The 261,372-nt window shown below is 39.5% G+C and overlaps 4 protein-coding genes and 1 pseudogene across 14 annotated transcripts; 3 read left to right on the top strand and 2 right to left on the bottom strand.

The window, feature by feature from the left end:
• The first annotated feature begins 51,139 nt into the window (after window positions 1-51,139).
• Window positions 51,140-213,383, top strand: BRAF (B-Raf proto-oncogene, serine/threonine kinase). 10 transcript variants are annotated; one of them, XR_011256770.1, is made up of 21 exons: window positions 51,140-51,750; window positions 116,802-116,903; window positions 127,672-127,935; window positions 141,058-141,161; window positions 142,016-142,118; window positions 149,157-149,305; window positions 150,130-150,249; window positions 152,823-152,982; window positions 159,310-159,346; window positions 163,035-163,171; window positions 164,036-164,153; window positions 166,935-167,019; window positions 168,044-168,220; window positions 185,804-185,850; window positions 186,650-186,768; window positions 190,662-190,793; window positions 192,656-192,736; window positions 199,826-199,960; window positions 200,942-201,203; window positions 203,505-203,658; window positions 209,385-210,720. XR_011256770.1 is itself a non-coding variant. In XM_069588570.1 (20 exons), exons 3-20 carry the CDS (start codon window positions 127,745-127,747, stop codon window positions 209,405-209,407), a joined length of 2,049 nt encoding a protein of 682 aa, XP_069444671.1. In that variant the 5' UTR covers window positions 51,620-51,750; window positions 116,802-116,903; window positions 127,672-127,744; the 3' UTR covers window positions 209,408-212,456. The 10 variants fall into 10 exon arrangements, 5 of the variants coding, with proteins under 5 accessions (XP_069444668.1, XP_069444670.1, XP_069444669.1 ...); XR_011256767.1 differs by lacking the exon at window positions 192,656-192,736 and having other exon boundaries at window positions 209,385-213,383; XR_011256769.1 differs by lacking the exon at window positions 200,942-201,203 and having other exon boundaries at window positions 209,385-210,449.
• LOC138439931 (5S ribosomal RNA) lies at window positions 148,738-148,856 on the top strand (annotated as a pseudogene).
• Window positions 213,384-221,246: 7,863 nt separating the features above from the next.
• NDUFB2 (NADH:ubiquinone oxidoreductase subunit B2) lies at window positions 221,247-228,585 on the bottom strand. The gene is made up of 3 exons (XM_069588575.1): window positions 228,054-228,585; window positions 224,779-224,923; window positions 221,247-223,523 (listed from the first exon to the last, which is right to left on the bottom strand). Exons 1-3 carry the CDS (start codon window positions 228,158-228,160, stop codon window positions 223,449-223,451), a joined length of 327 nt encoding a protein of 108 aa, XP_069444676.1. The 5' UTR covers window positions 228,161-228,585; the 3' UTR covers window positions 221,247-223,448.
• A 4,094-nt stretch (window positions 228,586-232,679) lies between these two features.
• Window positions 232,680-247,903, bottom strand: ADCK2 (aarF domain containing kinase 2). Of its 2 annotated transcripts, XM_069588574.1 has the most exons (9): window positions 247,771-247,888; window positions 246,293-247,562; window positions 244,467-244,613; window positions 242,183-242,311; window positions 241,133-241,228; window positions 240,737-240,988; window positions 239,119-239,247; window positions 238,278-238,331; window positions 232,680-233,099 (listed from the first exon to the last, which is right to left on the bottom strand). In XM_069588574.1, exons 2-9 carry the CDS (start codon window positions 247,223-247,225, stop codon window positions 232,959-232,961), a joined length of 1,881 nt encoding a protein of 626 aa, XP_069444675.1. In that variant the 5' UTR covers window positions 247,226-247,562; window positions 247,771-247,888; the 3' UTR covers window positions 232,680-232,958. The 2 variants fall into 2 exon arrangements, with proteins under 2 accessions (XP_069444675.1, XP_069444674.1); XM_069588573.1 differs by having other exon boundaries at window positions 246,293-247,903.
• LOC138439826 (S-antigen protein-like) lies at window positions 247,308-248,849 on the top strand. Its single transcript, XM_069588899.1, has 3 exons — window positions 247,308-247,335; window positions 247,377-248,119; window positions 248,493-248,849. The coding sequence occupies exons 1-2, from the start codon at window positions 247,308-247,310 to the stop codon at window positions 248,051-248,053; spliced, it is 705 nt and encodes a 234-aa protein (XP_069445000.1). The 3' UTR covers window positions 248,054-248,119; window positions 248,493-248,849.
• The last annotated feature ends 12,523 nt before the right edge of the window (window positions 248,850-261,372 follow it).

The following is a 261,372-nucleotide window of genomic DNA, read 5'->3' as shown; positions in this document are numbered from 1 at the left end:
TGCCCAAGGGCCCCTGAAAATGCAGAACTAGATCCCAGGTTACGGAAGGACTCTTGGCAAATGTCCTCAAACAGGGCACAAATGTCAATTTGTGTAATCTGTGGTCACTTTATAAGGCTGGGTTTACCAAGCCAGTGCTTTACAAACCAAGCAGTTCCTCTTAGTCACTGTGTTTACAGTTCAGGTAAGTTAAAAGATAAATTCTCCTTAGTAGATGCTAGATGACCCACTGAGGTTTTGTCCAAGTAGAAATAATCATGAAGACTTACATTATAATTTCAACTAAAAATTGAATGTATTAGCAGAATTGACAACCAGTACAAATATTTAAATAATCCACAATGATGAAATAAAAATAAGTAGATTTAAAGTATAAATAAAACATATGAAACTACAAATATCTGCCCTTCTTACACTGAATTTTAAATGGTATGAATGCTTCATCTAATTCTGATTCTCCTTATTTCATTTCAAAAGAGGAACCATTACCTCTCACTTCGGCTCCACATCTCCATGTAGCTCACCTGTGCCCTGACACTCAACTTTTACATTTCTCTACTGTTTCTGTTTATTATGGGGTAACACTGAGAGACTCCCAGTTAGTTTTGCCCCAGTTCTCTAACTCTTCTATTTCTCTGTCTTTTGAAAATGAGGAACTGTGTGGTCTGCAACCCATAGCTATCTGTCAATCTTAGGAAAAGGTCTTAAGTCATCATTCCTTGAATCCATGGCTACTACAAATTTATTGTAGAAACTTAGAAATTCTAAGAAAAGAATGGAAGACATGAAGAGGCCTCAAAATCAGCATGAAAATCCATCTCTCCAGACTCTCTAACCATCCCCTCGCAGTCACCTCCACACTTCACGATCAGCAGCTCATTGACAGTCACAGGTGTTTCTTTCAAATACTCATCAAAGTTTGCAGTCCAACTTGTTCCTAACAGAGACCAGCTTTGCCTTCTTAATGAATCATTATTTTGCTTTCTTTGAACTGATGGGTATATCTCAGATTTTGGGAGTATGTGCTTTGCATTTAAAATAGCTTATGGATATACAATGAAAGAAAAGAGAAGGAAAACTTTAATAATCTCCAGACTGGAGATAACTTTCTAAGTTTAAAAAATAAAAGAAAATAAGAGATTAAAATTTGAGCTGTATCGAATATTTAAACTATTATACATCAAAAAGATATAGAAGCAATACAAGTAATCACTTGAGAGAAATATTTACTAAAACAAATATTATGGCCCAAGAATTAAATGAGCTCATACAAATGAGTTCAAAAAAACCTCTCTAAATTCTCAATAGACAATGGACAAACAATATGAATAGACAACGCACATGCAATTGGATGATAGACATTTGGTAAAATGATTAACTTCACTAAAATCAAATAACCAAGAAGTAAAACTATAAATACATGATAGTTTGCCCACCTACAAGCTGAGCAAAGATGTGTTATAATGTGACTGTCTCGACTGATGAAAGTGTGGTGAAATGGGTCCTTTTGTATATTGCTGGTGGCAGGAATAAAAATTAACACAACTTTTTAGGACAGCAATTTCACAACGTGTTTAAAGAGGCTTTAAAATGTTCTACACTCTGACCTTGAAATTCCATTCTTAGTAACCTATGCTAAAGCAGTTACCCAAAATATGTACAAATATTTTGACATCAAGATGAAGGATGTAAAACTTTATATTCAGGTGAAAAACTGACATTGACTTAATTAACATCTAATGATAGAAGTCTGTTTAGGCAAATTTATAAATAAAACACTAGGTAGCCACTTGAAATCATAGTTGTAAACAATTTTTTAAATAAGAAAAATGTCTCTTATAATGTGTTAAAAGCAGAACATAAATATTTTTTATGCATGAGTAAAGAGAGTAAAGGAGTATTTCTAAAGGTTGATGGTTGTAACTAGGAGATGGGATCTCAGTTAATTATATTGCTTTTTAATATTTTTATGCATTTTACAAATTTTCTGCATTCAATATGTATTTCTTTTCTAATTAGAAAAAAAGATATAAAAGAAAGAGAAAAGCCAAAGAACAAAAGAATTAACAAAATGACTGTGATTTCTCCACCCTCCCTCAACAACAAAAAAGTTTTCAGAAGACCCTGCAAGCCCACCCTCCAAGTAGTCCTGGCCTGCTGTTTACAAAGAGGAGTTGGTATATTGCAACGTTATGTGGTAAATTGAGAAATACCCTAGTTCCTGCCACATGACTTTATAGGGTGCTGAGTTCTCTGCAATAACACGTATAATAATCTTTTTAGCAATCCCTGCAATTAGGGGGTTGCCAAACTGGAATTGTTACTTTGAGACAGGTAAACACACATAGCCACACACACACAATACCAGACTCAGAACCAACTTACCCCCTTGAAGAAAAACAGTGTAATCAGCTCTCCTTTTGGATGGAAAGATAGTCTATCAAATCTAAATATAAACAGATTTTGGTTTGTTTGTTTTTGTTTCAAAAACATACAGATTATTAGCTTCCACCACATATTGGTCAGAAGTCAGGTAGATGATACCGTGTCTTAGTGGTATCATAGTGTTCTCTGGACCTTAGGACAACAAGCTAAACTGGTGACTAGTAGGAAGCAGAGATCCACTGAGCTTTGGAGTTGAATAAGCAATGAAGGAGGTTCTCAAGCTGCACCGTGAGAACCAATTTTCTCAAGCAGAACTTAATTACAACTGCACAATTATCAAAACATTTATGGAGAAGGCTAACCTTACACCCACTGCTGAGTTTCTGTTAAGCTGATTTCCTTTAGCTGAAATATTCCCATGGAATGTGTGTGTTTGTGTGTGTATTCGAGAGAGAGAGAAACAGAGGGGGAGATAACAGAGAGATGAGCAGGCAATTACTACTGTTTCTGCTCAGTATCAACACTGCTTTGTCTCTTCCTCATAAGGCTAAATATTTCTCCCTTGACAAGAATCCGAGTTGGAGGATACCTTAGCAAGCACCTTGTACTGGTCCAGCTATTGTTTTAAACACAAGAAAACAACTTTTCCAAGGTTATACAGCTAATCAGTGGTCCTGGTTTTAGTGAAACCTGGTTCTCTGAGCCTGATTCCATTGTTACTGTTTCACTGCCTGAGCAGTTTGGTATCCTCGGTTGCTTTTCTCATAGGAAAAACTAACATGAATTTCAGATTTTGTCTTTGAATGGAAAGAAAATAAAAGATTAAGACAATCAATCAAATAATTCCATAGCAGGGAAATAATTGCCATTTGTGATATGAAGGAGTGTCACTGCCCTGGCACTACAATTTGGAGTGACTCGGTGATGCCCCCCCACACCACGGACTGCTGGCCATACAAATGAGGAGATTACACCCATACAGGGACAGGAAAGAAAAGGTACCCTGGCCAGGTAGCCAGGCATCAAGGACCAACAGGTGATTTGAGGGAGAAGGATGGGGGTGGATGCAAGGCAAAGAGCAGGCAGATGGAAAAAGAGTCTGTTTCAGCTCCATGCATTGTTTGGAAATAGGGTCGTGGGTCTTCAGAGGAACTCACGAGTGGGCCTCTCATCACAGCCACACGCAAACACACACACACTCACATACTTCTTAGACTCTGCCTTAGGGCAGTCCTGATATACAGACACACTTTTTGTACTCTCTTTTTAAAACAATTTATTTATTTTTAAAATTATTTATTTGGCCGTGCCAGCTCACAGTTGCAGCACACAAGATTTTTTATCTTTATTGCACCATGCAGGATCTTTAGCTGAGGTACGTGGGATCTAGTTCCCTGGCCAGGGATTGAACCACAGGCCCCCTGCATTGGGAGAGGAGAGTCCTAGCCACTGGATCACCAGGGAAGTCCAGGTCCCCTTTCCTTCTGAACCTGCAATTTCTCCTCCTTTACTGCTCTGATGTGGCTTTTACCTGTCCTTAAACAGTTCAGAGGCTTCCCCTATGGCTCAGTGGTAAAGAATCCACCTACAAAGCAGGAGATGCAGGTTCAATCCCTGGGCCAGGAAGGTCCCCTGGAGGAGGTCATGGCAACCCACTTCAGTATTATTACCAGGAAAATCCATGGACAAAGAGCCGGATGGGCTACAGTCCATGGGATGGCAAAGAGTCGGACACCACTGAAGTGACTGAGCACGTGTGCACACACACACACACACACACAGTTCAAGCAACCCTGCCTTCTCTGAGTCACTCCCCCTTTCCTCCCACTCTCACCCAAATGGTGTTACACACCCTTCCTCTGTGTTCCCACACAACTCAGACAGAGTGCTCTACCAAAGTGATTTTCACACCACATGGCAATTGTCAGTCTCCGCTAAGGGGACCATCAGCTACTCAAGGACAGGGACCCCATCTTTCCCCTTTATATCCCAGTGCCCAATACTAGAAGGAAATGGCAACCCACTCAGTATTCTTACCTGGCTTGGTGGACAACAGTCCATGGGGTCACAAAGAGTTGCACATGGCTGAGCAACTCACACTTTTCACTGTCACCGAACACTAGGGGCTTTCCAGGTGGGGCTAGTGGAAAAGAACCCGCCTGCCAATGCAGGGGATATAAGAGACACATGTTTGATCCCTGGATTGGTAAGATCCCCTGGAGAAGGGCATGACAATCCACTCCAGTATTCTTGCCTGCAAGGACAGAGGAGCCTGGCAAGCTATAGTCCATGGGGTCACAAAGAGTCAGACGTGACTGAAGCAACTTAGCATGCATGCACGCACACACCGAACAATAGGCCTGTCACAGGTTAATGAGTAAATAAATCCATTCATCAAGAAGACGATGACAGAGCACGTATTTTGTGCTAGCACTGGGCAAGCTCCTGAAGACACAGCAGTGGGTGAGATGTACACATCCCTGCCTTCGTAACACTCCCAAAAGTGTCTCTAAAGAAATGATATTTAACATGATGGATGAATGTCAGATCAGCCTGACATAAATAATTTTCTATCCTGCAGTATTGTCCTATTTCAGTTTAAAATAGACTCAAGGAGAAATATTTATTAGGATTAAGGGATAAGCTGAATTTTCTAGAGTAAACAGCCTCTTGATGAAAGTGAAAGAGGAGAGTGAAAAGGTTGGCTTAAAGGTCAACATTCAGAAAACCAAGATCATGGCATCTGGTCCCATCACTTCACGGGAAATAGACGGGGAAACACTGGAAACAGTGTCAGACTTTATTTTGGGGGGCTCCAAAATCACTGCAGGTGGTGACTGCAGCCATGAAATTAAAAGATGCTTACTCCTTGGAAGAAAATTTATGACCAACCTAGATAGCATATTCAAAAGCAGAGACATTACTTTGCCAACAAAGGTCCGTCTAGTCAAGGCTATGGTTTTTCCTGTGGTCATGTATGGTTGTGAGAGTTGGACTGTGAAGAAAGCTGAACGCCGAAGAATTGATGCTTTTGAACTGTGGTGTTGGAGAAGACTCTTGAGAGTCCTTGGACTGCAAGGAGATCCAACCAGTCCATTCTGAAGGAGATCAGGCCTGGGATTTCTTTGGAAGGAATGATGCTAAAGCTGAAGCTCCAGTACTTTGGCCACCTCATGCGAAGAGTTGACTCATTGGAAAAGACTCTGATGCTGGGAGGGATTGGGGGCAGGAGGAGAAGGGGACGACCCAGGATGAGATGGCTGGACAGCATCACAGACTCAATGGACGTGAGTCTGAGTGAACTCCGGGAGTTGGTGACGGACAGGGAGACCTGATGTGCTGCGATTCATGGGGTCGCAAAGAGTCGGACACGACTAAGCGACTGAACTGAACTGAACTGAACAGAGAGACAGCACAGACAAACTGGCCTGAGGCTGGTTACCAGTAACCCCTAAATCTAAAAAGATAGACATTATATTCCTATACTAGAATAAAGACAGTCATGGCCAAAACTTACTTAACTGAATTCTGCTAATTTTGAATCTATGAATTACTCAGAAATTGGCTGACCTACACTTTGACACTGCGCACAGAGAATCAGACTTCCGGAGGAAACTAATAATAACAACCTCTCTATACCTCTTCAAAGTTTCTATCTTTCATACATAACATATGGTCTCATAATGAGATTATAGCTACTTCCACCTTTCGGATCTTTACCTGTGAGTCTTAGCCACTCTCAGTAGGATGCAGTAAAGAATATGAAGTTTGAGGAATCACTGTTCTATCTGAAATGAGTACTTTGGCCACGATTCAGGTAAGAACACTACAGGTGATGTTTCAGGCACTGACTCCATCATCACACACAAGGAATTCTCAAGTACCAATCTGAAAGGTTATGTTTTTATTAAAATGTAGACTTCTGCCTTTAAGAACAGAGCTTAGAGCTGAGGAATATTATTATTATTATTATTATTTTGTGGCCACGTCACATGGCATGTCGGACCTTAGTTCCCAGACCAGGAATCAAACCCTCACTGCTGCAGTACAAGCAGAGTCTTAACCACTGGACCACCAGGGAATCCCACAGAGCTGAGGAATCTTAACTCATCACTTCTTTTCTCTCACCATGTCCAGATCTTGAGGAGAAATACCTCTTCAATATAAGAGCAGCAGCATGTTAAAATGGACTTTTCAGCTGAGTCACCAAGGCTGTAGCTATTTGATAGCAAAGGAATTTTCTTTTAAAAAAAAAAAAAAACTTATTTGACTGTGCTCTGTCTTACTGGTGGCATACAGGATCAAGTTCCCTGGCCAGGGATGGAATCCAGACCCCCAGAATTGGGAGCACGGAGTCTTGGCCACTGGACCACCAGAGAAGTCCCAAAGGAATTTTCAAGACAGACTCTACCTTCTCGGCCTTTCCAGCAGACAGCTAGAACTTCAGCAGCATGGCTCTTAGAAACCCTTTACCCTTGATCAATCACCTCACATGGTTATTATCATTTTCTTGCCCTTTTTTTTTTTTTTTTTTGGTGAGAACACTTAAGATTTCCCCTCTTAGCCAGGATGTGGAAGCAACCTAAATGCCCATCACCAGATGAATGGATAAAGATGCAGAACATGTATACAATGGTATATTCAGTTCAGTTCAGGTCAGTCGCTCAGTCATTTCCAACTCTTTGTGACCCCATGAATCGCAGCACTCCAGGCCTCCCTGTCCATCACCAACTCCCGGAGTTCACCCAAACTCACGTCCATCGAGTCAGTGATGCTTTCTCATCCTCTGTCGTCCCCTTCTCCTCCTGCCCTCAATCCCTCCCAGCATCAAGGTCTTCTCAAATGAGTCAACTCTTCGCATCAGATGGCCAAAGTACTACAGTTTCAGCCTCCGCATCAGTCCTTCCAATGGACCCTCAGGACTGGTCTCCTTTAGGATGGACTGGTTGGATCTCCTTGCAGTCCAAGGGACTCTCAAGAGTCTTCTTCAACACCACAGTTCAAAACATCAGTTCTTTGGCGCTCAGCTTTCTTCACAGTCCAGCTCTCACATTCATACATGACTACTGGAAAAACCATAGCCTTGACTAGACAGACCTTTGCTGGCAAAGTAATATCTCTGCTTTTTAATATGCTGTCTAGGTTGGTCATAACTTTCCTTCCAAGGAGTAAGCATCTTTTAATTTCATGACTACAATCACCATCTGCAGTGATTTTGGAGCCCCCAAAAATAAAGTCTGACACTGTTTCCACTGCTTCCCCATCTATTTCCCATGAGGTGATGGGACCAGATGCCATGATCTTCGTTTTCTGAATGTTGAGCTTTAAGCCAACTTTTTCACTCTCCTCTTTCACTTTCATCAAGAGGCTTTTTAGTTCCTCTTCACTTTCTGCCATAAGGGTGGTGTCATCTGCATATCTGAGGTTATTGAAAAGGAACAACAATGGGTCATTTGTAGAGATGTGAATGGACCTAGAGTCTGTCATATAGAGAGAAGTAAATCAGAAAGAGAAAAACAAATATCATGTATTAATGCACATATGCGGAATCTCCTATGCTTTTGTGTATACAGTTCCCTCTGGCTAAGGCATTCTTTTCCTGCAGCGTCATGTGACCCATCTCTCTGATTTCTGCCCTACTGAGCTCTGCTGTCACCTTCCTAAGCTCCCCAGGTGGGAAGGCTGCTCTGCTCCTGGGCTCCATTGCTGGAACACAGCCTGAAGATAGCTCTACCAGAAGGTTTACTGAACAGCCAGCCATCGGCTGTTTGCCTCTGTCTTTCCCAAAGATGTAAAATTATATTGGAAGTTTTCAACAACATTCACTGAATTTACGGATGGTGGAATGAGGCTACTAGAGTATTTCCCCAAGATTATGGATCGAGGAACCATGACCTTTGACCTCAAACCCTAAGTTCTTTCACCATATCATGCTGGAGGTTTCTCTGTTTATCCTCAATTCAAGCATCTGTGTGATTTTGTTTTGAAGCTGGTATGCAACTTCATGTGACCAATACCTTGAATAAGCACATCTTCAGGGAATGTAATCAGAGAGCACATCTTTATTTTTGCCTCCCACTGTTCCTCTCCTCCAGCTCAGATCATCTGAGATGGAAAGCTTTCTTCACTTCATGCTTCACCCCTCCCCTCCCTCTTGCTAAATAATCCAGATTTCTGGGTTCTCTTAGGCTGAAGGGGTGGAAAAGAAAGAAAAACAGAGCTGGCAAACAGGGTTGGAAGGAAGGTGCTTCCTTCAGGTGCTAAATTTAAAAGGCATCAGTAATCAAGATAAATCATGCAAAGTTTTCTTAAGAAATCAAACGCAAAAAGTCCAGGATGAATAACACGCCAAAAATGTAAATAAAGACGGACTGTCGAGTTTTGTTTGTCTTATGATCTTGAGTTATTGTGCAATGGGAACAGTGTTTCAAATCATCAGACTGTAGTTCAAGGGCCACCGGGTCATTCTGTCCCCCGATGAGTATGTTTGTGAGGGTTTACGATGGAGAGAGAACAGACTGGGCAACCCAGGACTTCATGTGCCATCCTGTTTTTAAATTGTGAAATCTTTATTAACATTTCCACTTGGTTCAACATATGGATGAGCATTTGATAGGTCTACATAGGGGTGCAGATTGGCACAGCACTGGAGGCAAGTTCTTCTCTGCCTGGTATACTCGGAAGGTGACTTTACAGCACTGGGCCTGGCAGATGTCTCTAGCTGACATTTTTCTCTCACGGGACTCTTCCTGGGTTCCTTGGAGGCAGCCCCTGGGAACTCTGGGCTGCATTTCCTGTGGTGTGAGACCAGTGTCTTCTGCAGGTTGGCCAGCGTTCTCTCTGGTTTTTCAGAGGTCTGCTCCGTGGAGACTCTTGTCTTCTGCAGTCCCTCCTTCCTTCGTGTGGTCCTTGGAGGCTGGGGCCAGTATGGCTCCCAGGTGGCTCAGTGGTAAGAAATCTGCCTGCGATGCAGGAGATGTGGGTTCGATTCCTGGGTCAGGAAGATCCCCTGGAGAAGGAAACAGCAACCCACTCCAGTACTCTTGCCTGGGAAGTCCCACAGATAGAGAAGCCCAGCGGGTTACCATCCATGCGGTTGCAAAGAGTCGGACCACAACCAAGTGACTAAACAACAACAACCGGTGTGGGTCCAACTGTGCTGTCTACTGAGAGGCCACAGTGGGTGTTCAGAATACTCAAGCATCCTCTGCTCTGAGACTCTGGGAGCAGGTTCTGGGGGCAGGACCACCCCGAGCAGCCACTCTCCTATACTCTCACTATCCTTCTTTGCATCTGGATCTGAAGTTAGCCCTTCTCTAGCTTGGGGCTTTTCCAGGTAGGAGTCAGGCACCAGTTCGCTGGGTGTCTTCTTTCCTTATCTGATATAAAGGGAGAATTACCCACTACTCCCCTGAGGGGGTGGGAGAGAGAATCACAGAACAATTTTCCACAAGTCAACGTTGCTACGAATTCTTCTCCTTTTTCTACAATTTGCTTCTTTTATTAATATATGTTAATTAGCTTGACTGTGGCAATTATTTCATAATATATACATACAGCAAAGCAGCAAGCTGTACACCTTAAATACACACAATTCTTATTTGTCAGTTATTCCTCAGTAAAGATGTGGGTGGGGGAATATGAAGGGAGAGCTATAGTAACATCACTGGTTTTCTGTACACATTTGTGAGAATTCTAGTTAAATCTCACACACAGAAGGTGCCATAGAAGGCTAATTATCCTCCTCATTACTTCTATCCTGTTGTTACTATGTATCTGCTGGCCAAGACTCAGGCTAAGGATATTGGTGCTGGTTACACTCCATACTCTAGGATGTGCCTTTCACATGCTGTAGGTTTTGTGAACGGCAGCGCCTGGAATTGGTCTTGCCAAGATTTTATTTCAAGGATAAAGTCTTAAAGGCTTCCTGTGTATTTAAGAACATGGTAAAATATACAGGCTTACATCCCTTAGGAGTAAAATCTTATTGTCCTCTTGGATCTTTGCTCTTTACAGCAAAAAATTCATAAAATCTAAGCAGTGGGCCTCAGGATCCTCCAGGTCCAAGCTGCCTCTGGCATGGAGGTGGAAGGTGATGAAAAGACAGGTAATACCAACAAGTGAGAAACACTAATTAACAGGAAGCCTTTGGCTCAGACTTTCTCCCGTGAACGTTGCTTATGCTATGCAGACAGAACCTGTCCATCCTGACCACGGTCTATGTGATTTATACAGGGCCTGTAAAGCAGGCTGCCACAGCATGTGAGTGCAGCCTGTTGGAGTGGCAGCCAACACAGAGGGCAGAGGGTCTGGAATGTTTGGCATTCTTTCTTCATCTGATCTCTTACCCACCAAATGCAGTCATCCAGAAATAAAAGACAGGGCCCAAGAGAAAACAATTTCTGGACCAGAATTGTGGAACCTCGCCTTAGATGAAAACAATTCAGATTCTTTCCCACTGAGCCACCAGGGATGTCCCCAAAATGACTCTATTAGGCTGCTAATGGGGCTACTTTGGAAGGTGATGAAAATTTTCTAAAATTAGATATTGTGGTCATCTTGCTCTGAGTATACTAAAAATCACTGAATTGTACATTTAAATAGGTGAATTCTATGGAATGTAGATTACATCTCAGTAAAGCTGTTGTTCCATTTTTTTCAAAAGTGCTCAGTTGCTCAGTCGTGTCCAACTCTTTGTGACCCCATGGACTGTAGCCCACGAGGCTCCTCTGCCCATGGAATTTTCCAGGCAAGAATACTGGAGTGGGTTGTCATTTCCTGCTCCAGGGGATCTTCCCAGTCCAGTGATCAAACTCACATCTGTTTAGCAGGCAGGTTCTTAACCACTGTGCCACCTGGGAAGTTCTGTTTTCAAAAGTACTTGCATACAAGTTGTTGCTGCTGTTGCTGCTGTTAAGTCGCTTCAGTCGTGTCCGACTCTGTGCGACCCCATAAACGTCAGCCCACCAGGCTGCCCCATCCCTGGGATTCTCCGGGCAAGAACACCGGAGTGGGTTGCCATTTCCTTCTCCACTTGCATACAAAAGAAAACAAACCTTTACCGGTGTAGTAAGATTATGAATTTTCATCCACCAATCTGCCTTTAAAAAAAAAAGTGGTTTTTTTGGACCTCAGATCTAAAGGGATGAGTAGGATGTGTAAAGATTCTGGGGCAATGTTAACAGAAACAACATGTAAATCAAAAGAAGCGAGTCACTTCTTTTCTCCAGGTTTCCTATCTACTTGTAGGTAGATAGGAAAGGAAAGATAGATAGGAAACAAAGCTTACAAAGGAGATGTGTAGTTTCCAAAGTCCCAGGGCCAGCATCACAGGGCAGAGAAGAATGGATTTGGAGCTAAAAGACAATAACTTAAAAATCAGTACAAAGGCCCTTCAGCAAAAGAAAGAGGAACCTTAGGGAAAATCATAGAATCAATAACAGAAAACCCCAAATTGATTTTTAAAAAACTGATTTTTTAAAAAGTTGGTAAGTTTAATTAGTTTAGTCACTCAGTTGTGTCCGACTCTTTGCGACCCCATGAACCACAGCATGCCAGGCCTCCCTGTCCATCACCAACTCCTAGAGTTTACCCAAACTCATGTCCATTGAGTCGGTGGTGCCATCCAACCATCTCATCCTCTCTCCATCCCCTTCTCCTCCCACCCTCAATCTTTCCCAACATCAGAGTCTTTTCAAATGGGTCAGCTCTTCGCATCAGGTGGGCAAAGTATTAGAGTTTCAGCTTCAACATCAGTCCTTCTAATGAACACTCAGGACTGATTTCCTTTAGGATGGACTGGTTGGATCTCCTTGTAGTCCAAGGGACTCTCAGGAGTCTTCTCCAACACCACAGTTCAAAAGCATCAATTCTTTGGCGCTCAGCTTTCTTTATAGTCCAACTCTCACATCCATACATGACCACTGGAAAAACCACAGCTTTGACTAGACGGACCTTTGTTGGAAAAGTAGTATCTCTGCTTTTGAATATGCTGTCTAGGTTTGTCATAGCTTTTCTTCCAAGGAGAAAGCGTCTTTTAATTTCATGGCTGCAGTCACCATCTGCAGTGATTTTGGAGCCCCCAAATATAAAATGTCACTATTTCCCCATCTATTTGCCATGAAGTGATAGGACTGGATGCCATGATCTTAGTTTTCTGAATGTTGAGCTTTAAGCTAACTTTTTCACTCTCCTCTTTCACTTTCATCAAGAGGCTCTTTACTTCTTCTTTGCTTTCTGCCATAAGGGTGGTGTCACCTGCATATCTGAGGTTATTCAATAGAATAAAATAGATAAGCCAGAAATAAATCCTGGCATATGTGTTCAAATGATTTTTGACAAGGATACCAAGACCATTCAATGGGGGAGGGACAGTCTTTTCAACAGTGGTATAGGGAAGACTTGGAGAAGGCAATGGCACCCCACTCCAGTACTCTTGCCTGGGAAATCCCATGGACCGAGGAGCCTCGTAGGCTACAGTCCATGGGGTTGCTAAGAGTCGGACACGACTGAGTGACTTCACTTTCACTTTTCACTTTTGTGCATTGGAGAAGGAAATAGCAACCCACTTCAGTGTTCTTGCCTGGAGAATCCCAGGGACGGGGGAGCCTAGTGGGCTGCCATCTATGGGGTTGCACAGAGTTGGACACGACTGACGTGACGCAGCAGCAGCAGCAGCATAGGGAAGACTGGATAGCCACATGTAGAACAGTGGAGTTGGACCCTCACCTTACACTGTATATAAGAATTTACTTAGGGGAATTCCCTGGCAGTCCCGTGGTTAGGTCTCCATGCTTCCACTGCAGGGGGCATGGGTTGATCCATGGTTGGGGAACTAAGATCCCATGTGTCCCATGGTGTAGCCAAATAAATTTTTTTTAGATTAACTCAGAATGGATTAAAGAACTAAACATGAAAGTAAAAACCATAAAACTTTTAGAAGAAATGCGTCTTGATATTTAATTTGACAATGATTTCTTGGAATGACACAGGCACAGACAATTAAAGTGGAAAACGGATCAACTGGACTACATCAAGATTTACAATTTCTGTGAATCAGAGGACACAAGCAGGACTTCCTTGGTGGTTCAGTGGGTAAGAATCCACCTGCCTACACAGGGGACACGGGTTTCATCCCTGATCCAGGAAGATTCCACTTGCCACAGAGCAGCTAAGCCCATGAGCTGCAGCTACTGAAGCCTGCATACCTAGAGCCTGTGCTCTGCCAACAAGAGGAGCCACCACAACGAGAGGCCTGTGTACTGCAACTAGAGAGCAGTCCCCACTCTCCACAGCTAGAGAAAGCCCAAGCGCAACAAAGACCCAGTGCATCCAAAAATAAAAATTAGTTAATTAAAAAAACTTGAAAAACAGGGTAAAAAGTCAACCCATTGAATGGGAGAAAATACTTACAAACCATATATCTGATAAGTAGTAAATATTCAGAATATATAAAGAACTCGTACAATTCAACAATAACAAAAATCCCCAAGTAACATAATAAAAAGACAGGCAAAGGATTTAAATAGATATTTCTAAACAAAAAAAAAAGTTATGCAAATACCAACAAGCACAGGAAAAAATGCTCAGCATCACTAGGCATTGAATGGAATGTGTGCTCAGTCGCGTCTGCCTCCTTGCAACCCCATGGGCTGTGGCCTGCCAGGGTCCTCTGCCCGTGGAATTTTCCAGGCATGAATACTGGAGTGGCGTACCATTTCCTCCTCCAGGAGATTTCCCTGACCTAGGGATCAAACTCGTGTCTTTTGGGTCTCCTGCATTGGCAGGTGGATTCTTTACTACTGGTGCCACCTGGGAAGTCCCAAATAAAAATAAATCCTCAAAAATAAATAAATAACCACATGATCCAGCAATTCCACTTCAGGATATATACCCCAAAGAATTGAAAGCACAGTCTTAAAGAGACACTGTACATCCAAGTTCAAAGCAGCACTATTCACAATATCTGAAAGGTAGAAGCAACCCAAATGTCCACTTACCACTGATGGATGAATGGATAAACAAAACGTAGCATATATATACACAGGTGGAATTTTATTAGGTCTTTTGTTGAATTTGCTATAATATTGCTTCCATTTTATGTTTTGATTGTTTTGGCCGCTAGGCATGTGGGGTCTTAGCTCCTCGACCAAAGGTTGAAGCTGCACCACCTGCATGGGAAGCCAAAGCCTTAACCAATGGACTGCCAGGAAAAATCCCCAAAGAGAATATTATTCAGCCTTAAAAACGAAGGACCGGGACTTCTCTGGTGGTCCAGCGGTTAAGACTCTGTGCTTCTACTGCAGGGGCACAGGTTTAATCCCTAGATCCACATGCCGTAGCTCGGTAAAAAGAAAAAGGACCTCTTGTCATATGCTACAACATAGATGAACTGTGAGGACACTATGCTAAGTGAAATAAACCAGTCACCAAAGGACAAATACTGTATTATTCCACTTATGTGAAACCCTAAAGTAGTCAAATTCATAGAGATAGAAAGCAGAATGGTGGTTGCCAGGGGCTGGGGGTGGGGAAGTTAGCATGTAATGGGTCTAGAGTTGAAATAGGGACAGATGAAAAAGTTCTGGTGATGGCTGCACAGCTATGTGAACTTACTTAATGTCACTGAACTGTACACTGAGAAATACTCAAGATGGTAAATTTGATGCATAGTTGATTACAGCTTGTAATAAATGAATGAATGAATGGTAGAAAGTATTTGTAATCCTTAAAATCAACAAAGAACTAACATCCCAATTATACAACGGGCCACTAAAAATTAATAAGGTGGTGATAACCCAATAGAAGGACTAGGCAAAATGTATAAATAGCACTTCACAGAAGAGGAAAACACTGACAGACTTCTCTGCTTACCCAACAGCCATTCACCGCTTCTTCCTTATTAACAGAAGCCAGATTTTGTTCCAGGTGGCAATGTTTCCAGCTAAAAATATTCACATTCTAGAATTTTCTTGCATTAGCTGTATCAATAATGAAAAACTTCTCCAGAAATCCTCAGCACTTTCCTTTTTGTTTCCATGGTCAGGAAATATAGGCCATACAATACAGTCCTCACCATGGAAACAAAAAGGAAAGTGCTGAGGATTTCTGGAGAAGTTTTTCATTATTGATACAGCTAATGCCTTTTCTTCCTTCTTCTTGCACAAATGTGTGTTCAAAGCATGGAGATGCAGCAGCTTTATTGCACATAACAGGCAACCAGCAAAAGAACACAGGCCAAAACACTGAAAGTGTGGAAAGATATTAATACAATAAGCCTGGACTCAGAGACTTCCTTGTACCAGACCTAGACTACCTACCTATCCCCCGATTTTTTGTGGTGTGAGACAAATACTCCTCCATCTAGTTATAGCCCCATGGAAGTTTTTGGTTTCTTGGAAGTGAACGTATTCCTGACCGATTTTGACTTTTTTTTTTAAGATATGAGAAACCACAAGAATAAGAAAACAATATTGTGGAATTGGTCAGAGAATACCAAGAATCAATCATTTCAGGCGGAGAAGGTGGTGAAATTTGATATGAAATATCTGGGCAGAATATCATCTATCATATCTTGTCATATAATGTGCAGTCTATAAAGAGCCATGGGAAAGAAACAGCAAAGTAGAGGCGATGAGGGAGTTTTATGAACAGGAGTTGCTTTTTATGTGAAGTGGTCAGAAAGAAAACCGAGATAATGTGAAAAGTAGGCAGGGACCTGAGGGAAGTGAGAGAAGGAGAGAGCCGTGAGGCTACCTGGATGACACTGTCCAGGCAGTGGGTGTAGGAGGAGCTTCCTTGGAATGTTTATGGAAGAACAGGAGTCCAAAAAAAAAAAAAGGAGGATAGTAAAAACTGATGTAGAGGGGAGAGTGGTGGGGTGGGGGAGGAGAGTGAGAGCATGGGAGGCCTTTGGGCCACTGTAAGGACTCTGATGGTGGCAGGAAGCCAAATTGTTAGGGAACCACTGATCAAACTGCCCACCCTGGGCAGGCACCACAGTGACCATCTGCCTGAGTTATCTTACGACTGAAGGTCCTGATAAGGAACACAGAGCTGAGAAGCTACCACCAGCCTAAAAGAATTCCAGAAAGGCCAAAAGGAGCCGCCACATGTCCTACCCAGAATCCTCCTCACTGGAATCCATTTAGGCTGAGCAATGCCTACATCACTAGGAAGGACCCTGAGCCAGAATGATTGGCCAGAGGCAACCCGAGACTAAAGCCTGAGACTGTGGGCCTCTTGGCCCAGCAGTCCTTCTAGGTTCCCTTACCCTCCTGCTCTCCACCTGGGTACCTCTTCCCAATAAAATCTCTTGCTTTGTCAGCATGTGTGTCTCCGGGGACAACTCATTTCCAAGTGTTAGACAGGAGCCCATTCTCAGGCCCTGGAAGGGGTCTGCTTTCCTGCAACAAAATATCTTGCCACTTCCAGCAAACAGTCTCCAAAAAGGAGCAAACTGAGACTCATATCAGCCAGATGCAAACAGAGAGGGAAGGGAATGTGGAAAACCTCAGGGCTAAGAGGGGCTCTGTCTGCAGAAGCCAGCCGTCTTGGAGTTGGGATCCTTGTGAAACTGAAAAAGTCAACTCCTTCAATACCTCACCCTGAGGTCCAAGCTAGCCAGGCTGCGAAGCAACAGGCCAGCAGCGCAGAAGACTGGAAGCCCAGAACTTTAACCAGTACCTTCACTGTTAAGAATTCTTTGCTTGACAAAGAAGGAATGTCAGTGGAAGAAGAAGGGATTAAGGGTGTGTCCTCCTGCCTTTGCTTTAAAAGTGCTGTGAGGCTGTTGTTATTGTTCAGTGGATAAATCGTGTTCAATTCTTTGTGACACCATGAACTACAGCATGCCAGGCTACCCTGGTCCTTCACTATCTCCCAGAATTTGCTCAGCTTCATGTCCACTGAATAGGTGATGCTGTCTAGCCATTTCATCCTCTGCTGCCCCCTTCACCTTTTACCTTTAATCTCTGCCAGCACCAGCGGCTGGGGCCATTACTTTCTGGGAGTGGAGGACTGGCAGAGTATTAAGGCTGGTCTAAGAGCCCCAAATTCTCAAACTCAAAGACTATCTATTAAGAGAAAAAAATCTTGACTGTGGTTACATGCACATAGAATTAATTAGAAATAGATACTCCAAAAACCTACTAGGTTTAAGAGAACTGTGCAGATTAAAAAACAAACAAAAATAAGACAAACAGAATGTAGTAACAGCCTGTGGCTACTGAATTTAAGCAATCTCTGGGACCCCAATCAGAGCTAGGAGGAAGAGAAGGGCACTATCTCCAGAGATGGAGGGAGACGCAGGTTTACCCCAGGGAAAAGATTAGGGGCTGCCAGACTGGCTGGCTTATCAAGGAACTTATTTCTCTATCAGGGCTGGGAGTCCTCACTGTTCCTGTCTAGTAGGATTCAGTAATTGTCCAGCAGGATTTGATAATTTCTAAAGGTTGGTAACTGCTATAATTTCCCATTTCCCCCTTTCTCTGAGTGGGAGTTTTATTGCCGTTATCCTGGTCTTCTCACCACTGTATATCAGGTATCCTGGACACTAGCAACTTGTCATTAATGTTGCATAAGTCTTGGCTCCCTGTCCACTGATGCTGAATAAAAATATAGAGACAGAGACTGGAGGAAACAGAAAAGAGTAGTTTTAGTCTTTGCCAGGCCAAGAGGAAATGCAGTAGGCTAGCTCCTCAACGACTGTGCCCTCCTCTCTCTCAGGAACAGGGAGAGGTTTTATATCCTCATGAAGGTCATGCTTTTTCTTTTGCAAAGTTTGCTGGCATCAGGCAACTTAGCATCGGGTCTGGTGTCCCTGAAGTTATCACCCATGTCCTCTTTGAAATGAAGAATGCTACAAGAGAGTGTAGGGGTAGAAGAATGCCAGGTGCAAAATACGATTTATATGAAGTCAGAGAGTAATTAGCTTTGCTTAGCTTTGTGAAGGACAAGTCTAGATATTAGTGTTTACAAAAATTGCTTAACTCTTTCAAGCCTGTTTATGCTGTTTCCCACAGGTAGACGACTGCTATGGAAAAAGGTGACCCTAGATGACACCTGTTTTTCCACTTTGTCCTACTTTGCTCTCCATTCAACTAGATGTGGTTTGTGCCCCTCCATAGTTAAGGTAAGAAGGAGGAGGGGAAAATTGGTAAAAGACAAGAGAGATCTTATCTAGTACTGTAACTAGCATATTAATGTATGACAATCTAGTTCACATTCAGTTCAGTTCAGTTCAGTTCAGTCGCTCAGTCGTGTCCGACTCTTTGCGACCCCATGAATCACAGCCAGGCCTCCCTGTCCATCACCAACTCCCGGAGTTCACTCAGATTCACGTCCATCCAGTCCGTGATGCCATCCAGCCATCTCATCCTCTGTCGTCCCCTTCTCCTCCTGCCCCCAATCCCTCCCAGCATCAGAGTCTTTTCCAATGAATTAACTCTTCGCATGAGGTGGCCAAAGTATTGGAGTTTCAGCTTTAGCATCATTCCTTCTAAAGAACACCCAGGGCTGATCTCCTTCAGAATGGACTGGTTTGATCTCCTTGCAGTCCAAGGGACTCTTGAGTCTTCTCCAACACACAGTTCAAAAGCATCAATTCTTCGGCGCTCAGCCTTCTTCACAGTCCAACTCTCACATCCATACATGACTACTGGAAAAACCATAGCCTTGACTAGATGGACCTTAGTTGGCAAAGTAATGTCTCTGCTTTTGAATATGCTATCTAGGTTGGTCATAACTTTTCTTCCAAGGAATATGCGTCTTTTAATTTCATGGTACCAACTTAATTTCAATTGTATGCAAAAAACTTTCCTCCTATAAGCTCCATTCCCTTCCTGCTCCTTTGTGCTATTACTGTCACACAATACACACTGTATGTGTATCAACACAGATCTATAATTTTTTAATGTATCAGTCTTTGAAGTCAAGAAAAATAAAGAATTACAAACAAAAAATACAGTCATATTGCTTTTAATATTTACCTTTGCAATTACCTTTACAAGTATGCTTTATTTCATGAGAATTCCAGTTACTATCCAGTATTTTTCTTAAAAAATATTTATTTCATTTGACTGTGCCAGGTCTTACTTAGTTTGGCATGAAGGATCTTCAGTCACAGCATGTGGGATCTAGCTTCCTGACCAGGGATCCAACTCAGGCCTCTTGCATTGGGAACATGGAGTCTTGGCGACTAGACCACCAGGGAAGTCCCTATAGTATCTTTTTATTTCAGCCTGAAGGATTCCCTTTAGTGTTTCTTATAGGGCAGGTCTGCTAGCAATACATTCTTTCTATTTTTTGCTTATCTAAGAAAGCCATATTTCTCCTTTATCTTTGAAAGATAGTTTGGTGGTGGTGTTTGTTCGGATATAGAATTCTTAATTGACAGTATTTTCTTTCAGCATTTTGAGTATGTGACCCCAGTGCCTTCTGGCCTCCATAGCTTCTGTAAGAAATCAAATGATAATCTTATTGAAGATCCCTTGTAATGTGATGGGTCACTTAACTCTTGTTGCTTTCAAGGATCTCTTTGTCTAACTTTCGATAGTTTGATTATGATGTGCTGAGCTCTGACTGTCTCCTTGTTTATTCTAGTTGGAGTTTGCAGAATTTGACATGTATAGTAATGTCTGACATTAAATTTGGGAAGTTTGGGGCTTTTTTTTTTTCAAATCCTCTTTTCACCCTTTGTCTGACTTTTCTTCTGGGGCTACCATAAGGCATATGTTGGTACACTTAATGATGGGCTATAATCTCTAGGGCTCTCTTTTTTTGTTTGTTTGTTTGTTTTTTCTTTCTTTTTGTTCTTCACGTTGGGTAATTTCAATTTAACTAACTTTAAAGTTCACTGATTCTTTCTTCTGTATGTTCAAATCTTTTGTTGAGCTCTTCAAGCTAAATTTTCATTTTCAGTTACTTTTCATCTCCAGAATTGCCACTTATACATTATTGTTACGATAGCTTATTTAAGTATCCAGAACTTATTCATCTTATAACTAAAAGTTTGTACTTTTTGATCATTCTCTCCCCCTTTCCAACCTATTCTTCCATGGCTAGATAAGTCTGTGTTCTAAAGAATTTGTTTAACCAGAAGTCACAAAAATATTTTACTATCTTTTCTTTTAGATGCTTTATAGTTTAAGCTTTTATGTTTAGGTTTATGATAAATTCAGAATTAATTTTTAGATTGTCAAAGATGGCAGAGGAGTAGGTGGACGTGGAGTACATCTCTCTCCCTGGATACATCAGGACTACACCTTCAGACACAGAAGTGGATGCAGAACACCAGCTAAGAGTGGACAGGAATACCTGACCAGAGGAAAGGAATATACAGAACCACGCAAAACTCGAGATCAAGCCCTGAGCCTTCACAGTTGGAGTTCTGACTCCAAGACCCCAGACCACCAGAGAACTAACCCTGCTGCTGCTGCTGCTGTGTCGCTTCAGTTGTGTTCGACTCTGTGCGACCCCATAGATGGCAGCCCACCAGGCTCCCCCATCCCTGGGATTCTCCAGGCAAGAACACTGGAGTGGGTTGCTATTTCCTTCTCCAATGCATGAAAGTGAAAAGTGAAAGTGAAGTCACTCAGTCGTGTTCGACTCTTACTGACCTCATGGACTGCAGCCCACCAGGCTCCTCCATCCATGGGATTTTCCAGGCAAGAGTACTGGAGTGGAGTGCCATTGCCTTCTCCGAACTACCCTAGGGAGTATCAAATAATGAGAACTCACACAAAGGAAACCACTTGAATACAAGACCCAGCATCACCCAACCACCAGTAGCACCCTGTGCAAGACGCCTCATCTAAACAAACAAAACAAAAATACAAACCCAATCCATCAGCAGACAGGACTACCACCTCACTCAGCCTTGCCTATCAGAGGAAAAACAAATAAAAACTCAGCACAAATCTTACCCATATGAAGCTTATACAAACCACTGAACCAACCTTAAGAGGGCAAAAACCAAGAGGAAGAAAGAATTCAACCTTGAAGCCTGGGAAAAGGAGACCTCAAACACAGTAAGTTAAAAAAAAAAAGAAAAGGCAAAGAAATACTACACAAATGAAGGAATAAACTAGAAACACAGAAGTCCAAATAAATGAAGAGGAAATTGGCAAACCTGAAAAAGAATTCAGAATAATAATAGTAAAGATGATTTAAAAAAACCCTTGAAAACAAAATGGAGAAAATGCAAGAATCAATTTACAAAGACCTAGAAGAATTAAAGAATAAACCTACAGAGACAAGCAACACAAGTACTGAAATTAAAAATACTCTAGAAGGATTCAATAACAGAATATCTGAAGCACAAGAACGAATCAGTGAGCTGGAAGATAACATGGTGGAAATAACTTCTGAAGAGCAGAATAAAGTAAAAAGAATGAAAAGAACTGAGGATAGTCTCAGAGACCTCTGGGACAATATCAAATGCACCAACATTCTAATTATAGGGGTCCCAGAAGAAGAAGAGAAAAAGAAAGAGTATGAGAAAATTTTTGAAGAGATTATAGTTGAAAATTTCCCCAGAATTATAATTTTTATATATGATGTGAGATAGTTAAGGACTTTCTATGCATTCATGCATTGGAGAAGGAAATGGCAACCCACTCCAGTGTTCTTGCCCTGGAGAGTCCCAGGGACGGAGGAGCCTGGTGGGCTGCCGTCTATGGGGTTGCACAGAGTTGGACATGACTGAAGCGACTTAGCAGTAGCAGTAGGTCCCCAGGTGAGCCACAACTTCTGGCTCACTTGGCTACAGTTCAAGGGCTCCCATGATCTCCTCCCTACCTGTTTAGTGTATAATAAGGGATAACATAAAGGACACAGATGAACATCCAGATGAAGAGATACACAGGGCAAAGGTTTGCGAGGGTCCTGTGGAACCACGATCTGTCACCTTCCCAGTATATGGATACGTTCACCTATGTGGAAGCTTTACAAACCCCACACTACTAGGGTTTTAATGGAGGCTTCATCACGTAGACATGATCAGTTACTAATTCCATTTTCAGCACCTCTCTCCTCTCCTTGAGAATGAGGGAGTAGGGCTGAAAATTCTACACTTTATCCAAGGCTTGGTCTTTCTGGTGACCAGCTCTGACTCAGGAATCAGCCAGCAGTCCATCCAGAATTGCCTCATTAAAACAAAAAACACTCCTATCGCCCAGGAAATTCTAAGGAATTCAGAAACCCTATGTCAAAAACTAGGGTCAAATATTAGAACAAAAGATGCTCCCAGTGCTCTTAGCATTTGGAAATTACAAAAGTTTCAGAATCTCCGTGCCAGGAACTTGGGTCAGAGATGAAATGTAAAAACAGAAGGTTCTCCCAGCATCCTTATTAATAAGGAATTCAGGACCTCTGTGTTAGGAACCAAGGATAGATACCAATATATGTATTTGTCATTATTTCACACTATGAATATGGCTAATTCATCATTTATTTAGATTTTCTTTAATTATTCTCAACAATGTTTAATAATTTTAGTGTAGTTACACATCTTTTGTTAAATTTATTTCTAAGCATTTTAGCTTTATATAATTATTATAAATGGAGTTTTTATATTATTTCATTTTCCAATTTTTACTATGATTTATATACAACTGATTTTTTATAACCTTGCATCCTGAAAGTGAAAGTTGCTTGGCTGAGTCCGACTCTTTGCAAACCCATGGACTATTCAGGCCAGAATACTGGAGTGGGTAGCCTTTTCCTTCTCGAGGGGATCTTCCCAACCCAGGGATAGAACCCATCTCCTGGGACCTTGTTAAATTCACATATTAGTTGTGGTGGTTGCTTTGTGGAATCCATAGGATTTTCCTCACATTTTAAATCATATTATCTGCAAACAGAGACTCAGACCCAACACTTCCGGTTCAGTTCAGTTCAGTCGCTCAGCCGTGTCCGACTCTTTGCGACCTCATGGACTGCAGCACTCCAGACCTCCCTGTCCATCACCAGCTCCCAGAGTTGGGAGACAGTGATGACATTCAACCATCTCATCCTCTGTAGTCCCCTTCTCCTCCCGCCTTCAATGTTTCCCAGCATCAAGGTCTTTTCAAATGAGTCAGTTCTTCGTATCAGGTGGCCAAAGTATTGGAGTTTCAGTTTCAGCATCAGTCCTTCCAATGAATATTCAGGACTGATATCCTTTAGGATGGACTGGTTGGATTTCCTTGCTGTTCAAGGGACTTTTAAGAGTCTTCTCCAACACCGCAGTTCAAAAGCATTAATTCTTTGGCGCTCAGCTCCTTGTAGTCCAACTCTCACATCCTTACATGACTACTGGAAAAAACCATAGCCTCAACACTTTATATCCCATCAATAAAGAAATCTTTCTAAATTTGTATCTCTAGTATGACCTCTTCCCTGACTTGCATGCATACTAATTTTTAACATTTTCCCTAGGCATTTTTTATTCCGCAAGTTTTTAAGTAAAATTTACATAATATAACATTCACCATTTTAAAGTGTACAAGTGGCTTTTTTAAAGCATATCCATGAATTTATGCAATCATCACCATTGTCTAACTCCAGAACATTTTTTTCACCTCCAAAATATACCCTGTGCCCATTAGTAGTCACTCCTCTTTCTTCCTCCCCTCAACCACTGGCAAACCATTAATTTGTCTCTACATATTTGCCTATTCTGGACATCTTCTATAAATGGAATCATACAATGTGCAACCGCTCCTGTCTGACTTCTCTCATTTAGAATAATGTTTTCTTGGTTCATCCGTGTTGAAGCATGTGTCAGTACTTCATTCCTTTAAATGTCTGAATAATACTCTATTGTAAGAGTATATAACATTTTGTTCATCCATTCATCAATTTACAAACATTTGGATTGCTTTTTGGCTACTATAAATAATACTGCCATGGGCATCCACTTACAAGTTTTCATGTGAACATATGGTTTCAATTATCTTGGGTATAAACCTAAAAGTGGAATTGCTAGGTCACGCTTCCCTGGTGGTTCAGAGGGTAAAGCATCTGCCTGCAATTCAGGAGACCTGGGTTCAATTCCTGGGTTGAGAATATCTCCTGGAGAAGGAAATGGCAACCCACTCCAGTACTCTTGCCTGAAAAAATCCCATGGACAGAGAAGCCTGGTAAGCTACAGTCCGTGGGATTGCAAAGAGTAGGATACGACTGAGCGACTTCACTTTCTTTCACTTTCATGGTAACCTTATCAGAAAATTTATAGATTTGCTATTTGACTTAGAACAAAGGTATTACCAAACTCAACCTACTTATCTGCTGATAAGGATTTTAATTTAAAAAGATCCTAACAAAATAAGAAAAACCAAACACTACTTCCCACAATACTCTAAGACAAGACATCTTGATAACTGAAAACATTTTCTTTCTCAGTATAAATCTGACTGCACTTTTTCCTCAAGGTAAAGAGTATTCTTGCTTTCCCCAGTGACTCAGTGGTAAAGAATCCACCTGCAATGCAGAAGACACAGAAGACTCAGATTCAATCCCTGGGTTGGGAAGATCCCTGGAAGAGGAAATGGCAGCCCACTCCAGTATGCCTGCTGGGAAAATTCCATAGACGGAGGAGCCTGGTGGGCTACAGTCCATGGGGTCACAAAGAGTTGGACACGACTGACCACAAGCACAAAGAGTACTCTTAGCAAGGAATTAGATAAAAGGTTGGAATTAGATAAAAACCTGTAAAGGTTATATAGAGAAATAAATTACTGAGTACAGCAACAGTGAACACATAAGTGAACATACTGATTTGTTAAAACTGTGAACATTTACTTTAAAAGTTTTACTCTGGGTTCATAAATGACAATGAAGATAATTATACTAAACTCATATGTATTTCTCATGTTTTTTTTCCATTAGTTTTTATATGCTATATAATTGCTTATTTTGCAAATTGATTTCTTATTTTACTTTTTTATTTTTGACCACACTGTGCAGCATGCAGGATCTCAGTTCCCAGACCAGGAATCAAACCCATGCCCCCTGCAATGGAAGCACCGAGTCTTAGCCACTGGACCACCAGGGAATTCCCTTTGTGGCTTTAAAAAAAAAAAGCTTCTTTGAGATTTCTTCTAGGGAAAAACACTGTCCCTCTTCATCATCAAAGACAACTGGGAGATGTATGATGCTTTATGACTTCAATTATTCTCTTGTAATAATATAAAACATATCTTTAATAAGTGAAAATATTAATAAACCTTTATGAGTCTAATTAGGGACAAATCCCAGGGACGGGGGAGCCTGGTGGGCTGCCGTCTATAGGGCCGCACAGAGTCGGACATGACTGAAGCGACTTAGCAGCAGCAGAGGGAATGAAAATATACACGATTAGGAATGAGATAGGAGATACACCAGAGATGGAGTGATTAAAAGAATTCTAAGAGAATACCACATACACCTCTATGTCAATACATTTGAAAGCTGGAGATAGATGATTTCCTATACAAACAAAACCTATCCAAGAAAGATGGCAAATGTGAATAGAAGAATTACTATAGATGGCATTGAAAGTGTTAAATTCACCCACTGTAAACTGCGCCAGAACCAAATAGGTTCCTAGCGGATTTTTATTTATTCTTTAAAGAACATAATATTTAGTATGATTTAAACTATTCTTGCAGAAAAGGCAATGGCAACCTACTCCAGTACTCTTGCCTGGAAAATCCCATGGACGGAGGAGCATGGTAGGCTGCAGTCCATGGGGTTGCAAAGAGTCGGACATGACTGAACAACTTCACTTTCACTTTTCACTTTCATGCATTGGAGAAGGAAATGGCAACCCACTCCAGTGTTCTTGCCTGGAGAATCCCAGGGACGGGGGAGCCTGGTGGGCTGCCGTTTATGGGGTCGCACAGAGTCGGACACGACTGAAGTGACGCAGCAGCAGCAGCAGCAAACAATTCTTGGCTATTAATGAAAAGATAGAAAGACTAGTAGTTCATTTTATAAAGTTAGCAAATTTTAAATATAAACTTGATGAAGAAAATGCAAAAAAAACAGGAAAAATGTAGACCAGTCTCATTCATGAGTATAGACACATATTTCCAAGTTTATAAGTATGGATGCATGGTTCCAAACAATTTACATTTAATCCAGTATTGTAATCAAATGTTTTTGAGGTGGGTAATAATAAGAATTCTATCAATATAATCCATTTTGTCAACAAATTTTAAAGAGAAAAGCTATATAATCATGTTCAGTTCAGTTCAGTCGCTCAGTCGTGTTTGACTCTGCGACCCCATGAATCTCAGCACGCCACGCCTCCCTGTCCATCATCAACTCCGGGAGTTTACTTGGACTCATGTCCATCAAGTCAGTGATGCCATCCAGCCATCTCATCCTCTGTCGTCCCCTTCTCCTCCTGCCCCCAATCCCTCCCAGCATGAGTCTTTTCCAATGAGTCAACTCTTCGCATGAGGTGGCCAAAGTACTGGAGTTTCAGCTTTAGCATCATTCCTTCCAAAGAAATCCCAGGGCTGATCTCCTTCAGAATGGATTTGTTGGATAGGTGCTAAAAAGATTTTTTATAAATTCAGCAGCAATTCCTAATAAAAATTCTACCAAAGCCCAACAGAAAATAGCCTAAATAGCAAAATACCAAAACTATTTCATTAAAATCAGTAAGTAGTCAGGATGCTATATCAGTATTATTAAACACTGTCTTGAACAATCCAGTACATTCAATGAGACAGGAAAAATGGTACAAATATTATGAGAAAAGGAGATAAAACTCAAGAGGAACAGATTAAAGAAACACTGCAAGAATTAATAACAGAATTGAAGACAAGAACGAATGTACAGGAATTACTGATTTTTCTCTACTCACTTTAATAAACATGTAGAAAAGGAAATGAGATTAAAAATGCTACTCACAATAGAAAAAAACCATATATATTACTTAGAGATAAATTTGACAAGAAAAGCACAGCAAATAGAGATAATAATAACATCTTATTTCAGAACATGAAGCAAGTGCTGAACAAAAGGAAAAGCATTCATGTTCTTAGATGAGGACATTAACACTAGAAAGTCAATTTTCTCAAAACAATATATAAATTTAATAAAATTTCAATTAATACTCTAGGGTATAGATGCAGGTTGGAATTAGATAAAATACCTGTGAAGTTTATACACTAAAATAAATGATTGTATGTAGCAAAATAAACAACAAAGGAGGACTTAGCAGATATTAGAACACACTGAAAACTCACCGTTATCAAATCATTACAGAGCTCTAAACTAGACAAATATATCAATGTAAGGGAATAAGAATTCAGAAAGATTTCAGCATACAAGTGAAAAGTAATATGGGATAAAGGTGGGTGGAATCACTTTGGGAAAGAAGAATTATATAATACATGGTGCTAGCTATTGAGCCATATATTAAAAATATACAGATAGATAAAATCTTTAAAATATTAATCAAACAAAATCTTTGAGGAAATAAAATCTAGGAAAATATATATTTAATCAACAGGTAGATGGCATTGGAAGGCCAGAAGGTACAAAAGAAAAAGATACATATGAATCTAAAAAAATTTAAACTTTGGTATGAATAAATAGGGAAGAGATATCATAATTTAAGAGACAACAGATTCAGAAAAAATATTTATGTAACAGAAAAGGATATTCAACAACTATGAGAAATAATGAACTCTTACAAACTAAGGCACAGAGAATAAGAAACTAGTAGAAAAGTAGGCAAAAGACATGAACAGATAATTCACAGAAGAAAAAAAGTTAACAACTGATAAACACATAAAAATACTATGATCAGGGAAATATAAACTATGAGATATCACTTTAAATCTATGTCAAAAAAATTTTAAAGTGATAATGGCCAGCACTAGCAAGAATGTGGGGAGGGGATCCTCATGTATTGTTAGTGGAAACAGGAAGTATTAGAGACTTTTTGTAAACTAATCGACAGTTATCTATTCAAATAGCAACCCATTCCAGCATTCTTGCCTGGAGAATCCTATGGACGGAGGAGCCTCATAGACTACAGTCCAGAGGGTCACAAAGAGTCAGATATGACTGAAGAGCCTGAGCACAAACCTTTTTCAAACGTCATACCTGCTTTTTATTTTGGCCTCACGGCACAACCTGTGGGGATCTCAGTTCCCCAACCAGGGATTGAACCCAGGCCATGGCTATTGACTTTGAGGGATTATCAGATATTTTTGGTAATATTAAGAAAAGTAAGATGTCTAGTGTGGTCACCTTGTCACCAAGTGACCAACAGTTCTCCTCAACAAATGGTGTAATCAAGGACTCAGCATTGGTCTCTCTGGCTAGCAGGTTGGCCCCAGTAGCTACAGCCACCTGGGCAAGTAGGAGGCCAGTAATGTCAATTGTTTCCCAGTAATACACCAGGAAATGTTTCTCAAACATAAATGTTGGGTCCATGAGTAACCTCAGTCTCTGCTCCCACAGCCAATTTGCTCACGTGCCTATTGTGCCAGTACTGGGACGTCTTATGACATAGGCTAGCTGACATCAACTGGCCTAACCATTTTATCTCTTTGGTTGTTTAATGCCTTATCCCTGTGTGGATGCTCTCTGGTAGATGTTAACACTTGATATGAAGATGTGCTCACTGGTGTCAACTCTCATAGGTCTACTCACAAGGCCTTTCTCTAGATCTCCTTGTACAGATCGGTCAGTCTCTTCTTTCTAGGATCCTGATCATTGACTACGGCTGAAGGATCTGCATACACTCTCCTCTTGGCCCACTTCTCCTCCTACAAAGTGCATGACCAGTGGCACCATTCATAACTCTGCCTATTGGGAAGATCTTCCCTGCCTACTACTGTTCAAGATCACCCCTAAAAGCGGATATAATGCTGCCATAACCATATTCAGTTTTCACCCATATACCAGAGACATCACTTTGCCGACAAAGGTCTGTATAGTCAAAGCTATGGTTTTTCCAGTAGTCATGTAAGGACATGAGAGTTGGACCATAAAGAAGGCTGAGCACTAAAGAATTGATGCTTTCAAGCTGTAGTTCTGGAGAAGACTCCTGAGTGTCCCTTGGACAACAAGGAGATCAAACCAATCAATCCTAAAGGAAATCAACCCTGAATATTTGTTGGAAAGACTGATGCTGAAGCTGAAGCTCCTATACTTCGGCTACCTGATGCACAGAGCTGACTCACTGGAAAAGACCCTGATGCTGGAAAGGATTCAGGGCACAAGGAGAAGGAGGCGACAGAAGATAAGATGGTTAGATGGCATCACCAACTCAATGGACACGACTTTGAGCAAACTCCAGGAGACAGTAAAGGACAGGGAAGCCTGGTGTGCTACAGTCCATGAGGTGGCAAAGAGTCAGACACGACTTAGCAACTGAAGAACTAACAACAACCTACACCTCTGTGAACCTCCTCCTTTAGCTGGTTTTATAGGACCTCCTCTGAAAAGACAGACGTATGAGTGAGGAAGAGGGTGCACAGGGGTCTAGGTTCCCTTTCTGCCCTCTGGTCTTCCTTGATGTTACTCATTTGATGAATGGCTGCAGGGCCATCTGACATAACTGGGCAGGTCTGACAAAATCCCTCATGAGCATTTCTGGACCCATGGATCCTTAGTTCCTCACAGTCTAATAGTCTGTCTCTATGAGGGCCCAGTAATACACCAGGAAATGTTTCTCAAAGGTGTGTAATTCTTTTCTTTAGATGGCATATCCTCACTCCAGAAGGTCAGCACAGTGTGACTCTCCCAGCGGAGCTTGCTCCATATTGAACTCTGTACTGAACAGATTTATCTTTTTAACAAATTCACCTCAAAACTCTGGTATAAGTGAGAGCTGTAGAAACGGAGAAAAACTTAAATAATTTAAGTAAGTGATGATATACTATTATGAGAATCGCTCTATTCAACACTGGTTCACAGTCCTTGATCCACCTACAAGTCACTCCAACCCCTCCTGTAAATGGGCTGCTGGAAGGCCTGTCTCATCATTCCTCCACATACGCTTGAATCTGGAACACTGCTGAGACTCTCGCTGGATCTCTGCTCTACGTGAGAGAACATAACAATACCTGGCAGGAGTGTACAAAACTAAGCAATCCAAATTCCCAGATGTCATCAGAATAAATGAATAAAATGAGGATATATTAACTCAAAATTCAAAATCACAATGACTTGGGTTCCTACCCGGTGTTTGATAGTTTGAACCTCAGCAGCCCATTTAAGGCAGCCTGTAATTATTTCTGGGAACCTGCGAAAGTGATGTTCCCAGGATCAGACAGCCACATAGCCCAATTCCACGGGGTACAACTGACACTGTGTCCTGGGTGAACGTCACTCCCCGGAGAACAGCTGGGATTCACAGTAAGTAAAATGAGAATGGTGTCCTTGCAATGGCGCAGCACTGACCCTGCGCCTTTAAGGTGTTCACAGACCAATTCCCATTAAGGATCTACTATGTTCTTCCTCCTCTGCTTCAGGTGCCCCAGCCACTGTAGCCCTTGACATTGTCTAAAGGAGAACCACTGATACTAATGTTGAGGATGCCCATGGCAGCTCCCCATTACTCACGCCAAGGATGCAGTCTCTTAATAGTCCTAGCTCCACTGTTTGCCCATTTCAGCTCAGGCTTGGGTTTTGTGCAGATATTCAGAGAAAGGCCTACTCCCTACAGTCATGGCACTTTGCTTCTCAGGCACTTAAGCCCAGACCTCACAGTCTTTCACCAAAGTGACCAATCAGCTTCCTGTCTCCATTCATTCTTCATCTCCTGCAAACAACTCTCAACATCATCCCCTACCAAGAGTCTGCTTTAGCTATGAAAATAAGCAACTGGTTTTGGGTAACCTGCCTCAATGCATAATACAAACATCTCCATATGCCTTCTCCAACCTCCATCCAAAAGGACAAAGAAGCATATATCTAAATCAGAACACCTAGTATTTGTGGTTATTCAGTGGTTGTTGTTGTTGTTCAGTTGCTAAGTTGTGTCTGATCCTATGTGGACTACAGCATACCAGGCTCCTCTGTCCTCCACTATTCAATGGTGTTTGTATGTATATATTTTGAGGAAAAAAAAGAGTGGGTACTTGCTTTATATCTAGACCCATTCAAGAAATGAAACTGCGTAACTTTAAAAAATTTTTAATTTACTGAGCATATTTAACATTTCCAAACTATCTTCTTATGATTTATTTTCTCATAGGCAATAATTAAATAAACCACATCCAAAGATGTGTAATTAACTGCATGTGGAAAACCTGACAAATGAAATAAGTCTTCAGGGACAGAGAAAGGAAAACTGGTTTGATACCTTCCATAACTTCAAGTTTCCAACATGCTGCAAGGTCAAATTACAAGGACAAGTGTCTTGAGGAAAGCTATGATGGCCTTGAAGAAATAGTTCCTATTCCATATTATCAAGAAACCTGTAATATTACTTATTGTTTACAAACACCAGAATGTCAATTCAACACAGAAGGAATAAACAGATACCTTCAGACTTGGTAAAAACAAGCTAGTTAAGAAGACAGATGACCCTCACCTTGGATACTGCAGTAATTAGCCATGTCAATATCTTTAGAAAGAGGCTTTAATATTTCTTCAGTGTGTTAATTCTGCCTTTAACTTGTTCATTTTTAGCTTGAGACCTCTCTTAGCATCCTTCCATATCAGGTGAGGAGTTTCAAACTTGATCTATATGTTAAAAAACTTCTAAAGGGCAGGAGGGCTGAGAGGAGCTACTCCACGTTCAAGGTCAGGAGGGGTGGGTGTGAGGAGATACCCCTTATCCAAGGTAAGGAGCAGTGGCTGTGCTTTGCTGGAGCAGCCGTGAAGAGAGACCCCACATCCAAGGTAAGAGAAACCCAAGTAAGACGGTAGGTGTTGCGAGAGGGCATCAGAGGGCAGACACACAAACCATAATCACAGAAAACTAGTCAATCTAATCACACAGACCACAGCCTTGTCTAACTCAGTGAAACTAAGCCATGCCGTGTGGGGCCACCCAAGACAGGCGGGTCATGGTGGAGGGGTCTGACAGAATGTGGTCCACTGGAGAAGGGAATGGCAAACAACTTAGGTATTCTTGCCTTGAGAACCCCATGAACAGTATGAAAAGGCAAAATGATAGGATACTGAAAGAGGAACTCCCCACGTCGGTAGGTGCCCAACACACTACTGGAGATCAGTGGAGAAATAACTTCAGAAAGAATGAAGGGATGGAGCCAAAGCAAAAACAATACCCAGTTGTGGATGTGACTGCTGATAGAAGCAAGGTCTGATGCTGTAAAGAGCAATATTGCATAGGAACCTGGAATGTTAGGTCCATGAATCAAGGCAATTTGGAAGTAGTCAAACAAGAGATGGCAAAAGTGAACGTTGACATTCTAGGAATCAGCGAACTAAAATGGACTGGAATGGGTGAGTTTAACTCAGATGACCATTATATCTACTACTGCGGGCAAGAATCCCTTAGAAGAAATGGAATAGCCATCATGGTAAACAAGAGTCCGAAATGCAGTCCTTGGAAGCAATCTCAAAAATGACAGAATGATCTCTGTTCATTTCCAAGGCAAACCATTCAATATCACAGTAATCAAAGTCTATGCCCAACCAGTAACGCTGAAGAAGCTGAAGTTGAATGGTTCTATCAAGACCTACAAGACCTTTTAGAACTAACACCCAAAAAAGATGTCCTTTTCATTATAGGGGACTGGAATGCAAAAGTAGGAGGTCAAGAAACACCTGGGGTAAAAGGCAAATTTGGCCTTGAAATACAAAATGAAGCAGGGCAAAGGATAATAGAGTTTTGCCAAGAGAATGCACTGGTCGTAGCAAACACCCTCTTCCAACAACACAAGAGAAGACTTTACTCATGGACATCACCAGATGGTCAAGACCGAAATTGGACTGATTATATTCTTTGCAGCCAAAGATGGAGAAGCTCTATACAGTTAGCAAAAATGAGACCGGGAGCTGACTGTGGCTCAGATCACAAACTCTTTATTGCCAAATTCAGACTTAAATTGAAGAAAGTAGGGAAAACCACTTGACCATTCAGGTATGACCTAAATCAAATTTGTTATGATTATATAGTGGAAGCGAGAAATAGATTTAAGGGACTAGATCTGATAGAGTGCCTGATAAACTATGGATGGAGGTTCGTGACATTGTACAGGAGACAGGGATCAAGACCATCCCCATGGAAAAGAAATGCAAAAAAGCAACATGGCTGTCTGGGGAGGCCTTACAAATAGCTGTGAAAAGAAGAGAGGCGAAAAGCAAAGGAGAAAAGGAAAGATATAAGCATCTGAATGCAGAGTTCCAAAGAATAGCAAGAAGAGATAAGAAAGCCTTCTTCAGCGATCAATGCAAAGAAATAGAGGAAAGCAACAGAATGAGAAAGACTAGAGATCTCTTCAAGAAAATGAGAGATACTAAGGGAACATTTCATGCAAAGATGGGCTTGAAAAGGACAGAAATGGTATGGACTTAACAGAATAAGAAGATATTAAGAAGAGGTGGCAAGAATACACAGAAGAATTGTACAAAAAAGATCTTCATGACCAAGATAATCACAATGGTGTGATCACTCACTAGAGCCAGACATCCTGGAATGTGAAGTCAAGTGGGCTGTAGAAAGCACCACTATGAACTAAGCTAGTGGAGGTGATGGAATTCCAGTTGAGCTATTTCAAATCCTGAAAGATGATGATGTGAAAGTGCTGTACTCAATATGCCAGCAAATTTGGAAAACAGCAGTGGCCACAGGACTGGAAAAGGTCAGTTTTCATTCCAATCCCAATGAAAGGCAATGCCAAAGAATGCTCGAACTACTGCACGATTGCACTCATCTCACACGCTAGTAAAGTAATGCTCAAAATTCTCCAAGCCAGACTTTAGTAATACGTGAACCGTGAACTTCCAGATGTTCAAGCTGGTTTTAGAAAAGGCAGAGGAACCAGAGATCAAATTGCCAACATCTGCTGGATCATGGAAAAAGGAAGAGCGTTCCAGAAAAACATCTATTTCTGCTTATTGACTATGCCAAAGCCTTTGACTGTGTGGATCACAAGAAACTATGGAAAATTCTGAAAGAGATGGAAATATCAGAGCACCTGACCTGCCTCTTGAGAAATCTGTATGCAGGTCAGGAACCAACAGTTAGAACTGGACATGGAACAACAGACTGGTTCCAAATAGGAAAAGGAGTACGTCAAGGCTGTATATTGTCACCCTGCTTATTTAACTTCTATGCAGAGTACATCATGAGAAACGCTGGACTGGAAGAAGCACAAGCTGGAATCAAGATTGCGGGGAGAAATATCAATAACCTCAGATATGCAGATGACACCACACTTATGGCAGAAAGTGAAGAGGAACTAAAAAGCCTCTTGATGAAAGTGAAAGAGGAGAGTGAAAAAGTTGGCTTAAAGCTCAACATTCAGAAAACGAAGATCATGGCATCCGGTCCCATCACTTCATGGGAAATAGATGGGGAAACAGTGGAAACAGTGTCAGACTTTATTTTTTGGGCTCCAAAATCTCTGCAGATGGTGATTGCAGCCATGAAATTAAAAGATACTTCCTCCTTGGAAGGAAAGTTATAACCAACCTAAATAGTATATTACAAAGCAGAGACATTATTTTGCCAACAAAGGTCCATCTAGTCAAGGCTATGGTTTTTCCAGTGGTCATGTATGGATGTGAGAGTTGGACTGTCAAGAAAGCTGAGCACCGAAGAATTGATGTTTTTGAACAGTGGTGTTGGAGAAGACTCTTGAGAGTCCCTTGGACTGCAAGAAGATCCAACCAGTCCATCCTAAAAGAGATCAGTCCTGGTGTTCATTGGAAGGACTGATGTTGAAGCTGAAACTCCAATACTTTGGCCACTTCATGTGAAAAGTTGACTCATTGGAAAAGACTCTGATGTTGGGAGGGATTGGGGGCAGGAGGAGAAGGGGACAGCAGAGGATGAGATGGCTGGATGGCATCACCAACTCAATGCACATGAGTTTTGGTGAACTCCAGGAGTTGGTGATGGACAGGGAGGCCTGGTGTGCTGCAATTCATGGGGTCACAAAGACTCAGACATGACTAAGCGACTGAACTGAACTGAACTGAAAGGTACAGTAATAGTATGAAGTGGCTGTCTGCATTTATCAGTATCTTGTAAACTAACAGCAGTAAAATTCAACTTCTGGTTGAGTCCAACCTAGCTGTCTGCCACCACTCTAGCCTTGCTCTCACTGACAGTCTCCTCCTTGTAAGTTTTAGGGCAGTTTTAACTGTATTTTCTCTTCAGTGTTTCAAAAATCTTTGAGCCTAGTCTCATCCAGAATAATTGACTATACTTACAGTATTTTTGAAAGGCATCAAGTAGCAGGAAAATACAAATACAATAAAATATTCAGTCTTCCAGTTAAAGTAACAGAGTTCTTGGTACCTCAAGTTTCTAACATCTAACTTCTATCATTACTTTAGCAATTAATAACATTTGCTAAAGAGTGAATTAATGTCCTGTGTAAAATCATGGAAGATATATTTATATTCATATAAGGAAAATTCTTATTTGAAAAGTGCTACCTTCAAACCATCACTAATTCTAAACAGTATGAAAGGGTCAGAATAATTCAGGATATTTGTTTCCCAAAGCGATAGTGTTATATTTGACTTAAATTATCTAGTATTGAGTCATGAAAATGAAAGTGAAAAGAAGTGATCATGGCAGATGCTGAAACCAGAAACCAGGAGCAAAAAAGACAGCTGAAAACTTATCAAAGTGATAAATAAAAGAATTTTAAAAGAAGAATCCAGATTTTTCAGAGGACACCTAAAATGGAAAAGATGTGAAGGTGAAGAGACATACACTTGCCAATTTATTATTAAAAAACTTAAAAAGTAGCTTAATTCAATTACTAAAAAAAGATTACAGAAATCAACTTAAGATTTTTGTTATATCTATAGCAGGAATGAAGTATATAATTAGTATCTATACTTAAGAAGTCAAAAGGTGGTACCATCAAATTAATTTTTAAAGATATTAAAGATGACCAGGCAATAGCACCCCACTCCAGTACTCTTGCCTGGAAAATCCCATGGACGGAGGAACCTGAAGGGCTGCAGTCCATGGGGTCACTGAGAGTTGGACATGACTCAGTGACTTCACTTTCACTTTTCACTTTCATGCATTGGAGAAGGAAATGGCAACCCACTCCAGTGTTCTTGCCTGGAGAATCCCAGGGACGGCAGAGCCTGGTGGGCTGCGGTCTATGGGGTCGCACAGAGTCGGACACGACTGAAGCGACTTAGCAACAGCAGCGGCAGTATCAGCAGCTGTTAAAGCAGAAGGTGTGGATTGTAGAGCTTGGTTTGGTACTTGTGGAGTCTGCACTGTTTGTGACATATTCAAGTGAAAGCATCTAGTTGGTAGTTGGATACTGAAGGCTGAGGTCAAGGTGGAGATACTTAGACGGTGATATGGATGTCATCATTGCAAATAAAACCAATGGAATTGATAAGAGGATAAAAGGAGTTCCATGAGAAAAAAAAAGTTGGCAGAAGATGAAAGCCTAGGTTATTTCTATGGTAAAATTGCAAATGGTGAAAGTTGACCCTCAAAAGGAGACCAAGAAAGAACTGATCTCTTATGAGGAGTATCAGGAATGTGTAGAGTCATAAAATCTAAGGCAATAGAGATTTTTGAGAAAAAGGAGACAGCTAACAGTATCAAATGCATAATGAGTGACACTTCATACTATGAGGTAGGGAAGGAGATAAGAATGAATAAAAATGCATAGAAGCTCCTACTTAGGGGAGCTGGAAACAAGAGTTAATGCCTTAAAGCCTCTATTTCTTCCATGAAATAGGAAGCAAGATTCTACAGACAGGTTTCTATAGATACCTAAGAATCAAAGACAAAAGCAAAACACAGATTTAGAAACCAGCATTAGAGACATTAAACACACACACACACACACAAAAAAACAGTAACAGAAGTTCTGATGTCTCTAATGTTGGGTACTATTAGCAATTTGCTTTTCTACTGTATGTGTGTATGTCCCTTGAACAGCAAGGAGATCCAACCAGTCTCTCCTGAAGGAAATCAACCCTGAATGTTAATTGGAAGGACTGACGCTGAGGGTGAAACTCCAATATTTTGGTCACCTAATGCAAAGAGCCGTTTCAATGGAAAAGACCCTGATGCTGGGAAGGACTGAAGGCAGGAGGAGAAGGGGATGACAGAGGATGAGATGGCTGGATGGCATCACCGACTCAACGGACACAGGTTTGAGCAAATTCTGGGAGATGGTGAAGGACAGGGAAGCTTGGTGTGCTGCAGTGCAGGCGGTCGCAAAGAGTCAGACAGGACCGAGTGAAAACCAGCAACTACATATAAACAAGGCTCTTAAAGAGTGACGGTAAGTGCTGAAGCAAACAAACCAAAATATAATACTCTCATTATTGTTCAGATCACATAAAAGCCTAGTCCCGTGTCTAGCACCCAGTAGGTATGCAGTTAAGTATTTGTGGAATGAATGAAGAAATGAAGACATGAACTAAGAGACAGCATAAAAATATCTTAAGAACGAGAAGATACTAGGACAGGTCTTGTTGCAAATATTTGAAATTAAAGAATATGTACTCCAAATCCACACTTATATTAACATAACAACATTTAAGATGTGAGAAAATTCTCACTTGATAGGTAGAGAGATACATTATAGGGTCTTACTAAAACCTGAGCGAGATACAGCAAAATTTTTGTTTCATGATTCTTATTGTCTATAAATCATGACACAAAATGGTTTAATTCCCATGTGTCAGAAAATGAAAGGTATTTTCAAATAAGATTTATCAGAAGTAGATCCTAGGCAGGTCATGTAAGAAGAAGGTAAAACTTAATGTATTACTTTCATATAATAAAAACTGTTTCTTCCAACACAGACATACAGAAGAGCTAAAAGAATAATATTATAAACACATTATCTGTCTAGATTCCCCAATTGTTAATATTTGCACCTTTTCTTTATTTCTTTCTCCATTTGTTTTTCAGCCACTTTAAAATATGTTGCAGATATGACATTTCAGCCCTAAACACTTCACCACTCATCTCATAGAAATAAGAATATTAACATTAATTAACACTAATTCAAAATTACCACTTAATACATAGCCCATATTTCGATTTTCCCAACTGTTCCTAACAGTTTATTTTCTTATCCAGGATTCAGTTAAGTTTCATGTATTACATTTGGTTGTTATAGTTTTTCATTCTGTTTTAAACTAGAATAGTCCTCTGGCCTTGACTTCTTTTGTTTTTCACAATAGTGAATTTTTTAAGAGTTAGAGAGCTGGTTCTTGTATTTATAATGTCCCATATTCTGGCTCTGATTGTTTCCTCATGATTACGTTCAGGTTGAACACTTTTGGACCCAAACACAACACAGACGATGCACTGCATTAGGACTTATATAATAGTGAACTGTCCCCCTGTTGGTGATGCTAAGCTTTATTACTTGGTTAATACAGTGGCTCCCAGATCTCTCCATCCATGCGGTGCTATTATGAAACCATAAGGCTGTCCTGTTCCCCAGCAGTTTTTTACCCAACAATATTTTCAGCAACTCTTCATGGTCCTGACCTAGACTAATTACCACACTGGTGGTTGCAAAATGGTGATTTTTCTAATTCTATCATATCCTTGCTCTTGCATATACATGGTACATCCTATGCAAACTCAGTTTATACATTTACTGTCCCAGAGGGATGAACCATTTTTCAAAGAAGTTCATGCTACTTTTGGGGTCGCAAAGAGTTGGACATGACTGCACGACTGAACTGAATGCTACTTTTAATGGAGAATGGCACTTCAAAATCAAGACCTGGGTACCAGATATGCTTACTACTATTCCTAGGCACTTCTTTCAGTGGGCAGAGCTAACAAGCTATGAACTATATCTATACCAATCTATGAATCTACACCTATATCAATACAGAGTACACATATACTTAAGTATCTATATACTTCTATATGCAATATATATATACATGAATATTTATATACTTCTATATGTAATATATATATACATAAGTACTTACATCTATACAGGACTTCCCAGGTGGCTCAGTGATAAAGAATCTGCCTGCCCATGCAGGAGACACAGGAGACTTGGGTTTGATCCTTGGTTTGGGAAGATATCCTGGAGGAGGAAACAGCAACCCACTCCAGTATTCTTGCCTGGGAAATCCAATGGACAGAGGAGCCTGGCAGGCTATAGTCAAGGGAATGGCAAAGAGTCAGACATGACTGAGCATATATATGCAAATATATACATATGTATACACACACATATACACACACACACAAAAGTAGTTATATAGTATGCATATATACTCTATATAGGTATAGATACATAAATAAAGATATATATTTATATTTATAAGTAACTATAGATTATAAATACTTATGAAGATATACGTTGACCTCTTGAACAATGCAGGGGTTGGGGCACTGACCCTCCTTGCCCTTGAAAATCCATGTATAAGTTAGAGTTGGCCCTCTGTATACACAATTCCTCTATATTTGCATTTCTGCATCTGTGGATTCAACCAACCTTGGATCATGTAGTACTATAGTATTTACTATTAAAAAGACCTATAGATAGGTGAACTTGTACAGCTCCAATCTGTGTTATTCAAGGGGCAGCTGTACACAATTATATAGCATTTGGCCTTGGAGTAGAAAATGACTCAGGGCAAAGGCTAACAGAGTTTTGCCAAGAGAACACACTGGTCAAAGCAAACACCCTCTTCCAACAACATAAGAGATGAGTTTACACTTAGACATCACCAGACGGTTAATACCAAAATCAGACTGATTATATTCTTTGCAGCTGAAGATGGAGAAGCTTATATAGTCAGCAAAAACAAGACCAGGATCTGACTGTAGCTCAGATAATGAACTCCTTATTGACACATTCAGACTTAAATTGAAGAAAGTAGGGAAAACCACTAGACCATTCAGGTATGACCTAAATCAAATCTTTTACAAGTATACAGTGGAAGTGGAAAATAGATTGAAGGGATTAGATCTGATAGAGTAACTAAAGAACTATGGATGGAGGTTTGAAATATTGTACAGGAGGTGGTGATCAAAATGATCCCCAAGAAAAAGAAATCCAAGAAGGTAAAATGATTGTCTGAGGAGGCCTTACAAATAGCTGAGAAAAGAAGAGAAGTGAAAGGCAAAGGAGAAAAGGAAAGATATACCCATCCGAATACAGAGTCCCAAAGAATAGCAAGAAGAGATAAGAAAGCCTTCCTAAGGGAACAATGCAAAAATATAAAGGAAAACAACAGAATGGGAAAGACTAGAGATCTCTTCAAGAATTAGAGATACCAAGGGAATATTTCATGCAAAGATGGGCACAATAAAGGACAGAAACTGTATGGACCTCACAGAAGCAGAAGATACTAAGAAACGGTGGCAAGAATACACAGAAGAGCTATACAAAAAAGATCTTCACAAACCAGATAACCACGATGGTGTGATCACTCACCTAGAGCCAGACATCTTGGAGTGTCAAGTCAACTAGGCCTTAGGAAGCATCACTACAAACAAAGCTAGCGGAGGTGACGGAATTCCAGCTGACCTATTTCAAGTCCTAAAAGATGATGCTGTGAAAGTGCTGCACTCCATATGCCAGCAAATTTGGAAAACTCAGCAGTAGCCACAGGACTGGAAAAGGTCAGTTTTCATTCCAATCCCAAAGAAAGGCAGTGCCAAAGAATATTAACACTACTGCACAATTGCACTCATTTCATACACTAGCAAAGTATTCTCAAAATTCTCCAAGCTTGGCTCCAACAGTATGTGAGCCCAGAGCTTCCAGATGTTCAAGTTTGATTTAGAAAAGGCAGAGGAACCAGAGATCAAATTGGCAACATCCGTTGGATCATCGAAAAAGCAAGAGAAGTTCTGCTTCATTGACTATGCTAAAGTCTTTGTGCGGATCACAACAAACTGTGGAAAATTCTGAGAGATGGGAATACCAGACTGCCTCACCTGCTTCCTGAGAAGCCTGTATGCAGTCAAGAAACAACAGTTAGAACCAGACATGGAACAATGGACTGTTTCAAAATTGGGAAAAGAGTACGTCAAGGCTGTATATTGTCACCCTGCTTATTTAACTCCTACACAGAGTACATCATGGGAAATGCCAGGCTGGATGAAGTACTAGCTGGAATCAGGATTGCTGGGAGAAATATCAATAACCTCAGATATGCAGATGATATCACCCTTACAGCAGAAAGCAAAGAGGAACTAAAGAGCCTCTTGATGAAAGTGAAAGAGGAGTGTAAAAAAGATGGGTTTAAAACAAAACATTCAAAAAACAAAGATCATGGCATCCAGTCCCATCATTTCATGGCAAATAGATGGGGAAACAATGGGAACAGTGAAAGACTTTATTTTGGGGGGCTCCAAAATCACTGCAGATGGTGACTGCAGCCATGAAATTAAAAGACACTTGTTCCTTGGAAGAAAAGCTATGACAAACCTAGACAGCATATTAAAAAGCAGGGACAATCTTTGCCAACGAAGGTCCATAGTCTAAGCTATGGTTTTTCCAGCAGTCATGTATGGATGTTAGAGGTGGACCATGAAGAAAACTGAGCACCAAGGAACTGATGCTTTTGAACTGCGGTGTTGGAGAAGACTCTTGAGAGTCTCTTGGACTGCAAGGAGATCAAACCAGTCAATCCTAAAGGAAATCAATCCTGAATATTCATTGGAAGGACTGATGCTGAAGCTGAAGCCCCATTACTTTGGCCACCTGATGCAAAGAACTGACTTGTTGGAAAAGACCCTGATGCTGGGAAAGATTGAAGGTGGGAGGTGAAAAGGATAACAGAGCATGAGATGACTGGATGGCATCACCAACTCAAATGATATGAGTTTGAGCAAGCTCTGGGAGATGGTGAAGGGCAGGGAAGCCTGGCGTGCTGCAGTCCATGAGGTTGCAAAGAGTAAGACACAACTGAGCCACTTTACAACAACACTTATATAGCAGCAAGTTTTTACACAACTGATATACTTATTAACGTATATTTTTCTAATTGTATCATTTCTCTGTATATTAACTAACATATATTCTTTTAAAAATTATACAATGTCCGTGTGTGTGTATATATATGTGTGTGTGTGTATGTATTTTCCCCACTAAATCTTATGTTAGTACTACTACATTCCAATTAAATACAACACCACAGCATTCTTCTTCAAATTCTCCTGTTCCATGTGTGTTTCTACTTTTTCCATAGTATGAACCCAGATTCCCAATAGCAATATATGTACTCATTTGCTCTATGGTGCAATAACTACAAACTGTTTCAGAATTACAAAGCCAAGTTTACTACCAACAATATATCTAAATAAAGATTTATTTGCAATTAATTTTGTGTTTAGACTCTTTTCTAGTAAGTACTTAATCAGAAGCAGAAGCACTAGGAAATGTAAATAATTTATTTACGTTAGGGATTTGATATTATGCAACTGAGGATCTGGGTAGACAGTCTATGTGAGACCAGTGTTTCTGGGTCTACTGCTGGAAACCATGAGGACGGACTGCAGTATAAGTCAAACTCTCACCACCCAGGGGTCTCATGACAACTCCCATGATGGACATCCTGTAGGAGAAGACGGTGCTCTCCACCACAGTTAAAAGTGTACTCCATAGAAATGGTAGCAGTTATTGGCATTTCTGGCTTATGAAAGAGAGCCACCAAAGAGCTCTAAAAGTTACCCTCACAAATCCATTTCTTACCTCTTTGGTGAAGAGACTTTGGATCCTCTCATGGGATAGATGTACCCTCTTATGTAAGTCCATGAATCAAAGTAAATTGGATGTGGTCAAGCAGAACATCACCATATTAGGAATCAGTGAACTAAAACGGATGGGAAAGGGCCAACTTAACTCAGATGACCATTATATCTACTACTGTGGGCAGGAATCCCATAAAAGAAATGGAGTAGCCCTCATAGTCAACAAAAGAGTCTGAAATGCAGTACTTGGGTGCAGTCTCACAAATGACAGAAAGATCTTGGTTATTTCCAAGGCCAACCATTCAATATCACAGTAATCCAAACATATGCCCCAACCACAGACGCTGAAGAAGCTGAAGTTGACCGGTTCTATGAAGACCTGCAAGACCTTCTAGAACTAACATAAAAAAAGAGGTCCTTTCCATCATGGGGGATTGGAATGCAAAAGTAGGGACTCAAGAGATACCTGGAATAATATGTAAGTTTGGCGATGGTGTACAAAATGATGCAGGGTAAAGACTAACAAAGTTTTGCCAAGAGAACACACTGATCATAGGAAACACCTTTTTCCAACAACCCAAGAGATGACTCTACACATGGACATCACCAGATGGTCAATACTGAAATCAGACTGATTATGTTCTTTGCAGTCGAAGATGGAGAAGCTCTATGCGGTCAGCAAAAACAAAACCTAGAGCTAACTGACTCTGGCTCAGATGATCAGCTCCTTTTTGCAAAATCCAGGCTCAAATTGAAGAAAGTAGGGAAAACCACTAGGCCATTCAGATATGACCTAAATCAAATCTCTAATGATTATATGGTGGAGGTGACAGATAGATTCAAAGGATTAGATCTGGTAGATAAGAGTGCCTGAAGAACTGTGGATGGAAGTTTGTAACACTGTGCAGGAGGCAGTGACCAAAACCATCCCAAAGAAAAATAAACGTAAGAAGGAAAAGTGGTTATCTGAGGAGATTTTACAATTAACTGAGGAAAGAAGAGAAGTGAAAGGAAAGAGAGAAAAAGAAAGATATATCTAACTGAATATAGAGTTCCAGGGAAGAGCAAGGAGAAATATGCTGCTGCTGCTGCTAAGTCACTTCAGTCGTGTCCAACTCTGTGCGACCCCATAGACGGCAGCCCACCAGGCTCCCCCATCCCTGGGATTCTCCAGGCAAGAACACTGGAGTGGGTTGCCATTTCCTTCTCCAATGCATGAAAGTGAAAAGTGAAAGTGAAGTCACTCAGTCATGTCTGACCCTCAGGGACCCCATGGACTGCAGCCCACCAGGCTCTTCCATCCATGGGATTTTCCAGGCAAGAGTAACAATGCAAAGAAATAGAGGAAAACAATAGAATCAGAAACACTAGAGATCTCTTCAAGAAAACTGGAGACATCAAGTGAACATTTTATGCAAGAATGGGCACTATAAATGGCAGAAGCTATAAGGACCTAACAGAAGCAGAACAGATCAAGAAGCGGTGACAAGAATACAGAGAAGAACTGTACAAAAAAGGTCTTAATGAAATACAGAGAAGAACTGTACCAAAAAAGGTCTTAATGACTCAGATAACCATGATGGTGTGGTCACTCACCTAGAGCCAGACATCCTGGAGTGTGAAGTCAAGAGGGCTTTAGAAAGCATTACTATGAACAAACCTAGTGAAGATAACAGAAGTCCAGCTGAGCTATTTCAAATCCTAAAAGATGCTGCTGCTAAAGTGCTGCACTCAATATGTCACAAAATTTGGACAACTCAGCAGTAGCCACAGGATTGAAAAAGTTCAGTTTTCATTCCAATCCCAAAGAAAAGCAACGCCAAAAACTGTTCAATTAACCACACAATTGCGCTCATTTCACATGCTAGCAAGGTTATTCTCAAAATCCTTCAAGCTAGACTTCAGTAATACGTGAACTGAGAACTTTTAGATGTACAAACTGAATTTTGAAAAGGCAGAGGAACCAGAGGTCAAATTGCCAACATCCATTGTATTATGAAGAAAGCAAGGGAATTATAAAAAAATCTACTTCTGCTTCATCGACTAAGCTAAAGTCCTTCCTTGACTGTGTGGATTACAAAAAACTGGAAAATTCTTAAAGAGATGGGAATACCAGACCATCTTACCTGCCTCCTGAGAAACCTGCATGGATATCAAGAAGCAACAGTTAGAACTGGACATGGAACAAGGGACTGGTTCCAAATTGGGAAAGGAATATGACAAGGCTGAATGGTGCCACTCTGCCTATTTAACTTATATGTAGAGCACATCATGCAAAATATCAGGCTGGATAAATCGAAAGCTGGAATCCAGACTGACGGGAGAGATGTCAACAACCTTAGATAATATCACTCTAGTGGGAGAAAGTGAAAAGGAACTAAAGAGCCTCTTGATGAAGGTGAAAGAGGAGAGCGAATAGGCTGGCTTAAACCTCAACATTCAAAAATCTAAGATCATGGCATCCTGTCCCATCACTTCATGGCAAACAGAAGGAGAAAAAGTGGAAGCAGTGACAGATTTTATCTTCTTGGGCTCCAAAATCACTGTGGATGTTGACCACAGCTGTGAAATTAAAATATGCTTGCTCCTTGGAAGAAAAGCTATGACAAACCTAGACACCATATGAAAAAGCAGAGACATCACTTTGTGAACAAAGGTCTGTATAGTCAAAGCTATGGTTTTCCAGTAGTCATGTACAGATATGAAAGTTGAACCATGAAAAAGGCTGGGCATTAGGGAACCGATGCTTTCAAACTGTGGTTCTAGAGAAGACTCCTGAGACTCCCTTGGACAGCAAAGAGATCAAACCAGTCAATCCTAAAGGAAATCAACTCTCAATATTCATTGGAAGGACTGATGCTGAAGCTCCAATACTTTGGCCACTGACATGAAGAATCAGCTCATTGGAAAAGACCCTGATGCTGGGAAATATTGAAGGCAAAAGGAAAAGGGGCCAGCAGAAGTTGACATGGTTAGATAGCGTCATTGACTCAATGGACATGAATTTGATCATACTGGAAGACAGTGGAGGACAGAGAAGGCTGGCATGCTGCAGTCCATGGGGGTCACAAAGACTTGGACAGGATTTAGTGACTGACCAGCAACAATGGGATATACTTAAGGAGATGGTCAGCAGGTAAAGGATGTAAGAGGATTCTGGGAAACAGGTCCAGTTGAGATAATTTAACACAGTAAATCCACCATAGTCTCCAGTCAGGAAATGAATTAATCATTTTATCTGTATGTGTGTTAGTTGTTCAGTTGTGTCTGACTCCTTGCAGCCTCATGGAGTATAGCCCTCCAGGCTCCTCTGTCCATGGAATTCTCCAGGCAAGCATACTGGAGTGGGTTGCCTTTCCTTTCTCAAGGGGAATCTTCCTGAACCAGGGATCGAATCCAGATCTCCTACATTGCAGGCAGATTCTTTACCATCTGAGCTACCAGGAAAGCCCTTTCTCCATATAGTTATGTTATTAATTTGATGTGAAATTAGATTTAGTTTTTTAGATTATACTTTTTCATTTATTTACACTCATAAAGTAAAACCATATTAAAAGGTATACTCAGATAACTCAGGGAAGTCTTGCTCCCACCATACGTCCTCCACCCTGCTATGACCCATCCCTTATCAGGTACTATTTTCAATATATAGATATAGTTTCCCATATTTTATATGGAAAGCTATACCTACACCTTGAAATAAAAGCAAACTTTAAAAATTCAGCACCCCATATTACCAAATTCACAAAGAATGTTCCAAAGAACTCTATTTAATTAACAAGACCAAGGATAGTATAAGCAAGATGTTATAAGATTAAATAACATATTTATATAAATATCCTGTTAAATGTTAGAAAGATAATATTTAATAAATTTCATGAATTAAAAAGCAAGATCTTCCTTCAAGAGTTAAAGTCTGAGAAATAGAATTTCAGTGAAAGAGGTGACCAATGCTAAAATGACTGAAAACCTAGACTTGATGTAATAGCATTTTATTTAAAAAACAACAAAGGTTTTTTTTTTTGTTGACTATAACCTTCCTATATAAGAATAATGGGGTGGGGTTGCTTATATGATTTTTTTATAATATTAACAAATGCATGGTTCCTAGATTATTGCAATGAGAGAGTCTATTCTTTGTTAATTGGACCAAATCTGGAACAGTGTTTAATTCACAGGACCACGTTTTAAGAGGAACATTGAAAAGAATACACAGAAAGAAGAAAAAAATGCCTTCAGAGAAGTTCCTTCAAATATTTGAAAGCAATTACACTGAATAAGAAACAGATTCATCCTGTGTTCTTCTATAAGCCAAAACTTAGATCAGAATATAGATGTCACAAAGAGGAAGATTTCAAGTTACAGTTGAATAGAGTATTGTATTAGTGAGGTCTCCCTCACTAAAGTATCTGAGTAGATTCCAGAATTCTACAGATGAGGTTCCAAGTATCTCTCAGCAGGAAGGTTGTGCTAAATCAATTCTATTTTCTATGTGCACCTAAATACTTACGAGAGTAATCTACTATTAAACAAGACAGGAAGTATTATTTGTAATGATGAACTTGATTAATAAAGAAAATATTAAACTGTGATTAGCTATACAGCATTGAACATGATTGGAGTTTCTAAGCTTCCTAGAAGCCTTTTACCAGATTTCAGTAGTTGACAACATTCATGAGGGATGAGACCTGGGTGGTCAAGTCTGGCTGATGGATGGGACTGCTGCTGCTGCTAAGTCACTTCAGTCGTGTCCGACTCTGTGCGACCCCATAGACGGCAGCCCACCAGGCTCCCCCTGGGATTCTCCAGGCAAGAACACTGGAGTGGGTTGCCATTTCCTTCTCCAATGCATGAAAGTGAAAAGTGAAAGTGAAGTCACTCAGTCGTGTCTGACTCTTAGGGACCCCATGGACTGCAGCCCATCAGGCTCGTCCACCCATGGGATTCTCCAGGCAAGAGTACTGGAGTGGGGACTATTCAGTGTCTGTTGAAACGCAGGTTTCAGGATAGAATCACCAGTTGAAAATAAACATATAGTCAGGGAAGAGAGGGTCAGACATCGTAGCAAGGCTTTGTAACACTGTCTCAGTCATCTGCTGGAGCAATGTTCTCACCTAGACTGTCTTGGAGCATTCTGTGAAAACATGAATGTCGTAGGGGGAAAGGGGATGTGCATGTGTGCCCAGTCATGTTCAACTCTTTGTGACCCCAAGGGGATGGTGAGCAAAAGCTAAAAGAACTGTGTTAACTAAAATGTCTGGAAGACTTTAGAACGCAAGATAATACTGCTTTGATGCCCATATGGCATGCTATAACACAAAAGGGAGGTGTTATTTCTGTTTCTGCTCAACACAAACTGGCTTGGCTCATTACAGGCTCGGAGAACACAGTGTCACTGTTTTGTGTAGAGGGTTTCAGCACATCAACACTGTCTATGTCAGCACTGAGATTTAGGGGGAAATGTCCAAGATGAGAGAGTTAGGCTGTGTCCAAAGCCAAGGACCTGCATTATTTTTGCAAACAGTGGAGGCCTCCGAATCTAAAGAAAGAAGGTAAAGGCTTCTTCATGACCATACTGAGATACGTCTCAGCAATTTTCTATAATTAAAGGGGGAGAGTGTAAGTGTAGAATCCCCTCTGGAGAAGGTAAGGATAAGTAGCCATTTCTACGGAGTAGCTAGATCATTACTCTAAACATGATCTATCTGAAATGAAATATCTCTATAAATTCTTTGGGATGTCTTTTGTTGAATTTGGGAAAGATTTCGTGACTTACCCGTATCCAATAGCAGAAGTGATGCTGTGTGACTTTGGAAGCTAGGTCATAAATTGCAATACAGCTTCCACCTTGCTTACAGGAACCCGAGGGTATGGAGCCCTCAGCCACCTTGTTAGAAGTCTCACTACCCTGAGGCAGCCATGCTAGAAGGAAGCTCAGGCCACCTGAAGAGAGGAATTCTGGCTTATGGTCCCAGCTTCAACCATCAGAGACAGGAGGAAATCAGCTTCCCGATGATTCCAGTTCCCCACCACTGAGACACCTCCAGGCAGTCAATCTTCCCAGTCGAGGTCACAAACATCATGGGGCAGAAATAAGCCACATCTGCTATGCCTTGCCTGAATTCTGACCGAGAGGGTGACTATATTTTATAAAGGGCAAACCTATTAAGTTTTATGCTCACAATGATACAGATAGACAGGACTGGCATTATCATTACCCTCATTTTAGAGACTGAAAGAACAACAAACAGGGATTTGTGCTTACTAGCCTTGAGATTATATAGTCAAGATGTGACATGCCGACACTAAAATACTAATCTTTGGATTCCAAAGTTTATGCTTTCCATTATATTTTTCCATCTGGATTCTGTGGGTCTTTAGAACAGCTTAGGGAAATCAAAGAAGATATATGCAGAATGTGATGATGAAGTCAGAAAATACTGAATAAACAAAAGCTAACAAGAATAAATATTAAATGGATGCGATCCCCCATTCTGTGGAGAAAAAATAAGAGATGATCCACAGATTGTGGCCTATAAAGAAGGTTATACTTTAAAATGCAACCAATGGAAAAAAATCTTGGAGTTTTAATGCTATGAAGAAGTGAGATAATGATGTAATATTTTTAGGGGTTGATTTTTTAAAAAATGAAATAGGACAGGACTATTAGAGAATAAAAACTCTGCCAACTGTATTTTTGATGGTATCGAGGGAGAAAGGTGCTACGATTGGCTGCTGGTTCCATGTTCCTCTGCTTAGAATTCCTTATAGTAAAGAAGGTCACTTTAGACTTGTATAGCTCAGTGACATTATCCTTTACCATCATCCTCTATCATTATCCTCATTTACACTATTTTTGATAAGCCATCTTTTGATTTAAATTTAGTGTCTCCAAGAGACTGCTCTACTTAGAAGAAAAGTACAGAGAATACTAAGCTCATCCAATAGGTGGTATTCTAATTTCCCCCTATTGTCCCCTATTTTTCAATGTAGGAGAATATTAGCATTCTGATTAAACAAGAAGCCTCACACAGAAATCCTTACCTTGGGAGTAATGATCAGCTCCTGGACTCATATTGACTCTATCCATACACAGACATCCTGCTTCAGATGTCAGTAGAACAGTCTTCTATCTCTTGAATCATGGTGAATACAAGAAGGTCACTGGTGACTTCCCCCCCATGGGTAGTCCACTTAGAGCATACCATGACTTGATGCTTGGGTTATTTTGTGATTACCTGAACCCCATCAGGAGTTCACAGTAATTCTCACTGCTTCTTACTCTGATTTTTCCCTTTCTTAAGTTTTTCCCCCAGCATATTTCCCCTACTGGTCACATAAATGTATTTTTTAATTATAAGCCAGATTTAACGAATTCCATTCTGTAATTGGGTCTCTCAAAGGTAATTTACCTCTCCTCTCGTTTTCACGCATATTTTGCATAGAGAATGCCTTGGGCTATTCTGTTTATGAACTGCACAAAAGTATTTAAAATATTTTGAATGATTTCCTTGAAAATTAAATAATTCAAATTTGGATGCTTCCGATGTCTAGAATGCTCCATGCCTTGTGCAGGCCTTAGTGCATGGAAAATGATCTACTTCCATTTGTTAAATGAATGAATCCGGAAAACGAAAAACAGACTAAAACATTTCATTCCTAAACGATGGTAAAGGAAAAAAAAAAAGGTTTAGACTTCCATTTAGACCCGCTTTGACAGACCAAATCCTTTAATGAAAAGGATCCAAGCATCATTCTGGTAACCTGGCTTTTCCTAAATATATTTCTATCAAATTCTGCTTGGCTGTTGCAACCTCGGGGTTTCAAGTCTTTATTTTTACGACTCGGGGACGTTCGTTGTAATGATAATGGAAATAACACAGTAGTATGGGCTTTCCGCCTTCCTCCCTCTAGGATTTCAACTTCTCCTCCAATCTCCTCTTCGAGTAAATCCGACAGCACAGAACAGGTTTAGGACTGAGGAGAAGAGAATTAATCGGAGCCATGGAAACGGCCGAGCGGAGGAAACGTGGGAGACGAGGGTGGGCAGGAGGGGTAGGCACCCTCCCCTGACGACGGCGCGAGGGCGCTCCAAGGATCACGTCACGCACCTCAGGTGACGTCACGACCGTGACACGCGGGTGACGCCGTTGCCGCGGCGACTTCCAGTCGTCTCCGCCCCCTGCCCCCGCCCCTCCCCCCCCGGCCTACCGTCCTTCCCCCAATCCCCTCAGGCTCAGCTGCGCCGGGGGCCGCAGGCCGGTTCCCGAGGTGGCCCAGGCGCCGTCCCACCGCCGACGCCGCCCGGGCCGCCCGGGCCGTCCCTCCCCGCCGCCCCCCGTCCTCCGCCTCCGCCTCCCCCCGCCCTCCGCCTCCCTTCCCCCTCCCCGCCCAGCAGCGGTCGCTCGGGCCCGGCTCTCGGTTATAAGATGGCGGCGCTGAGCGGCGGCGGCGGCGGCGGCGCGGAGCAGGGCCAGGCTCTGTTCAACGGGGACATGGAGCCCGAGGCCGGCGCCGCGGCCTCTTCTGCTGCGGACCCCGCCATTCCCGAGGAGGTGAGTGCCGGCGCACCTGCGCCCCTCCGGTCTCGGGGCTCGGCTGACTGATGTTTATTTGGGGGGAAAGAGGTGGCGGTGGGGGCTCCGGTTGCCCTCAGCCACCTTCTCCTCGGGGCTCTGCGGGCTGAGAGACTGGCTTTTCCCACCTGGCCCTCCCCGCCAGGCAGGAGCTCGCTACGTAAACACACACAATGGCCCAGGGGGTTTCCCTGGTCCGCGCTCTGGGCTTGGGGGATTCGGGCAGCCGTGGTGGAGCAGGAGGCTATCAATAGGGGGCGAGACTCGGGGTTGGTCCGAGAAGGTCACGGCTGGCTGAAGGTAGCCAGCCTCGCATCTCCTGGATGTTTTCTTTATTTTTGGTGGTGGACGGGTAGGGGGGGAGCTGGGGCCGGCATCCTGGTGAAATCCGTGGGTTAGTAGCCGGGGCCGGGACCCCAGCCGGAGTTAACGTTGTGTGTAATTATTACATGGTCACGGTGAAGATGGGCGCATCATTCTCTGTTTAACTCTCCCCGACTCTGCCTCTTTTCAGGCCGCTGCCCTCCCTCCGCTTCTCTACTTGTTAGGGCGGAGGGGAGGATTTCTCGTCACCTGTTTTAACCAGCTAATGGTTTTGATCTAGCCTCTACTTTTTCAATCTTCAGTGCCAGTGTTTCCGTTCTTTCTTCCATCCCGACCTCAGACCCCGGTTCCTAATGTTTGCAGTGTCGCCAGCTGGTAACCCCCATCCCAGTTCCACCTGCCTCCCCGCTCCTTTGCCAGTGGTCGGACCTGCCTGCTCCTAACCTCAGCTTCTACTTAAGACGATTTTCTGCACCTCTCTTGTCTTAGTCTTGTTGAGGCCCTCTACTTCATTCCCCCGCTCCGTAACATGTTACGGTTACAAATCCTTCTGGACACTTTGGAACTACTTACTTTCTGAATCCTGAAGCTGTCAAGATTCCGTCAGATTTCACTTGCTTTCCTGGCACCTTTTAGTCCATCATCCATTGTGCACCCACACCTCTCTGTTTATTCCTACCTGTGGTTTTTAAATAGGTGTGATTGATTTCTTTCTGTCCTATTTTTTTTCTTTTACTTTTTCTTCTTTAGCCCTTCCATCTCTCAGCCACTGTTTATTTTAGTCTCTTATCACCTTGTCAGATTACTTTCTTTACATTTTGGGTTTTATTATGTAAAATGTATTACATAAAATAATACACTTTATTATGCTTTCCAAATAATGAGATAATGTATGGTATGATAACTGTGCTTTATAATTACTGATTAGATAATGTGATTTAACGCCATTGACTTTGCTCAAAGTTCTTTCCTTCGTACTACAGCACTTACATTTTATTTCCCAGTTCTCATAACGTCTCATTCGTTCTTCTGTCTGTGCAGTTCTTTTTCCTGCTTCATCGTCTTTACTTTGAGATTCATCCCATATGCTTACTCTATTCAGTATCAGTTTGTTCACAATACTGCTTTTCATTCTCTTACACCACTTGCATCTGTGCCTAAGATGCGTTCTGTACTACCATTTGATCTCATCTTAAATTCTCATTTGTATATATCTATAAATATATATTATAAAAAATAATGGGCATGGGTTATGAATTGTAATTTTCTGATTGTAACATTGTTTTTGTTGAGAACTTTGTTTCCGAATTATATAAATATCTCTATATAGATATATGTGATGTGTATATATATATGTGTGTGTGTGAGTATCCTTTACACCACTTCCCACTTACTTTTCTGTTTGCATTTCTGCTCAGGTCAGTTTCCTCTAATATCTGTTCATTTCCTCTAGTTTCTTGGATTTTAAGGATAGTGGTCATCCCTTCTTCCATTTCCTAGTTCATTCTGTTTTCCTTGTCCCCAATTGCCATTCATTCTGCTTTGTTTCCTGGCTTTTGGTACTTAACTTGCTGAGGCTTCCTCTTGTCTTCCCCACACCTCCACATTCCTTCTTATTTATAAACAACTTTGTTCCGTTGACATGGAAATTTATTTTTAGAATACATTGTTTTTAATGGATAAATACTTGGGGTCACATCTGCTGTCTATTTTTTCCATGAATCGGATATGCCTTTGTCTTACTCCTCACAGGTGCCTCTAGGCTTGCTTTACTTTGTAGCACTTGTGTGGTTTTGTTGAATTGCATCCCGAAGAATGGTAAGATTCATGGGGCTTCCCTGGTGGCTCAGATGTTAAAGAATCTGCATGCAATGCAGGAGACCTGGGTTCGATCTTTGGGTCGAGAAGGTCCCCTGGAGAAGGGAGTGGCCACCCACTCCGGTGTTCTTGCCTGGTGAATCCCATGGACAGAACCTGGCAGGCTACAATCCATAAGGTCACAGAGTCAGACCAGCCTGAGCGACTGACACTTTCTTTTTCTATGAAATTGTATTTCTGATTGTAACATTATTTTCATTGAGAACTTTGTTTCAAAATTATTAGAATAGTTTGCAGTGATACAGAGAAATTTTTTGTTAAGTACAGTGTCTGCTATTTTATTTGAAAGGGCCAGATTGTTTGAGCTCTACTCTGAAGATTCTGACTCAGTAGGTGAGAGCTAGGGCCATGAGCTTCTGTATTTGGCACATTTCCTAGGCAGTTCTCATGTGCCAGTACTTGAGAACTTCTAGGTTAGATGAATTCAAGTTTAAATTGGTAATAATTCAAAAAGATATTAGTATCTCTTGAAACCATAAGTATACTCTTAACTAATTTTCAGTAGAAGTGTTTCCCCCTGCCTCCTCCACCCAAGTTTTTATGGCTAGTGATGAATAGTAGTTTTTCCTCCATATTTTCTTATAAGAGCTTATAATAAATGTATTTGACTGGGGGAGAGGAGAGTAAAGGGTTAAAAATGAATCTCTTTTCAATATAAATATCAGTGTTATGGATGATAGAATAAATTCCTCCAAAAAATAATTTTAAATTTGAAGTTGGCTTACTGTCATCTTTTAAACTGTCTTCCTTATATGCACTTAAGGAGATAATGTTACGATTGTCAAGTACATAGAACGAAATGAAAAAAAGTGTCTATTAAAGAATTACCTTACTTGACAGTAAAATACAGATTTTTTTTAAAAGTTTCTCAGAGGAAAAACATTTATTATTGAAAAATTAGAAAAATGTAAGTGCGAAAAATTTTGGAAAATTATCTGTAATCTTGCCACTAAGATACAATTACTATAAAACATTTTAGTATATATACATACACTCTTTTTTATGCTTGCATAATATAATGTATGTGGTTTTGTAATGTTTTTAAACAGCATCATAAAAGATTTAACATATAGTGTGATTTTAACAATTTCTATATTGTTTTTAATTTAAAAAATTTTGCTGTCAGACATCTTGAACATAGAATGTAGATTTAGTGTTTTAAATTATGTTGGTAAGTGAACAAATTTCATGTCCTGTATTTTTAAGTATTACTTTGTAGAAGCTCAAAATAGAATATTCTAATAAATGACAGGAGCTTATTAAATATTTATCAGATAAATATGCTTTTACTTTTGGCATTAAACATTTACTTCTGACCATTTATATTTCCCTGATGTTACTTTCTTTTTATGACCATATGGTATAGTATGGGACATTATGACAATATGGTATAAAAAAATTTTTTTTTAATGTGTTATGCCAGGGTATGATATTTATTAACCATTCCTCTTACGGTGTATTTTTGTAGAAAGGAGCCTCTTACAATCACATGACAATTAAAATTGTATTGTTTTCAATATCTGTTATCACTAACCTTGGTTAAACTGTGTAATTATTATTAAGGCATTGACTAAGTAGTATTCTGGGATAGTATGTCCTTTATAATGAGGTTCAGTGTGTTAAAATACATTTTTATGAATCATGCCAAACCAGGTTGAATTGCATCATACTTTTAAAAAGTGGTAGGCCTGCTAAACTTTGTGTTTCTACAGTTCTGATATTGCTGTATGAACTTGTTAGGATACATTTCAAAGTAGACAAAACATGCCTGTTTGTTAAAACCATAAAATAACTGTGTGTCTTTGGTGTTTTTAGCATTCCTTTTCTGTAGTCTTTCTTATCATTTAATGAACTCCCTCCTTCAGGTGCCACTCACCTCTTCTTTTATTTAGAAATTTTCTGACATCTGTCACTTGTGTATGCTGACTATTAAAGGAATTGATAGTAAATGGACAAGAAAGAAACTTTGGAACTGAGTACTCAAATCCTTGAATGTAGTAAAACCTGAAAGCAACTTGATTTAATTGTGTTTAGATAATAGGCTAGACAAATTATATTAAGACTATAGGCTACAGAAGTCTGATTTATTTTGATTCCCTGTTTCTGGCTTTACTGTAGAGGGAGCCGATCAGGTCATAACAAATGGAAACCTACGCTCTATGAGTGCTAGGGAAGAAAGGGAGGGAGCTTTGTTAGCATTTGTATACTGCTTTGTTAGCGTTTTCTAAGACCTGATGCTTACCTTGTTGAAGAATGAGGCATTTATTTAGTGTTCTTTTTTCTCCAACCATAAAGCTCTTTTTCTCCTTTAGAAATGCGAAAGTGCATTTTTCCCCTTGACATCTTGATATTAATTTAGCTGGTACTTAGTGAACATTTTGTGTCATCTTCCTCTTTTATGAAATTCAGTATGTTCCTGTGCTTTCTAAATTTCTGCCTCAAATTGTCATTCAGATAAACCTTTAGAGTCAGTGGCTTTTACTGAATTTTTCTTCCTCAGAAGTTGAATTTTTGAGTCCTTTTACTCATTCTCTTTGTCTAGTTCGTCTGAATTGGTTATTCTGTAAAGTCAGGATCAGCAATAGCTATACAGCTTCTGAATTCAAAATGGATGAGCCTGTTGAGGAGCTTTTCTGTTTCTTAAACAATGCTTGCATGGTCATAACGTTGTAGATAAGAACCAAAAATCTAGCCTTATTTCTTCTGTTCCTTCCTTAAATATTTGGTGGAGGCATTGACATATTCTGGGAAGTGGTTTTTATTTTTCAGTTTTCTTTTGTTTACCATAATTTACTGTCGCATAATTAGCACGATAGTCAGAAAAAACTCTTTAATACAGCCTCTACTCTAACATTAAGCAATTATTTTTTTCTCCCCTCTATCCTCTGAGATTATTTTGGTTTCCATGATTTCTCTTGGGTTTAAAAAACTGTTATTCTTGTTTCTCCCCATATCAGGACTGAGCTTATAGAGGCAAAATGATGCTCAGTAACATTACATTTCTTTCTGGGTTCTGGGAATGCCCTTGATAAAGAACATAAAAATTGCTCTGAACTCAGTTAACTTTATATCTCCTGGAAGCTCTGTAACATGAAATGAAACATCATTTTTATTCTTGTAATATAGCTACAATTATTGACAGCACTTTGGGGGCAAGTGTGCCATAAGATCGTGGTTTTCCAATTACTATAGAGCTCTAGTACTGTTTTTATTTTTTTAAATTAATTAATTATTTATTTTTTACATGTTATTAGTTTATTTTTTTAATTTTAAAATCTTTAATTCTTTAATTAATCTTAATTCTTTAATCTTAATTCTTTAATTAAAGATTTTAAAATTAAAAAAATAAAAATAAAAGTTAAAAAATAATAATAAAATAAAATAAAATCTTTAATTCTTACATGCATTCCCAAACATGAACCCCCCTCTAGTACTGTTTTTAAAAACACATTAGCGCTGTAAGAAATATAGATTTTTGAGTTGCTCTAATATCCATATACATGAAGCAGTTTTTGCCTGTTTTGTACATTTTTTTATCCTCATCTGGCACATAGGTGCTCAGATATTTAGTGAAAGAATTGGTTAATGTGTACAAAACAGGGAATATAGCCAGTATCTTACAGTAACTTTAAATGGAATACAGTCTATAAAATTTTTGCATTATTGTGTTGTATACCTGAACCTAGTATAATAGTGTAAATCAACTATACCTCAGTTAAAAAAAGATTTTTTTAAAGAATTGGTGAATGAAACCCTATTAGATATGGTGCACTTGGATTTTCTGTACCATTCAGTTCTCTTTTTTTTAATGCTACCCATAAAATCAGTTTATTAGATTGACAACCACCTGGCTGGAACAATTTGTTTTGAGGGTATCAAGGACTTTCTACAGAGCTTACCTCAAGGCTCTATTTAGTCCCACTATACCTTAACTTCATTTATCTGCATTAGGCATTGATCTTGAAAGAAAGGAGTTGATGGCTGTAAAAATTTTAGAGCTACTGTTCATGGAAGAGAGATTTGTACTGACATGAATCTTCCCAAGTGTAGTAATCTGTGTAGAAGATTTTCAGCAACTTGTGTTTAAGGCAGCAATCAGCTGACTTCTGTGTAAAGGGTCAAGTGATAAATATTTTAGGCACTGTGTTTCTAACTGCTCTGTCTCTGTTACAAGGACTGAACACTCAGCGATTGGTATTGTAGCATAAAATCAGCTAATAGATTATGTAAATGAATAAGTGTGACTGTGTTCCAATGAAACTTATTTATGGACACTGAAATTTGAATGTGTCATGAAATATTATTTTCTTTCTTTTTTTTTTCATTGAAAAATGTAAAAACATTCTTGGCTTGTGAGCTGTACAAAATACAGCTGGGGTGGGGGGCAGATTTAGTTCATGGGCCAAAGTTTTCTACTTAGTCTCAACTAAGTAGATCATATTTGAGGTTCTGAAGTTAAGGTGTGATTTAAAGTTCTGTAAGTTTTTAAAAGTCAGGTTTATTGGGTTATAATTCACACATACTATAATGTACCGTTTTAAACACACTGCTTGATAAGTTTTGACAAATGTGTATAGTCATGTAACTACTGCCACAATCAAGATAAAGAACATTTCCACCAAAAGTTCCCTAATTCCTCTTTTCAGTCATTTTCCTGGATACACTACTGCCAGTCCTGACAAACACTGAGCTGACTTCTAGCTTTGCCTTTTCCAGAGTCATAAATGGGGAATCATACAGTATGTGTTACCATGTGTTTGGCGTCTTTCATTTAGTTTTTTTTTTAAGTTGAATTTTTTTCTCCTCTAACTTAAGCCACTTAGAAGCTTTAAGTATTTTGTTTTTATATTTTATGTATTTATTATGTTTTTGACTGCTTCAGGTCTTAGATGCGGCATGCAGGATCTTCATTGCAGTGTGGAACTCTAGTTCTGGTGTGTGAGCTCTAGAGTGCTGCACGCTCAGTAGTTGCAGCACATGGGCTAAGTTGCCATGGACCAGGGATTGAACCAATGTTCCCTGCATTACAAGGTGAATTCTTAACCATTGGACCACCAGGGAAGTCCCTGGTTTGGTATTTTTGAGATTCACTCATGTTGTTGGCATGTATCAGTAATTGGTTTCTGTTTATTGCTTAGTGGTAGCATATGGATGTTGCACATTTACCAGTTGATGGGTAGCAGGGTTCTTTCTAGTTTTTAGCAGTTATAAATAAAGTTGCCAAAAATGTTGGGTTCAGGTTTTTGTGTGGATGCTGGGTTTTTTATTTCTCTAGTAAGGAGCTAGAATTTGGATTAATGGGTCATATGGTAGGTATATACTTAATTTTATAGGAAGCTGTCAAACTTTTCTTTTTTTTTTTTTGAAGCAAGGAATACAACTTTATTTGGAAAGCTAGGTGTCCTAGAAGATGGCAAGCTAGTGCCCCAGCGTATCATCTTATCTAGGTCTGAATGCCAGTTTCTTTTATAGACAGAAGAGTAGGAGGTGAGGAAAGTGAAAGCGAAAGTGATGTCACTTAGTCATGGCCAACTCTTTGCGACTCCATGGACTGTAGCCTACCAGGCTCCTCTGTCCATGGGATTTTCCAGGCAAGGGTACTGGAGTGGGCTGCCATTTCCTTCTCCTGTCAAACTTTTCTAAAGCAATAGTACCATTTTGCATTGCCACTCACAATGAATGAGAGTTCCAAACTTTATCCTTGTCAACACTTGGATTATTAGTCTTGTTAGTTTTAGCAGTTCTAATATGTATGCAGTAGTAGCTCGTTGTGGTTTTAATTTGCATTTTCCTAATGATTAATATATTTGACATCTGTTTATATGCTTAGTTTCCTTCAGTTCAATCTCTCAGTCGTGTCTGACTCTTTGTGACCCCGTGGACTGCATTACACCAGGCCTCCCTGTCCATCACCGACTCACAGAGTTTACACAAACTCATGTCCATTGAGTCAGTGATGCCATCCAACCATCTCATCATCTGTCATCCCCTTCTCCTCTTGCCCTCAATCTTTCCCAGCATCAGGGTCTTTCAGATGAGTCAGCTCTTCATATCAGGTGGCCAAAGTATTAGAGTTTCAGCTTCAACATCAGTCCTTCCAAAGAACACCCAGGACTGATCTCCTTTAGGATGGACTGGTTGGATCTCCTTGCAGTCCAAGGGACTCTCAAGAGTCTTCTCCAACACCACAGTTCAAAAGCATCGATTCTTCGGCACTCAGCTTTCTTTATAGTCCAACTCTCACATCCATACATGACCACTGGAAAAACCATAACCTTGACTAGACAGACCTTTGTTGGCAAAGTAATGTCTCTGCTTTTCAATATGCTATCTAGGTTGGTCATAACTTTCCTTCCAAGGAGTAAGTGTCTTTTAATTTCATGGCTGCAGTCACCATCTGCAGTAATTTTGGAGCCCCCCAAAATAAAATCAGACACTGTTTCCACTGTTTCCCCATCTATTTGCCATGAAGTGATGGGACCAGATGCCATGATCTTGGTTTTCTGAATGTTGAGCTTTAAGCCAACTTTTTCACTCTCCTCTTTCACTTTCATCAAGAGGCTCTTTAATAGTAAGTAGTATCTGGTTATTTGCAAATTTTGAAATGGCACTTACAGGAAGAGAGAACCACAACATTTTTGGAGACTATCTTCAACTATTTTTCCAAAATCAGTGTGTTTTAAAAAAGTATGCATCTCCTTATTGTAAAAAGATGCCTTGTGTTTAAATTGAGAAATACTCTACTTTTTTTTATATTTTTCTTTTACTAAATATATAACCTTTGAAGTAATAACACCAGAAAAATTTGGCTGTATTTCCAGAATGGCTAATAAATTTTAGGATGCTTTGAATTAGTCACTTACCTTTGAGTATTTGAAACAGTTTAAAATACAGCTTGGGGGTTATTCCTCTGTTGACCTAAGATTTTTATACTGTATTTGCTGCATTACAGCACTTACTTTGCAAAGTAAATTTCTGTTTGTATTTACAGATGTGCTTTATTATAGGAGTTTACTATCTCCAGCAGTGATATTGTAAATAGTTATTAGAACTTCTATTTTATTTTTTTCCCACGTTGGGTCTAATCCCATTTTGTCTGTTTTAAAGTTTGTACTCTCTACCTAGAAATCTCTCCGAAGCATAGAGGGAAAAAAACCCCAACAGTTACTAATTTGAGAGTTTTGTTTTTAAAGAGTTCTTAATAGCATAAAATTTCTGGTCATATATGAAGGTAATTTAATTTCCATTTATTATTTAGAAAAAAAATCCTACCTTTTCCATGAGTCCCAAACAATTACTGCCTTTCTAACTTTTTTTTTTTACTATGAAAAGATAAAGAACTATTGTTAATTATTCCTGCATAACTCAGAATTAATTTTTTACACATCACATTACTAAATTTCCATCGGAATAGTGTCAGAGAGTTTGAGCAAACTCTGGGAGATAATGAGGGCCAGGGAATCCGGATGTTTTGCAGTTCATGGGGTCTCAGAGAGTTGGACATGATTGAGCGACTGCACAATAACAGGTGTCGGAGAACTTCAGATAGGGAAGACTTTATGATTTAGTATAGTCCTTACATTCCTATTCTGCAACTACTGAAAGTCTCCATCTTAGTTTTTACATGCTTGCTTCTAAAATGTGAAATGTTTTACCCGTATATTGTATATTATTTCTGCGTGTCTTTTCACATTAAGAGTAAATTACACAATCTAAAAGTTTCATTATGCACAAAGATTTAGTGCAGTGTAACATTTTGGTAAGTTTGTTGCAGATGATTTTTCTACTACTGAATTTGGCACTTCAGTTGCTATATGTATTTAGGAATCAAAGTTTTAGTTATTGGTTATCATAAATGGGTACTTGAGAGAAAAGTTTAATCATGAAGTCATAACTATTCAGTGTCATAGCCATTCATACACTGCTTGGTTTTCACTGGCAATTCTTTGATCCCTGTCCTGCCCTTCCTCATGCTATGTACTGAACTTATAAGTGGATAACAGGGATGGCGTGAGAATACATACAAGCCTTCACAGAATTATAGTTGTGTTATTTTTCTGCCAATTTTTGGGACAAAGATAAATATATTCGAAATTTTGCTTTCGGATATCTTTATGGCGTTTTTAAAGAATGTCCAGTGACATACTTTGGCACAGGGCTCTAGTTGTCAAAAACTTTTGGTTAGTTCTTAATGTAGGACTAATGATTGACCTAGTAGAACTGTTTCAGTGTTGCCAACATTCCATTAATGTTATCTTTAAACCACTATTGAATTAAGGAAATTTAAAATGGCCGCATTGGTATTTTGGGTAAACATTTCATAGGAATGAGGTAACTTCTCTGTATGATAGTAGAAAGACTGTATCTCATGGCTTTATAGGGAAAATGGTAAGCATTAGGACTTGTGTTTTGGCATTTTTAAAGCTATTGTCCACCATTTGCTTTGTCATCCTTCCAAAACTCCATTGATAAATTTTGTATTGAGTCATTTCACAGGACAATAGGTATTTATGTATTCAATAAATATTTGAATTTCTACTGTGCCAGGTAGTAATCTAGCTGCTTAGTACATTTAAAACCAAAACAATGCAAAGATCTCTCCTTATCTAGCTTACATTCTGGTATAGGAGGTGTGTGTGTGTATGAGAGAGAGACACACACACACTTATAAAAAAAAGTTTATAGTGTGTTTGAAGGTAGTAAGTACTATGGAAAAATGAAAGAGCAGGTAAAGTTTGGGAGTTAGGAGGCAATTTAAAATAGATGTAGGTAGGACCTTGTCTGAAAAGGGTGACATTTGAGCAAAGATTTTAGGAGGGCAGAGAAAAACGTATCAGAAGAACCAAGATCAAAGGTTCTGAGCCAGGGATGTTCCTTGCCTGTTTAAACAACAGCAAGGATGCCAGAGCTGCTGAAGTGCCTTGAGGAAGGGAGGTGAATAGTAGGATGAAATCTAAGAGGTGTTGAAGCAGCAGTGGGAGCATGACCACAGGCCACGTGAGGAGTTTGACTTTAAGTGAAATAAGTAGCAGTCCAGAGCTGAGTGCTATGATCTGACTTCTGTGGAAATAGGAATACTCTGATGGCTATGGGGGCAGTACGTTGTAAAGGGCAAGGATGGACACAAGGGAGCCAGGGAGGAGTCTCTTCCAGTCCTCTAAGGCAGTGGCTTACCAGATGGGTAGCAGTAGAGGTCTTGGGAAGTGGTCAGAGTTTAGATATTTTGAAAGTAGAGCTGACAGAATTTGTTGATAGATTAAAGGTGAGATGTGCAAGAAAGAGAGCTGTCATGAGGAAAGGGAGGGTTCAGGTTAAGAATTCAGTTTTGAGGATGTTAAGTTTGAAATACCTATTAGATGTCCAAAATGTTGAGAAAGCAGTTGGTACATGAGTCTGGAATTTGAGAGTGAGGTCCAGTGGCAGAGACTGTTTACCATATCTGTGTCTTATTTTCTTTGAATATAAAGCTAGACAATTCTCCCTTGTAGTTAGCTGTGATCGTGTGATTAAGCTCAGGCTAAACTATGGTTTTTCCAGTGGTCATGTATGGATGTGAGAGTTGGACTGTGAAGAAAGCTGAGTGCCAAAGAATTGATGCTTTTGAACTGTGGTGTTGGAGAAGACTCTTGAGAGTCCCTTGGACTGCAAGGAGATCCAACCAGTCCATCCTAAAGGAGATCGGTCCTGGGTGTTCATTGGTAGGACTGATATTGAAGCTGAAACTCCAATATTTTGGTCACCTCGTGCGAAGAGCTGACTCATTGGAAAAGACCCTGATGCTGGGAGGGATTGGGGGCAGGAGGAGAAGGGGATGGCAGAGGATGAGATGGCTGGATGGCATCACTGACTCGATGGACGTGAGTCTGAGTGAACTCCAGGAGTTGGTGATGGACAGGGAGGCCTGGTGTGCTGCGATTCATGGGGTCGCAAAGAGTCGGACACAACTGAGCGACTGAACTGAACTGAATGTAATATGAGCACAAGTGATGTGCACACATTTTAGGTCTAGGCCATACCACCGTCTTCCATCTGGTTTTTCCCTTCTGGCCTGCTGGAACAGAGGTGATCTTTAAGGAAAGTTGTAAGCCATTTGTTGTAAATGGTAGGTTGTCCATCGGTCTAGATAAGAACCATCTTGCCAACCTGTTTAGCCACCTAGTACTATTAGATGAGTAAGCAATAAATTTAATGAGTTTGAGTCCTTATACCTTTAAGATGTATTTGTTGTAACAGCTAACTTTAAATTTGGGTATTTAGGTGTTTTTGTTTTTTTAGAGTCAGTGTCACTGCTTACTCATCCTAGGAGCTTTATTATTCCACAAATCTTATTTTCACTTTGTATCTGATTTTCTTTTTTAAATCAAGACATTTCCCTCCATGACTAACCCACTTTACCACTCAGCCAGAGAATCCATTTCAGTGTTCACTAAATTACATTAAAAATTTTTTTCTTACATCAAATTAGTTTTATTTTCTCTCTTAATTTTTGTTGGGGGCTTCCTTTGTGGCTTGGATGGTAAAGAATCTGCCTGCAATGCAGGAGACCCAAGCTCGATCCCTGGGTTGGGAAGATCTCCTGGAGAAGGGAATGGTAACCCACTCCAGTATTCTTGCCTGGAGAATCCCATGGACAGAGAGCCTGGTGGGCTACAGTCCATGGGGTCGCAAGGAGTTGGACGCGACTGAGCGACTACCTTATTCACTTATAGTTGCTCTACAGTGTTGTGTCAGTTTCTGCTGTGCAGCAAAGTGAATCAGTTATGTGTTTACCTAGATTCACTCTTTTTTAGATTTCCTTCCCATTTAGGTCACCACAGAGCACTAAGTAGAGTTCCCTGTGGTGCACAGTAGGTTCTCATTTGTTCTTCAGTCTCATTTGTCATTTAGTCGCTAAGTTGTGTCCGACACTTTGCAACCCCGTGCACTCCAGCACATCAGGCTTCCCTGTCCTTTCCCATCTCCTAGGGTTTGCTTAAACTCATGTCCATGGAGTCTGTAATACCATCCAACCATCTCATCCTCTGTTGCCCCCTTTTCCCTCCTGCCCTCAGTCTTTCCCAGCATCAGGGTCTTTTCCAGTGAGCCAGCTCTTCGCATCATGTGGCGAAAGTATTGGAGCTTCAGCTTCAGAATCAGTCTTTCCAGTGAATATTCAGAGTTGATTTCCTTTAGGATTGACTGGTTTGATCTCCATGCTGTCCAAGGGACTCTCAAGAGTCTTCTCCAACACCACAGTTCAAAAGGATCAATTCTTCAGCGCTCAGCCTTCTTTGTGGTCCAACTCTAACACTCATACATGACTACTGGAAAAACCATAGCTTTGATTAGATGGACCTTTGTCAGCAGAGTAATGTCTCTGCTTTTTAATATGCTGTCTAGCTTGGTCATAACTTTTCTTCCAAGGAGCAAGCGTCTTTTAATTTCATGACTGCAATCACCATCTGCAGTAATTTTGGATCCCAGGAAAATAAAATCTGCCACTGTTTCCACTTTTTCCCCATCTATTTGCCATGAAATTATGGGACCAGATACCATGATCTTAGTTTTTAGGATGCTGAGTTTCTAGTCAGCTTTTTTTATTCTCCTTGTTCACTTTCATCAAGAGGCTCTTTAGTTCCTCTTCAGTTTCTGCCATTAGAGTGTTATCATCTGCATGGCTGAGGTTATTGTTATTTCTCCTGGCAGTCTTGATTCCAGCTTGTGTTTCATCAGCCTGACATTTCTCATGATGTACTCTGCATAGACGTTAAGTAAGCAAGGTGACAGTATACAGCCTTGATGTACTCCTTTTCCAATTTTGAAACAGTCTGTTGTTCTATGTCTGGTTCTAACCATTGCTTCTTGACCTGCAACAGGTTTCTCAGAAGACAGGTCAGGTGGTCTGGTATTCCCATCTCTTTCAGAGTTTTCCACAGTTTATTGTGATCCACACAAAGGTTTTATCATAGTCAGTGAAGCAGAAGTAGATGTTTTTCTGGAATTCTCTTGCTTTCTCCATGATCCAGCAATGTTGGCAATATGATCTCTGGTTCCTCTGCCTCTGCAAAATCCAACTGGTACATCTGGAAGTTGTTATTTCACATGCTGCTGAAGCCTAGCTTAAAGGATTTTGACCGTTTCCTCTCTAGCCTGTGAAATGAGTGTGGTTTATGGTAGTTGGAATATTCTTTGGCATTACCTTTCTCTGGTATTGGAATGAGAACTAACCTTTTCCTGTCCTGTGGCCACTGCTGAGTTTTCCAAATTTGCTGACATATTGAGTGCAGCACTTTAACAGCATCATTTTTTTAGGATTTTGAATAGCTGAAATTCCATTGCCTCCACTAACTTTGTTCATAGTAATGCTTCCTAAGGCCCACTTGACTTCATATTTCAGAATGTCCAGCTCTAGGTGAGTGACAGCACCATTGTGGTTATCTGGGTTATTAAGACCTTTTTTGTATGGTTCTTCTATGTATTCTTGCCACCTCTTTTTAATCTCTTCTGTTTCTGTTAGGTCCATACTGTTTCTGTCCTTTATTGTGTCCATCTTTGCATGAAATAGTCCTTTGGTATCTCCAATTTTGTTGAAGAGATCTCTGGTCTTTCCCATTCTGTTGTTTTCCTCCAGTTCTTTGCACTGTTGATTTTAGAAGCCCTTCTTTTCTCTCTTTGCTATTCTCTGGAACTCTGCATTCAGTTGGATATATCTTTCCCTTTCTCCCTTGCCTTTTGCTTCTCTTTTTTCGGCTATTTGTAAGGTCTCCTCATTTCTTTATCTTTGGGATGGTTTTGGTCTCTGCCTCCTGTACAATGCTATGAACCTCCATCCATAGTTCTTCGGGCACTCTGTCTACCAGATCTAATCCCTTGAATCTATTTGTCAGCTCTACTGTATAATCCTAAGGGATTTGATTTAGGTCATACCTGAACAGCCTAGTGGTTTTCCCTCTTTCCTCAGTTTAAGCTGGAATTTTGCAATAAGGAGCTTATAATCTGAGCCACAGTTAGCTCCAGGTCTTGTTTTCGCTGACTGTGTAGAGTTTGTTCATGTTTGGCCGCAGAGAATATAATCAGTCTAGTTTCTATTGATCATCTAGTGATGTCCGTGTGTAAAGTCGTCTCTTGTGTTGTTGGAAAAGGGTGTTTGCTATGCTCAGTGTGTTCTCTTGGCAAAACTCTGTTAATCTTTGCCCTGCTACATTTTGTACTCCCAAAGCCAAACTTGCTTGTTACTCCAGGTATCGCTTGACTTCCTACTTTTGCATTCCAGTCTCCTGTGATGAAAAGGACCTCCTTTTTTGGTGTTAGTTCTAGAAGGTCTTATAAGTCTGCATAAAACCATTTAAATTCAGATTCTTTGGTATCAGTGGTTGGGGCATAGACTTGGATTACTGTGATATTGAGTGATTTGTCTTGGAAATGAACAGAGATTATTCTGTCGTTTTTGAGATTGCACCCAAGTACTGTATTTTGTACTCTTGTTGACTGTGAGGCTACTCCATTTCTTCTATGGGATTCTTGCCCACCATAATAGATACAATGGTCCTCTAAATTAAGGTTGCCTATTCCCATCCACTGTAGTTCACAGATTCCTAAAATGTCAGTATTCATTCTTGCTGTCTCCTGCTTGACCACATCCAGTTTCTCTTGATTCATGGACCTAACAGTCCAGATTCCTGTGCAGTATTGTTCTTTTTTTTTTTTTCTAATCATTCTTTTTTTTTTTTCAATTTTTATTTTTGCTTTATTTTACTTTACAATACTGTATTGCTTTTGCCATACATTGACATGAATCCGCCACGGGTGTACATGAGTTCCCAATCCTGAACCCCCCTCCCACCCCATATCATCTCTCTGGATCATGCCCGTGTGCAGTATTGTTCTTTAGAGCATCGAACTTCGCTTTTACCACCAGTCACATCCACATCTTATACATAGCAGTGCATATATATCAGTCCCAGTCTCTGAGTTCATCCCACTCACTCTTCCCTCCTTGGTAACCATACATTTGTTCTCTACTCTGTGACTCTGTTTCTGCTTTACAGATAAATTAATCTGTACCATTTTTCTAGATTCCACATATAAGCAATATTATATGATACTTGTTTTTCTCTTTCTGACTTACTTCACTTTGTATGGCAGTCCCTCGGTCCATCCACATCTCTGCAAATGGCACTGTTTATTCCTTTTTATGACCAGTATTCCATTGTATAGATACGTGCCACATCTTTGTCCATTCCTCTGTCGATGGACATTTAGGTTGCTTCCATGTCCTAGCTATTGTAAATAGTGCTGTAGTTCAGTTCAGTCGCTCAGTCGTGTCCGACTCTTTGCAACCCCATGAATTGCAGCACGCCAGGCCTCCCTGTCCATCACCAACTCCCGGAGTTCACTCAAACTCACATCCATTGAGTCGGTGATGCCATCCAGCCATCTAATCCTCTGTTGTCCCCTTCTCCTCCTGCCCCCAATCCCTCCCAGCGTCAGAGTCTTTTCCAGTGAGTCAACTCTTCGCATGAGGTGGTCAAAGTACTGGAGTTTCAGCTTTAGCATCATTCCTTCCAAAGAAATCCCAAGGCTGATCTCCTTCAGAATGGACTGGTTGGATCTCCTTGCAGTCCAAGGGACTCTCAAGAGTCTTCTCCAACACCACAGTTCAAAAGCATCAATTCTTCGGCGCTCAGCTTTCTTCACAGTTCAACTCTCACATCCATACATGACCACAGGAAAAACCATAGCCTTGACTAGACAGACCTTTGTTTGCAGTAGTGTTGCAGTGAACATCAAATGCATGCATCCTTTAGAATTCTGGTTTCTCTGGATATATCCTAGGAGTGAAATTCCTGGATCATGTGGTAGCTCTATTTTTAGTTTGTTAAGGAACCTCCATACTGTTCTCCATAATGGCTGAACCGATTTACATTCCCACCAGCAGTGTAGGAGGGGTCCTTTTTTCCCACACCTTCTCTAGCATTTATTGTTTGTAAATCTTTTGATGATGGCCATTCTAACCAGTGATACCTCATTGTAGTTTTGATTTGCATTTCTCTAATAATTAGTGATATTGAGCATCTTTTCATGTGTTTGTTGGACATCTGTATGTCTTCTTTGGAGAAATATCTATTTAGGTTTTCTCCTTTTTTATTGTGTTGCCTTATTTTTTTTTTATATTGAGCTGCATGAGCTGTTAGTATATTTGTTGTTGTTTAGTTGCTAAGTCATGTCCAACTCTTTTGCGAACCCATGACCTGTAGCCTGCCAGGCTTCTCTCTCCATGGGATTTTCTAAGCAAGAATGCTGGAGTGGGTTGTCATTTCCGTCTCCTGGGGATCTTCCCAATGCAAGGACCGAACCCATGTCTCCTGCATTGCAGTTGGAGTCTTTACCTTTGAGCCACCAGGGAAGCCCGTTTGTATATTAGGTGGTTTTTAAAGCTGTGAGGTTGATGTGGTCATCAAGGGAATGAGCATAGATAGGCAAAAGAAGAGCTCCAAGGTTGGAGAAAAGAGGAGGAACTTGAGGAGCAACTAGTGAGGTAGAAAATTAAATGAAGGAAGTTTATTAACAGAGAGAGTGGTCATTTGTGCATGCTGCTATGTTAAGTAAGATAAAGACTAAGGAGTTTCCACTCGAGTTAAGGAATGGATGGTATTGATGATTTATATAAGAAGATGCTGAGGGAGATACTCTGAGCGAGTTTAAGAGAGAATAGGAGGAAGTGTGAAGATAGTGAAGACTTTTCCTACAAAGGGAAAAGAGAAATGGGACCATAGCTAGTGAAGGAATTGGGGTCATGAGATTTTTTTAATGATGAAAAGGTAAGGGCATATAATGAAAGAATGAACCATTATGGTGTAAGACGTTAATGATTTCAGGGGAGACAGAAGAATTGCTGGAGCAGTGTCTGAACAGGCCATAGGGAGAGGGGTTTGGCACACAAGTGGAAGGACTGGCTCCCGGTAGGAGCATAGAGCCTTTGTCTTTGATAGTAAGTGTAGGGCAGAGTATGTGGAGTAGCAGTGCTGATGGGCAGATCGATATGATGCTGGGAATCTGTGCATGTTGTCTTCAAGTTGCCTCATTTTTTCCCAGTGAAGACAAACTGAAGGTTATCAGCTAAGATACCTTGGGGTTTTGGTGTTTTGGGGATGTGGTGTTTTAAGGAGAAAGGTAAAGATGTTAAAGGTTGTTAGGAGTGTGTGAGAGTGAATAGACTAGGAATAGTGAATTGATAGACGATATCAGGTTATTTCCCTGAAGACGGAATTGGCGACCCACTCTAGTACTCTTGCCTGGAGAATCCCATGGACAGAGGAGTCTTGCAGGCTGCAGTCCATGGGATCGCACAGGCGGACACGACTGTGTGCCTATGTTCAGTTCAGTTCATTAGGTTATTTTACTTAGTATTTTACTTGCTGTTGTCCAGACAGCATTGTGGGCCTCCTAACTTGTCCTCAGATCAAAGTTCAATGTAACTTGCCAAGGCAATTTAATAATTGATATGAGTCATTCTCATTTTAACTCACAATCATTGGGAAATAGAACATGAATTATTACTCTTCATGAAGTATCTGCCATTATCCTGCTATGAAAGCTAAATTTGGAGAGATCTGGTTACTAATTTTCTTTTTAAAAGTAATTATTTATTGAAAAAATTTTGAATATTGTTTTTTCTTTGTGGAACAGTATCCCAGCTATTGCAGTCTAATTTTTATACTGTACTGTGAAGCAGTTGCTATCCTGTTACTTTATTCTAAGAACCCTCCAAATTTGACCTGTCTTTACTTGTGCGTTTCCTCTTGCCTGAACTATAGATTCCCTCTCCTAAACCCATCCCCCAAACCTTTCAAACTTAATTCACTTCCTGTTGGAAGCCTTCCTTATCCTCTTTCCAAGGCCTAGTTAGGTGCATCTACTTTGTGCTCTTGCAGCATCCCGAAGTACATCTGTATCATTCTACTTACTGTATTGTGTTACTGGGTTTTTGTTGTTATGTGTCTGCTTCCTCTAGACCAGCACTGTTCAGTCAAGATAGCTGTCATGATCGAAATGTTCCCTGATGTCCAATATGTCCACATGCGGCTATTGTGTACTCAGAATATGTATAGTAGGACCAAGTACTGGCTTTTACATTTTCATTTAATTTAAATTTAAATAGTCAACACTTGGCTGTGGCTACCTTGGTCGGTTCTGCTGCTGCTGCTGCTGCTGCTAAGTTGCTGCAGTTATGTCTGACTCTATGCGACCCCATAGATGGCAGCCCACCAGGCCCAGTCGTCCCTGTGAGTCTCCAGGCAAGAACACTGGAGTGGGTTGCCATTGCCTTCTCCATGGTTAGTTCTAGACCTTTTAAAAGTCAAGGTTCATTTATTTATAAGATAGATTCACAGACATAGAAAACAAACTTCTGGTTACCAAAGGGAAAAAGAGGGAGGGTGGGAGGGATAAATTAGGAGTTTGGGATTAATAGATACACACTATTGTATATGAAATAGATAAGCAAGGACCTGCTGTACAGCACAGGGAACCATATTCAATATCTTGTAATAACCCATAATGGAAAATAATCTGGGGAAGTATATACGTATGTATACATAACTGAATCACTTTGTTGTATCCTTGAAAGTAACACAGCTATACTTCAGTAAAATAGTCAAGGCTCGTGTGGACATTATTAGCCTCTTATTATAGGCTAATAAGGTCTTGATGGAAGTTAATGTTTAACCTAGGCAAGTAGGAGGAAGAAAAAGGGCTGTAATAGGCAGTGGGAATAGAATTTGAAAAAAATTGGAGTTGGAAATTCATAAGGTAGTTTTTTTAAAGGACAGAATAGTCTGTAGTTAAGTGAATTGTAGGAAGTAAAATGTGGCTAAATTAGATGCCGCTGGATTGTGGAAAATAATGATAGACTGAAAAAAATTTTTTACTTAAATATGCAGTGGGATGAAACTGGAGATTTAAAATAAAAAATTATAAAAGTTATATTCCAGGGTGATTGAATTGGTGAGTGTTTGTAGGGTAGAATCAAGATGGAAAGAGGTCAAACAACAAAAAATGTTTATAGAAAGACTTGGTAGTCAGGTGTCACACTAGGCCACAGTTGGAGGTTGGGTTCTTTGAAAGCAGATACTGAGACATTTTTTGCAATGCAAGATTTTATTAGAAATCAGTACCTGCAAGAGGAAGAGGCTCTGTGTGGGACTGAGCAGAGCAAAAAGTTCTCTCATCAAAGTATTGTGATGTAAGCCTCAGAAAACCTTTACCTATTAGCGTGGAGCCCTGGAGTGAGAGATTGTCTATCAGAGAGACCCATATTAAGCCAAGATGGCTGGGCCTTTGTTTGGTCTCTAATCCGGGCAGCAGTTGCGGTGGACTTTGGAGGATGGGGCATTTGGAGGCTGTCTGCTGACTATACTCACAGCTAGGCAGCAGTTCCTTCCATGAAGAAAAGCTTGGTGTTGCATCCCTGTGTCTGCTACAGCCAGACAGTCTGCGTGTGGGCAGTCCTTCCCTAGAGGAAATGTTCTGAATACTTGAAGGTGTTTTGCTTTTTAGCAAGGTGGGGGAACAGGGCACTTACTAGTACTCAGTGAGCAAGGACCAGGGAAGTCAACCTTCCCACATTGTTCAGGACAGTCTGCATATTTTCAAATTGTTCAGATAATCACATGGTTTAGAATGAGTTGCTAGATTTTGAGGTAGGGGAAAAAAGTGATCGTAATGATCAGAGCTTAGAAACTAACTTTGTTTTACGTATGAGTCATTATTTTCATAGAGTACACTAGAAGTTTCAGGAATTTATCACATAAATTGGAGAAATATCAAAAGTTTTCAATCAGACCTTTATCAAGAGTTCTTTACCACTTTGGAAAATCACATAAATTATGGCAGTGCCACTTGTATAGTATTGATGACTCAGATACTCTTCTCCTCAGTCTGCAGTTGTAACCACCACAGTCACAGTGATTCTGCATATAGATACAAGCACCTGATGGCCTTATTATGTTGTTTATTACAGTAATTCCTTTCACATTTTGAAATCAATATTTTATTATAACTTAATTTCTTTCATCTGATTGAAAGTACAATTAGGGTATTATATTGACTTTTTAAATTGTGCTTATGTAGGTTATCTCAATTTCAAGAAGTAGTACAAAATAGTTGTCTTAAAGGGGGGAAATAGATTTGTTTTCAGTAATGGTAGATTAGGTTATTTAGATAAACTTTTGATGAAGACAACTAAAAATCTTTGAAACATTATTTTAAAAAATGAATGAAGAGCTGAAAAGAGCATTGTGTGTGTGTGCACAGTCACTCAGTCATGTCTGACTCTGTGTAACCCTGTGGACTGTAGCCCACCTGGCTCCTCTATCCATGGAATTTTCCAGGCAGGAATACTGGAGCAGATTCCCATTTTCTACTCCAGGGGATCTTCCCAACCCAGGGATCAAACCCACGTCTCCTGCATTGGCAAGCAGATTCTTTACCACTGTGCCACCTGGGAAGCCCAGTAGAGACTTGCCAGATCAAAAGCAAAAACTCAAAGAAAAAAGAAGGTAATGAAGTAGCTTTTGCCCTAGGGGCAGTTGCCAGTCTGTTTGAAGGTGGGCTTTGGTTTTGGTGGACGTCATGGGGGTGAAGAGGATAGAAGTCACGACCTAGAGTTCATCCAAGCTGAGGGTCAAAAAGGAGAACGACTCCACTGAAGATGGTACTTCAATAATTTCATCATTAGGTAAAAGGTGAAAGAGAACTGTCTGCCTATTCCAATATCAAGGGAATTGTAGGGTTGATGGGAGCAGGGCAAGAAAAAGGAAATTAATTAAACTGTTCAAGTCTTGACCATAGTTTTAGCCCTCACACTGATTGACGTTTACATTTGTCCTGCTGGGGTGATCCAGGTCCCCCTTTATCATGGCTCTTATTTCGACTGGTAGTACTCCCAAGGTCTGGCAGAAGGAAAGGCAAATCATCTGTAGGACAGAGTCTTCTTCACTCTGAAGGACTTGCCAACAGCAGTTTTCCAAGGACAGAGAGCAGCACATTGTCATAAGTAACCAGGCATATTTGAAAAAACTAGGCAAAATTACATGATGTATGTATGTATTCAGTTCAGTCCAGTTGCTCAGTCGTGTCTGACTCTTTGCGACCCTATATATTAGGTTGATGCAAAAAGTAATTGCGGTTTTTGCACTATTGAAATTTGCTGTTTGATATTGGAATACATTCCAAATAAATGTGGTTAAGTTATATATCATTTTAATGTGCACTTCTCGCTTTGTGTTTTTTTGCTAATGACTTATTACTTGCTGTCTATTTAATTTTTTTTTGACTATAGAAATGATGTTAGACAAAAAACAAATTCAAGCAGTTTTTTTATTTGAGTTCAAAATAGCTTGAAAACAGCAGAAACAGTTTGCAACATCAACAATGCATTTGACCCAGGAACTACTAACAGAGGTGCAGTGCAGTGGTCATTCAAGAAGTTTTGCAAAGGAGACGAGAGCCTTGAAGATGAGGAGCATAGTGGCCAGCCATCAGAAGTTGACAATGACCAATTGAGAGCCATCAGTGAAGCTGATCCTCTTACAACTACAGGAGAAGTTGCCAAAGAACTCAGCGTTGACCATTCTGTGATAGTTCAGCATTTGAAGCAAATTAGAAAGGTGAAAAAGCTCGATAAGTGGGTGCCTCATGAGCTGACCACAAATTTAAAAAAATCATTGAAGTGTCATCTTCTCTTATTGAACCCAAGAACAATGCACCATTTCTTGACCGGATTGTGACTTGCAATGAAAACTGGATTTTATATGACAACTGGTAATGACTAGTTCAGTGGTTGGACCAAGAAGCTCCAAAGCACGTCCCTCCCAAAGCCAAAGCCAAAAAGGTCATGGTTACTGTTTGGTGGTCTGCTTCTGGTCTGATCTGCTACAGCTTTCTGAATCCTGGCGAAACCGTTACATCTGAGAAGTATACCGAGCGATTCAAGGAGACGCACTGAAAACTACAATGCCTGCAGCTGCCATTAGTCAACAGAGAGGGCCCAGTTCTTCTCAACAATACTTGAACGCATATCACACAACCAACACATCAAAAGTTGAACAAACTGGGCTACAAAGTTTGCCTCATCTGCCATATTCATCTGACCTCTCGCCAGCTGACTGGTGCTTCAAGCATCTCAACAACTTTTTGCAGGGAAACCACTTCCACACAGCAAGAGGCAGAAAATGCTTTTGAAGAGTTTGTTGAATCCCGAAGCACAAATTTTTATGCTACAGGAATAAACAAACTTATTTCTAATTGGTGAAAAATGTGTTGATTGTAATGGTTCCTACTGTGATTAATAAAGATGTGTTTGACCCTAATTATAATGATTTAAAATTCACAGTCCAAACTATGATGACTTTTGACTAACCTAATAGAATTCAAGTAATATAGTTAAGATTTGTGTAGTTTTAAAAATTGAGATATAATTGACATATAAGTGGTTTTTCTTTATATACATATACCTCAAAGTAAGTTTTTTACGAAGAAAGATATAGTAGTAACGTGTATGGAAATAGCACTGTGAATAATAGTGACGAGCATAAATGGATCCTCAAAATTCTTAGATATTGCAAATATCACTGAAGTTAAAACAGTTGTTTTTTATGTTTAAGGAATTAAAGACAATTGAAGAGAAGCAGGAAACAAGACCTTGTATAAAGTGACACTTTGTTGTTGTTCAGTCACTAAGTTGTATCTGATTGCAACCTCAGTGACTGCAATACTCCAGGCTTCCCTGTCCTTCACTATCTCTTGGATAGTGAAGCTCATATCCATAGAGTCGGAGATGCTATCTAATCATCTCATCCTCTTCTGCCCCCTTCTCCTTTTGTCTTCGTCTTTCCCAGAATCACAGTCCTTTCCAGTGAGTGGTCTCTTCACATCAGGTGGCCAAAGTAGTGGAGGTTCAGCTTCAGCAACAGTCCTTCCAGTGAATATTCAGGGCTTATTTTCTTTAGGATTGACTGGTTTGATCTTCTTGCCATCCAAGGGATTATCAAGGATCGTCTCCAACACAGTTTGAAAGTGTTAGTTCTTTGGCCGTCAGCCTTCTTTATGGTTCAGCTCTCACATCCATGCATGACTACTGGAAAAACCATAGCTTTGACTATATGGACCTTTGTCAGCAAAGTGATGTCTCTGCTTTTTAACATGCTGTCTATGTTTGCCATAGCTTTCTTCCCAAGGAACAAACATTTTTAAGTTTCATAGCTGCAATCACTGTCAGCAGTGATCCGTTGAATCTGTTTGTCATCTCCACTGTATAATGGTAAGGGATTGATTTAGGTCATACCTGAATGGCTTAGGACTTCCCTGGTGGTTCAGACCATAAAAGAAGAATCCACCTGCAATGTAGGAGACAAAAGTTCTATCCCTGGGTCAGAAAGATCCTCTGGAGAAGGGAATGGCAACCCACTCTGGTATTCTTGCATGAAGTATCCCCATGCACAGAGGAGCCTAGCAGGCTACAGTCCATGGGGTCGCGAAGAGTTGGATACAACTGAGTGACTGACACTGAATGACCTAGTGGTTTTCCCTGCTTTCTTCAATTTAAGCCTGAATTTTGTAAAGAGAACTCAAGATCTGAGCCACAGTCAGTTCCAGGTCATGTAAAAACAACTCTAACTGTATGGAGTTTCTCCATCTTTGGCTGCAAAGAATATAATCAGTCTGATTTTGGTGTTGACCATCTGGTGATGTCCATGTGTAGAGTTGTCTCTTGGGTTGTTGGTAAATAGTGTTTGCTATGACCAGTGTGTTCTCTTGACAAAACTCTGTTAGTCTTTGCCCTGCTTCATTTTGTACTCCAAGGCTAAACTTGCCTGTTACTCCAGGTACCTCTTGCCTTCCTACTTTTGCCTTCCAATTCTCTGTGATGAATGTCTCTTTTGTTTTTTGGTGTTAGTTCTAGAAGGTCTTGTAGGTCTGCATAGAACCATTCAACTTCAGCTTTTTGGCATTGGTGGTTAGGGCATAGAGTTGGATTACTGTGATGTTGAATGGTTTGCCTTAGAAATGAGTGGAGCTCATTCTTTGTTTTTGAGATGGCACCCAAGGACTGCATTTCAGGCTTTTGTTGACTATGAGGGCTACTCCATTTCTTCTGAGGGATTCTTGCCCACAGTAGTAGATACAGTGGTCATCCAAGTTAAATTTGCCCATTCCCATTCATCTTAGTTCATGGATTCCTAAGATGTCAATGTTCACTCTTGCCATCTCCTGCTTGACCACCTCTCATTTACCTTGATTCATGGACCTGACAGTCCAAGTTCCTATTCATTCATCACCAGACACATCCACAAGTGAGTGTCGTTTCCACTTTTGCCTGGCTGCTTCATTTTTTTGGAGCTATTAGTAATTACTCTCCGTTCTTTCCCAATAGCATATGGACATCTTCCAACGTAGGGGGCTCATCTTCCAACGTCATCTTTTTTTGTCTTTTCATACTGCCACATAAGAATGGGCTGTTTCATACTGTTTTCCTGGCACAAATACTAGAGTAGGTGCCATTCCCTTCTCCAGAGGACCATGTTTTGTCAGAAATCTTCACAGTGACCCATCCATCTTGGGTGGCCTTGTACAGCATGGCTCATAGCTTCATTGAATTGCACAACCTTTGCCACAGTAAAGTTGTGATCCATGAAGTGGAAAAAGTGACATACTTGAAAAAACCAAAGAGAAATATCAGAAACAAAACTGTGTCAAATATCCCTACGGGGAAAATTTGTCAAATTATACCTAGCTGAAGAAAATATTAGTTACCCAGATGGTAAGGCATAAGAAACTCCAGAATGCACCACTGAGAGTCAAAGACATGGAAAATACTGAAGGGAGTAAAGTGATGTGAAAGATAGAGTGATATCTACCGTAATTAAGCAGAGCTCCAGATAGAGAAGAAAAAGAGATTGATACCAAGGTAATGTTTGAAAAGGTATTTCGGGCTGACAAATTTCTAGTTTTGATGAGAAACCAGCAATAGATTTAAGAAGCTCTGTGAATTTTTAACAGTATAAGTAAAAAGACATCTGTACCCAGACAAATCATATAGTGAAACAGCATAAACTTGAATACAAAGAGAAAAATCTTAAAAGCAGCCCAAGGAAGATTTCTTTCAAAGTAGCAACCATAGACCAAAAGCTGAGTTCTCAATAGGAAAACATATTCACAATATAACTGGAGATTTATGTTTATAAATTCTATACTTAAGTATCACTCAAGAATTGAGGGTAAAGTAAACATCTTGTTGAAGAAAGTCCATCAGCCCTTTGTAAAGAAAATTGAAGAATGTGTTATACTTTAGACAGAAAGTTTACATGTAAAGATCTGAGGTGCAAGGTGGGATAAAGAGTAAAGAGAGTGATAAATATGTGTACATGTTGAATTAAACACTGACTGTGTAAAATATTAGTAAGACCTTAATTAAGGGTGTGTTCTAAGATAGTATTTTCTGGGGGAAGGTAAAGTATGTTAATTGATGTGACTCTGATAATTCCATGTTTTAATTTCTAGGCTAAATATAACTCTAAAAACTAGACTTACAACTTCTAGGAGAGGGGAAGCATGGAATAAAAAAGAAAAAATTATCCCAAAGAAAACCAGAAAGGATGCAAAATAACAAAGATCAGGAAGGACAAAAAACATGAATTAGGGTGATTACATTAAGTACTAAATGAACTAAATGGTTCACTTAAAAGGCAAAGATTGTTAGACCAGATTTTTTAAAACATGGTGTTACGGAGTTTATCTGGGACTTATGTAAAAGTTGTAAGATAAATCTTGCAGATTTAACAACGTGAACGTGGTACAATTATTTTAATATCAAAGTAGACAGTAATTTAGAAAGATTTATTGGTTATCAGGGGACTCCCTTCAAAATATAGAACGAACGATTCACTAGGAAGACTTAATAACGTTAATCATACAGGATAGCCTGAAATGTAGCTTCAAAATATATATAACAAAAATTTACAAGACTACGAGAAGTGGAATAATTTACAGTAATGGGATATTTAAAATATTTCACTCAGTAATTGATAGAAGCAACAGGCACGTTACGCGGGATTTAAAATATTTGAACAGCATAATGAGCAAACTTAACCCAGATGATTTATAGAACCTGTTGTACCCAGTGGAAGAAGACTACACATCACTTTCAGGCACATAAGGATATTGGGAAAATTGACTGTATACAACAAGTTTCAACAGATTTCAAAAGATTGAAATAAAAAGAGCATCTTTTCTTTCCATAATACATATTTATTAAAATTTGTCAGTAAGGTAATTTTAAAAGCTTCATATGTTTATAAAGTGTGTAACTACTTTGAATTAATCCATGTATTATGAAAGAAATCACAATGGAAATTAGAAAGTACCTTGAGCTGGACGAGTACATAATTTTGATGTCAAGTTGTGGAATTTGATCAATCTCAGGTTGTTAAAAGTGGGATAAGGAGATGTTATGTCCCTCACATGTAAAGGATCTTGACAGAAAAATAGCGATTACCCAGCACCAGGCTATGAAAGATTCTTTATTGGAGGAAAAAAAAAAAAGGAATCTTATCAAATCTCTCAGTCAGATCTCTAGATCTAGCTGGCTTATGGGAAATATGGGAACAAGGTAAGTGATCCCGTGAGAAAACAAATCAAACCAGAACGTGGGACTTTCTACAGTATACCTGACTTTTTCCCTTACAAATCAGTGTCACTGTAAAGGAAAGAAGAATAGGAAAAGGAAAGGATAGGTGTACTATTAGAATAAAAGCTTTGATTAATGTAACAGTCACTCCCCCCAGTGGAAACAAAAAGTTACAGAATGCAACTAAAATAGTACATTTAGAAAAATTCAGTCTTAAATGTGTTTGCTGCAATACAAGAAGTCTCATTAATTGTTAAATTTGATACCCATTTATAAGAGCATCTTAATTTTGATGAAACCTGAAAAATAAAGAAGGAAGCAAATAATAAGAGAGTCATACAATGGATAGCAAAGGCAAAATTTATTTTTTAGAAAGAGAAACGGATAAATCTTGAGTGATAGTGATCAAGAAAAAATGTGATAAAATAACCAAGAGCAAGGAGCAAAAAAAAAGTAGGGGAGAGTGGGAGAGAAGATGGCATTACATACCCTGAAGACATTTTAAAAGATCAAAGACAAAATTGTAAGTGGTTTTAAGCCAGTTAATTAGAAAACTTTACAGAAATGGACAAATTCCTCAAACAATAACACCGAAGGTGACTCTAGAATATTCAGAAAACTTGAAAGGAGTATTACAGCTTAAAACCAGTAGTCAAGAGCTTTCCCACGAAGAAAACTAATAGTTCATTCAAGGAACAGAATTTCTATCTTGCATATGTTCTTCCAGAGAACAGTGAGAGAGAAAATGTTCTCAACGTCTTTTAAAGTTAGCATAACTTTGATTCCAAAATGAGGCAAGAATACATTCTAAAAGAATATTAACAGGTTACTTTCTTTTAGGAACAAAGATGTAAAATTTCTAATAAGATATTAATATATTTATCTAAATAAGATGAGAGTGCATTATAATCAAGTTGGATTTATCCTAGAAATGTAAGATTTAATACCAGAAAAATAAATTTATTTGTAATACCATCTTAACAGTTTAAAGATGAAACATATGATCTGCTGAATAGTTGCAAACAGTGCTTGATAAAATTGAGCATTCATTCGTCATAAAACCTGAAATAAAACTCATGTGCTAAGGTTATTTACTATAAAAAAATCAAGTTTCATAATGTTGGAATATTGAAAAGTTTCCCTCTGAGATTGGGAGAGATACAATGTCCATTATAATTACTTTTTGTCAGCATTATACTAAAAGTTGTGACCTTCACTAAAGCAAGAAAAAGAAATTTTAAAAACTTGAATTGGAAAGGAAGAAATAAAACTATCACTATTCACAGACTAGACATGAGTGTGTATTTAGAAAAATCTAAAGGTATCTACATTGTTAAAAACCAGTAAGGGTTTAACAAAATTGCTGATTAGGAAAATGAAAAATCACTTTATTACTATATTCTAGCAAATAAGGAAAATCTAAAACTGTAATTTCACAATAGAACAAAAAATATGTTCCCAGAAATAAGTCTAAAAAACAGTCTAAGACTTCTAGGATCCTTGTTGAAATAAATTTTAGGAGACCTAGTAATTGAAGCAAAATACCATATTCATGGATTGATAAAATATTTTATCACCATTATCATTATACCCCCAGTTTTTCATCATGCCCAACAAAAACTCATTAAAAAATAATTCCTTCTTTCTCTCTTCCCCCACCGTGGTAACCTCTATTCTACTTTGTCTTTATGGGTTTGCCTATTTTAGGTACCTCGTATAAGTGAAATCATACATTATTTGTTCTTCAGCAGACGAAATGTAGTGTCTGTCTTATTTCACTAAGCTTAATGTTTTCAGAGTCCATCTTAGTGATGACATATATCATACTAACCACCAAACTGTTTTCCCACTGGCATTCCATTTACGTTCTCAACAGCAGTGCATGAGGATTCCAATTTTTTCACATCCTGTAGCACAAGCTGGAATCAAGACTGCTGGGAGAAATATCAATAACCCCTTATGGCAGAGAGTGAAGAAGAACTAAAGAGCCTCTTGATGAAAGTGAAAGAGGAGAGTGAAAAAGTTGGCTTAAAGCTCAACATTCAGAAAACTAAGATCGTGGCATCCGGTGCCGTCACTTCATGGGAAATAGATGGGGAAACAGTGGGAACAGTGGCTGACTTCATTTTTCTGGGCTCCCAAATTACTCCAGATGGTGATTGCAGCCATGAAATTAAAAGACACTTACTCCTTGGAAGAAAAGTTATGACCAACCTAGATAGCATATTAAAAAGCAGAGATATTACTTTGTCAACAAAGGCCCTTCTAGTCAAGGCTGTGGTTTTTCCAGTGGACATGTATGGATGTGAGAGTTGGACTATAAAGAAAGCTGAGTGCCGAAGAATTGATGCTTTTGAAGTGTGGTGTTGGAGAAGACTCTTGAGAGTCCCTTGGACTGCGAGGAGATCCAACCGGTTCATCCTAAAGGAAATCAGTCCTGAATATTCATTGGAGGGACTGATGTTGAAGCTGAAACTCTAATACTTTGGCAACCTGATGTGAAGAAATGACTCATTGGAAAAGACCCTGATGCTGGGAAAGATTAAGGGCAGGAAGAGAAGGGGATGACAGAGGATGAGATGGCTGGATGGCATCACCAACTCAGTGGACACAGGTTTGGGTGGTCTCCAAGAGTTGGTGATAGACAGGGAGGCCTGGCGTGCTGTGGTTCATGGGGTCACAAAGAGTCAGACACGACTGAGCGACTGAAATGAACTGAAGCATTGGTGGTTCAGTGATAAATTCTTGCCTGCCAATTTCTCCACATCCTTACCAACATTTGCAATTAAAAAAAAATTAGCTATCTTAGTGGATATGAATTGATATCTCATTGTGAGGTTTTTTGTTTTTTGAAAACTGCATTTGTGGCATGTGGGGTCTTAGTTCCCCAACAAGGGATCAAACCCATGCCCTCTGCCGTGGAAGTGTGGATTCTTAACCATTGGTCCGCCAGGGAAGTCCTTCATTGTGAGTTTTGTATTGGGTGATTTATTCTTAATGGCAGTTCCTCAAAAATCTAAACAGAATTATAACACTACCCAAGAATTGAAAACAGAGACTTGAACAGATAGACTATATATCTATACTGTGTGTGTGTATTTAAGTATGTACATGTGCTCACTCAGTCATGTCTGACTCTCTGATCTTGTGGACTGTGGCCTTCCAGGCTCCTCTGTCCATGGTATTCTCCTGGCAAGAATACTGCAGCGAGGTGCTGTTTCCCCCTCCAGGGCTTCTTCCCAATCCAGGATCAAAGCCATGTCTGCTGCACTGCAGGGGGATGCTTTGCTGCTGAGCCACCAGGGAAGACCGTATACTAGATATCTGCTAATGTCTACTAATATTGATTGCAGGGTTATTTACAATAAGCAACAGGTGGAAACAACCTGCATATCTGTCAACAGATAAATGACATGTAGTACATACAATGAAATACTACTCCATCATAAAAAGGAATGAGGTTGTGATACATGATATAACATGAGTAAACCTTGAAAGTGTTTTGGTAAGTGAGTTTAGCCAGACATAGAAGACAAATACTGTAATTCTGTTTATATGAAATACTTGGAATAGGCAAACTAATAGAGACAGAAAGTAGAATAGAGGTTACCAGGGGCTAGAAGATGAGGGAATGGGAGTTAGTGATTAATATGAGTATTAATTTAATGTCAGGTGGAACCTAGTCTTACTTCTCACCATAGTGCAGACTTTTTTTATTTTCTGTAACATTCCTGACAGATGTTCAGTTGAATACCCTTAATATTAAGTCAGTTTGTTCCTTTGTCAAGTATCTTTACTATGAATATAGATAAAATTGTAGAGCTCAAATTTACCTTCTCTAGGTTCAAACTTCAGTCTTAGTTTAGTTCTCTGAGATAGCACAGAACAGTCTGTCTCTATTTCATACCCTGGCTCTCTCATTGTTTGGCATGAACACACACACACAGCATTTGGACCTTTCTTTGACACTGTTTACTTGTTGTTTGCCTTCAAACGTATTCAGGTCATCCCATCCCATCCAAAAACAAAAATATTTTCCCTGACTCTATTACCCCTTGAGCTTTTTTATTCTAATCACTAAATGCCTTTTCTTAGTAACTCACTCAAACCTTACTTCTTGAAAGTCAGTCTTCCATTTCTGTTACACAGCTGAATCTGGTCTTTTGAAGGCCACTGGTGGTGGTGGTTTAGTTGCTAAGTCCTGTCAAACTCTTGCTACACTATTGACTGTAGCTTGCCAGGCTCCTCTGTCCATGGGATTCTCTAGGCAAGAATACTGGAATGGGTTGCTATTTACTTCTTCAGGGGATCTTCCCAACCCAGGGATCGAACCCTGGTCTCCTGCATTGCAGGCAGATTCTTCACCAACTGAGCTACAAGGGAAGCCCTTGAAGGCCACTATGTATCCTTAATAATCTAGCTCCCATGTGAACTAGTGTCAGTTCTCATTTCCAGTTATCTCTTGAGTATTTTACCTTAATGTCTCACTGACATCACAGAGTGAGCAGGTCCAAAACTGTGTTAGATCTTTCCCTTTCAATCTTCTTCCCTTCTGGTAATACTTTCCACTTAGCATACATTCTTGAAACTTCAGAGCATCTCTGATTTCACCTGTCTTCTTATTTTTCCCGTTCAGTCAATGGGACCGTCATGATTGGGATTATTAGTGCTTTTATAAGTGACCTCAGAGAGCTAGATTGTCCCTTTTTCCATGTGAGATTATAGCTAGAAAGCACCATCTGCAACCACAGAGTGGATCTTCACTAGACCCTGAATCTGTTGACACCTTGATTGTGGACTTCTCAGCCTTTAGATCTGTGACATATCTATTTACAGGCCACTCAGTTCATGGTGTTCTTTAATAAGCAGTCCAAACAGACCAAAACAACTGCTATTCCTATTAAGGCTTGTGAGACTGTGACCTCCAGGTCAGTAAGGACTATCATTACAGAATTCCTGATGCCCTGTATATCACGTGACACTAGTATTAGGCCTTTATAAAGTTTGTGTCTAAATATGAGTTACTTTTAGAATTAGATAATACATCTAAGAACCTCACATATTATTATGTCCAGTACATAGAAGGTACTCAATAAACGGTGGTTCCTTTCCTTATAAGATAGTTTATGCTTTACATTCATTGATTATATTTATTCATTCTTTTGTTTAAAGTTTAAAAATACTGAGCTCCCTTGTGCTGGTTGCTGGGTGCTATGATAGAAAAATGAATGTCAGTCTCTGTCTTTAAGGGTCTTATAGTCTAGTGGTAGAAGTAGACAAATCACAGTATACTATGTTTAACATGTGGTCCAGGTGCCAGAGGAATCATAGAGCGGGAGCATATAGTTCAAAATGGTTGTGGGGATAGAGGATGGAAAGATTTTTTGGAAGAGGGATACTTAAACTGAATTTTAGCTATTTAAGATGTACAAGACTTTTATAAAGAAAGGTAATTAAACTTTAGAGACAGAAAGCAACACCCAAATACATGGAGTTATATACCATATCCTGAGGATGGGTTGAAAGACTGAATGGTGAAAATGTCAGTTTTTCTCAAATTGATCAGTAATTTATTGAAATCTACACCTCTGTCGGTTTTTCTGTGGAATTTGACAGCTTGATTAACGGTTTCTTTTGAAGTAAAAAGAGGCAACAATTGCCAAGATATTCGTAAAGAACAGTAAGATGAGATGACTTCTGTAATACATTTTTTTTTTCAGTCAACAAATTTGAATACTTGCTGTATGTGAAGCACTGCTGGACCCTGGTTATTACCTTGGTGAATAAGACACGTGGCTCCCACCAGAGGTCACATTCAGATTAACTTCTTATGATACCTGGAGGTTTTAACAAACCACTTCCTAAAATGTCAGATGAGTGCCAAGAATACAAACAGACTTATCACTCTAATTTTTATTATATGACTTTATTTTATATTTAAAATTTTTCCTCATTGTATATGTTTTTTGTTTATATTTTCCTTTGTGAATTTTTTTGAATGGTAGGAAGCCTAGAAGTAGACTGGTTTTTCTTTAAATAGATCTTAAATAATGTCAGTTGTATTATAGCCTTGTTAGAAAGGCAGGAGAGGGTTGGGATCTGCTGCTGAGTGATGTCCAGAGCAGTTAACCTGACCTTGGGGAGCCAGGGAGAGTGACTTTAAGGGTTCCACAGGCATGATTTTGAGACCTAGACAGTTGGGTGTCTGAGGTCTAGCCTGTGGGGTGTCGTGACTGAGTGAAGTTGCTCAGTTGTGTCCAACTCTTTGCAACCCCATGGACTGTAGCCTACCAGGCTCCTCTGTCCATGGGATTCTCCAGGCAAGAATACTGGAGTGGATTGCCATTTCCTTCTCAGGGGATCTTCCCGACCCAGGGATCAAACACGGGTCTCCTGCATTGGAGGCTGACGCTTTAACCTCTGAGCCACCAGGTGCCTGTAATAAGAAAAGGGAAGATGAATAACAAAATAACAGCTGATGCTATGTACGTAGAGGTTGCTAAATGAGCTTTACATGCTTTTATGGGGGTAGGTGGGTGGAAACATGCTTAATGGCAAATTAGTTGCTTACTGCATTAAATAAATGAAGTTCTACCCCACCTCTTTCTTACTATGAATAAAAATTAATTATAGTGAGGATTAAATACAAAAGACAAACTCAGAAAGCTTTTTTAAAAGAAGGGGCATACTATTATGAGCTCAAAGAAGGGAAGGATTTCTTGAGACTGAAAAACACCATAAAAATTGATGAATTTTTGACTGTGTTAAAAGTAGAAACTTAATTATTGAGACTCCCTTAAGAGACTTAAAGTACAGGATCAAAGATGTTTGTAACACATGCAGTAGCTATCTGTTGCTGATAACAAGTGTTTGTCTCTCTGTTTCTGTGGATCAGGGATCTGAGAGCAGCTTAGCTTAGTGGTTCTAGCTCAGAGTCTCTTGTGAGGCTCTGAGGTGTCAAGGTGTCGGTTGCGATTATCTCAGTGCGGGCCTGAAGAAGGACCTCATTCCGTGCTGCCTCTTGCGCATGTGGCAGCCTTAGAAGATCCAGTTTCAGATTCACTCACATGGGCCTCCTCCTAGGGCCCTCTCACAGCATGGCAGCTGGCTTTTCCTGGGATGAGAGATCTAGACGAGAGTGAGAGAGACTCCCTAAGGTGACAGCCAGTCTTTTTTGGGGGGGTGGGGAGGGGGAGTGGTGAGTCAAAGTCAGTCAGTTGTGTCCAACTCTTTGTGACCCCATGGACTGTAGCCCGCCAGACTCCTCTTCCCATGGACTTCTCCAGGCAGGAATACTGGTGTGGGTTGCCATTCTCTCCTCCAGGGGATCTTCCCGACCAAGGATCAGAGCCAGGTCTCCTGCATTGCAGGGAGACTCTTTACCATCTGAGCTGCTGGGGTCTTTTTCTCTAAAGCTGTTTTCCCTGTGCTCTCCTATATATCCTTGTAACTTATTTATTTTATACATAGTCATTTGTACCCCTAATCCCCTACCTCTATTTTACCCCTTCCTCCTTCCCTTTTCCTTCTGTGACTCTGTTTCTGCTTGGTTATATTTATCACTTGTTTTATTTCTTAGATTCCATATGTAAGTATATTTGTGTTTTCCTGTCTAACTTACTTCACTAAGCATGATAACCCTCCAAGTACCTCCATGTTGTTGAAAATGGCAAAATTTCGTTCTTTTTTATGGCTGAGTAGTATTCCATTGTGTATCTATAGATATACCACATATTCTTTATGCATTCATCTGTTGATGGACACTTAGGTTGATTGTCTTCTTAAAACTTAATTTTAAAAGTGACATTCTATCACTAATGCCAGTCTATTCAATAGCAAGTCAGTAAGCCCAGCCCATACTCCAGGAGGTGAGGTTGTACAAGGGCATGAATATCAAGAGGTGACAATCATCGGGGCCATTATAGATGTTACATCCACCATGTAATGAATGGACAACTGTTACGAAAAATATACCTAAGGAACTGTTCACTAAGATAACACCAAGTAGAAAAAGGACAAAAAAGTCTGAGAAGGCATTTGATGATTAAAGAAATTTAAGTAACTAATTAACATAGTTAAAAGATCATTACCCTCATTAACAATTGAATAGAAACTCAAACCACTAGAGACCATTTTATACAGACTATATCGCGAGAAATATCTGACAGCATCAAGCATTAGCAAGGATATGGAGCAATGGGAGTTCTTGCACTGCTGGTAGGAGTGTGAATTGATGAACCACTTTGCAAAATAATAGTTTTCTACAACCTAACGATACTACTGCTAAGCAGTTACCCTAGACCAATGGTTGTAAGATTTGAGTGTGTATCAGAATCACTTTTGGGGGTACAGTGCAGACAGATATCTGGGCCCAGCCCCAGAGTTTCTGATTCAGTTGAAGTGGAATGGAGCCTGGTAATTTGTGCTATTGGCAAGTTCCTATGTGATGGGAACTTGGCCGAGGAATCATACTTTGAGAAACAACCATTGTCCTAGAGAAATGTGTCAATATATGGACTAGGAAGCTTACTTATAGAAAAATGTTCATAGCAGCATTATTCCTATTAACCCCAAAGTATACAGATACAAAATTCAGGTGTCCATCAATAGTGGCTTAGATAGATAAATCATTGATATTCATTTATGGAATAAAAATATTGTTCAGATAGAAAATCTGTCTCCCGCATCAACCTGTACGAATCTCCCAAACATATTTAGTCAAACATTAGAAAATCCCAGAAGATTCTGTACATGATTCTATTCATAAAAAGTTCAAAAACAAATGGAATTAACTATATTGTTCAGGAATGCAAATCAAGTTATCAAGTTCTATAAAAAGTCCTACTGGAATTTTGATAGTGATTGTGTTCAATTTATATATTAATATAAGGACATAGATATTTACAAATTGAATTTTCTAGTTCATGAACATGGTCTTGATCCTCATTTATTTTAGTCCATTATTTCCTTATATAAATGTCTATAGTTTTCAATATAAGGTTCTTATACTTTGAGGAGTGGGGAATTAGTTTTATTCCCAAGAGTCTTTTGTGCTATTGCAAATGGGATTAGGAAAAAAAAAACTTATCGTAGGAAACTGATTTTTTCTTTTGTACATTGATTTTAAAAAATCTGATTCCTAGAGAAGTCTTGTTCTCAAATTCATCAGTGGATTGTCTTGGATTTTTAAGTAACACTCATATGTTCAAATGATGATTGTTTTATTTTTTCCTTTCTCATGTGTGAGTCTCTGTTTGTTTTCTCACACTGCTTAGGGTCTTGCATATAATATTTGATAGTTGTAGTGATCTATATCACTGCATTTTTATTTTTCCTATCTTTAATGGGAATGCTTCTATATGCTTGGTGATGCAGTTTCTGGTTTGAGAGATTTGTGTGTGTGTGTGTTTAATCGTAAATGGGTATTGAATTTTGTCAGATTTTTTTTACCTACATCTATTGAGGTGATTGTATTATTTTCTTCTGCTCTGGTTTTCTTCTTTCTGACTTCTCTGTCTCAGATGGTAAAGCGTCTTTCTACAGTGGGGGAGACCCAGGTTCAATCCCTGGGTTGGGAAGATCTGGAGAAGGGAATGGCAACCCACTCTAGTATTCTTGCCTGGGAAATCCCATGGACAGAGGAGCCTGGTAGGCTACATTCCATGGGGTCGCAAAGAGTCAGACACGACTAAGCGACTTCACTTAGGTGAAGGTGAGGTGATTGTATGGTTTTCTTCTTCTGCTAATGTAATTTAATGCATTACATTTGCTATACAACTTTTTATTTAGTGCTGTTACATCTGTGCTTATAAATGAGATTAGTCTATAACTTTCTTGTGCTGTTCTACCCAGTTTTGGTATCAGAATTCGTGTTGTTAGAAAGACCTGATTAATTTTCTAAGATTTTTTTATGGTCTTGAAGAGTTTTTATAACAGAGAATATGTTTCTTGAAATAACTTAAAATGATTATGGTTTTATCATTGCTTAGGATTCCCTGATTTAACTAACCTTTTCAACTAACCAACCATCAGACTTCAGGATTACAATTGTGATGATTTACTTCGTAGAGCTGGGATTACAGTTTCTCTTAGCACCCTACTTTTCTGGTCATCTAAACTCATAGCTGAATTATTAGGCAAAAAGTTTTCAATTTTTCTCTTTTGGAATAGCTGTTTACTCTCTCAGAACTGTAAATTCTTCCTTGCTACAAAGCAGGGTTTTCTTAGGGTACTAAATTTATCAATAGTGGTTCAGATTCTCATTACTTCTTGTTGATAGTTGTAGCATGTTTTTAATGAGAGTCGGCCTGTAATAACTGTCTGACTTATTAGTTAACTTAAACATTGTTGCCAGAGTAAACAACCTAAGATATATGTCTAATCAGATCAAAAGACATTTGTAACAAAAACTGCATTTAAAAAAGTTACTGTATGATGGCTTAGATAAGTCTCTGCAATCAGCTATCTGTTAAAAAATTATTTAAAAAATATATACATGCCCACAAATTCTGAATTGTGATTATCTGCTGTGAGAGTTTAATGAGTATGCAGTATAGATTGGGAGGAGGTTAGTGAGGAAAGGCCTCTTGGAGGAAGTAAAATCTAAAAATCTCTTCTGTCTAAACAAGTTGTGCTAGCTTGGAAAAGTTCTGAGCCGAGTTTTCTCGGAAGAAGGAATAGTGGTAAAGGTTTGCTGCTGGAACACCATTGTGGTTGAGTTTATTGAGTAAGGGATGGAGAGAATAGTGCCTAATGAGGCAGGAGATAGACAGGGGCAAAATCCTTTAGGATCTTGTATGCTTTGCTAAGAACTTCAGGTTTTATTATGAGTCATTGATGAGCCGGTAAAAGCTTTAAGCAAGAATGATTGTGATCAGATTTGTGTTTCAGATATTTCACTCTGACACTGGAGAAAGGATACGAGAGGAATGGAAGTAGGGCAAAAGAAGTGGGGGAGCCAGTTAGGATGCCTTTGTAAGTAGTAGTTCAGGGAGAAAAGATAGTAGTTTAAACTGGAGTAATGATAGTAAACAAGGTAACGCATGGAATGATTGTCTCATAAAGCCATTGAAATAACCTATGAAGTATGAGCAGAAAAAGATTTGGAATAAACTTATCAAAGTTCATCTAGTAAATGGTGATACAGAATTGAAACCTGGGGTGTTAACCATTTGATCATGTTTTTAAAATAAAAGCCAAACTCCATTGAAGATTTTTCAGCCTACCTTTATTACCTTTATCATCAATGCTATAGCCAGACCAAACTATGGCAATAGTTAATTTGAACATACCACTGGTTTTAGAAAAGGCAGAGGATCCAGAGATCAAATTGCCAACATCCGCTGGATCATGGAAAAAGGAAGAGAGTTCCAGAAAAACATCCATTTCTGCTTTATGGATTATGCCAAAGCCTTTGACTGTGTGGATCACAATAAACTGTGGAAAATTCAGAAAGAGATGGGAATCCCAGACCACCTGACCTGCCTCTTGAGAAATCTGTATGCAGGTCAGGAAGCAACAGTTAGAACTGGACATGGAACAACAGACTGGTTCCAAATAGGAAAAGGAGTACGTCAGGGCTGTATATTGTCACCCTGCTTATTTAACTTCTATGCAGAGTACATCATGAGAAACGCTGGACTGGAAGAAACACAAGCTGGAATCAAGATTGCCAGGAGAAATATCAGTAACCTCATATATGCAGATGTCACCATCCTTATGGCAGAAAGTGTAGAGGAACTAAAAAGCCTCTTGATGAAAGTGAAAGAGGAGTGTGAAAAAGTTGGCTTAAAGCTCAACATTCAGAAAACTAAGATTATGGCATCTGGTACCATCACTTCATGGGAAATAGATGGGGAAACAGTGTCAGACTTTATTTTTTTAGGCTCTAAAATGACTGCAGATGGTGACTGCAGCCATGAAATTAAAAGACACTTACTCCTGGGAAGAAAAGTTATGACCAACCTAGATAACATATTGAAAAGTAGAGACATTACTTTGCCAACAAAGGTCCTTCTAGTCAAGGCTATGGTTTTTCCAGTGGTCATGTATGGATGTGAGAGTGCTGAAGAATTGATGCTTTTGAACTGTGATGTTGGAGAAGACTCTTGAGACTTGAAGTCCCTTGGACTGCAAGGAGATCCAGCCAGTCCATTCTGAAGGAGATCAGCCCTGGGGTTTCGTTGGAGGGAATGATGCTAAAGCTGAAACTCTAGTACTTTGGCCACCTCATCCGAAGAGTTGACTCATTGGAAAAGACTGATGCTGGGAGGGATTGGGGGCAGGAGGAGAAGGGGACGGCAGAGGATGAGATGGCTGGATGGCATCAGGACTTGATGGACGTGAGTCTGAGTGAACTCCAGGAGTTGGTGATGGACAGGGAGGCGTGGCATGCTGCGATTCATGGGGTTGCAAAGAGTCGGACACGACTGAGCGACTGAACTGAACTGAACTGTACCTTGATGCCACTGATGATTGTTTACTATGACTGGAGTACTCTAATCCCATATACTTAATAAAATTCTATCCTTTGGGATCCAGGTCAAATATGAAGCCTTCCAAATTTGCCTCCTGACACACATTGTCCCTTTGCCTTCTTTTAACCAGAGTAGTTTCTTTTTATTGTAATATGTTAATGCAGCAGATATTTATGTGATGACTGTGTGCTGGGCACTGTGTGTACACATTGTGAAGATATATAGAAGTAGATATAGTCACTGTCACTGTAGAACTTATAGCCCAGAGATAACACAGATTTTGAACAAAATCTGTGCACACATATTGTTGTTTAGTCGCGCAGTCATATCCAACTCTTTGCGACCCCACGGACTGCAGCACGCCAGGCTTCCCTGTCCTTCACTGTCTCCCAGAGTTTGCTCCAACTCATGTCCATGGAATCAGTGATGCCATCCAACCATCGCATCCTCTGCCATCCCCTTCTCCTTCTGCCTTCTTTGCCAGCATCAGAGGCAGTTAGCTCTTCACATCAGGTGGCCAAAGTATTGGAGATTAAGCTTTTGCATCAGTCCTTCTGATGAATATTCAGAGCTGATTTCCTTTAGAATTGACTGGTTTGATCTCCTTGCTGTCTAGGGCATTCTCAAGAGTCTTCTGCCAGTACCACAGTTTGAAAGCATCAATTCTTTGGTGCTCAGCCTTCTTTGTGGTCCAACTGTCACATCTGTACATGACTGCTGGAAAAACCATAGCTTTGACTACATAGACCTTTGTTGGCAAAATGATGTCTCTGCTTTTTAATACACTGTCTAGATTTGTCATAGCTTTTCTTCCAAGGAGCAAGTGTCATTTAATTTCATGGCTTCAGTCACCATGTGCAATGATTTTGGAGCCCAAGAAAATAAAATCTTTCACTGTTTTCATTGTTTCCCCATCTGTTTGCCATGAAATGATGGAACTGGATACCATGATCTTGATTTTTGGAATGTTGAGTTTTAAGCCAGCCTTTTCACTCTCCTCTTTCAGCTTCGTCTAGAGGCTCTTTAGTTTCTCTTCACTTTCTGCCATTTCTGCACACATATATTTGAATTAATAATTACAAATTTTGAAAAGTGATTATTAAGGAATAGTAAAGAGTGCCTGTGGGTTCTTGAGACCCTTAGAGGGTCCTTGAGTCAAAACTGTTTTTATAATACTAAGACATTATTTGCATTTTCACTCTCATTCTCTTGTGAATATACAGTGATGTGGTGTGTCATAGTGCAGCAGATTGAATGCAGAAGATATGAAAATTCAGATGTCTTCTGTTAAGGTAGATACTAATTAGTATTATAGAAGAATGTCACTTTCCATCTCCACTGTTTTTTGTTGTTTTGGAAAGTGTAGGTATGTTTTTTCATAAAAACTAGATAATTTGTGTTAATGAATGTGTTGTAATTTTTAAGTGAATTAAGTATAAAAATTTCTTGGATATAATTTTAATATAGATGAATATTGATTACTATAACCTACATGAATAAAGTCTCTGTGGGCTCCTCAATAATTTTTAAGACTCTAAAGGGATCCTGAAACTGGGAAGACTAAGAGTCTTCTGTAGTGAGAGCCTGACTTATGTTGGTAGCTTCTGGAGAAGTAAAAGATACCTTATGTTTCCTTTTAAATTCTTATGTTTTTTCTAAAAAGTAGAGTCTGGTTATCTCTGTGTCTCTAAAGCCTGTAATTATTTGCACATAATGGGTATGTTTGTTAAATTCCATTGTTAAGGTCTGTTGTAGATGGTACATTGTTTGAAGCCTTTGTTCAGATACTGTCATTTCTAATTGCTAAAGGAGATGTATCTGGATTCAGATTCCTCTTCTTATGAGTTTGAGCAAGTTACTTAACCTTGCTGAGCCTTACCACTCATCTGTAAGATGGAATACATATTATCTTACTCTGTTGTAGTGATATGAGTTAATACATGTAACCTCATTAGTAAATGATACTTACTATTTTATTGTGTGTTTTTACAAACACGCCTATTTCTGTGCCTGTTGTTATTTTACATACAGAGCATGTACATACTGGGCTTAGTTATGTTAGTAGGCAGAGAGGTCTGTGAATAAATAAGTATATAATTAAAAAAAAATCACCATTTGAGTACATACAACAGTTTATCAGGAAGGTTGAAAACCAAAATAATGTATTTTGTGGTTATTCATCTTCATAGACAAGGGAACTGAAACAAAATGTGGGCTTGGAATAGTTTTAAGTAACTCCATTATACTATAAGGATAGGGACGGTGCCTCACATTTACTGAATCTTTGAACAGTATTAAATAGCTGCTGCTGCTAAGTCGCTTCAGTTGTGTCCGACTCTGTGCGACCCCATAGACGGCAGCCCACCAGGCTCCTCCGTCCATGGGATTTTCCAGGCAAGAGTACTGGAGTGGGGTGCCATTGCCTTCTCCATTAAATAGCTGGAGATACTTAAAAACATACTTTACAAATCCTGAAAAATAAGTACTGTAGATTAAAGGTTAAGCCCAAAGTATTGCACATGGCTAATTGAAAAAGTAACTAAAGGTACCATGGAAGAAAAACAGAATTGCCCTGAGAGAATAATATGAGATGTTACAGAGTGTGACTAAATATGATCTCGTAAAATAAGAGAACATAGGACATCCTACCTGTGGTGGATTCCAAATTCAGTGGTTTAAATCCTAACTGTATTAAAGGTAGATTCCTTAAGATGACAGTGCAGAATGTTTGCCAAGGGGTGACCAGGAAATAGGAAGATCAAGTGACTGCTTTGCTTTTCATAGCAGAAAGCTGTAGGAAAACTATCCTTTATATTCTGTTTTGAATCAGATAATTCAGTTGTGCTTAAAAATAAAAAAAAGAGAAATAATGTTTTTTTCTTAAATAAGATAAAAACTGTAAGTTGGCTAAACTTCTAGGTTTGGACCTAGAACTTGGTTACGTTTTGAATAGAAAGGGTTGTAGACATTCTGTTCTTTGTACAGTGTGAAGTTTTCTGGCATGTGTGTGTGTATGTATCCTATATATATACATACATATATTCATAGTATTTCTTATTTGAAGATTTTGTCAGTTTAAGGTTTACTTGATTTTTCATTGATTATTACTGTGTATTATCTCCATAGCTGAAGTCATTGAACTTGCAGTCCATTAGGTTGTGATCTCATTTGTATTTAAAGCAAATGAAAAGCTATCCTGCTAGTTATGTTTGCTATTTAAGTTGGTCATGCAGTCAGTGCCAGTTGATTGAAAAAGGTTAATTGAAAATGGTTAAAATGGAAAATTATTTAAAGAAAGAAGGAGATACATATTTTAATTTAAAGCATATAAATATATTCATATGCCTATATTTTGATATAAGGTTTAAGTTTTTTGTTTGATTAATGGTGTTCTGAGTGGAGTTACATGTTTTCAGTTCCACAACCATACGGTAATGCTTTATCCACAGTTGTCTGTTTTCTTTTTATTTTAATCATCTGTGAGTTCAGTGAACAAATTAGTGGAGATTCTAGGGGAGAGATGATGGTAGCTTGGACTAGCAGGGGAAGTAGTAAGAAGTAATCTGATCCAGAATGTATTTCAAACATGGAACCAAGATAATTTTCTCTTGTACTAATTTCCAAATGTATAACTTTTGGACCTGAAACTGAAAAAGAGAAACCACTGCTCAGAACTGAATATGTGTTCTGGAAGATCCAGTAAGATCTTTTTTCTTCACATCTGAAATCCACCTTTTCCAGTGAGCTCCATTGGCTCTACCTTTGAAATACAGTAAGTCTTCAACATAGTAACCTTCTAGTAGCGAACTTTAAAATAAATATGTGAATGTGCAATGTGTTGAAGTCCTGTTGTTGACATCTTTACCATCTCCCAACCCCTGCTTCCTCCTCCAGGCAGTAATTCTTACCTGTTCACTCGCTACCAGCCTCTGTATGCCAGCTGTTGTACTGTACTCTGAGATTAAAAATGTTTATTTTTTGTGTTTTTTATGTATCATTTCTGTGAAAAGTATTATAAACCCATTACAGTCCAGTCCTATATAGCTGATTATGTTACTTGGTTACATCAGCTAATTTTGTTGGAGTTATGAACACACTCTTGGAATGGAACTCATCCATATGTAGGGGTTTTGTGTGCCTCTTAAACCAAGTAACTACCCACTGTTTTCTTTGCCACATCTTAGTCCTCACTGCTGTCATCCCCCCAGTTATTGCAGTAATCTTCCAACTGATGTTGCCCCCTTATATTTTGTTCTGTACATACCAGTCAGTCAGTCAGTCAGTTGAGGAGCTCAGTCGTGTCCGATTCTTTGCAACCCCATGAATCGCAGCACGCCACACCTCCCAGTCCATCACCATCTCCCGGAGTTCACTCAGACTCACGTCCATCGAGTCCTGATGCCATCCAGCCATCTCATCCTCTGCCGTCCCCTTCTCCTCCTGCCCCCAATCCCTCCCAGCATCAGAGTCTTTTCCAGTGAGTCAACTCTTCGGATGAGGTGGCCAAAGTACTGGAGCTTCAGCTTTAGCATCATTCCTTCCAAAGAAATCCCAGGGCTGATCTCCTTCAGAATGGACTGGTTTGATCTCCTTGCAGTCCAAGGGGCTCTCAAGAGTCTTCTCCAACACCACACTTCAAAAGCATCAATTCTTCGGCGCTCAGCCTTCTTCACAGTCCAACTCTCACATCCATACGTGACCATAGGAAAAACCATGGCCATGACTAGACGGACCTTAGTTGGCAAAGTAATGTCTCTGCTTTTGAATATACTGTCTAGGTTGGTCATAACTTTTCTTCCAAGGAGTAAGCATAATTTCATGGCTGCAGTCACCATCTGCAGTCATTTTGGAGCCTAAAAATATAAAGTCTGACACTGTTTCCACTGTTTCCCCATCTATTTCCCATGAAGTGATGGGACCAGATACCATGATCTTTGTTTTCTGAATGTTGAGCTTTAAGCCAACTTTTTCACTCTCCTCTTTCACTTTCATCAAGAGGCTTTATAATTTCTCTTCACTTTCTGCCATAAGGGTGGAGTCATCTGCATATCTGAGGTTATTGATATTTCTCCTGGAAATCTTGATTCCAGCTTGTGTTTCTTCCAGTCCAGCATTTCTCATGATGTACTCTGCATAGAAGTTAAATAAGCAGGGTGACAATATACAGCCTTGATGTACTCCCTTTCCTGTTTGGAACCAGTGTGTTGTTCCATGTCCAGTTCTAACTGTTGCTTCCTGACCTGCATACAGATTTCTCAAGAGGCAGGTCAGGTGATCTGGGATTCCCATCTCTTTCTGAATTTTCCACAGTTTATTGTGATCCACACAGTCAAAGGCTTTGGCATAATCCATAAAGCAGAAATGGATGTTTTTCTGGAACTCTCTTCCTTTTTCCATGATCCAGCGGATGTTGGCAATTTGATCTCTGGTTCCTCTGCCTTTTCTAAAACCAGCTTGAACATCAGGGAGTTCACGGTCCACGTATTGCTGAAGCCTGGCTTGGAGAATTTTGAGCATTACTTTACTAGCATGTGAGATGAGGGCAATTGTGCAGTAGTTTGAGCATTCTTTGGCATTGCCTTTCTTTGGGATTGGAATGAAAACTGACCTTTTCCAGTCCTGTGGCCACTGCTGAGTTTTCCAAATTTGCTGGCATATTGAGTACAGCACTTTCACAGCATCATCTTTAAGGATTTGAAATAGCTCCACTGGAATTCCATCACCTCCGCTAGCTTTGTTCGTACTGAGGCTTTCTAAGGCCCACTTGACTTCACATTCTAAGATGTCTAGCTCTATATTAGTGATCACATCATCATGATTATCTGGGTCGTGAAGATATTTTTTGTACAGTTCTTCTGTGTATTCTTGCCACCTCTTCTTAAAATCTTCTTATTCTGTTAGGTCCATACCATTTCTGTCCTTTATCGAGCCCATCTTTGCATGAAATGTTCCCTTGGTATCTCTAATTTTCTTGAAGAGATCTCTAGTCTTTCCCATTCTGTTGTTTTCCTCTATTTCTTTGCATTGATCGCTGAAGAAGGCTTTCTTATCTCTTCTTGCTGTTCGTTGGAAATCTGCATTCAGATGCTTATATCTTTCCTTTTCTCTTTTGCTTTTCGCCTCTCTTCTTTGCACAGCTATTTGTAAGGCCTCCCCAGACAGCCATTTTGCTTTTTTGCATTTCTTTTCCATGGGGATGGTCTTGATCCCTGTGTCCTGTACAGTGTCACAAACCTCATTCCATAGTTCATCAGGCACTCTATCTACATACCAGTAGGAGTAATTATTTTAAATGTAATTTATATAATGTTACTCATTTGCTTAGAAAACTACACTTAAAACCCAAACTTCAAATTGTTGTTTCAAGGTTTATATAATCTGGCCCCTACCAGCTTCTATAGCTTCATCTTCTAGACTGTGATTCTCAAAATGTGGTCCAAGGGAAGCTGGAGGTCCCTATTCTCCTTTTAGGAGATCTGTAAGGCCAAAACTATTCATAATACTAGGATGATATTTACCTTTTTCTCTCCAATTCTCCTGACTGTAGAATCAGGTTTCCATATGCTACATGATCTGTGTTATTGTTACAAGTTAATGTAGAAACCAGTATGACAATCCAGCTACCTTCTATTAAACTAGTCATTAAAGAGAATTGCAAAAATGTAAAACTGCCATTCTTCTCATTAAATCTTTTGTTTGGACAGTGGACTTGTTTTTTGTTTTTTAAAAAAAGTTGTTTAACACATGACAGTTTTATTGAAATAATTTAAAACATAATGTCCCAGTCTGATTTCTTAATAGGGCATATATCATTAGATATAACTCACAGAAACAGCAGTTTGGAGGATCCTCAATAATTTAAGAGTGTAAAGGGATCATGAGAGCATACTCATAAATTTTGAGAGCTATTGTCTTGCACTGTATACATTTTCTTACGTCACATCAGCCTCGCTGGCTTTCTTGTTGTTTGTAGAATACTCCAAGCATACTTGTAACCTAGGACTTTTTTCATTAATTGCTATTTTTCTCTACCTGAAGAATATTTTCACCAGCTTTCTCACCTTATTCCCATATCTGTTCAAACGTTACTACCTCTTTGAGAAGACCTTTCCTAACCACAAGCCTACAGTGTCTGAAAGAGCCTTCTTGGGACTTCCCTGGTTGTCCAGTGGTTAAGACTCTACACTTCCACAGCAGGGGGTACTAATTCTATCCGTGGTCAAGGAATTAAGATTCCACATGCCACATGGTCATGGTGTGGCCAAAATAAGTAAATAAATAAAATTTTAGAAATAAAGCAAAAAGCCTCTCCCTACTCTCTGTCTTTTGCCTTGATTGAATTTTTTTCAAAGCATTGATTCACTGCTGGAAATTATACATTTGTTTTCTTGTTTATTTGTTCCCTTAATAGAATGTATACTCCATGAGGGCAGGAGGTTGTTACATGTCTAAAGCCTAGAATAGTGTTTGGTACATAAACTGTTAATCAGTAAAAAGAAAATACACAGAAATTGAATTCATTAGTAAAAATGTAAGTGATTTAGAAGATAGACTAAGGAAATCTAACATGAATTAATAGATTTCTAGAAGGAAAAAAGAAGCAAGGAAGTAATAGTTAACTGAATAATAGAAAACTATATCCTGACCTGAAGAAAGACTTGAATCTGTATACTGAAAGGCAGAATAATTAAGCAGAAGTTATACTTCATAGTGAAATTACTGAATATTAGGGATAAAGATGATCAGAAGCTTAGAAAGAAAGCTCAGATAGAACAAAAAGGAAAGATTACAAGGTCAACAATGGCAACACTGAGAGGTAAACAACAGCTGCGATTAAGAATCCCATACCTCATCAAGATATTTTCAGACACAGAAGAACCAAAGTATGTCCATCACCCATGTACACTATGTGTACATTTGAGAGAGATGATTAGTAAAACTAGAAATCAACATCTGTAGAAAACTGATCTCATATCTTTTAACATAACTTTCTTAGAATTTTGAATCATCCTTTTAAATAACTGGTTCTCAAAGTGTGATGCCCGTAACAGCAGCAGCAGCATTACATGGGAATCTTAAAAATGAAGACTCTCCTGTAGAGAGTCTGACTGAATCAGAAACTCTGAGCTTGATACTCTGCAGTCTGTATTTTAAGAAGCTGTTTGAGTGATTCTAACGCATATTTAAAGTGCATTGCTTGTAGAAACTGTGTATTTAGATTTTTTCATCCCTTCTGATGGTCTTTATCTTTTAATTTGTATCTGTACACTATTTACATGTAATATAATGATATATTTTTTAAAGTTTATTTGTGTACTTATTTTTGGCTCTGCTGGGTCTTTGTTGCTGCACAGACTTTGCTCTAGTTGCGATGGGTGAGCAGGGGGCTATTCTCTAGACGTGGTGCACTGGCTTTTCATTACAGTGGCTTCTCTTTCTATGGAGCACAGGCTCTAGGGAACATGGACTTCAGTAGGTGTGCCATATAGCCTCAGTGGTTGCAGCTTCTGGCTCTGGAGCACAGGCTCAGTAGTTGTGGTGCACAGGCTTAGTTGCTCTGTGGCATGTGGGATCTTCATGGATCAGGGATCGAACCCATGTCTCCTGCATTGGCAGGTCGATTCTCTACCATTGAGCTTCCAGGGAAGCCCAGTATGTTTTGATTTAGGTTAACCAGTTTAGTAATTCATTTTCTGTTAGTTTTCTCTGTTTTTCATTACTCTGTTTCTCCTTTCCTGCCTTCTCTTAGGTTATTTGAACATTCTTTTAGTATTCCATTTTAAATTTACCTAGTGTGTTTATTTTTAGTTATATCTCTCAATAGTTTCTTTAGTGGTTACTCTGGCAATTGCACTATATATACTAAAGTTTTCATTGTCTGCTTAGAATAAATTATCTACTCCCCTAAGTGGATTATGGAAATATTACTACTATATAGATCTCTTTATGCCCCCACCACCACCACCACCACCAACTCCTTTCTGTTATCCTTGTCTTGCATGTTTCATTTCCTTTATGGAAAGTCTCATTAGGAAATGCTATAAACTTTTCTTTCAAGTATTAAACATATTTAAAGAGTGTAAGAGGAGAGGATTAATGTATTGTGTTTACCCAGATATTTACCTTTTTTTTTTCTTTGCTCTTCATTCCTGCTCTTTAAGGTTTCCTTTTGATATAATTTCTCTTCTGTTTGAAGAATTTCTTTTAGTAATTCTTTTGTTGGCAGAATTTTTTCATTTTATTTATCTGAATATATCTTTATTTTACTTCATTGCTGAGAGCTATTTTCACTGGGTATAAAATACTAGGTTGACAGTTCTTTTTTTTATTTTTAATTAATTTATTTTTTATTTTACTTTACAATACTGTATTGGTTTTGCTATAGACGGTTCTTTTAATACTTTAAAATGTTGTGCTACTACTTTCTGCCTTCATGGTTTGTTTTGAGACACCTGTAGTCATCTGAAATGTTATTCCCTTGTAGTTTATGGGTCATTTGTCTCTGCTTTCAAGATAATGCTTTGTTTTTAGTTTTCAACACTTGATGTGTGTAGTATGCGTTTCTGTGTACTTACCCATTTGGGGACTCATCTTTCGGAATCTGTAGTTTTATGTGTTTTGTCAAATTTGAGGAGATTTCAACCAGTATTTCTTCACATATTTTTTATTGCTTCTTTCTCCTTTTCTTTTGGAAGTCAGTGACACAAATGTTAGACCTTATTGTTATTGCCCTGTTGAACCCCAAGTTTTAAAAAAATTTTGATCTCTTTTTTTTTTCTTCTGTTAAGGCTGGATAATTTCAGTTGATCTGCCTTCATGCTCCCTGACTCCTCTATCTTCATCCTGCTGTTGAGAGCATCCATCGGGTTTTAAAATTTTTGTTATTGTAATTCTTACTGTCTTCTGTTGTTTCCCGAGACTCTAGTTTTCCATTGACTTCTAGAGTAGTATTGATTGCTTGTTGAAGCATTTTTATTAAAGTTGCTTTAAAGTTTTTGTCAGCTAACTCCAACATCTGAGTCATCTTGGGGTTTGTAATTTTTGCTTATCTTTTTCATGTGACGTGAGGGTTTTCCTAGTTCTTTGTATGCTGAGTAATTGTGAATTGTTTGCTGGACATTTTGAATATTATGTTAAGAGAATTAATCTGATTTTAGGGAATGATAGTCATATAAGTTCACAATGAGACAAAGAAGTGTTCTCTGTGATTCTCCCCTCTCCTCACTCCTGTTTTTTTGTGTGTGTGTGTTTTGTTTTTTTGTTTTTTTTTGCTGTGACTTTGTTCAGGAGAGCAAAAACTTACAGCATCCTAGTTGGAAGATAGACCGAAGTCCTTTTTTTATAGTTACCTGAGTCAGAAAGGTGATGTCACTAAAGATTTGGGAGTAAGGGAGCTACCTTGAAAGCACTTTTGATGCTAAGATTACCTAGAACCTGGGAGATGTGTATACTTTCAAGTAGGGCCTTTTGCTATTAGTTAAGAAAAGTTGAGAACTATCATAAATAGACTGAACTAATAATATTAATTTGAAAAAGTTCAGTTGCTTTTTTTCCCTTTAAGGTTTTAACATATCCTTTTAAAATGTAGTTTTGAATATGTTTGAGACCTGTTTTTATTTTAAACTTTCTTAAAAGTTAATATAAAACAAACATATACATCTTCATGTTGTAACTCATAGAAAAGAGTTTATTGTTACTTGATTATCACAATAGATTCCTTAAGTATATAAAGGAAAGAATTATTAACTTCATTTCTTTGATCAAAGAAAATTATCTTAAAAGTTTAAGCAGAATAAGGTTTCAACAGATGTCAGAATAGTTTTAAGTTCATTGTCACTATCATAGCTTCATTTTGTGGTAGGTTTATAATCCCTGTTAGGAAATGTTTTCTAAATGCTCTGTAACTGATATTTTATCCTGTACCCTGTGACAAAAAGAGGCCTCTGGTTACCTTTTAATCTTTGCTCAGATATTCATCACTGCCCTGCCATGCTCAGAGGTGCAGGTTCATATACAATGATGATTTCTCTTCCCTTTACCCTTCACCTCTCTCTTCTTTTACTTCTTCTTGTTTTTTTGTTGAATCTATGTAAATAAGATCTATTGGCTATATATATCAAGTTTCAGTGAAAGTTACCTCCTTGTGTTAAAAGTTTTTATCTTTTTCAATTTATACTTGGTAACTTGATTTGACTACTTGAATTTATAAGGATTATTGCTTATCAGATTTTAAAAAATCATTAGCACAGGTAACTTCTGTTCATGACGCATTGAATAGAACTATTTATATAACCTTTTACATGAGCAGAATAGTGGATACCTCTAGCTTATGAATATTTCTTTCACATGTCTATTTTTCAGTGTTAATTAATTTGAGCCTTTTATCTGAGCTTTCCAGCCAATCACAGAATTCATTATGAAGCTTGAATTAGATGGGCGTGTGTGCAGCCAGATGCATTTCTTCCTAGTTTTTCTGTCATCTACAGGGAATCTGGTCTTCTGGTATCTTCAGCCAATGGAGACTAAACCAAACTCTTCTTTTAAATACATTATTTGGCAAAAACAGTGTTGGTCAAAACAGAAACTTAACTCATTCAGCTTAATCAAAAAGAGGGAAATTTATGGGAAATATACTAATTAGTTCAGCTATAGGAATCAGTCAAGGTGGACCTCAGGTTGTCCAGCACCAGTGAGTTCTAAATATTTCCCACCTTTTTCTACTTGTTTCTAAATATTTGCTCCTTATCTTCTGTTGGAGATAGACTTTCCCATGTGCTGGAAAGCATGGCTATAAGTAGCCCTAGGTTCATTTGCTTCTACTTAAATAACTATAGTCATACGTGTATAGTGAAGAACAGATACATAGCCACACATATAATAGTCAGGAAAGCTACATTTCAGGAAAATTGCTGGGAAACAATTTAATTGTTCCTAACTAGAATCATGTGCCCACAGTACTCAATTACCTGATCTAGTGGGATGAAGTACATGATTAGCCCATCTTGTATAATGTGTCCTTCCTGTAGCCAGGTGGCAGTGTGTGTCATCAGAAGTCAGGTGTTAATATAATTATTATGGATCAAGGAACACCCTAATTATGTTTATTATTTCTTCTTTATAGATAGCTATTTTGCTACCTAATTTTTTCTCTTTTATGATTGGGAGAAAAGAACAGCATTAAATTTCAAGTTGTTCAGTTTCCTGGATAAATGTTACTTAAAATTGTATCTCAGATTTCTTATGACTGTGTTGTTTTTTTCTGTATGAATCAGCTTAAGTATGTGCTAATCAGTGTGTTTGGGGCTTATGGTTTTTGTTCACATTAAAGACTTCAGAGGAAAAAACCTAGTTACCCATTTGGTTATGCTGTGAGATGGTGTGGCTAATGGAAGAAAAGAATGTTCTAGCAGAAGGAGCAGTGTATTCAAAGACCACTAAAATGTAGATCGTTTGATGTAATACATTTCTTCATTTCTCCCATGACATCTAGTAATCATTCTTACTAAGCCCAAGTCTCAGACTGTTTTTCTATAGTTTTCTTGTGCCTATAAATTTCTAGATAAATTAGCCTTCCCTAGTAGTCCTTCGTGCTCTTTATGCATCTCCAGTTTTCCTACCTGGTCACAAGGCATGTGACTAGTTCTATTCTTTTCGTTATAAATATGACCTGTATCACCTCAGGTGACAAATAATAAACCCTGAAAATAAAAAAACTTCTATATTCTGGGTAAGCTCAGAGCAGACTGATGAAATCACAATTGAAGATTATAACATGATTCCATACTGAAACAAGTTATGTATGCAGATAGACATAGAGATGCCAAGCATAAATTTGATATTGATGAAGTAAATAAGTTTAAAAAGGCTATATATGGAGTAAAATACTTGTAAGTGATATGAAATTTGATATTGATGAAGCAAATAAGTTTAAAAAGGCTATATATGGAGTAAAATAGTTGTAAGTGATATGACTCTTCATAACCACACCTTATATCTAGTTGTTCTGACTGCTTTTTGTTATCATTTTTGCTATCTTTAATTCTCTACTTTAAAACATAACTTTTTATGCAATGTCTTTTTGGTAGGGGGTGGGAAAGCAGCTTCATACCCTATGTCTAGTTGCCAGTGTCAGGCCCTCCAGAGTACTTTTTTTTCTATCCAGCCTGGTGATTAGCATTATTAAAAACAGTGACTACTGCTCTGTTAACCTGCATCCCTGTATGACTGCAATAAACAGGGCTTCCCTTCCTACCTGAAATAGACATACAGCATGAATGAAAACTAAACTTATTTTATTTCAAGGCACAGAGATGGGAAAGTCTTTTTTTTTTTCCTGATTGTAACTACAGAGATGGGAGATCCTTAACAGAGTATAATGTAGCCTATTTTGATTGCACACCTTCCCTGGAAAATGGCTCCTTGATGGAGCTTCTGATATTTAAACATTTGATGATAACGTTAGTAGCTAATAATTATATTTTCAATTATTTCTTCAGCAATCTGCTCAGTGTTTTATAAAATATCTCACTAAATCCTTAATGTTTTCCTATGAGGTAAGAACTATGATGAGGTGGCAACTTGCCTATTTTAGTGGTTATTTTCACTTAACATTTTTATTTTACTTACTGACATAGTCTGTTGATTGAGTAAAGTATAGTTGATTTACCAATACAGTGCTGTGTTAAGTTTCAGATGTATAGCAAAGTGATATTCCTTTCCAGGTTTCATTTCTATTATAGCTTATTACAAGATATTGAATAGAGTTCCCAGTGCTATATAGTAGGTCCCTGTTGTTTATCTGTTTTATATATAGTAGTGTGTATCTATTAATCTAAATTCCTAATTTATCCCTCACCTCAGGTAACTCTAAATTTGCTTTCTATGTCCGTGAGTCTGTTTCTGTTTTGTGAATAAGTTCATTTGTATCATTTCTTTAGATTTCATATATAAGGGATATCATATGGTATCATGTTTACTGAAGACTCTTTTGAATAGTAGTGGTGAGTAGTTTTTGTCTGACTGACTTCATTAAGTATGATAATCCCTAGGTTCATCTGTGTTGTAGCAAATGGTATTATTTCACTTCTTTTTATAGCTAAGTAATACTCCACTGTGTATTTATACCACATCTTCCTTATCCATTCATCTGTTGATTGACACTTAGGTTGCTTCCATGTCTTAGCTATTGTAAGCAGTTCTGCGATGAACATTAGGGTGCATGTATCTTTTCAAATTAGAGTTTTCATATTTTCCTGATATATACCCAGGTGTGGGATTGCTGGATCATATGGTAACTCTATTTTTAGTTTTTTAAGGAACTCTGATTTTGTTCTCCATAGTGGCTGCACCAGTGTACACTCCCATCACAGTGTAGGTGGATTACCTTTTCTCCACACCCGCTCCAGCATTTATTATTTGTAGACTTTTTGATGATGGCCATTCTGACTGCTGTGAGGTGATACCTCATTGTAGTTTTGATTTGCATTTCACTACTAACTAGCAATGTTGAGTATCTTTTTATGTGCCTGTTTACCATCTGTATGTCTTCTTTGGAGAAGTGTCTGTTTAGGTCTTCTGCCCGTTTTTTGATTGGGTTGTTTGTTTTTCTGATATTGAGGTGTATGAATGAGCTCTTTATATATTTTGGAAAGTAAATCATCTTCAGTCATATCACTTACAACTATTTTACTCCATATATAGCCTTTTTAAACTTATTTGCTTCATCAATATCAAATTTCATATCACTTACAAGTATTTTACTCCATATATAGCCTTTTTAAACTTATTTACTTCATCAATATCAAATTTATGCTTGGCATCTCTATGTCTATCTGCATACATAACTTGTTTCAGTATGGAATCATGTTATAATCTTCAATTGTGATTTCATCAGTCTGCTCTGAGCTTACCCAGAATATAGAAGTTTTTTTATTTTCAGGTAGCCAGCACCTATAAACACCTGCTTCTTGCTGGAACACTTAAGTGCTAGGAGTAAAACAGTGATTGATGTGTAACTGATCTCACCTTTACTGAACTTATGGCCCTTACAGGTGATTATGCCCCAGTTATTTATTTGTGACAGTGTTTTCCCATAAATCTTTGCTTTTAGGATGTGGGACATAGAAGTGTTTCCCATGGAAACAGAAAGTGCTTTAGGATAGGAGATTTACAGCGGAAGAAAATTATTACTGAGTTGTATCAGAATTAGTAGCAGAAGACATGGTATGTTTTTAAGATACGCAAAAGTATTTGCAGTTGAAAGTCCTGAATTTCTACTGCATCTGTTTCATGTGATATGAATCTGCATTTTCATTCAGTTTTATTCCTGCTCCAAATATAATTTCATTTAAATCAGTTATATGTATTGGCAAAAATTTGATCTGTTTCCTAAAGACTAGTAGTGGTTAGTAGCTGTTGAACTTTCAGTTTAAAAACTAATTAAATTAGTGGACAATTTTATGGACAGTTTAGAATAATTCATTATGCGCTGTTTTCTTTTGTGCTTTGTCAGGATCCTGGAAATGTTAGGGTTTACTTACTCTTAATCAGCCATAAGAAATGGTTTGATTCACTTATTCTGTTTTAGATAATTTTAATTTCCAAGCTTAACTTAAAGTCAGGACATTTTCTATTTGTTGATTTCATGAGTACCACTTTCCTATTTTTATTTCTGACTGTCTACTGGCCAAAGTAATTGTGAAACTGTTCAACAGACTTTTAAATCCTCAGCCTCTTTCTTAAGCTCAGAAAAGTTCCAGATATCTGTCTTGCCCTTGATTATAACCCTTCTTCAGCCTTCTCAAGTAAAACTTTCTTCTCAACTCACAGACTTCAGGACGAAGATTTTAGTAAGGAATGCCTGTAAGAATTAATAATATCCTTGACTGTCTAGTCCCTTCTAGTCCCTCTCCCCATTTATGGGCAGAACAAAATACCAACTGGTCACCGCCTCTCGGCTTGCACTCAGGCAGTTGAATGTGCTGCTCTGAATTTATGCCATGAACCTCAACCAGGTTTCAACAATGTCTGGCAGAGCTGCTACTCCTTCTTCACTTTCCCTGTTAATACTGTGTTTCCACTCATTGCAAACCTCTCACAGCCCCCACTCTCATCTGTGGACATCACCTCAAACTTTATCGAGAAATCAGATCAGCTGTCGTCATCTTTGGGTCACTGTATCTGCAGAGCTACCTGCATTGGTCTTCAGGGTCTCAGTCTTCCTTTCTCTTGTTACTAAGAGACCTTCCCTGCCAGTCTAATTCCACTTCTTGTGACTCAGGTTCCATCTCTTCTTAGTTTCTCTGGGGCTTCTTTCCTGCAGCTGGCATCTCTTTACACATCATCAGTTTCTGTCTTGTGGTTGGATTTTCCCTCCAGCCTACAAACATACTCTATAAAATCTGCCAGCCCTGATACATATGCAAATACATATAAACATGATGACAAACTATATACAGATACTTATATTTGATTCTTCTGTCTTCTATCTTAACTATTTCTTGTTCCTGTTCTTATCTAATAAATTATCTTCAGTGAATCAAGTTTTTCTCCTACCTCAGTGTCTGTTTCTTCTCAAGCATTTTTGTGGACTCTATTCTTTATCAATCTTCTAAATTTTGGTGGGCTCTAGGGTTGAGTCTTCTTTGCCTATACTCTGTTGGAGATTTCCTTATTAGCATTCTGTGACACCTAAATATATATCCTGCCTCATAGTTCTTCCTGAGTGCTGAAATGCATAGCCAGCTGCCTACTTGATCATTTAACTAACCTCTCTTTTAGGTGATATAATACTTGATTTCTTCCCCTAGAGATTCCCCACTTCAGTAAATGGTGTCACTGTCCATCCTGTTACCTACTCAAAATTTTGAGGTCAGCTTTGATTCTTATTTCTCTCATATCTAATTTAACAAACACCTCTGTGCCAGTGTTCTCATCTATAAAATGAGATGATAATTGTCAGTAATAAAATATCAGATTATGACACATATACGTCTGCTTTTGAAAATTCAAATTCTCATATCTTAGAATAAAATTAAAGCAACTTACCATGACTTTCAGGACTCTTCATAACCACACCTTATATCTAGTTGTTCTGACTGCTTTTTGTTATCATTTTTGCTATCTTTAATTCTCTACTTTAAAACATAACTTTTTATGCAATGTCTTTTTGGTAGGGGGTGGGAAAGCAGCTTCAGTTTTTGCTTTGTGCCTGTTTTGTGGTATTAAAATGTAAAGATAGTACCAAATTTTAAATCAGTTGATGTTTTTTCACCTAGTGAATCATTTATCTTTATAAATAGACCTACTATGTTTTTCTAGTTTTGTGGGAGATTGGTAAAAGTTCCTAGAAGTGAAATTGCTAAGTTAAAAGATAGGAGTGTTTTCAGACCTGTGAATGCTATTGAGGTAAATTTTTGAGACGTTGCATGACCAAAAAGGTTTCATTTACCCTCATGCTTGATTGGTAGTTTGCCTGAGGGTAGAATTCTAGGTTCAGATCATTTTTATATAGGACAGTGAAAACATTACTCCGTTGTTTTTTCTGTTTAACAGCTTTATTGAGATGTAATTCACATATCACAGAATGCATCCATTTAAGGGGTATATTTCAGCAGTTTTTAATATGTTCCCAGAGTTGTGCAGTTGTCACCCCAGTCACTGTAGAACATGTTCATCACCCCAGAGAGACTCGCCCAGACAGCAGTCATTCCCCATTCCCACTAATCCACCACTCTTAGGCAACAAGTAATCTACTTTCTCTTTTCATGTTGCTGATCAAAAGTCTGATATTAATTCTAGTTATTTTATAGGAACCATTTAGGGTTTTCTTTTCAATTCTGAAATTTATTCATGGAAACTAGGATTTATTCAGACATAAGTCTTATTTTACTTACTTTACTTAAAGCTTTATAACCTTTTTATTTTGTACTGATGTATAGTCATTTAACAATGTTATGATAGTTTCAGGTGAACAGCAAAGGGACTCAGCCATACATATACATGTATTCATTGTCCATCAAACTCCCCTCCCATCCAGGCTGGCACATAACATTAAACAGAGTTCCCTGTGCTATACAATAAGTCCTTGTTGGTTATCCATTTTAAGTGCAGCAATGGGTACATGAGCTCCCCAGAGTCCCTATCATTCCAGGATGTCTGACTCTAGGTGAGTGATCACACCATTGTGGCTATCCGGGTCATGAAGATCTCTTTTGTATAGTTCTTCTGTGTATTCTTGCCACCTCTTCTTAATATCATCTGCTTCTGTTAGGTCCATACCATTTCTGTCCTTTATTGTGCTCATCTTTGCATGAAATGTTCCCTTGGTATCTCTAATTTTCTTGAATTTTCTTGAAGAAAGCTCTAGTCCTACATTAAAAGAGATCTCTAGTCCTGCATTAAAAAATACATATAGAGTACTGAGTTATATTTGAGTTAGATTATTTTGTGGCTTTATTTTTTTGTTTTTGTCAAGTTTTGACACCTAGATTTTGCTAGCTTCATAAAATGAATTTGAAACATTTTCTTTTTTATATTTACTATCATCAGTTAATTGATAGTGTATTTCCTTAAAAATTTGATAGAAACCATTGATTTGAACCTGATACCTTCTTGTTGGGAGGAGGGGCATCAGTGCCTGTAGTTTTTTTTCTGCCATTGTCACCCTTCATTTCTTTCCATAGCAGTTATTATGCATTATATTTTAGCATAGACTTTTTTTTTTTAATTCAGGTTTTTTGGAGAGTGAATTTTGCCATTTGTAAAGTTGTGAGACATGATTGGTTGTTTACTAATATTTACTTCAGTTTAATCGCTCAGTCGATTCCAGCTCTTTGCGACCCCATGGTCTGCAGTACGCCAGGCCTCCTGTCCATCACCAACTCCAGGAGTTTACTCAAACTCATGTCCATTGATTCGGTGATACCATCCAACCATCTCGTCTTCTGTCATCCCCTTCTGTTCCTGCCTTCAATCTTTCCGCGCAGCCAGGTCGTTTCCAGTGAGTCAGCTTTTCGCCTCAGGTGGCCAAAGTATCGGAGTTTCAGCATCAGCATCAGTCCTTCCAGTGAATATTCACGACTGATCTCCTTTAGGATGGACTGGTTGGATCTCCTTGCAGTCCAAGGGACTCTCAAGAGTCTTCTCCAACACCACACTTCAAAAGCATCAATTCTTCGGCACTCAGTTTTGTTTCATAGTCTAACTCTCACATCCATACATGACCACTGGAAAAACTATATCCTTGACTAGAAGGACCTTTGTTGGCAAAGTAATGTCTCTGCTTTTTAATATGCTGTCTAGGTTGGTCATAACTTTTCTTCCAAGGAGTAAGCATCTTTTAATTTCATGGCTGCAGTCACCATCTGCAGTCATTTTGGAGCCCAAAAAAATAAAGCCTGCCACTGTTTCCACTGTTTCCCTATCTGTTTGCCATGAAGTGATGGGTCTGGATGTCATATTTGTTTTCTGAATATTGAGCTTTAAGCCAACTTTTTCACTCTCCTCTTTCACTTTCATCAAGAGGCTCTTTAGTTTTTCTTCATTTTCTGCCATAAGGGTGATGTCATCTGCATATATGAGGTTATTGATATTTCTCCTGGCAATCTTGATTCCAGCTTGTGCTTCATCCAGCCTAGTGTTTCTCATGATGTGCTTTGCATATAAGTTAAATAAGCAGGGTGACAATATACAGCCTTGATGTACTCCTTTTCCTACTTGGAACCAGTCTGTTGTTCCATGTCCAGTTCTAACTGTTGCTTCCTGACCTGCATACAGATTTCTCAAGAGGCAGGTCAGGTGGTCTGGGATTCCCATCTCTTTCAGAATTTTCCACAGTTTATTGTGATCCACACAGTCAAAGGCTTTGGCATAGTCCATAAAGCAGAAGTAGATGTTTTTATGGAACTCTCTTCCTTTTTCCATGATCCAGCGGATGTTGGCAATTTGATCTCTGGTTCCTCTGCTTTTTTAAAAAGCAGCTTAAACATCTGGAAGTTCATGGTTCATGTATTGCTGAAGCCTGGCTTGGAGAATTTTGAGCATTACTTTGCTAGCATATGAGATGAATGCAATTGTGCGGTAGTTTGAGCATTCTTTGGCATTGCCTTTCTTTGGGATTGGAATGAAAACTGACCTTTTCCAGTCCTGTGGCCACTGCTGAGTTTTCCAAATTTGCTGGCATATTGAGTGCAGCACTTTCACAGCATCATCTTTTAGGATTTGAAATAGCTCCACTGGAATTCCATCACCTCCACTAGCTTAGTTCATAGTGATGCTTTCTAAGGCCCACTTGACTTCACATTCCAGGATGTCTGGCTCTAGGGAGTGATCACTCCATCGTGATTATCTGGGTTGTGAAGATCTTTTTTGTACAGTTCTTCTGTGTATTCTTGCCACCTCTTCTTAATATCTTCTGCATCTGTTAGGTCCATACCATTTCTGTCCTTTATTGAGCCCATCTTTGCATGAAATGTTCCCTTGCTATCTCTGATTTTCTTGAAGAGATCTCTGGTCTTTCCCATTCTATTATTTTCCTCTATTTCTTTGCACTGATCATGGAGGAAGTCTTTCTTATCTCTTCTTGCTATTCTTTGGAACTCTGAATTCATAGGGGTATATCTTTCCTTTTCTCCTTTGCTTTTTGCTTCTCTTCTTTTCACAGCTATTTGTAAGGCCTCTTCAGACAGCCATTTTGCTTTTTTGCATTTTTTTCTTGGGGATGTCTTGCTCCCTGTCTCCTGTACAATGTCATGAACCTCCATCCATAGTTCATCAGGCACTCTGTCTATCAGATCTGGTCCCTTAAATCTATTTCTCACTTCTACTGTATAATTGTAAGGGATTTGATTTAGGTCATACCTGGGTGGTCTACTGGTTTTCCCTACTTTCTTCAGTTTAAGTCTGAATATGGCTATAAAGAGTTCATGATCTGAGCCACAGTCAGCTCCTGGTATTGTTTTTGCTGACTGTATAGAGCTTCTCCATCTTTGGCTGAATATAGCCAAAGAATATAATCAGTCTGATTTCAGTGTTGACCATCTGTTGATGTCCATGTGTAGAGTCTTCTCTTGTGTTGTTGGAAGAGGGTGTTTGCTATCACCAGTGCAGTCTCTTGGTAGAACTCTATTAGCCTTTGCCCTTTACTAATATTACTTGGTTTTAATTGCTGTGTTCTGCTGAAGACATAAAAAAAGGATAGGAAATCTTCTAGTACCTTTCTTGAAATTTTTTGTTTTTAATTCTTTCATTTCCCTTTTAGGATTGTTGTAACGGTTTTTCTTGTTTTTTCAAGAAGACATTTTAAGCCAAAACTCTATATCTACTGTTAACTTTGCAATATCTTATTCTACTTTTTAATGTATCATCAAAGTATTATCATCATCACGGTTTCTTTTTTCTCATTCTTTAGGAAAATCTGAAAGAGTTTGCTTGCTCAGACTCATTTTTTCTAATTATAACTGAGTGATCATAGTGATTTTTCTTCATTCTTTGGATATAAAATTACTTTTGTTTGGAAGTTAAGAAACCTGCCTTTCAGGCAGTTGTGGTTTGGCCCTGCATTATGTAAATCTTAGCATTTTCTACTGCCAGGAAGGAAAGGAATCAGTTTTAAGCAGCTCAGTCTCCTCATTTCTCACATGGTCTTTTCCCTCTCTAATTTTTTTTTTCTTTTCCCTTTCTCCCATTCTTTGAGTGAATGGTTCTCTACCCTAACTCCATGAGTTTTATCTGTGGAACTTTAAGGGGGAGAAGAAAAAAGAGAGACTGTAGGTAATAGAGTACTTAATTTCTTGGACTGTAAAGAATTACTGAACTAGGATTAATTTTTCTCTCTTATCCTATTCTGAAGAAAGCTTAAATCTTAGCTCCAGCACTACTTTGAATACTTGTAATGACTAAGACACCAAGATAAGTGATGAGGGAATAAAAGATTAATGAAACGTATTTCTGATTTCAAAGTAGCTAATAGACATGAAAAACATAATCAATTTTAGAATATCAAATTCTGATGATAAAGCAGTCCTGAGCTGGGTGGTCAGTGAACTCATCATAGAGGGAGTTTGTCATTTTCTGAGATGAAGAGACTGTAAGAAAACAGATTTTGAAACAGGACTTGGTAGATAGATATCCAGTTAACTTTTGAACATGTAAAGTTTGAACATTAAGTTATCTTAATAAGTATGTAGGAATGTACAGTAGGCACATGAAGAATAATACCATGGAGTTGAGAGAATAGAGCTGGATTTAAAAATTTAGACTTCATCAGTACATAGATAAAGTCACAAGATTAGATAAGATTAGTTGGGAAGTAAGTGTAGCTAGAGGAAAGACATCCTAATGCTTCCTGGGGATATGAGAAATTAGCCAAGGATTCATAAAGGAAAAATATTGTAATATCTGATTATAGAAAAAAACTAGAAACTTCTGTCATTTCTTCTCAAACTTTAATAAGGATCATTTTGTTAAAGTTCAGTAAGTTTGAAATGGGGCCTGAGATTCTGCTGCTCCTACAAACTTCCAGAATATTATGCTGCTGGTAGTCTATGAACCACGCTTTGAGTAGCAAGACTGTCTATGACTATAGAGACAAAGTAAAAAGAAGGAAAGACTGCAGCGTCTGTAGCAGAATAAGGATTAGTATCCAGAATAAAAGGCATCTATAAACTGAAAAGGAAAAAATAGAAGGGAGAAAGAGTATGGGTAGAGAATTTTTCATAAAGAAATTTAAATGGTCAATCAGCGTGAAGAATGCTCAACTTCCTGGGAAATACAAATTGAAACAAGAAGATCACGTTTCCCCCATTAAGATCAGGAAAAATTTTAAAGTCTGATAATATACACTGTTGGTAGGATTGTGGGGAAAGTGTGGACTGATACCCTAAAAAGGAGGTATCTTGGTACTTTTGTCCTTTTGGAAGACCATTTGCCATACCATTTGCACATTTTTAAATGTGCATATCCTTCAATCCAGGAATCCTGTGCCTCACTATCTAAAAGGAACTTCTAGACATTTCAGAGCCATTTTGAAACATTGTTTAAAGCTGGGAGAGGTGAAATCTCATGTCCTCCAGGAAGGAATTATTAAATAAACCAAGTGCCCTTGTACATTTAAAAATTTATCTCACATTTTTTCATTATAAATTTAAGTAATTTAAGTGGCCATGATTTCTAGAGTATATTTATGTTAAATACATTTTCAGTCACACCATAAAATTACAGATTTAAATCATTCAGTTTATAGAGAGTATCTGTAGACAGTATATACTATAGTGTAATTTGCAAAAAGCATGTTCTCACACCACTCAGATAAATTGGACTCATTTTTCACTAAGAAAAAAAAATAATCTGATTGCTTATTTATCTTTAACATGTAATATGTGCCTATACTATGAGCACTAGACTTCTGAATTCTCAGTTGGGTGGCTAGGTAAATGTTAAGGCTTGAAACCTTCCCAAGAATTTGTTTCACTGATAAAATAAGGTCTTGCTCTTAATATCCTCCCCCCCCTTTTTTGTCAAGGAATTTCCCTTCTTTTCTTGTTTGTTAGGTAGTTTGAAGTTTATCTAGCTCAGAAGAGTACATGTTAGTAGATGCACTTGAGATGGATAAGAATTTTGCCTTTATTTTACAAAGTGGAGAATTACAAAGTAGTGATTTTTAAAGGAGAGGAAGAAAGAAGAACTGGTTTTTAAGCAGATTAGTTAGGAAAAATACAAATAGACACTGGAAATGATTCTCCTAAAATCATTTGTATCCACCTAACCTTAAGTTACCTTTGAAGTTTGAAGCCGTTAAAATAAGCAGTGTCCTAACATTGTGAAATGAATATTGTCTTGTCTGAACTGATGATGTTGTGATACAGCCATTTAAAAGGTGTAAAATAGGACTGCCTTGGTGGTACAGTGGATTAGAATCCACCTGCCAGTGAAGGGGACGTGGGTTTGATCCCTGGTCCAGGAAGATTCCGCATGCCATGGAGCAGCTAAGCCCTTGCAGCACAGCTCCTGAGCCTGTGTGCCTGGAGTCGGTGTTCCGTGATGAAAAGCCACAGCAAGGAGAAGCCCACACGCCACAGTGAACAGTGGCCCTCCGCTCACCCCAGCTAGAGAAAGTCTGTGCATAGCAACGAAGTAAAAGAAAGAAATTAATTGATTAATTAAAACTGAAACTATATTAAAAGAACAAATACTTAAAAACACTAAAAAAAAAAATAAAAGCAAAATACATACATATTGACATGGAAAGAATTCTGAGGCATGTTGTTTGGTGAAGAGAGCAAATGTTGAGAATATTTTAACATGTAATATTTATATGTATTTGTCTATTTTATATATGTATGTATTTTTGTTTATTATTTGAGTAAAAAGAAGTTATGGAAGAATGTATACCAAACCATAAACAGGGCTTACCTTTTTGGCAGGACACCCAGAAATATGGGGAATGTGAAAAAGAGATTTTTATTGCTCGTTCCTGAATACTCATGTATTACTTAAATGTTTTATAATTGAGAAAATATTGTATTACTAATGTAAGAAAAAGTTTAAAATAAATCATCTCGAGATCACTAAGCTCTAAATTTCAAGGAACACTGACAGTTACAATAATACTTCAGCAGGAATATTAAGATATTTCTAATTCATATTCTAAATGATTTGTATTTAAATTCTTTTAAAATATTTTTTAGGTGTGGAATATCAAACAAATGATTAAGTTGACACAGGAGCATATAGAGGCCCTATTGGACAAATTTGGTGGGGAGCATAATCCACCATCAATATATCTGGAGGTAAGCTTTTGAGTGTCATATTTGTAGTAATTTTGAGGAAAAGAAAATGAACTTGTAAGACACATTTGTATTGGTAATATGAGTTATTTTAGAGAGTGGGATTAAAAATAGTTATGCAAAGAGAGAATTAGCTTTGTCTTTATTGTACTCTTTAAGGTTGTTTCACTTGTTACAATAAATATGTAGTATTTGGTAATTTGGAAAATAGCAAAACTAAAGAAGAAGTTGTAGTTAAACTTCAAAATATTACTCTGGTTTCAAAAAAGAAAAAATTATTGGAAAAAGAGAAAACATTCTTTTCTGGAGGCCAGAAAACTAGTTGCTATATTAGAAAATGGGAAGAATTTTACAGAATATCTTGTTTCCAGAACAAATCCCCCCAAGTAGGTTTTTGCTTCCTCATGGGTAAAATTTACAAAATCTGAGTATCTCAAGATTGCGTAACGTTACAGTTTAATAGAGCCTTGTAGCTTTTGTATCCAGTCTTGAACATCATTGTAAGCTTATAGATTAGTTATTGTTTTTAATCCTATTAGGTAGCAGTTACTGTAATAATCACAGGCATGCTTTCTTGGCATTAGTTTCCCTATGTAAGTCACTCAAGTTCCGCAGCAAGGAAGCTGTTACAGAGTCTAGGCAGTCAGGCTCCACAGCCCACTGCTTACCACTGCACTATATTGCCGGTCTCCATAAAAGCTAGCTCCAACTATAAGCACCAGTCATACTGGGAGATAACCCTAAATTACAGATGATCAGGTTACCATTTGCCTTCAAATGCCAGAGATTTTTTAGGCATGGATCGACAGACTCCTAAACCAAAATTCTAGTAATCTAATTACTTTTAAAGGGTAAGTTAAATCTTCAGTATTTCAAGAGAAAGTAAGTTTGTATATTTCTAAAATAACCTTGAAAGTTTGGAAATAACTGCTAATAAACTATTCTCTCTTTATATGGCTTATCACAGAGCACACTGCCAGTTAGTATCAGTGCTAGGACTGGAACTCATACCTCTGAATACTAGTCAGTATATTTTCTAATATCACATGCTCTCTGTTTTACTTTAGTGTGTGAGGAGAACAAGCAAAGGAGTCATAAGGAGGCAAATAGTCCTGGTGAAAATGGTGGTTGCTTGTTAGTCAGAATTAAACAACTTAACCAGCAGTTTTTCTGCCAACCATTTTTGTGTCAGGAAACTTTCCCCACCCTCAGATATAATACATTTGCATCAATAACATGGTTTCACTGTAGCAGGGATTCATTCGCCCCTCCACACACATACTCTTCAGGCTTTTTACTATTTGGATTATATCTAACTAGGACAGTATAGGGCTACCCAGGTGGCTCAGTGGTTAAGAACCTGCCCGTAGTGCAGGAGATGTGGGTTCCATCCCTGGGTTGGGAATATCCCCTGGAGAAGGAAATAGCCACTCACTCCAGTATTCTTGCCTGCAAAATCTCATGGACAGAAGAGTGGTGAACTACAGTCCATGGGGTCACAAAAAGTCAGACACAACCTAGCAGCTGAATGACAACAACAGAACAGTTTACAGCAGACTATACCTCATAGGTTGTATCATTAGCACATAGATTGTTACTGACAGGTACTAACATTACGCAGTTTCTCTATAGAAAGCAGTATAACATAGTGGTTGAGATGAACCATGGAGTTACACAGACCCTGTGTTTGAATTGTAGCTCTGCCTTAATTTCTGCAGACAGGTTACCTAACCTCCCTATACCCCACCTAACTGGTAAAACGAAAATATATCACGCATGGTAATTTAAAGACTAAATTTTGAGTTTATGATTATGAAGTAAGTGCTCTGTAAATCTTTTATTCATTTATTCAACAGGCAAGTATTGAGTGCCTGCTAACATTTGTACTTGTCTAGGCTCTGGGGATATGTATATTAAAAAAAGAATCCCCTTCTCCCAATCTCTGCCTTCAGATAGCTTATATTTTAATCAGGGGAGTGGTTTACAGAAACTAAATACATAAATAAGTTAAAGCATTGAACTTAACCACCATTTGATTTACTATGAAGAGGAGCCTGGCCGGAATTGAGAGTTTTCTTCCCTGAGGAAAGTTGACCAGGCCAAGCAAGGGAAAAGACTTGTGTGTCCTGATATTTGAAGGCCCTTAAGTGAGTAATCTACTGATTACCCACTGAGACCCACCATTCTCCTTTCTGTCTTGATGAATTTTGCTACTCTAGGAATGTCGTATAAGTGGAAATCTAACATATTTATCCTGTAACTGACTGATTTCACTTAGCATAATGTCTTCAAGCTTCATCCATGTTGAAGAATGTGTCAAAAGTTTCTTCCTATTTCAGGCTGAAAAATATTTCATTGTATGTATATATACCTGTATATAATATAATGTATATTATCCATTTATCTGTTGATGGCTACCATCAGTGGTTGGTTGTTTGCACCTTTTGGTTATTGTGAATAATACTGACTTTACTTTTTTGGGGTGTATATACCTGGAAGTGGAATTACTGAATTGTAAGATAATTCTATATTAAATTTTTAAAGGAGCTGCCGTTCTGTTTTCCATAAGCAGCTATGTTTTGCATTCCTATTAACAATCCTTTATATCTTTGCTAAGACTTATTTTCTGTATGTGTGTGTGTAAGAATAGTTGTCCTAATGAGTGTGAAGGGATATCTCATTGTGGAAATGCAGATCTCCAGCTTTGTTCTTTTTCAAGGTTGTTTTGACTATTTGTGATCCCTTGGATTTTCTCATGAATTTCAGGATGGTGTTTTTCTGTTTCTGCAAATACATTGGGATTTGGGTAGGAGTTGCATTGAATCTGTAGATTGCTTTGCGTAGTATTGACATCTTCAGGGTTCATAACTCTTAAATACAAATGAACAGTTAAGAATAACCAGATATTTGAAGAAAGCTTTTAACAGGAAAGATAATGGCAGAAATGGTCAAAAGGGACTCAGTGCAGAGAACAGAAAAAAATTTGAAAATCACTATAACGTCAAAGATAAGAGAAGATCCATAATCTCTTCTTGCTTCATGGTTGTATTAAAGAAGGAAAAGTATTAAAGAATAAGAAAGAGCTCTTGGAAATTAAAATAGTAAGAGTTAAAATAGTATAGTAGGGAATTTATATATGTGTGTATATCTGCACATGCATACAAACAGACAAATAAACACACGCTATATAGTTAAGGGCATCTTCCAGAAAGCAGAATAAAACAAAGATAGAAAATATTAAAGGAAAGATGGGAAAAATTAGAGAATAAATCTAGGAGGTCTGCAAAAACTAAACAACAGGCTGTCCAAACTTGTTTTTAATTTCTCCTCCCATAATGAGAAACATGGAGGTACATTATTCAAAGATTGGTTCTACAGCTCAAGGTTGTTACACACTGGCATAGATTGCTACCATCCTTTTGGTTTCCATCTGTAGCAGATCTGAAAATTGTACTGTTAACACAATACCTCAAGTCCAGAAGCAGGGATCACAGATACTCTGGTGTACTGAGCTATTTCATGGAGGAAAACCTTCCTCTCAAATCCCCTACAAGTCTTTACATCTCACCAACCAGAATGGGGTTACATAACTCCTAGACTAGTGACTCTGCTTCCATTTTCTGAAATAAGAAGCTAAAAAGTAAAAATTTTCCAGTGTTCACAGTCTGGCTTCAGATTAGTTTGTACACTGGCAGATAGGAGTTGTGCTCTAGTTATTTCATTACGTAGCATTTCCAAAGAAACCATTTTGATGTTTCCATAGAAAGTTAAATCTTTACCTATCCCCACATTTCTTCCTCATAGCAAAACAGAATGAAACCAGTTATATCACCATCAGAAATCCTCGTGACTTTCTCTTTTCTGTGTACTAATTTATTTAAAAGCAAGCTTTTAAGTTGTAGATTTTGTCCTGCTGGCATATAAATAATAATTAACACTCTATTGATTCCCTTGACGATAACTGCAGTGAAATGAGCTATTGTACTCTAAAAGGATTTCAGTTTTGTCTTTTCAGTCTTTGATTCCAATCTTTTCTTTTTACCATCACACAAAGAAAAGATATTTCCCCTAAAAGTTATTTCCCAGAATTTCTTGTTTTTGTCCCAATTCCTTTATTTTTACTCATCCGACAAATTATTTGAATGCCTTCTGTATGTAAGATATAATGCTGGATGCTTTTCTAGAAGTAGATTTCTGTTTCTGAACCTGATTTATTGGATTCCAGAAGTGGAAGAGTGGAGAAGGCAGTGGCACCCCACTCCAGTACTCTTGCCTGGAAAATCCCATGGACGGAGGAGCCTGGTGGGCTGCCATCCATGGGGTCGCACAGAGTCGGGCATGACTGAAGCAACTTGGCAGCAGCAGCAGAAATGAAGGGAATAAAGTATCTGGAATAACCCTCCAAGCTACCACCGAGTTTATGTGTATGCTCAGATCCCCTGCAGACAGACAGTAAAGCTCCTAACATTTATTGAGTGCTTGCTATGCCAGGAACTATTCCAAGCGTATAGTAGATCATTTAATCCTCAACCTGCCCTATGAGTTATGTTTAATACTCATTTCCATTTTATCGAAGAAGAGACTCAGGCAAAAAGGATTTTAATATTAGCATGACCAGCGTTAGACAACTAGTAAATGGGGTAGCCAAAGTTTGAAGCCAGACATTCTGAATTTAGAATGTGTTTTTTTAATGAGTCTTCTGTAACTGCTTACATTTTCCCCATGTGTATGTCTTCTTTATTTTTCTCTATCAGAACCTGTGCTCTTAATTGCTTTATCATTATTATTATGCGTCCAGCCTTTCTGATCTTTAGCCTGTGCAGAACCCAAGATAATGCAAAGACATTTATCGAAACAGATACTGTAGTGAAGATAATACTGGAAGCTAGGTGCTTCCTGTGGAATGCAGAACAGTTCATTAATTATCAGTTGTGGACAGTTTGAAAGATGTCGTTGTATCTTGTGAGATTAAGTTCAATAAGAATAAATATAATGAATTCTAATGATAAAAATTTTTTATTCCATTGTTTTTTCCTATTATGTTTTAATTAAGTAGGGCCTTAATTGTCTTCCCATTTTTAATTGAGAAATAATTCATGGACTGTGATTCACTTTTTTAAAGTATACAGTTGAGTAATTTATAGTACATGCATAAAATTGTACGGTCATCACCATCATATAATTCCAAAACATTTTTATCACCCCCAAAAGAAACCTTGTACCCCTTGGCAGTCATTCTCTCCAATCCCTATCAACCACTTAACCTAATTTTGAACATTTTGTGTGAATGAATTCAACCAAGTCGTAGCATGTACCGTTCATTCCTTTTTTGGCTAGTATTCTATCATGTGGATACATCACATTTTGTTTATCCATTAATCAACTGATGGACATTTAGCTTGTTACCACTTTTGGGCTTTCATGAGTAAAGCTGCTATGAACATTCATGTACAAGTTTTTATGGTAGACATTTTTTCAGTTCTTGTGGTTATGTACCTTGGGATGGAATTGCTGTGTCCTTTGGTTACTCTGTTTCAACTTTTTGAGGAACTACCAAACTGCTTTCCGAAGTGGCTGCACCATTTTACATTCCCACAAGCAATGTGTGAGGGTTCTAGTTTCTATAAATCATTGCCAACTTGTTAGTTTCCATTTATTATTATTGCCATCCTAGTAAGTGTGAATTGGCATCTCTTTATGATTCTGATTTGTAATTCATTAGTAACTAATGATGTTAAGCATCTTTTTCATGTGCTTATTAGCCATTTTTATATTTTCTAGGGGAAAATATCTATTCAGATCCTTTGCCCATTAAAAAAACTGGGTTGTCTTTTTATTGCTGAGTTGTAAGAGTTCTTTGTATACTCTGGGTGAGAAATCCTTGTTAGATTTGATTTGCAAATATTTTCTCCCGTTCTGTGAGATGTCTTTTTTTTTCCCCCACTCTTTTGATAGTGTCTTTTGAAGCACAAAAGCTTGAATTTAGATGAAGTTGAGTTCATGTATTTTTTCTTTGATTACTGTGTTTTGGTGTGTCATCTAAGAAACTATTGCCTAGTCCGGGGTCATGATGATTTACTTCTATTAATGTTTTCTTGTAAGAGTTTTTTAGTTTTAACTCTTAAAAAAAAAAAAATCTTTAAATGGAGGATAATTGCTTTAGAATGTTGTGTTGGTTTCTACCGTACAACAACGTGAATCAGCCGTAAATACATGTATCCCCTCCCTCATCCCTCACACCTTTGCCCATCCTGCCCCTCTAGGTCTTGCTCTTCCTAAGTGTATGATCCACTTTGAGTTAATCTTTGAGCATGATGTTAGGTAATAGCCCAGCTTCATTCTTCTGCATGCAGATATTCAGTTGTACTAGTAACATTGTCAAAAATCAATTAACCGTAAATGTAAGGCTTTTTTCCCCCTGGACTCTTAATTTGTTGTGTTATGTATATATCAGTACCGCATGTCTTGATTATTGTAGCTATGTAGTAACTTTTGAAATCAGGAAATGTAAATCTTCCAACTCGGTTCTTTTTCATGATTGTTTTAGTTATTCCAAGTCCTTTGTACTTCTTTGTGATTTTAAGATCAGCTTGTCCATTTCTGCAGAAAAGCCAACTGGGATTTTGATAAGGACTGCATTGAATCTGTGTATCAATGTGAGGAGTATTTTCATCTAAATAATACTGTGTTCTTTCCTCTACATTCTTTTGTTTTTTTAGTTCAAAAACTATACTTCAGTTTAAAAAAGAAGCCATTAAATGAACGAATGGATAAAAAAATAAATAACATGAGTTGTGCCCTCAAGTACCTTACAGTTTGGTAAAGTCATGTTGAGAACCTAGTCAAGTAGTACATTGGGTTAGAGAAAAAGTTCAGGTTTTTCTGTAGTGTCTTGTGGAAAAGTTTGAATGAACTAATTGACCAACCCAATAGTAGTAACAGTAATAATGATAAGAACTATTACTACTTATTACTACTAATAAAAGTATTGGGTTTTTGCTATGTGGTAGTCTCTGTAATAACTTTCTTTACTATTATTTATCTCACTTAATGCTCACAAAATTTTTTCACAAATGATTTTTTTAAACCATATAAAGAAAAGTGTGGTAATACTGTAAAGAAGGTGAAAAGAAAGTACTGAGTTTGGAGTTTATCAAGTAGAGCTTTGAATTGGACTTTGAAAAATGGGTAGGATTTTGATGAGAAAGAAGGGGATTTTGGAAAAGCTGCCTCTTGAAGAAATACCTGGTTTCTGCAACTTCTTGAAGCACCAAAGGAATTTCATTGATAGTAGTATTGATGCTTGAGATATATGTCTATGCAAGATGACCCACTCACATTTTCAGGGTAAGAAAACAAAGGAAAAGGGAAAGTTGGAAGATAAAAGAAAAAACGGAGATAGTGATGAACCAAGGCCTCCATAGTGGGGGACCTTAACCACCCAATACTAGAATTAAGAACAAAAAAAGGATGGGGGAAAAATGGGGAGAATTGCTCAGTCAGAGAAAGAAAAGGAAGCTTTTATTTGATGGCTTTGATCTTCAGAGTAAATTTGAACATAATGGTATTTTCTGAGTGAATTAAAGGTTGGGGAATGAAGTTAGGAGCCAGAGAATCATAGAAAAGGTTGGAGTAAATGTTGTGAGAAATGTAATATGAGTTAAAAATAAGTACAGATTTTCATGCAATAATGTAGAAGACTAATTTTCATGAATTGATAATGGAACTCAATGGCCTTGTTTTATTATTTTCTCCAGTAATATGTGGTAACCTGAGAGAAATAATGAATAATTGAATGATGGAATTTACCCAGAGTTGGTATTTAACAAGCATGTTGGTAAAAGAATTAAGAATTAACCAGATAGTCTAAGATGTTAACCAGTGGCATTGAAATAGTGAGTCATAAAGCATGGGAAGAAAATAGCAAAGAAATCTGAAAAACTTTAAGAGATTAATATTGACCATTAACCAGAGTGGTATGGTAGTGAGATTTAAGAAATTTAAGACAGTGGGATAAGTGTGTGTGCACAGGAGTGTGGGAGGTTCCTAACTGAGATCTTGTCATCATTTAGAACGCTTTTGTTAAAGAAGAATTTTATCTCTGAATCTTGTAGGTAGAGTAGAAATAAATGCCTTTGTAGATAAGAGGTTTAGAGAACTTTAAGACAGGAGTGTTATAAGAGTAATCACCATCCACACTGAATGCAGCAAGGATAATGGGGTGAAATGAGCCAAACAAGATACAAAACAAGGCAGGGAAGTAAGTACCTTGGTAGATTGCATCTGTGAGAATGGAGAGAGGTGGAATAAGTAACTGTTTTGTATTTAAGAAAGAGTTATTGATAAATGCAGTGGAATAATAGATTGTAATCCACAGTGGAGGGAATAATATATTTAAAAAATTAAGGCTAACGTTTTGATACAGAATTAATATTCTGAAAATTTGTTTACATTTATTACTTTTCCTAAGCTTTACTCTGCGTAGTAAATGTACCTGCTCAGATGATAATGAGATTATATGATCTATGCAAGGAGGAATTTTTGTCTCCTTAGGCTGTATGTATATAATCTTCAAAGGGTGGGAATTGTGTTGGTCTTTATTTTTGTGGTTTGAGCCCCAAGTAATACCAGGCACATGCATGCTCAGTATATATTTATTGAATGATTAAGTATCAATAAGTGGATCATATTTAAAAAAGATGTCCTTAAGTAATTAGCCCATGGAACTGAAAGCTAAATAGAAACATAGCTCAGTAGATTTTGGACTGATTTGACTATAACACACTGAAATGCTGTGAAACGTTTTGGGGTCAGCATTGGGCAACTATTGGATTGTAAAGGAGAGTGCTTTTTTGTGTACTTTAATTAAGCCCTTCAGTGGCTCATTTTAGTATTTTCCCTTCCCCCCTAAAAAAGTTATATGGTGAGATCAGACATCATGTGTGGTGGCCTATATTGAATTGAAACTTCTCCTTTATTCTCCTCTGAAAGTATTAGTCACTCAGTCATATCTGACTCTTTGTGACCCCATGGACTGTAGCCCACCAGGTTATTCTGTCCATGGAATTCTCCAGACAAGAATACTGGCGTGGATTGCCATTTCCTTCTCCATTAGTCTCCTCTACCTGTGATAATTCTTCCTTGCTTATAGAGTGAAGTTCAGGCTTCAAAGCATAGTATATACAGTCTCTCCAAGCTGTCCTTTACCCACTTTTCTAGTCTTATGATTTGTGTTCGTATTCTTCACTTAAATTACACGAACATCTATTGATCCCTTTAATATGTCCCAGATATTCTGTGACAATCAGCTATAATAGTCCATAGTTTTCCTCTGTCTTAAAATTTCTAACCTCCTTACTGTGTTAAAAATGTCTCCTGTACTACACAGCACTCTCTTCCCCCCACTTAACTCATCTATGTAAATGCTAACATTTTAAGCATCCCCCCTTCCTTACTCTTACCTTGTATCAAAAACATTCTTTCTCATATACAACAAAAATTAAAATGCAGCCATTTGCTTCTCTGCAGCCCAGTAATAAACTCTCTAGGTAATGGGAAATGGCTCTTTTAAAATTTTGTAGCCTTTTATAAATGTGTGTAGTGTCACATCTGCTTCAGGTGGTAGGGAGACGTGGTGGTGGATTACGGTGTGGAGGGGAGAAGGTGATTACCAGTGCAGTAAAGCACCATGGGCATATGCATTCGAATCCATTCTATCTCTTAATTTTCAATTATCATTCTATTTTCAAGATTCTTCCTGCTTTTAGAAAATGGTATCTTATGTGATCATTTGACCTTTCAGCTTTAGTAAAATGATAGTTCTAGAAACACCCTGATGGGTAATGGTCTCAAAATTTCTTGACTACAGGATGTAAACCACCTTTTCAAATAAAATTCTATTCTGTAAGCAGTGTTTGATGGGAAGGGGGAGGTCATAAGGTATCCATAGTGTGAAAAAGAAGATATTTTTAACTAATAACTGTTTCAGAAAAAAGGTCACAGTTATGCATCCTCTAATCCCTGTTGAGGAGACTTTGGTGGTTATGGTGAGATTTGGCACTGTGTACCTTTGCCTGCCTGCCAAATTGCTTTAGTCATGTCCGACTCTTTGCAAACCCATGGACTGTAGCCCAAACGGCTCCTTTGTCCATGGGATTCTCCAGGCAAGAATATTGGAGTTGGTTGCCATGCCCTCCTCCAGGGGATCTTCCTGACCCAGGGATTGAACCCACATTTCATGTCTCCTGCATTGGCAGGTAGGTTCTTTACCACTAGCACCACCTGGACTGTGTACCTTAGGCTTGTCTTTTTGACAGATCTCTCTTAACACCTCATCTCCTTTTCAGCCTCTCTCAGTTAGTTATAGAGAGACCGAGAGAGATGTGAAACCTTATATACCTATAACTTATCTAGAAAAAAATGCTTTGATGTAGTAGTTTATCTTATGTTAGATGTGTAGTTTGGAAGATAAATTGTGATTTGGCCAGAAAATAGCTAACACTAATTTTTTTAAATTAATACTCATGGCTGTTATGGACATCATACATGTATGTGTGTGTGTCAGTTTCTAGATGACTGTCGTATAACCAAAGATTTATCAATTTAAAGATAAAAGTACTAATTTATAATACTTCCAGTACTTATTTTGTAATTTGTAACACAAAATCCTGTTAGCTAGATTCGATTATAATCAAAAACTAAAATTTCCTATTTCCTTTTGTTACTGTCAGGAAAAAGTCCAGATTCAATGTAAGTCTACTTTATTTTATAGGCCTATGAAGAATACACCAGCAAGCTAGACGCCCTCCAACAAAGAGAACAACAGTTATTGGAATCCCTGGGGAATGGAACTGATTTTTCTGTTTCTAGCTCTGCATCAACGGACACCGTTACATCTTCTTCCTCTTCTAGCCTTTCAGTGCTGCCTTCATCTCTTTCAGTTTTTCAAAATCCCACAGATGTGTCACGGAGCAACCCCAAGTCACCACAAAAACCTATCGTTAGAGTCTTCCTGCCCAATAAACAGAGGACAGTGGTGAGTCAGCTTTTAATTCATCATAGCTTTTTCTTTGTATTTTTCAGAAAGACTAGTTGTGGAAAATGAAATGTGATACCCAGTGGTCATGCGAATGGAAGCATCCATTTAAGCAAGAATGGAAAAGACGTAGTTATTTGGTGCCAAAGTCTATGTTCCTTAAGTGGAACAAATTGCATTGTCTTTGGTATCACTTGTATACCTGTCTGCCAAGCTTGAACTACATTCATGTCTGAGTATTAGTCTAGAATCAGAATTTTGAGACTTAAGCTTGTTTGTTGTCTAACATATGTCAGGTAAGATTTGTTCTTTGCCATAGAGAAATCCCTATTCGGATTTATTATCAAATGTTGGATTCTTAGTGTGCTTGACATTTTTCTCTTGTTTATATAAGTTTTGATTGTTGATCATTATATCATCATTGGAATACAGAACTCTGTAAATAACCTTTAAAGCAGGGAAATCTGCAGGATAATTATAGATGGTCTGTAATCTCAAGTGCAACAAGTACTGCCAGTGGACATAACTGAATGGAAAAACGCACCTACCTGCATCACTAATTTTTTATAATGTATATGGTTATTTTGATATTAATAAAAAAACATTTCATTACCGAATACAATTGAAGCCAAAGTAGTCTTTTAATTTTTCCCCTCAGATAGCATTAGTAATGCTTCACAGACAATGTTTGCTGACTTACTTATGCTATAGTGGCCTCCAGTGGGGTCAATTTGTTACTGGGTGAAACAGAGGTATATGAATGTCATTATGTGGAGACACAAGACTAGGCCTTCAGCCTGTGCCACAAAGGTAGTTGAAACTTATATCCTCACATAATCTGAACCTTTGAAAAGCTTTACCTTCAATAAAAGGGTGAATTAGAAGAAAACCTGTTCACCAGCATATATAAATAACAGTGAAACTTTTCTGTCTTTGCCAGGGCCCCAGATAAATGTTAAAGTTTCCCTTGTGAATTCTTAACTGTAGATCTGTTCTTGCCATAGTGTGGGGTTCATCATTATGTTACCTGCATTATTCAGGAATTCTCAACCCAAGAAATGAAATTTAAAAAAAGGTTCTGGAATAGTAATAGCACTCAGGCACTGGGCAGAAACAAATGTAAATCCCTCCCTTAGCCCATATAGATCTTATGGAATTCATATACACAATACCTCAATGACAAGGTCAAAATCCCAAGTTATAGTATTCGAGGAGAAATAGTCTGTCATTAGTGAGTTAGAAGACTTAATAGCAGCAAGGTTAGATTCCTAAGAAAGAACCAAATAGAATTTCTAGGTGGCCTTAAAATTTAAAGTGGATGACACTTACCATCTCTGAAGTATTATTGCTAAAAATAATTGTGTCGAATGTTAAGCTTCTAGTCCTTCCACTTTATAAGAAGGACAAGAAGTAAAGGGAAAAGTTAAGCACCGTGAGAAGCAGACACATTCGAAAGATGGACATTCCATAAGACAGCCTGGACTCTCAATTAATGGAGAATAAAACGTTGGAGATTATTCTACACTAAATAGACCAAACAAACCAAATAGACCAAACAATAGACAAAACAACCAAGTGCATTGTGTAATCCTGGTTTGGGACTAGGGTGAGATAGAGCTGTAGAAGTCCTTCTTGAGATGGGATATGTCAAATATTGGTTGATTGTAGTATGTTTTTATGGAATTATTAGTTTCCTTAAGTGTGATAATAGAGATAATATTATGTAGGAGGATATCTTTATTCTTAGGAAATATATGCTTAAATGTTTAGGGGTAAATTGTTATGATGCCTGCAACCTCTCTCACCTCTTTTTTAAAAATAAAACTTGCATATAGTAAAGTGTACAAATCTCAAGTGTACAGCTCAGTGACCTTCCACATGTGTAACTGCCATGCAAATAAAGATTATAGAACATTTCTAATGTTGAGGGTGTACTCTTGTGCTCCCTCAATTGAGTACCCACCTTTATCAATAAATTTAGAACTTACTTTAAAATGGTATGATGGAAAACAAAATATTAAAGAGAGAAAACAAATATGGAGAAGTAATTATCAAGCTGGTTACAGCATATTACAGACCTAGTGTTAATATGCTGTATAGAAATAAAAATATTTATTTTTAAAAACTCAATGGGTTAGTTTAAAAGTAGATTGAATTCACCTGAAGGAGAATTGGTGACCTCTGGAAAACAAGAGAGAGTTAAAAGAAAATATGAGAGGTTAATAGGTATGAAGGATGGATTGAATAGTTTCGTCATATGCCTCAAAGCAGAAAATGAGAACAGAATAAAGTAATGGGTTTCCTGATGGCTTGGTGGTAAAGAATCCACCTGCCAATGTGGGAGACATGAGTTTGATCCTTGTTTCAGGAAGATCGCAAATGCTGCGGAACAGCTAACCCTGTGCACCACAGCTGTTGAACCTGTGCTCCAGAGCCCAGGAACCCCAACTGCCCTAGAGCCCATACTCCACGGCAAGAGAAGGCACCTCAATGAGAAGCCTGCCCACTGCAAGTAAAGAGTAGCCCCAGCTCACCACTAGAGAAAAGCCTGTGCAGCAACAGCCATAAAGAAATAAATAGATATTTTTTTAAACAGAAAAAGAATAGAGCAAAATTCAAAAAATGATGGCTAACCTTCATTAAAGACACAAATTAAGGATTTGAGACACATAAGCTTTAAGTTGTTTAAGTAAATTTGAATTCATTCTTATTAGATGTGACAAAATGAAAGAATATTGTTCTAAAAGCACTTAGGAAAATTACCTATAAAGAATCCAATTAAATTATCAAAAAATTTCTTTATAGCAGCTATAGAAGCCAGAAGACAGTAGAATAATATACTCAAAAAGTGCTGAGTGATGCTGTAAGTTGCTTAGCGAACGTATGAGTTTAACTTATTGGTACACTATGAGTCAGGGCACAGTAAAGCCTTTCCAGGTGAGGAGTTTACTTTTCCCAAGCTCTACCCAAAGGGACTACTTGGAAATGACTTAGGGAGAAAACTGAACACAGAGGAAGGAATGAAAAGTAAGAATTAAATGTAAAAATGTAAACATTCTAAAGTAAGAATTACATGTAAAAAATTGAACACAGAGGAAGGAATGAAAAGTAAGAGTTAAATGTAAAGCTAGTTTGTACAAGAAAACACAGAGGAAAATATTTTGTGACCTGGAATTTGGTAATAGTTTCTAAAATATGACACCAAAACACAATCCCTAATGAACACATTGATAAGTTGTACTTTATCAAAATTAAAAACTTCCCCTCTCCTAAAGACTATATTAAGAGAATAAAGAGACAAACCACAGACTAGTAGATAATCTTTGCAAAATATATATATATATGATCAAAGACATGTATTCAGAATATATAAAGAACTCTTAGAACTCAACAGTAAGGAAACAATTAAGTGGACAAAAGATTTGAATAGATACTTCAAAGAAGATATGTGGATGGCAAATAAACACAAAAGAAGATGCTCAACATCATGGGTCATTAGGAAAAAGCTGGTTAAAGGCACAAGATACCACCACATACCTATTAGAATGACTAAAACGAAAGAGTGGCCTTGCCAACTATTGGTGAGGATATGGAATGGAATAACTGAATTTTCATACACTGGTGATAAGAATGTGTAATGGTATAACCACTTTTGAAAGCAATTTGAAGATTAACTTAATGTTTTAAAGTCTTTTAGCTTTAAAGTCTCAATAGCTTTTTTTTTTTTTTTTTGGCAAAAATAAAAAAATCCACCCTGAAATTCATATGGAATCTCAAGGAATCCTGAATACTCAAACAACTTTGAATACTAACAAAATTGGAGGTCTCACACTTCCTGATACTAAAACTTATTATAAATTAATAAGTAAATTATTTTGGTACTAATATAGACAGACCAGTGAAACAAATGGATTACTTTTAAATTACTTCTTTTTGATTATAGCCTTCCTATTGAGTATGAAGTGGGACTTTGTTGTGATTTTGACATACTTTTCTCTGTTGGCTGATGATATCAACTGGCTTTTCTATATCTTTCGTGGAGAAAGTACTTTTATAAATAGTTTTGCATGACGTGTGCAAAACTGGGCATTACCCAAATGGTTAAATAAGTTTGGTATATCTGTCTAATGAAATACTACTTAGTAGAAAGAAGTATTACTAGTACACACAGTAGCATAGATGAGTCTGAAAGTAATTACGTCAAGTGAAAATAGCCAGACAAAAATGACTATATACTTTATAATTCTGTTATAAAAGTCTAGAGGAAATTCCCTGGTGGTTCAGTGGTTATGACTTGGCACTTTGACTGTCACGGCCCCGGGGTTCAGTCCCTGGTCAGGGAACTAAGATCCCACAAGGTATGTGGTGTGGCCAGAAATAGATTTGTAGCTAGATAAAGCAGTTACAGAAGATTTGAACAACATAGTTATCAATTTTATGTAATAGACCTGTAAACCTTGTACTAATCAATGAAAGAACACACGTTCTTTTCAAGAATGTATGGGACACTGAAAATTTTTTTTACTGCATTTTAGGCAAAAAAGGGAATCTTCACAAACGCAAGGTATGTTTTTTGAGCATAATGTAATTAAAGTAGAAATTAGTAACAATAATGGGAAACCACATTTTTAGAGATTTGAAGACATTTCTGAATGTCATATGTCAGAGAAAAAATACGAAAAAAATCCTAGTCCTATGTAAATTTTATTCTTCTGTAAAAAAGTGAAGGAGAACATTTCCTAACTCATTTATAGAATTTGTGTACCTTCGTTCTAAAACCAAAGATCATTTGATAAAGAAAAACTAAAGGTTAATCTAAGAACAGATTTGCAAAAATCTTTAATGAAATACTGGTTAACTGAATCTAACAATGTATATATTTTTTAAAAATAATTCTTCTAGGAGTGCAACAATTATTTAAAAAAATTAGTGCAGCTCTGGGATTTCCCTGATGATATAGTGGTTAGGACTCCATGCTTCCACTGCACAGGGCATGAGTTCAGTCCCTGGTTGGGGAATAACATCCCACATGTGTGTGGTATGCCCTGCTCCAAAACAATCAGTGCATTAGCAGATTAAAGGAATAACAGTGTATGGATATCTGTAAATACAGTAAACAAGACATTTGATGTATTGAAAACTTTTTTGTAACAAGAAAGAAAGAAAAAAACTCTGTAAACTTGAAATAAAAGACAACTTTTTTGATAAAGGGTATCTATCAAGTATGTCTAAAGGATTCTGCATTCTCTTTAAGATTGGAAACAAGCAAGACAAATCTACTTAGGGAGTTGAATATTCCAGCCAATCTCGATCAAGACAAAGAAATAAAAAACATAAATATTCAAAAGAAAGAAACAAAACTTATTTTTAGCAACTAATTTGTCTACATAGAAAATCTAAATTATTATAATAAACTGCAGTTAATAATTAGAACATGCAATTTTATTTTAAAAACGATATCATTGACAAAATAATTTTTAAATGTTTAAGGCTTTTATAAAGAAATTTGTACAATTTTATTGAAAGACATTTGTAGAGAGTAAAGAAATCAAAAGTTAATTTGTTCTTGATAATCTTCCTAAATATACTTCTCACCCAAATTAATAAAAATTATGTGCAGTTTCTGCAGAATTCTAGGGGGATCTCATCCCATCCTTACTACCTTATCTGAAAAGTTGATTCTGAAATTTATATGGAAAACCAAAGAGCTACCCTAGAGGCCTCTTCTAGGGACTGACCTCTTTTAGTGTACTGCTGCTGCTGCTACTGCTGCTGAGTCGCTTCAGTCGTGTCTGACTCTGTGCGACCCCATAGACGGCAGCCCACCAGGCTCCCCCGTCCCTGGGATTCTCCAGGCAAGAACACTGGAGTGGGTTGCCATTTCCTTCTCCAATGCATGAAAGTGAAAAGTGAAAGTGAAGTCGTGTCCTACTGTTAGCAACCCCATGGACTGCAGCCCACTAGGGATTTTCCAGGCAAGAGTACTGGAGTGGGTTGCCATTGCCTTCTCCGCTTTTAGTGTGAAGAAGTGTTTATTAAGTGTTTATTTGAAGTTTGGTTCTAATTAAAGACAAGTAAGAATAAAGAACCAAACTTCAGGTAAACACTTTTAGTGTAGAGAAGTGTTTATTTGAAGTTTGGTTCTGTATTCTTGTCTTTTATTGTATTAAAATTCACATGAAATGCATGTGAAACTTCTTTTCTAAATGTTACAGTGATTGTCTCATGATGGTATTAGAGGGATTTATTCTTCCTTTTCAGAATTTTTTTTTTTATGACAAGAGTGGGTATTGTCCCCACTTTATTTTATTTTATTTTTTAGTTTTTTTTTTTAAATTTTAAAATCTTTAATTCTTACATGTGTTCCCAAACATGCACCCGCCCTCCCACCTCCCTCCCCATAACATCTCTGTGGGCTAACAAATATGTTTACTTTAAAATTTCAAAACTGTAATTTCTTTAAAAGTAATTTAGAGATTTTGTAAGATACTCTGTATCAAAATGAATGTGTATTCATTATTTCTAAAAATGAAAAAAGTATAAACAAGGTAAGTGTACCTTGGTACAGAACTGCTTAAGACTATCCAGGTCATGGATTAGATACAGTGACTAAAAACAATAAATGTGTGCGTCCTTTGAGATAGTTTTGAATCATATATAAAAACCTCTTAATTGCAATTATCTGGAGGATGGAGACATTGCTGGGGGCAGGAGAAAGGGACTAATCTTTTTGCCTTATACTTACCCCCTTCTTTCACATAATGCCAAGCTACTTGTTTTATTATGGTCAAGATTATTGTTTAGAATTATCATATCTGATTTATTAACTATTTCATTATGGATAATTAAATGTTGCAAAATACATTTAAATACACATATCCTGAAATGTGGTGGGACTATTTTAATGTTAGGGACTTAAGTATTGGGTCATGGGGTATGCCCACTTAAAACTTCATAAAATGTACATTTTATGCAGAAAAATTTTACTGGTTTATATTCTCTCTAGTGTATAAGAAAAGACTTCCTTTTCCCACAAGACCCTGGTCAACATTGAGTGTTAATGAAATTTAGATGTTACTGCCTTCCAATGCAGGAAATGCAGGTTCTATCCCTGGGTTGGGAAGATCTCCTGGAGAAGGAAGTGGCAAACCACCCTGGTATTCTTGTCTGGGAAATCCCATGGATAGAGGAGCTTGGTGGGCTACGAAAGAGTTGGATATGACTTAGCAGTTAAACAGCCGATCTAATAGAATTTCAAGTATATTAGACATGAGATACCCTCATTCATATATATTTTTCAATGTGTTGTGTTAACAACAATAAGTTAATAAAAAAAACTCAATTTTCCTGAAATGTGGCTTTTTCTAAGCTGACTTTCTTGATCATGTAGTTTAAAAGACACAATTTGCTTATTTTTTTTAATAGGTTTACTAAAATATAATTTATAGACATACAGTTTACTTATTTAAACTATACAGTTTTAGTCTATTCACAGTTATGCAACTGTCAGCACTAATTTTAGAACGTTTTCATCACTCTGAAAAAGAAGCTGTGTACCCCTTAGCAGCCACTCACCATTTCTCCCCAGTCTTCCCAGTCCTAGCCAACCACTTACTTCCTTTCTGCCTCTCTAGATTTGCCTGTTCTGTACATTTCTTTCCATGTAAATGGTGTCATAGAATATGTGGTCTTCTGTGACTGGCTTCTTTTGCTTAGCATAATGTTTCCATGGCTCATCCATATTATAGCATGTCAGTGTTCATGCGTTTTTATGGTTAAATAATATTCTGTGTGTATATCAAACCACATTTTATTTAGCCATTATGAATTTTGTTTTCACCTTTGGCTATAGGAATAATGCTATGAATATTCATGTCCAAGTTTCTTTGTGGACATATGTCTTTGTTTTTCTTGGATATATTTTCCTTTGCAGATATTCAGATGATTACATTGACTTTAGATCTTTGTTAAGGTAGGATGCTAGTTTTGAACTAAGATCATGGCTTAATCAAGGACACTTAATTTTGGAATTTGGAAAAGAGGCATTAACTTGGTTCTTCTGAAAATATCTTTTTAGTCTTTTCCATCTATAAAAATTGAAACAATGCTCCCCTACACCTTTACCATTGTTGTTTAGTCACTAAGTTGTGTCAGACTCCTTTGCAACACCACGGACTATAGCCCGCCAGGCTCCACCGTCCATGGATTTTCTAGGCAAGAATACTGGAGTGGGATGCCATTTCCTCCAGAAGATCTTCCTGACCCTGGGATCAAACCCGCATCTCCTGCATTGACAGGAAAGTTGTTTACCACAGAGCCACCTGGGGAGCCCACCCGTTTTCCTTTGTGAATAGGTAATTCTTTCATGTGGTATTTTTATCAAGGAATCTTGTTTCTGCCCCTATCCCTATACACCCAGATTCCCCTGCATCTTTTAGGTAACTTTTTATTTGGGGCAGTGGGGGTGTGTGTGCTGCGTTTCTAAAGATGTAGCAAGAAGAAAATATAAAAATATATTCTTATTTTCCCACTCCTCTTCATACAACACATCATATTGTATATGTCATTCTGTATTTTGCTTTTAATGTTTTGCTATGTTTTTAATGTTTAATGTTTTGCTTTTAATGTTTATGTGAGCCAGCCGTATAGCTATAGATTCCATTGTACAGATGTACTATAGTTTGCCAGTTATGTTATAATATACTAAAAGTAGGCTTGCTTGATCAAAGAGAAATATACATTTGTAATTTTGATAAGATACTTTGAAATTTTGCTTCATAGATTTTGCTTAATTTTGCACTGCTACCAGCACTACAAAATTCAGAAAACTTAAGATCATGGCATCTGGTCCCATCACTTCATGGGAAATAGATGGGGAAACAGTGGAAACAGTGGCAGACTTTATTTGGGGGGGGCTCCAAAATGACTGCAGATGGTGACTGCAGCCATGAAATTAAAAGACGCTTACTCCTTGGAAGAAAAGTTATGACCAACCTAGATAGCATATTGAAAAGCAGAGACATTACTTTGCCAACAAAGGTCCGTCTAGTCAAGGCTATGGTTTTTCCAGTAGTCATGTATGGATGTGAGAGTTGGACTGTAAAGAAAGCTAAGCACCAAAGAATTGTTGCTTTTGAAGTGTGGTGTTGGAGAAGACTCTTGAGAGTCCCTTGGACTGTAAGGAGATCCAACCAGTCCATCCTAAACAAAATCAGTCCTGAATATTCATCGGAAGGACTGATGGTGAAACTCCAATAATTTGGCTACCTGATGCGAAGAACTGGCTCATTTGAAGAAACCCTGATGCTGGGAATGATTGAAGGCGGGAGGAGAAGGGGATGACAGAGGATGAGATGGTTGGATGGTATCACCGACTCAACCAACATCAGTTTGAGTAAACTCTGGGAGTTGGTGATGGACAGGGAGGCCTGGCGTGCTGCAGTCCATGGGGTTACAAAGAGTTGGACACGACTGAGCGACTGAACTGACCAGCACTATATGAGATGCCTGTTTACTATGGCCTCTCCAGCAGAATATGTTGTCAGACTTTTGTATTTTTGCCAGTTTGATAAAGTGAAAAAATATTTTGGCAAGTTTGAGTTTGGTTTTCTCTGAGGTTGAACACTTTTTCATAATTCTGAATCTCATTTATAATTTGTTTCCCTGAACTCTTTTTTTTTTTGCCCATTTTTCTGTTGGATTGGTCTTAATCTCAATTTTTCAGGAGCTCCTTATGCACCATGAAGTTTATTTTCCTGTTACATAAGTAGCAAATATTTTTCCCAGTTTGTATTTGCCTTTTGACTTTGCGTATATAGTCATTTTCCCAGTATTTGTAGGGGATTTGTTCCAGGACCCCATAACACAGCCCCTACAAATATTGGGGGATGACTATATAAGGATACCAAAATCCTTAGATGCCTAAGTCCCTTATATAAAATGGCATAGTGTTAATATTTGCATGTAACCTGTGCACATCCTCCTGTATACTTTAAATCATCTCTAGATTACTTATAGTAGGCACATTTAAGGTTTACTTTTTTGGAACTTTCTGGATTTTTTCCTAAATATTTTTGATCCTCGGTTCATTGAATCCATGAATGTGGCACCAACAGATATGGTGGGCTGACTGTAGTATGTTGTGTGAGTGTTTTCTTTTATGGCTTCCAGATTTTGCATCATAGTTTTATAGGCCTTCTTCACTTGAGATTGTAAGGGAGCCCTGTTTCTTCTAGTTCTTTTATGGTTTGTCCCCTCCTTCCTTCAACATTTAAATCTTTGATCCGTTTGGAGTTGACCCTAGGATACTGTAAGAAGTATGGATGAACTTTCTTTTCCTAGATTGGTTCCAGTTGTCCCAGCATCAATTAGTTAAAAGTTCATCTTTACCCTATTACAGATGCTGACTTTATTTTGACTTTATTTATGTGTTGAACAGTCTGCTTTTGGTTTTTCTGTTTCATTCCATTGGTCTGTCGGTCTGTTGAACAGGTAGTATCATGAAGAAACAAAAATCAGCCTTTTGAAGTGGATGAAGGACAGATTGATGACTTCCCTTGGTGATAAGAGTGGGAAACCAAAATTTTGCCTACTGATGAAACATATATACACCTTGGAATCAACCTGTTCAGAGAAGCATAAGGGAGCTTAGCTATATTAGAAGATGGAATTACAGGAGTGCATGAGAGAAATTACCAAAGAAACTGAAGGGTGGATAGCCCCAGTCCACTAATGACTTTGTATGCTGTATTAAGAAATTTGAATTTCACCCTATAATTAACTGGAAAAATTTGAGAAGACTAATGTAAGGTTATATCACAGAATGAAATTCTGAGTTCAGTGGACTCCTCAGCAGTCCATAGATGGGCTTGAAGTTTTATGTTTCAAAGAGATGATTCTAAGGCTTTCATCAGGTTCTCAGAAGTATCTGGCAAGCACCACACACACGTTAAGAATACCTTTTTTTAAAAAGATTTCACTGATAACGGGATAGGATAGATTGGATGAGGTTTAAAACTAAAGATAGGGTTGCCACCTAAGAAGTTTAGAGTAGGCAGAATACGAATAGCAGAGGGGAAAAGTCAGCTTTCCCTTCTGTTCGTTATTTCTGGAAGGTATGGACAGTTCTCACTATTGGCAGTAGTTATTTTCTGTATATTTCCTGCAAACACTGAATTAGTGAACACTGAAAAGTGCTCCTAGGACAAGTACAGGATTACTATTATAAATGAGCCAAAGATGGCCTCTGTATATTGGCCCCTGGATTATTTATTTCTTCACAGCAGGCTGGGGTCCATTAACTTAAAAGTCATCTGGCATAGGGCACTTGTTTGCAGTATGAGAGCTAGGAAAAGAAGGCATATCACCTTGATTAACCTCAGCTGCTGCTAAGTCGCTTCAGTCGTGTCTGACTCTGCGACCCCATAGACGGCAGCCTGGGATTCTCCAAGCAAGAACACTGGCATGGGTTGCCATTTCCTTCTCCAGTGTATGAAAATGAAAAGTGAAAGTGAAGTCGCTCAGTCGTGTCTGACTCTTCGTGACCCCATGGACTGCAGCCCACCAGGCTCCTCCGTCCATGGGATTTTCCAGGCAAGAGTACTGCAGTGGGGTGCCATTGCCTTCTCCGAACCTCAGCTGGGAAGGGTCAAATTTTTCAGTCTTCTGTGCATGCCTGCAAAAGCATTGCAAGTATTGATTTGGGGGTCACAAATAAATTTTAATGAATAGGCAAATTTGCAAATACAGAATCCATTAATTTAGAGGATCAACTGTACAAATCTGGTCTCTTGAATACTTCTGGTGATGAATCTACTCCCTCAAACTTTTCCCGTGCTGGATAGTTTTAACAGTTATATTGAGCTAAAATCTGTCTCCTGTTTTTCTAATCTTAGGTCCTAATTTGGCTTTATGGATTGTTGCCCATTGACATACTGTTTAAATTCATCTGTCTTATATTCACTTTCACTCAATTCACCTCTGGCATAAGAGTCCCAGTTTCTTTAGAAACTTCTGGTTTGCTAAATACCTTAGTGATTTAAAAGAACGAAACCTTTAATTTTTTTATTAACTAACACATCTTGTCTGTTACCCTCCACTCCCCTCTCCGCCTAAAAACCGACCAACCTGAACTCCCATTGCTTCACCTTAGTCTGTCTACGCTGTGTTTGTCAGTTCTTTTCCAGTTTTAAATTATTCAAATTAATAAGAAGGGAGATGAGTCACTGGCAGAAAAGACCAAGGTAGAGATGACTTCAGATATACAGGAAGATTCTTTTTCTCTCTCTTTTCGATGCCTCTTCTCTCTTCACTCCTAATGTCATCTCTATTTCTCCTTAAGCTAGCTTCATTCTGTAGCCAGATTTTCTCAGTGTACTAGGGAAGATAACCATTAGGGAATCCATATTTTTGTCTTCTTGGAACTTGACAATAGGAGAGAAACTTCTGTCAACCAGAGTAGATCTGTCAGTGAAAGGAAGAACTGTAGTACTGTTCGGGTCATCTGTCTAGCCCTGGATCTGGGATATGGGGACTGATAGCCAGCTTATGTCATGTGCAGCCAGAAGAGCAGTGACCCTGGATTCATGACTTCTCAAGTGCCGTGTGGCTTTTAGGGAAAGGGGGGCTCCCAGAGGAAACAGGAATGCTGAACAACAAATAGCAGCTGTATACATCAAGACAAGTATTCTCTTCTATGTTTAGGATCAGTAAGAGATCTCTTAAGGATCATGATAATGATTGAAGGATTACCGTCTTCAACTTTGAACAATGTTGGATGAAAATTGATTTTGCTTTAAATGTTGACATTATTTCTCAGCAGAGAGCACTTAGTGATCTGTTGCATTTTCTTTTCTTTTATGTGTTTACGATATTTTGTAATTTTAATAAAAAACTAAAACTTGATTTTGCCTTAAGTTGGTGAGTAATAATAGATGTTTGAGTCATAATTTTCCATTAATATTAAGTTAGCCCTAGAAATAATTTTCTGACATAGTAATCCATATGACATTCTCAAAATGTTATAAAGCTAAATTACTGGGTTTTGGGTTTTTTTTTTCAGTGATGTGAAAAAATATATAATTTACTTCTTCTACCTCATGTCCTGATTTTGTGATACCTTAGGTACCTGCACGGTGTGGAGTCACAGTCCGGGACAGCCTGAAGAAGGCACTGATGATGAGAGGTCTAATCCCAGAGTGCTGTGCTGTTTACAGAATTCAGGATGGGTATGGTTTGTATGTGATGTGAAACTTTGTTTAAAAAAGGGAAAAAACATCAGATACTAAATTTTGAGGTTTTCTGTAAGATTTTTACCCAAACCTAGGGTATTGAAAATCAACCTCAGGAAAAAAAAAAAAAAACTAAGTTAATTAGCCTAGACAAGTCTGGTATGCCCTTTGAAGACTGAACATTAGATAATTTTGTGTGATGATGGTGTTTATTATTCTGATAAAATGACTTTATATGGAGTTTAAGATTCTTAAAATTTTGAACCATTTTCTCTGTTTCTTATTTGAATAATGGACTCTTTCCCACTCCTGTTTTTAATAGAAACTCATAGTTTCACCAAAGACTTATCAAAATTAACATTTTATATTGAATTATTTTTCAGAAAGCATGAAATTATGCCATGACCCCACCCCTGCCATTCCCAATTTTGAATCCCATCTGGAAAAGAAAAAAGAGATCTCCTTTTTGGGGGCATATTGTCCCTTGAGTACTCTTTTTCTTTGAATGGATAGGTAAATCCATACCTGTGGGGTTTTTTTTGTTTTTTTGTTTTTGTTTTTTGGACCCCAGGAACAATCCATTTTCTGCTGTTGTAGGTCTTTTCTGGAGCTGACTTGAAGAAAAGAGTACATCTCTTTACCCTGCTGTTTGTCCAAGAGTGATACATTTATTTGGGGTAAACTTAAAAATTAATTTTTTGCCATTTAAATTTCTAACGATGGAAGACTAGGGAGCCAAAACTCCCTCACCATTACTAGCCCCTCAATAACCAATTTTCATATCTTCAGCATGAGGTATATGAAGCTTTTTAGGTATGATAACCAAGAAAGGCTGTGTCTACGCTTTTCAGGGAGAAGAAACCAATTGGCTGGGACACTGATATTTCCTGGCTTACTGGAGAGGAATTGCATGTAGAAGTGTTGGAGAATGTTCCACTTACAACACACAACTTTGTATGTACTTTTTATATTTTAATGTCAAAAATCGTCAAGTTCTTTGAGTTTTTATTTAAAGAATGAAGTTTGAGACGAATAATTTTGACATTGTTTTTTTACCTAAGTTGAAAATCAGTTTTATTCTTTAAAGAGAAAAAAAGCACCACATATTAAAGAGGTTTTTTTTTAATCATTATACTTTGTCTTTAATTTTAAAAAGTAATAGTCATTTAAAAAATTTGAATGGTATGAAAGTATATCAAGTAAAAATGTGGAAGTACCCTACCAGAGGTAAATAGTTGTTAATAATTGATTGTTGTGTAGTCTTCCAAAGTTTTTCTGTATATAAAATGTGTGTTCTTATATCTGCAAGCCCAAAATATTCCTTCTTTTTTCCTTCCTTCATTTTCCTTCATTATTTTCCATTCCTTTCCTTTTTGAAAAAAAAACTAAAAATGGAATTATATTTTGTATGATACTCTTTTTTTAAAAAAGTGTTAAGCACAGCATCATAGGCATCTTTCCATGTCATTACACCTAGCTTTATAATGATTACATAGTAGTACATAAGAATCTGCATTCATTGTATTTAACCATTCCTCTTTGACATTTAAGTTTTTTTTAAAAAATCCATTCTAAACATGGTAAATAGATTCTGCATACACCTTAACACACTTGTGTAAATGTTTCTGAAAGATAGTGTAATGGAAGTGGAATAGCTTTCCTTGAGGACTGAAGAAAGACAGATGTTAAAGCTCTCCTTCCATACTAATTGCTTTATATGGTTTTTGCATTTGCCAGAACCTAGCCTAAGCTTTGGAGAAGGCAGTGGCACCCCACTCCAGTACTCTTGCCTGGAAAATCCCATGGATGGAGGAGCCTGGCAGGCTGCAGTCCATGGGGTCGCGAAGAGTCGGACACGACTGAGCGACTTCACTTTCACTTTTCACTTTCATGCATTGGAGAAGGAAATGGCAACTCACTCCAGTGTTCTTGCCTGGAGAATCCCAGGGACGGGGGAGCCTGGTGGGCTGCCGTCTATGGGGTCACACAGAGTCGGACACGACTGAAGTGACGCAGCAGCAGCAGCAGCCGTCTAAGCTAAGCGTCTCCAGCCTGAGGCCTGGAACAGTGGAACCTCTCTACCTCAGAGATAAGGGTACAGTTCCCAGAGCTTGAGAACCTGTCCTCTGAATGAGTAGGCAGCAGCCAAGATTAGAATGATCTATAAGGCAGGAGTGCATTTCTTACTTTTCTGTGTATGAAATTTGAAGTGTAGTTTATTTTTCTAGATGGATAGTAATTGCTTCCCTTTTGGCATCAAGTGTTTTCCCTTGTGCCTTTGGGATTAGAACAGCTGGGTTCTTCTGATTTCCCAGGGGGTTAGTGTTTTGGGGGCTCCTTTAGTGGTGAATAATGAAATTGGGTTTGTGCTTCATTAGATAAGGCATCTTTTGGACAAGTGTAAAATATACTTGATGTCAGTCAGATTTACCATGAAGCAGATAGTTTTATAATCATGAGATAAGGCATTCACTAGTATTGATTTTGTTTTCAACTTGTAGAATTTTGAGAAGATAAATCTTAAGAATTTTTATTTCAGCTTTTAGGAATTAAAAAAAAAGTTGTTTACATTTCACAGTGATGACTATCCTTTTTCTTAGTTATTCTTCTTAATTAAAAATTGGATATGAGAAGGTAAAAGGAAGACCTAAGTTAGTGACCTAGAAGTAGTGCCTCAGGCAGGTCTTTGCCACAAGAGGAAAATGAAAGCAAGCTTTTTTGGATGTGAGAGTTGGACTGTGAAGAAAGCTGAGTGCCGAAGAATTGATGCTTTTGAACTGTGGTGTTGGAGAAGACTCTTGCGAGTCCCTTGGACTGCAAGGAGATCCAACCAGTCCATTCTAAAGGAGATCAGTCCTGGGTGTTCTTTGGAAGGAATGATGCTAAAGCTGAAACTCCAGTACTTTGGCCACCTCATGCGAAGAGTTGACATATTGGAAAAGACTCTGATGCTGGGAGGGATTGGGGGCAGGAGGAGAAGGGGACGACAAAGGATGAGATGGCTGGATGGCATCACTGACTCAATGGACGTGAGTTTGAGTGAACTCTGGGAGTTGGTAATGGACAGGGAGGCCTGGCGTGCTGCGATTCATGGGGTTGCAAAGAGTCGGACACGACCGAGTGACTGAACTGAACTGAAAGTGCTATAGATACACAGAATAGAGATTCCTAAATAAATGTTTTAATTAAGAATTTTCATAAAGACTCTTAATTACTATATGTTTAAAGTGCTCTGTCTGTATGTGTGTGTGTGTGTGTGTGTTAGTTGCTTAGTCGTGTCCAACTCTTTGCAACCCCATAGACTGGGGCCCACTAGGCCCCTCTGTCCATGGAATTCTCCTGGCAAGAATACTGGACCGGATTGCCGTTTCCTTCCCCATTGAAGTACAGTAGATACACAAAATAGAGATTTCTAACCTGGCTTTTGAAGAATCAGGAAATTTTCCCAAAGGAAGAATTATCAAACCTGAGACCTAGTGGATGACGATAGATGAGTGAAAGGAAGACTACACTAAACAAAGGGAACAGCAATAAAGCCTGTTACCCTTTCAGTTTTGAGAAAAGTTTAGAATGGAGGCTACATACTTGGAGAGGCAGATGTTACAGTGTAGCATGTATAGGGGTGGAGTAAGCTCATGTTCAAGCTGGTTTTAGAAAAGGCTGAGGAACCAGAGATTAAATTGCCAACATCCACTGGATCATGGAAAAAGCAAGAGAGTTCCAGAAAAACATCTACTTCTGCTTTATGGACTATGCCAAAGCCTTTGACTGTGTGGATCACAATAAACTGCAGAAAATTCTGAAAGAGATGGGAGTCCCAGACCACCTGACCTGCCTCTTGAGAAATCTGTATGCAGGTCAGGAAGCAACAGTTAGAACTGGACATGGAACAACAGACTGGTTCCAAGTAGGAAAAGGAGTACATCAAGGCTGTATATTGTCACCCTGCTTATTTAACTTCTATGCAGAGTACCTCATGAGAAACGCTGGACTGGAAGAAACACAAGCTGGAATCAAGATTGCCGGGAGAAATATCAATAACCTCAGATATGCAGATGACACCACCCTTATGGCAGAAAGTGAAGAGGAACTAAAAAGCCTCTTGATGAAAGTGAAAGAGGAGAGTGAAAAAGTTGGCTTAAAGCTCAACATTCAGAAAACGAAGATCATGGCATCTGGTCCCATCACTTCATGGGAAATAGATGGGGAAACAGTGGAAACAGTGTCAGACTTTATTTTTTTGGGCTCCAAAATCACTGCAGATGGTGATTGCAGCCATGAAATTAAAAGATGCTTACTCCTTGGAAGGAAAGTTATGACCAACCTAGATAGCATATTCAAAAGCAGAGACATTACTTTGCCGACTAAGGTCCTTCTAGTCAAGGCTATGGTTTTTCCAGTAGTCATGTATGGATGTGAGAGTTGGACTGTGAAGAAGGCTGAGCGCCAAAGAATTGATGCTTTTGAAGTGTGGTGTTGGAGAAGACTCTTGAGAGTCCCTTGGACTACAAGGAGATCAAACCAGTCCATTCTGAAGGAGATCAGCCCTGGGATTTCTTTGGAAGGAATGATGCTAAAGCTGAAGCTCCAGTACTTTGGCCACCTCATCCGAAGAGTTGACTCATTGGAAAAGACTCTGATGCTGGGAGGGATTGGGGGCAGGAAGAGAAGGGGATGACAGAGGATGAGATGGCTGGATGGCATCACTGACTCGATGGACATGAGTCTGAGTGAACTCCAGGAGTTGGTGATGGACAGGGAGGCCTGGCGTGCTGCAGTTCTTGGGGTTGCAAAGAGTCGGACACGACTGAGTGACTGAACTGAACTGAAGCTCATGTGAGTCCTTGTATTCTCTGTTGAAGATTTGGACTTTTCCCAAAAATCATTGGAAAGTTAATGACTGCTATCGGCAAGGGAGCAGTGTGATTAGATAGATTTGTGGTTTTGAACAATTGCTCTTAGCACCATATAGAAACAAGAGTAAGCCTGTGTTCTGCGTAGAAAGGGAAAGAATTCCTCTCTCTGCTTCTGTGTGCTGAATTTTGTTGGCTATGGGAGGAAGGCTGCTTATGCCCCCTGGTTTCATAGTCTGTTACAAAGGCGATTCCTTCAGCATTTACCTATATCCCATGAATCCTTGGGAACTGATGGGGTGGAGGAGGCAGGAAAGGTAGAGAAGCAAGATTAGAAACAGATGCCATGGCTCCAGACCTTCCCATTTTACATAGATGCTAACCTCAGACAGCCCCACACCTTACAAATCAATGCATGCAAATTACCTGTTCTATGGCCCACATGAGTTTACCATTCATGTCTCAAATTCCAAAATAAGCATAAGTTGTGGCCCAAAAGAAAAGATATATCTTCCTGTACCTGCTTATAAACAAAGGTATACATACGAGGTATATGTCACTCAGTTTATGCTCAAATGCCTACCCATATTTTCTCCTTTCTGCTTCCCTCCTTTCTCCCTTCCTTCTCTTTTTCTCCCACTTCCTTTACATATAGAAGCAGTCAGTTATACATAGTTTTCAAGTATGTCAGTGACAGGAAGAAGGACTGCAATTGACTAGATTAAAGAAGGAAGAGAAATTAGGGCTTCATGAAGCAGATTATTAGGCAATTGAAAGTATGAGTATATAGCAAAAAAGATGACTATAAAATGATGATTCCTATGAATACGATTTATATTTTTCTGTGCTCTAATTTCCAGAGATTATGCTCGAGTATAAAAAGATGCTTGCCGTAGTAAATAATAGCCACATAAATATTAAAAAAGCTTTTTCTTACTGCTTGTATATCCAGAGACAAATGGAAAAGGAACAAAGCTAAAAACAAGTCAGTTGCCTTTTTATATCTTCTGTAACTTGATCCATAGCCAGAATGTGAAGAAAACAAGAGTTACTCTTAAAACTATCCAAATAGTTTATCTAAATATTCTCAAAAAGCCAGAATGGATGATATGCCAAGGTACCATTTTCTATAAAACATTTCTTTTAATAACATTTTATCCTGTTAAATATGTGTTTATTGAAGAGTTTTATAAAGTGAGTATTGAAATCAATTTAATGGATCATGAAAAGCATTTATATGTAATAGAATGGATTAGAAATTCTGATGTGCATTATATAGAGAGTAATATTATAAGAATACAACCATATCCTGGATCATAATGTATTTTCCTTATTATTGTGTGTGATTAATATTGTCTGAAAACTTGAGAATATATAGCAAAAAACAAAGGGCAAAATAGAGTCACCTATGCTCTCATCACTCCCAAATAGGCGTTGTTAACATTTGTCATTTACTTATCCTTCTTATGTTTTCTGCTTATTACATAAACAAACCAAACAGTTGTAAACAATTTCTGGTTTTGTCTGTTACCAAGATAGAACCTCCCTAGCACAGTTCTGTTTATGTGACACGTTTGCCTTCTGACAGGGAGTTCCTACATGTTGCCCTGTAAGCATCACATAGAGGAATGTTCACAGATACATTCAGGTATTCTGATCCTCTAACAAACTGATAATTTGTTAAACGTAATTCTTACCATCTTTTAGGTGATGTTCCTGTCCTTTGTCCTAAGTTAACAAGTTTAGTTAACTTAGGTTAATCTGATTTTCATATAATTTTAATTATAAACTAGTTTTTTTCTTTTGTAATTTTTTAACACTTTAATCAAAGTATATTACATTTTAATCAAATATATATAGTTTTTAAAATAGTGCAAAGGGGTTGCCCCAACCCTTATTAGCCTCTAAGGCCACTCTATAGAGGAAATCATTCTTTTCCTTTTATTTCTTCTTTCTTTTTAAATTTGAAAAAAGACATAGGAGACTAGGAGACTTGGTAAATACACAACAAGTTTACATATAGTTCCACTATATATTACAATTATTTCTTAAGTACATAAATTAAGATTTTTAGTTGTAGTTTCAATATCAAACTTTCAAAAATCAATTGAATAGATAGAAAAGTAGAAGGATATAGTAGACCTGAAAAGCTCTATGAACCAGTTCAACATAATTACATTCTTAACTTTTAATGGTTTCTGTTTTAAGCTCTTCTAGTGATTCTTTTCATGTTATTGAATAATAACTTTAGGTCACAACTTCTGTATCAGTTTTAGACATCATTTACTGATTGCCAGTTCCGTTGGAAATTAGATCATCTGTAAGTGACAGCCTTTCCCCCTCTTTCCTCTCCTCCTTGGAAGTGTTTTTGGTTTTTGTGGGGGTTTTGGTTCCTCTGTTCCATACCTTTGTAACTTTAAGCATGCTGTTATTTCTTGTGTCAACACCAATAAGCATCTCTTAACTCCTTTGTAGAATTATTCAAGTGTCCTCTTACCCTTTCTTTCACCTCTATTACTTCCTTCTCCTGTACTCTTATATAGTAAAGCTTGAAATTAGTTTCTAGTCTTTCATTCATCCACCATCTTCTTGACTTCTGAGTTTAATTGAATAGTGAGTGGGAGATAAATTCATGTAGTCCATCTGTTACCTTGAACCGTCTGGTTTCGTTTTAGACTCTTCATGGTTAAGTTGGTTCTCATGATGTAAAAACATAGTAAGTCTACAGCCATACCACCCTGAATGCGCCAGAGCTCATCTGATCTCAGAAGCTAATCAGGGTTGAGCCTGATTAGTACTTGAATGGGAAACTGCCTAGGAATACCAAGTGCTATAGGCTTGGGCTTCCCTGATGGCTCAGGCGGTAAAGAATCTGCCTGCAATGCAACAGATTTGGGTTCGATCCCTGGGTTGGGAAGATGGCCTGGAGAAGAGAATGACTACCCACTCCAGTATTATTGTCTGGAGAATCCCATGGACAGAGGAGCCTGGCCGTCTATGGTCCGTGGGGTCGCAAAGAGTTGGGCACGAATGAGTGGCTAACAAACATAGTAAAAATTTGTTATTTTAAACAAAAGAGTAAATAAGTTGATTTCTAAAAAGATTCTTACAGAATCCTCCATGATGTTTTACTTTGCAGGTACGGAAAACTTTTTTCACCTTAGCATTTTGTGACTTCTGTAGAAAGCTGCTTTTCCAGGGGTTCCGCTGTCAAACATGTGGTTATAAATTTCACCAGCGTTGTAGTACAGAGGTTCCACTGATGTGTGTTAATTATGACCAACTAGAGTAAGTAATCAAAAAATTTTTCTTTTCTGCCACTTTGCATTTAACTTTTCTTAATGTGAAACTAGTATGTCTTAGAGTCTGTGGATGTTTTCTTTACAGAAGAGTTGTTGCAGGGAATTTTTTGAGGTTTGGCTAGACAGTAGTGTAGCCAGTACTTCTCTTCAGATTGTAATTCTGGTTTGCTATACATTTCATTTATGTTTCATATTCTTTTTTAATTAATATAAGATCTCTTCCCGTAGATACCACTTTTAGATGGTTTTTAAGTGTTTAAATTAACTATTATATTTTTGGACCACAGATTGGGGAATCTGGTTCTGTCGGCTGTTTTGTAAATTTTCTCTCTCTCTCAAAGTTAGTGTCTTTGTCTCTCTCTCTCCCTTCTCTCCCACTCCCTCTCAATATATTGATTTAATTTTAATCTTTTTGTGTCTTTTTGTCACTACTGCTATTAAGGTCTTTTTTTTCTTGAGAGTTCCACTCAGTAGTTTAAAGTACATGCTAATAATGTAACCTTTTAACAATAGATATATTTTCTTCTAATTCCTTAACCATAAAGCATAATTTCTCCTCTCTACTATATAGAAATTTGCTATATAGAACAATTAGTTTTAGATTCTGAGCTTGTCTTTGAAAGTAGAATATAATTTTTTACCCTAAGCTATCAGACAGAAATACAGCTAATTGAATTTAGCAGTCTTTCCTGAAAATGCAATTTGAGCTCAGAAATTTTTGCTAATTCTTTAATGTATACTGGTGTATGAAGCTTCTGGGTTTTGCACAAGTTAGGTTTGTTTTGTTTTGTTTTTGTTTTTGCCTCACAGTTTGCTGTTTGTCTCCAAGTTCTTTGAACACCACCCAATACCACAGGAGGAGGCCTCCTTAGCAGAGACTACCCTTCCATGTGGCTCATCCCCTTCTGCACCCCCCTCCGATTCTATTGGGTATGATTTGATTCCTGCTGTTCAGTGACATGCTACTTCAGCTGATTTTTTTTTTTTTAACTTTTAGTTGCTTAGAAACATTTCCAACATTTGGGTCATTAAATTAAGGACTTTTTTTTTTCCAGGTAACTCATCACACCTGTCATACATTTGGTATAGATACAGAGGGTTAAAACTGACATAGACTGTTGTAGGACCATACTTGCAAAAAATCAAGCAACAAATAATTTATAGTCCCTGCCTTATGCTTGCTTTATTTTTAATAATCAGATACAGAAATATATGATTTCCATTTAGAAAAAAGCATTAACACAGGAGATAATGGCCAACAGTTTTAAGCTAATATATAATTATAATCTACAATTTATGATATATTATTTTAAACTATGTGATAAATATTGCAATGTTTACAAAAGAGAATAGTGAGAGAGAGTAGTGAACATTTAATCAAGAAAGTGGGATTTGAACTGGACCATAAAGAATTCCAGAATCTGAATGAGCCCAGGAGATAAAAGCATAGTAGTGATGGTGGGACCAGAGGGGTGGGAGGAGAAGAGAAGGACAGAAACAGCTTATCTTCATTTTCTAGTTTATCCATTTTCTTTAGATTTGATAATAACATTTATCAGATTTAATCCAGAGTTTTGTTTTTCCTACGTAAAGACCAGTGTCCTTTGCATACATATTTCTGACTTAGGTGCTACATGTTGCTGTCATAGTCTTCATTTATTATTAAGTTTCGAGAATGACTTGCTGTCGCTACACCAGATCAATTATATTAATTAGACCGCCCACTACAGTTGTAGTTAGTTTAGGCTTTTTCTACTTCGAAGTTCTGACATAAAGTGTGTTACTGCCTTGAGACTTTAAATTAGCCTCTAAGTATTTAGAAAGTCAGTGCATGTTTCAAAACTTTCTAAAAGCTAATACTGTCATTTTAAAATTCTTTTTACCTGCTCCCAAAATCCCTTGCCAAAGGCTGTTATTGGCTGTCTAAAGCAGAAGCAGAGACAGCTTTGTCACAAACTAAAAATTAATCAATTAATCATAATAAAAAGGGCCACGACTCAGTGACTTCACTTTCACTTTTCATTTTCATGCATTGGAGAAGGAAATGGCAACCCACTCCAGTGTTCTTGCCTGGAGAATCCCAGGAATGGGGGAGCCTGGTGGGCTGCCGTCTATGGGGTTGCACAGAGTCGGACACGACTGAAGCAACTTAGCAGCAGCAGCAGCAGAGCAATTATTTTTATTTCAATTCTAAGTGGATTCATTTAGTTAATATGAACAGTTAAAGTTAAAATTTCTTTCCCTACCCTTTTAAAAGGGTGCTTCAAAGAAGTAAAACTCTAAGCTGGTATGGTTCAGATTCTAGTAATATATTTTATTTAGAAGCTTTTTGTCACAACTCAGCTTTTTTGGCTCTTCCGACCTTCATCTGGTCCAAAACTATATTTTCTTTTCATTCCTCTTTAAACCCTCTCTCCTCTAAAAAATGTCTTTTTATTCCCTCAGCTGTCTTTCTGGCTGTCTTATTAACCACTTGATACTGCTGATTAGTTACAGAGTTTGCATAAGATGGGGTGCAACAATAACCAATCTCTGAAGAGAAGCTGTTAGCATTGAATCATTCATTGGTCCTGACGGAGCTAACTGAGTCGCACCTCATCAATCAAGTGGTACTCACTTCTCAGCTCCCTTGGATATTCTTTCTGAAGAACATAGACTTCTCATGGGTGTTTACAATCTATACTCAAAACTTTAATGTGCTCTGTTAATGCCAGCTTCATTTTGGGTGCAGTGAGAGATCACAGACTTTGTTATTTATCTGCACTTAGCAGGATAGGCCAGTCTGTCACAGTTTCATCAAAGAGCAATTTTTAGAAAATTTGCTTTAAGGTTTAATATATTATTCTTCTTTGTGTCTTGTATCAATTATTGGGCATAATAAACATTTCAAACTGTGAGAGATTGACACTCTGAGAATCATCTTTTGAATTTGGAAATTATTTTTGCCATTTTTGTTCAGGAGTTTAATTTACCTCTTGTATAAAGCAATAGGTACATATTGTGTAAAGCAATAGATACCTGAAATACACGTGTGCTTTTAAAAGATTTATGATTTCCTAATACTTCCCATAAAAATTTCATCTTAGTGACTTTAACTATCAAGAAATGGCAAAGGTAGAAATAATTAGCAGACATTATTCAGTTAGTGTGTACTTAGAACATTTTTGTATAATGTTAGAGAACAAGAGTTTCTTCAGCTGATTAACCACAGGTAATTTCTAGCCATCTGGAGATTTCTCTGGAGTTTTCTGAATAAAATCAGTGTTCTTATCATTGATACTTCATGGAGGGTCTGCTTGAGCAAAGCAACTTTGTTGGTGTTAGTTGTAAGCTTATATTAGTCTTTTAAACTAATTCTTCTAAAAGCCATTACTACCATTGCCTTTATTTTAAGGTTTTATTTGAGAATATGAAAACAGAATCTTTATATAATTCATTTTTCTATGTTATTGTCTCTAGAAAGTTGCTCTAAATCTTATCTTCCAATCACTTGACTTTTCCAGGCCCCCAATTCTCACCAGTCCATCTCCTTCAAAATCCATTCCAATTCCACAGCCTTTCCGACCAGCAGATGAAGATCATCGAAATCAGTTTGGACAACGAGACCGGTCCTCATCAGCTCCAAATGTGCATATAAACACAATAGAACCTGTCAATATTGATGTAAGTATCCAGCAGTGTTCGAATCTAGAAAATTCAAGTGTGTTTATTTTTCTGCTTTTTTTTTTGGACCACAGATTGGGGAATCTGGTTCTGTCAGCTGTTTTGTAAATTAAGTTTTCTCTCTCTCTCTCGAAGTTAGTGTCGGTCTGTGTCTCTCTCTCTCTCCTGTCTCTCCCACACCCTCTCTCAATATTATTGAGTTAATTTTAATCTTTTTGTGTGTAATTTTAATATAGATTTATAATATAGATCAGAAATAAGTGCCATGTTTTATTTATCACAGTTAGTATAAGTGATAGACTTTTCATGAATTACAGATCAGAAAAGCCTTGTCATCTTCTCTGCTGGCATAAAATATTTAACTGGTACCAAAGAATAGAGTTATTCTCATTGGTTTTTTCCTTATGACACCTCTGTAAAAGTCTTATCTTCATTTATTTAATAGATAATCAATCCACTTGACCCATTTGAAGGTATAGAAAAAATAAGAATATACTTGCATATTTCAATGTGAAATCTTTACCTGAATTTCTGAAAGTTCAGCTTTGAGTTAAATAACCCTTAAGGACTAATCATTACTTTATGCACTTCTCGTGCAAAGCTACCATTTACCTTCTTTACTTTCTTGAGTATACCATTGTACTCCATCTCTATACAAATCAATTATTTTAGTTACTTCTGGCTGATCACTCTTGAATTTTTTCCTTTTCTAGTTTATGTTACACACTGGAAGTTAATTATGAACCTTAGTGTCACTTCTTCAATTTAACCTTAACTTCTGGACAGCAAAAACCATTCCCAATATAGTTCCCTAAAATAGGAACTATTAGGTGATGACCTAACTTAAGAGGTCCTCAAAAAACATTTGTATTAATAAAAGGCTTAGAAGACAAAGCAGAGGTCTATTTCCCATAATATAGACCAAGGGTCAGCAAACTCTTAAAGGGCCAAATGGTAAATATTTTAGGCTTGTGGATCTTGCAGTCTCTAAAGACAACTGTTGAACTCTCACTAGTGTGAAAACAACCATAGATAATAAGTACATTTTAAGCAAACAGATGAGGCTTTATTCCGATAAACTTCAGTAAAGCAGGTGGCCAGCCCATTGTATTCTTCCAGTCCCAGATATAGACAAAAGGGAAGGAAGAGTTGAGAAAAAAAGATGACATACACAGGATCACTCCAAAAGGACTGGTTCATTCTACTGTATCATCCTGATAACCAAATTCCTGAAGAGAATAAAGAGCCCTTGACATCTGAGCTGCGGTGGGGTCAGGATCATTTCTCCCGTAATTTGTACTTTAGAATAAAAAGTGTGGGTTATCCTTAATCTTTGAATGTAATAAGCAACAAAACAGAAAAGCTACCAAATTTGTTTGCATTGGGAAGTAATCATATTTAAAAAGAAATCTGAAATTGTTTACCCAGATAAGCAGGATACTGATATTACTGAGGGGTCACGTGTATGCTAGAGGACAGCCTGTTGTTCTCTAATGAGCCTAATGTTCTCATTATATAGGCATTCCTTCTGTGAGTCCTCATAAGGTTGAGTAAAGGAGCCAAAATTATCCTAACAAGAAAATATTCACTAATTAACAGACTCCCCTAATAAGTCTCCACCCACATATTCCTCCCTCCTCATTTAATACTAGCTTGCATTCCAGCCCTTTTTCATCACTATCCAACATTGCTATGAAAAAATAAAGCAGACTGATTGCTAGTCTGACAACAAAAAAAAGATTTTAAGGATTTATTGAAGACAGTGAAAAGCCGTTGGGAAATAAGGATACAGCAGAATTAAATTAGTCCAGTTAACAGTAAAAGAGAGTAAGTGTCTAAAGGATGACAAGAGAACAGGCTTTTCTAAAGAAAATGAATTAAATATCGAAAGATTGATGGAGGCATTGAGGGAACTGATGAAATCCTTTAAAATTTTTTTAGAAATGAATGATTATGATGTGAAAGATGAATATTAAATTGAGTTTCAGTTATAGTAAGCTTGATATTACAACCAACAAAACCTTAATTCCCTCTGTATTAATTCTAAGAATTAACATTATTGACATTATAATAATATTTTTGTTGAAGTAAATGAAAATAAACTTTTTATCAATCTTAATTTCATTTTTCAAGATACATTCCCAAGTCAGATCTTCTTCCTACTTTTTGCTATGAAATTTTTTTTTTCTGATTTTGTTGGATTTATTTAAAGTAGCCTTTTCTTAATGCCAATTTTTCTCAGCTAAAAAGGTCTTCTTCCATCTGGCTAGACCCACATACAAAGAGGGAAAAGAGTAGGAGAGGGAAATAAATGAATAAGGAGATTTTGTGAAATATGAAATCAAATCTTCTTTCTAGGTTAGATCTATTGTCAGCATGTTCAAAGTTGTAAACTTTGTATTTACTTTCAAACCTAACATTCTTTTAGACTATTCCTCTTTATATCTTAGTGTTACTAAGATTCCCCTGTTCTCTTGGGCTTGAACATTTGCAGCATCATTTTTATATCTTGCCTTTTCATCTTCCCCATAAGCAAATAGTCATAAGATGTCACCTTTCCTTTTGATATATATCTCAAAGTTGTCTTTTCTACCACCATTTGGGCCCATATTTCTTCACTTGAACTACTTATGACATTAATCTGCTATATAAATTTCCTGCCATTGATTTCTCTGTCCATTTACATTCTTTATTGCTACTGTCAAAATAGGACTTTATTCTTTATTGTAAGACTTCAATCACCATCTGTTCCTTTGTTATAAAACTTTTGTTTACTTCCCATTGATTATAAAATATAAACCTTTTAGCATTTCATTCAGTTTCAGTCATTTCATTCAGTTTCAGTCATTATTTATCATTTATTGCTCCAGTAAACCAAATTTAATATTTACTGTGGGATAGGCACTGTATGAAAATAGGGAATTAAGATGAATTAGCATACAGTCTTTGCCCTCAGGGAGGTCACGATCTAATGGATGAATCAAACATATAAATAAATAAACACAAAAATATACAATGATAGTTTATAGAAGGGGATGAACTCTACCTGATTAAAGACAGTCAAGTTTAGCAGAGAAGAGACATTTAAGCCAGATTGTAGAAGATGAACAATGAATAGGAAGGAGTAGGAATTTATTAAGTACCTAGTGCTAGGGGTTTTAAGAAGAAAGAACATTTGTTAAGGAAATGGTATGTGCAGAAGTATGGAAGTACCTTTATGTGGGATGTAATTAATACTTGATATTGTAGAGAAGATAACATGTATTATTCTGAGTTCTCTGTAGTTGATAGTGAAGGGTCCAGTAAACTGAGTGGGAAAGAAAGTGGTCAGCTCTTCACTTTAGAAAAATCTTTTGAATTAGTGAGAGGTTTGATAGACGCAATTGTTAGGATTGATACTGTAAATGGCATGCTTACTATGTGCTAGGTCCTTTACCAAGTACATAAATTTTCTTATTCCATCCTCATAAACACTTGTGAGTTAAGTACTACTATTTTCCTTCTTTTACTGTTAAGAAAATTAGATTTAGAGATGTCAAGAAACTTACTCCAGATCACACAGGTGATAAATTATTGAAATGGGGTGAAACCTGGCCATTCTTCTTATAGTCAATCGCTGTTCTATCTAGTAGTAGAGGAGAGAAGTGGGAGATGAGAGATAAAAAAAGACAATGCCTAGAATTCTCTGCCTTAGATGAATACATAGTATTTATTTGATCCATTAAGATAGAAATGCCTAGGGAAGAATAGGGTTTGCAGGAATGAAAATGTTAACTTTTATTTTGGACATACTGACTTGAAGATGTCTGTGGATCTTTACTGGTTTAGAAATCCAGTAGCAGTTGAAATAAAGACTTTGAGTAGAGGTACACATTTAGAAATAATTAGCCTATTTGTGTTAAAGTCATGGATGTAAATTATATTACTCCAAGATTATATAAATTGAAAAGAGAGTAGAAATGCAACCCTAGTGATCATTAACATTTGAGATATAGGCAGAAACTGTCTTTCTCTGTCTTCATTATAGGCTCCTCTTCCTAAATTTAGCTTCAAACAAATAAGAGAAAGTAGTATTGAAGAAGCCAAAGGGAGAAATGGGGACTTCAAGAATGCTGAAGTAGTTGATGGCAGTTGTCATTGGGACTCAAATGAGATGTAACTATTGAATATATTCAATATAACTATTGAACTGGGCAGTTACAGTGTCATTTTGATGTCATTGAGAGCTGTTTTAGAGGTCTAATGGAGGAGAGCAAAAGTTGGTAAAGATGTGGGATTCAGTGCCAGATTTGAGAAGCTTGGCTACAAAGGAATGACGAAAGCCATAGACTGAAGCAGAGTCATATGAGAGCCTTGAGCATCTTGTAACTTGAGGGGAAGAAGCAAGTAAAGAGAGAGGTTCAAAAGAACAAAAGGAGAAATAATTAAGGTAGTAAATAAAAATTCCTTGAGCTTGAAAGTGGTGTTCCTCAGGGGCTATGAGGAGTTAAAGGTGAACATAGCTGCCTCTGAACTCTTTAGAGGCAGAATGACCATGGGCAGATGACTTAACCTTGGGGCTAACAGTGTCTACCCCTTGTAGTGATGATTATTCTTGGCACAAAAAAAGAATTCAGAAATTATAGCTAATATTATTATGCAGATGTTTGTAGATAAAAAGACCGAACAGAATGTTCTTTGATAGCTTCTGTTTTCTCTATCCTGCTAGAAAGGGGAAGAGCAGTAATTAGGAAAGGAACCATAGGAAATTGGGTGAAAGTTTGAAATAGCCAGTATTGGAATACTAGAAGATCTTGTTTAACTTAGATCACATAGAAAAAGATTGTCAGAGAGCTTTAAGAACATATTTAAGATTGGACAATACAAGCTTATGGTGGTTATTAGCAGTAGGTTGTCTAGAAGGCCTTTCTTTCCTTTTTTTTTTTTTGGCAGCGCTGCTCAGCTTATGGGATTGTACTTTCCTGATGAGGGCTTAAACCCCAGCTCTCAGCAGTGAAAGGTCAGATTCCTGGACCACCAGGGAATTCCTCCTCTGCTTTTCTGCATCCTATCTACTGCTCAAACTCCAGCTGTTAGATTAACTTCTTCAAATGCTTCACCAGTGACCAAGTTCTATAGTTATTTCTTTATCCTTTGAACTTATGTTGCACCAAGAATCTTTTTACATATACCATTTCTTTGGCAATTAATTAAGCAACTTTGGCACCTTTTTTTGTTGTTTTCTTACGCTCTTATTTTTATGTAAATTTCCGTGTTTGTATATCTTTCTTAGATGATAAGCTGTCAAGAACTCAAAGCTAGTGAGACCACCATGATTTTATATTTATTGGTAGTCATACAACCACTAACACTTGGCATCTTATTTGCAGATATTTGTTGATTATTCTGTATAAAATGTTAAAGGTTTTCTATAGTACATTGAACATAGCAGAAATGCATCTGTAAAGAATCTTCTCTTGTTTTAGCTTATAAGCCTTTGGGCATATTTAGAGACATTTAGGGTAGCTGGGTAGTTCAGTCATCAGTTATAAACTAAGTTCTGTCGAAGTCCAAATTGTGTCCAAATTGTACTGCTTTGCCAGTGGACTCCTCCCTCGCTGCCCTGCCTTACATTGTTGTAAAAAGCTGTATTTTAATAATAAAGACAACTAAAAAAATATTTCCCTTCTAGTGTGTCCTTAAACATTTATATTTTTATGATCGTATCAGTGTACACTTAATTTTGTATCCTTTTTTAATTATAAACATGTTTCATGATTCAGACTTCATAACTGTTTTAGTAGCTGCATAATAGGTTCTAAATTGACACAATATAATTTACTTAACCAATATGTCAATATGCCGAAAATGTCAGTATGCCTAAAATAGGGAAATAATTATTTCTGGTGTTTTTTTAGTACAATGGATAATGTTGCACTGAACATCTTTGTGCATATCATTTTTTCTTATGAATTATTTCCTTAGGAAAAATTTCCAGAAGTGGAATTATAGGATCAAAGGGTATGAACATTTTATGGCTCTTAATATGTGCCAGTAGAATGTTTTTGAGCGTTAATGCAGCCATTGGTTTTGAATGGCCTGAAATGGATTTCAGCATTTGATCAGGACTAGTAATCCCTTTAGTCTAGGGTTAGGTTGGCAGGGGTTTCAAAATTTTTATTTTATCATGTTAACTAGTTAATTCCATATTCTTTCTGTTTTGTGAAGTAATTTATAAGATAGGTATTATTTTGAATTCACCTTTCTGTTAATGCTTAGTGGAAAATAAAATGTTGTTGCTTTTTTATCATATGCTTTGATTAAGTATACATTACTATTTATTTGTAGGACTTGATTAGAGACCAAGGGTTTCGTAGTGATGGAGGTAAGTAGTGATTTCAATTTAAAAAAAAAACAAAAACCGGGGAAGAATGCAATTGCTTTGCTGCTTGTCTCCTTTATATTTGCTTCTTTCGTGAAACACAGACACAGAGAAAAATATGTAGAGAAAAATAAAAAATTGTTTGCTTTTCTTTAGTAATTATCATTTATCGCTAATAAAATTTTAACTGATTTTAAATTTTAACTCCAGAAACAGAGAAAAAGAGAGGACATGAAAGGGGAGTCTTAAATGTGACATCTACAATTTTTTAAATGTTTTTATCAAATTATTTTACGCATTTTATTCCTAACTATCTCCACTAATACTTAAAGACTGAGCTTACAATCAGTTAAAACTTGACTTCCTTAAATCATTCTTGGGGAGAATCCCTGGGATTACCTGCTACAGCTTGTCAGTTTGATAGACACTGTCAACTACTTCCCTTCAGCTTTCTAGAAGGCCCTGGAAGATAAATTTTATACCGTGGACCCCTAATAGAAAAGCCCAGTTCCCCTCTTACTAGTCCAGTAAATAAAATAAGCAAATGAGAGATCAAATTGAGATTTCTTAAAGAATTTTATCAGCTGTTTACTCTGGCACCCAGTGAATATTGGGGTCATAGAAAAACATTACTTTAGAAAATACTTTTTAAAATAAGAGTTTACCCCCATAAGATTTTTGTAAGAGATGTTGTTTGAAACAGTCTTGACGTTTTCTCCCAGGTGGTCCTTTATGCTTCCCTCTTCAACTGTCATCTGTTTAATAAGGAAGCCCTGCAATGTCCACATACTTTGTTTAGAGTCAGTCTCTTCACTGTGACCCTGCTTTATATTCAAAATATCTAAGCCCAGATGCAAAGATACTTTATGTCAAATGTTGCATGAGCCATCTTTTGTTATGTTTCTATATACTTGTGGACCTACCAAAATAATAAGCCTGTGTTATGTAGTCTGGACTTAGTATTTACTATATGTAGTACATAGTTTTAAAAGTTTTTTTTTTCCCTGTTTGTTATTCCATGAACCCACCAATTAATGTTGCTGCCAGTTTTACTTTCGTATGTCTTAATAGCTGTGGCTTTTGACAATTTTGCCCAGTACATCCGGCATTTAAATGTGGCCATCACGTTAGCATCACAGAGTTAACTTAGTCATAAAAATTGCCTGCTTAGTACCAAAAATCAAACAGCATTTATCCTTTATATGAATCACTTTTAAAAGAATGATTGGAATTTTATTAAAATAAGCAGTTTTTTAAACATCCAGAATTATTTTGTGAAGCAGGCTTCAACTCATTTATTCCCCGTGACTTCTTTCATTTCTTCTGTGTCTGTCTTCCTGTGTTTGCCTGCCCCTCTCTTTCTCTTCTAACAGCCCCTTTGAACCAGCTGATGCGCTGTCTTCGGAAATACCAATCCCGGACTCCCAGTCCCCTCCTCCATTCTGTCCCCAGTGAAATAGTGTTTGATTTTGAGCCTGGCCCAGTGTTCAGAGGTAGTTGGGCTCTTCTTTCTTGTTTTCACCCAAAGCAAATTAAATATAAACACCAGATACTGTTTGTGTCTCGCCCTCACAGTGTGCTTGTAAGTGTGAGAGTTTTTAGTACTCAGTCTCTGCTTGGCCTGGCTGGAGTGCTCTGGATGTGCTTCTCACACATACTCACTTCCACAAGCTTTCTGTATGCTGTCTGTCATAAATGTTTAAAAGCGAGAGCTGAAATTTCCATCTTGTTTTTTGTTAATACTACTTTTTGGTCTTGATAATATCTTAAGCTCAGGGGGTGGCAGTAAATAATGTGGGGAGGGTTTTCTTCAAGCTGAATTTCTTTTACTTTAATCCATTTAAGCGATAACCTTGATGGTTGCTAATATCAATTTTTTTGGTTTTTAAAAAATGGAAATCCCTATTATGAGTTCTTATTAGACTTTTGGCTTTGACTTTTTGTAATATTTGTTCTTTTTTTTTTTTAAAGCATAAGCCATATATATTTTATATCAAAACTAGGGAACTTAAAGAAGATCTATAATATATTTGAGGTATTTTAGCATACTTTAGAAAATTAAGATTGATACTTTGAGTTATGCTCTCATATGAGGGGAAAGTTTAGCAGTATAATTTCACCCATCCATTTTATCTCACCATTCTTTAATTAGTGGTTAAACTAATTCTTAAAAATTTAAGTCAAAATTTAGACAAGTGTCTTGCTGTAAATATTTTTAAAGAATTATATTTACTGGTTTTTGCTAGTGTCTGTTACTTATTCTGAATGAATGATGGTTTTCAGATTTTTGCTCTTTCTGCCCAACTTTCTTAGAGAATCCATGGAATGGGCTGGAAGTTATAGAGAACCGAGTAGTGTAATTAAAGTAAGTGATGCGGTACAGCACTGAGTAGGTCAGGATTGTGAAGCCTGAATAAACAGTTAGGGCTTTATGATGTTGAAATATTATCAATGGAAGGCAGAATATGGATTGTAGTTAATAGGTATTCCAGTTAATAACTCTAGTTAATAGATATTCCAGGTGTCATTTTCTTTTAGAAAATTGCATGTGAGATCATGGAAATTCCACATGATGACATATGTGGTATAGTAATGATGAAATTTCTACACAATTCTAACATTTTAAATGTTGCCATTAGTATTTTGATCCTTGTCCTTTCAGAGAGAGTAACTTTTTAACTTGAGAATAGTTGCTTAATTTTTTTTTTTAATGGAAGTCTTTTTGTTCTGTTTGTCCAATTATTAACTGACATCTCAGTCCTGCTTAGCTATGCTCAGGCCCCACCAGGAGTCATTACCCTGAACCCCTCTGAACCAGGTGCTTTCTGTACATGAATTGGGATTTTTGCTCAGTCAGCACTTGGAAGAAAAAGTATCCATCAGAAAGGTATGCAACCCTGCCAGCTGAGTCCATTTTCAGAGTGTAGCCCTTGGACTCATTTTGCTGATAAAATATTTCCATTTGTAGTAACTTGGCTGAGATGCCATTGCACTTACCTTGTTCTCATTTTATATAGGCAGAGATTTTTCAGAAAGTCTTGAGAAACCTACTTGGCTTTGTTGGCATTAACTTTGTTGTGCAGGTAAACTTTGTTTAGCAAAATAAGGCTCCAGAAGCCAATGACAGTGACCAGTATCTCTCTTAAATAGTATATAGTATGTAGTGTAGGATTTTTTTAAATTCTAGTGGCTAATATGAAAGAGTTAAATAATGTCAATATTAAGGACATTATTAGAAAATGTTTCTATTTGGAGCATTTCTATCTTTTTTTATTATTATTGATTAGCTGTTAATGTCACATAATTAAAGTTTATTTTTTATGTTTGCTTTTATATTGATTTTGCTTTTTAGTTTTTTTGATCAAAGAAAAAATTGGGATATATTTAAGATTGTTTTTCTCCTAGACACTGCAGCAGTAAGCAAAGTATATATCTATAATCATATATTTTAAAGGTTATTAAATTGACCAAAATGCTAAAACTGTAAAACTAAAAGAAACTATAGTTTTTAAATTTATAGTTAATCACCAAATGAGGCCCTCTTTTTGCCTGTCCTTTCCTAATGGTCAATATTAAAACATGCACTGCATTTTTTAAAAATAAGTCTACATCTCCCTGCACCCTCTGCCCCCAGTAAGCTAACATACTTGATCCTCCTTTAATAGATAAATTTTTCCTTTCACTAACTTAGGATCAACCACAGGTTTATCTGCCACACCCCCTGCCTCATTACCTGGCTCACTCTCTAATGTGAAAGCATTGCAGAAATCTCCAGGACCTCAGCGAGAAAGGAAGTCCTCTTCATCCTCAGAAGACAGGAATCGAATGGTGAGAGTTTTCCTCTGAAGTGCTTTCTTCTTAGAAATCAGTAAGAGCTGATAGTTTTTTACTTAAAGCATATTCCCACAATGTTGATTTTTGCTCTCAACTCTAATATAATTCAGTAAAAGGCAGTTTGGGAAGAGTTAGAATAGTGTTCTGTTTCTGAACTGTGGAAAGAGAGTAAGCTGGGATTTTAGGAAGTATTAGGCACATATGTTTTAAAGAGTTGGTCTGAAATTCAAATATCTACCAAAGGACATTTTTTCCTATTGAAAAATTAAATTTATGCTGTAACTTAAATATTTATTAAAAACTAATCACATTAGCAGTAGTGCACTAGTATGTATACCAGAGTTTTGTATGTGTTGATAACATTTTTGAGAGAGAGATTGGATCAGATAAGATATATGAAGTAATTTAATTTAGTACTGACTGGGAGAAAATAATTAGATTATCAACAGTTGCCTAGTACTTAACTCAGGTGTTTGGCCTTTGGAGCCAAAGCTAGTCACAAATGTGTAGTGCTTATCTTGCCCCTAGTAGTCTTCCAAATGATTTTTTTTTTTAAGTTGCTTTATTTTATTGATTTTAATACTGAAATTTAATATAACATTTCTGCTCATAACCAGTAAATAATTTTTATTTTTACTGAATTATTTCCATTCTAATATTGACTTAGTTCTTAAACTTAAGTTGTGTATTGTAAGAATCATCTTCCTATTATTCCTCGAGTATAGTTTTGTTTTGTTTCTCCCCAAAGTTCTTATTCCCTTATGTCCCTTTCAGAAATAGAGGAATGTACTTAGTGTCAAACATAAAGTTTTCCTTTTTTATTTGCTTTGGCTTGACTTTTGCCTTATTTTTATCAAGAAAACGCTTGGTAGACGGGACTCAAGTGACGATTGGGAGATTCCTGATGGACAGATCACAGTGGGACAAAGAATTGGATCAGGGTCATTTGGGACAGTCTACAAGGGAAAGTGGCATGGTACGTATGTCATACAGTGATCTTGTCACAACTTTTGTTAAAAATACCAAAGGGAGTATCCACTGTTTGTATCATTAAACTGTTCTGATCAGATGCAAGAGTTCCCCAAAGGTTTTTAACAAAAATTATGGGAAATAAAAATTGGATTCACAGCAACAAGAAGTCCTCTCATTATACTTCAGTAATAATTTTTAAAGATGATGATCCTCCGGATGAGCTAGTCACCAAGATTTTTTTTTATAAGTCTTTCTGCTGGTAATTTTATATGTATTATAAACCACAAGTAAACATATAAAAAGAGAACTTAACCAAAGGAAGAAATGACCAGTAAACATATAAAAATTGTTCAGTCTCACTACTTGTGAAAGAATTAAAAATTCAAAAAATAGAAATCATCATTGCCTCTTAAGTGACTTTCTTTCTTTGAAAAAATAATCAAATGGACAGTAATTATTTTAATTGATTGTTTAGAGTTGTGATTGTAATGCTGCTGGTGGGAAAGTAAATTGCTGTGAATTTTCTGGAGGGCAGTTTGGCAATATGTATATGGAGCCAATAATTTTATTTGTAGAACGGGAACAAACATGTGTAAGTATATTCATTGGAGATTTAATATTAATGAAAAATGCCCATTAAAAGAAGATTGGATTATACTGATAACATCCATATATAATTATATAGACAATAAAATGGTATGGTAGATCTATATTTATTGATCTGGAAAAGTTTCTGTGGTATATTTTAAAAGCAGCACGTATAATATCCCATACTATGATGCTACATATATATATATCATAATTTTCTAAATGACCATCAATATTTTAGTATATATCTTTTTTAGGTTGTCTTTTTCGTGTGTGTGTGTGTGTGTTTGTCAGTTGTGTCTGACTCTTGGCAATCCCATAGACTGTAGCCCACCAGGCTCCTTTATCCATGGGATTCTCCAGGCAAGAATACTGAAGTGGGTTGCCATTTCCTTTTCCAGAGGATCTGCCCAACTCAGGGGTCAAACCTACATATTTATAAATGTTCATACTGCGTACTTTTAAGAGCCTAGTAAGGAATACAACAGGTCTTCCCATGTGGCACTAGTGATAAAGAATCCACCCTGCCAATGCAAAAGATACAAGAGACGTGGGTTCAATCTCTGGGTCAGGAGGATCCCCTGGAGGAGGGCATGGCAACCTACTCTGGTATTCTTTCTTGGAGAATCTCAAGGACAGAAGAGCCTGGCAAAATATAGTCTGTAGGATCACAAAGAGTCAGACACGGCTAAAGTGACTGAGTATACACACAGGGTATACAAGAATAGGTTAACAGTGATCATTTTTGAATGACATGATTATGGGAAATTTTTATTTTATTCCTTAGGCTTTTAAAATGTTTAATTTTTTAAGTTTGTTAGTTTTTTTGCTATAAGCATTTGATAATCAGGAAAAATCAATGTTAGTTTAATTATATCGAAATGTACATGCAAATAAGTGCACTTTAATGTACAGGTAGCTAAAATTTTGCAAAGTTTACACATCTGGTCAATAAACAGAGCATTCCCAGAACTCTAGAAGTCCTTTTCATGTCCCCAACCCCCAAGAGTAGCCACTATCCATACCTGAACAGACATAGTAATACAGTATGTACTCCTTTGTGTCTGGCCCTTTTTACACAATATTGTTTATAAGATTCATCTATATTATTGTATGTAGTTGTAGGTTATTCATTCTCTATATAGTGTTCATTGTGTGACTATAGGCATGACTATTTACTGTGTGACCAGCATCTGAATAGTTTCCAGTTTGGGGCTTTTATAAACGCTGCTGCTGTGAATATTCTTAGCACCTGTCATTTAGTGAACATATGTGTCCATGGTGGTTGTATATACCTAGGAAAGACTTGTGGGGCCAGTAGTCCATTCTAAAGGAGATCAGTTCTGAGTGTTCATTGGAGGGACTGATGCTAAAGCTGAAACTCCAATACTTTGGCCACCTGATGCGAAGAGTTAACTCTTTGGAAAAGACCCTGATGCTGGGAGGGATTGGGGGCAGGAGGAGAAGGGGACCACAGAGGATGAGAAGGCTGGATGGCATCACCGACTCGATGGACATGAGTCTGAGTAAACTCCAGGAGTTGGTGATGGACAGGGAGGCCTGGGGTACTGCGATTCTTGGGGTCGCAAAGAGTCGGACACAACTGAGCGACTGAACCGAACTGAAGTGGATATTAACACAACAGTGTTTCAGGTGGTTGTACCAATTTATACACCTTTTGGCAATGTGTAAGAATTCTACCTGTTTCATATAAAGGTGTTTTTTTTTTTAATAATTTTTCTAAGTAAAAGCAATAAGTGATCCATGGATTTGAAGGAAGTGTTAAATACTCTGATAAAGAAGTTTGCAGTTTTCTCTTTCCACAAAGTTCCATTCGGCCTGTCATCTGCAGTTTTAACATTCAGTTAGTGAATGCATCTAATTTAGTTTTGCTAAATAGCTAGGGAAATATCATGGGTATTAAATTGGTTAAACCAAATTTCCAAGGGGAAATGAGATAGGCTGGTTGTTTTTGAGGGAGGGGGGACAGGGATTGGTATTTTAAAATACTAGTGTCATTTTTAGTTTTTATCTTTAGAAAATTAATGCCATTTAGGTAGTTAAGGTATAATTTATTTGCAGTTTTGTAATGGTATGGTTTTAATGCTGTGGTAACTTGTGAAAAATACCCTAGAGTTTTTTATATTTTTAAATTTTAAAGATTGGAATGACATTTGGAGTGGCAATTACCTTTTAGGTGATGTGGCAGTGAAAATGTTGAATGTGACAGCACCCACACCTCAGCAGTTACAGGCCTTCAAAAATGAAGTAGGAGTACTCAGGTAAGCTTGTATGAATCATGTTTTCCAGAGAAGTTACAGCTGCTGTTAGCTTCACAGATTTACTCAAAATGAACAAAACAAAGTCTTCCTGAGTATATTTTGTCTTTGACTGTTTTCTTTTAAGTGGTATGCAATATTATATGGTACAGCTGAGAAAAATATTAATCCTAGAGTGAATTAATGGAATCAACAGTGTTCTGATCATGAAAAGTGGTACTACTTCTTATGGGAATACTGTTCTCAAAATTCTGAGGTTATCAGAACACACTTAGAGATTATATCAAACCTGGAACTTGAGGAAAATGAGCAAACTAGAGTATGTCCAGGCAAGGAGAACTTAGATGCGGAGGATTCTGGAACTATAACTTGGGGAGAAAATTGTCAACAGAACTGAGACTATAGGTCCATAGGAGGCTGTTATGTTCAAAAGGGTATGAACTTGCTCTGTTTTATTCTAGAGAGTAGAACAGAGAAGCCAGTGATGAAGGTTGCAGGAAAATGTTTTTCTTAGCCTAAAATTTTACTAATGCTAGAACTAATTTAAAGGGAAGAAAGAAAAGAAGAGGGGACTTCCCTGGTGTCCAGTGGCTATGATTCCACATTTCCACTGCAGGGGCACAGGTTCCATCCCTGGTGAAGGAACTTCAGATTCCCCGGTTGTGGAACATGAATTGCACATGCCGCATGATGCGGCCAAAAAAAAGAAAAAAAAGAATAGTGGGAACAGGCTACAGTCTTAGTGATGAATGTCCCATAATTAAAGGTATTTAAATAATATCTAGTTGCCTATCTATGAGGTACACTAAAAAAGACATTTATGAAAAAGTTAGGATGTTAGACTAGATAATTCCTAAAGTCTCATCTAAATTTATCCTTCTGCTGCCTTGCTAAAAAAATACCTTTTTCTGACAGCATCTTATTGACAAGTAAACTGCTTTGGCCCTGGTTTTGTGCTTTGTTTGTTTTTTAACATTTGCTAAAGTGTATCAGCATTTACTATTTCCTGTTATATTTCTTTTTACAGGAAAACACGACATGTGAATATCCTCCTCTTCATGGGTTATTCAACAAAGCCACAACTGGCTATTGTTACCCAGTGGTGTGAGGGCTCCAGTTTATATCATCATCTCCACATCATTGAGACCAAATTCGAGATGATCAAACTTATAGATATTGCACGGCAGACTGCACAGGGCATGGAGTAAGTTCCATTCAGTTAAATCTCATGTAAATTACTTTTGAAGACCACTGAGGATGTTTTAAAGGTTTCAGCTATTATTCTTTTGACTTAAATTCCCAGTTACTCTCCAGCATCATATAGACACTTATAACTAATGGCTAGCTATATGATATTAAGAAATAGAATAGTCTGTCTCTAGTACAGTCTTCAAAACATATATCAAATATTTGATAATATATATGTGGCTGTGAATTTGTGTTTACTATAATTTCGCTAAGCAGTGAGGGATCAAAAGATAAAAATAGTCCCCCCCTGCCCCTGTAAAAATAAATCCACTGAAAAGTCATTAACAGTTATTGAAGTATATGAAATGATTGTTAATTATCCTTTCAAGTTATTTTCTCCATGTGCCCCTATTTTCTATTGCAAAATAATCATCTGTGAAAAATATAGTAAAAATAAAGTGAAAGTCTGCATTTTGATTCTTTTTGAAGATTTTGAGTTGACTAGTTCATTGAATTTTACTTTGTAATTTAAAAGATAAAAAAAATTACTTTATAAAATTTATCATAGGCCAAAGTAAGAAATTGACTACCAAGGATAGAGATTGCATAAAGTGCAAATAAACAGTAAATAAATCAAAAGGTAAAATTAAATATATTTTGAAAGCACTTAGATGAAAAAATTTAAGTTAATTAAATACAATTTTGAAGGTTCCATATGTAGTTTAAAAATATGCGTGTATATTAAGTCAGTTTGACATTTTATAGTATACAGATGATTTTCACATACGTAGTCATTATGTCATTTAATTTTTATAATGTCATAAAGTAGATATTTTATGTTTACAAACAAAGAAACTGAGGCTTCTAAATGACTTGTCTAGACTTCACATTTAATAAGCAGCAGCAAAGATGTTTAACTCAAAATTTTTGGCTCCCAACCATTATTCTTTCCCCATAACCACTATACCATTTTTGCATTATAAAATTAGAATAAAACAGTAAAAGAGTATGCATGTATTAATACCTAAAACTCTGACTCAGGGTCATTTATAGCAAATAAGCATAGAACCAGGACTCAAAACTTTATCTACCTCTTAAATCTTCCCACTGTCCTACCCTCTCTGTCAGAAAACTAGGCAGTATATTTGTAATTTAGATTGTTTATAAGTCTGTATTCAGCTAAAGTCCTTATTGCAGCAACTTATTTCTTTATTCAGTAACATTCCCACTTTTCCAGTAGACTAAAACAGCCCCACCTCTGACTCTGAATCTATTCAAATCTGAAAAGTTATATTAAAATCTTGCAAAGAGTAAACTGTGGCCACAATGGTAAATATTGAAAGAGAAACAATCTTGTTCTGCTTCTACCCACCAGTCTCTTTGCTGCTTCTTCAGCAGGCCAAGTATGCTCTTTGCTCAGGGCCTTTGTACTTGTTATTTTCTTTTCAGGATAAGTACTCCCGCCACCAAGTATTCATAGAGCTTCTCCCTTATGTCTCTGTTCCAGTGTTGCCTTTTCAAGGAAGCCTTCAAATGATCACCTTATATAACTAAAACATTCCTACACCACTCTGTCACCCTATGCCCCATGCCTGTTTTTGTTAACACCCAACTCCATATAACATGTTTGTTTATTGTCTGTCATCCCCACTAGAATACAAGCTATACGAGAGCAGGGGTTTAATGTTGTGCTCCTTGTTTCATCTCTAATGCCTGAAACAAAGCCTGACCTGTGATAGATACATATGACAAAAATTTTGAAATGAAACCATGATTACACACAACAGCATATTATTGATAGGTTTACCTTCCAGAAGAGAGAGCAGCCACATCCTTGTCATATCAAAAGTGGGAAATGTCAAGAAAAGGAAAAACAGTCAAAGACGTAATCAAAGATTAACACAGAGGAAAAGGCTTTTGCTATACACAGAGCAAGCAGAGAATAGTATTAAATATTGTTTTAGTAACAGTGGCTGGGCAATAAAGTGCATGTTGATTAAGGTAAGAAGTGGCAGTAGAGAAAAACCCTGTCAAATTGGAATTGTTCTGTGGCCTGGGAAATAGTTAAGAGGCAGTATTTTCCCATTACTTTACAGTTTGTGATCTGTAAGTATAAACCTTTACAGTCTATGTGTTTACTCTAAAATACTTTGTTTGCATTTTGAAGTAACTCTTAACTATATGATGAGTATATCTGGCTGTGAATGTAAATCATCCCATTAGTTTATCCTTTATCTTAATAGCTGAAAAATATTAATTATAAAATATAAGCCTTCTAACAGATTATATTTTTTATTGCCAGCTTAAACTTAACCAAAGAAGGTACAATTCCTTTTTTTCCTTTTGGTTCTTATAAGACAATATATGCAACTGGTTAAATGCTCCAACACATCTTTAGTTACTGAAGGCTTTGGCAGATTGAAAGTCCTCTTATTAAAGTGGCTATGTGGCTTTCAGGTTAAGGTGACCCATTTTTGTTTCCTTGAGATGCCACCGAAACTATAATAATGAAAATGGTCTTCAAGCATGAACATATAATGATGAAGGGGAAAAAAAGAATAGCAGTAATATTTTAGAAGCTAGAAAGCAATAGAAGAAGTGATGATAGACGTAGTGCACCCAGAAAAAAACTAAATTATTAACTGGGTGTGGAAAAATGGAAGCCAACCTGATTTGTACCACGGAATCCTCAAGTCTCAAGAACTGCGAGTGTGAATTATCTCTGGAGGAGGAAAAGTACACAAATGAAAAGGCCTATCTGAAATGTTTCTCTGGATCCCTTCTCATGCTCTATGCCACTGGGTGGACACCCCATTCCTACCCTGGCTGGACACTGGAAACATATTCTCTAGAGAGGAGAGAAAGTTTCTGGACTCAAGACACAGAGAAAATGGGGTGCAGGGGTGGGGGCGGGGTTGGGTGACTGCCTACTAAGTGATGGATGGAGAGTTCCCTAGTACTCGCTTTTCATTTGTTTCCCAGAAGGCTGGCAGCCAAACCTTCCCCTTCAGGCAGGAGATTGGAAGACTCTTGGCTGGAGGAATCTACCAGCCAAGAGTAGAGACACAAAGATAGTGATATTAGGAATTCCATCTAGATGGGAGTACATGGGAGTTCAGAACAAGAATTCCATTTGTATTCTCCAAGCTTTCAGACTGTCTTTTAGTCTCACTTAGTCTGGGTAGAGACAAATTCTCTCTAAATTACCAGACATCAGAGGGACAGTCTCTTAGGCCAGTGACAGAGAACAAATGGGGGAAAGGAGACTAGGAATAAACAAACACAGTTCAAGGAGAAGGGCTAACCTCTTCCCCCAAGCCCCCGCAAAAAACCTCTTATCAGCTTCCTCAGAGATAAAGGATTTTCTGTGAAATAAGGACAGATGCTTTATAAGGAACATTCATATAACAATGTAAAAATGTTAAAATGCTGATATTTATAGTCAACTGGAAATTACGTTCCTTCCAATTATTTAAACTTTCAGATGTCAGGTCCCTTTTCCATTGTCCTTCACCATCATTTCATCAAGTACAGAACAAGTTAGATGTAGCTGACCAGTAGATCTGTAGACTGTTTAAATAGTTGCTTAGTAATGGCCTTTACACAGCACTCATTTCAATCTAGTCTGCCCCTGAATGATTTCCGGAGACTGTTCAAAATGATCTTTTCTGACTACTTTCCAAAACTGATTCTAAAGTACCAGGATGTAAGCAGAATAAGAGCATACTGTCTCACTATTAAAGTACTGGGGTTGCAGTCATTCTAGGAAAAACATGTAGGAATTAGGAAGATTGAATTATTGGGATTTTCCAATGTGTCTCCTTTATTGGATTACAATTTATAAGCCAACAGTAGATGAGTGACATTTTTCCTGTGTGACTGTCTTCTCTCTTCAGCAAAAGATCATTTCTGATTCCTAGGTTTACTTTAAGAGAGCAGAGCTGTTCTAGTGGCAGATAATTAAATTCATTCTTAGGAATCAGGATTCATATAGTATATGTTTATCATCTTCTCACCTGACAGTCATTGATTCTGCCAAAGGGCCAAGGTATTTAAAGAATAACATTACAAAGAAATTCCAGGAATTGTCAGTCTGTTGTGCTATTTCTTTCCAGGGCTTTTCATTTCAGTCTAATATTTATTGTATAATTTTAAATGTAGTATTATTAGAAAATTTACTAAATGTTTACTCAGGGAGGCACACAGAAAAAGTTGCAATCTGTTGTTCTCACAGGAGTGATACATTCTGATTGTAAGGTGATTAAAAATAATTTGAGGATGCTAATGCTAAGTTACTTCAGTCGTGTCCCACTCTGTGTGACCCCATAGACAGCAGCCCGCCAGGCTCCGCTGTCCCCGGGATTCTCCAGGCAAGAACACTGGAGCCGGTTGCCATTTCCTTTTCCAATACATGAAAGTGAAAAGTGAAAGGGAAATCGCTCAGTCGTATCCGACTCCTAGCGACCCCATGGACTGCAGCCCACCAGGCTCCTCCATCCATGGGATTTTCCAGGCAAGAGTATTGGAGTGGGGTGCCATTGCCTTCTCCAATTTGAGGATAAACTCTTACAGTTTACTTAAAAAACAATAATGAAAGGTATGCTTCTTTTACTCATAGGTAAGCCTAGTTAAAAGAAAGAAGGATGAATTGAAGCTGAGAAGATGGTGAACATGTATTAATTACTGAAAATAATTCTGGTTGATCAAAGAATATTTAATTATAATAAACATTATTTTCTGGCAGATAAAAACAGTAATTGAGAGGAGGATGCTGATAATCACAAAAAATGCAGATTAAAAGTACTGTTTTTTACCTACTAGAATTGCTAAAATGCCTAAATTCTGGCAAGATTAAGTATTGATAAAGATTAAGGGGATTGCTTACTGGGACACTCCTGATGCAGCCAACCACCCTGGGGATAACTTGGAAGGATCTATTAAAGTGTTTGGTCTGCCCCCAAGAAACAACCAGCTTTTGTTCCAAGAGAGGTATATTGAAGGAGATATACTACAGGAAAATATCTACTAGTGAAAATTTGGAAACACAAATGTTCATCAATAGAGGACTGCATAAATAAAGTATTGGCACATATGTGCAGGAAAAGAATATATAACACAAATGAATAATATATGTTTCTTTTTTTTTAATTTATTTATTTATTTTTTAATTTTAAAATCTTTAATTCTTACATGCGTTCCCAAACATGACATCAGCTTTAAAGTATGTCAAGTGAGAAAAGCAAGCTGCAGCATGAGACCACTTAAAATTTTAAAAACAAAATATTACATATATTTTTAAATCTTATGTATATGTATGTAGAAATATTAAACAAAAGCTTAGAAGGTGCACAGCAAGCTCAATCAGCAGTAGTTGTCTCCAGGATGGCAAAAAGAGTCTTAAGATGGGGATAGCTTATCAAGGACAGAGAGACTTTAGTTTCACCTACGAAAAATTCTTGCGGTTTCTGTCTTTTTATTTAAAAGATTCTACAGTTGTGTTTTATTTTCACAACTTTCTTACAAGTGTAATTTTTTTTTAAAAGACAGGAGGCAAATGTGTAAAAATTTAAAAGCGTTAAGTGTAGTGAGGAAAAGTGGTTTCTACAATTAGCCTTTGTTGCAGTTTTTCTTAATTTCAAAATATAAAGTATTATAAGGAAATACATAATCACTATAGAAAGTTTAGAAAGCATAAGCGTAAATAAGCACCAGTACGGCTTCCCTGGTGGCTCAGGTTAAAGCGTCTGCCTGGAGTGCAGGAGACCCGAGTTCGATCCCTGGGTTGGGAAGATCCCCTGGAGAAGGAAATGGCAACGCACTCTAGTACTCTTGCCTGGAGAATCCCATGGAGGGAGGAGCCTGGTAGGCTATAGTCCATGGGGTCACAAAGAGTCGGACACGACTGAGCAACTTCACTTACTCTAATGAGAGAGAATTACTGTTAATGTTCGGATGTATAGTATTGTGTATCTTTTCAGAATTCTGTATTTTCATACTGTATACAGTCATTTGTTGTTTTAAATACAGAATCACACTGCTTTTATTTTTTTTTTACTTGCTCTTATTTTAGACATCTTTACCAATCAATAAATATTATGTTCTAACTCCATCTCTGCTACTACTAGTAACTCACTCTTTTTTTTATACCAAGTATGTTTTGTGGGATTTTTTTATATACAGTGATACATTTAGCAGTTAAATATTTGTTCCAAGCGCTGTTCTATGTACTTTATTTATACTATCTCATTTAATCCTTAGCAACCCTGTTGTTCAGTTGCAAAGTCTTGCCTAACTCTTTGCAAGCCCATAGACTGCAGCATGCCAGGCTTCCCTGCCCTTCACTATCTCCCTGAGTTTGCTCAAACTCATGTCTGTTGAGTCAGTGATGCCATCCAACCATCTCATCCTCTGCTACCCCCTTCTCCTTCTGCCCTCAGTCTTTCCCAGCATCAGGGTCTTTTCCACCCTGCAGGTAGATACTGTTATTATCCTGTATTTATTTACTGGTGGAGAAACTACAGTTTAAAAGGCCAGGTGACTTGCCACAAGCACTTTGGCTCCAGAATGTATTTCCTTGACCTCTTCAGTCTAGTTAGTCCTTTCACCATATAAATGGGCCCTGAATGCCATGCAGCCATCACACTTCCACTCCCTGGGTTTTTACTCTTCCTCTCTCGTAGACCCTGTCATATTTCTTCTATCTTCAGTCCTCCAATATCTCTTCTCTAAGAACTGTCAGCTGATAACCTCACTTGTCATTTTATTACGTATTAGAAACACCCACCACAATATCTTCCTACCTACTTACATTCATACTCAATTTTCCTGTCTCATCATTAAGAGTGAAAGCCAGTCCTTCCCTTTTGTGCATGCATACCATCCCCTTTCTCCTACAGACTGGCATCTGTTGAGGAGCGCTCTCCTGTTCAACATCACATTTTCCTTTTCTACTGGATTTTCTTGTGTTTTAAAACATCTTTCTTATGTACATTTGGAAGAATATTGATAATTGTTAAACCTAGGTGCAAGTCACAGGATATTATGCTATTTTCATTTTTCTATGCATAAAAGTTTTTTTAATAAAGAAGTTGTAGGAGTCCTTTTCTTGACCCCACTTCCCTCTCAAGCTATCACTTCATTCCTCTTCTTTCTTCTACAGTAAAACTTCTCAACTGAGTGTCCTCACTCACTCTCTAAATTCTTCCTCCCCGTTTTTCTTGGATCCTACTCCAGTCAGGCTTTTGCCCCTGACACTTCACTAAATATCTCTTAATAAGATAGTTACCATGTTGCTAGATCCAGTGGTTAAATACTCAGTCCTCAACCATCAGAAGTATATAATGCAGTTGATCACACTCTTCTTCATGAAACCTTTTCTTAATCCCTTAAACTCTACCACCTGGGAGCCTTTTTAAACACCACCTCATATCTACTGAATTGAAGGCTGCATTTTAACAAGATTCCCTAAGTGATTCTAATCACTAATCATTCTAAAGTTTGAGAAGCATTACTTTATATTCTCCTGATTTCCCTTCTCCTTATTATCTGTTCTTTCTCAGCTACTTCTTCAACTCCTTAACCTCTCTAAATATTGAAATAGTCCTTTGGTAATCTCATCTAGTTTCATGACTTAAAATACCATTTAATTTCCATTTCTATGGCAGTCTCCAGCTAATTCATTTACTGTGAACTCCAGACTGTCATATCTAACTGGGCTTAACATCTCTTGATTGTCCAGTGGACATCTTAGATGTAATATATCTGATTCTGAGGTCCTGATCTTTTTCCTCAAGCCTGCCCTTCTGCAGTCTTTTCATCACAGTGACTGGCAGCTCTCTTCTTAGACTGCTTGTATCTGACATCTTGTTCCTAGTCTTTAATGTCTTTCTTTTTCTTATACCATACTACCAATCTATTAATCAGCTCCAGTTATCTTTATCTTTAAAGTATATCTAGGATCTTACTCTAATGGCACAAAGAGAAGAATTAGAGTCTCTTGATGAGGGTGAAAGAAGAGAGTGAAAAAGCTTAAAACTCAACATAAAAAGAAAACAGTAACCAAGATCATGGCATCTGGTCCTATCACTCCATGGCAAGTAGATGGGGAAACAATGGAAACAGTGACAGACTTTATTTCCTTGGGTTCCAAAATCACTGTGGACTGTGACTGCAGCCATGAAATTTAAAAGACGTTCCTTGGAAGGAAAGCTATGACAGACCTAGACAGTATTTTAAAAAGCAAAGACATCACTTTGCTGACAGACATCCGTACAATCAAAGCTATGGTTTTTCCAGTAGTCATGTATGGATGTGAGAACTGGACCATAAAGAAGGCTGAGCACTGAAGAATTGATGCCTTTGAGTTGTGGTGCTGGAGAAGACTCTTGAAAGTCCCTTGAACTGCAAGGAAACCAAACCAGTCAATCCTAAAGGAAATCAACCCTAAATATTTATTGAAAGGACTGATGCTGAAGCTCCAATACTTGGTCACCTGATGCAAAGAGCTGACTCATTGGTAAAGACCTTGATGCTGGGAAATACTGAAGGCAGGAGGAGAGGGGTTGACAGGATGAGGTGGTTAGATAGCATCACCAACTCAATGAACATGAATCTGAGCAAACTCCAGGAGATAGTAAAGGGCAAAGAAGCCTGGCGTGCTGCAGTCCATCCATGAGGTCGTAAAGAGTCAGACACGACTTAGTGACTGAACCGCAGCAACAATCTCATAGCTTCTCATCACCTATTCTGCTGTTACCCTGATTCAGGCCACAGTTACCTCTTGCCTGGGTGAGTGCCTTACTTCCACCCTTACCCACCTTCATTGTATTGTCAACTTAGTAGCCAGAGTAGTCCTTTGAAGACTTCAGTGAGATTATGTTGCTCTTCTGCTCCTGCAGTGTCTTCACATTTCATACAGAAAGGAAGCCAGTGTACTTAACAATAGTTCTTAGAATGTCACCACCACCTCTCTCCCTCCCCCACTGCCTATTTTTACTACCTCTCTCAACTCATTTATTACTCTTCTGCCTCTTGCTTTCTCATCGAAGCCAGGTTGCCTTTGCTATTCGTAGAACACAGGAAGCACACAGCTGCCATGGGGTTTTGCCCTTGCTCATCCCTCTGCCTGCTGTGTTCTTATCCCATATCTGTATGACTCTCTCCCTCTCCTCCTTTGAATCTTTACTCAAGCTGTCCTTTTTGAAAGGGACTTCCCTGGTGGCTCAGACGGTAAATGAGGGAGACAATGCGGGGGACCCAGGTTCGATCCCTGGATCGGGAAGATCTCCTGGAGAAGGAAATGGCAACCCACTCCAGCACTCTTGCCTGGAAAATTCCATGGACGGAGGAGCCTGGTAGGCTACAGTCCATGGGGTTGCAAAGAGTCGGACACGACTGAGCGACTTCACTGTCAATGTCAATGTCCTTTGAAAAGAGACCTTCCCTGGCCTGAAATTACAACCCCCTGAAACTCAGCGTTTTCTGTCTCCTACCTACTTTTTTGTATCTTTTTTATATCTTCTGTACTACAATGCAAGCCCCTTTAGGGTAGGGATTTTCTGCTTAATTTCCAAGACTTAGGACAGTTGTTGCTTAGCACAGAGTGTGCTTTAAATAAATATGTGTTAAATAAATTAAAGAAAGAACCTAAGAAGGTAAACATTATCTCCGTTTTACACGTTAGAAATCCAGAGCTTCAGGAATTATGTCATGTACCCAAGGTTATACGGCTAGTAAGTGATACAGTTGGATCTCAGAGCCAGATCTGCACATTCACAACCCATGTCCTTTCCTCTATGCCTTTCTGGTCACGGCACTTAGATCCTCTGGGCTCTGGTTTTCCCATCAGTGTAAGTGGCCTTATTGCCCTTTTGCTTGCCTCACAAAGAAACGCAAAGGTTATAAAATCAAATTATATAAAAATATCCTGAGAACTTGAAAATGCTTTATATGTACAGGAGGGTGATAGTAATTCTTTGTTTTTTTAATAGAAGTTTTATAGTTTCTGCTTTTAGTTTTAGTTCTTCCACCCACTTCAAATTAGTATGAAGTAAGGATTGAAGATTGTTTCCTTAGGTGGATATCCAGTTGTTCCAGCAACAGTGGTTGAAGTACCTATCATTTCCCACATTTAACTGTCTTTCTCATATAAATAAACAAATACCATACTTGTGAATGTATGTATTTGAGCTTATGAGTGCTGCTCTAAGAGTAGCACGTTTTTGCTCTTCCGTCAATGTCCGTGTTTACAGTACGCTCTCACGTGGTCTCTTCAGGCCAGTGTGCACTTAAATTATGATGCAAGCATTTTCCAAGGAGAGATTATACCCTCTCTAATATAAGTCCCAGCCAGGAAATGGGGCATGCAGATACCATATTCATGGACTAGAAAACTCAGTATTATTAAGATGTCTATGTTTTCCAAATTGATCTATAGAATCTATAGGTTCAGTACAGCCCCTGTCTCAGCAGGATTTTGGTATAAATTCATAAGTTGATCCTAAAACATATATGGAAATACAGTAGCAAGAATAGTCAGTTTTAGTCAGACAGTTTTGAAAAAGAACAGAGTTGAAGGATATTTGATGTGAGATTCAAAACTTTCTATAAGCCGCCACAGTAATCAAGACAGTGTAATTGTTAATGATAGATGTGTGACTCAACAAAACAGGAAAGAAAGTCTAGAAATATATCTATTATGTCTGTGATCAGTAGTTTGTTTGTTTTTTTTTTAAAAAACACCAAGATGCCAGGGCAATTCATGGAGAAAGGATAGTCCTTTCAAACAATGTTACTGGAGATTGATTATCAGCCCCCTCGGAGGAGGTTTGTCTTACAGCTTCACCATCAGCAGTCGTCTTCTCTTCTAGAATTCCTCTCTGAGAATTCTGGCAGGATTCAGAATCCCCCTACCTTTTGGAACCGACCTCCTTATCCTCTCCCAGAGTCCTTTTCCTCTTAAAGCCTCCTTCCCTAGAATCTAGCTTTCACCAAAACTTCCTTCCTTTCAGTCTCCTCCTCCCCAGATTCTCAGAGGCCCACTCCCAAATCCCCCTCGTCAGAGCTCTCACCTTATCTCACCTTACACCCGCTCTTCACCTGAATCTCCCTCCGCTTGGGGCCCCCTCTTCCCCTACCCCTGCCTACTCTCCTCAGAATCTTCCTCTCCTCAGAGTCCACAACCCCTGCATCCCCCTCCTTCAGAAGCTCCCTCTCCCCAACCCACTTTTCCCATAACGGGCCCCCTAGATCCCATTTTCACAAAATCTTCACCCTGGGACTTCTCTGGTGACTAAGCCTCCTTGCCCCCCATGGAGGGGGGCCTGTGTTCCATCCTTGGTTAGGGAATCAGGTCCTGCATGCTGCTGCCAAAGAAGACGCATGCCGCAGCTCATGCACAAGGGAAAGCAAAGATCCCATGTGACTGAGACCCGGCACAGCCAGATAAATAACCATTTTAAAACAGAATGTTACCGGAACACCTGTATATCCAAATAGGATAAATAACTAGCCCTTTTCTGGCACAAGACATGAATATTCCTTCAAAATGGATCAAAGGCCTAAGACTAAAAGCTGAACACCTAAAACCTCTAGAAGAAACAAAAGAGAAAATCATGGTAGCCTAAAGATAGGTAAAGATTTCTCATGACACAAAAATTAAGAACCATAAAAGAAAAAATTAATAAATTAGACTTCATCAGAATTTAAAACTTTTGCTTTTCAAAAGACACTGTTAAGAAAATGAAAAGACAAGCCGCAGACTTGAAGATAATGTTTGCAGGACACATTATCCGTTAAAAGAATCATATCCAAAGCATATGAAGAACTCTTACAATTTGGTTATAATACAAACTACCCAATGAAAAAATGGGCAAAGATTAGAGTACTTTATTAAAGAAGATGAAAGAATGGCACATAAGCACATGCAAAGATCCTCAACATGTTAGACATTAAAGATAGACAGGGTACCACTACACACCCGCTAGAATGCTTATAATCAGAGCCAACAATACCAGTATTTGCAAGGATGCAGAGTGACCATGTTGCTGGCAATGATCTTAAATGGTGCAACCACTTTGGCAGGTTCTTTTCAAATTAAAATTAACCATATGAGCAATTCTAATCTCACTGACTTCCCAAAAGAAATGAAAACAAGTCAGCAACAAAGACTCGTATATGAATGTTTACATGAATGTTTATAGATAGTATCTTATTCATAGTTCAAAAAACACAACAACCCAAATGTCTGACGACTAACTGGTTAAGTTATGGTATGTCTATCCACTGTAATACTGTATGCAGCCAGGGTGTGAGTCTCCAAATCATGCTGAGTAAGAGAAGCCAAATGATTTTGTTTATGTGAAATTCTAGGAAAGATAAAGCTAATTGCTAGTAATAGAAATCATTATCAATGGTTGCCTGAGCCTAGGGAGGTACCATTAATTGTAGAAATGTATGAAGAAACTTTAGGGGTGATGAATATTCTCCACCTTGATTATGGTTGGTCTTTAGACAAGTATACTTACGTGTCTGCCAAAAACTCTTTAAACTGCCCATAGTAAATGGGTACATTTTGTGTTGTATATTGGTTACACCTCTCCGCAAATTAGATTTTTTAAAGTGAGAGAAACTGAAAAATCTAAGTAAAAATTGAATTTAGGCCACTGTAGAGCACAACTGAAAAATGGGTGATCTCCACTTACTAGGGACTTTCATCATTTTAATGTAGTAAATGATTACTAACTACATAAGTCTGGCAGAATGGCATTCCCTGAAGTCTTGCTCACCTTCCACACTGATTATGAGGGATGAGGAGGACATCAAAGTAAAATGGAGACTGGGATTTGAAATTCTATTTGGATAAAATAACACCTTGTCACCACCATCGCACTTTCCAGTCCAATCAGCTGCTAACAATTCTCTGTTGGTATCAGAGAGATTCATCTTGCTATGTAAAGACTGATGAACTTATTTCAAATTGTGTACCATTAGATGAAAGAGGACAGAAATGCTGATGTGTGTGTAGGTCAGTTGCTTGATTTTAGAAATAGCTGAAAATATAAGAAAACAGCAGCAAATGAGTGAGAGACACTTGAGGCTTCTATAAATAGACTAGACTGATAATTTGGGCAGATGGTGTAAGCAAAGTATTTGAATCTCAGCAAAGTATTTGACTAAAATCTCTCATGATGTTCTTGAGGATAAAATAGAGATGTGTAACACACATGAAGAATTTAACTAGGTTCATAATTGTATAATTCTCATACCTGAAGCTCTAATGCCAGGAGAGTTTTGTCCTCACTCTCCTCTTGAATATGACTAGCATATATTTACACATTACTTAGATGAAGGCATCATTAGCATGCTAATAGACTGATTTTTTGGCACGCCACTCCAGTACTCTTGCCTGGAAAATCCCATGGAGGGAGGAGCCTGGTAGGCTGCAGTCCATGGGGTCGCTAAGAGTCAGACACGATTGAGCGACTTCACTTTCACTTTTCACTTTCATGCATTGGAGAAGGAAATGGCAACCCACTCCAGTGTTCTTGCCTGGAGAATCCCAGCGACAGGAAAGCCTGGTAGGCTGCCGTCTATGGGATCGCACAGAGTTGGACACGACTGAAGCGACTTAGCAGCAGCCGCAAACTGATTTTTTTAGTGAAAACTAGAACTTTAATAAGCTACAGTTACAGGCCGTGTCTCAGGACTTCCCTGGTGACTCATAGTAAAGAATCTGCCTGCGATGCCAGAGACCTGGATTCAGTCACTGGGTTGGCTAGATCCCCTGGAGGAGGGCATAGCAACCCACTCCAGTATTCTTGTGGAGAATCCGCATGGACAGAGGAGCTTGGCAGATAACCGTCCATAAGATCACAAAGAGTCGGACACAACTGAGCAACTAAACACACATAGGCCATGTGTGCAAAATATGAAATCTTAAAATTCAAGTCCAAAAAAGAAGTACACAAATTTTGGATAAAGGAAATGGTTTTGTAGGAGCCATGCAAGAACAACAACTCTCTAGGACTATAGTTGAATATAATTTTAATAGGAGTCAGTAAGAGTGACTGTAGCTGCCATAATAACAGTGGCTGATTTAATAAACATTTTTTCCCACCATAAGGAAGGTGAAAGGAATTTGGGTTTTGTTTTGCTTTTTCTGTTTTTTGAGATTCCAAAAGTCAGTGACATCCTGCAGTATTTGTCTTTCTCTGACCTGTTTCACTTAGCATAATGAGCTCAAGATCCATCCATGTTGTCATAAACGGCTGGATATCCTCATTTTTTATGGCTGAATACTATTGCTGTGTGTGTGTGTGTGTGTGTGTGTGTTAACATTTTCTTTATCCATTGATGGACACTTAAGTTGTTTCCATGTCTTGGTTGCTGTGAATAATACTGCAGTGAACATGAGGGTGCAGGTGTCTTGAGATCCTGGGTTAAAGTTTCTTGACATATATACCCCAAAGTGGAATTGTTAGATCATATGGTAATTCTGTGTCTACTTTTTGGTGGAACCTCCATTCTGTTTTCCATAGCAGCTGTACCAATTTATAGTCCCACCAATAGTACATAAGGATTCCTTTTATCTACTCCTCGCCAACACTTGGCATTTCTTACCTTTTCAATAATAGCCATTCTAACGGATATGACATGATATTTTGTCATGGTTTTGGTTGCATTTCCCTGGTAATTAGTGATGTTGAACACCTTTTCATGTATGTGCCTGTTGGCACATCTGTATATCTTCTTTGGGAAATGTCTATTTTTAAAACTTGATAGATTTTTTGGTTACTGAGATGTGAGTTCTTTTTATTTTGTGATATCCCCTATAGATACATGATTTGCAGATACTTTCTCCCGTTTGGTAGGTTGCTTTTTCATCTTGGTGATGGTTTCCCATGTTGTGCAGAAGCTTTTTAGTTTGATGTCAGCATATCATAGTATGGTCTTAAAAGAATGCTGAAAAATTGAATCTTGCATAAGACCTTGAAAGAAACAGCATAGAGAACAAGTTTTACTAGCTGATGTGCCAGCTTCTTAAGGTTAAATTGATTCTGTAGGTGGATACTTTTCTTCAGGGAAGGAGACTCCTAACAGAAACCTATCAAGAGCATGATATTCATTTAGTTTATAACATGTTTTTTCATTCCTACTACTTTTATGGACTTCCTTGGTAGCTCAGACGGTAAAGAATCTGCCTGCAATGGGGGAGACCTGAGTTTGATCCCTGGGCTGGGAAGATCCCCTGGAGGAAGGCATGGCAACCCACTCCAGTATTCTTGCCTGGAGAATTCCATGGACAGAGGAGCCTACTGTCCATGGTGTCACAAAGAGTCAAACATGACTGAGTGACTAAGCACTACTTTTATAAATGTATAGCATCTTTGAAAGGTTAGAAGGAGTTCCAGTGTAACTGTCCTACATAATGGATAGACTTTTGTATCATCTATAGCAAAGTCAGTTTATTCTTGTTCCCTTCCTTACCCTCAACCAGTGATGTGAGGTGTGGCATCTTACATTGTAACTGGTTGATGCTTAAGGAAATCATGGTTTAGGGTCAGCCTTTATCTGGAATATTATGTAGGGATTGAGCTTTGATACTCATCCCTTTTTTCCAGCTGAGAAGTTTGAGTCTCTCCTCTTTCCAACCTTCCATTATATATACCAGGATTTCTGCTCTTTTGCTGCTTTTGTTACAGAAGTGTTGCGGAAAGAGGGTTTATTAAATGAGATACAAGTTAGTAGAGCAATTTCTAAATGATAAAGGATTCCACAAGGATAAAGTAGTATTTCAGTTGCAGCTGATGCAGCTTTGGCCTGTAATAGATTTATGCCATTTACGATTATATATCACCAGCTCAGCCATTATATTTATATCTTCTTAATTATCTAGTATTTTCCTGGTCAGAAATTTTCTCTCTTCAACCCTCTAGTTACATTTCTATCTACATTATTCTTGGTGTATTTCTTTGTATCATATTTGTTGAAAAGATTGAAACTATCCATCAAGAATACCTGTATCTTCCCATCTTGTAACTTCATCATGCCTCTCTATTTTCATATGTACCACTCATTTGTTGTTGTTGTCTTTAATTTCAAAGGACCCAGGACCTTTTCTGTGTACTAAATACTAATAAGCTAACTGAAGTCCCAAACTCCACCGCCAGTATCATGACCTATCCGCTTTTCTTTCTAATGAGGATAAGGTCTCCCCATCTTGGAACAGCTTTTGATTGACTCATTTTTCTCCTTTTGAACCTTTCTATGTCACTACAGAACTTTTCAAGCATATGAGGCCTATAACTGATAACTGTGTTTTCTTTCGATGCAAGAGTGAGTGTGATGTAGCCTATCAAACTCTCAGCCTAAAAATTCATGACAACAAGATAATTTCAGATGGTGATAAATGCTATGAAGGAAATAAACAGAGTAATGTAAGAGTAATTGGAGGAGAAGGAGTTGGCTTTGTATAAGCAGTAATCTTAAATAAAAATTTTGTCTGAGAAAAGATTTCAAAGTCTTGATCTCTGGATGAGGAAACTGAAGATGAGAAAGCACAAATAATTAAGTTAATTATTTCCAAATGTTTTATTTTAAACAGTGTTCATTATATAATTTTGATTATATCATTTGAATTTTAAAGTCTTACTTTAAGGCAAAATTTATTTCCTAATAATCATTGTTAGATTTCAAAAGTCTCATGTATCTGTTTTTCCTACAGTTAAATGAAGAAAAATAACCTTCACTAGGACATTATATTTATCTCATTGTCGTTGATTCAATGTATATGTATTAAATGTTTACCACATGCCAGGCATGCTACTAGGCACTGGGGATAAACAGAAATAAACCAGACATAGCTCTTTCCCTCAATAAACTCAACTGAGGCAGTTTTTAGGGGTAACAGATGATTTAAATTTCTCATTGACTTTGGAATATATTTACTGTGTCTGTTACAATAGCAAGTTCCTCACTAGTTTCAAGAAGGTATTTTAAGAACATATAATACAACATTTAAAAGTGGTTTTATTTTATCAAATGGAGTTTATATTCCGAATAGAAAGTGAACATAGGTGGAAAAAAAAAACATGAATCACACTGTTACAGTAATAACTGAACAGGGGAAAGATCACTTCATTTATGGTTGAGTCTTGGGAAAACGGCACTTAGGAGTCAAAACGTATATTCAGTGTTAAGGAATAAGTCTCATTCAGTGGAGAATAGAATGAAAGCTAATTTGGTGTGGGAGCATTGATCACAGAGATGGCATTAAATACCAAGGTATACTTAAAGGACCTGGGTAAATAGGCGTGACTGGAGTAGAAGGTTTGTATTGGTAAATAGTAAAAGATAAAGCAAAGTCATTCAATAGAAAAAAAGATTTTGGTTGTGCCATGATAGTAATGTGTTCCTAAAATCCTCAGCTCACTTGCAGTCTATTTTACTGTTGCTTCTATAAAGGGATTACCACAATGTGCAGTTTACAGTTGTGTCATGAATCTAAATAAATCTTTGTTTACACCCCTAAATGTGTTCTATAGATACTGAGGCAGAGTCCTTAGCCCTCCTCAGGTTAAAATGATGTTTTGTTTTTCAGTTACTTACACGCCAAGTCAATCATCCACAGAGACCTCAAGAGTAATAGTATCCTTCCTGAACTTGTCTGCGAAGTTTGAAAACATCCTGACCTTTTCTCCTGCATTTTATCTTCACATTATGTAAAACCAGTTTTCACTCTGAGTTCAACAATACACTGTAAAGGGAATCAATAAATGGGTTTGCACAAGAGGGTAGTAGTACACGATACTACAACCTGCTTTTGGTTTTTGAACAGCTAACCATTGCAAAAAAAAAATCTGTTAAGTCCTTATGATAGTAGGACTGTGATTGCTTGTTTATGTCCTGTAAGCACTATAACATGCATAGTTTTGTAGCTGTCTACTAGCTTCTTTCAGAGCCCTGACCTTGTTCGGTGGTCGCTGAGATGTAATTGACGGCTCTATATTATATAACAATGCGGTGAGGCAAACATAACGTTTCTTCTTCCTCCATAAGCCCAGATTCAGATCCGATCTGCCAGGTGCCTCAATGCTAGTGATGAGCTTTATAGCCTTCCTAGCAGTGCCAGAAGGATATCTGGGCCTCTTTTACTAAAATCCGATGGGAAAGTCTCAAGATCTCCCACAAACTTAGGAAAACAGCTTACCTCATCTTACCATGTTTGAGGCACCAGAAATCCTAAAAGCAGGTCATACAGTTCAAATAACACTATTTTTAAAGCATACTTATTAACTTTAAAAGGAAATGTGAAGTACTATACTTCCTTTTAAAGACTATCATAATAAAGAATTGTAGAAATTATATCTCATACCTAAAATCTTCATAATGCTTGCTTTGATAGGAAAATGAGACCTGTTGTTTTCCTTTACTTACTACACCTCAGATATTTTTCTTCATGAAGACCTCACAGTAAAAATAGGTGATTTTGGTCTAGCCACAGTGAAATCTCGATGGAGTGGGTCCCATCAGTTTGAACAGTTGTCTGGATCCATTTTGTGGATGGTAAGAATTGAGGCTATTTCTCCATTAATTAAATTTTTGGCCCCTGAGATGCTGTTATTAGAAAGTCATTGAAGATTTCAACTATAGTGTTCTCATAGTTCTCAGTATACACAAAAACCAATGTTGATCTTACTTTGTTATAAATAGATTTTAATTTTATCTTTAGGAAGAATATTATGGAACCAGCTTCAGTATATCTTAAAGGAATGTATCTTTTATAAGCACTGCTTAAGTTTTATTCAGAATTGTCTCTCTAAAACATTTTGTGTTTAGAATGTTCTGTGTATACTGTTTCAAAAAAAAAACAAGTGTGCAATTTAAAAGTAGGTGTGATCTGTAGCCATTATTAAGGTTTCAGTAAAAGAACTACTCCTTTTAAGAACAAGAGACTGTTTCACAATCTTTTTTAAACCTAAATTGGAAAGTTACTTTCTTTAGACTAGAAAGAACTGTATAATTATGGGCAGCTGGGAAAAGAAAAAGAAAAATGAAAGGTAGATTTTTAACACTGTCAGCCTTGTGTGCCCTGCATAGCTCCTTGTTCTTTCTTTATTCCTATTTCTGCTTTGTGGAAAAGAAGAGAGAAAAATTATAAGAAGAGGGAACTAAAACTTCTGTTCAGTTCCTTTCAGCATGCTGTGAAAGGGGCAGTCATAGGGCTTTTCTTAAGCCAGCTCTTCTCAGGAGGGTCCTTAAGACCCTTTAAGGTTTCCCAAGGTCATCCTGTGTGAGACTAGCTTTTTCTTCATACTGTTCAACACATCACAACAGATTGAATGCATAAGTGAATAAGTGACCATAGCTGGCTGCTGTTAAACCAGTCAAAAAGAACTACAGGGATTTCCTTGGCAGTCCAGTGGTTAAGGCTCCATGCTTCTACTCCAGGGGTTACAGGTTCAGTCCCTGGTAGGGGAACCAAGATCCTGCATGCCTTGTGGCATGGCAAGGAAAAAATATTACAGTATTCTTCTCACAAAGCTTTGTTTTTAAAAATCTAGTTTTCATTTTAAAAAAAAAGTAATTTGTCTTAATGGCTAATGGTTGTTTTATAATTTAACAAATATTTTAACAGTTCCTCAGTTAAGTTTTAATATGCTCAATATCCGTAGGTATAATCCACATAAACAGACGCTTCTTGGGGTCCTCCGTAATTTTTAAGACTGAAAAATCCTGAGACCAAAAAGTTGGAGAACCTGTGCTCCAAGTTGAATACAGGATGTTCCAAAACTGTTAGTGCAGTTTTAAGTTTTAAATAACTGAATCTGCAGTAAAACTTTGGGACACCTGTTGGAAAAAGCAAAACTGCAAGGGCTTTCAAAGCCACATTTGCCTGAATTCCCTGAACTTACCTGTAGCAGTTCTAAGAAGAGGATTCTGAATTAGTCATGATAAGCCTGAGGTTAAATTTGGCTATGATTTCTTATAATAACTGGCATTAGAGTAAGTGGCAAGGTAGAAGGGAGTTGGCATTGGACTTGGAGTCCAGAGGTCTGTACTCTCGTACTTTTGACTCTTAACCTGCCTGTTTCTTGACCTCCTCCAAGTCTTTCCATCTTTAACACTGGGTTGAACTAATGGATTTTGAATGCCTTTTCTGGGATTTAGTAATTAGAGCTAAGTTTATTTTTCTTTAATATATTGTCTTTTAATATATAATTATAAGCAAACGAATTAATCATTGTAATCTGGATCTCAGACACCTTTAAGGCATACACCTTGTAACAAAGATAACAGTGTATCCTGGGAGAGGGTGAAATTGCAAAATCTACAATTATAAAGAAACAGTTGATACATGTTTTAAAGGTGTGTTTAACTAGTGTGGGAAAGTTAGCCTCAGTCAAGTCTCCAGGTTTGTCCTTTTCCAAAAACCTTAGATTATACAGTTTATAGACTATTATACGTTGTTTTATATTTTCTTTTAATATCTTGTTTGTTAATACATGGGTTCATCCTTTATTCCACCAAGCTGAGTTTTAAGACGAAAGATTAGTCAATAGTACACTTAATTGTTGAGTAAAATCCTTTGGAGTTGATCCTGCCTTCATAAACAGGAACATCCATAGACTAGGAGAGAAGAACTTGGTCAGAACCAAAGGTTAGGTAAGTCCCTGAATTATTTACAGTGGTATTCTCAATCTTTATTTATATCTTAAATAAGAAAACCTTTTGTGAAAATCTTTATGTTACTAAATTAATTGAGGATAAATCATGCGTTTCTTATAAATAGATCACATATGACTTTTCATCAAACCATCTACCAACAGCAGTGAAGTAAAACTAAATTTCAAGAAGGCAGTTCTTCAACTGTTCCTCACAGAAATTGCATCCTGGCTTTGAAAATTTTGTCTGTATCATAACTAGCCTCTTAATAATCTGGCTTGTTCATTACATCACAGTTGTGTGGGGTTTATTTTGCACTGTACTACCAAGAACAGTTACCAAGACAATACATGACAAAACCAAGTAGATGTAACCTTCACCACACCCCCACCCCACCCCATCCTTGACTCGCATCTGGGTCTCCCATACATCTTTCCCCTGGTGGCTCAGAGGTTAAAGCGTTTGCCTGGAATGCGGGAGACCCGGGTTCGATTCCTGGGTCGGGAAGATCCCCTGGAGAAGGAAATGGCAACCCACTCCAGAACTCTTGCCTGGAGAATCCCATGGAGGAGGAGCCTAGTAGGCTACAGTCCATGGGGTCGCAAAGAGTCGGACACGACTGAGCAACTTCACTTCACTTCTCAACCTTGGTGGGCATTAAAGTCATCTGGGGAGCTATAAAAACTAGCAGTTGAAGCTGTTCCCATCCCTAGACTCTGATGGTGTATTACTGAGCTGGATGTTCAGAGGTAAAAGGCTGCATAGGTGATTCTGTTTTGCAGGTAAGACTGAAGAGTGCTGTCACTCCTTGTAAGATAGTCTGTCCTGCCTTACCCTGACCGCTAACTGGGAATCTTGTTCCAGCTCTTTGGGCCATTTTTGCAGCTTGTCCTGGTTTTGGTATCAGACTCTTGTTTTCGCAAAGTCTTGTTACCCTGTTTTTCTCTTATTTCTTCCCAGTGAAACAGTCCAGAAGATGCAAGGTGAAGGAACTCTTTAAAGCCAATATTTAATCACCCATCTATTATATTTACATGTAAATGGCTAATAAGGAATCTAGTTGTAGACTATAGTAACTGAAATGTGTAAAAATATAGCAAATATGATTAGGTCTGTATCTTTGCCCAAGAAGCAGCAGCCAAAAGAATCTTTATACCATTTTCTACTAAATCTACGTACTGTCTGTTGGTTTTACTAATGAAGCATCCATGGCATAATTATGCTGCTTTTGGAGGCAGGAAAGGCATTTGAATGTATCAGTCTTGAAATTTTACCATGATTGTCTAAGGTGTGCTGAGATGAGATTCATTTGTACCAATGGGAAAACTTAAATTCTCAGGTGATTACCATAGTGGTTATGCTACTTCCAAATATCTCATAATGACAGGTCTAGGGTTTCTTTCCTGAGTCAGTAATGGAAAGTGGGAACTCACTCTTAATAGGATAAGTAATGGGAAAAATTCAAATGGCAGTAATGGTATTTTGTGTAGAAAGAGGGCAGCTGTTAAAATTTTTTTAATCTTAATAATGTATATGGAATCTCAGTACTACTTCTCTCAGAGTTTACAGAGCATTTATTTTTTTGTTTATCTTTGATAATCAGTTTTCTTTCTTTGGCCATAAATAAGAGAATTGATTACATATTTTCCATAGGTTATTTAATGATAAAAACATTATTCTGGTTATTTAATGATAAAAACATTGTTCTGAGAATTATAGTAGTTTGGTTTTCAGTCATTATTTGGTTGATGTGAATAATAAACAAGAATATTTTTCTTTTTATGTTCTACCAGGCACCAGAAGTAATCAGAATGCAAGATAAAAACCCATATAGCTTTCAGTCAGATGTATATGCATTTGGGATTGTTCTGTATGAATTGATGACCGGACAGTTACCTTATTCGAATATCAACAACAGGGACCAGGTAAATATTCACCATTTCTTGGGATTCATTTATTATTCGTCAAGAGGCTCCAATTCATTGTAGCAAAGAAGTCTTGGATCCCGGGTAAGCATGAAGGGTAGAACTCTTGATCTTGGTTCCAGGTTTAGAACCTTTTGTTCAGTACTTTTGACAGTAATAGCAGCATGTAAGACCTTTGCTTGAAATACCACACTTCAGGGTTGTAGTGGGATGCACCTCCTGCTCTCCTGACTAGACACAGTGCTGGATCTGGCTCCTGCCTCGTGACCGCGGCCCAGTACTGTAGCATCTGGGCTTAGGCCTTCTAGATTGTGCAGTCAGGTCTGAGCAGGCACTCAGCTGTGAACTTCTTGATACCAAGTCCTTTTAAAATTGCTAAGATTTCTCCCTATTTTTTGGATTTTTAAAGCTAGATAAATGAAAGGACTGTTATATCATGGTTTCATTTTTCTGTGACAAGAATTCAAATAGGAGGGGATTTTTTGCTTCTCTCTTCCTAAGCTCCTGGTCTCTCTTCCTTGTCTTCCAAAGTGTCAGCATAGCCTTGTTCAGCTCTTTGTCATTTTGATCCCAGCCGTGTTAAATTCACCTAGGCTTTTAACATTGGCCAAGAAAAATGAATTTTCTTTACTGAAATTACCTCATATACCTCAACATTTTAAAAGAGTGTGTGTGTGTGGAGAGAGATTGCAGCAGTTACACTGTTACACTGTTAGTATATTAGAGAACAATAGTTGACCTTATAAATTGGGATTAAAATAGTATTTATACATTATACTGTGATTTGCATGTGAATCACTGGGATAATTTGTTTTAAAAATGAAGATGCTGGAGCAGATGCTGATTCAGTGGGGTGGGGTCCAGGCATCAGCATTTTAATGGGTTTGCTGGGCGTTTCTAATACACACGGAGAGTCACCAGTGTAAAGAGTCTTTTTAAAAGTATGAATGTTGTATGTGTTTGATCATAACCTCCCAGCCTAATGAAATGATAGTTTTTAATGTATAATGCTTCCTTTAGTAGTTTTTTGGTCAGCAGTTCAACTGTCAGTCTTTTTGGTAATACTGAAGCTTTCTAAAGATACTGGGTAGCTTTCTCACTAAGAATTTTTAACTATCATGTAATATCAGAGAATTAATCTAAGTTGTCATATGCTTGTGTGTACTTATTGAATCACCATATGACCCTAACTCAACAATGGCCTTGATTTTCTATCTTGAGGATTTTTTTAATTGGCTACATTTCTACCTAAGTTGATCTAAAACTAAAATTTTTTAATTGTTGTTTGGTCTTTCTAACTACTTCATAGCTTTAAAATGTTGAATTATAGCTCTAAGTGTTAAAAAGAAATCTGTGACCTGGCTTCTGATGACCTGATTCTTTTAAGCCTCCATGAAACTTAGATTCAGAGTGGGCTAAAATAGAAGCTAAAGAGCATAATTGAAACATTGCACTTACTGTCCTTGTGACAAATCCTAGATCACTGAGATGATTGATTCGATGATGGCATTCTGAGGAGCAAGATTGCCTCTAATTTACCAGCTTCATGTGCTCTGCCTCTTACGGTCTTATTAACTCAACCATCCAGCATAATACCCTGTGCCATGTTCAGTTTTCCTAGCCATACTGTTCTTCTAGATGAATTATGAGGGAATTTTAGTTTAGTTTCAGTTGATTTATCATAGAGACAAAAAATAATTTAAAAAATTATGAACCTAAGATCTGGATGAAATCCGTTTGTCAGTGAATAAGTTTGTTTTAATAAAATAATAAAGTTATATTATGGAAATAAGTAGCAGTGTCTCCAAAATATGGAAAAAGCATCCCAGAGTTCTGCACTCATCCACTTCTTGGCATTTTAGGTGCTTTGTCCTCCATGGGAGTGTAATAAATGCTGTGCAAGGGCTTACTTCCCATGAGAGAAGTGAGTGACCAACAGAAGGGTAAGGCCTTTACTAGTTAATTCTTTCTGGTAGTACAGTTAGAGCCTTCTGGAATTTGCCAGCCTGAAACCAAGTGTTTGATGAAGAGAAAGGATGTGAAAGAACTGTGTTCTCTTCCCACCATCCCCATTCTACTTCATGACTTCCTAGTCTGTTCTTTCAGTGGTCCTTTTCACGGAACTCCCTCTTTTGAATTAGAAACTCTAGTTATCCTCAGTGAAGTAACCCCAGGTAGTGTTCCATCCATCTCCTTGATTTGATTTTTCTTTCTGTCTTTCTCATACTTTAATTTCCATGGCTCTCAGATTGGACTTCTGTTTGAAAATCTAGGAGTAATCTTTATTTTTTTCATGGGAGATGGTACAGCTGCTTCTTTACTGTGTAATATAGGCCCATCCTCCCATATTCTCACCCCTCAGAAGTCTGAGGTGGCAGGTTTTGCCTGTAAATTCAAGATAGGACTGGTCAAACAGCCTGATGTGATGGCAGATGTTGGACTCGCAACCTGCATGACCTGGCCACTGTACCTCTAGGTATCTTTTTTTTTTTTTCCAATTATTAAAAATAAGAGCTTGAACTAAAGAATTCCTCAAAGTTAACAAAGATCGGATTCTTTCCTAAACAGGCCTCTTAACTCCTTGAGGAATGACCATCCCTATGTGACTTTGCTGAGTAGCATGCCTTTTTATTTCACTTACCCGAGTGCCAAAAGCCTGAGAAATTGCTTTGTCCTTTCCCCTCTCTTCATCATTCTGTTTTGCTGTCTAGTCACCCTGTTCTTAACCTCTTGCAGTGTAGCTTCACTACTAAATTGGGATTAATAATGTGCTCAGTTAAACTAGGTATAGTGACTTTTTTTTCCCTTGAAGCAGAAGTGCTGTGTCATCTTAGAAGAAAATAACATAATGTTTATATTTCACACGAATTCCAGTTATTATTGCTGTATAACCAACCACCTAAAATGTAGTGACTTAAATGATAAATCTGCAGTGTGGGTTTCTCAGTGTGGAAGGTTTATCTCTGTTTCATATGGTATTGGCTGTGGTCAGTTCACTGGCTGATGAAGTATCTACTTCCAAAATAGCTCATTTGCATACATGAGAAGGTATACCCAGTTAACCAGTTAACTGTCAGCCGGAAGCTTAGTCATGGCCAAGGGCTGAGGCCTCAGTTCTTCTCAACATAGGTCTTTCTGTGAGGACTTTTTCACAGGAACCTTGGACTTTCTCACAGTATGATGGCTGGGTTCTAAGCTGCAAGATCTAAAGGAGACAGGAAGTGACAATTACCAGGGAATGGTAACAAGTATATTCTTGTTGTTGTTGTTTAGTTGCTAAAGTATGTCCAACTCTTTTGTGACCCCATGGACTATAGCCTGCCAGTCTCCTCTGTCCATGGGATTTCCCAGGCAAGGATACTGGAGTGGGTTGCCATCTCCTTCTCCAGGGGATCTTCGCGACCCAGAGATCAAACCTAAGTCTCCTGAATTGGCAGGTGGACTCTTTACCACTGAGTCTCCAGGGAAGCCAATAAGTTATCAACATGCAAACTATTTTAATTAAAAATTTGTGATACCTACTGTATGGGATTTAGAGTGATACAAAGATGAGAAAAACATAGGCTGTGCTCTCAGGGGAGTTCACAGTTCTGTTGAGGCAGTGCAGGAAGTGATGTGGAGGATGAGCAGATGTGTGCTCCAACAAAACAGGAGTGAGTGGAGGGCAGGGATACCAGGAGTGCAAGTATAGACGTGTAGACTGAGGATGAAAATAACCAGTCCCAGAATCTCAAACCGAGCTGTTGATTTTGTAGTATAAGTGCCAGTTTAATTTCCTATCCATGAATTAAATCCAGGAAAGACCTTCCCTTAAAAGTTTAAATCATTGCAAAGAATGTAATTTTCAGTGTATTATATTGACATTTCCAAAAAATGCAATTATATAACTCTTAAATGTACCAATTAAAATCTAAGTCATACTTTATTTTGATACTTACCATCATTACTTATTTAAAAAATATAAAACCTCTTCATTAATTTTTATAAGTTTTGGAACTTCATGGCCATCCAGTGGTTAAAACTCTGTGCTCCCACTGCAGGGGACACAGGTTCTATCCCTGGTTAGGGAACTAAGATCTGCACAATGCAGCCAAAATATGCGTTTTATATATAAAATTTTCTGCAAGTTTTACCTGGCTCTTTTTTTGCCTTTAAACTATTGAATATTTGTATTTTTCTTTCCCCAATGAATTTTTTTCCTAACGTAACATTTTTATGCTTTAAAACCTCTTATTGATCACTCAAATTATATCTCTGCAACAAAAAATATGGATTTTAATTTAGAGTTTAAAAAAAAAAGTTGCCAGTGACCTTAAGCTCTGTTAACTTTTTAAATTCCAAATTATCTATTAACAATTATTAATATATACCTGATGAAAATAACATACGGGTTTTGATCAATAGAAACAGGTAAAATTTTATTGGAAATGTGTATTTTAATGAACAACATGGGATTTTATTTTCTCTTCATCCATATATTTGTGAAAAATAAGACTTTTGCTAGAATAAGCAGGGACTTAGCATCAGTCCTTTTTCTAGTTTTATTTTTAAAGAAGTGCTGAGAAATATTGTTCAAATAAATATTAATAGTATGGGAAAGTCAGAAGTTTTGTTCCAGCTGTATGCAGAGCTCAGCAGACTACCTTCAAGTTCAGTAACTCATTAAGTCTTACAGAACTCACTGGAAATTGTTAATACTCACATGATGGTTTATTAAAACAAAGGGATACAGGTTAAAATGAGCCACAGGAAGAGGCACATAGGGCAGAATCCAGGAGAGTGCCACATATGGAGCTTCCAGTTGTCCTCTTCCAGTGCAGCTGTGGCCAGTACTAAGTTCTGGCAGCCACGTGTGACAGCATGCAGAAAGTATTGCCAGCAGGGAAACTTGCTGGAGTCTTGGAGGCCAGAGTTATTCTCAGGCCTCAGTCACATAGATACAGTTGGCCACCTTAGTTTAGCCCCTACAGAGGTCAAACCGATACCATATAACTTAAAGCTCTCTCTGCTGCTGCTACTGCTAAGTCTCTTCAGTCGTGTCCAACTCTGCGACCTCGTATATGGCAGTCTACCAGGCTCCTCCATCCCTGGGATTCTCCAAGCAAGAATACTGGAGTGGGTTGCCAAAGCCCTCTCAGTAAATCACAATGATAGAATAAGACTGTCTGACATGATCTTAGACTCCCAGGTAAACAGAGGCACTCTTACCAGGCAGAACATTCCAGGGCTCAGAGATTACCTTCCAGGTGGTGCTGGTGCCTAGAGGGGATCTTCCCAACGCAGGGACTGAACCAAGGTCTTCTAGGAGGCAGCCCTCCCTGTGGGCAAGATTAATTCTTCACCACAACTGTGTCACTGGTTATTTGAGCTCTTTCTGTGGTCATGGTTTAGCCGCCAAGTCTCGTCCAGTTCTTGCAGTCCCATGGGCTCTCATGTGCCAGGCTTCTCTGTCCATGGCATTTCCCAGGCAGGGACACTGGAGTGGATTGCCATTTCCTTCTTCAAAATATATAAATATATGCATAGAAATACTATAGTTTTATTAAACTAAAAATAATAGCAAGTTATTTATTTGGAGAAGAGTCATTAAAATTGAAAATTCTATCTTTATAAAACCAATTTTATTTCACTAAAATACTCTAAAAGTTGAATTTAATTTTCAAAAGAAAACATAAGAAAATATGTATCTATTCTACAAGTTGATCACATAAAACCATCTTAAACTATTTCACAAGTCCCCAAAATAACAAGACTTGTCAACTTTCGCACAGATTATATTGCTTGACCTACTTATTGCTTCTATTGAATTTTCTTCTTTGCTTTATTAAAAAACAGAAGTTAATTAATGTCAGTTAAGACAAAGCCATGGCTAACAAACACAAAGAATGCTCAGCATCACTCATTATCAGAGAAATGCAAATCAAAACCACAGTGAGGTACCATCTCACGCCAGTCAGAATGGCTGCTGTCAAAAAGCCTACAAACAATAAATGCTGGAGAGGGTGTGGAGAAAAGGGAACCCTCTTACACTGATGGTGGGAATGCAAACTAGTACAGCCACTATGGAGAACAGAATGGTGTTCCTCCTTAAAAAACTGGAAATAGAACTGCCGTACGACCCAGCAATCCCACTGCTGGGCATGCACACCAAGGAAACCAGAATTGAAAGAGACGCATGTACCCCAATGTTCATCACAGCACTGTTTATAATAGCCAGGACATGGAAGCAACCTAGATGTCCTTCGGCAGACAAATGGATAACGAACTTGTGATATATATACACGATGGAATATTACTCAGCGGTTAAAAAGAATGCATTTGAGTAAGTTCTCATGAGGTGGATGAAACTGGAGCCTACTATACAGAGTGAAGTAAGTCAGAAAGAGAAACGTCAATATAGTATACTAACGCATATATATAGAATTTAGAAAGATGGTAATGATGACCTTATATGCAAGACAGCAAAAGAGACACAAATATAAAGAACAGACTTTTGGACTCTGTGGGAGAAGGCAAGGGTGGGATGATTTGAGAGAAGAGCGTTGAAATGTGTGTTACCATGTGTAAAATCAATGACCAGTGCAAGTTCAATTCATGGAGCAGGGCACTCAAAGCCAGTGCACTGGGATGACCCAAAGGGGTGGGGTGGGGAGGGAGGTGAGAGGGTTCAGGACGGTGGTACACGAGTACACCATGCATGGCTGATTCGTGTCAATGTATGGCAAAACCCACCACAGTATTGTAAAGTAATTAGCCTCCAATTAAAATCAATTAATTTTTTTAAGTCTGTGCAAGGAAAAGAGACAGAGCCATGGATCAGAAGCACATGGCCATAACTGAAGATTTTGTGAACTCTCACGAGGAAAAAATTTGCTCTTTGAACAATAAGAAGGAACTCTATAAAATGTAACTGAGAACTGTTCAACAGGTTGAAAGATGCCATTGGAACTGACAAAATGTTTCTTAAACATAAATGATAAAACAGTGAAACTACATAATATCTCCTCTGGCTGAAACAGTCAAGAAGTTTAAAGTGCTTAAGTTAAAAATAAAATCCTAGTAAACAATGAGGACTTACAGTGTAACATAGGGAATATCTTACGATAACCTGTAATGGAAAAGAATATATATAACTGAATCACTTTGCTGTAAACTAGAATCTGACACGAAGAAGGCAATGGCAACCCACTCCAGTACTCTTGCCTGGAAAATCCCATGGATGGCAGAGCCTGGTAGGCTGCAGTCCACGGGGTTGCAAAGAGTTGGACACGACTGAGCAACTTCACTTTCACTTTTCACTTTGCACTGGAGAAGGAAATGGCAACCCCCTCTAGTGTTCTTGCCTGGAGAACCCAGGAACGGGAGCCTGGTGGACAGCTGTCTGTGGGGTCACACAGAGTCGGACACGACTGAAGCGCCTTAGCAGCAGTAGCAGCAGAATCTGACACAACACTGTAAATCACTACACTTTCTATTGCATACCAAAAATTATTTAATAACTTGTTGTTAAAAACCTATTTTAATAATTAGCTGGCAATTCAGTTGATTTTGCTGAAAGCAAAGAATTAGAAACCAATTGTCTTACAAAGGAATTTGCTACCCTGGAGTCCAGTTAGATAGCAGTATCTGAAAGTGTCCCTTTGGTACCCTGAGCAGTTTTACACCTTGGCGCAGTGTGATATATGCAATATATTGTGATTGCAATATGTCACACAATGCAGTGTCATTTATGCAATACATTGTGATATGCAATATATTTAAATTGCATATGTGTAAAAGATATGCCTGTTACGAAGTGGGAGAAGAGCAGTTACAACAGAGAAGATGGGAAAGGAGGTAAGCGAAATTAAACTTAACTTCACTTTGGTGGTGCTCAGGCAAATCAGCGTGTAGTTAAATAAGGGTTAGTACAGCACCAAACCAGAAATAACATAAAGTAGGATATCAAACTTGACTGTTCCTAAAATTCATCAATTCTGCCCTGAAACCAAGGATCTCTGACTGCCTCTTTCCACCTTAGGCTCTGTCGTTTTTCAGTAGCTAAGTCATGTCCCCATGGACTGTAGCACTCCAGGCTCCCCTGTCCTTCACCATCTCCCAGAGTTTGGTCAAATTCACATCCAGTGAGTCTTGTCATACTGTCTAACCATCTCCTCTGCTGTCCTCTTCTTTTGCCTTCAGTCTTTCCAGCATCAGAGTCTGAGCATCCAGTCTACCCCTGTTGAACTTGTTCCCTCTAAGATCAAAATCCCTCTCTTCTCCCTAAGACTTAAGACTGCTAACATCTGTCTTTACCCACTTTCAAAAGAACTGCAAGTCAGGAAATTAGAAAAGAAAGAAAGCAGAAAAATTACAAATCTCTGCGCGCAGGGAACATAAACCTTTTTACTTTGTTAAACAGAAGATGTTAGTTCCCAATTCACCTTCTGACCTCTGGAGGAGACTCTGATTCTCAGACTTATTTAACTCAATGCCCCATTAGAGTTTCCTCAACAAAAGAGTTCAAAGTTCAGATGCCAGAACAACTGCTTAACAGACTAACTTTGGTTAACCAAAGGTTAACTCTTGGTTGAATGAAAGAGGTACAATCTGATCTGTGTTTCAGAATGGTTACCCAATCAGTGGGAAAATGGACTGGATAAGGAAAGACTGAAAGCGTGGGAAGCAGTTAGGAGACCTTTGCAGTACTCATGGGATCGTGAAGATTTCAGCTTGCAGCACATTAAGTATTGATTCCCCATGAAGTGAAGTCACTCAGTCATGTCCGACTCTTTGTGACCCCGTGGACTGTAGCCTACCAGACTCCTCTGTCCATGGGATTTTCCAGGCAAGAATACTAGAGTGGATTGCCATTTCCCATAATCTATGATATAGAAGACTTTGAATACTAGTGGCATTGTGCTTTTTAATTTTTTATATAAGTGTAATGTACATACAGAAAAGTCCATGTCTTACATGCACAGCTTGTTGAATTTTCAATGTTTTCACTTATTTACAAGATCATATGATTTGCCTTTTTTTTTCCTCCCCAGATAATTTTTATGGTGGGACGAGGATATCTGTCTCCAGATCTCAGTAAGGTACGGAGTAACTGTCCAAAAGCCATGAAGAGATTAATGGCAGAGTGCCTAAAAAAGAAAAGAGATGAAAGACCACTCTTTCCCCAAGTAAGGAAAAGCTTTATGTTACCTAAAAGGACAGACTGATAATTCTAATGCAGATTTTTAAGTACTTTTTTAGAGCACACAGTTTGTATTTCACAGATTTGGATTACTTGTGATTATGTACAGACTCATATAAGTAAACACATTATTATTAAAGGTGATTTATAAAGGTTGAACCTAGTAACTTAGGATCCCAATACAAAATATTCAGAAAGCTTTTGCTTTTGTCTAGCAGTTCTCAAACGTTTTGATCTCAGAACCATTTTCTATACTTAAAAATTATTGAAGACCCCCAAAGACCTTTTGTTTTTGTAGGTAGTAATTCCCATTTTTAAAATTAAAACTAAGGTTTTAAATATTTGTTTATAAATTTACTTAAACATAGTAAAACCATTACATGTTATGTAATGTTTTAGGAAAAAAATGTATTTTCCAAACAAAAATTAGAGAAAAGTGACATTTGTTTTATACTTTCTCACAAATTGCTGCAAAAAGAAGACAGCTGGATTCTCTGCTTTGCATTCATTATGTTGTAATATCTTACATTATATAGCCTCTGCAAACTCCACTTATAAAGTAATGACAGTAAAAAAGGCAAATAATATCTTAGTGTTAGTGCAAAATTAGTTTTCTACAGACTACACTTTGTGTACTGCTACTTTTACTCTTCTTGACAATAAAATAAATAGGTTGCAAGCATCCCTCTAATATTAGGTTATTTGAAGAGGTATTTTTACCTGGGGCAAAAAGAGATGGCAGCTCTTGGTGTTGTCTGCCATTCTCTAACTCTTGGAAACTTTCCGCAGGTTCTTTTCAAGTTGAAAGGCTAATAGCCTTAAGTTAATAATTTTTCATAAGCCTCATGAACTGGAACTAAGTACCTGAACAAGCTTAGGAAGTTTAGCTGTAGTAGGTATGGTCATAAAAATTCAGTGTTTTATAATACCTCAGAAATTCATTATACGCAATATAAATCTGTTTCAGTTAAATTCATTGGAAAAGGAAATGGGCTGCCGTCTATGGGGTCGCACAGAGTTGGACACGACTGAAGCGACTTAGCAGCAGCAGCAGTTAAATTCATCATACGCTGTATAAATGTTTCAGCAAGTCTGTCCAGATTTCACGTGGAAAGTGCTGACTTCCATAACTCAGCTACCAGAATTACTGACTTGGTCTTTTGTGAATCTTATGCCTTTGAGTACCCAGTCCTAGCTAAGTTTCTTGGAAGTCAGTGTTACAGAAATATGTGAGTCTTTTATTCCCAACTAAAGAATTAAAGATAGACTTTATGCTTTTAACCAGTCTCTCTTGTCCCAGAGCAGGGAGGGAAGGCTGAAGGGTTGGGTGGGTAGATTTGTTTTACAAACTGGAATTCTACATTGCTATTCCTTTGAGGGAGAGTTGGGGTTTTTTAAACCCAGGAAAACCACTGGCTTATGACTGTCGAAGTAAACGACTAGTATTGTTACAGGTCTCTGCACCGTGTTCTCGTTTTCACATCCCAGGTGCTAGGCCCCCCTGTTTAACGTGGTTGATGTACATTAATAATGCAGATTATATCCTTAGGCTCACTTTTCAGATGGTATTAAAAGGGACAAAATGGTCATATTTCTAAACATAAATAATATTTTACTCTTTTCATGGTATTAGAAAATGAAGTCCATATATGAATATTCCAGATTACTAAATGCTGCCACTTTAAGTACTTTTTTCACGTTTTCATTATAGGCTCTCTCTTCCCACCATACACAAATTTCAGATGGCCAAAGGCTTACATGTAAAAAACAAAATTACAACAAATGATTTTTACAACCTTAAGGTAGGAAAGGCTCTCCTAAGCAGGAGACAAAATTCAGAAGTTATCAGGGAAAAGATTAGCAGGTATGACTACATTAAACATTTTACATCTCTATATAGTAAAAACAATATTGAAAGATAAATGCTGAGGAAAAAATTGTAGCATGTATAATAAAGAGTGATTATGTTATACAGATCCATAAGTAAAGGTATACAGTAGAAAACGAACAAAAAATATGCACTGGTGATTCACAAAAAAAATACAAATGGTGAGTGAACTTGGCACAAGATGTTAAGAATTCAGTGATAATCAGTAAAATACAAAGTCACAACTGTGAAATGCATTTTTATTTTTGTCTGTCAGATTAACAATATATCCAGCATTGGGAACAATGTTGGGAAGTGAGGAAGAGCTTTTCTTTTAAATTTTTTTGGTAGGAATGTGAATTGGTTTGGCCTTTTGAAAGGACTTGGTAGACTCCATAAACTTAAAATACATACACCTTTTGCTCTGGTAATTCCACTCCGAGAAATCTACTCTGTATGCTACAGAATCTGCTTCCAAGTATCCAGATAGATACTAGACTGTTAACTGTAATAGAAAAAATTAAAGACATAAAGATCAAGGTGTCTGTGTAGATGGCTTGGATGTCAGTGAGGGGAAAAGAAAGTAATGCCGAAAAATGTGTAGTTTGATACCATTTTAAATGGTGGTGAGGGTGGGGCTGGGCTCTGTTTTCATATGTGCATGTTTATGCATAGGAAAGGTCCAGAAGAAAGTATAGACTCTTTAACAGTGGTTACCCCTGGAAGGTACGATTTATACTTTTCTGTATTATTTGAATTTGTATGTGTGTTATAATTTTAAAATTTTTGTAACAACGCTTACTTCTTTGCCTTCTTATACTAATCATTGTACAGATTTCGTTTAACTTTAAAAAAATTTTGGTGGCTCAAAAAAATAATAATAATTAGTATATAATGTATAGAATACTACTGTATGGTATATAATCATAGTAGTAATCATTGTGGCTGCTAAAATTTTATTGAGTACTTTCTATATGCCAGGCATTGTGCCAAGCTCTTCATATGTATGTTTCATGTGTTACCATGCTGTGTGCCTTCAGGAGTCGTAACCTGTTTCTTTGTACCTTAAAAATGTGCTGGATTTCTACGTTTTGTTTATTGGTGTCTATTTGTAGAGTTTTCTTGTCTTTTTTTTTACTCATGGGTCATCATCTGTCACTTCTCACTCCTGTGGCACTAGGGTCATTGGGGCCCTATTTTTAATTATATGTGTGAAAGATATTTCCCAATACTAAATTTCTTTAAAGAATGAGTTGCTCTAATGGTTCTGTTTATAAAGTCATATAGTGCTTTAGTTATTTTGCTCCATCTTCTTCCCCAAAGGGACTTGTGGTCTGTGAGAAATAGGTATATAGTTGATCTTAAATTTTTTATTGTTTACTATTCCAAGGCTGGCAAATGATCTAAAATTATAAGATGTAAATAAAAACTATGGGTTTCTTTTCTCATTCAGTTAATAGAGATAAAAAGATGTAATAGTTAGGTAATTTTCTCTTCTTTTAAAGGAAAAGTATGTTTCTTTAGCACATTCCAGGCATTTGGGATTATAGTAAAAACAATGTAAGATTTCATACACTTTCTTATAAAGTATAATGGGGCTCTTAAAGATTAACACCATCTACATTTTCATTCTTTTTTTCCTTTTTTTTTTTTCTTTTTTTAGATTCTCGCCTCTATTGAGCTGCTGGCCCGCTCATTGCCAAAAATTCACCGCAGTGCATCAGAACCCTCCTTGAATCGGGCTGGCTTCCAAACAGAGGATTTTAGTCTATATGCTTGTGCTTCTCCAAAAACACCCATTCAGGCAGGGGGATATGGTACGTTTCCTGTTCACTGAAACAAACCGAGTGAGTGACAGCGTGTAGGAGAGTAGGAACAAAAGAAAGTGAACATATGTTTGCTTATATATTTGTTAAATTGAATAGGATTTTCTTTTTCTTTAAAGGTGAGCAAAGGAACAAGTATGTTTTTTAAGTCTGGATATAGTTTTCTTCCCAGTCTAAAATCCGTAGTTAGCATTAGATTTTCAACATCGAATTTTTTTTTTTAATTCACAGACATTGCTGAAAATTTACTGTACCTTTTCCAGAGGCTTTACTTCCCATTCCAAGTTTGTTTTGTTTACTTGGTTAGTCTAATCATTAAACTTTAGTTAAACTTTCCTCACCCACCTTTTGCTGTCAGCTCTCCCACATCCATTAGGGGCTCCAAGAATAGCACTATCTGTGTGTGTGTGTTGGCAGGTGGGAAGCTGATGGTAAGTTAGGCTGTGTTAGTGAAGGTAAACTGACCAAGTCTAATTAGGAGTCACTAGAATTGAATAAGCTTATTTTTATTAATATTTTTCTTATAACTATTTCTTTTTGTAGTAATTTGGGAAATATAATTGTTCTTTATTCCCTTACAGCAGTATAAATTATCGGTGCAGGTAACCAAAGATATTACTGAGGAGTGGCATGTTTGACATGAGTGACATGGTTTAACTTTGGATTTTTAGTTAATATTTCTTTATATATTAAGGATGTCTTACACATTATAGAAGTCAAATTTGCTGACAAAAGTATTGCCTCCTCTTCCTCCCAAAAAGCACAGCAGAATTTTCTGGGAACTTGTAGGATTGTTTGTTTTCTTTTGGATAACTGTGGTTGCCAAACAACCAAGTAATTGGTTTTCTTAAAATTATTATTGCTTTAGATTATACTCACCTCTCATGATGCCTGTTAGCAATCACTTTGTCCATGTGTTTTGTAAAATATCTTTCCTCCTTATATTCTTTGCCCAACAAGAGTCCACTTGTTATGAATGAATGCTATTTTCTTTTTTTGATTCCCCAGTATAATTAGTATGTTTAGTGCTTTCTAGGACTTCCACTTTCTTGTATTAAAAAAAAAAAAAACTAATGTGGCAGTCAGTATATTCTTACTGTGAATCATAGTCTTTACTGGGAATCAAAGTGAAAGAAGCAGCATTGCTATTTTGACTTCAGAGTCAGCCTAGGGACCAAAGCCTCTTAAAAACACCTTCATTTACTCAGTTTGGATTTGTGATGATTTTCATTATAGCTGACAGTTCAAGGTTATTCAGTGGCACACAGATAGCATCTGCATAAATGCCTTTCTTCTTGAAAATAAAGGAGAAAATTGGGAAGACTTTACACTAATGATAATTTAGTCTTTAAGTACCACAGATAACACACACCATAAATAAAATTCTGAAATATTTTCTTTCTTTAAGTAAGTTAGACTTCATCCAGGGAAATCACTCATTGATAAGTTTGACATAATTTTTGCCCATCATTTGGGTAGCTTAAGATAAACAATACCATTCATGTTTTTAAAAATCTATTCATAACTTTTAGTTTAGGAAAAGAACATTTCTTGTATTTTAAAAAATGAGAATGAAGTCATAAAAGAATGTGACTTATTCAAAAACATCAAAATTCATGATCTCTAAATTTTCCAGTGACACTAAAGATACAATTATTAGTAACTATTAGGCTGGGGTTTATTTATTTGTGAATTGAACAGCAAGCATGTAGCCAGCAAAGTTTTTACAAAATTGACTTTGGTCTGTGGAACGTTCAAACATTTGGGCCAGAGTCACATGATCTTTCTGTTGATAGCGCTCTGTTATAGTTTCCCGGCATAGTTTCTTCACGTTTATCTTCTTGTCTTTATTCACCCCCTTTTTCCCTCCAACGCTACCTCCACACCAACACCACCCAGCCAGCGCTCCACCTCTGCTCTGACTCTTTTCCGTCCTCTCTTTACCAGTCTCTTTTGCCAGAGGGCATTGCTAAAGTCTTAGAACTGCTCAGAAAACTTATACCACCCCACTGACATTTGAACATGCCTTCACAGGGTTACATGGTAATTCTCTTCTTCCCAAATTGGGCCCACTGGAAATGTTATTGGGAGAACATTAAAAATGTAGCAGGTGAAATATTTAAATAACATGGATACAGAGAATGAAATGTGGTAGTTTTCCTTTCTGTTGTTGCTCTTTGTTTGATACTGAGTTTTAGATGTGTTTGTTCTCCAAACAAGAAAAACATTTTCCTAACCATGCGTAGCGTTAATCTTTTTGGCTAAGGAATTGAAACAGAAGGACCAACTTTCATGCTCTTGGCGACTGACAGCTTCTTTCCTAAAACCTGTACGCTTGGATATTTTCATTAAAGTTGATTTCCTTCAGAAGGCAGCCTTTTTATAAAATATTTTACATTTTAAAAGTTTACTAGTCAGTGATAAGGAATGAGGTTTGTCTTTTTGATTTTAAGTAATTTAGGGATCACAGCATTTAAATAAAATACTTCAGGTTTTTTTTTTTTCAGATATTACTGTATTGTTGTACCAGCCATTTAAATCCTAACCAAGTATTTAAACTCATTCTCTCTAAAGTAGTGACTAGTTAACACAGTAGCTTATGTGGCCTTCCTGCCAAATGGATCAGTCTAAATGTAAGGAAATCGTCTACCCTTTTTTTAAAGTATTATGAAAATATTTCATGACAGAAACATTTTGTCGGTTATAGTCTTATTTGAGAAGTATTGAGCATTTCTAAAATACCTTTTCTGTGATGATTTCTCTAAGAATTTTAAAAAGTTCAGTGTGTCAGTGCCAGAATGTTCCTCATTTTTTTTTTTAACTGCCTGAAAGGTCACCAGAAAGAAAGAATGGGACTTACTCTTGTTTCAAATGACTGCCCTTCTACATCTAAAACAGGGATTTATTTTTGTACAAAAGAACATTAGATTTTTCCTAGACTATTTTATATTTAAGAAATTTTTATCAAATTATATGTCTAACAGTCACTGACGTACATTTAACTCTGGAATTAAGAGTGATTATTTAGTAATAACTTAAAACTAGTTAGTAAAGTCCTTAGCTTTCAAACAAACAAATACTTGATATTTGAGGTGTCTGAAATCTTCGGGTCTTCCCAAGTGTTTTCTGCCTTTTTCCTAAATAAAATCAAATGGAAAATAGAGCTGAGGTTATTCTCAACCAGAAAGGAGGTTTTTAAAAAATTTTATTTTGACCTCTGACTGATTTTGGGTTAATAATTAAATTAATATACTGAGATTTTTTTTAAAAGTCAGAATATCTAGATGTTTCATTTTGAATAACTTCACAGAAGCAGATTTGGCTCTTACATCAAATAATAGAGTAGAAGTTGGGATTTATAGATTTCCTGATATACAAGAAGGAATAAGCAAGAAAAAAGGTTTGTTTTCCCAAAATCATATCTATTGTCTTTTACCTCTATCTTTTCTTAAATTGTCTGTGATTTCAGAGGCATGTAGAGTTCTATTGATACCTAAACTATGAGGTTTTTTTTTTTTGATATATTTTTTGGTTTTTTGCCCAAGAGGCATATGGGATCTTAGCTTGAGAAAGCAACAATTTTCTTGATGTCATTTTGGGTGAGGGCACATATTGCTGTGAATAGCACGGTGATAGCCACCAGGGACCAAACTCGCACCCGCTGCATTGAAAGATGAAGTCTTAAACACTGGACTACCAGAGAAATTCCTACACTGTGAGTCCTTTTTGTCATCCCCTCCCCACACCCTCCACCCCCAACCTAAAGTCTGATGATGAAATCAACTATTCCATTAGAAGCAGTAGATTCTGGTAGCATGATCTTTAGTTTGTTAGTAAGATTTTATGCTTTGCCGGGTTGTGTCGTTTTAAGGCTAATATTTAAGTTTGTCAAGTAGAATGCTGTTCAAATTGTAATAATGAGTAGGAAACATCTGAAGTGGTTTTTTTTTTTAGTAATTTTTAACATGGTATATACAATTGAGCTTAGAGTTTATCATTTTCTGATATTCTTTTAATAGATGAATTCTATAAAAATTCCATTTTTTATAAAGATTTCTGTTAAGCAAATCCTGTTTTCACATTGGCTTCCTTTAAGGAGTTTTAGATTCTGCCGGATATGGTGACTGCTCATAAGACTGTTGAAAATTACTTTTAAGAAATGTATTAGAATACTTCCGAAAAAAAATAGCAACCTTAAAACCATAAGCAAAAGTAGTAGTAAGGATGTTTATATATTTCTAGAGTCCCTGTTTACATAATAGCCTCCTATGGTTGTACTTTAAATGTTTTGCTTTCCAGGGTTTTAGTAATAAGGCTTTTTTTCTAATCAGTGCCAAACTCCTCCAGTTCTTTTAACTTTAAATATGAGGTAATAAATCTTTTACCCTTCCTTGATCTTTAGACTTACAACACCTTGGTCAATTGTTTGTTAAAAGGAATCCTTAAATGGAAAGAGACAATATCAGTGTCTCCTGTTCTGGTTAGTAGTTTTATTCAGAATGGAAAAACAGATTATGCATTATTGAAAATTGTTCAGGGGTATGTTCATTGTTAAGACCTTGGACTTTGGAGTCAGTGCCTAGCTATGCATTCCAGGCCTGCCATTTTCTGGCTGTGAAATTTTGGACAAGTTACTTAACCACTTCAAACCCCAGCTTTAAGAAGTAAATTAACCCCAGTAAATTAGGAAATAATAGCATCCGCTTCATAGAGTTGTTATGAGGTTCAGATGCAGTGCAAATGTGTATAAAGTATTCAGGGAGTCACCTGGTATACTATAATAGACACTAGAATAGTTGCTAATATTATCAGCATACAATCTGAGGATTCTGTCGGCCAATCATTAGCAGTCTGTTGTTTGTTGGGACATGCCAGTGTTCTCCAGCTGAAATCAGTAGCAATCTAAAAATGGATAGATTATTCCTCATTTAAATAGTGTATTCATATAAGTGATTGCTTGGATCCTTACCAGAAGTTGCTGTTACTGAAAAATGATCTTAAGGCTGACTAAGTTGTGATAGTTGTCAGTTACCAGCTCCCTGAAATGAATAAGAGGAACCTATCTCTAGTTCCTAGTAGAAGGTATGGACAAAATAGTAGGTGAAAAACAATGTCTTGAAGCCCCCAAATTCAGTAAGCTTAAAAGACCTCAAAGGGTCTTGGCAGTTTAAAATTTGTATGCTGAGAATGATGTTCATTGACATGTGCCTATATGTAATTTTTTGATAGTTTAAAAGGTGAAATGAACTACAGATGGGAGAGGTCTAAACTTTATTTCCTTCCGTCAAATGTGTAATGTGGACATATTATTTGACCTGTGAATTTTATCTTTTACAAAAGGAGATTAATTCCTGCTTCTTCCTTCCTGATAGTTGCATTATAATAATGAAAATGAGTTGATAATTTGGGGGGAAAGTATTCTACAAATCAACTTTATTGTTTTACCATTAGTTTCTAAGAAATTTTGTTCATTTGAACTGTTTATAGCTTGATTAGAATCATAGCATGTAAAACCCAACTGGGGGATTATCTGCAGACTTAATGTCATATTGTGTCAGTTGTCTTCTTTCATGATTTCAACCATTTTTGCTTTTGTCATTGCTAGATCTGTGGTATATAGCTAGTCACCTTTCAGCGAGGTTTCAGTGAGGCTTTTCTGCATCTCTAGGTTATTTGAGATAACTTTTTTAAAATTAGCTCTTGTCCTCCCTCTACAGGAGAATTTGCAGCCTTCAAGTAGCCACACCATCATGACAGCATCTACTCTTATTTCTTAAGTCTTGTGTTCGTACAATTTGTTAACATCAAAACACAGTTCTGTTCCTCAACTCTTTTTAAAGATAAAAATTTTCAGTGCATAAGCTGGTATGGAACAGAAGGAAATTTCCCATCCAACAAAAGAGGGAAGAATGTTTTAGGAACCAGAATTCTCTGCTGCCAGTGTTTCTTCTTCAACACAAATACCACAAGTCTGCCCACTCCCAGGAAGAAAGAGGAGAGACCCTGAGTTCTGACCTTTTGATGGTCAGGCATGATGGAAAGAAACTGCTGCTACAGCTTGGGAGATTTGCTCTGGGAAGTCTGCCAGTCAACTTTGCCCTTCTAACCACCAGACCAGTATGTGGCTGATCATCTGATGGGGCAGTTGCAATCACCAAGCCTCGTTCTCTTTCCTGTTCTGGGATTGTGTTGTGGAACCCTTTCCCCTAGCCGCCACCGGGTCATTTCTGAGGGATGGAACAAAAATGCAGCATGCCCTTCCTGTGTGTTGCATGTTCAGTCCTTGACACATTTTTACCAAAATGAAGCTACTTTATTTGAAAGGAGGGCGAGAGGTGAGGAGGTCGGTTTGGGTGTGGCGGAAAGGGAATGCTGCATCTTTTTCCTGGGCTGCTGGGGCTCTGGCCTTGGCTTGGCCAGCCGGAAGCGCTGGCGCGCATCGCCTTCTTTTCCCATTGGGTCCAGCAATGAAGACGAGTGTTTGGGGTTTTGTTTTTTTTTTCTCCACCATGTGGCAAGTTCTCAGGAAAATACAATTGATATCTTCCTCCTAAGCTCTTCCAGTCAGTCACCAAGTACTTATGTGGCTACTTTGTCCAGGGCACAAAATGCCTGTATCTAATTAAAAGCCTACAAAACTGCTTGATAACAGTTTTGAATGTGAGACATTTATGTAATTTAAATGTAAGGTACAAGTTTAATTTCTGAGTTTCTTCTATTATATTTTTATTAAAAAAAATAATTTTCAGATTGAATTGGAATAAAATAATATTACTTCCCACTAGAATTATATATCCTGGAAAATTGTATTTTTGTTACATAAGCAGCTTTTAAAGAAAGATCATTACCCTTTTCTCTACCTAAATCTATGGGGAGTCTTAGCCTAATGACAAATATTTATAATTTTTAAATTAATGGTACTTGCTGGATCCACACTAACATCTTTACTAATATCTCATTGTTTCTTCCAACTTACTCCTACACTACGTCCTACATCTTCTTCCTAGTCTTTTATCTAGAATATGCAACCTCAAATAAAAGTGGTGGTGTCTTCATTCATTCTCCTCCTTCCTTTTTTCCCAAGCCTGATCTTCAAAAGGTTGGTTAATTTGGCAGCTGAGTTCCCCAGGCAGAAAATAGACCAATTTTAGGTGTATTGGGACTGAGGGAAGATGTGTAAAGACTAACATCAGTAAAGAACTGCTGTGGAATAATCAAGAACCTTGTTCTTTATAACTGGAGAATATAACCTAATCATAACTTCCCTCAGCCTTTACTAAAGTGTGATGTAAATCACAGTAGTAGCAAAGAAAGTGACTCTGGATGTATTCCTGGCCAATACCTCCCTTATCATGAATCTAGACTCTTATCAAGATTTAAGAATGTAAATCAAATCAAATGTGCCCAGCCAAGCTATGTAGTAAAGGACCTGAACAATATTAGGCAGAACCTATAAAATAAATCAGGGAATTAGAAATTATTTAAAGTTTCCAAATTGTAAATTGCCCCGGTGTCTTTCAGCCTACTAAAGCTTACTGCCATTATTTTTGCTACAATACCTACATTTCAGAGGAGGGCCTACTGAAAATTCCATGCAAGTGGAAAATAATCCTCAAGTTATTAACGAGTTTGAAAAGCAATGAGTTCTTAAGTCTTTGGTGAGTAGAGCAAGATCCTACAAAATTCAGAAATTGTAAAAATGGATTCATGCTGATTTGAAGAGCATCTGTGTGCATAATATAATACTGCGTCTCTTTTAAAAGCAGTGTCTATTTTTCTTTTTAAATTTGTCCCCATAGATGCTTCTGAACATGAACATGCTTGTGTTACCTTTTCCGAGGTTGGGAAGAGCCAGGAGCTCTCAGGCAGGGCCCCCTCCCTCAGCCGGGCAGGAGCTGCCCAGGAGGAGCTGGTTATGGAGGAAGCTTAGCGTTGGCATTTTCAAAATTCAAGGTGATAACGCTTTCTTCTTCCCTTTCTGTTTTAGAATAGATTGCTGTCTGATTTGAAAAAGGGAAATAGATTTGATCTCAAATGAATCTGTACCCAGAAGCCAGGCTCAGGGTATTGAGAGATTTGTATAGTGCCCTCAAAAAATAACAAAATTTTAGCTTTTTTTCTTCTTTTCTCCATCAAATTCTTTTTTCTCTAGTTTACAAATAAGATGGAAAAGGAATTTCCCCTGAGTTTTGTATGCCTTTTTTTTTTTTTTTGGCTTAGACTACGGATAGGCATGTTGAGCTCCTAAGAAAATACAAGGAGGAACTCTTTGTTGTGCAGAGCACTTTATGAGTAGTTTGTGTGGATAGTATGTGACTGCTTCCCTGACGAACTTGTGAGGCTGTACTTCTGTCTTTCCTGTAAGGCGGCTGCAGTGCCTTCTGTAGTGTATATAAGGAAAGGTTACGCCTTCTGAAAAATCTCAGAGCAACCATAAAAAGATTATTTTAAAATATGTAGTATTACTGATTACTTTTTCATCATTAAATTAGTCTAGCATCTAAACTTTTACCACTGAAATAATACTGACCAAAAAGCAATTTATAAAAGGGATTTGTGAATAGAAAATACAGTGTGATCATTTGTACTTACATGCACCTTAAAAGAGGAATTCTGTCTAGCTGTCAAATTCTGGTTCCTTAACATCCAGTCCTTGATTGCGATTGAGATCTGGTAGGACGTGCTGGGGCATGCTAGCAGATAAAATCCCATATACTTTATGATAGATGTTATATTTATGTCAGTGTTGGCAAAGAGCATTGTGTAGTAATAAAGAATTCAAGACTTCAGCAATGTCAACCTGAAACTTTGTAAATATTTCCTAGATTGTCATTTGATGCAGTCACAGCTCTTTATCACACAATGTTATCTTTTCCTCATCAGGCAATTTTAGAACTGCTGCACGCCCCTCCTCAAATCTCACCTGCCCCTCCTGTACATTCACCTCTCCAGCCTTGTGCACACCTCATTTAGCTTTAGTTTGAAACACATTGCAGGGTTCAGGTGACCTCTTCAAAAACTACCTCCTCAGAATGAGGTAATGAATAGTTATTTATTTTAAAATATGAAAAGTCAGGAGCTCTAGAACATGAAGATGATCTAAGATTTTAACTTTTATGTATACTTGTATTTGAGCACTCTCCTTTTGTCCTAAAGGGCATTATACATTTAAGCAGTAATACTGAAAAATGTAGCTCAGAGTAACTGAATGTTGTTGAAAGTGGTGCCAGAATCTGTTTTCGGGGTACGTATCAGAATCTTAACCTTAAATCAGTTGCATGAAATTAAATAGTTAATGGTAACACTTGACTAACATATAATTTTAATTTTTGGTAGGCTTTTAGCAAGACAGTACATCTTCATAATGAGTTAGCCACAGCTTCATCACATGCACAGATTTTCCTGTTGAGAGACTGCCCAGTTAAGAAAGTAGAATGATGACTCGTTTTTCAAGATTCTCTTCTTTGTCCAAACTGGCATTGTGAGTGCTAGAATATCAGCATTTTGAAACTAGTGATTCCAACTCTTAGGCTATTAAAAAGCAAAACAAACCAAACAAACCATAGCGAGACATGGAAAGTTTACTATGAGTATAAACAGCAAATAGCTTACAGGTCATACATTGAAATGGTATAGGTAAGGCGCTAGAAAAATACCTTGACAATTTGCCAAATGATCTTACTGTGCCTTCATGATGCAATAAAAAAAAAAGAAAATTTTAGCATAAATCAGTGATTTCTGAAGAGAGCAGCCACCCTGGTCTAACTCAGCTGTGTTAATATTTTTTAGCGTGCAATTTAGACTGCAAAGATAAATGCACTAAAGAGTTTATAGCCAAAATCACATTTAAAAAATGAGAGAAAACACAGGTAAATTTTCAGTGAACAAAATTATTTTTTTAAAGTACATAATCCCTAGTATAGTCAGATATATTTATCACATAGAGCAAATAGGTTGAAACCACAATTCAGTGACATTTCTAGAGAAACTTTTTCTACTCCCATAGGTTCTTCAAAGCATGGAACTTTTATATAACAAAAGTGTGATGGTCATTTTAAATTGCTGTAGTTCGGGGCTGAAGTACTGTGTGCTGGGCAGCAGTCATATGTATTAACTAGTGAGAAGGGAGAAATTAAGATATAGGACAGAATTTGATTTTCTTGGTCCCAGAGTACTGCTGCCAACCTAGACACTGATTTTCCAGAGACTGAAACGTAAACTTGCCGCTCAGGAATTGTTTGCAGATTCAGTGGGACTGTCCTGCTTATGCTGTTCAAAAATGCTCTGAGGGCCAGGTGGGGTCTCCAGGGGCTCCTCTCTGAGGATACATCAGACTAGCTCATGGCCTGGTGGGCAGATGTGAACTGGACACACTCCGTGGTGTGCTTCCTGTATCTTGGTCCCTTGCCACCCTCAAGAAAGGCTTCAGCGGGTTCTCTAGATGTCTCCGCGAAGGTGTGTTACTAACAGCCGTGGGTTGTTGAGCACCCGAGGAGTGCAGTAGCATCTCTGCATGATTGTATATTGGCCCAAGGAGAATGAAGTGGCCAGTGTACTCATGTTCCATGTTGCTAGCTCTGGTAAATTGAAAATACTGGTAAGATTTTTGTTTTATCAGTATGCTAGAGAGTAAGCTTTGTTCTGTTGTTTTTAGGTAATCAATTTTCACTTCCATTTGGAAAGACATTTAAATTGAGTTTCAGTCCTAAATTTTTCGAGTCATGGTAATTAGCAGTTTCTATCAGGTATTTTTAAGGTAGAAGAGGATAGAAACATAAGTTCTAAAATCTTAAGGTAACCGTGGTTTATTTTAAAATGCTTAGGGGTGGTTAGTCTCTACCTCAAAAAAAGTGATTGAGTGAATCTTTTATTTCAGCATTCACAAGTTCGGCTGTTGTTTTTGTAATACTATTTTTTTTTTAACCTTTGACCCCCTTTATGTAAGTGTCAGTGTAGTTTTATTAATTACTAAGTTGGTTTCATTAAAATGTTTATTTAGCAGTTTGACTAATTGCAGTGATTAATATAGCCAGTTGTGCATGAGGACACAGCCAGTGAGTATATCTGGGGTTTTTTTGTGATGCTTTTTTTCTTAAGGCTTCTGTAGATTTAGGAAGTACTCATTGAAGACAACTAAAATACATGTTATTCATGTTGATATGGAAAAAAAAAAAAAGCTATGTGCAGACCATCTGCTTCTTCTGGCAGGCTGAGCACATTGTCCATCACCCACAAGTGGCTGGTTCTCATCGCAGAATCTACGTAGGGAATTGGGCGTGAAATTCACTTAAGAGATAGAGCAGAGGAAGTGTTCTGTTTACAGGAATGGAGATGGGAGTTATGAGTAAGTGGCTTAGTCAGTTGGCTTTGTTTTGAAAATTATTGTGTTACATTTGTGTTAACCTACTTATGTTTTGACAGTATATGTCACATAGGAAGAAACCTCAGACTAGCATAAGCAACAAAGCTCAGACTAGGCACAAATGTAGACAAAATGGACCAAAACGGGAGGGGGGAAGGTATGGGAGCAAGTCTAGGGGTAGGGAAAAATTAATGTGAGGGTGGGAAGTAAACTGTAATTACCTGAAATAAAATGTAAGAGTGCAATAAGTGTGCTTTTTATTCTAAGCTGTGAATGGGTTTTTTTAAAAAAGCATTCCTTCCCAATGCATTTGCCTATGTTCCATAGCTGATTAAAACCAGCTATATAAACGTATGCCTTTTTATTCACGTTAATTACCAACATAAATGGCTAACCTTTACGTCTTATTTATCTTCATGTTTATGTTAGTTTACATACAGGGATGTGTGTGTGTGTATGCCATAAATTTTCCCTCCTTCATTTAAAAATGCATTTGTTGGGTCCTCTGTTTCCTTAGGCCATGTCACAGGTCATAGTCTCAGCTTGGCCTTTCTGTCACCTGATTTGAAGGACTATCACAGTGACATAGCTCGTTCACTGGTTGTACACACTAACCCTTTTCCTTCCTCAGCAATTACTGTTTCTTCTAAAACGGGTGTACAACCATGAGATTGAAATTAACTGTTTGACATATGTCCCTTTGAATTCTATTTATTAGTTACGATTGCTCTTTGGTTTGGACCAAGAAAAAGGAAATCTCGCCTCCCCACCTTTTCACTTCTTAGTTTGAGGACAATTCTATAAGAGAGAGGAAAGGGAACTCCTTCATGTTTTAACTGCAGCGAGTTAATGGCCCTGGTTTACACCAAACCTTATGGTGATTCACATTCACATTCCTCTCCTCTCTTGCTGCCAAAGGTTTGGGTTTTGTTCACTTCAGTTCTGCTCAAGCATTGAAAAAGTTTTCATGGAGTCTGGAGTGTACCCAGTTTAAAGAGGGTTTTTAATTGTCCACAGACCTCTCTGTTCCTGCTTTGCAAAAATTACAGAGGAGTAACTATTTTTAAAGCTTATTTTTCAATTCATAAAAAAGACATTTATTTTCAGTCAAATGGATGATGTCTCCTTGTCCCTTCATCCTCAGTGTTTGCTTGAATCTTTTTATTTTTTATTTTTTTCCATTTTTTCCCATCCCCACTTCTTGATACTTCTTGAGTTCTCTTTCCTGCTCAGGTCCTTTCATTTGTACTTTGGAGTTTTTTCTCATGTAAATTTGTACAATGGAAAATATTGTTCAGTTTGGATAGAACGCATGGAGAATTAAATAAAAAAGATAGCTGAAATTCAGATGGAAATTTATTTGTGTAAAATTATTTAAAAACTCTGTACTATATAAAAGGCAAAAAAAGTTCTATGTACTTGATGTGAATATGCAAATACTGCTATAATAAAGATTGACTGCATGGAGAAGTCTTTATCAAGACTATTTTTCTAGCACTGTCACATTCAGTAACAGAAGTAGGGTTTTGACAGTTCTTTCAGGCAGTGGAAGGACTTGAGAAGTGTACATTGTTTGATATATAATAAAATTTTATATAGATTTCAATTACTGCTTGGTGGGCCAAAGGTATTTATATGAGAAATACATTTAAAGTTGTCAAGATAAATACTTGGTACATTGCACCAGTTACCCTCTTGTAGAAGTGACAGTTTTTGTCTGAATGCTCAAAATTCTCCAAGCCAGGCTTCAGCAATACGTGAACCGTGAACTTCCAGATGTTCAAGTTCATGTTGATGTTCATGTTGATGATGATCCTCAAGTACTGTGTGATGGTGTGATGTGACCATCCCCCTTCCCGAGGCTCAGCTGAAGAGTGTGCTATAATTGAGTTGTATAAGTCATAGTCTGTCTGGAGAAGTTCCCTCTTCTGAACTGTGAATGGTATTTTGACACAACTTCCAAAGATATATTTTCTATAGGAACACAGACTGTAGGCAGAAATATATGTATTTGAAACTATGCATTCATGTTTTATACTTCCCATTTTAATGCTGGCTACCTTGACTTAATACATTTGATCTCATGAAGTTTGAAAGACACCTAGAATATCATCAACGCTATGTGATATTACCAGGCAAAGTTTCCAGAAGAGAAATAATTCTGAAACTTTACTGGGAAACCCTGTGTCTGAGAACAGTATAAACAGAAAAGTCTTCAAGATGGCACATGTTTGTGGAATCTGGTTTCTGGTCTTTGTGCCCCTCCAATGAATAATAAAATGCTAATGAGACAAGTATTTTCTCTGAACTGCAGTTCTCTCATCTGGAAAATGTAATTCTGTAGTACCACGTAACAGAAACTTTTAAATGAACTTCATACATGATGGAGTGTAATTGTGGATTCACTTCTTAATGCATTGTTCTAGTTTTCCTTAAAATCTAGTCCAGAATTATGAATCCTTTAATTATTGTGATTAAATTCTATTATAAAGAAACATACCATACTAGCTTTTCTGAAATTTTATCAGGGGTTTGATAAAGTTTGAGCCTACTCTCTAGGCTATGTAGTTCTCCTAGACTTGTAAAATATTAAGAGCCAAAAGAGCTCTTAAAGATTATATGGTCTAGGGGAATTCCCTGGCAGCCCTGTGGTTAGATTCCATGCTTCCACTGCAGGGGGTGAGCTTTAGATCACTGGTGAGGGGAACTAAGATCCCACAAGCCATGTGGCATGGTTCTCTCCCCACCAAAAACAAGCTTTTGTGGCTCAGTCTTAAGGATCACATGGTCCCCTCGTCAGCTACTAAATATGAATCCCCAGGGATGACTTGGCTAGATTCATGCAGCCAGGACTAAGAAGTCAGGACTTTGGTTTCCAAGGTCACTACTATGTCAATAAATAGGTTTCCAAGATCATTACTATATACTTGCTTCCCAGGTGGCGCTAGTGGTAAAGAACCTGCCTGCCAATGCAGGATACTGAAGAGACGCTGGTTCGATCCCTCAGTGGGGAAGATCCCCTGGTGAATGAAATGGCAACCCACTCCAGTATGCTTGCCTGGAGCATCCCATGGACAGAGGAGCCTGGCAGGCTACGGTCCATAGGGTCACAGAGTCAGCCACGACTGAAGCAACGTAGCACACGTGCACACTATGCGGTTGTGATGGCTATAGCAAAACTTGGATATAAAAATTGGTGTTGGCTCCATGATACTGAATTTGTAGCTAGAAAAGGAGGTTGTGCCGCTTGCATATTCCACTTGCCCTTCTGTCTTCTCCAGTCAACGAGCCCACTGCTCATGCAGGAGATAGAAGGTAAAGGCAGGTACTGAGGCAGGCCAGTAGCAGCTCAAACAGCTCCCGTCTCCACCATGCCCTGCTGTCCTCTGAGGCTCCCGATGAGATGGTGGCAACAGGCGCCGGACTGTCCACAGACTAGTTCCAGAGGCAGGTGGGACCAAGAGGACATCTGTAGTTTCCAGAAGACGCACGACAAGCATTCCTTCCACAGTACCTCCGCGCCTCCCAGCTTTAGTAGGTTATCAGTTGTGTTATTTACACTCAAATTTCCATAGGAAACTGGGTAAACTCACATGTGTGTTCAGTTTTGACACTTGATATCTTCTGTTGCCCTCAATTCTTTCACTGCCTACCTTTCCATTTATGAAGGTACATCTCTCCATCTACCAGACCACAGCCTAAAACTAACTTTGTTCTTTTAGCCAGTCACTAGGAAGAAAAGGCCATCCTAAATGTCTGTCTGTCTTTAGGCAGAGGAGGGGGGTGGCTCTGCATCTGCTGAAATATGTTTACAGTTTGTCTCCATGTGGAGGCTTATTTATAAAAATCAAACTAGGATTCAAGGGCCACTATAAACTTAATGGTTTGGAAATAACAGTTGCTTCCATTTAGGGTATTTCCTTCCTCCCAAATGTAGTTCTGAGGGCTTATGTGCAAATTCATTGAATCTACTTAATCCATTTTACAAATGAGGGCATTGAGGCAAAGTTCAAACAAGTAATCTGCCCAAACTCCCAGCAGGCATTCCATAAATAAGTGACCAGAGCTAGGAGTCAGACCCAGCAAGTCTGGCTCCAGGGCCTGAGTTCTTCACTGTGTCAGTTTTCCAAACTGCAGACTGAAACCCATTAGTGGGTAGTAAAATCAGTCTCAATCAAATCAACCATTTGTTTAAATGTAGAATAGAATAAAAAAAGAAAATGTAACAGGGAAGTTTGTGTAAAACTTTTCTATTATATATGTATGTATACACATACAGACACACTCTAGGTCATGACATAAAATGACTTAAGAGTAGGTAGGTCTTGATCACAAAGCTTTACTCCTATCTACCTCACTAAGACCTACAGCCAAACAACCAGGATTTGAACCTTAGTTCTCTTTAACTGTTGGAACTTGGAGAAGTTACCTAACAGTTCAACCTAGAAGTTAAAGTTGGATGTGCAAGTCACTCAGTCGTGTCTGATCCTTTGCAACCCTGAGGACTATACAGTCCATGAAATTCCCCAGGCCAGAATACTGGAGTGGGTAGCCTTTCCCTTCTCCAGGGGATCTTCCCAACCCAGGGATCGAACCCAGGTCTCCCTCATTGCAGGCAGATTCTTTACCAGCTGAGCCACAGGGAAGTTCAACTTACTCATCTCTAAAATGGAAAGAATTATGAGAGTAAGAGGTTTGTTCCTTTGAGAGTAGGCTGGCTGGGACAATTTTTGCATCAGCACAAACTGATTTCACAGCCCAGGTACAGAAAAAGGATTCAGCATATGGAGGCCACATTGGCCAATTTTAAAAGATGGCTAGTTTAAGTAATCTTTTAATTCAAGTCAAGCAATTCTGATTGATTTCTCAGGAAAAAAGCTAATGGGGTTATCCTACTTGAGTTCACTGTTAAAGACTGTAGCCTTTCCCAAACAACTCTATTGATGGGGGGAGGAGCAACAATGGAAAACAAAAAATGAGACCTAAGAAGTACACAGGAATCTGATGGTCTTTTAAAGACCATGAATATTTATCAGGTAAGACAGCACACTCCTACACAGGTGAGTAAACACAAAACCAGGAGTGTCCAACACCTGTGCACCAGGCTCAGGACTGCTGGAGCCAACAGTGGGGAGGGTGAAAAACTGTTTGACTTGCTTCTGCTTTTGCTGCCATTGTGCCCATTCTGACCACTGGGGAGAACCAAAGGGCGAGTGAAATTGGAACTAGGAACTCAAATTGGACCATCCCCTGCTTAAAACTTGTGAGCAACTTTCCCACTGCCTGGCCTCATCTAGTCCCACCCTCTCCTCCCCTGCTGGAAGCCCAGTGGACTTTCTGTCCCTTAGGCATGGTGACCCTGGTCCCACCCTAGACCTTGGTCCTTGCTTTCTTGTCCCTGGGGCACTCTTCCTTCAGACCCCACATGGCTGGTTTCTGCTCCGTTTCAGGTTTCAGCTCAGATGCCTTCTGTCCACCAAAAAGGATCAGCATGGACCCACCCAGCACCCAGTGTAAATGCCTTCACAGCAACCCTCTACTTGTCTGTCCTTGCCAAAGTCTGAGTTCTCATCTGTCTTGCTTAGCATGGCAGTCCCAACACCTAGATAGTCAAAAACATAAAAATGTGAACAGCTATGCTTCTGGGCAAGTCCTTAAGCTACTCTAGTGCACATTTTTATCTGTAGAGAAAATTCTGTCCTACCTCCTCTCAGAACTATACTACAGAAAGTTTAAAAGTACTTTGAAACTCTTGAAAAACTGCATTATCCTATTTCACCCTCATCTCACATTCTTCTGGCCCTAAGAATTCCTAGATAGAAACATGTCTTAAAGAGTTCCACAAATGGTGACTCAACACAAGAGATACATAAACATGAGATGGACTGCACTGACCTCTAATCTGTATACTTTAGGCAAGAAAACACTAGCGGTAGAGAAATGGCAAGATCTTCACAAACTGTCAATGTACGTGTGACTAAGACAGCTAAGCAGGTAGACATTATGGCACTGCTGTTAAGCATGGGGTCAGACCTAATGTCATTCACTCAGCAGTGTGTGACTCTAAGTAAGGTTACTTCATTTCTTTGAACCTTGATCCTCACTGATCACCTATACCATGGGGTACCCAAGAAGATCCACCAAAAGGGCTATAAGCAGATGGCACAGCAGTTCAGTTCATAGGAAATCATCATCAGAAATATCCATAACTCAGTTCCTCATTCTTGACCAACACACTTTAATTTACAACTTTAATATACAATATGATGTCCTTAATTTCTTGAAATTCTCACCTGGCTCCTACAGGGAAACAAAAGTTGGAAAGCTTCAAATCCATCGCTCTTGTCCATTCAATTATTCAAGCATTCACTGAGCATCAATCATTTGAGTGGCCTTGCAGAGGAGTGAAATCACCTTGCTTTCTCAACAGGCTTACAGTCTAATCATTAAAATGTTAATGACTGTGTGCAAGAATATTGGAAAATATATGAGAACACAGGAGAGGCTAGCGCTGCAGACCTAGTAACACCAGAGAAACAAAGAGGCCTGGTGAGGAAGGGGACCTCTGCCTGGTCCATAGCAAAGCCAGAGACACAAAACAAGCTGTACAACAGCTTAACTGTTTGTCCCCACCCCCCACCCCCACATACTCAAAACTGCTGTAATTTTTATGTCAGTAAACTACTTCTAATTAAAATAACAGCAATACTAGTAGTCTGATTTAACAGGAACACTTAACTGTCACTTAATGCTTCCTATTCTTTAAAACAATTTCCAAGGTGTTTTGAATGATGGCAATTATTAATGTGCAATGGTTTTTATGTTTTTTACATTTTTATGGAGGTGTAATTAAAAATATGCAGATACTAAGGGTTTAATTCAATGAATTTTGACAACTGTATATACCCACATAACCCCCACCCTACCTCTACAGTTTCACCAGTTTGTAGACTTCATATGAATGGAATTATTCATTATGTACTTTTAAGTGACGTTCACTCCTTTTACTTAATATGATGACTCAGATTTATCTAAATGATCGTGTCTTATAGCGTGTTTTTAATTGCTGAATTCTTATTCGGTTGAATGAACATACTGTAATATGTTTATCCATTCTCTCATTGATGTACAATTAGGTCTAATTTGGAGATATTATGCAAAATTTTGTACATGTCTTTTATGGAGATATAGTTTTCATTTCTGTTGAGTAAATCCTAGGAATACAGTTGCTGAATCCTAGGATACATGTTTAACTTCATTAGAAGCTGCCAAACAATTCTACAAAATCACTGTACTGTTTTACACTCTTACTAGCAAATATTGCTAGTTGCTCCAAACTGTCACTAACAGTTAAAGTTGTCAGTCCTATTTTAGCCATCCTAGTAAGTATAAAAGATATCTTACTGTAGCTTTAATTTATATTTCCCTGGTGATTAATGACATTAAGAGCCTTTTTCATGTGATCATTGGCCATTCATGTATCTTCGTTTGTGAAGTATCTGCTCAAGGCTTTTGGCCATTTTTCAGTTGGATTGTTCAATCTAATTTATGATTATAGGGGTTCTTTACATACACCAGATACAAGCCCTTTGTTGGATACAGATGCTATATTTTTTCCCAAATTAGTGGCTTATATATTTCAGTCCTTAATGGTATCTTTTGATAGCAGAAATTTTTGATGAGGCTAAATAAAATTTATTGTTTTTTTAATCAGTACTTTTGTTTCTTCTCCAAAAGTTTTTTGTCTGCCTTAAGATTATTAAGATAGTCTCCTGTGCTTTCTTTTAAAAGCTTTAAGAGTCTGGGCTTTATTTTACATCTATTATCCATGCAGTGATTAATTTAAAAACATTTTAAATGACAATGTCTTAATCCCTGAAGGATTTGTGAGGAAAAGAATTCCTCCCAGTATCTTCCTTTTGAAAGAAAAACCTCCTGATCTGGAAAATGAAAGGGCCATAACCTTTTACTGTTGAAAGAGTTAATTTCCACACAATTCCAATATGTAACATTCCCATATGCTCAAATTTTTCATTAGAATTATTTTTGCAACTACAAACAAGCTCCCTATCTATCTTGTCCAGCAGAGCTGGTGCTTAAAGTCTTTGATCAATAGACAGACAAATGGGATCCTATACTGTAACAAAGCTTAAGAAAAAGTAATTTTTTTAAACATAAAAGGAAAAGGAAGATGAGACTAAAAGTGTATAAGGGGAAGAAGGGGCAGAATGACAGCAAATGTGAAAACAGGAAAAGCAGAAATTAGACATGATGTGTTAATTATTCTTTATGCTGTTATAAAATGCACTGTTTCTTTGGAACCATCATAGGTGCAAAGTCAAAACATGTTTACAGACAAATGTTAAACATAACAAGAAACACGGGGTGCACCCATTTGGCAAGAGCTGAGCCTCCGTTTTCAGTCTTCATCATCCGGAGGGATACCCAATTCCTCATCCGTCCACTGGGAAGGGTCAGGATAAGGAAAGTGACCCTAAGGACAACCAATTAAAAAAAAGTTCAAGAGTCTATACTTCACAAAACTATTAACAATCTATACTCCATACAGTTGATTAAATTTTAAAATAAATCTTGGGGAGGAACTGATTTAAATAAACAATCCTTTATATACCCCAAGAGCAAATTCTATTGCACTTCAACCATCTGATGGTCCAACTATTCTTCAATCTGTTCAGAATGCGCCGTGGCCTGAATATGAGAAGTTTGGCCATTTTGGAGCTTCCACCTGAGCCGGCATTTGAGTATGAGTTTTGGATGGAAGGGAGGGGGAACGGAGACAACAGATTTCAAAGACACCCCATGTCACAACAATCCCTGAATTGTTGTGAATCCCTTGACAACAGTGTTGTCTTGAATCCCTGACAAAACATAGTGTCTCAAACTGTCCTGTCATTCCTGCTGGGAGACCTGGGAGCCTCGGGTGGACTCATTCCGCTTTGATCCTGACCTAGGGCATGCTGTCGTCTCCTGCCAGCCAGCCACACACAGATCCGATAGCTGACCCACAGTGAGACAAAGGTGTCTGTGTGCTGCCAGTTCACAGACACCAGGCGGCTTCTTTCTGGGGGACAAGGGCACAGAAATTCTAAGAGAAGTGGGACATGAATCAACCTGATGCTTCTAGAACTCACAGTGTAAGTTTAATTTCCCTATCCTTAAAAAAAATTAACTAAATTTACTGAAATGCAAAGGATTCTGGATCAATAAGCACTGATTTCAATGGCCTAAAACTGTAGTTTGCTAGAGAATGGCATCTGTGCAAATGTGATTAAAAGCTCATTTGAGGCCAGGTACATGTTAGAAAGTCACCAGTAATTAATTTCCCTGCTTCAGACAAATTAGCTCACATCCATTCCACTTAACCTGGCTGCCTTGGGCCTCTAGACAGACTAGATGGCATGTATCATTTAAAGGCATTTAAGGATGAAACTTAACCTGCTGATGACCCCCTACCCAGCTTGGAAGGTAAGGGAATTAGCTTCTGTAGTCTCCCTTCCAGATACAGCCACCAATTGGCAACCGTAAAACACGCAGCATCTACGTGTACATCCCTGGGTGGAAAAGGTCAGAGATGATAATGTTTCCTAAAATAAAAGGATTCCTGCATACACATAAGGACAACATACCTCCAGATAGAAAAACAGGCTATAAACAGAAAAACAATCTAAGCTGTTAACAGATCTTCCCTCCCCACACCCAAAGGACAGGGACTACTCTCCTGCACTTACCAGCACAGCATCTGAGTCGTGCCAGAAGCGCCAGAGAATCCAGAACCACATGGTTGCACTGAAGAACTCGGCCTGGATCACCTGGGATCTGGTCAGCTGCGGGAACTGTCTGTACCGGGGCTCAATGTGCGCACCTCCACCAGCCCTACATGACAAAACAGACATGTGAAGCAGCTTGCTGTCTTTGAGCTCATCCAAAACTCTATGAGTTACAGCCAGAAACTAAACCTTTCTCTCATCCTCTGCAAAAAAAAAAAAAAAAAACAGAAGGATAATGCTCCATGGTCCCTCAAAATACTCCACTTGCATAAGCTTGCTGTAAACGTGTGCAGTGGCAAAAACTGGCCTGAACTGACGAGAGGCTAATTATGATGTTCATTCAGTGAATATCCACACATTTTACACCAGATATGAATGTGCTGATTAGCAGGGCACTGGCCCCCCCACAGTGGTTAAGGGATCATGAATCTGCAGTAGGTCACTAGCTTATCCAGAGAAACAAATCAGCAAATTAATTTCGTTCTGGAGAGCCATCTGTTTCAAAGACAAATTATGTCCTCCGCTGTATTAGTAATACAATCTTTATTAAAAGACCACTTTATGGAAAAGAGAACTTAGATCCTTTTTAATAAGCCAACAGCACTGAACAAAGCAAAAAGACTTAAACAGTTAAGTTTGAACAAGTGTTTCTGGTTCTTGTTTTTTCATTTAGATACTGCTGACAAGGTGTGGGATAGCATCCATAGGGCTCTACTCATTTTATTTTGTTGGATTATAATTATTATGGCTTGAATCTAATGTAAATAATGTAAGTTGTACTTAATGGGGCTACTTTCAAGTCCTTTTCAGCAGCTATACATATACTATTACATAGAAATGGATATAGAATTTCAAAGAAAGTTTCTATATAAAATGTGTTCACAAATTTCATTCCAGGTAAGAATCCGCTTATAAAACAATGTTCCCTTTTGTTTGACACAGAAATGAGTATCTGTACAAAAACTTCAGTAAAATTACTTCAAAATGCACTAGTTTTGTGAACATTAACACTTCCATGTTTCTTGATATATATTACCTAGTACCCTTTTTATTCTCTTCTACTCTAAAAGATTATTACTAGTTTCTATTTACAGAGTGTCTTATCACCTGTCAGACACCACACCAAGCACTTTATATATTATCATTTAATTTTCAAAACAACCTGAAGAGATAGATCTATGGTTATCAATGTTTACAAATGAGGACACTGGAGTATTATTGTTTGGTGACAAAGCCCAAGCTCTTAGATACTGCCCACAAACGACATTAATTCCCTATTTATGTAAATGTCTATCCAACACTTTTATTTGAAAGAGTCTATATAAAATATCAATAGCAATTAGCTCTGGGTGGTGTAAGAAGTGTGTTCTTTCTACATGCATGTGTGTATTCATGTAAGTATGTAAGGCAAACTAGACAGGCCTGAACATCCCTCCAAACAGAAACTACGAAAGCAGATTAATTTTTTTTAAACTTTTAATAAATCATTAAAATCTTGTTATGGAAGTACCAAGACCGCAGCGAAGAGGAACACCCCCTCGTCTTCCCATGCAGGCTCAAAGGCTATTGTTAGTGGCTCTCGATCTCTGTCCTTCTCAGGTCACACATGCCTTTTCCTTCTCTCCATCCTACATCTGTCCCAGTTCCATATTCATAACAGACACGTGGCTTTAAGCAAGTCAATCGTTTCATTTAGCTGGGTCTCAGTTCCCTAATAACAACAGCTATTTATACAGTACTTGTATGGTCTTTACTGAGCACCAGCAACTCTGGTAACAACACTTCAGAGATTTGTTACTCGTTTACTTCCCTGGGAGTCAACATTATTACCCCAATTAAACCTGTGAGAAAACTCAATTCTTAAGAGATCATGAAACTTTTCCAAGATCATAGCAAGAGCGTGGCAGAGGTGAGATCTGAACAGACAGTCTGGGGGCAGAATCCTGCTTTTAACCACTATTTTGCAGTGCCTCTTGGTAAAGTGTGGACTGTGGTCAGAGAGGCCTGGAACATCACCTGGAAAAATCCAGTGTACTGTTTTCAGTCCCGCTCTTAATCTCTCTGCACTCCCAGCTTGCTTTTGGTAGACCTGCCCTCCCTTGGCATCAGCACTGGGCTCTCCAGTGGGCTTCTCCCGCTACATCATGGGTGACTCTGCTTTTGCTCACTCTCTTAAATTCTGGTGTTGCAAAGGTAAACTCTAAAGGATACTAAGGGCTTTGGGTGACAATAATCTGTCAACATAGGCTCATCAACTGTAACAAACGTACCCTCCGGTGGGGGGATGCTGATAATGAAGCAAGCTATGCATGTGTGGCTTGGGGGGGTTTATGGGAAATCTCTGTACCTTCCTCTCAATTTTTTTTTGGGGGGGGGGCGGGGACAGAAAACTGTTCTATAAAATATTTTTAAAAAGAAAACTTCCGACATTGCCCAAGCATCCACTTTTGGCTCTCTTCCCATCCTTTCCCACTCCACTCTCATGCCTTGGAGCGCTAATTCTCCACTCTCCAACCATAGTAACTTTTTAGAATTAAAAAGTGGCCACGTGATATCTGATTAAAACGACCGATCAGCGCCTCTGTTGGAAATCTCTCAGGCAGGCCTCTCTGTTTTAGTCGGTCAGTCGTGTCCGACTCTCTGTGACCCCCATGGAGAGTAGCCCGCCAGGCTTCTCTGTTCAGAGGATTCTCCAGGCAAGAATACTAGAGTGGGTTGCCATTCCCTTCTCCGGGGAAATCTTGATCCAGGGATCGAACTCGGGTCTCCTGCACTGCGGGCAGATCCTTTACTGTCTGAGCCACCAGGGAAGCTAGGGCACAGCCACGCATAAGGAGCATCTATCATTCTTTCCCTACGACCCGAGGTCTCCCGCCTCACCTCGCCTCGAGCTTGAAGCTTCAAACTACCCTGTACAGGTGATTTCCTCTGCCTGGCGCCCTCGCCTCCTCAGCTCCTGTCCTTGCTTCCAGATCAGCTCCAACTGTCTCCACGTTCAACTGGTCAGCTTCCCGGGGGCAGCCTCCCTCTGGGGCCGGGACCGTCAGATACACACCTCTACCGGCTTCCCCGGCCCCGGCGTCGCGCCGTCAGACTACAAGTCCCAGCACGCCTCAGGGGTGGAGGCCGCCGCAGACCAGGACCGGCCCCTGCTGCTCGGCGTCAAGGTGAGGGCGTCCCGAAGGCTAGTGCCTTCCGCTAAAGCGGGCGAAGCCCCAACCCTAGGCAATACTCACCGACGGACGCCACCGGCTCCAACCGCCCGCGCGCAGCGGCCTCTGAAGAGGTGGCCTCCAACGTGAGCGAAAGGCGCCAGTCGCTTCAGAGCCGACATGCCAGCCATCGTTAGTCCGGCCGTTACCCAGGCCGCTCCGCCGCTACACGTCACTTCCGCTGGCACCCGCCCGGTGACGTCACAGCGTCGGCTCGCCCCCGTCCTGTGACGTAGGGAGGGCGGGGCAGCAGTAGTTACCGCCCCGAAGGAGCGTAGCAGTCACTTACCTGAGGCGAGGGCGTCCGTGGCCGCCGCCTGAGCGCGCGGTTCGCTTGGAGCTACCAGACCGGGTCTCGCTTTGTGGGCCTGGTGGCGCCCTGACGAAAGGTCAGGGGTGTAGACGGCCTTGGTGGAGCCGGCGGATGGGCGTGCCGCACCTCGGCGCTCGGCTCCTGGAGCCCCTCTTTGTTACTGGACACTGAGGAACTTAACGCTGACATAGCTCGCTCTTTGCTACGGGTGCTGATCTAGGCACTGTTAACCCACCCGGACCCGCCCCCCTGCCTGCTCCTCCCGAATTAACTACCCTTCCAGACCCTCCTAGGCTGCCAGATCCAAGCTAGTCCATTGTATTCCTCCCTTGAAAAGGCTCCACGATTTCTTTAAAGCCTTCATCGTTATATGGCTGTTCTGCAAACCTGAGCTTGATAACCATCCCGCAGCCCGTGGTTCTCAAATGTCAGCAGCTGGACTGGAGGTATCAGAATCCCGAGGAGTCCGACCCCAGCTATTATGGCTGGATAGGGCCAAGGAATCTGCATTTTAGCAAGCCCCCAATATACGCGGCTCTCCCGATCCCTGAATCCTGAGACAGCCCTGGATTCTTGGCGTTTGTCTCTTAATATTGCCTTATATTAAGTCCTGGATGAACTCCAAATTTCCCAAACTTTGGGGAGCTGAAGAACCCCTTTCTCCAGCCTTGAAAACCCCAGCTCCCAAATTCTTAGTGTCCCAACTTATGGGTTATAGTTTTCCTAAGAATTCTCGATTTTTATAAACTTAACCTGCCAGCCTCACACCTTGGAGATTTCGATTTGAAATGGATCACCTGCCAAGCACTGAAGACTTCACACTGAGTGATAAGCATGAAAAATTGAAAATTTATGGAGAGAAACACGGACCTGAATTTAGGGATTTGAGTGTATTGAATATAACTGACACTCCTGTGGCAAGATATGGGCCTCCATGTGCCCAGTAGCTAGGAACCTCTCTCCCTGGAGAAAGGCTTCCTCTGGAAGACAGTGAAGGACAGGGAAGCCTGGAGTGCTGCAGTCCAAGAGGTCGCAAAGAGTTGGACACGACTTAGCAAACAAACAACACACCTTTCTGGAGAACTTACTGATTGACCCTCTGGCCCTGTAGAACTCATGCCCCTCCCCAAATCCACCTGCTATCCCTCCCCACCCCTGCCTTCTCCTGTCCTAACTTCTAAGTATATAAACTGTAGGAAAGAATGTACTATTTTCTGGATGCAAGTTGACTTTCCAGCTGATATGCAATAGTGTGGCTTTCTCTGGGACTACCATTCACTATTTACCCTTCCTAGTACATGCACAAACCATTAAGAGATGTTCATGAATGGGGAGAGCAGGGTCTTCCATCCTTCCAAAGAGAGCTCTCTGCCCATATTATGAGCTGCCTGCCTTGCTCCTAGGAAAGAACAATGCTGTGATTCCTAAGCCACAAAAAACAAACAAAAAGGCAGCTTAAACAAAAACACTCCATGGAACTTGATAGTCTGAAGATCCGGAGTTCAGCCTCAGCTCCACCAATTAGCTCTGTCCATTTGGACAAGTCACTTCTCCAGGTCTCAGTACCCTTCATCAACCATTCAAGAGAGTACCTGGCCCACAGCATGTAGTCAGCAATTTTTTATTACTCTGTCAATATTTTCCTGGCTGCAAAATCTCTTCAGGTAAACTAAAATTCACTTACCGCCCCCCGTCTTTGTTGCTCAATTACAAAATAAAAACTTTTAACTTTAATGCTGGCTTGTATTTAAAACAGTATTGTTCTATAGACCATTTGTGGGGTCCTTAGCTCTAATGTTTTGGATCACTAATTCTGATTTTTTACTATGAAAAGTTTAGGGTCCCAATCAGTACACTATTTTGTGTAACAGCAACGCATGTTTGTGTTGCAGACATGTTCTAAAAATTCCAAGGGCAAATATCCCTGACTGCCTTTTGCAGGTTGCACAATGGCCCTCTTTTTGATTCTCAGAAAAGCACACTGCAGGGGAATGAGGAAGGAAAAAAAAAAAAAAAACCTTGTTCACAAGGCTTCATGTTTATTTAATTTTCTACTTTTGTTCTTTATTTATTTAGGCTGCACGCATGTCTCTTGGAATCTTTCTTTTGCAACCAGGGATTGAACATGGACCATGGCAGTGAAAGCACTGAGTCTTAACCACTGACTGCCAGGGAATTCCCTAATTTTCTACGTTTAAAGGTTGCTTGATCGCCCTTTCCCTCTAAGTCTCCAAAAGAAGAAAGGAACTTATCTTTCCAGCAGTTTTAACACAGAAATGAACCTTGTTCTTTCTACTTTGGAGGGATTAAACTGGGGTCTCCCTTCCAAGTGACACCCCACTGCCCCTTTATTTACTTACACCCAAGAAGTAATGTTTTCTCCTTATGAAGATGAATGTATAAATCAAGTTTAGCCTTTTTAAGATGCTTATTTTAAAAATCAGCCAATTACCTGTATTAAAGCACAGTCATTAATAACCATTTTTTCTCTTCAGTTCAGCCTGTGTTCATTTTCTGTTGCTGCTGTAAAGGCTCCTGAGCTACTGAGGCCCTCGGTCCAGCAGCCCACAAGGAACGTGAGTAAGCCTGAATTCAGACCTGCCCCAGTGGAGCCCCAAGAGGCTTGCAGCCGTGCAAGACTGAGCAGAGGACCTGCCAAGCTTCGCCTACATTTCTGACCTGCAGAGACTACCAGGTATTAAACTGCTATATTTGTAGGTAGTGTGTATGCAGTGAGAGATAACTAATGATTATCGCAGTAAGTTGATGGAATCCACTGGCTTTCAAGAAAGGTTCAGAGGTGCTGCTGTTCACTCAGGGAGATATTGCTCTGTGTTGGTGCCTCCGTCTCTTGTCCGGCACAAAGGGCTGAATGTCTGGCTGGTTTGCCCATGAGGAGGGAGCTGAACAGGGTTACCTGGAGCCCCCAAGCCCTCACTGCCTGACTCAAATGCCCTACCCTCAAGACTTGGGAAGTGCCAATAACATCTCCACCCCTTTAAAAAAAAAAAACTGCACCAAGGGAATCTCTGTCCAACATCTAAAGATAACTTCTGTTCTCAGTTGTTCCCTAAAAGATAGGAACTTTATCCTTAAGAAGGAAAGAATGGGAGAATCTAGTCCTGCGGTCAAAGCAGGACTCAGAGAGCAGGAAGGCTTGACTTTCCACTCACTGTCTCCAAAACAAGCAGGAGAATCCACTGGGATGCTGGAAAAAACATTACTTTTAAACAAAATTAAGAAATTAAGCTTTATTAATATCCACTCAACAAACTGACCCTGGGATGCTCTAAGTCCATGCGGGCCAGCCATGTGTCAGAGCAGCTTGGAGAGAATGGCCTGTGCGCTGGCCCAGTGCAGAGGGCCAGGCAATGGCCACCCTTGTTTTCCTTCACTGCTGGAGTGTCGCTGGGTGCTACTGCAAACTTCAAGTCCTGGTTAACAGGATGTGAAAGTGTTAGCCACTCAGTCATGTCCAGCTCTCTGTGACACCACGGACTATAGCCTCCCAAGGCTCCTCTGTCCATGGGGTTTCCGAGGCAAGAATACTAGAGTGGGCTGTCATGCCCTTCTTCAGGGGATCTTCCTGATCCAGGGATTGAACCAGGGTCTCCAGTACTTCAGGCAGATTCTTTAGCATCTGAGCCACCAGGGAAGCTCTAACAGGAATGTACTGACTATATTATCTATTTGTTAATATTAACCAAAATTAGCTCTGTAGAATGCTCAGAAAAACCAGTATCTAAATGCTAATATGTGAGCACAGGGAAACTTTATGAAGTGGAGCTGACTCTGTTCCTGTCTCTAGTATGTCACATTAACCATTTATCATTGTTTTTTTTTCTTTTACATTATAATAAAATTTAGCAAGATTGGTAAAAAAGATTTTAATTATCAAAAGGATAATTTGAGATACAGTGAAACATGCCCTAAGTGTAAGCTGTGTCTTCAGAGATTTGCTGGTGATGGTAAAACCTGTATAAACCTTGTAAATAAATTGTATGTGAATGTATATATAAATATATGCAATCGTTTACCCACAGGGCACATAATCAAAACATTTGAGGGGGAAAAACAAAACATAAAAACAACACAAAATAGTTGGGGGGATTCCCTGGTGGTTTAGTGGTTAGGACTCGGTGCTGAGGGCATGGGTTCAATCCCTGGTCAGGAAACTAAGATCTCGCATGGTATGTGCCACGCCGCCCCAAAATTTGGAAACCATGGGTCTACAGGGTTCTGTGACATTTTCTAACCTAAATATCAGAGTTTGGAAAGGACCAGGAACCAACCTGATCCAGGAGTACGGAGGTTAAGAAGAGAAGAGAAAAAACCCAGAAAACAAAATAACTAAGTTTATTCGTCCTCCTCCAGAGAATGTTTTCCCTGTAACAGTTTCTCTGACACCAGGCCCTTCCATGCCTGAGCTGTCAGGACCCTTCCTCCTTTCACTTCCCCAGCAATCCCAGACCTTTGGAAACAGATGCTTGAAACCAAACCAGGGTGAAACACAGCGGCAGGCCCTCCACAATCCCAGTTCTAGGACGTCCAAGCTGCCACAGGAGAGGCTGTTGGGAGCGGCCTCTTGTTCCGAGAGGAAGCCCCCACTGCTGCTGTCAGCGGGAGGTCACTAGTCCTTTTAGAAGGAAGGGCTTCGCTGCCTCCAGGATGTCCAGTTTAGGGTCCAGTGAGCGGCCAAGCCCCTCCAGCACCATGATGGCAAACACGATTGAGGCAAAGTTGCTCTCAAGCTTTACCTGAAACAGAGAAATGGGTTCTTTCTGAAGCCCACGGATAGACGGAGAGTATCCTGAGTTAACAGAGCAACATCCACTCCTGACATCGTGCGCCTGCCCAGATGATTTTTATCATCTATGTAACATTCTTACAGATAAAGGACAGATATGGTATGGACCTAACAGAAACAGAAGATATTAAGAAGAAGTGGCAAGAATACACTTCAGGACCCAGAAATGTATATTTTCTAAGAATACACTGTATGACCCAGATCTTCATGACCCAGAAAACCACAATGGTGTGATCACTCACCTACAGCCAGACATCCTGGAATATGAAGTCAAGTGGACCTTAGGAAGCATCACTACAAACAAAGCTAGTGGAGGTGATGGAATTCCAGTGGAGCTATTTCAAATCCTGAAAGATGATGCTCTGAAAGTGCTGTACTCAATATGCCAGCAAATTTGGAAAACTCAGCAGTGGCCACAGGACTGGAAAAGGTCAGGTTTCATTCCAATCCCAAAGAAAGACAATGCCAAAGAATGTTCCCACTACCACACAATTGCACTTATCTCACATGCTAGCAAGGTCATGCTCAAAATTCTCCAAGCCAGGCTTCAACAGTACATGAACTGTGAACTTCCAGACATTCAAGCTGGATTTAGAAAAGGCAGAGGAACCAGAGATCAAATTGCCAACATCTGCTGGATCATCGAAAAAGAGAGTTCCAGAAAAATATCTACTTCTGCTTTATTGACTACGCCAAAGTCTTTGACTGTGTGGATCACAACAAACTGGAAAATTCTTCAAGAGATGGAAATACCAGACCACCTGACCTGCCTCCTGGGAGATTTGTATGCAGGTCAAGAAGCAACAGTTAGAACTGGACTTGGAACAACAGACTGGTTCCAAACTGGGAAAGGAGTACATTGAGGCTAATTAACCTTGTACACCCTGCTTAATTAGCTGGATGAAGCACAAGCTCGAATCAAGATTGCCAGGAGAAATATCCATAATCTCAGATACACAGATGACACCACCCTTATGGCAGAAAGTGAAGAAGAACTAAAGAGCCTCTTGATGAAAGTGAAGAAGAGTGAAAAAGTTAGCTTAAAACTCAACATTTATAAAACTAGGATCACAGCATCCAGTCCCATCACTCCATGGCAAATAGATGGGGAAATAGTGGAAACAGTGAAAGACTTTATTTTTCTGGGCTCCAAAATCACTGCACATGGTGACTGCAGCCATGAAATTAAAAGACACTTGCTCCTTGGAAGAAAAGTTATGACCAACCCAGACGGCATATTCAAAAGCAGAGACATTACTTTGCCAACAAAGGTCTGTCTGGTCAAAGCTATAGTTTTTCCAGTGGTCATGTATGGATGTGGGAGTTGGACTATAAAGAAAGCTGAGCACTGAAGAATTGATGCTTTTGAACTGTGGTGTTGGAGAAGACTCTTGAGAGTTCCTTGAGAGTCCAACCAGTCCATCCTAAGGAAATCAGTCCTGAGTATTCATTGCAAGGACTGATGCTGAAGCTGAAACTTCAATACTTTGGCCACCTGATATGAAGAACTGACTCATTGGTAAAGACCCTGATGCTGGGAAAGATTAAAGGCAGGAGGAGAATGGGAGGACAGAGGATGAGATGGTTGGATGGCATCACTGACTCAATGGACATGAGTCTGAGTAAGCTCCAGGAGTTGGTGATGGACAGAGAAGCCTGGCGTGCTATAGTCCATGGGGTAGCAAAGAGTCAGATATGACTGAGTGACTGAACTGAACTGAACGTTCTTTTCCCTATCCAGTCATTTTCCCCACCATCTCATCTATTCACCCAATCCCCCACCCACTAGAAATAGTAAGAAAACATCTGGGGATGCAGTGTATACAGCTCTTCTTTAAGGGAGGTGTGTGAGTGTGGATGACTTAAAAAATACTAAAGTGACAAGTTCACAGGTACACTAGAAACTGGGCTTCCCTGGTGGCTCAGCAGTAAAGAACCTGCCTGCCAATACAGGAGACTTGGGTTCAATCCTTGGGTTGGGAAGATCCCCTGGAGAAGGGAATGGCTACCACTCCAGTATTCTTGCCTAGAGAATTCCATGGACAGAGGAGCCTGGTGGGCTACAGGCTATGGGTCACACAGAGTCAGATACAACTTATTGACTAAACAACAAACACCACCAGAAACTATAAATCTAAATATGGGTCATTCTTTGAAATCCACAGTAGTCTTTTTGAGACCAAGCACATTTGGCTTTGCTCAAATATAGCAGGGTTTCTTCCCCTTTGGAGCCAGGTTAACAGTAATAATAGTTTACATGGATTACCCAGTTAATCCTCAAAAGTACTTCATTATGCCCATTCAGTAGATAAGGAAGCTAAGGCTCAGGGCGGCTGAGTGATTTGCTCAAGTCCTCTGGGTGAAGAGGAGTCTGTTGTTTGTTTTAGTCACTAAGTCAGGTTCGACTCTTTTGGGATCCCATGGACTATAGCCCGCCAGGCTCCTCTGTCCATGGGATTTCCCACGCAAGAATACTGGAGGGGGTAGCCATTCCCTTCTCCAGGGGATCTTCCCAAACTAGGAGTTGAACTTATGTCTCCTGCATTGACAAGAGGCTTCTTAACCACTGAGCCACCAGGGAAGCCCACATGAGGAAGAGTTGAGCCAGGATTTAAACCTAGAACAGGAATCTGCTTTCAGGTGGACAGGTCAGGAAACGGAAGGACGGCTCATGGGGAAATAACCTTTGATGAAAGTTAAAGGGTCTTTGTCTCAGTTAAGGCCCAAAAAGTTGTCTGAGGGGTCAGATGAGCAGATCAGAAGAAAGCAGCACGTTACATATGCACACTCATGGTGGGAGTGTAAAATTGTGTAGACTTTGGCATCTGGTCCCATCACTTCATGGGAAATAGATGGGGAAACAGTGTCAGACTTTATTTTTTCGGGGCTCCAAAATCACTGCAGATGATGACTGCAGCCGTGAAATTAAAAGACGCTTACTCCTTGGAAGAAAAGTTATGACCAACCAAGATAGCATATTGAAAAGCAGAGATATTACTTTGCCGACTAAGGTCCATCTAGTCAAGGCTATGGTTTTTCCTGTGGTCATGTATGGATGTGAGAGTTGGACTGTGAAGGCTGAGCACCGAAGAATTGATGCTTTTGAAGTGTGGTGTTGGAGAAGACTCTTGAGAGTCCCTTGGACTGCAAGGAGATCCAACCAATCCATTCTGAAGGAGATCAGCCCTGGGATTTCTTTGGAAGGAATGATGCTAAAGCTGAAGCTCCAGTACTTTGACCACCTCATCCGAAGAGTTGACTCACTGGAAAAAGACTCTGATGCTGGGAGGGATTGGGGGCAGGAGAAGGGGATGACAGAGGATGAGATGGCTGGATGGCATCACTGACTTGATGGACGTGAGTCTGAGTGAACTCTGGGAGTTGGTGATGGACAGGGACACCTGGCGTGCTGCAATTCATGGGGTCACAAAGAGTCGGACACGACTGAGCAACTGAACTGAACTGAACTGGAAAACAGTATGGAGCTTCCTTAAAAGCTAAAAATATATATATATATAATAATAATATGTATAAATCTATAAGAAAGTGAAGCCGCTCAGACATGTCCAACCCTTTGTGACCCTGTGGACTGTAGCCTACCAGGCTCCTCCATCCATGGGATTCTCCAAGCAAGAATACTGGACTGGACTGCCATTCCTTCTCCAGGGGATCTTCCCAACCCAGGGATGGAACCCAGGTCTCCCACATTGCAGACAGACACTTTACCCTCTGAGCCACCAGGGAAGCCCTGTATAAATCTATACTTCAATAAAAAAATTTTAAAACCTATATCATCTAGCAATCCCAATTCTGTATAAATGTCCAAAAGAATTTGAAACCAGGATCTCAAAGAAATATTTGCATACTGGTGTTCACTGCAGCATTGTTCTTAGTAGCCAAGAAGTACAAGTGACCCAAATGTCCATCAGAGGATGAACAAATAAAGAAAATATGGTTAAATACATACAATGGAATATTATTTAGTCTTTAAAAAGGAAATCCTGTCGTCTGCTACAACATGCATGAACCTCAAGAACACTCCATTGAGTGAAATAAGCCAGTCACGGAAGGACAAACACCATATGATCCTACTTATAGGAAAAATCAAGAGTCATCAAAACCATGGACCTGGTGCTTGCCAGGGGCTCAGGGAAGAGAGACATGGAGTTTTTGTTCAGTAGGAACAGGGTTTTATTAGAGATCTAGAGATCTGTTATACAACTGTGTGGATGTGGTTGACACTTGGAGGCGGGCAGGGGTAAACTGTATATTAGTTTTTAACCATAGTTTTAAAATTTTTAATTATTTAAAAATTAAGTGCCTGGTGAAATATTTGAAGAGAATGGCTGTACTTGGCCCTCTCTCTGCTCTCCTCTCTTAGGAATCACAATGACAACAGCAAACATCTAAAGCACTGGCAACCGTGTGTCCCACACAGTGTGTGAGGAAGGCTGTGTACCAATGGGAGCCCCAGGTCTAAAGAACAAAGTCACTGGAAGTGGGGCTCCCTGGTCAGGTGGCTTCAGGGGCCAGAGCGAGTTGCTTGGTGCCAGCCTCAAGGAATGTTGGGATTAAATCAGATACTAATAGATGTTATACAACTGAATTAGGTGGCAAAAGGGAGGTCAAAGCGCACTGATCACCATGTCATGGCCTCACCTGGCCCTCCTGGCAGCCTCCGGGGACTTGGAGAGGCTGCCCAGGTCAGAGCTGGTGGGCACCGAGCTGGCTATGAGCCTCACCCTCCCTGTCCTGAGCAAATGAACTCCCAGGAGTGTGTATTCATTCCCAGTTCTCTCCAAGCCAGCCCCCAGCAATGATGAAAGCTTTCCCTAATCCTAACATGAGATTAAATTCATTTTTAAAATAGAACTTGTCAAAACTCTAAGAAAGCATAAAGTTTTTCCCCCAAAACCCCACCTATGTAGGGTTACAATGGGATCAAAGAAAAACCTTGCTGGACATCAGGGAGTAGAAACAGCACTCTCAGCAGGGGATCGGTGTGCAGAACATTTCTGAAAGAGATCTCCCGTAAGAGAAAAGCCTGCCACAACCCTGAGGCCGCCTGCCTTCCCCATAGACCTCCCTCCTGCCTGGCCAGAGCGCAGGCTCCCCGCCCAGGCCTCACCTTGTGAGTCATCAGCAACTTAAAGACATTCGAGAGAAGGCTGGAAACTTGAAGCTGGAAAACAGAACAAAGAGCCTGAGAGCTACTGGGAACCACTTCTCTCCCTTACCTGCCCCTCACCCACACCCACACCCACACCCACACCCACACACACCCACTCACACACACACACACACACACACCAGTGATCGGAAATGGACTGCCTGACAAATCCCCAAAAGGACTACATTCACACAAGCCCAACTTCCATCTCATGACTGAGTTCGAAGACCACCACCCCGCCAGGAGAACCAGCCTGGAGGCCTCTTCCCCAGCATGCCCGGCACAGACAGAAATCACATTGGAATAAATAAGACAGGCAGCTGCCACTCCTCACTGCCCGGGGGCCACCTCTTGTTCTGACTCGATCCAGCTAGAGTGGACTTGGGAATGAACTTGGGAAGAAAAATCAGCTTTGTTAGAACTGTGTCCAGAATTCAAAGTGGGCTCCACTTCAGGTAAGGGCTTCCCTGGTGGCTCAGATGGAAGATGTGGGCAGAGGAAAAGGTTTGTTCTTTATCTGCCTTAAAACTCAAGCCATGGGGTAGGAGGTGGGAGCGAGGTTCAAGAGGGAGGGGACATATGTATACCTATGGACAATTCATGTTATGTATGGCAAAAACCAACACAATATTGGATAAGCAATTATCCTTCAATTGAAAATAAATAAATTTAAAAAAGAAAAACTCAAGTCCCCTCAAGACCTCTCCCCATGACCTCTCCCTTAGACCTGCAGTTTGCGCTGTCCAAGGGCAAGTTTGGTAAACACCCCAGGACCCCAGCCCTCCAGTGGTCTGCTCACCTTTTCCAGGGTAATGGTGTTCTTCCTGGCCTGGGTCACCAGCCGGGCCATCTCAGCCTTAAATCCCTCCACGTCCTCGCACTCGCTGGCCCGGGCGTGGTGCAGGATGAGCTCAGCCACCCTTTGGCCCTGGAAGATGGAAAAAAACATGCTAGAATCAAGAGGGCCTAATCCTGGATTCTCTGCCCAAACGTCTTCAGATCCTAGTTCTTTCCACCCCAGTTTCTCTACCCTTCTGCTTTTGCGCCCCACCTCCCCATCCATTTTAAACTTTACCTCGCTGCCTTCCAATAATACCTGGTCATCAATCAAAGCCTTTTGCTGCTTCTCTCAGTCGGCGAGGCCCCACCTGTGCTCAGCACAATCAGAGGCCGGAGCTGCGTGGTCTCCTTTGTCTCTGAAGCCACAAAGGCCCAGTGGCTGAGCCTGGGCCCTGCTGCTCACGCTCCTCACAGCACTGCTTGCCAACTAACTGGCCTGGCCTAGAGGCCTGCCTCCAGGACGGACTCCTCGAGGGCGGTCTTCCTGCCCCAGCAGAATTCCCCACTCACAGCCTGCTGGCTCCTCCTCCACCCAGGATGCTCCAAGGTCTTCCTAACACCCACCTGGCCCCTTGGTCATGGCCAGGGAGCCAAGCTCTTCCTCCTTGACTGTGACCTTCTTCCTTTGCCCAAACCTGTGCAGAGGAGCACCTCCCAGCCTCCACCCACCACTGCACCTCGGTCTTTAGCCTTGGCCCAGGGGACACTTTCAAACTGGCTCAGACTCAAGCCTCTGGTCTACCCACCACCACCCCTCCCCCCACCCCAGAAGCCTCCTAAGCAGGGGCGTCTCTCAATTTTGCCCTTTTTTCCCAGGTTTTGTTTTATTTTCCCGCATCAGGTCTTAGTTGCGGCACATGGGACCTTTGGTTACGGCATGCAGACTCTTAGTCCCAGCATGTGGGATCTATTTCCCTGACCAGGAACTGAAGCCAGGCCCCCTGCACTGGGAGTGCGGACCACCAGGGAAGTCCATCCAGCTCCATCTTTCCCGGGTCTTTCCTGCTGGAGAATTCACTGCCCCCCTTGATGTGGCACTTTAGGCTGACTCTCATAGAGGTTTCGCTGAGTCCCTTTTCCTAAATAATAATTCTCAACCACAGGAGCCCCTCAGAGGAGTGGGATGAGAAGTGAAAACCAGTCATCTCCTCCTGCCCTAGGTGTCTTCCCGCACCTGGAGAGTAGGTTCCCTGAGCCGCTGCTTCTTTCCAGCCCCACCTTCTCAGAGCAGATAGCACACACTTGGGGCCGCTGTTAGTCAAGAAGCTAGCATTTCCAAAGCCCAAATGTATAGTGACTGAGGAAGGAACAGAAACCACCAGAACATCACTTGAGAAGGAGGCATTTCCTCCCATCATCCTAAACCATGAGCTGCCAGGAACAAGCCTGTTCTGTCTACGGACCCTCAGTGGCTTCATCTGGGCTCCTCTTCCTCCTCCCTCTTTCCTCTCTCGGGAGCACCCTTGGCAAATGCCAGCATTAACAAGAATGACAAACCCTGAGGAGGCTGGTGGTTAAAAAAAAAATTGGCTCCAACCCTGCCCCTCCCCTCCCCTCCAGGGCCTGGCAGGCCTCACCTGGCCCATGGCCACGGCCATGAAGACAGCCCGGAAGTTCCTCAGGTCAGCGGCCTGCAGCTCGGCCACGATGCCGGCGTCCAGCAGCACCAGGCGCAGCGGGCAGCGGGCTGGCGACACAGCCACTGCCAGAGCCTCGCAGACGTCCACCCGCTGCAGCCGCGCCTCTGGGCCCTGGGCGAGACCGTCGGCGCCCTGGACGAAGATGTTCCCGGGGTGAAGGTCCGCGTGGACGAAGTTGTCCACAAATATCTGCGGAGAGACCAGAGCTACTCCAGGCTGAGTCAGCCTCACCATCCCACCTCCACCAGGCCATGCACAAAAAAAGCTTCCAGTGTAACGGCGAGTTCCCAGAGATCCAGGACAAGGCGGAGAGGCTCCCCATCGTGAGCTCACCATCTTCAGGAGCATGTTGATCCCCAGCTGCGCAATCTTCCTCTTCACATCCAAGGGAATCCCTGCGTGCTGGTAGCTGGACACGGGCACACTCTCCTGTGAGGAAGACGGGGTGAGAACTGCTTCAGCCGCACAGCCCGCGACTGCGCGGCTCCTCATCCTCCAGGGGACACACAGGCCCTGCCTTCCCTCTGACTGGGGAGCGACCCGAAGCGTTTTTCCTTTCCTAGAACACCTGTGAATCCGTCACCCACAAGTGAGTTGTAATCGACATTTACGCTTTCCTTCTGTCTCAACAAGTCCCATAGTTTCCCCAGGGAGGAAATCCACTGACTGCCGCCCACAGGTAAGAGAGGCTGTGAGGTCAGGGTGAGCTTGTTTCTAGTCAAGAATCAGCCAACAGGGACACGAAGGAGCTCTGTGACCTCACTGGAGGAGAAAGAAAAGGAAGAGAGAAGAAAGGGGAGCTGCTCCATAGGCACTTGATACAGGTCGGTTATTTAATTGTCAAAGCAGCCTGTTGAGATAGATCCTGTAATCCTTAATTAACGAATTAAAGAACTAAAGCCCAGAGAGTTTAAGTAACTTGCTCAAAGTCACACAGCTAGTAACAGTGGGTCATTCAGGCCACTCCCCTGGGTTTCATTACCATCTTTACAAAGGAAGCTGGACCAGAAGACAGCTAAGGCCATGAGGCCCTTCCTCTGTGTGGAGGGCATTTTGCATTCAATGTGTCATTGACTCCTACGAGGCAGGAGGGGTATCCTGCTGTTCTACAGGAGGTAACTGAAGCCACCCAGCAAATTCTGGGTTGGCCAAAAAAGTCATTCAGGTGTTTTGTAACAGCGTAGGGAAAAACTCGAATCAGATACAATTGGCAGAGCAGACTTCCAGCAAGTCTGAGGGCAGGGCCAGGCTCTTCCCGCCTTGCTGCCCTACCTCCCACCCTCAGGCGGCTCCAAACCCCTCTCAGACTCAAGCATTCCTGTGCAGCAGAGACAACCTGGATGTGAGTAAAGGGCAAACGGCTAGGGAAGCTCTCATTCTTACTTCGTATGTCTCCACCAGGACATCCTTGGTGACAAAGGGACGCAGAGGCGTGGGGAATTTGACGGAGTTCACATTCAGGAAGTTGCACTGGAAGAGTTCGAGATTCCGAGCCTCGTACCGCAGGTCGATCTACAGGCAAGTGGAGAGAAGAGGTGAGGGAGGGGGTAGTCTGGGCCAGGGACAGCAACGCTGAACCCCGCAAGAGCTGGCAGAGCCCGAGACTCACCTGCCTCCCCCAGCTAACCTCCTGCAGAACTCCTAGGACACTTGAGGGTGAGGGCTGCCCCGGAAGTCCTGACCCCCTAACCCTCCCCACCACATGACTCCAAGCTGCAGACAGCAGAGACACTGGAGAACTTTCCAGAGTTCACATTCAACCCACCCCCTGGAGTCCCTGCAGAGGATTCCTTCTCTCTCACCCTTCACACCCATGGGAGACCCACTGCCATTAGCTCTGCAGCCCTCATGCTCAGAGCTGTTCTTTTCTACCCCACTGTTCCTCCCAAGGTGACTCGAAACCAGTCACCTGAACCCCAACAGAGGTGTCTTAGTTGGGCTCCCTGTCCCCCACCTCCCCTCTCTATAATTCATCTGCTGGTGCCCCCCACCACCTGCAGGTTGGAGCCTGCATTGGTTAGGATGACGTCCAAGGTGGGACATGGTCTGGGCCCAGCTTCTCCCTCCAGGTTCATCTCTTGTGATACAGCCTCCTTCTTTCACAGCCCCAAACTCCGGCTGCACCCAATCTGTAGACCAGGAATGTCCCAGCCCGCCTAACACTTCCCCTCTGAGTGCCTTCTGTACTCCACCTGACTCGTGTTCTTCCCCCATTGGGTCTAACTGCAGACACTCCTTTCAAGACTCCGCTCAAGTCTGGGGAGCCTGGACCCGCAGGGTGGAATAACCACTTCCTCTGCTGGGCCTCGGCTAAGCCCAGCTGAACCCATAAGAACTCCTATTGTAACTAGCACTTGTGCTACAAATATTTCACATCAGCCCTCCTCCTCCCAATATATACTTCTTGGGACCAATCAGGAGGGCACATTTGCCCAGCCAGGACTGGGTCCCACCATCACAGGAGATTCAGGGAACCCCACGTGTTTTCTTAGTTCACCAGATCTTAATAGAGTTTTTAATACTTGTTGTATGAATTTATAAATGAATATACATCCCCCTACATACACCCAGACTCTAAGCTTTCAAGCCAGGCAGCATTATGAGACCATCGAGAGCTACAGCTGGTAGGAAGAGTTGATTTTTGAGGCAAAATGGGGTGAGTTGTAGAGCTATAGAGGTCTGAACTTGAAGTGATGGGATCTCACAATGCATATCAGACTTCTTGAAGCAGAACTGAAGCTCAAGTGGTTGGTGGAACTGAAAGTATTAACACCAAGATGGGTGGTGGAACAGCAGCTATTTTTCTGTTTTAATTTTCTTTTATTATCAAAAGAGACACCTTCATATCATAAAGCCAAGCTTTCTAAACATGAAAATACATCACTGGGGCTTAAAACCCTAAGTCAGATGACATAAATGAAGACTGGGCACATGGCCTCTGAAAGCCTGTCAATTTCTGTGCCAACCACCAGGAAACCAGCACAGATGGCTCCTTGGAGCCCTGAGTGACTCCACTGGGTCTACTGAGTCTGTTTCCTTAAACAGGTGTCCCAAAGGCCCTGCACAGGGCCCTTGTCTACTCATTAAACCCCAGAAACAAAGGAAAACCAAGGCACAGTATGTGACTTCCCCGATTCTTCTCCTCCTGGAGTCCGGCCATTGACTGCAGCACAGACAATGCTATCTGTTCCAGCAGACTCTTCATTTGCAGCCCAGGCTCTATGCAAGACCGCCCTCCCCAAGTTTCCTTGTAGTTACACTGGGCCTGACATGTAGCCTGGGAAGAAGTGAGGTTCATCATTTCCAGGCCTGGCCACAGAACCCTTTATGTGACCCTTCGTGGTCTCTCTCCCCACTCCACACTGACCCTAGATGACTAATTTTGGAGGAAACTGGGTCCCTGAATAACAGTGGAGTGGAACTCCCACCTGCTCCCTCAGTTTACCTGCATGGAACTTCCACAGAATAGCAAGAAATAACCTTGCTGCCTTAACTCACTGAGGTTTGGATATTCTCTGTTATATCAGCTAGCATCACCTATCCTGACTAATATTCTACATTAGCCATAGTGCCCTGGGAAAATGCTCATCCATTCAGCATTTACTAAGCAGCTACTAACAGCAAAAACTGTCATGTGCTATTTACGATTGAGAGAAGGCGAATTCACCTGTTGCACCATGAGCTTCTCAAATTCCTCCACGATCTCAGGCAAGCTGAGCCACTTGATTCCTGGCAAAAGTGCGAGGACCCGGCTGCCCATCTTCATCAGCAGCAGGTCCATCTGCACCTGAGCGAGCAGGCCGGGGTGCAACACCTGCCAGGAGAGCAACAGTGAGACAGAGGAGGGATCAATCAGGAGGGCACATTTGCCTAGCCAGGGCTGGGTCCCACCATCAAAAGAGGTCTAGGGGACTTCCCTGGCAATTCAGCAGTTAAGACTCTGTGCTTCCAATGCAGGGGGTGCAGGTTCGATCCCTGGTTGAGAAATGAAGGTCACATGTGCCTTGTGGTGCAGGCAACGTCCCCCCCACCACCCCCCAGCAAAAAAAGGACAATCAGCTGGCCGAGGGGAAGCAAGTCCAACACCCATTCCTTTGTGCCTTCCTGAGTGGACAGGAGGTCTGCTCCCCCGAGCGGCACTCAGCTTTGCTGGGAAGAATAGGTTGGCCTCCCTTCCAGATACACTGAGCTTAAATCAGCGGCTCCCAAACATCAGCGAGCATAAAAGCCAACATAGGCTGCTTGGTAAAAGTGTGGAGCCCCAGCCTCCTCCAGGACCTACTGAATCAGACTGGCTGGGAGGCGGGGTGGAAATGTGCATTTTACTGAGTGTCCAGGTAACTGGGTCAGGTAGTCCCAAGCCTGCAAAATACTGCTCTAGAGTCACAGGACTCCAGAGGTGAGATGGAAAGAGCTCTGGGTTTCAAACACTCCAGTTCTGTAACTCATCTCCTGTATGAAACTGGACTGGCCACTCAGCCTCTTCTCAGCCTCCTGTTCCATCATTTAAAACACACAGATCACAGCCTCTACCTCCACCACACATCCTTTTCAGAATAAAGTGGAATGTAAATAAACATGTAAGAAAAACTAGTCCAGGGACTTCCTTGGTGATCCAGTAGCTAAGTCTCTGGGCTCCCACTGCAGGGGGCCCAGGTTCAACCCTTGTTGGGAGAAGGAGATCCCGCGTGCCACAGCTAAGAACCAGCACAGCCAAATAAATAAGCAAATGTTTTTTTGAACCTGTTTAAAAAAAAAATGCCCATCTCAGGTACCTCATACATATGAAATAAAGCATCTGACTTGATGGCACATCTACTCCTTTAGTCTCCCACAGAGCAAAGGGAAACTTAAAGATACTTTGGACAAGTGTTTCCTAAACATGCCTGATGTTGCGACTCATTTGCAGCAATTATAAAAGGCCAGGTCAGGCTCTCCCCTTGGAAATTATGAATTCAGCCTGTCTCAGTGAGGCACCCGTGGGAGGGATTTTTCTGTGAGGGTGAGAGCACCAGGGTATTGGCTACTAGGACCGCTAGTTCTCCTGAGGGTGTTCGGATCAGGGATGGAAAGGTGTCGAGAGGAGAGATGATGGAGCCGGGCAGGGGTAACTGGAAATGAACCGAGAAGGAAGCTGATGTTGTAAATCTTGGACTTGCCACAGTAACACCTAACCTAGTCTGTCTCCCATTTATCCTGACCCCAGAGCCAAGAGGTCAGCCGGATGGATGATGGGTCCTCCCCCCGCAGAGACAGCCAACTCCACAGCCTCTTCATCTTCCTTTTTCAGGCCATTCGCATCACTCTCCTTCAAGCCAAGAAATCAAACAGCTTGTGTGTCACAGGTACTCAGATAATGGTCAAGCTGAAAGAAATCAACGGAAGGCACCGTGGGGTAATTTGCAAAGGGTTGTATCCTGACCTGGGTAGCCCCGTGGAGTTGGTGAGGTTTTAGAGATGGGAGGGCCTGGCTGCAAACATCAGAACACTTACTTTCACGGCCACGGGGACGAGGTGATCTGGCTCCTGTTCATGGGCGGTCCCTGAAGCCTGAGACAAGGATGCATTGGATCCAACCAGGTCCGCTTTAGGGAAGAGCAGCCTTTCTACAAACGACTGGTCGGCAAGACTCTCTTGAGGCCTCCCCGCCTTCTCCAGGCGTCCAGAGAGCTCGCCCAGCCCCCCAGCTGCCCCAGTTTCCGAGGAGAGCTGCAGTTTGGAGGCCGTAGCCAGTCTCTGGATGCTGTCGTTCTCCAGGAAGGCAGGATTGGCTCTCGCTTTGTACACTTGGGCCACGCAGCCGGAACCCACTGGCTCCTGCTTCTCAAAGAAGAGGACCCTCTCCCAGTCCTCCCCAAAGGCCTGGCGCAGGAAGTGTTCGGTGTGAGTCCAAGGATGGGGCGACACCTGGACGTGCAGCCTGGAGAACTGGGCGCAGAACGCCTCTGAGAAGAGATCCCGCCGGGTGCTGGCCCATTGGCCCAACTTGATGTAGGTGGGGCCCGAGGTCTCGGTGGCTTTCAGAAGCAGGTGGAGCCAGAGACTGGAGACACTGGGAGCCAGATAGGTGAGGGGATAGAGTAGGAGGAGGGGGAAGAATTTCACCAAGAGAGCCCCTGCTCTGAGCCAGATGCGCACGTGCAGGAGGAGCCAGCCCAGCCGCCCCTCCGTAGGGACTCTTTCCAGCGGCCCATTTTCAGCCAGGTCACTCCAACTGGTGGTCTGTCGACGTACGCTCTCCGCAGCCCCCTTGCCAATGTCCTCACAGGTGGAGACGAGTTTGGGCAAAGTGCCAAGCAGAAGCCAACAGAGTCTAGCCTTGCGACAGCCCCCAGAGGGTCTCAGAAGGCCGAGTTCCTTTCTGAGCGCAAAACCTCTCAAGTGCGCCAAGCAGACCCTGAGAGAGAAGCGCCAGGGGGTCACCATCCTCTCCCAGAGGTCACGGCCTCGGCTGCCTGCCTCCACTTAAGGAGGGCCCATCTATGTTCCTTCTTTCCGCAAGGACGACATGAGTCCGGGCCTCCGCCGAGTATTCCGTTTAAGAGCGGGGCAGCAGCGAGATGAAGGGGGCGCGCAGACCTGGCCGCCCGTGTGCAGTCCCCAGGACAGGGACGTGACCTGCGCGAGGTGGCCGCGCGGGCGGAGACGGAGCCGGGCGACCGCAGGGTCACCGCGCACGCCCGCCGGCGCGGGCCAGGACGCAGCAGGGCTGCGCGGAGAGGGGCGCGAGGGGGACCGATCGGAGGGCCGCGGTGCGGAGAGCCTGATGGGGGTGAGGAAGAACCAGATAAGGCGAGGGGTGGAGAGCTGGGGCCGGGGGCGGGGGCAGCGCGAACGGTCGAGGACCAAGGCAGCGAGCGCGCGGTGGGGAGGAGTCGGGTGGGGGCTCCAGAGAGCCGAGGTCCCAAGGGCAGTGGAGGTCTGGGCGCCAGGGGCGGGGAAGGGGAGCGGAGGGTCGCGGAGCGGAGTACCGGAGATCGGGACTCAGAGAGGCCGGGGGTCCGAGGACCGGGGATCCGGACCCGGGGGGGCCGGGGAGCAGGGATCCCGACGCCCAGGCCGCGCGACGCGCGTCTTCCGGGACCGCCCGCCCGCCGGCTCGGGAACCGCCCCTTTAAAGCGAACGCGACCCAGACTCCGGCAGAGATTCACCCGGCCCTCGGGTCCTGGGGTCCCACAAATAGAATTAACGCCAAACGCGCCCTCCACACCCGGTCTCTCCACTGTGCCTCTGTCTCTCCAATGACATTGTAGCTTTCCTTACAAACAGCGTGGAAACGCGGGAATGCCGGGGATATTGATAGCCGGTTCCTGAACAAGGTCTGGTTTTCAATTGAGCGGGATCGGGAGGGTGGTGGGAGGAGCTGGGTGGGGGGTGTTGTCCTTGGACGGCGGGATTCCCAGGCTGCCCTGATTTGGGGAACGTGTTTGAACCCGGGGCTGTGGCTCCGGAAAGAGTGATCATTCATTCAACCAAGTCTATATTTCTTAAACTCCATCTAATATTTATCGAGGCTCAATAATATCTACCGTGCGAGGTCCTGGGAACATGGAAACACACATCCTGACCTTGCAGGCTCATCACTTTTGAGGAAGATCTCACCATGAAAGAAGGGAACAATGCGGACGATGCCGAGCTGGGCCCTGCGGGGCTCCTGGACACGAAGGTCTCTTTGTCCCCCATTTCTTGTAGGCAAGACTCCAGCCTCCATGACCTTCTCTGAGTCCCAAAGGGCAGAACAGTTGCTAATCAAGGGAGGAGCAGCCAGGAAACCACCTGAGGCACGATTAAAGGGTATTCAAGAATTAGGAGACCTAACCATCCAAGCCACTGCACACCCTAACCTTGTCAGCAACCTCACCCTTTTGAAACTTTGCAGAAGAAGAATGCAAGACTGTTACCGTCTTGACCCTTCTCAGGTACCTTGCCAGACTATATAGCCCCTCCCTCTTTACCAGGGAGGGGGGCACAGTTCTTGAGGCACTAGCCTACTGTGTTCCCCCTTTGTCTGGCAAATGAATAAAGCCGCTCTTTCCTTCTCCTCCATAACTCTGTCTCCATATTTCTGTTTGGCACTGGTGCACAGAGCCAAGATTTGGGCAACAAGGAGAACCCCCCAGGATGGCAGCTATTTGGGAGAAGAGGGGAGGGTGGTACGGGTGGGAGGGTGTTCAGCCGCAAAAAGAATTAAGCCCCCAAATAGGAAGGTGTTTGCTGTGAGGTTCTGAGGGAGTTTTTTTTAGCTGTGAAGAACCAGAGAAGGCCAGATAGCTCTAGAAAGCAAAGAGGAGCAGAGCAGAGCTTGGAAATCAGTCAGGACAGCCAGGGAAGGCCAGTGGGCATCTGCTCTGCTGTTTGGGGCTTGGAGGCTGACTGCGCTGGGGTACCACAGTCACCTCTACATTCACGACCCTTTATCTCTACGTGGGTGACAGCCTTCCAGAGAAGTCTGCCAGGGACTCACAAGTGGAAAGACCCTGGAGACGTGGCCCATGCCTGCTGCTGGAAGTGTGACTGCCACTCACAGCCTAAGGACTGCGGGAAAACTTGGTGACTCTTGCACTGCAGGCTAACAATCCAACTCCCATTTCCCAAGATGTGCAGACCCCTTTTGAAGTTCCCAAGACAGAAGTCATACCTAACTCTGCTGGTTTTAAGTATGGCCAGCCATTAACTATACCCTCCAAGCTTCAGAGTACAAAATGAAATGGGGCAAAGGCTAATAAGAATTTTGCCAAGAGAATCCACTGGTCATAGCAAACACCTTCCAACAACACAAGAGACGACACTACACATGGACGTCGCCAGATGGTCAATACTGAAATCAGATTGATTATATTCTTTGCAGCTGAAGATGGAGAAGCTCTATACAGTCAGCAAAAACAAGACCGGGAGTTGACTGTGGCTCAGATCATGAACTCCTTATTGCAAAATTCAGACTTAAATTGAAAAAAGTAAGGAAAACCACTACACCATTCAGGTATGACCTAAATCAAATCCCTTAGGATTATACACTGGAAGTGACAAATAGATTCAAGGGATTAGATCTGATAGACAGTGCCTGAGAAACTATGGATGGAGGTTCATAACATTATACAGGAGGTGGTGATCAAAACCATCCCCAAGAAAAAGAAATACAGAAAGGCAAAATGATTATCTGAGAAGGTCTTACAAATAGTTGAGAAAAGAAGAGAAGCAAAAGGCAAAGGGGAAAAGGAAAGATATATCCATCTGAATGCAGAGGTCCAAAGAATAGCAAGGAGAGGTAAGAAAGCCTTCTTTAGTGATCAATACAAAGAAATAGAGGAAAACAATAGAATGGGAAAGACTAGAAATCTCTTCAAGAAAATTAGAGGTACCAAAGGAACATTTCATGCAAAGATAGGCACAATAAAGGACAGAAACAGTATGGACCTAACAGAAGCAGTGGATATTAAAAAGAGGTGGCAAGAATACACAGAAGAACTATACAAAAGATTTTAATGACCCAGATGACCACGATGGTGTGCTCACTCACCTAGAGCCAAACATCCTGGAGTGTGAAGTCAAATGGGCCTTAGGAAGCATCACTACAAATAAAGTTAATGGAGATGATGGAATCGTAGCTGAACTACTGCAAATCCTAAAAGATGATGCTGTAAAAGCGCTGCACTCAATATGCCAGAAAATTTGGAAAACTTAGCAGTGGCCACAGGACTGGAAAAGGTCAGGTTTCATTCCAATCCCAAAGAAAGGCAATGCCAAAGAATGTTCAAAGGACCCCACAATTACGCTCACTTCACATGCTAGCAAGATCATGCTCAAAATCCTCCAAGCTAAGTAGGCTTCAACAATATGTGAATTGAGAACTTCCAGATGTTCAAGCTGGATTTAGAAAAGGCAGAGGAACCAGAGATCAAATTTCCAACATCCATAGGATCATAGAAAAAGCAAGAGAATTCCAGAAAAACATCTGCTTCATTGACTACGCTAGAGCTTTTGACTGTGTGGGTCACAACAAACTGTGGAAAATTTTGAAAGAGATGGGAATACCAGACCACCTTACCTGCCTCCTGAGAAACTTGGATGCAAGTAAGGAAGCAACAGTTAGAACCAGATATGGAGGAGTGCATCAAGGCTGTATATTGTCACTCTGCTTATTTAATTTATATGCAGAGTACAGCATATGAAATGCCAGGGTGGATAAAGCATAAGCTGGAATCAAAATTTCTGGGAGAAATATCAATAACCTCAGATATGCAGATAACACAAGCTTAAGGCAGAAAGCAAAGAGGAACTAAAGAGCCTCGATGAAAGTGAAAGAGGAGAGTGGAAAAGTTGACTTAAAACTCAACATTCAGAAAACTAAGATCATGGCATCTGGTCCCATTACTCCTTGGCAAATAGGTGGGGAAACAATGGAAACAGTGAGAGACTTTATTTTGGGGGGCTCCAAAATCACTGCAGATGGTGACTGCAGCCATGAAATTAAAAGATGCTTGCAAAAAAAATAATAATAATAATAAAAAAAATAAAAGATGCTTGCTCTTTGGAAGAAAAGCTATGACCAACCTAGACAACATATTAAAAACAGAGACATTATTTTGCCAGCAAAGGTCCGTCTAGTCAGAACTATGGTTTTCCTATTAGTCAAGTATGGATGTGAGAGTTGGACCATAAGGAAGGCTGAGCACCAAAGAATTGATGCTTTTCAGCTGGAGAAGACTCTTGAGAGTCCCTTGGACTGCAAGGAGATCCAACCAGTGTATCCTAAAGGAAATCAGTCCTGAATAATTTGTTGGAAGAACTGATGCTGAAGCTGAAACTCCAGCACTTTGGTCATCTGATACAAAGAACTGACTCATTGGAAAAGACCCTGATGCTGGGAAAGATAGAAGGCGGGAGGAGAAGGGGATGACAGACGACGAGATGGTTGGACGGCATCACCGACTCAATGGACATGAGTTTGAGCAAGCTCTGGGAGATGGTGATGGACAGGGAAGCTGGTGTGCTGCAGTCATGGGGTCACAAAGAATTGGACACGACTAAGTGACTGAACTGAATTGATCTGGGAGCTCTGATCCCCAAAACAACTCATTATTGAAGATTCCTGTTATGGCAACTATACTGTCCTGGAGACTGTCTACCAGCAGAGGGCGTGGCACCTCAGAGCCTTCCTGGAGACGCTTCCCTGAGGCGGGTCCAGTCCTGCTCATCCCTATGGGCCCAGGTTCTCAGTTGAGTGTCCCAGTGTCACCATGGCCTAGCCAAGGCCACAGCCCTTTCTTCAGTTGACTCATTGCTTTTCACATTAAAAAATAACTGCAGATGGAAATTAGTTTGGCGGAAGGATAAATTAAAAAATTTTTTATCTTCCCCCCAAAATAAAAGAGGTGACCTCAGATGGTCTGTCTGGGCCTCTGTTTGACTTCAGGCAAATTGGGCCGGGAACTCTGACTAAAACTATACAAATTCTTTAGACTTCCATCCATGTGGCAGTTAGCATCTTTTTTGTTTGATTATTTCTTTCTTTCTTGGCCTCTCCATGTAGCACATGGGACCTTAGTTCCCAGACCAGAGATAGAACACTGGAAGCATGGAGTCTTAACCAGTGGACCGCCAGGGAAGTCCGGCAATTGTTATCTTTACCAGTGGTTAAGAGCAAAATTCTGGAGCCACATAAGCCTGGTTTCAGTTCTGTGTAACCTGTATAACGTTAGGGACGAGTCACCTCGCTTTTTGGAGCCTCTGTTCCTCGCTTGTCAGATGGAGGTATAAACAGATCCTGCCTCTCAGACTTTTGAAAGCCAAAGCTGTATGTGACGTGCGTAACACCAGGTGTCACTAAATGTTAGCAAGTATTGTTGTTTATATTATCTAGATAAACAGAAGTTGTTCTGTTTCACACATATGGAGGCAACATCATGGAAGATCTGACTTGAGCCCCTTGTGGCATCCTAGAAATTCCCCGGAAGCAGAGGCTGTCTAACTTTAGCATCCATCAGAACCCCCTGAGGGCTGGCCCCGTCCCCAGTGTCTGATCCTGTAGGTTGGCATGGAGCCTGAGAATCTGCAGTTCTAACGAGTTCTGGTCTGCTGCCGCCTCTGGGCCTGGGAACACAGTTGGAGAACCATCAGTCTTGTGGTGATGGAGCTGAGGTGGTAGTAGCTGGAGGCGGCGGCGGTGGTGATGGAAATACAGGTGCCGCATTTCAAGGAATTACAGTCACCCACACAGGCGCAGTTGAGGGGTCCCTGAGGCCCATGTGGATTTCAGCTGGGAGAGCAGTGTTGTACACAGTAAGACATCATGGACCACAAAATCAAACAGTTACATCAGATATGAACCCTAAATCAAAAATTGAATGGGCAGGCTTTGAAAATCACAGATGTTGATTTGCAGTCAAACTGCTTCTCACATGGATAACTCTATGTAATGTTTCGTGATTAGTAACAGCAGGACTACTGTATTTAGAATGGCTAATGAATTAAGAGGCTGGATATACAAACAGACACTGGCTGGACCACATATGACAACAGAACACTGGTCTACAGCCTCTACAGCAATGGGCCCAGAGTACTCAGAACTTAGTCAATGACGACTGCTGCTGCTGCTGCTGCTGCTGCTGCTGCTGCTGCTGCTGCTGCTGCTGCTGCTGCTGAGTTGCTTCAGTCGTGTCCGACTCTGTGCAACCCCATAGATGGCAGCCCACCAGGCTCCCCCATCCCTGGGATTCTCCAGGCAAGAACACTGGAGGGGGTTGCCATTTCCTTCTCCAGTGCATGAAAGTGAAAAGTGAAAGTGAAGTCGCTCAGTCGTGTCCAACTCTTCAAAACTCCATGGACTACAGCCTACCAGGCTCCTCCGTGCATGGGATTTTCCAGGCAAGAGTACTGGAATGGGGTGCCATTGCCTTCTCCGAGTTAATGACGGCAGCTTCTCTAATTTTTGCCCCCACTGCCAACTCAGAACCAATCATAGAAAGCCAAATAACCTCTCCAAACCCAGGCACACAAGATGCCTCGGCCTCCAGCCTCCCAAAACCAACAACCCTCAACTCAGGGCACCTGATGCCTTTTCTTTTCTCTCTCTAAACCTTTTCCACTAGCATTTGATTCTCCACTTGTACTGGAGTCTCTGCCAAATACAGTTGATTGTAATTGACTCTCTTGCTGTTTGAAAGTCCTGAATAAATAGCCTCTACTTGTTCTCATCTGGGTGGTCTTCATTTATTTCCATAGAAGCTTCACAGCGGTAAGCAGTAAACCCCTTAATAACCAACAGTTTCCAGCTCTTGGAAATAGTCCTGCTGGTATTAACTCTAGTATCACTAGGTGGCACCAATCGCTCGTGAAGTGCATCCAAAGCGTCTGCTGGCTTGCGGCACAGGCTGGAAAAGAATGGGAGGGGGACAGAGATGCATCTGGCTGTGGTGATTTTTTTCACTTGAGCCAACTGACTGTGATTGTAGCATCATGTTGTTCCTTAGCAGATGTGATGCAGTGCAAGTTTTTATTCAAGATCCTGGAGAGGGGTTGGGGATGGTGACCTGAGTGGCTCTAGGGTTTTTAACCTCTACTCTTTGGGGCAGGATAATTCTTTGTTGTGCGTTAGCGGAGGGGCAGGAGAAGCTGTCCCAGGATGTTCAACAGCACCTCTGGCCTTGACCCGCTAAATACCAGAAACTCTCTCCTTTCCCAACTGTGACAATAAAATGTCTTCGAAATTTGCCAGATGTCCCCTGGGGGAGCGAAGTTGTCCTAGGCAAGGACCACTGGGCTTAGTTTCTTGAGGACAGCTCTCTGCTGAGACCCTGTCAGCATCCTGCTCGCCCCACCACCACCGCCCCCTCGCTGTCCCATCACACATGCTCACTTTCTTCAGAACAAATACGGGGGACGGACACCCCCTGTGCCTGCTGCAGCCCAGACTTCATCCCCATCTTGAGCAGGTCCTCACCAGTGTGTCTGCAGTGGGACGGGAGCCACCTCCACCAAAAACCCCTGGGGTGCCTGTAAAACTGCAGATTCCAGGGCCCCTTCCCAGTCTCCCTGCATGAGGATGCCTTTGGGAAAGAGTAGAATATGCTTTTTTTCCACTCCACAAGCATAAGGGGAGTATCAGGGAAAGAAAAAGTTTGAGATGCCACCGACTCCACCCTACCCATGGGTCCCGCTTGGTGCCCCCAGCCTGCAATGAGCTCCTCAGAGAGTTGGACTCTGGCATGAAAAAACTGGCTCTGGGCCACCCACATCCATCTACTCCCTAAGCCAGTAGAGGAGAAATATCAGAAATCATGCTACCACGGATAGCAGTGCGACCTTGAGCAAGGTGACTTCCGTTTGTGGGTCTCAGGTTCCTGGGGAGATGGGGCACTGGGGAGAAAAGGACACTCAGGGTGGAGGCCCCTCCATGTGCTGGTTTTCCATCATTTCCTCCCTCACGTCAGCCCCTCTGCCCCCTTCCCCATCTCTTGTCTTCTCTTTAGCTGAATTGGCTCCATTATTCTCAGGAGATTTCTCCTCCCCTGGTTCCCACCTCTGGTTTCCTGGATGGTTCTGCAGTCCTCCTCTGATGCAAGTGCTGTCTCTTGGCTGATGCCAAGTGGTCCAGTGGTCTGGGCAGTTCCCCTCCCTCCACCTGAGGGGTTGTGAGACCCCTTCCAGCTCTGCCCGCATGCCCCGCCACGCTGCCTGCAGCTCTGCTCCTGGAACCTCATCCTCCTGGAACCTCATCCTCCTGGAACCTGTAAACTCATCATTTGCATGCTGGGCGGATGAGAACAGCAGCTCCTGACAGCAAAGGCAGGCAGGGGTTGTCTGAGGTCACACTGCTGGGCTCTGGCGCTCATTCATGGGAGCCCTGGGCAAGGTACCTGGCTCTTCTCGGCAGAGGCTTCATTGGTAAATGAGGCTGCTGTTAGAACCCACCTCCTAGGTGATCTGCGGGAAGACTCGGCGCTCCCTGGCACCCACCCAGTCACCCAGGACAGAGCCAGATGAGGATGAAAACATGCAGCTGCTTTGTGCTCTTCCTGCCCACCTGAGGGGGTGGGGGCTGGGAGAGACCTGAAGGCCATCTGGCCCCATCTCCCCAGGAACCTGAGACCCACAAACAGAAGTCACCTCGCTCAAAGTCACACTGCTATCTGTGGTAGTCAGAAGTCACCGGGCTTGGGGACTTGCCTGGCAGTCCAGTGGTTAACACTTCAACTTCTAATGCATGAAGTGTGGGTTAAATCCCTGGTCAGGGACGTAGGATCCCACACGCCTCATGTCAAAAAAAGAAAAAAGAAACAAAGAACAGAAGTAATATTGTAACAAATTCAATAAAGGCTTTAAAAGATGGTCCATATAAAAATTTTTTTTAAGTCTCCTGACTTGCCTTTTATTTTTTAAATTGAAGTATACTTGATTTACAACGTTGTGTCTCTGGCTTTGCTAGTGGTAAAGAACCCCCCACCAGTGCAGGAGACTTAAGAGGCTTGGGTTTGATCCCTGGGTGGGGAAGAGCCCCTGGAGTAGAAAATGGCAAACCCCGGCAGCATTCTTGCCTGGAGAATCCCATGGACAGAGGAGCCTGGTGGGCTACAGTCCATGGGGGTCGCAAAGAGCTGGACACAGCTGAAGCACCTTAGCACACACGCAAAGAGTTGATTCACAATTTTGTATCTCTGGCTAGTATTTTGATTTTAATCTTATTTGACCTGAGAGATACAGGGAGTGGATCAGATTTTAGGGCCTTCCAGAAATGTGCGCCCCCAAAGTGTGGCCTCCAAAAGGCAGCACAGTGACTTATCACCGTTTGGAGGTCTGAAGGCTGAGATCAGTGCCTGGGTGGGTATTAGCAGGGAAGATGAGCTGGCAGGCTTTAATCCCAGAGGTATGCACCCAGATCCTAATGTCGTGACAAAAGTGTTTGAGGGGGATTCTCGACTCTCCCTCATGTCAGAGGAGATCATCTAGTTGGCCAGGAAATAGATGCGAAGCCTTGTGTCTTAAGTATGATCCAGAGTCGGTCCGACTACCCTACTGTGTTCTGCAATCACAGTGCGCAGGAAGACCAGGACCTGCTTAAACACAGAAATCCGCGCCTCTTTTTCAAAGAGTATCTCAATCGCCATCCTCTTGTTCCTTTCCCGGAAGTCTCCTGGGTCTTCCAAAAGGAACAGAGAAGGGCAGAAGCACAGAGGGTACTGGGCATCACAAGTATGACCCTGGAGACTGCCTAATGGTGAGAGATGCAGGCCCTCTGTGGCTTGGTTCTCTGCTTTTTGTCAAAGACACATTCATCCTTGTAAAGTTAGGAATGCTTTAATTCTTTGTGGAAAAAAAAAAAATATGACCCGTCAAAGTAAGCTAGCGGCATAGGAATAAAACAGATGGTGCTTATGCAGAAATGACAGAGTATCATGATATTTGCCAATTTGGTGATTCTTTGAGGTTTCCAGGGGTATCCTGACAAATGTCCGCGGTTCCTCTGTGTGTGTGTGTGTGTGTGTGTCTGTGTGTGTGTCTGTGTGTGTGTGTGTTAGTTGCTTCTGTCATGTTTGACTCTGTGCAACCCCATGGACTGTAGCTCGCCATGCTACTTTATCCATGGGATTCTCCAAGCAAGAATACTGGAGTGGGTAGCCATTCCCTTCTCCAGGGGATCTTCCTGACCCAGGGATGGAACCCAGGTCTCCTGCATTGCAGGCAGATTACTGTCTGAGCCACCAGGGAGTGATAAACAAATGCCACTTACTCCACAGCGCCCCCTACAGGGTCCCCACAGCTTCCAATCTCCCAGCCCTAGTACAAGAAATAGAGAACAGGAGAGCATGAACCCGGGGGCGGGGGGCGGGGGGCCGCCAAAGAGACAGGTCCCTCGAAGCCAGGGGGTGATATAGGAGGCCCAGGGTCCTCGGTCCAGGCTCCTCTCACCCCTTGCCCTGGGTGGCCTCCACTTTCCCAGCCCCATACTTCCCCTCCCATCCCATACCTCCTGGACGACGTTTGATTCCAGACCGGGAACAAACCAAGCCTGGTTCTGAGGTTTGGGTGGGATGCTTGACTTGGTTTTATTTCCTCAGAGGGAGGCAGCCAGGGGTTGTGGTGGGCAGGGCAGGAGCTCGCATCCAGCTGTCTCCAGGCTGGGCAGAAAGGGCCATGAATGCAATGAGGGCCCAGAACAGCAGGCGGGAGACAGCTTCCTGGGGAGGCAAGGAGTAGGATGCCTGCAGAAGAGGAAGCCCGGCTGCCACCCCAGATGGCTCCGCAGGCTCAGGCCGAGGGATAAGGAGAATCCTCACCAAGGGTGTGTCAAGGTGAGGCTGTGCACTTTGTCTGCCCCGAAGACAGCCTCCTTCCTTGCTCAACCTCACCCAAATGTCACAACGGCCTGGAACACAGATAAACGATTCCCCTCTCCATGCCAGCTCTCTAGATAAAATAAAAGAAAATTTAAAAAAACAACCAAACTTCTCATTTATCATCTACACTGTGTATGACTTTCAAGTACGCCACTGGCAGGCCACTGGGACTGAGAGAGAAGTTCATGTCTGGCAAGAAGTTGGAAAGGAATGGGTCACAGTGACCCACCAGACTTCTCTGGTGGTTCAGATGGTAAAGAGACCCAGGTTTGATCTCTGGGTCAGGAAGATCTCCTGCAGAAGGGAATGGCTACCCATTTCAATAGTCTTGCGTGGAGAATCCCATGGACAGAAAAGCCTGGTGGGCTACAGTCCATGGGGTCACAAAGAGTCGGACATGACTCAGCGACTTAAAAAACAACAAGCCCAAGCAGGGTTATCTCTAGGGAGGGGTGTCAGAGATGCCTGTGGCTTCCAGGGTGGGACAAGGGTAAAATGCTTATCCAGACTCCCCCCTCCAGAGTGACTGACACTGGGGATAGCCTCTGCTCTCAGGCAACCTGGTTTGACAAACAGGCTGGGACCCGTGTGACCTCAAATAAGTCACATCACGTCTAAGAACTTGGTTTTCCACCCAGAAAATGGTAGGGATGATCTCTAATTACCCAGGAGTGTGGAATGGATCAGGTGCCCTGACAGGTGAAGTGCCTGGGACTGAAGAGATATTGCTCAGGAAGTGTTTAGCATCTCAGAGGAAGTTAAGCGGATATTCAGCAATTTGGGGGACAGTAGAGGTTCAAAGGCTGCTTCTCAGGTTCTCACCTTGTCTTATTCAGACTAGCCTCCCTCCCCAGGTCCCACAGTTCTCCTTCACTTGGCTTATACTGAGGGGATGTCGGCTTTGGGCTGATGGCCATGCCCGGGCTGAAGGCCCTGGACCTATAAGGGGTAGGGGGAGGCAGAAACTCAACTCAGGGGGGAAGCAACACGGCCTGCCGCCCTCCTCCCTCCTTGACTCCTGAGTGCCACTATGCTCCTGAAAAGAAATGAGAGATTAGGAAAAGAATAACAAACAGGCATCCGGTCCCATCACTTCATGGCAAACAAAGGGGAAAAAGAGGACGCAGTGGCAGACTTTATTTTCTTGGGCTCCAAAATCACTGTGGATGGTGACCGAAGCCATGAAGTAAAAAATGCTCCTTGGAAGGAAATCTATGACAAACCTAGACAGCGCATTAAAAAGCAGAGACATCACTTTGCTAACAAAGGCCCGAATAGTCAAAACTATGGTTTTACAGATGTGAGAGTTGGACCATAAAGAAAGCTGAGCACTAAAGAATTGAACTGTGGTGTTGGAGACAACTCTTGAGAGTCCCTGGGCCTGCAAGGAGATCCAGCCAGTCAATCCTAAAGGAAATCAACCCTGAATATTCACTGGAAGGACTGATGCTGAAGCTCCAATACACTGGCCACTTGATGCGAAGAGCCGACTCACTGGCAAAGACCCTGCTGCTGGGAAAGATTGAGGAGAGCAGGAGGCAACACAGGATGAGATGGTTGGATGGCATCACCGACTCAATGGACGTGAGTTTGAGCAAAGTCCAGGAGACAATGTAGGACAGAGAAGCCTGGCGTGCTGCAGTCCATGAGGTCGCAAAAAATCGGACACCACTTAGCCGCAGAACAACCACCAACAACAAACAGGAGCTGAGGGAGAGTGCCCCCCATGGGCCAGGCCTGGTACTACAACCTTTACTTGAAGATCTGCTTTAATTCCCACAATACCCTGCGGTGGGTACACCTGCTATTTCCAGCGCACAGTTGAAGAGGCTGCCAGTTAGAGAGGCCAAGCAGCCTGCTCCAGAGCCAAATTTGGCCGTCTGTCCCAGAGGCCCGTACTCTTCAACAGGATGTTGAAGGAAGAGGAAGGCAGGGATAAGAGATGGTCTATTGTAACTTGTGGCTGCTCTAGGTGGAGAAAGCAGAATTCAAGTTCAAGAAAAATGAACTCCATTCCCCCTCCTCCCATCAGCACCTTTCCAGACTGAAGCCAGGCACTACCTCCAGCTCCAAGCCTATTCTCCAATGTGGGGAAAATCTGAGAACAGTCAGGGCGACCAGGGAGAAGAGAGGACTGCTGAGAGGGTCTTCCAAGTTCTAAGGCACACCTCCCTGCCAATCCCTTGGAGGGCTACCCTGCCCCTGGAGCTGGAGAGCCAGGACTGGGGAGGGACCAGGGGGAACATCAAACTGGGGAAAGCTCCAGGGAGCCAGCTGGGATGGGAGCACATAGGAAAGGAGGGCTATGGTGTCAGGGTCAACCATGGGATGGCCCAGGGATGCGAGCAGCCAGCCCTAAGGAGCAGCGGGGTTAGGGGCTGTGACAGGCAGGCAGGAAAGAAACTTGCAACACACAGGCCCCAACATGACTCATCAGAGTCTGACCTGATGAGCTAAGGCAGGGAAATTTTTCTAAAACAAGTTAGTGTCCAGAATTCAATGATGAAGGAGCAGACCAAGGAGTGGTGGCCTGCCATCAGGGGACACCATAAGGGGCTCCCTGGCCTCCTCTCTGATTGCCCCCTTGAAATGTGACTGGTGGTTTGAAAGCCATAACCCTGAAGGTGACTGACCTGTTCTGTGCAGTGGTTTGGGAGAGCCCCCTGGGGGACCTCTCAGGTCAATTATTCTCCATTTGCTCTTTTCTCCACTTTGCCAGTTTGCCTCATGATATCCTAGGACTGGGGAGTCAAGAAGCCAAGTCTCTGATCTTTTTTTGTGAAGTGAAAACTTACTGAATGATGCTTTAGCAAACTAAACAATAAATGCTTACACCTTGCAAATTTGTATTGGGAAAGTTAACCGTGTTTAGGACTTCCTGGTAGTCCAGTGGTTAAGACTCCACACCTTCCACTGCAAGGGGCCTGGGTTCAGTCCCTGGTCAAGGATGTTCCGCATCAAGGAAGTTCCACATTCCATACAGGCATGTTTAACATGTTTAGTTGAAATGGGTATGGTATGGTGGAGTTTGGGGAGATGTAAGGAAGTCTACAAAAGCTTCAAAGATCTTGTAGAATGAGCAAACCTCTCAGCAAAGGAGGAGACAGCTTTTCCATCTTTGTAACTGTGATATCTGAATAAGCCCCTCAGACCTCAGGTCCTCTGTCTATAGGAACTTCCTGGGCGGTATGTAATGTTCCCCACTTTCTACAATCCTTTATTTTCTCTTTCCCCTCTCT

This window comes from Ovis canadensis, chromosome 4 (genome assembly GCF_042477335.2).
Source record: "Ovis canadensis isolate MfBH-ARS-UI-01 breed Bighorn chromosome 4, ARS-UI_OviCan_v2, whole genome shotgun sequence".
Classification (NCBI taxonomy): Eukaryota; Metazoa; Chordata; class Mammalia; order Artiodactyla; family Bovidae; genus Ovis; species Ovis canadensis.
This window is presented reverse-complemented; position numbering and strand designations above follow the sequence as displayed.

Bases quoted from the DNA above. Each gene is read 5' to 3' on its own strand.
- BRAF (XM_069588567.1), top strand. From the start codon at position 51,625: ATGGCGGCGCTGAGCGGCGGCGGCGGCGGCGGCGCGGAGCAGGGCCAG. The intron at 186,769-190,661 runs GTAAGAATTGAG...ATGTTCTACCAG, and splicing joins CTGGATCCATTTTGTGGATG to GCACCAGAAGTAATCAGAAT. The intron at 199,961-203,504 runs GTAAGGAAAAGC...TTCTTTTTTTAG, and splicing joins AAAGACCACTCTTTCCCCAA to ATTCTCGCCTCTATTGAGCT.
- ADCK2 (XM_069588573.1), bottom strand. From the start codon at position 247,225: ATGGTGACCCCCTGGCGCTTCTCTCTCAGGGTCTGCTTGGCGCACTTG. The intron at 242,312-244,466 runs GTGAATTCGCCT...ACTTGCCTGTAG, and splicing joins AGAAGCTCATGGTGCAACAG to ATCGACCTGCGGTACGAGGC. The intron at 241,229-242,182 runs GTAAGAATGAGA...TCTTCCTCACAG, and splicing joins TCCTGGTGGAGACATACGAA to GAGAGTGTGCCCGTGTCCAG.
- NDUFB2 (XM_069588575.1), bottom strand. From the start codon at position 228,160: ATGGCTGGCATGTCGGCTCTGAAGCGACTGGCGCCTTTCGCTCACGTT. The intron at 224,924-228,053 runs GTGAGTATTGCC...TTTGTCATGTAG, and splicing joins GGAGCCGGTGGCGTCCGTCG to GGCTGGTGGAGGTGCGCACA. The intron at 223,524-224,778 runs GTAAGTGCAGGA...GGTTGTCCTTAG, and splicing joins ACGACTCAGATGCTGTGCTG to GGTCACTTTCCTTATCCTGA.
- LOC138439826 (XM_069588899.1), top strand. From the start codon at position 247,308: ATGAGTCCGGGCCTCCGCCGAGTATTCC. The intron at 247,336-247,376 runs GTTTAAGAGCGG...GGGGGCGCGCAG, and splicing joins GGGCCTCCGCCGAGTATTCC to ACCTGGCCGCCCGTGTGCAG.